This window comes from Cyprinus carpio, chromosome A5 (genome assembly GCF_018340385.1).
Source record: "Cyprinus carpio isolate SPL01 chromosome A5, ASM1834038v1, whole genome shotgun sequence".
NCBI classification, from domain to species: Eukaryota; Metazoa; Chordata; class Actinopteri; order Cypriniformes; family Cyprinidae; genus Cyprinus; species Cyprinus carpio.
In genome coordinates, this window is record NC_056576.1 from 24,565,435 (window position 1) to 24,851,787 (window position 286,353).

General features: G+C 36.9%; 15 protein-coding genes, 2 long non-coding RNA genes and 1 pseudogene across 22 annotated transcripts; 8 read left to right on the forward strand and 10 right to left on the reverse strand.

The window, feature by feature from the left end:
* Positions 1-2,565: 2,565 nt before the first annotated feature.
* LOC109084585 (protein FAM222B-like) lies at positions 2,566-50,182 on the reverse strand. Of its 2 annotated transcripts, none has more exons than XM_042757346.1 (3): positions 49,867-50,182; positions 16,710-16,884; positions 2,566-6,043 (listed from the first exon to the last, which is right to left on the reverse strand). In XM_042757346.1, exons 2-3 carry the CDS (start codon positions 16,789-16,791, stop codon positions 4,371-4,373), a joined length of 1,755 nt encoding a protein of 584 aa, XP_042613280.1. In that variant the 5' UTR covers positions 16,792-16,884; positions 49,867-50,182; the 3' UTR covers positions 2,566-4,370. The 2 variants fall into 2 exon arrangements, with proteins under 2 accessions (XP_042613280.1, XP_042613279.1); XM_042757345.1 differs by lacking the exon at positions 49,867-50,182 and adding an exon at positions 48,321-49,212.
* A 7,047-nt stretch (positions 50,183-57,229) lies between these two features.
* On the forward strand, positions 57,230-59,605 carry LOC122145149 (GTPase Era, mitochondrial-like). 2 transcript variants are annotated; one of them, XM_042757367.1, is made up of 5 exons: positions 57,230-57,844; positions 58,003-58,130; positions 58,430-58,507; positions 58,851-58,912; positions 59,233-59,605. In XM_042757367.1, the coding sequence occupies exons 1-4, from the start codon at positions 57,805-57,807 to the stop codon at positions 58,887-58,889; spliced, it is 285 nt and encodes a 94-aa protein (XP_042613301.1). In that variant the 5' UTR covers positions 57,230-57,804; the 3' UTR covers positions 58,890-58,912; positions 59,233-59,605. The 2 variants fall into 2 exon arrangements, with proteins under 2 accessions (XP_042613301.1, XP_042613300.1); XM_042757366.1 differs by having other exon boundaries at positions 59,342-59,545.
* Positions 59,005-61,529, forward strand: LOC109082391 (annotated as a pseudogene).
* A 1,082-nt stretch (positions 61,530-62,611) lies between these two features.
* LOC122145153 lies at positions 62,612-63,894 on the reverse strand. Its single transcript, XR_006160150.1, has 2 exons — positions 63,410-63,894; positions 62,612-63,029 (listed from the first exon to the last, which is right to left on the reverse strand). It is a non-coding gene; the product is annotated as an uncharacterized LOC122145153 (long non-coding RNA).
* A 162-nt stretch (positions 63,895-64,056) lies between these two features.
* On the forward strand, positions 64,057-71,542 carry LOC109082392 (T-box transcription factor TBX6L-like). 2 transcript variants are annotated; one of them, XM_042757349.1, is made up of 10 exons: positions 64,057-65,752; positions 65,968-66,133; positions 66,444-66,540; positions 67,272-67,436; positions 67,538-67,687; positions 68,059-68,129; positions 68,439-68,506; positions 68,668-68,872; positions 69,588-69,622; positions 70,200-71,542. In XM_042757349.1, exons 1-10 carry the CDS (start codon positions 65,662-65,664, stop codon positions 70,457-70,459), a joined length of 1,308 nt encoding a protein of 435 aa, XP_042613283.1. In that variant the 5' UTR covers positions 64,057-65,661; the 3' UTR covers positions 70,460-71,542. The 2 variants fall into 2 exon arrangements, with proteins under 2 accessions (XP_042613283.1, XP_042613282.1); XM_042757348.1 differs by lacking the exon at positions 69,588-69,622 and having other exon boundaries at positions 64,061-65,752; positions 69,826-71,542.
* A 1,450-nt stretch (positions 71,543-72,992) lies between these two features.
* Positions 72,993-90,884, reverse strand: LOC109082393 (flotillin-2a-like). Its single transcript, XM_042757398.1, has 11 exons — positions 90,626-90,884; positions 86,613-86,694; positions 82,229-82,319; positions 75,862-75,985; positions 75,433-75,551; positions 75,180-75,293; positions 74,180-74,299; positions 73,853-74,067; positions 73,556-73,739; positions 73,174-73,323; positions 72,993-73,031 (listed from the first exon to the last, which is right to left on the reverse strand). Exons 1-11 carry the CDS (start codon positions 90,672-90,674, stop codon positions 72,993-72,995), a joined length of 1,287 nt encoding a protein of 428 aa, XP_042613332.1. The 5' UTR covers positions 90,675-90,884.
* Positions 90,885-106,484: 15,600 nt separating this feature from the next.
* On the reverse strand, positions 106,485-107,577 carry LOC109076179 (C-X-C motif chemokine 11-6). Its single transcript, XM_019091972.2, has 4 exons — positions 107,435-107,577; positions 107,164-107,290; positions 106,963-107,052; positions 106,485-106,778 (listed from the first exon to the last, which is right to left on the reverse strand). The coding sequence occupies exons 1-4, from the start codon at positions 107,490-107,492 to the stop codon at positions 106,760-106,762; spliced, it is 294 nt and encodes a 97-aa protein (XP_018947517.1). The 5' UTR covers positions 107,493-107,577; the 3' UTR covers positions 106,485-106,759.
* Positions 107,578-109,979: 2,402 nt separating this feature from the next.
* On the reverse strand, positions 109,980-111,079 carry LOC109076180 (C-X-C motif chemokine 11-6-like). Its single transcript, XM_019091973.2, has 4 exons — positions 110,947-111,079; positions 110,697-110,823; positions 110,496-110,585; positions 109,980-110,331 (listed from the first exon to the last, which is right to left on the reverse strand). The coding sequence occupies exons 1-4, from the start codon at positions 111,002-111,004 to the stop codon at positions 110,322-110,324; spliced, it is 285 nt and encodes a 94-aa protein (XP_018947518.1). The 5' UTR covers positions 111,005-111,079; the 3' UTR covers positions 109,980-110,321.
* Positions 111,080-115,541: 4,462 nt separating this feature from the next.
* Positions 115,542-116,458, reverse strand: LOC109076181 (C-X-C motif chemokine 11-6). The gene is made up of 4 exons (XM_019091975.2): positions 116,348-116,458; positions 116,104-116,230; positions 115,910-115,996; positions 115,542-115,783 (listed from the first exon to the last, which is right to left on the reverse strand). Exons 1-4 carry the CDS (start codon positions 116,403-116,405, stop codon positions 115,771-115,773), a joined length of 285 nt encoding a protein of 94 aa, XP_018947520.1. The 5' UTR covers positions 116,406-116,458; the 3' UTR covers positions 115,542-115,770.
* Positions 116,459-118,474: 2,016 nt separating this feature from the next.
* On the reverse strand, positions 118,475-119,322 carry LOC109076183 (C-X-C motif chemokine 11-1-like). Its single transcript, XM_019091976.2, has 4 exons — positions 119,196-119,322; positions 118,964-119,090; positions 118,787-118,879; positions 118,475-118,673 (listed from the first exon to the last, which is right to left on the reverse strand). Exons 1-4 carry the CDS (start codon positions 119,251-119,253, stop codon positions 118,661-118,663), a joined length of 291 nt encoding a protein of 96 aa, XP_018947521.1. The 5' UTR covers positions 119,254-119,322; the 3' UTR covers positions 118,475-118,660.
* Positions 119,323-121,436: 2,114 nt separating this feature from the next.
* LOC109084082 (C-X-C motif chemokine 10-like) lies at positions 121,437-122,979 on the reverse strand. The gene is made up of 4 exons (XM_019098792.2): positions 122,826-122,979; positions 122,214-122,340; positions 121,964-122,068; positions 121,437-121,845 (listed from the first exon to the last, which is right to left on the reverse strand). The coding sequence occupies exons 1-4, from the start codon at positions 122,890-122,892 to the stop codon at positions 121,770-121,772; spliced, it is 375 nt and encodes a 124-aa protein (XP_018954337.1). The 5' UTR covers positions 122,893-122,979; the 3' UTR covers positions 121,437-121,769.
* A 5,744-nt stretch (positions 122,980-128,723) lies between these two features.
* On the forward strand, positions 128,724-131,384 carry LOC122145147 (RUN and FYVE domain-containing protein 1-like). Its single transcript, XM_042757362.1, has 6 exons — positions 128,724-129,537; positions 129,982-130,108; positions 130,205-130,281; positions 130,374-130,398; positions 130,499-130,576; positions 131,191-131,384. Exons 1-6 carry the CDS (start codon positions 129,401-129,403, stop codon positions 131,332-131,334), a joined length of 588 nt encoding a protein of 195 aa, XP_042613296.1. The 5' UTR covers positions 128,724-129,400; the 3' UTR covers positions 131,335-131,384.
* Positions 131,385-133,750: 2,366 nt separating this feature from the next.
* On the reverse strand, positions 133,751-140,216 carry LOC109067286 (G-rich sequence factor 1-like). The gene is made up of 9 exons (XM_042757354.1): positions 139,856-140,216; positions 139,618-139,759; positions 138,442-138,597; positions 138,224-138,358; positions 137,997-138,135; positions 134,507-134,625; positions 134,337-134,422; positions 134,043-134,178; positions 133,751-133,928 (listed from the first exon to the last, which is right to left on the reverse strand). The coding sequence occupies exons 1-9, from the start codon at positions 140,069-140,071 to the stop codon at positions 133,873-133,875; spliced, it is 1,185 nt and encodes a 394-aa protein (XP_042613288.1). The 5' UTR covers positions 140,072-140,216; the 3' UTR covers positions 133,751-133,872.
* Positions 140,217-141,080: 864 nt separating this feature from the next.
* Positions 141,081-148,462, forward strand: mob1ba (MOB kinase activator 1Ba). Its single transcript, XM_042757361.1, has 6 exons — positions 141,081-141,302; positions 143,853-144,019; positions 144,919-145,012; positions 146,296-146,429; positions 146,696-146,859; positions 146,974-148,462. The coding sequence occupies exons 1-6, from the start codon at positions 141,289-141,291 to the stop codon at positions 147,049-147,051; spliced, it is 651 nt and encodes a 216-aa protein (XP_042613295.1). The 5' UTR covers positions 141,081-141,288; the 3' UTR covers positions 147,052-148,462.
* Positions 148,463-182,551: 34,089 nt separating this feature from the next.
* LOC109066726 (aquaporin-3) lies at positions 182,552-190,439 on the forward strand. 2 transcript variants are annotated; one of them, XM_042757358.1, is made up of 7 exons: positions 182,552-182,590; positions 185,823-185,961; positions 188,213-188,339; positions 188,449-188,586; positions 188,675-188,799; positions 189,183-189,400; positions 189,540-190,439. In XM_042757358.1, the coding sequence occupies exons 2-7, from the start codon at positions 185,854-185,856 to the stop codon at positions 189,712-189,714; spliced, it is 891 nt and encodes a 296-aa protein (XP_042613292.1). In that variant the 5' UTR covers positions 182,552-182,590; positions 185,823-185,853; the 3' UTR covers positions 189,715-190,439. The 2 variants fall into 2 exon arrangements, with proteins under 2 accessions (XP_042613292.1, XP_042613291.1); XM_042757357.1 differs by having other exon boundaries at positions 182,555-182,590; positions 185,710-185,961.
* Positions 190,440-195,854: 5,415 nt separating this feature from the next.
* LOC122145150 lies at positions 195,855-197,502 on the reverse strand. Its single transcript, XR_006160147.1, has 4 exons — positions 197,372-197,502; positions 197,131-197,208; positions 196,997-197,050; positions 195,855-196,771 (listed from the first exon to the last, which is right to left on the reverse strand). It is a non-coding gene; the product is annotated as an uncharacterized LOC122145150 (long non-coding RNA).
* Positions 197,503-202,033: 4,531 nt separating this feature from the next.
* On the forward strand, positions 202,034-206,615 carry wdr54 (WD repeat domain 54). Of its 2 annotated transcripts, XM_042757356.1 has the most exons (11): positions 202,074-202,092; positions 202,170-202,270; positions 202,564-202,852; positions 203,016-203,078; positions 203,158-203,224; positions 203,378-203,434; positions 203,550-203,677; positions 203,828-203,928; positions 204,608-204,770; positions 204,983-205,057; positions 205,713-206,615. In XM_042757356.1, the coding sequence occupies exons 3-11, from the start codon at positions 202,619-202,621 to the stop codon at positions 205,842-205,844; spliced, it is 1,020 nt and encodes a 339-aa protein (XP_042613290.1). In that variant the 5' UTR covers positions 202,074-202,092; positions 202,170-202,270; positions 202,564-202,618; the 3' UTR covers positions 205,845-206,615. The 2 variants fall into 2 exon arrangements, with proteins under 2 accessions (XP_042613289.1, XP_042613290.1); XM_042757355.1 differs by having other exon boundaries at positions 202,034-202,270; positions 202,565-202,852.
* Positions 206,616-245,337: 38,722 nt separating this feature from the next.
* On the forward strand, positions 245,338-276,648 carry LOC109078815 (rho-related BTB domain-containing protein 1-like). Its single transcript, XM_042757328.1, has 11 exons — positions 245,338-245,771; positions 255,149-255,350; positions 255,898-256,001; positions 259,276-259,461; positions 259,688-260,489; positions 260,601-260,820; positions 262,169-262,287; positions 270,815-270,965; positions 271,365-271,453; positions 271,678-271,783; positions 272,142-276,648. Exons 1-11 carry the CDS (start codon positions 245,743-245,745, stop codon positions 272,321-272,323), a joined length of 2,190 nt encoding a protein of 729 aa, XP_042613262.1. The 5' UTR covers positions 245,338-245,742; the 3' UTR covers positions 272,324-276,648.
* Positions 276,649-286,353: the final 9,705 nt, after the last annotated feature.

The window sequence follows — 286,353 nt, forward strand, 5'->3', positions numbered from 1 at the left end:
TTTTTTTTTTTTTTGAATTTTTTTTGTTATGTTTTGTATTTTTGTTTATTCTAATTTTATATATATTTTGACATATTTGAATCATCTTTTGAAATTTTGATGATACTAATGTTTTTATTGGAAAATTAAGAATTGTTGGTAATGTGTCCACTAAAACACTAAATAATTAAAACAAACAAATAAATAAATAACAGTATGTAATAGGCTTATTCACCTCAATGTTCACTTAAAAGCAAAACTAATATGATTTCCATATTTAAAATATGGATATTATAAATTGTGTTTAATCATTTATTCATTACAGTATAACACAAACATCCAAAACACAAAAGTACCCCAAGTAGGCTACCTATTATATTATTTATTTAATTATTTATTTTTTTACATTTAAAAACACTCAAAACTAAACGTTTCATGTCTCTTCAGTCATTCAAACTTTTCTATATATCAGGTTACAAACAAAAAACTTATAAGAGTTGAGACATATAACGACGACGTCAAAATCTACTGCATAATGAGAATGACCCCCAGACACCTTCTGTAACTGTACAAAGCTTCATTGCTGCCTATAGACATCTTTTATTTCAGAACATTTATCTTCTCAGTGATTATGAGTAATTGGAATCATGTGATATATTTGCATATTCAGTTTACTTTTAATGCATAACAATGTAATTAATGAAAACTCATCTTGGACTGATTTTAGGGGTAGCATGCAAAACTTTGTGTATATCGCCCTCTTGTGGTTTAGCGTGGTGCTGCTTGTGACTGACGTGTCACAACAGAGACCTACATCTGACGAGCATCACAGTATGATGCAAATAAGGTCCTGACACTATAAAAAATATACTTATTGCTACTATGATGTGTCCACTATGTCATTCTTTACCTGTTTTACTGGCCAGTAGCGCACCGTTCATTAAGGTTCAGTGATAGATGGGTAATACCCCCGGCTATTACTTCACTGCAGAGCTGAAATGCTTTGACCCCAGAATCGTGAATAACTAAACTAAAATTTACATCCGCACCAGACGGCTTAAATGCAGTGACCTGCCTGGTCTGGATCACTTCCAGCGCTGTATCCCTTTAATAAATAGAGTCATTGAATAAAACAAGCTGCAATCATGCGTAACTGAGACAGCAAGGGCCTTTCTCGGAGTGAAAGCTGTTTTCCCTCTAAATGTTGACTTTCTAGTCCTGAATAAGAACTCGCTTTCTTTTGAATGAGAAGAGGTTCTCTAGAAATCACCTTTAGGGTCTTTATCTCATCGTGGCATTTTAACAATTATTCAGTTCAACTGTGCACAAACTCTGTATTCTCAGAAACTACTGAATGTTGTTTTGCTCAACAGTAACTACCCATTTAGTAACTCGCATGTATAAGCCTTCTAAATTTGTTAAGGATTTATATTGTTAAGTGATATACAAATACATTCTGAATAAAATTAAATGGACTATGCAAAACTGTAAAGTCGAACTGTGCATTCTTCATGTTTAAATCCATGGCCAGAGTCAGATGTGCAGACCGTTTCATTTTAAGTTACATACTGGCCGTGTGAAATAATTAGCAGATCTTGTCACCAGACAATCCCTCAGAATCTGTTCAGTGATTTAGATGTCTCAGCAGCAAAGGTTAAGTTGGTTTGCTTTACCCCAATTTGAACATGCAAGAGTAAACAGCTCTGCTCAATAACCACAAGAACCACCAATAAGATACATTCTTTCATCACCAAAGTGATTTTGCGACCATTAAATATTTTTCCCACTTTAGACATCAATGTCAACTCATTTATATTTGACTGTTTGCTTTGATGTCTTTAGTTTGGGATGGTCTGGTATTTCCTGCAATATAGCTGCCAGCAGTCAAAGCATTATATTTAAAACCCGGATGAGCAGACACTGCTTGAGGAAACAGATTCTTAAAACAAGATCACTGTCAAAAATGTCCTTGAAGACTATAGTAGTCAACATTTCAAGTGGATCAAAACCTTTCTTCAAAGTTATCCTAAAACCAAAACAATACCCGTTCTTGTCTTAGGACAACTTTGATCAACTTTTTTGCTCCACTTCAAATGTTGACTACTGTAGGTTTTATGAGGGTATACACAGGTTGAGCAGTTCAAGGGTGAAGGTTTAGCAATTTTTTTTGGGGGGGTTTTGAGCAATCAACTGAAATTGAGTCATATGTGAAAGCATAAATTAGCATAAACTTTATTTTATTATTACAATATTAAAAAAAAAAAAAAAAAAAAAAAAAAAAAAAAAAAAAAAAACCTGGTAAAACAGAGAGTAGCACAACTCTCACACTCTTCAGATTCTTCCCACGCATTCAATGGACAGCCACAGAGTGACAGATACGAGAAAGGCTTCTAGAAGCTTCCTCCATTTAACAGCAATTGCAAAAGAAAAAAAGAAACAAACAAAAAAAAAAAAGATTTAAATAATGAGGAAAAAATCTAGTTCAGATTTATAAATAGCACAAATTGGAAAACTGAAGCTTTGAAACATGGAATAAAAAGATTTTGTTACAGCCCAGAGCTACACACAGCTATAAAACAACGATGATAAAATATTCTTTATTTCTTTGTTTACATTATAAAGTAATTCTAAAGAACTGCTTTTCTATTCAACAAAAGCTCAAGTTAATAAAAATAAACAAGGAAAAATGCTGTTCCTTTATAGTCTATTTTTTTCAAAATCAGAATTCATTATACCTTTATTATAATCATGCTTGTTTGTCAAAGGAAAGTCCAAGGACCAAATACTTAAGGCTTCATGAGGACTGTTGAGGGGAGGCAAACCAACCGTGAGTCAAGACAAACTGACCCACCAGCACACACACCTGCGCTCATCACATGCACACCAAATAAATCTGTGAACCCATATCCATATGCAGCCACATTCATAAACAGTTATTACACTTCTTTAAAGTTACAGCAGTACAGTAGATAAGCCAGTGTACAATAAAATAATCAATTCACCTGCTGTTTCACCTTTTGACTTTTTTTTTTTTGTTTAAAAAGTCTTCAATTTAACCACAAATGATCTTGCAAGTGATCAATTTGGGCAATTCAAGCACACTTCACAAAAGAATCAGTAGCAACTCCTACTTAACATTATTATAGAAAACGCAGGATCATAAACCCTTGATTTGGTACATAGATAGTTTCTACATTATAATATTAGCAACAAGCCTACAGACACCACCTTCAGTAGTATGTTTAGTCCTGCAAACCCACTTACAGCTATACCACATATGACCCACCTGAAACTGCACAACTCATCTATACAATTCAAGTAGTAGTTTCTCATATGTTAAGAAATAAATAGAGTATAATGATCAGGTAAAACAAAAATGGCACAGCTTTAACATTAAAACATCTGTGGCTCTTCTGCTTTGGCCTTTACAGCATTAAAGAGAAAAGACAGAATCCTTCACAATCATTATACAAAACTTCACTCACATTTGTGACTCAGAATGCAAAATGACACCTGATTTGTTGCATCACTGAAAGACTGTAAAAGAGGTTTTATATATGTATGCGGTTCCTGTCATTTAAGTTTCCTGCTGCTCACAAAGCGTCTAGCAAAACGAGTTGATGTTTCAACCTTTCACAAGCCTAAAGCAGTTCAAATGTCACACATAAATCCATAAAGCCTAACAAATCCATTTGATTTCTAAACATTTAGAAAAACAGGTACCCTGTGTTACAGGAACACATGACAAGAGCTTTCACTTAGGAACAGTCTGAAGGGACCAGTGACTGGCATATTCCCACATAGCTCAGAAACTGAAGAATGAAAGAGAAAAAAAAAAGGATGAAGAATGTGTCACGCTGAAGAGGGAAGTGCTTTGAGTCTGTCAGCCTTTTTGATGTTTTAAGACGGGCTCAAAACAAAGATCTCTCAAATGAAAGCATGTTGGTTGTCCAATGAACAGAAGGTCTGGTGCCCCTTAGTTTAGAAGTGATCTATTTCACAAGACACCTTTAATGAAGTAAGCACTAACACAAGAAAGACATTCATAAATAACCCAGGAGCGCTTGAGATCCAGGACACCTAGAGATAGACAAGACAGAATTGGATGAAAAAACAAAACAAAACAAAATTCCCTTTAGTGCCTTGAAAAAACACTTGTAAAAAGAAAAAAAAAATTGATCACTTGCAAGATTAAGAACATAAAACTCTGCTCTTCATTAGACATGTTTGTATTGTTGTTTATTTTCATCAACAATCATCCTTGAGATTATGAGCTTATTTAGTTCCTCTCGTAATGTAATTTCATTAAGACTAACAGGAGGTGCCGAGGACAAGCGTGTGTGGCTGACTTCACTGAGGAGAGACTGTGTCTGAGGCTTGTGGGCTGAAGCTTATCTGTACCCTGGGTGCTGGCCTTGCGTCTCGGAGGCGGGGACCACTACCCGGCCCATAGCGGGTGGCCTGTGCATTTTCCCCATCAGGATGAGATTCTGATCTCGGAAGCAGGGCGTCTGGAAGTCCCCTCCCATGCAATCTGCCGTTTGCATCAGATTAGTCTGCCCTATTAATGCACCCCCTACTAATTGGTAATGGGCCGCTCCTCCCATGGGGGCACAGTCCATCACTGGGGTGGGGTTGGTATTGCCTGTGCCATGGAAGGGCACCGGGAGGTCCTGTGAGCCGGAACTGTCGCTGTTCGGTGTGGGAAGAATACTACCCCACATTGGCGGCTGGTGGTAGTACTGCCCATTGGTGTAGTGTGTCACCGTGCCTGGGGGCATTGCATTGATGGTGTTGTTAGCAAGTGGTGGCGAGGGGCTGGAGGGTTTCATGGCATAAGGCTGCCCCATGCCCATTTCTGGGGGATAGGTAATGCCCTTGCGAGGGAGGCAAGGGTCACGATTCGGGGGTTTGCAGGGGTGTCTGCCCCCTTCCGAGACGTGCTGTAGGTGAGCGAGCTGATGCTGAGTCCAGGACCTCATCTGCGGCTGTTGGGGATTTTGCTGTGGTTGATGGCTTTGATGCTGTAGTTGCTGTTGTTTTATATCGCTGTGATACACGTGGTTCATTGAAGCCATGTTATGCGAAGGCATCGCACTCACTGGTGCAGAAGCAGTCACTTTATCAGGAGGTCCAATAGCAAACGATGGATGCATGAGGCCAGGAGCAAGTGCATTAGGGTTTCCCGCATGCACCGAGACTCGAGAACTGCCGTTGATGAGTAGATTTCGGCTAATGGGACTGGGGTTGGCGATCTGCCCTTCACACATTGACGTGGCACTGGCTCCCTGAGCCCTAGCCTGGCAGAACTGGCTGATCTGGTGCACTATGCTGTTTAAGTCTGCCTGACGTCCCTGGTGGAGCCCTCCAGCCATGGACAATGGAATGGTTGAGGTAGAAACAGTCACGTTAGGAGGGGCATCTGCAACCGATAACTTCCGAGGACAGGGGTTCTGTAGGTGCTGCTGAGGAAGCAGGATTGCTGAAGGTTGGTGGGCACCAGGGTGGCCTAAAGAAGGCGTGTGGGACAGAGTCTGGGGCCTCGAAAGGCCCTGGGGCTGCTGTGGCATGGAGGAGGAAGGTCGGTGTCCGAGTCCTTGGTGTGGAGGCCCAGGCTGTTGCAAAGTTTGGAGATTCTGAGGGTGTGGAGGAAGCCCCTGCGGATTCTGGGACACTCTCGGAGGGCCCTGTGATGGGTGGTGCAGGTTTAAAGTGCTGGCCGAGGTGGCTGCATAAGGGGTGCCGGCAGCATTCATAATCACCTCCGGGTGCAGACGTGCCCGTGTGCCGTTGAAGTCCTTGATGACACCCTTGACTAGGGGCACTTTAACGATGGCAAGGAGACCGGTTTTGGCAGTGGCCTGAGAGGAGGGGTAGGGACTATATCGGGGGCCAGCGGTGTCAAGTCCGTTGACTGTGCGGCGAACGTGGTTCCACTGAGGGACTTTGACGCTGTTGGGGAAGATCTTGATGGTGAGTGGATTGTTGGCAACCTTTTTAGCATAGGCATCCAATTCCGCAGGGGTTGGATACTGAGCAGATCTCATCCTTTGTGGAGTGTCCCCTATATGGAGCAAAAAGGGACAAAAAGGAAGAAAAAACAACAACAAATTATGCCTTGAAAAATATGGACTATGACCTCCAAATTTTTGTACACAAAGCAGGGCAAGTACAAGAAAGGAGACAAAGTAGATAGTGGAACAGATATATTCTGGAGTAAAATGGAAAAAAGGAAGCTTTAAAAAATGCATTAGTACATCTTAACTGACCCCATATATTTGAATGGTAATATATGTGTAATTTTTTCTTTTTTTTTTAAACCGATAATTTGATTCAACAAGAATGACAGCAAAGAATTTTATAATGTTACAAAAGTTTTCAATTTCAAATAAATTTCTTTTAAAATCTATATTCAAAGAATCCTTAAAAATGTATCAGGGATTTCACAAAAATATTACGCTATAACAATATAACATATTAAAATATTAAAATGATTTCTGAAGACTGTAATGGCTGCTGAAAATTTAAATGTGTGTTACCTTGTTGGTTTTTATTGTTTTTTTTAATTTTTTGTCAACGCCTGTTTTTGGTGGTTATCAGTATAACAATGGTTCAAAACAGATATTAGTACTTCAATATGCTGGTTTATTAACATTCCATCAGTTAATGGAATACGTTTTTTATTGTGAATTTAAGTTAAGTTTGTAAAACCTAAAATGTGGCAGATGTAGGTGAATGTTCACTTTCTCACTTCCTCTCCATCACTACCACATGTAACATGCTTCCTATATGCCAGAGTGTGATCTGCTATAGCAGGGACCATTCACACACACACACACACACACACACACACACACACACACACACACACACACACACACACACACACACACACACACACACACACACACACAGCCAGACAACACCAATGACTGTTAAGTACGTCTGTTATATTTAACAACATCGCTGTGATGTGTCTGTGCTTGATTCTCTTACAGTTTCAGAGTGTGAATAAGAAATTAAAACCTGTCTGGCCCTGTCCCGAAAATATAGCAACCATGTATGTCTGCATGTAGTGTGGTAAGCATCTTAGCTTCACATCTTCTGTGTTCTAAAATAAATAAGCTGTCTAATTGGTGAGCCCTTTAATCAATCTGCCTATCACACACATCTATTTTTCTCACTCCAGGATCACAGTAATGCTTTTAAAGGTGAACATAAAAGAAAAAAAAAACATTAATGAGCTGAATTATTTAACTGTTTTTACATTCAGAAGTCTGCACAGTATAAGCTCTTTTTTTGCACAATGCTGCTCTTCCTGAGTGTGACATCCTCACCTGCCAGGACACCTCTGATTCACCTCTGACACTTCAGACCGAAAAACAAACGAAGCAAGGGATGGGGAAAAGAAATTGAGGATAAGTGTTCTCTGTGAAGCTGCTGTCTGGCTGCTGAAAGGGGGTCTTTGTATAAAACAAGCTTTCATCACTTCAGGGGAGAAGAGAAAAGAGAGATAGAAAGAGAGAGACTTCTGATGTGCACCCACCTGCACTTCCCTTGCTCATACTGATATAGAGTTTACACACACACACACACACACACACACACACACACACACACACACACACACACACACACTTCTATGCGTTCCTGGCCCCCTCATCCCTAATGAGAGGATAGACAGCCCATGTACTGTGACTGAGCTCTTTCATCCAGCCTGAGTGGATTCAGTCACAGCTCACACTGCCCCGACAAACACCCCAAACACTGAACAAACACCCAAGACTTCCCACCAAAAACTCCATAACAAACAGCATTTAACATTTATATAGTGACATCAAACAAAACCACAAAGAAAACGAAAACATGTTTTCCACACAGCTTTCACAAGAATACTGATATTTAAGAATTTTCATTTATATCCACCAAATTAACAATAAACAGTAACATATAGACTACCATTCAAAAGTTTGGGGTCAGTAAGATTTTCTCTTTTTTCAAAATAAATTAATACTTCAATTCAGCAAGAATGCATTACATTGAAAAATTGATAATAAATACATTTATAATGTTATAAAGGATTTCTATTTTCTGTTTTTCTATTTTCAGGTTCTTTTGAACTTTCTATTAATCTAGGAATCCTGAAAAAAAATGTATTGCAGGTTCCCCCAAAATATTAAGCAGCACACCTGCTTTCAACATTAATAATAATAAGAAATGTTTCATGGGCACCGAATCAGCATATTAGAGTGATTTCTGAAGGATCATGTGACACTGAAGAATGGAGTAATGGCTGCTGAAAATTACGCTTTACCATCACAGGAATCATTTTTCAAATACAGTTATTTTAAAATTGTCGTAATACTTCAAAATATTAGTGTATTTTTATCAAATAAATGCAGCCTTCGTGAGCATAAGAAGTCTTACCGACCCCAAACCTTTAAACAGTAATGTACATGTAGTTAACACATTGACATAAATGGCTAAATCCAAAATGGCTAATGCCAAATGGACAGCGTAACATGCTATTGAAGATTAAATAAAAAGAATCCTGAAAAAAAATGTATTGCAGGTTCCCCCAAAATATTAAGGTTGAGAGATGAAGGGCTTGCAAATCAAGGGGAAGTCGTGGCCTAGTGGTTAGAGAGTTTGACTCCTAACCCTTAGGTTGTGGGTTCGAGTCTCAGGCCGTCAATACCACGACTGAGGAGCCCTTGAGCAAGGCACCGAACCACCAACTGCTCCCCGGGCGCCGCAGCATAAATGGCTACCCACTGCTCCGGGTGTGTGTTCACGGTGTGTGTGTGTTCACGGTGTGTGTGTGTGCACTTTGGATGGGTTAAATGCAGAGCACGAATTCTGAGTATGGGTCACCATACTTGGCTGTATGTCACTTCACTTTCACTTTCAAATCCAGTCTGATGCTGATATTTGGGGGTGTGTGTGTGTGGAATTTTTGTCATTGTTGCGGAAGACATTATTCTTTGGAAAACACATTATTTTTCCACTTACTCTTGGTGCCACTAGTGGTTCAAAAATAACAAAATGTATAGCCTAAAGCATGATCAAATACTGAATAACAAATGAATGTGCGAACGGGAAGAGATATGTGTCTTTGTGAATTAATGTGAATATATGTCTTTCTAAAGCAAATATGTGGAGCTTTAAGGATTTCTGTGGGCAGTCTGCAACTAGCAAAGCGTATCCTTACTAGCAAACACAAATTTCAACAGATACATATATACACCTGTTCATGTTAATGACAAAGGACAGACTCATTTGAAATATTGGTGTTTGTTTGGTGCAAAGCAGGATATACCACCCTCAACTCCATCCGCCAACACCTCACACAGCATTCAGCTGCCATGCCATTCACTCATCTGCCTTTCTCTGTTTTTCACACACATTTCCTCTCCCTCTGTGTGGGCTGTTGACTACACAAAATGGCCCCTGACATTTCTTAGCTAAATAGCTTTCCTGCCAATCTCAGGCCAGGTCAGCTGCCTTCACCGGCTGCCCACATTTGCTCACCTCCTGAAGAGAGAGAAGAGAGAATGAGGAGAATCAGAGGTAGAGGAAGAGCCACGCTGGGCTCAGTAAAATGAATCACCGCAGGACTAGATCAAGGAGCGAGGAAGAGCAGAGTCATTATGCAAATAACTCTCTTTCTCTCCGTCACTCTATTCCCACTGCATCTCTCTCTCAGTCTATGCCATCCTCCCCTGTTGAGTGACATCCCGGGGGAAGCCGGCGATAATGAGGAGTCAATCTTGTTAAGATTAGACAACAACATACAGGTCGGCAGTCATGCAATCCATTTTGAGGACAGGAGAGTAGGGCAGAGGAAAGTGATCAGGTGGCATTTGCACTCAGCGTCTATGTAAATGTCTCAAGGGACTTTAAGATCTCTAGAGCTCTGTGCCAGATCTGACTCACTTCTCTTCCAGATTTGTAATTAAAGGGAAAGTCCACCTAGAAATTAACATTTTCTCATAATTTATCTGTTCCCAACTTATATGACTTCCCTACAAGTGAAGAGTGAACTTGGCTGTCTCTGGTGCCCATCCACTTTCAATAAGTCCATTTATGTACTTCAAGGCCTGGTTTCACAGACAGGGCTTAGCTTAAGACAGGACTAGGCCATAGTTCAATTAGGATTTTAAAGTCATTTTTATAAACATGGCATAAAAAAAAAAACATTACTGGTGTGCATCTTGAGACAAAACTAAGGGCACTGACACATTTCAAGATCAATCAGTGCAAGTTTCTTTCAGCTGAAACAGCTCAGACTTACATTTTAGTCGGGGACTAGGCTTAAGCCTTGTCTATGAAACTGGGGGCAAAAGTTCTACTTCAGTCTAACAAATCAAGCCATGCTTTATTTAAAATGGTAGTGGTCTCTTTTTTGAAAAGTCAGACTAACAGACTTGTGAATGTAGCTCAGCTTCATTCAGCAAGCAGCTCAACTGTTTACAACACTAATAATAATAAGAATGTTTTTTAAGTACCTAATCAGTATATTAGAATGATTTCTAAAGGATATAACACTGTAGACTGGAGTAATGGCTGCTGAAAATTCAGCTCTACAAAATTACAAAAATAGACTTTAAATATATTTAAAATATCTTCAAATAAAAAAGTTATTTTAAATTGTCATATTTCACATATTACTGATACAGTATTTCTGATCAAATAATGCACTCTCGATGTGCATAAGAGACGAAAACATGGTAGTGTAAACCTACTGTATGGAAAAAAAAAAAACCCAGCAGCTAGGACATTCGTTTTGTGTCCAGAAAAGATTACCGAATGTTCATTTTTGTGTGAACTATCCCTTTAAAACAGTGTCTTCCCACACTCACCTTTGCTCTCTCTCTCTCTCTGTCATCAGCAGTGATTTGAGGATCACAGTAATCAGCCATACCCCAGGAGCCCCATTACAGACACACAGGGTTGTTACACAGCTATTGTCAGCCTTTTCCGTCTAAGTACACCATACACATCTCCTAACTGCCTTTTTCCCCTCCCCACAGACATCACACACATGCACACATACACACACACACGATATTTTAAACTCTCTTTAATCCGAGAGACTGCTGATCTAAGTGGGTGTTCTTATATTGTCTTATATAGGGTTATTCCTCAAGGAGAAGCAAAGCTTCCTCTTTCTATTCATCTCTTTCTTCTTATCTAAAGCCATCTTTTCCTCCCCGCTCATCTCTCCTTCTTTTCAGCTTCCTTTGAAAGAGTTCAGAGAGAGAATGCAACAGAAACCTCTATCTAAATAGAAATTCTCTATTTAGACAAAAGACGGTCTTTTTTTGCCTCAATCTATGGCTTGCGTTCCTGCATTCCAAGGTATATTTTGGCTCTTCCTGTGTCTCCTGAGTTCCCTGAGGGAACCTGCGCCAGTGCCAGATGTGCCAGTGAACATCTGGACCACAGCAGGAAGCACATGAATTTGAAGGAGCAGTTAATGACATGCCGTGGGATGTTTAAATGATGATTTAAAGTGATTTAAATGACTGAGGCTTCTCTGAAATCTCTCAAATTGGGGGTTTAAAAGTAGGGGGAATCTGAACTATGCAGATCATGGGTTGTAACTGTTTTAGCGGTTTAAAACTGAATGTAACTTTAATTTAATTTAATTTAATTTAATTAAAGTTAAATTCAGTTTTAAACAGCTAAAACAGTTATCATGACCTACATGTGTGTAAATAAACACAGTGCAGCCTTTGTATTTTGACAATCATACTAAGCCATATTGAAATTTTGATTTTATTTTGACTAATTATCCAGCTCTACCTCGAGGTAAAGTTTTCTATCATTTACATGCCATTTTTAACTGGAGATATAATTTGAATCTAAAAATTTGAAGATCAAATTGAAACTTTTTAGTCTTTTTTAGAAGACTTTAAAGGGTTACTCCACCCCAAAATGAAAATTTTGTCATTATTCACTTACCCCCATGTCGTTCCAAACCCATAAAAGCTTTGTTCGTCTTTGGAACACAATTTAAGATATTTTGGATGAAAACAGAGAGGCTTGAGACTGTCCCATAGACTGGCAAGTAAATCCAGGAAAGTCCAGGAAAGTATGTTGAATAAAGTCGTTATTTTTGTTTTCCTTTGTGTACAAAAAGTATTTCTCGTCACTTCATAATGTTACGGTTTGAACCACTGATGGCAGATGGACTATTCTGACGATGCTTTTCATACTTTCCTGGACCTTGACACTGTTGTTTATTTGGCAGTCTATGGGACAGTCTCAAGCCAATTTTCATCCAAAATATCTTAAATTGTGTTCCGAAGACGAACAAAGCTTTTACGGGTTTGGAACGACATGGGGTAAGTGAGTAATGACAACATATTCATTTTGGGATGTAGTATCCCTTTAAGCAGTAAACACTTTTCAAACATGCAATTGTGTTATTTAAGTCAAAATATACTGGAAAACAGCAATAAACGTTCCAAGCAATTGTTCTGAAGTATTTTTGTGTTCCTGCCAATCTAATGGTTAACAGCTATGCACTGGTAAACAAATGGAATTATCAGAGAAGTTAAAACAAACGTGACAGATAAAAATGACTGATTTTTGTAACCTGGTCCATCAAAGCGAAAAAGGAATTGGACAAAATGTGAGCTTATCTTCGCCATTTAAAAGCTATTGTTAAAGCTTGATTTTCACTTGTTTTTGTCCAGTTCACTGGGATTTCCATGAGGCGTTTAATCTCTCAGAGCATTTAACCTACAAGACATTATCATTAAAATCCCAGCAAAGAATGTGGAAAACTAATGAATCCTCTACATTTACTCCCTTCACAGACAAACACTCTGTAGTAGCCTGTAGTTACACGTCTGACTTCGCTGTGTCTTACTCTATGTGCAATCAATTACATTTATTTCTATTATCGCTCTGAAAGTGGCATCAGCATCAGAGGTATGCATCCATTTCCTCTCTCCTACCTGTACATCCCCTGTACTTCCATCTCTTTCTGTATTCCCACTAGTTAGAAATACGACTCCTGTCTTTCTGTGATTTCTGCTCTCTACTGCAGTTAAAGATATGTCTCCAACCTCTCAGTAATTGCTGCCTGATGAGGGTCTTCCTGAGGCGATGTGAGCATCGGCACTCCCCCGGCTGTGCGTCTCCATAGCATAATTCGTCATCCTGATGGAGAGCTAATCTGACAGGATGTCTGCCCACAGACAGCGAAGGCGAGATTTTCCGTCTGTACGTATCCTTTATTTCCTGCACTGACTCAGTTTGTCTGACTCTCATTTTCTCGCTGCCTCTGTATGCCACTTATCTGCCTCAATCTATCTCTCTGTGAGCGGTGTGGTTCAGCAGGTGTCTGCCCTTGTAAACGGTCCTAATAAAAATCCTGGGATTTGACAATCTGTCTCTGGAAATATGCTTTTGCTCACCAACGACAGCTCTCTTTTTTCCCCCTCATTCCATTTCCTTTCTTTCTCAGTTCTGTTTAGTCTCTCGTCAGACATTTATCTCCTTTTATAGATCTGTTTTCATCTCATCTTTTCTTAAATGCACTTAAATGTCATCTTTGACAACATTTGTATGAATTTGGGGTATTAAAAAGACACTAAATGCACACCATGAAAGAATATTCACGTCTTGTTCATTTGAGACTGCTGAGAGGAAGGTAAACAGGAGAATGAAAGGAATATTCACTCAAAACTGAAAGTTATCATCACCATTTATTCCCCTTCACATCGTTCTAAACCAGTATGACTTTCTTTCTTCTGCTGAACACAAAAGGGTGCACTTTTCCATACCATTAAAGGGATCGCTCACAACTTTCTACTTTCAGACAGGGCCGGCGCGTGCCTATAGGCGAACTAGGCAGCCGCCTAGGGCGGCAGCTCAGCCAGGGCGGCAAGAGAGAGAGAAGGCGAGAGAGCGAAAGCGAGAGAGAGAGAGAATTTTTTTTTTTATTATTTGTTTGTTTTACATTAGGTTACAATTATCGCACTTATATCAACAGCATTTTTTCCCACTCCATTATATAAATTTAAATAACTTTAAATGTAGAATAAAAATTCCCGCCCGGCTGCGCCCTCCCCCCACCCCACTTAGAGCGGCATCGATATGCGTGCAAAATACGTTAATGCTATTCAAATATTCAAAACGAATAAAATTTCTGGTCATGAGTACAAAAGACACGGCTTTTAAAAGAGCAAGCACTGAGAAACAAAGAGGTCCTTTTTGAAATTTTCTATATTCACCAGGCCCACCTATTAATGACGTTCTGTATCCGCCACTTGCTAATGACAGCGAAGGTGTGGACGTTGGTAGTAATGTCCTGGAGGAGGCAGACTAGAGCTGAAGATCTTTGCCCGAACCCGACGGGACCCGATGGACCCGACGGGTTCGGTCGGGTTCGGGCTTAATTTTATATCATCTTATGCGGGCTCGGGCTGGGCTCGGGCTTGCGCTCCGGTTTGCAAGGTAAACGAGCGGGCAAGTGATGCGTTTCGATTAGCGCGAAAAAGATGCGAAAATGGATGCTGAGTAGGTGTAACAGAGGCTTGCCTCTGGCGATTATGTTTTGGTTGCACCAGCAACTAAAGCAAAGTCTGAGGTGTGGAAAAGTTCTGACCATGTTTATAATGAGAAGAATGAATGAATAATGACGCACCATCAGTGAGCGCATGCAGGAACGCGCTGAAGACATCTACAGTGGATTCAATAATTTTCCTCCACAAAAACATGTAGGCTTAGCCTAATCTTTGTGATCTTAAAGGTTTTTTCAAATGATAACTAATTATTCATTGAGTCTTAAATTCATAATGTTGACAGAGTATTTACGCTAATATTGGCATTAATTCTTTTATTAAATGTCAGCTGCTGGCGAAGCAATCTGTCGGATCTTTATCTTTAACTTCTTTATTGCCAAATACCCATCTTAATTTAAAATTTAACTTAACTTATTTTGTTAAAAAGACTCGTTTTTTTATTGGTGCGTTGGTCTATTTATAGGCTAAATGAGCCTATGCCTATATTTAGAGTGCTGAGATGTTACGATGTTACAGAGGACTTATTTTATTTCTTTATTCCAACTTCCAAGTGGTCTAGTCTACGTTAGTTATGAATAAATTATGTTAAAACATGTATAAATGATTCATTGTTGACACAAGGAAAAAGAGCTGTGTGTGTGCGCACATTTGAATAATGTCGGGCTGTAAACGGGTTCGGGCTTTTAAAAAGCTGTCAACAAAATGTACTTGTCGGGCTCGGGCCGAAACCTGTCGGGCTCGGGTCCTGTCGGGCCTAACTTTTATGGCCCGATTACAGCTCTAAGGCAGACAGCTTAGCCATAACTAGCTCGTCTGATGAGGGACAGACGGAACAGCAGGGAGAAATATTACCCTCAGAAGGTGAGGAAATATGTCACGATCCCGGCAAATGGCCAGCAGTAATAAATCCTGGACTTAAAGACACTTTGGTACAGAGGAGGGCCACATCAAACCAAAGGAATTATTTTCCCAAAAGACAGTTGGAACAGGAGATTTTCAGAGGCTCATTACAGTCGCACATTAGCTAACGGGGAGAAACTTGACAGACCATGGCTGGTTTATTATTCGATTAGCAAGGACGCAACGTTTTGCTTTTGTTGTAAACTTTTTTGTGAAAGCGAGAGAAAGTCTGCTCTGGCTAAAGACGGTGTCTTAGTGTAATTTTATAGATAAAGAAAATATTAATTTGTTTACATGCATCTTAAGGATACCTAATTGTGAGTGTGAGGTGGGGGCGGCACGATCGTGCTCTGCCTAGAGCGGCATTTGAGCTTGCGCCGGCCCTGCTTTCAGACGAATACAATAGTAGTTATATTAAAAATTTTCTGGCTCTTCCAAGCTTTATAATGGCAGTGAATGGGGGTCAAGATTTTGAAGCCCCAAAAAAGTCCATGCATCCATCATAAAAGTACACCACACGGCTCTGTGGGGTTAATAAAGGCCGTAATCTCTAGCTCCCGCTAACTGTCGTATGCGCGAACACGAGAGAGTGGCGTTCCAGCGGATGACGTAGGCATAGCTGTATGACATAATATTTTCTATTATGGGTGGATGCACTTTTTTGGGCTTCAAAATCTCAACCCCATTCACCCCCATTCCCATTCACATGTATACCTCGGAAGGCTTGAGGGTGAGTAAATCATGGGGTAATTTTCATTTTTGGGTGAACTATCCCTTTAAAGCAAAAAGTGACAAAAAGCACCATAAAAGTAGTAAGTATGAGTGATTTGCTTTTGTGGTTTACATACAGAAACATTATTTCGGTTATTTTGGAGGGGTCCTCAGTCAGCTTGTTTTTGGTCTAAACAGATTTAGGAAAAAATAAAATAAAAAGCTGTAAAATATTTTTTCATCTTATTTTTCTTATGTTTATTTCCCTCATTTTATTCCCGTTCATCCTGATGAACTCCCCTTTGTATTTGTAAATCTTTAAATATGAGTGATGCATGATATTTTTCTGAAGCTCTGTGATAAAGCTGTGCAAGGAAGAGACCAGCACAAAACTCTGGTATGTCTTTAGAAGACTTTGAAAATAGAACACCATTCAATGCACCACTGTTATGATGCCTTTATGCTGCTTTTTGTGATTTCTGGAGATCATTTTAAGCGACCACCAAATGTTTCAACTCTGTGTGTGTGTGTGTGTGTGTGTGTGTGTGTGTGTGTGTGTGTTTTTGTGTTTGTACTTACATTTCTGAAGTCCAGTGTTCATCTGCGAGTGGGGGTGGAGCTGAAGGGAGAGATCACCTGGCCCTGGCAGACAGGCCAGCATCTCATACACACACACTCACACACACACTCACACTCACACTCACACTCACTCACACACTCCTAGAGCAACATGGGCCACACACTTCTCCTCACACTGTAGAGAAAAAAGAGAGAGAAATGAGATGTTACAGCAAGCACCTCAGTACGAAGTTCAAGCCCAACAACGTGTCTGAACCCAGAACAACATTTTGTCATTAACTATGTCTTTCTATCACAGCAGTACTCTGGGTGACCCTGCTCACCGAGAACTCTCATCGGCCCAAAATAACTGTTAAACATCAGATATGTTCTGAATAGCTGTGATTAGGTGGAGTTATACAGCATTTTTTTTATTTTTTTTTGCTAATTGAAATAAAAGAAATAAAAGAAAATCTAAATGTTAGATACATTTTTTAAACAAATAAATTAGAAATGTTGCCTTGGCACACAGCTGAAATAAAAGTTCTAAAAGTTGAAGTACTAAAATAGTAAAAGCAAAAGCTAATTCAAAATATCAATAAATACTATAAAAAAGCTAAATATAAATATTTATAATAAAATTACAAATTAAATTATAAAAACAAAAGCTAATTCAAAATATTCATAAATACTATAATAGCATATAATATCAAAACAACACTGGTTGTGTTACACCTCGCTAGCACACAGTGTTTGTATAAAAGTTTTTCAGATTTAGATGATTAAAAGCTTCCACAGTACCACAGTACACAACAAGTCCAAAATACAAAAGGAAGACAGTAATTAGACATTAATACATGTAGTATTAACAAAAAGCTATACACTAAACAATGTATAAAAATAAAATATCTCTGAAATGCAAACTTGTACATTTAAGTGGTCTGTGAACTGATGGTGCCTACAGTCTTCATTACTGTTGATAAAAATTTAAATGAAACTTTAGTCAACAAACATTTGTCAGTAATTTGATTTTCAACAAAATTATATTCAAAACAAACCAATTAAAAATGTCTCTCTTGCCCTCAGAAAGGCATGATTTAAAAGGGATGGTGTTCATTAAAAGCTTACTTTTAGAAAAGGTGCAAAGCTAAAGGTTCTGGATAATTTTCCAACATAACAGGAGCAATGAGACAATTACCATCTGTCAGTTTGACACACACATTTTCACTGCATTCATTAAAACTCAGCAAGACTTCTAATCAAGTGTGTCACAAGGAATGCATCCAAATATCAATTGAAATTGCAATTGAGTGCAATTTCACACATATTTATTGCATGGCAAACAGATTTTCCACTGCAATTACAAAAAGAACCAGCGATAAACTCAGCTATGATAGCTTCAAAGCTTTGGATTCACATCAATTAATCAACCAACCTATCAATCAAGTGAAGCTTAGTAAATCATATATCTGATTTTTTTTTTTTTAATCATCCTCTTTGTCAGTTCAGAGCAGCAAAAACCCCTCACGTACCTTTCCATTCTAAACCACTCTCACTAATTGTACAGCAGCAGGCAAAACACACTTAATATCAAATCTGAGGTTCAATTTAACATCAAACATACCAGCCAGAGCGCTCTGACCGTGCCCCAGGCGCTTCATCTCCCTCTCCTCACCTCCACATCTTTGTCTATGTCTTCTCGCATGAATGGTGTGATCTAAGGTAACCTTTGCTAAATTCCAAACTCTCACATTTTAATTTTTTACTTCAGCAAGGTGAGAATCATACCACTGAGAACATTTCCGACACCTCAACCATCAGTCATTAAACACAATGAGTTAGTGTGACTGTGTGGGCATAAATCCACATGCACAGAATGGGAGGAATTGTTCTGACCAGCTGTCACTGCGACAGGATGTTTTGTTGATTGCTTGTTTTTTTTTTTTATTAATTTATTTATTTGGTATCTATCGGATAGCGCCATCCATCTGTGAAATATGACTGATTCAAACTGTTCTCTAAATAGAGTGCAACAGTACATATCCACTTTTTTAGCAGCCTTGATTTTGGAAATATATTTCCTACAGGGATTTTTTAAAAACAAAGATTTATATGCCATGAACAAAAACAACAGCCCCTAAAAACAAACTCGTTGTAATTTCAAATCTTTACCGATCTTTGCCACTATCCTCCAAACCACTAAGTTTTACCCATTTCAGCAAGAAGTTTTTAATCCTTTAAAAAATAATAACATTTAGTATGATCACATTTTCTTTTATGTATTTTAAAGTACAGGTCAGAATAAGTATGTTGTTACATTTTCACATAAATATATCTGTTACGCTGAATGAAGATGAAACATTATTTTACCCATATTTTGACATTTTATTTTCATAAACGTTATTTGAAACATGAAAATAGACATTTGCTTTTAATATGTATATAAAATCACTACTGTAAATTTTATTTGATGTGGACATGAAAATGGGATGTGTCGTCTTTGACCCTTAAAGACGTTGATTCTGTATATTGAAATAATTAAAATTTGTTGCAAAATAAGCATATTAGTATGAAGACTACAAACTGTAACAAAAGACTGAACATCAAATATCTTCTGATGAGCTATGATATCGTCTGGTGATTTGTGCATACAGCCATGGACTACATCCTGTCACTACACACTGACACCAGACAAAAACAATGTATTAAAACATGTATAAGCAAATAAACAGTTCAGACGAGAAGCAATTATGCACCAAACAACTCTGACAGGGCAGCACAAGGCCAGTCAGCCAAAGCTGAGAGAGAGAGAGCAAGAAATAAAGAGTTGTTATGTGGTGAAAGGTCATGATGGCAGCTCATTAAAATCCTGCCAGTGCACTAATCAGCAGGGCCTGATACAGACATACTCACTCTCTATCAGATTTACCTGAAACCCAGTGAACTGCCTCACTGCCGGCTGTCTGCATAGGCTGCTGTCTTCTGAGTGAGATTTATGAATGACTGATTAGCAACTCAAATAGTGTTCTGCATGTGAGACTTGACCCAAAACTGTCTTCAATAGTCTGCCATCAGCAGACATCAATGGCACAAAGCTCTAATAAGTACAAAAATATATAGTAGCCTACACATAAATATTAGGTTATCAACTTTAAATACATCAAAGTGCCTTTATTTAAATGTTTCAACACAAGTTCACTTATGATCGACATTTTCTAGACGAAAATATCTACGTAGCAGTATTTTTAATGCTCATTGTCCTTATTTTTACATTTAGATTACTTGCCATCTAACGCTCCCTTATAGTCCAACTTTAAAAACATTTATAATTTAATAACACTCAAATATATTTAGCAAATCTTAAAATTAATATAATTTATCATACTCATATTGCCTTGTAACATTTAAAGCTATTGATTTTTAGTGATTTACTAGTTATCGGTCATTATGTATCTTTTACAAGTTTAATTTCGACACATTTTTTATTTATTTTATTTTTATTTTTATTGTTAAAGGTTCCCCCATGCACCTATAATTCCATTTAAAAGTTTGGGGTCAGATGTTTTTGAAAGAAATTAATACTTCAGCAGTGACACATAAAACTGATCTAAAGTGACAGTAAAAACATTTATAATGTTACAAAAGGTCAAATAAAGCTGTTCCTTTGAACTTTTTATTCAAAGAATTATGGAAAAATTTACCATAAAAATATTAAGCAACTGTTTGCAACATTGATAATAATAAGAAATGTTTATTGGGCACCAAATCATCATATTACAATGATTTCTGAAGGATCATGTGACACTGAAGCCTGGTGTTTTTTGAGCGCCACTGCAGGAATAAAATTTTAAAATCATTTTACTTAAACACACACACACAACACAGGACACAAATTACACACACACACACACACATACCACACACACACAAACAACACACACACCTTAAAAAACACACACACACAATAAATCTTCCCAATTAACCCCACCCTTCTGAACAGTAGTAATATAAGTAACTATTACAACTATATGGAGCAGAGGCCCCATCAGAACAGTACTGACTGCTCCAAAGTCAAAACTTACACACAGTATCAGAGCTGGTGGAAAATCTGGAGAGAGAGAAAGACAGGAAGAGAGAAAGTGAGTCTGGATTCTCAATGGCTGCCGCTGGGGATGTTTGGGTCAGACCGCATCTGATAAAAGACTCTTTTCTCCACTGCTTTTTCTCTTTCTTTGTATGCATGGGAGGACAGAGGGAGGGTGTATGTGGGAGAAGAAAGGATAGAGGGAGGAAAGTGGAGTGGAAGTGAGCTATTTAGAAAATGACTACAGTAAGCTGTAATCAGGCTCTGGTGGGGCTGAGCTCTGGAGCTCAGACAATCTGCCTACACTGGCCTTTATGCTCAGGAAAAACACAGAATAATTACACTAAAATATACACATACAATAGAGTGAGAGAGAAATCCAATGTATGGTTGCATGTACAGTTTCCCAGAAACACAAAAAGCTATTGAGTGAAATGACTTTTCAGGGGAAGAATGGAGAGGAGAGATTGTGATTATCATTTATGAGGACTATGGAGGAGGACATCAGGTGGGCGGGGGGTGAGAGCTTACATTTAGATTTTTTCAAAAGAGAAACAAGCTTTACCCTTGAATACGAGAGCGCCTCAATAAGAAGGAAAGAGAGAGACGTCACCTGTAAATAAACATTCACATCAGCGCAGGCCCATTTAAAGAATCAATTTATAGCAGCCTGAATAGATTGAGGATGCGCAGGCATGTCAGCGTGTTACTGATGACTTAAACACATCCCCTGAACGATATACTCTCGCGTGCTTTTTTATTCTGTGAGAGTTATTCTCAGAGTTTTGTTGGTCTAAGAGTGTCCATTTTAAGCACATGAAGTGTTCAAGACATGCAGTTTCAGATATAAGCTATTAGATATCGAAGTCAGAGAGAATTTAGCTAATATCTAATGCTAATGGACCGTGTGTGATGGTGAGAGAAAGAATGAAAGAAAAAGCAAAGAGGAGAGTGGACTAAAAGGAAGAGGAAAATATGTGAAGCCACATAAAGAAAGAAAAAAGAATAGTAATGATGCATCAACAAGGGAACAGAAATCAAAGAAACATAGAATCTGTGAACATTATTAAAGATTAAAACAGAGATAACTGAGTGGAGACTTGCATTATGACATATTCTGGTATTCAGTAATACCGCATATTACAGTAATGAACATGCATATAGTGAATATTTCCATATATACCTTAAACCCATGCTTGAGTTTTGGAATGAATGCATACAGCCGAACATTTTCAAACTATACTCTATTTGACATGCTCAATGCATACAACAAAGCCCAGTGGTATTGCAACAAACTTTATTCATATGAGCAGGGACTACCAATGGAGTGCAGCCAGTGATCAGACTGAGTGTTAGAGTAGAAACGACAGCACAGCGACACGATGACCTCCAGCAATTGAATAATGGGAGTGTGAGTGACTGAGAGCGCCTCTGACATTTCAGCCACTGAACATAAGGTGCGAGTACAGCAGAAAGTGAGTGATCTGTGGGTGTGTGAGAATGTGAACAAATGTGTGGAAAGATCAGACCCGTGAATGTGAGTAAGCGTGAGATTGTTTGCATGCATCAAAGAGAAAATGTGACAGACAGAGCCAGCTTCATGGGCAAGATATACAATGAATGTATCCAATTCATTAATATACATCATCATTTCATTTCTACTGTAACATATACAGTACTAGAGGCAACCAGGAAAAGCAATATGCAGGACTTACCATATATAGGTGGATATATGTGTTGACCACTTACAGTGAAAAGGTGTTGAAGCTCTCTGCATTTTTATTTATTTCTAGACCTGCCTGAGCAAGGATGTGTGTAATGTGAAGACCAACAGACGTGACAAAAAAAGAGGAACAATGAGACAAAAGCAGCAGAGCAGAAGAGAGACCGAACTGATACATACAAACATGCTTTAAATACTCACAAACTAAAGAACGATTTTCAGCCACATATGGGTGTAAATCTTTAGCGTGCTGCCAAATTCAGTGTAAAGACTACACATTACAAGCTGTATTAAAACTAGAAGGGGGAACATTATATTGAGTGCTTATGGCAGGAAGAGCCACTCACTGGATATTGGAGTTCATCTGTGCGTTGTAAATCACTGGATTTACCTTGCAGACACACAGCCATTTACTGCTTCATACAACAGCAATGGCAAAAGCTTTTAGTATTTTTTTTGTTTGTATGATTATGCTAGTGGCACAGAAATTACACTTCATGTTTATGTACACATAAAACAAATATTGATCAATTAATTTTGAACTGGATGTGACAAAAATGACTTTTGAGCCATGATTCAGTGAGTAACTCAAGAACAGCTCTGACACACTGATTCAAACTGATTCATTTTGAATGAATCAATTAAAGGGCCAGCTCATAAAAATCAGACTATGCATACACTTTGAAACAATCTCCCATAAAGCAGCCTTTCCATCCCAGGTTTGTCTAGAAAATGTGATTCCTTTATTCTATCGTATAGCTATTTAACTAATTTAAAGCGAAGGAGCAAATTAGTACAATGTGGCCACAACTGAACTAAAACTAGGGAACGAATTTGTATGATGTGTCCATGATTTAACTAAGAAGAGGGAGTTAATTAATTAAATGTATAGACTAATTAATATGTAGTGGGAACAAATTCTTAATTTTTGGGCATTATATATCTCTACTTCTGCACATTCTTTGGTACAAAGAATAGTATGATATATATATATATATATATATATATATATATATATATATATATATATAGAATATATATATATATATATATATATATATATATATACACACATACATATATATTATACATACATTTATACATATATTACACATTTGAAAATATTTGGCTTGTTTTTTCCAACAAACATATTTTTATGCATTATTCCAAAATTGGCCATAAAATGTGTGTGACGAAACCCGGCTAATGCCTTAATAGTGCATTGTGAAGTCTGCTGTAGTCTCTCACTGCATACTATACAGAGAAAAAAAAGCATAAACAAATAAAATTTATGCCACACGTCACTTCACTTCCTTATGCAACTGCATACATTTATCAAAACACCTCATATCTACCCCACCGCTAACAAAAAAAACTCTGCAAGACCATATAAAGTCAAAACTGAACTTTTAACAACCACACAATGATATACCCACACTGATGTAGGACCACTAGGGAGTGAGAGAGTGTCCCTCACACACATTCTTTATATACCAGACGTCTGTGCAAGTTCACAATAACAGAAACGAGGATAAAAATGCTCACAAAACAGGATGAAGAAATGACAGGGTGAGACAATTTCATTTATGAAAAGATTCATCCATTTACTGCTTATCCGTTTGCCCAAGACGCCTGCAGCTCATCGGAAATTGGACACCCTGGTGATAAATTGCCGGAAAAGGAAAAAAGGAAGGAAGAAAGAGGAATGATTTTTGTCTGTCTGCCTCTGGTGAGTGGGAGGGCCTCTCTCTCCAGGATTGAGACAGCTGCCATCTCATCCCAGAGTGCATTAGATGAACATGCCCATCCCAACAGCTGTCCCTGTGCCCTTCAACTGTTACTGGACACCAAAGATGCAACCCAATGTACAACATTAAGTGGAACTGAATCAGCCTAGAGTGCATCCTGACTCTTCATCATGATTTGTCACGTTTACGCCTCCTTACAATGATCTATGGCCAGCCTCTTCCAGCTGTACCCTTCCCTCATCCATCATAATGTGGCCCAATTGCTCCAGCACATCTAAACCACAGCATCCACAAAAACACTTTACAGGAACTAGTTTGAGCCAAGGGCTCTCTCTGGGAGCAGGTTGATCTTTGTTTAAAGAGCCCAGAGCCAAAGCAAAGTCTGATGAACTGATTCAGTTGTTGAGGGGGTACTCTACTCCACTTTTCTGCAACACAAGTTTGTATTATTTGTATGGAGCAAAGTAGTCAATAAATCAAAATATTTTTGCTATTTGAATTTGCAGGTCAGAAATACCTAAGCATGAACTATGGTGCAGAAGAGGAGTTTCTGTCTCTCAACCCAACAGTTTAAATTAATTTGAGAAAATTATTTTTGAACTATGGTGCAGAAGATGAGTTTCTGTCTCTCAACCGAACAGTTTAAATTAATTTGAGAAAATTATTTTATTTGGTAAATCCCCATCAACCTGCTTTCAAATGGAGCTGCAGTTAATACACAGAGCCACAGTTTCACTAAGCTACGCTATGAGTTCATTATCAAAGGCGATTCAAATAATGAACTCGATATAGCGTAGCTTCTCACTACGGCAATTAACTGCAGCTCCATTTGAAAGCAGGTGATGGGGATTTACCGCTAATCATGGAGCTTTACTGACGAGATGCACATGGTCATATCGTTCGATATATTGTCCAGCCCTAATTCAAATACACTGAAAATTGTAAATTACTGTCTCTCAACCGAACAGTTTAAATTAATTTGAGAAAATTATTTTATTTTTCTAGTTTACAGTGTGCTTTGTCTGGACATGGACAGTATACCGTACATACATTTTCAATGGAGGGACCAAAAGCTCTCGGACTAAATCTAAAATATCTTAAACTGTGTTCCAAAGATGAACCGAGGTCTTACGGGTTTGGACCGACATGAGGGTGAGTCATTAATGACATAATTTTAATTTTTGGCTGAATTAACCCTTTAAGGTTTAATATTCTGTTATGTTGGGATTTCCAGGGTTTTCTGTTATATTGATGTTTTGTAAGGTTACCATTGTAGTGAAGAGTAGAGCCTGTGGTTGGTGGGCTGCAAACATTTTTGTATACATTTCGTGATTTACTGGATATGGATATCTCACACTGGATATTTCACTTTTTTAATGAAATACGTGTAAGGAATTGAAAGGAACACAAATCTAGTGTTTTAGTTCACATGCTATCTCTCCACCAATGAAAATAGTTCTGAAAGAACAGCGACAGCTATTTCCCATGGCTGCTCAAAGCATTGTGTCATCACTCAGCTCCAGCTCTGCTCCAGTTTTTACATTTACACAAGGTCAGCTCGCTATCACAGAGTGACTTCAAAGCAACACATCAATACCCGATAACAGACGCATGAAGAGAACAGATATAAAAAGAAGAGAATAAATGCCAACATTCTCTTTTTTACCGTCGTTCTTTGCTGTACTCGTCATACACACTCCTCTGACAGCGACCACAGTGCACAATCCTCTACTGTTGTCCTGTGGGCTGTACAGGGGAGATGGTCAAACAGACAGACTGCTTGGCTTTGTGACCACAAACATTTCACAAGGGCATGTGACCATGGGAACAGACACATCAAACACAAGCAAACCGCCACAACTGAGCTGAACTTTCCAGATTCCAGGAAACAGATAAAGCCTTGTCATGGAAGAAAATTTGCTAAGAATCTGCTTTAGCTCTAGATTACCATAAAACTGTCAGATGTTGTCTAACAACATACTTATGTACACGAATCTGCTTTAGCTCTAGATTACCATAAAACTGTCAGATGTTGTCTAACAATAGATTACCATAAAACTGTCAGATGTTGTCTAACAACATACTTATGTACACACTTAGAAATTATTTTATACAGCGTGCACCCAAAAAGAACAACTTAGAGTCAATTTCTAAAAAAATAAAAAAAAAAAGATATTCCCTAAATACAGTTTTCCATAAAAGTGAGAACCTTGATTAAAATGAATTACATGAATCGCAAACTGTAAAGTGAAAGCAAATTAGTTGACTTGCTGGTCTAATGCTATAATACTCCTTAGCATTTTGTCTTTGTGCCTGACTTTGACATTTATTTAAGAGACGATAAAGATACGTTCAGATACACCCTTCATCAGTACATCACCTCCTCATCACAAGCACTCATTTTGTTCCCATTTCAACGTCCTACAATTGTGTGTTCAGAAGTGTGTGTGAGCAGAAAGCTGATCAGCCCACATCAGACTTTCAAGTTCGGGCTAACCCTTTTCTCTCTCTCTCCCTCTCTCTCAATAAGCTCTCAAACATCAATCACTGCAGATACAGTACTGTTGACAAAGTCCATAGAAAGAAAGAGGGCACTGCAAATTCCTAAAGTAACAAAGCTTATGAAGCTCGTCTGACGGGGTCAGTAAGCTTTTTACAGGCCGGTAAGTTGCTGTGAAACTGCAGGAGTGACCCAGGCATTTGAGAGGTGTCAGAGAGGTGAGCGTTTTCTAATCTTTACAAGAGAACAGCTTGTGCAAGCTTTAATACTGACTCGCATGAAACTGGGCACTGATGCATAAGCAGTAATGTCGCTAACAATGTGTGAGCGAGAGTGAACGGAGCCTTTTGGCCGCCTTTAATCAATTTCATCAGCAGCCTGGCGCTCAACGGCGGCTCACAACAAAGCTCAAAATCTGCCCCGTTTGTCCCTTTAGGGGACAGTACAGCTACTTCAGCATCAAATGCAAATAAATAAATGAATAAATGACTCCAGTCTTTATAGTTTCAGTAGAACAGTGTGTCAAATCAGTACTGAATACTGCCTACAAGAGCAATTGTGCGTGTGTGAAAGCAAATGAAAGCAAATGTGTGAACAATCAAAATTAAATTTAAAAAATTTTAAGTTTTGAATTGTTATGTTTTATGTGTTGTTTATTTTTATTTGTGATTTGTATATTGTGTAATATTCAGATTTAAATTTGTGCTTTATAATTTAAAATGTCATTTACTCTAGTGACAGTAAAACTGAAATTTCAGTAATCATTACTCTAGTCTTGTCACATGATCCTTCAAAAATCTTTCAAATATTATGATTTGGTGCTCAGAAACCATTCCTTATTATTATTAATATTAAAAACTGCTGTGCTGCTTAATTTTTTGTGTGGAAACCATGATGCTTTTTTCAGTATTCTTTGATTTTGTGTGGAAACCATGATGCTTTTTTCAGTATTCTTTGATGATTTTACTGGCACTTTTTATTATTATATATAAGTGTTATTCATATTAATATTTAAAGTTAAGCAAGAGAGCAGAATTTGACACGACTTCTGAATTTTGGCACCATGACCCTGGTTCACTTTACGGGCTTCATTTAATATAGCTGAGATATCTGACTTTATGAAGTAACTGATCTTAGCACAGCTATTTAAAGTAAGATGATGTTTTTTTACAGCCTGATTTTTTCCCCTACAGATTCATTCTAATTATTCAGAGGGAATTCTGCACTCAGGGCTCATGAATCATGTGAGCCGTGAATTTTGCGCCTCATACAGAGACGTCTTTGATGAATACGGCCTCAGTGATTGTGAAGTGCTCTGTAGTGGTTCACAGCAATCAGACAGAGCTAGTGATTCATCCTCATCTCCACTCAGCTCCACGACCGCTTTCGGCCCTCAAATACACTGATCTGACTTTTCATTATGTATCTGTGTGTGTTCGTTCCATTTGTGAAATTACTACGCTGTGTTGTACATCCTTGTATGTCATATAAAATAATGCGTGATGCTGCAGTATGATTCAATGCAATGCTTCAATGCGCACTGATAAGAGCAAAGCTGCCAATTAATAAGAAAGCCATAGTACAATGTGAAGCGTACAGAAACACATTTGCTCTGCTACGAACACAGACACAGATCACGGTGCATACCCGGAGACCCATTAGCCATAAATTACACTTAACCAAGAGGTCAAAGTGTGGCTGATTAATATGGCCCAGTCATTCCCTGCTGGTTGCTAAAAACAAATCCACTAACTGTTTTTTAAAAGTAACCATATATTCAAATGAATCCCCCCCCCAAGAAATAAATAAATTGCAAATGTTTTATTACATTGCAGTAAAAATTTGACCAGTGAGAGATTATTATTGGAAACATAAAAAGAAATTTTCACTGTCTGCTGCCTTTCAGGTCACATTTACCGTAAAAAAAAAAAAAAAAAAGTACGTTTCTCACCAAGGATCAAAAACACAGTAAAAAAAAAAAAAACATTAAAATTGTGAAATATTATTAAAATCTATTTTGAAATGTAATTTGTTCTTGTGAAGGCAAAGCTTAATTTTCAGCAGTCATTACTTCGGTGTCACATAATACTTCAGATATCATTATAATGTGCCGATTTAATACTTCAGAAAGATTTCTTATGGCTATCAATAAAGAGTTTTTTTTACTGCTTAATATTTTTGTGGAAACCGTGATACTATGTCCGAAATTCTTTATTGAATGTAGAGCATTTTTAAAATAGAAATCTTTTGTAACATTAAAAATGCATCCTTCCAGAATAAAGGTATTAATTTCTTTCAAAACAAAATAATTATAATAATTACTCAAAACTCAATATTTCATATTTCTGGTGATTGGGTAAAAAGCAACATCCATAACTGAGCTCCCATGAGCAAAGATAGGAAATTTCAAATGGCAAACTTCCAGGAGGTCCAGCACTACCCGATCAGCTGCCATGGAGATAAAAGAATAGCTTTCTCAAGGTATTATAGACCTCCTTCAACTTAACTCACAAGCCAGCAAATGTCTCTGTGGGTTATGACCCATGTCAAGGCGATACTCTGACCTGGAAGTGCCACATTCCTGCTGCTCCTACACCATAAGCCCACCCAGCAACTAATGCGTCTGCTTCCAGACACCATAACTCTCGGTATGTGATGGGAGTGATATAGCGGCAAGCCAGGCATGCAGAAAACAGCAGCGTATCTGATAGAAACACCACCAGCGGTGGGCAAAGTTCCTCCCCCAGTAAGATTGCATTTCATAAGACGGATCAGTTTCGCTCTGATCACATAGTAACAAGGTTGGATGTGCTCAGCAGGAGTGCTGATCCTAGATGACTATGATTCTCAGAAGAACAGGCTAGAGGTCCAAAATCAGATCAAGAGGGGCTTACTGCGGAGGCAGAGGGCACTGGCTTGTGTGGGTCTGTTATTGTGAAGAGTGGTGGTAACAAAAGCATGTGGGTTGGTGAATCATCCAACAAAAGCAGTGATTTTGAGATGCTCATGCATGTGCGAGCACACTTGTTCTGAGTAATTGTGGCTGCATAATTTCCTATGAAGGCCAGGTATAATTAAATAGTAATCTTCTAAAATCCAAACTGTTGTTTGTCTATGAAAAGCCATGCAAAAACAAAGACCAGGGAGTGGAGCGAATACAAATGGTGCTTCCGTGATGAATCAGATTGAAATGTCTCTTTATGGAACGAGCTGTGCAGAGCGTCACATTAGAGGAACAGATCCAGCGGCACGGGTTTAGCGTGGATTAGACTGGCTATAGATGATGATGGCAGTTGGGTTCAATGGGTTCAAGGCTGTGGTTCTCACAGGCAAGCATAGTCTCTGCATATCCACCGTGTTTAAAGTGACGGCTCTCGCCTGATTAACCAAAACCTTCAAAAACAATTACACAAGTGAGTCTGTTAAAAAAGTACTTACAAACTTCAACACAACCATGATGGTGTAATGCTGGATTATAAGAAAAAAAGGAACTTTTTTTTTACACAAAGAGATTTTATACAAGAATTGATGTTTTGACTGCAAAGTGAATTACAGAACTACTTTTGGGGCTTTCTGTCGTGGGGTCAGAATTGGGCACAACATTGTTATTCCAGGTGTCGTCATGTTGATTAACCAGATGGAAAATTTCCTCACTGTCACAACCCTAACGCTCACTCTTGTCTTGATGCCCTCTTTGGTCTGTTGGGTAGGATTGACATTATTATTTTTTACTTTTTTTTCTACAAACTAATATGGTGAGGTTTCAGATGTTTTGTTAATGTCTGCCATTTTGCTAAATTCAACTGATTTCAATTTCTGATTTAGCTAGTTGAATGCACCCTTCCTAAATACAAGTATTAATGTTTTTCAATAAATCAATGAATAAAATAATCAATCTTACTGACCCCACATTTTTGAACAGTAGTGTAGGCTATACTAGCTTTGCGCCAGTCTAGGCCAGTCTATCAGACAGATTTTCTTGTTCAGGTTAGCTGTGTTATTGTGCACTATTTTCAGACAAATTCTCAACTGGGCTGAGCTCAGCACTTTGATTGAGCCATTACACAACATTAATCTTGTTTTCTTGAACCACTATATTGTTCATTTTGGCCTTGTGTTCAGGATCATTGTCCTGCTGAAAGAAGAACTTTCTCCCAAGCTTCTGTTTTTAACAAACTGAAATCTCCTCGCAGTGCTTCCCTGTATTTTGAACCCCACAACATGACGAACTATAACAGATCAATATAAGTGTTTTAGGTTTGGGTGATGTACTATTTACACCAGACAAATTGCATTGGCAAAAAGCTCTTTCTTGGTTTCATCTAGCCACAAAATCTTTTAACATCTTGGTTAAAAGAATTACAATGAGGTTCCATTTGTTAACCTCAGTTAACTACATTAGTACATTAATAAAGCATTTATTATTCTTAGTTAACATTTCAACATTTACTAATTCATAGTTAAAATCAAAAGCTGTAACTGTTAATATGTGCTGAACTAACAATGAACAGTTTAATTTAATTAACTAAGGTTAACAGATTAATAAATACTGTAACAAATGTGTTGCTCATTCTTAGCTCATGTTAACTGTTAACTGATGAGACCTTACTGTAAAGTGTTAACAATATCTTTTGTTTATCAGCAAATGCTAACAATAAAACTAAACATTAACAGTAGGTAGTGCATTAAACATCAGGAACTATGAAAAACAATAATTCTACAACACTTAGGCTATTTATCTAGGTTATTGCCAATTGCTACATACACTCATATATTTTTAACAAGTTAATGCATTATGAATGACTTCACAATGAACAATAATATATTTATAAATGAAGACTGACAACTTTGATAGACACTGTAAAATTCTAACTAATGGTAATGAGTTGAACCTTTTTATAAAGTGTTACAGCCACATGTTTTTTTGCCACCCTTTAATACAGACCAACCTTTTCTAGGCAGCGCCTGGGTGGTTTGACGGATCTTCCACTTCCTCAGTAATTGAAACAGCAGTGCCCACATCCTAACACTTGATATTGCTTTGTGTTAATTTATACATGTTTATGTTATTTATAACTTTTCTGAAAGGCTCTTGAGTCTTTATTCTCAAAATTGTCCTTCAGATTCAAAGACTGAATACATTTTAACTGTGTGCTTACAGAATGCTTTTAAATGTTAGAATTCACAAGTAGAAGCCAATTAAGCCAAACTTGGACAAATGTGTCCTTGTTAGAGTGATTTTTTTTTTAAATCTAGGTGAGCTCATATCTTCTGGGATGCTGTTTACACAAGAATATTTCCTAACAAACACAATGTTACATTAAATTTGAGTGTCAGTGATGCTCAGAACTGAAAATATGACAGAACTAAACCTCAAAGTCAGATGAGAGAACTGGTTCAATTTTGTCTGACTGTATCTGACAGATTGGCGGCTGCTGTCTCTAGTAATCAAAGGTCACTTCATTTTGATTTCTCCAGAGAAAAGCAGTAGATGTAGAGTGTCAGCAACACCTTGAGTGTGAATTGCATGCATATGCCCCAGCACATTTATGTGTGTATGTGTGTGTGTGTAATATACTGTATCTCTCTCTCTTTCTCCACAGCCTCCAGGGCACAGGGAGGGAAATTGAGGCGCGCTCCCAAGGGTGGAGAGACGGTTGCCAGAAAGATTAACCCGCCTTCCTTTTATAGCCCCTGACAAGAGGTTAAATCAAACGTTACAGTTCCACACACTAACCTCTCCCTGAATAATTAGATCATGAATATTACAGTGGCTGGCTCTGGCAGGCCATGGCTGATCAGTCCTGGCTGGAGAGGCTGAGGGCACTTCTGGGATTTAAAAGCTGCTCATCATATCAGCTTCATAGAAGGAAACATTTCAGTGAAACCAACGAAGGCTGAAGTGAAGTAAATAGATGGCTGATAAACTCCTCGACCAACATACTACAAACAAACAAAAACAATGCCAAATGTTGGGCCAAAGGATGGCTAACAGTTGAATGGCTAACAAATCCACAGGACATGACTGAAATATGGAAATATGTTATCTTTAAGCAAAATGAACAATGAGTCTATGCATCCGAATATGTCTTCTTCAAAATAAATAATTTTCAAGTAAATAAAAGCTTAGTAATGGAGTTCATTTTACATAAAATAATAGTTCTACTTAAAATATTCCCAGTTCAATCTAATGTGTTATTTGATGTAGACAAGTAGTATGCTAGTGTGTAACTATGCAGAAGTCATGTGTTATGAGTGTCCCGACTTAAAAAAAGCCCACCCACAAGTCTCAATGACATTCTGGTTCCTTGATATGACACCACTTAGCGAGCACCACTAATAAGCATTCTCCTTCACTGTTGTCACTAAACTGAGGTTGATTTGTGGATGGAGGCCAGGAGCGTTCATTGATATGGGAGGATGGATATTTGACGGGTCATGTAGATAACGCTACCCCACTTCACAGAAACACCTGCTCTCAGATGACTTCGGGCAGGAGCCCCTATTAATTACAGGAAGCCAGCACAGAGGGACAGTCAGCATGCAATGAGACCCTGGGACATCAACTATAGGAAGACAAATGGCCCAACCATGACTGAATGCAGACACACACATTCTCAAGCACACACACATTCTCATTCTCTTCAATCAAGCTCTGTAATGCTGCCCGTGTAGGTCTTACTCACTGCCAGCCAGGCTATGCCGCATTTCAGAAACTAGGTCACATGGATGGCTTTTTATCACACAACTCCACAAGCGGACTAGAAAACACTATAGGCTGCTTCAAACAAGCTTTCGTATGCATGATGCAAGCATAAAACAAACAGAGCTAGCATCAACAAGCACACAAAAGAGCTTCTGGTAATGGATGGCTTCTTCAAGTAACCCCACTTTCCGGTCTCTGGCACAAAAGAGGGAAATGGCTGAAGGTGTACTCGTCATTGATCACTAAGAGACGCCTGACAAAAGGTCTCCGCTTGCCCCTGCAGCTAGTCACTCATTCACCCATACTACACTTCTCAGACGAGGCCTTTGTGCATGTGCATGCGTGCTTGTGCAGCTCTTGTATCCCTTATACATGCATTAATGACACACTAGAGTTCACTGGATCAACTTGTTTTTGCAAGATTTCAAGGAGGACAGCAGAAGCCTAGAAGGCACCTTTGTGTTTTGACAGTGATATTAAGCTGCCCTCATGTCTGTCAGTGCACCTCTCTGCACCTGCTTCTGTAAACAACTCTTTCTTTCCCGCTCACAGGAGCTAAGCGTCCTCAGAGGCAGGCCCGAGTCTGATCCTGTGCTAGATTGATAACCATTGAGCTGCCTGGGTAAATCAGCGGGAGGCACAAAAGGCTACAGAAGGTCTCACATCTCGCCACCTTCAGAAAACACACTTGATTTATTGGCTTGGCGTGCGAACATCCACAAAGAGAACATTTCTGGAAACTTGATTATGAAGGATGTGACCCTAGAAATTATTTTTGACATGCTATGAGATCCTCAGGCACTAACGATACTCGAGATCTTTTTGAATCTCCAACAGTACAGGTTCTGCAGTGGACATTCACTTATAGTTATTTGGGTCAATCCTTGAAAAATGCTAATAATTAACAGTTAAATGTAATCTTTAGCCAGTATCAAAATGACCATCCATATTTTTACTGTACATTCTAATGTTGTTACGTCTAAATTCACTTGTATTGTGTTTGGTCATTTATCAGCACTGACAATTTAAACCTGACATGACTGGATGAGTGCAAACAACAAACAGTTCATTTTCATTAGTTATTTTGTCTATGGGCCTAGCATTCCGCCCACTTTAGATCAGACATAGAGATAAACTATTGCCGTAAGATTGTTTTTATTTAATGAATTAGCGAGAGAGAGAGAACAGGAGAGAGAGATTGTGATGTTTCCATCTCGTCAAAACATATATAATGTTTTATATAATGTTGCTTTTTGCAAACAACTTTATTTCTAAAAGTCATGGAGCAGTGTTAACAAGATGTTTCTGTGTGCGCTGCTCGATCTCAGTGTTTGAGTGACTGTCTGTAGCTATGTGTGTGCGTGTGCTTCAGTGAAGGCGGTGCATTCATTTAGAACAGTGATTAAATTGACTTCAGACATGACACACTAAAAATGGACACAGAAAGGAGAGAATAGACGCGAGATCAGAAAATACTGTACAGGCACAGCAAGCTCACTGTTCACGATTCTCGAAATATTAGAAGAAAAGTATTAATATTGGGGTGGGAGTTTATATGAATGTATCTTTGAAGGGAACTGACTGTTTCCAGAAAGGTTTCAATGTTATTTTGTCACTCTTACCTTCGTATAATGCATATTAAAGGGGTCATGGCATGAAAAACCAAATTTCTTTGTATGCTTAAAGGGATACTCCAACCCAAAATGAAAGTTTTGTCATTAATCACTTACCCCCATGGCGTTTAAAACCTGTAAAAGCTCTGTTCATCTTCTGAACACAATTTAAGATATTTTGGATGAAAACCGGGAGGCCTGTGACTGTCCCATAGACTGTCAAGTAAATAACAGTGTCAAGGTCCATAAAAGGTATGAAAGTCATTGTCAGAATACTCCATCTGCCATCAGACGTGAAATCTGGGTTATATGAAGCAACGGGAACACTTTTTGTAAGCGAAGAAAACATAAATAACGACTTCATTCAATAATTCCTTTGTCAACAGTCTCCTCTGTGTCTCTCCATATCACCGTATACTGCATATGCTCTTCTGTGTAATCCCCGCCACAAGAATGCGATGTTTTAGTTCAAATCAAAGCTAAATACACATAAAAAATGGATACAGTTTATTTTTAGTGAATGTCCCAGTCATGTCAGTACTAATTTACATGTGCCTTTAGTACATTTCATCGTTGACTGTTTTGAGAACAAATCGCAGAATGATGCTGGCATTGCCAAAATACTTTTGCTCAAAAATTAGGCCATAACTTATCTGAAAGTGAAAGTGAAAAAAAAGTGAAAAAAAAAGTGAAAAAAACGATCTGGACCCAACAATGACACCACAAACTGTAAGTAAGGTATTTCATGTAAAAACTATTTTTAAAATGGTAATTGGTAATGGATGTTAGCCAATCATAAAAGTAGGTGGTTACACTGACCTCTTAAAGGGACAACACCCCAAAACTGACTGTTTCAGTCAGAGGATGAGAAACGGTGAAAAAATGTCATAAATCACTCAATTTTAAATGTTTTTGGTCCAAAAAAACTGACTGTTTCAGTCAGAGGATGAGAAACGGTGCAGGGAACTCTAAAAAAAAATGTCATAACCTCTTTAAAATATTCTAGCTGAGCCCCCAGCATGAGTTTTAGAAAGTTTGACCTTATCGTTTCCATGGCAATGCGTCATGCTTGTCATGTGACAATGCAGCCACAATAGATCTGTAGATCGCTTTTATTTCGTTTTTCCTTTTTTATTCAAAATAATTCACAAGCATGCTCACTATATTATGAAATATCTGATATTCCGATTCTGAAATATGTGCAAGTAAATCTATTTGGTAGTTTAAACACTTTTATATCGACCGTGTTAGTTGATATATACTGGGTGATGGGCGCCGCCATGTTAGTTTGCGCTGAATCCGAGCTGTGGGATTTACAACAAGCAAATTCATCCTCTCCTCCCGAAACACGTTAAAGTAGGTCTCCGATAAACTGGGAAAAGAGCAGAGTAAACTTTATAGTTACCTACACAATCTGTATATGATATCAATAAAAACATGTCGTCAGATTATATTTGTGAGGATCATTATTGCCATTTCCATAGACAGCAGTGTGTATTTTACAAACTTTAAATGTATGGTTTTGCTAGTACTTATGTGTATTTAAATGTCTGAAACCTAAAATAAGCATTATATGGTTGAAAACACTGAATATTTGTGATAATAAGACAAGCGCTCAGCGCGTCCGATCTGGCTCTGCGCCGGCGAAAGTGGATTTAAATTCAGCAGTTGTTGACATGACGCACTGAAAGTTCTAATCACACCGGTGTGATCGTATGCTTCAGGGACCAGCCAAGACTGATCACACCGGTGTGATCATAAGCGTTAGTGTTTGAAAGCAGAGCTTATTTGTTTACAGCGGTAACCAAAGAAACACTACATCGCTGCTCTTCCATAAGCGCCACCTGCTGTCAGAAAGTGAATTTGCATTCTCTGCAGTTTTTGTTTCGTGCAGATGTTTTATGGAATTATACAATCAAATTAATTCAAAACCTGCTCATGCTACATCTATTAGTATTGTGATTAAAACACCTCTATTTTTTTATTGCCTTATCTGATTGCCTCTAATTTCATATATAAAAGTTGCAATAAGTAATAGTAACAACTTAAAGCATTCAATTAATCACAATCTTTAGTAACAATTATTTAATGAACAATGTGCACAAAAATATATGTTAAAGCCATAAAACAGGCAACTAATAATCATCAATGCCCTAAAACCAACAATTAATCGCCATAATTGCAATTATTTCTTAAACAATTAATCGTCAGCCAAATGTCATAATTGTGACAGCCTTACACACAACAACTGTCTACTGGAACACAAATCTGTGGTTTACTTCTGCAACTTTTCATTTCGGTGATCCATTAATCTGCAGGGGGACTCAACTGTTTCACTAACATTATTTGTGGAGGAAACAATAAAAAAAAAAAAAAAAAAAAAAAAACATTGTTCACACCTTAAACAACATTAAGACAAGCATGTAGCCCAAGGGAAGGGCAGAATAAGTAGGACTGACTCCTACTTATTCTGCCCTTCCCTTGGGCTACATGTTAGTTTGAGAGAACATCCCTGAAAAACTAAGCAAAACATCGCCACTGATCCCGAACAAACGGTCACTGGCATTTGACTCAGCCAAAGGCATTAAGCCCTGCATAACAGCACCCTGATTCTTCACTCGATGGTCCACTCGTACACTCCTCAACTCTGACCTGTCATTACAGGGCAATGTGATCCCTTCAGCAGAGTTCATCCAGCGTAGACACACATTCCTGGATTAGGTAGCTGAGAAAGTGAGACCATGTGCTGTGGACAGGCTTGTAAACAGAGACGTTAGTTAGCCTGTGGCTTTTATTTAATAAACCCTCATTCTAGATAACAGATCTAGATGTGGCCTGACAGTTGTCACAACGGTTGATCTTTTTTAAGAAAGTTTATGAGGGTCTGAGAGCCCAGAACGGTGCATGAAGGATGAGTATCATATTAAAGAAATGTAGGCGATCTGAAGTCAAGGTGAAGAGACAGGATGGAATGGGTCAGGTTGGTCAAATAGTTTTTTTAGCAGTTTTTTCATGAAAAAAATGAACTGTGGTCAAACTAATAACTCTCAATTTCAACTTGGACTACAACACACAAACTATCACGCTTGGTAGTCACACACTAAACAACATCCTGCCCAAAACTGCTCAGAACAAACAGACCAAGAAACACAGGTAATATGTCAGGCTGAACCCCCACCTCTCTCCCACTGAATCCAATCTCACAAACACATGAAAGCGAGATGGACTTGCCTCAAATGTCCAAAGGTGCAGAGGTTAATCTAGAGTGGCAGAAGTGACTTTCCAAAAAAAATGCAGTTCACGCTGGCTTCAGCTCTAAAAAAAACATACATCCATTCAGGATGACTTCTTTCACTCAGACCCACTGAAGGTCAACGCTTCCCCTTTACCTCCTCTCTCCCCATGACATACAAGCCCTGTTATTCATCCCTACCCTCTCTCCTACTTTACCTAAATAAAAAAATAAACATTGTGGTTAAAGAAATCCCTTCCGCTTCACTCTTTCTACATCAGGAATAATGTCATCTGTCCATATCGGCCTGTGCAGAGATAATATTCAACATTCAATATTCAGCATTCTCAACAAAGGGTCTTAACAGGAGCACTGATTCACTGGCCACATAAAGGGCTCTATTCTCGGCTCTGGGTCCCTTGAGCTGAAATAACACACACTCTGAAATTTGCACACACATACATGCTAAACAAACACTTACACATATACACACTCGCATAATGGTGGGACTCTTGTGCTGCTGCAAAATGAAAGGGTTTTTACAGGATATCCAGGTCAATACTCCTTTGACTCTTACCTTCACTTTTCAATAAAAACATGTGCACACAAAACATGACTACAGAGAAAGTATTGAGCCAGAAACGCAGAACTAATCCTCAGACATGCTTTTTAATAGGCTCAGCGCTAACATAAGTGTGGCAAATAGGGCTGGATCAATACCAAAATGTTGGTATCTCGTACCTTGGTTTTGACATCTTAGGCAAAAAAAATTTACACAGCCTGGATCGACATACGAAATGAAACTAGCAAATTAAATAACTAAATAGTTTAGCAAGTTGCAATTCATCTAATATTCTTGTGTAGTTAATACATTCAGTTACTCTTTATAATAATGAAAGTAAACTAATGTGTAGGTATCAAAACATGAGAAACGCACACCTCTGCAATAAGATTTGCAACTTTCCCCACACTTTACTTTTTGTTTTTACATAATATGTTACATAATTTGAAGATGTTTTTGTACTGACGCCAAACTTTTATGAATAATCTTATCTTTTGGTTTCCATACATCAAGTTAAATTAAAAATTTGAATGTAAAATGAGGAATGGCTTTGGATAAAAGCCTCTGCTAAATGAATAAATGCAAAACAAAAGACCATAACTATGTTGTAATATAGCATACATTACAGTGATATAAGGCAAGGCAAGGCAAGGCAAGGCAAGTTTATTTATATAGCACATTTCGTACACAATGGTAATTCAAAGTGCTTTACATAAAAGAAGGTAAAATAATCATGAAGAAACATAATAACCAAAAATAAAACAAGCAATTTTTAAAACATAAAAAGGTGAATTTTAAAAACATTGGAAATGATTTACAAATTGACGTATTTAAAATGAATGAATTTAAAACAGTTAAAAATAGAAAATGATTTTACATAGAATATAGTGAATATGTAAAATACAGTGCAATCAATTCGGACATCGCACATTGCTCATTCAACAAATAATACAGTGCAATCAATTCGGACATCGCACATTGCTCATTCAACTAATTTTTTAGCACATCTGATCTCTTCTCAGCTGATTCCAACTGCGGGCGGCATAGTAACTAAACGGACTCCCCTTGTTTTGTGTGAACCCTTGGTATTTCTAACTGACTCGATCCTAATGATCTGAGGTGGTCTGTTAGGTTTATATTCAGTGAACATATCTGCAATATATTTTGGTCCTAGGTCATTGAGTGATTTATAAACGAGGTAAAAAGTACTTTAAAATCAATCCTAAATGTAACTGGAAGCACAGTGTAAGGACCTGAGGACTGGTGTGATATGCTCATATTTTTCTGGTTCTAGTCAGAATTCTGGCAGCAGCGTTCTGGATGAGCTGCAGCTGTCTAATGGTCTTTTTGGGAAGGCCGGTGAGGAGACCATTACAATAGTCCACCCTGCTGGTGATAAAGGCATGAACAATTTTCTCTAAGTCTTGACTGGAACAAAACATCTAATTCTTGCAATGTTTTTTAGATGATAGTATGCTGATTTAGTTACTGCTTTGACATGACCTACTGAAAACTAAGGTCTGTCTCCAGAATCACACCAAGATTCCTGACTTGATTTTTAGTTGTTTGTCCCCTTTGAGTCAAGGTATGCATTCACCTTGAAAACTTCATCTTTGTTTCCAAATGCAAATAACAAGTTTTTTCCTTGTTTAACTGAAGAAAGTTCTGGGCACATCCAACTATTAATTTCATCAATACATTGGCAGAAGTAATGTCAATGGGGCTGTAGTCCTTTGGCGATAAGGTAGGTAAATCTGGGTATCATCAGCATAGCTGTGATAGGCAATTTGGTTCTTTCTCATTATCTGACTTAGTGGGAGCATATACAGGCTAAACAAGAGCGGTGCCAGAATTGAGCCTTGTGGGACTCCGCATGTCATGGGACGTCCACTTAGACTATGCTCTCCTAGACTCACATAATAACCTCTCCCTTCTAAGTATGACCTGAACCATTTGAGTACCATGAAAGCCCGACCCAGTTTTCCAGTCTCTCTGTAGTATGTTGCATGATCGACAGTGTCAACAACGCAGCACTGAGATCTAGCAATACAGCACTGATATTTTGCACAGAGTCAGAATTTAAGCGAATATCATTTATTATCTTAATGAGCGCTGTCTCTGTGCTGTGATGCAGTCGAAACCCAGATTGAAAATTGTCCAGGTATCCATTCTTGAGTTTAAGTATTTGTTCAGCTGATTAAAAACTACCTTTTCTATAATTTTGCCTATAAAAGGAAGATTAGATATTGGTCTATAATTGCTCAGAATGGGTGTTATCAAGATTGCTCTTTTTCAGGAGGGGCTTTACAACTGCAGTTTTTCAGGGGAGTTTGGAAATGTCCCAGAAAAGAAGTGAGGCGTTCACCACTTCTAAGAGATCTGCTTCTAAACAGTTTAAGCAAACTTTTGAAAAAAAGATGTGGGAATCTTGTGTCAAGATCGCAGGTTGACGATTTTAGGTGCTGCACTATTTCTTCCAAAATTTTGCTATCAATTGCTTCAAAAATAGAATAGTATCTTTTTGATATTGCGTCCAGATCTGTCTGACCTCTGCATTACTTGAGGATGTGCTAATTGCCTTCCTGATATTAATGATCTTCTCAGAAAAGAAGGAAGCAAACTCATTGCATTTGGTAACTGAGAGCATTTCACTGGGAATCTGACTTGGGGGGTTGTCAGTCTCTCAACAGTGGCAAAAAAAAGAGTACGAGTGTTGTTTAAGTTACTGTTTATAAGGTTTGAGAAGAAATTCTGTCCTAGCTGTGGCTAGTTTCACATTAAAAGCATGAAGGCTGTCTTTATATAAATGCTATAGTGAATTTCAAGTTTCGTCTTCCGCCACGTCCGCTCGGCTTTTCTACATTGTCTTTTCATAGCCTGAACTGCTGTTGATCTTCTCCAAACTGATTTCTGTCTGTTTGTTTTCTTACTGATTATTATTGGAGCAATATCATCATTCTTAACTTTTGAGTTAAAGGAATCAAGGAGAATATCAACAGAGTCTGCAGAAATGCTTGGTGTTAGAGATATAGCCTCCATAAACCGCACACTAGTGTTATCGTTAATGCATCTCCTTCTGACAGAGACAGATCTAGATTCATTGGTAGCAGAAACAACTACCGCCATATTATGATATTTTGCTCATTTTGTGCTCCACTTCACCACACAAAAAGTGAAAATGACTTTATAAACATTCCATCTGGTTCTGAGTACTAATTAAAAATCTGGAAAATGCATTAATAAAGATATCACATTAACTTTTATGATTTACACAAAAAGTGTAGAATTTTAACAGCCAATGGGGACGGCCTCTGATAAAAAGGCAACCAATGGCAAGAGCTGAGAGTAAGTGCTCGCCTGTGGCAAAGAACATTCATCAAAGTGCTTTTATGAGAGACAAAGCAGAGGCTGGCATGATCAAATTTAACAGACATGCCAAATATCCACAACACACCCCCTCCCCGCCTCTGTATCTCTCTGACTGTCAGCTGACTCAACCTGCTCCATGTAACCTGACATTAACCTTTTGATGTTTCACCATATTGTTCTCTGTTCCAGGAGGAATCAACTATCCCATCATCCTGTCATCTCAGCGTATTACGACTTTACAATTTATCATTCCTGTCTCAATAACACACACAAAAGAACACAGATGAAACACACACACATAGACAAAGATCCATGTGTTTTCTGCAGAGAGTGCAATACATTAAAATGGGAAAATGACAAACACAGAAAACCATAAATTACAGCTCCCGTCCAAAACAACTGCAAAAAATATGCCAGATGTGTCAATCTGTCTGTCTCTCATTAAAGAAGTGTGTGCATGCAAATCAGCATGATTGGCAAAGGAAGGATGAAGATGAAGAAGCATGTCAAAATGACAGTCAACAAAACATTCAAATGCCTCAAATGTATGAAAACCCAGAGAACTACAAATCAGTCTCTTTGTGTAGAACAAACACTTGAACTTCAAAACTCACATTTGAGGCACTTCTGAGTTCGAAATTGACTTCTCCATCACATGATTCTGCCCCCTGCCTCCTGCCTCCTGCAGTTGGAGGCAGATCACACTTTCCTCTCTTCACGACTACAGCTCAGTGTTGCATGACCTCAGAGGTGCCAACACGCAACAGGCCTCCCTGGCACCCAAGCAGGAGATGAGAGCACTGCCATACTAATGGCATCTTTTCAGATTACACTGGACAGATATGCAATTTGCCAAGCAAACCCTCATTATGCAGCAGGGCAGAGACAGAAGGGAGGGTCAGATATCCCGTTCCAGAGGTCTTATCTAGAGCTGTAAACAGATAAGAGCAGATGACTGCTGCCCTACTGCTCAACTTACAGACAGATGCACAGACAGGGGGGATAAACACGTTCCTGTTCTACAGCATGAGACACACATACACACCAAAATACTGATCTAATCCCTGTTGTAGAATAGGTGTCATTATACTGCCCATATGACTCTAGCACACGCATGCACCCACTTCCTTTTTACACGTACCATAGTAACTCTGCTTCCACGCTATAAGGGAGGCAGGCTGTGTTTGTCTCGTGTCTCAATGTAGCCAACAGGCCTGAATATTTCGGCAGTTGACATTTAAGAATTTCCTGTTTTATTCTAGAGAACAAGTAATGGAAATCTGTAGATACAGTCTGTAGTCTACATGTAAAGATATTTGATTAGTGAAATTTCAGTTTAATGTTTTAACATATTATACTGAGACTGTCATAGTGTGACAGTGTGACTACTGATCTACTGAAATGAAGCTTCTGATTATGTACCTTAATTATTCTAATATTTATTTTTATGATTTTTATGAGTGAGAACTCTGTTATTTTAATCTTTAAACTTTAATTGGATTAATTCAAACAAAAGCATTTTGACTGATGATAATATAAAAAATGTATCATGCATTGTGACATGAAATATGCTTAGCAATAATTTACAACATTCTGTTTCATTCATGTTTACTGCAGTTCGGTTTCAATGCATTAATTCACTGTTCATCCCTGCAGCATTCTTACTGCCACATGACAATGTTTACAATCCAAAAAAATGACAAAAACATTATCATCCTGCATTTTGATTGAGTAGTGTCACACCCCATGACTTTCTGATGCCCTTAACAGATAACAGATGCTATCTGATCTTCCTGGTTGAGCAAATACTTTTTGAATGGTGCCTAAATATTTGGTCATTATACACTTTAAAACTTGTTACCCACTTCTCTGAAAAAATGTGTTTATCTTCAGCAAACCTCTGACTGCATATGCGTTGCTAATGAACTTTTTTGTATATACTACAACTGAAAATGAGGAATTCTTTTTATCCAAGTGAGAAAAGTTAAACTGCTTAAACTAAAGAATACATTACAAAAGAGCCGATGAGCAATGCAAACATATTTTTAAGATGGTTTACTGCTTTTTAAATGCACGACACCATAACCATTTAAAAAACGCTTGAGGTTTGCATATGGATGGTTCAAAGCTATCAGTTCCAGCATAACCTCATCAATCACTTCATTTCCTGCAAGTCCTGTTTCAAGCATGACTGCAGTAATTTTAGTGCTGAACTGAGTGCAGTTATGCCACTTTTCCACATATTGATTAGTCTTTTGGAAAGCAGAATATAAAAGTGGTTCCCTTTTCGAGATCGATGACCTCTTGTCCTCTGGGCTGATTAATAAAAATGCTTTAGACTTACTTAAACGTACTAAATAAAAAATAAACTTTACTGCTAGCTTGGCAAAATGCACAAACACTACCACACATGCAGTTAACAGTTGCATAAACCCCTGTACAAATCTCTTGAAATGCTTTATTTACCTTCAACTAGACAACAAACACAGTTCATTCGTAAACAAAACGGAAAACTGGTAGACATACCAATCACTGAGGGCCTGTAAGACAACCCAACCCTGTCCAGTAAAAGCATACGACCCAATTGGCCTCAATGACATCAGGCTCCTCGATCTCATCTAACAGGCTTATCTGATTCTCTTTAGCTGATCCCTTCAGACCTGCAGTTTACCCTCACACAAAGGGATTTTATGAGTCAGGTCACCGCTACTTGCTTTAGGGTGCAGAAAAAGAGAGATCTAGTCTGTTTGAAGTGATATAAAGGGCAGGCACAGGAGAGAGACTGCAGTGACGCTTTATGGCTCTAGTGTAACTAAAGATGTTGAGAACTGAAAAAGAGTGTGTGTGTGTGTGTGGCCTGGTTTAACAGCTGGGTGTTTAACTCTCACTCTCAATAGGTGGGGAAAGAGACCTGCGTACATGCATTTTTCTCCATCTGACGTGCAGTGGAAAACAGCTGTGTAAATGTGCATGCACTCCACAAACATACGCAGGCTGGATGTGCACGCTTTGAGAGGCCAGCTCAATCTGGCTGTCTTGCAAGCTAAATGAAATATTTAATATAATCCAAACAGGTAGAGAAACATTAAGAACAAAGTTAAAAAAGTCACTGTCATTTGGTTTACACATGGAAACAATTTTTGCAGTCATTTAGATGTTTTTTTTTAAAAGCATCAACTATCGAAATGGATTTTTGAGAAACACGAAAAGCTCAGATTAGTTCTGAGGAAACAAACTTTCTGCATGTTTGAAAATTCCCTGTAATAAGATGAGCATAACTGCACCAGGTCAATGCATTAAAGGAAAAGTTAAAATTTGCTGAAAATTTACTCTTCACATGGAGAAATAAACTAGAAATTTTTACAAATGTACTGGAGAAATCAATATTATGGATAAAGGATGTTTTAAGTAAAAACAGTTTTAAGTAAAAAATGTGGATAAAGGATGTTTACAAACTGAATGAGCTTTTGACTTCATTAGATTTTTATGTTTTAAGTAAAAACAGTTTTAAGTAAAAAATGTCTGAATGATGAATTAGATTTTTTAAGTAAATAAAGTTTTTCAGGTTCAGATGAACACACAGCCCATAAGTTCTCACCATCTCGATCTTCTTCACTACTGCCACTTGGGTTCCTTTCTATCACTTACGCTGTAATTTGTCATCTGCTGACTCACAAGCTGTGATTGCTCATCCTTCAGCTGAGAAATATGTCTTCTTGGACCTCATTCAACTGTTCTTCAAAATCACATGATTGTCTGTCTCTCACAGCAATTATTATCAGCATTTACAACATGACACTGAGCCTCACAAGCAAGTGACATGAACCAGAAGCCAGAAAAAATTAATAAATAAATTCACATACAACTTAGTGACCATGTATACCATAAAGCTATTTAATAAAACATACAGTCAGTGATAATCACATGGCCAGAAATGTTCATTATCTCTCTCCAGCTGAACAAAAGCGAAAAGGCATGTCTCTTTCTGGAATGAGATAAATTTATGGTATTCATAAAAAAAAAAACAGGATACCACATTTAGAATTTCCTCTATAATGACTGATTCTATTTTACTATTAATGGTAAACATTAAAGTCAAGCACTGTTTCCCTCTCTACCTCTTCCAAACTTAGGCAGGTCAGTTAAACATAAACCACTTAAAGAGGAGAATGCAGCCATAAGCCCTCCACGCACACTCATAGAGGAATGTGTTAATTATCAAATGCATTAGCAGGTTGCCATGAGTTGCAAAACTAAGCACCTGGAGATATTTGAACATCGTGACCACATGGTTATTCCAATAGCAGAGGTTACTTACTACACAATTGATAATGACATGACATTTAAGCAATATCACCTGAGCAAAGATTCACTGTAAAAAAAATCTAATAAAAAGCCAACTACATATTTTCAAGTTTACGAGACTTATGATTAATGAATACTAAGATTTGTGAATTAAGGTACTTCAGACAACATAAAAAATCTAGGCCCACAGAATTCCCCCCAATGTTGTCCAAACTAGTCAAACTAAGTTGTCTGAACAAAGAACTTCAAATTGAACAATCCTGCTAAAATGCCAAGGGTTCGTGAATTCCCAGCATGCATTGCAGCATGAATATATTATATGGTTACTGTTACGGGATTATTGTTTCGATTGCTAGTTATTTGTTATTGTTAGTTTTTTTGCTGTTGTGATGTTAAGAGCTCATCTTTTTACATTAGTTGATTGTCACCATTCTTAAGGTTTGAGTCAAGTGTCTATGTACAATACAACCCTCTGCAATTAGATCCCATTTGTAAGGTGTTTGCACTTTCAGAATCAAAATCAGCATAGTTTCTGTCACATATTAAGTGTCCTATGAAACAAATAATTGATGGCTATCAAAATGACAGATACATTTATTGCATTAGTAACTGAATTTAGTGAACAAACAAATAATTGTTTTAATTTTTAAGACACTGGTAGGAAAATCTGAAAATTTGAATGCATCATGCTGTACTTTATTTATCTCTCATGAAAATGTGAAAATTTGACGCAGGTAAAACAGCAGTGCTGATATTCCTTTTTACAAGATTGATTTGAATGCATCATGCTGTACTTTATTTATCTCTCAACAACTCCTTTTTACATCAAACCAAAAATGGTTGGTTACCACATGTATACCACATGTAAATAAAAAAAGCCAAAGCATCAAGCGAAGCAGGTCACTAAATATTAATGCATTCACTATGATATGCATACAGTTTAATTAATGAACAAAAGGATCATCCAAATAGAGACTAATTACTCTGACAAAAAGCTGTGGATTTTGTGACTGCAGAAAGGACAAATGCATGAGTGAAAATGTATTTATTTATGAGAAGACATGCATATTTGAAACAACTGCCCCCGTCATCCATTCAAAAAGCCAAATCACATAATGGCTCCTCATAGAAGAAGAGAAACGTTACACCCAGATGTCAAAATGATCCTTCACCACGCTCGATAATTGTACTGAGAATAGGAGACCGTGTTTCTCTGGAAATAGGAGGCTAAAATTTAATTATCCAGCCTTTGGAAAATGTAGGGCAGACAGAAGACAGCGCAATGATATAAAACTGCACTCAGTGGGTAACTAATGTCAAGCTCCAGGTTTAACTGAGTGAGCACAAGATACTGCAGCCGTGAATCAAATAAACACTCTCTAGCCTCAGGTAATTGCACTTTTAAGAATGGATAGAAAGAGTCCAAACACACACACACACACACACGAACATACAAACTAAGAGCAAATGTTTCAGAACCAGTGATGCTCTAGATATTCTTCACATTGCATTTATTTGTTTATTTATTTTTTTACAGTGGGCATGCTCAAAATATGTTAGCTAAACTTTTGCATTCAATAACAATCTACTGAGCATGCAACGCAGGAATGTTTATGCCAGTGATTCATGTTGTTTGCCAGTTACACAGATGGGAAGAGCTCAGTGCTGCCAAGAGTCTGCTGACTGCATGAAATCCTCCGATGAAAACACGCAACACGGTCGGAGATCACAACATATGGTCAAGAATAAAATACGGCAAGTCTACTACCACGCATAAGCTTTCATCTTACCCCGGGATCCAGTTATTTACGGGTGATATTCGATGAAATCATTTTGCACCAATCCACAAGACCGAAATGCATGGTTAGAGATCCCCTGGACCGCGACAGAAAGTGGCCAATTCAAGACCGCGACCGCGGAGACACCTACAGCAGAGTGAGCAGGAGCGTCTATCGCACTGGTTTCTCCGCCAATTAGCCCCGCCTACTCTTTTACATCAACACGGAACCTTTCCTCCCATTGGCTCTCGGTTAGACTAGGACGCGTCTAGCAGAGTGTTCGACCAATCGCGGCGGTTTCTTAAATTAAGAAGGGGCGGGACTCAGAGTTGGAAGTCATGAGGGCGGATGCGATGCATGACGTCAACCCTTTTGTTACCTTGCCGACCCCTTTCATCTGAAACAGCTCTTATCTACGAGTCTAAAACATAGCGTCTTGATTTATAAACATCTTGGTGCAGATTGTGCACTTTAGGAAGCATGTTCCAGGGGTTTTAACTTGCAGATAGCACTATTCAAGGCAAACAAAATGAGTATTCTAGTGAAGCAGGTGCAATCAGTGAAACGCATTAGATATAAATTCCAGTTTTAATGAAGCACATACTATACTTGCTGCATGGGTGGCCAGTGATGTTATATGAAACCATGTGATTTTCTGTTATTTCTTTACACTCAAAAGATTCATAACGACTCCATCTGGCTAGACTCCAGCTGGGATTTATGACAGAGCAACTGTATATTACTATCCAAATGGTCAAGCGTCGTTCACAAAAATCGTGCATGTATGTGGATCACAGTCAATTCTTCACAAATCATAATAAACCCTCTAATGATATGCGACTTTATAACTTTCCACCCACCAGCCAATCTGCTGTCGGCTGTCAAAAGCCCCAGCTTCAAATACCGCACTGCTTCTCGGCGGAGAAATCCCCGGTGACATTTCGAGACAACGCCTTTGATATTCAGCAAAGGTCACAACCATATATATATATATATATATATTATATATATATATATATATATATATATATATATATATATATATATATAACCATATATATATATATTGTCGAGAGGATGTCTGCAGTCTGCCATCCAAAATCCCTTTTAACACCTTAGTATCCCCCAAAAGCAACCTATGCATTAGAAATACTTAACATTTCTGAGAAAACAAGAATATTGCACGTAATTTGTAGGGAAATAAAAACACATCTCTTAATGTAATACAACACATCACACTTAAAATTGCAGCTAAATGTCCATTCATTCATTCATTCATGGGAATTCAGCATGCAGTAGCCAAAAATTAACACTCAAATAAATGCATTGCTTGTTCTAGAACAACTCATAAGCGGATTTTCGGTGTATTTAACTATTGCTATAAGCACTGACGTAAATCTTGTGTTTTGGCCTAAAGTAGAAGGCCAAGTGCATAAGTAGCCATCTCTTCCACACTAAATGAAATAGAGAGCTGACTCCTTTGTTGCTTCCTAAAGCTTGATGGAACAGATGGACAGTAAGCAATCGTGCGGTAGTATCATTCAAATGCTATACTTACTCTCCGTGGATCGTGGTATTATACATTGTTCAGAACATCGTACTGGATTAGTATTATTTGGATACTGTGTTTTGATTTTTTTTTCTAGTGTTGTTGCTCTGCGTTGCCGAATCAGTGTCGCTGTCTGCGGCTGCAACTTCCGGCGCATGCGCGACAGCGCTCGCGTCACAGACAATGGCTGCGGTCCAAACATTTTCTTTATTTATATGTACAAAATTCAATTCAGTATGACAGAACAGATGGGGGAGACCCACATACATTCGCACACAAATGTAAATATATCATTTACAAAAATCTTCCGCAGTCAGCAGTAGTCCAAATATAATGATTTCTGCAAAAGGCAGTTTTGGAGAGTTTTTCTTCTCTAACCAATCACACACATCTTCCCTGAATCTGATTATGCCATATTTTAACTTCAGATCTAAATAATCTTGTAGCAGCATCGTGTCTTTCTGGATTCCTCGCAAAAACACTCCTTGTGAATTTATCACGAGAGCCTTATCTAATGTCCTCGCATTTCATGTTGCTGTGACTGCAGAGATGATCATAGTTTATCATTCTCTAACCGTGATATCTTGGTGCAACTTAGTGCATATCATTTGTGAGATTATTCTCCTCTGGCTGATCGTTTATTCAATTTACTCCAGGAGACAGAGAAGATGTCTTGTATTTGTATGTTTATCCATTAAGTTGAACCATCTATCCTAAATAAGAACCTGAAAAACATCACGATAATCACATTGTTTAAGGAGGAACACATTTTATTAGATAAAAGATCTATCTTGATTGTTCGTGTCTGTCTGTAAGGGAAGCTGTGGCTGATATTTCCTGGTAGAAAAACAACCAAACAGAGTTCGTAATTTGCTAGAAGCATCATTTTTAACACAAGAAAACTTTTCCTTAAAAACGGCATATTCTCTCTTACTCAGTAAACAGATCTACCTTTTGGTAGACAATACTATCATTAAAGTCAATCCATTGTCAATTTATTTCCACATGATATGGAGAAAATCATAACAAATATGGAATGTATACATTACAGTAAACCAATCCATGGGTTATATAGAATAAATAATTTCACAGAATAAAAAAAAAAAAAAGAGAGTAACACACAAACTCATTCTTAGCATAACAACAGCAGGGAGATGGGGAACAACAGCATTTTCGGACCCTGTTAGCGCAAATTATGCATTTAAAATGTCATGATCTCATTGTAATTATACAAGCTCAGTCTCATCAAATAACATTAGTGTATAAACAGGTTAAGTGGCCTCAGACACACAGGAGTGTGCGTGCGCATCCACAGCGCGTGGTCATTCAGTAATCAAACACTGAGGCTATTTTATCTTGAGTCATCGTTATGTAGTTTTGACAGACGCACTGGAAACCTCATCATACAATCTACCGAAATGACACGAAGAGGACTACAGTTTCGTTTTGGGATCCTCTGCTGATATGACAAAAATAGCCCAGGGTATATAATCTGACAAAATACGTCGATCTGGAAAAAAGCTGATGCTTCGAACCGAACGAAACTGCTGTTCAAATGTTTACACATCCTATCGGCGAGAAAAGAGCTGTGGGATTTAAAGAAATCTTGACATTTACAAGGACTAAACAAAACAATCACCCTCCTTCGCCATTTTGCCGGAAGCCTTCTTCTTCTTTTGTTGATTTCTTGTGCAACGCAAGTGGAGTGTGTATGTTGTCGCCACCTACCGGTCTAATGCGCATCTGCATACAAACATACAACTTGTTAGGTGTAAAACATGAAATGAATTACAGCGAATTCCCGAAGGACAAGGAAAACGATTAAAATCATATTTCGACAGACAAGCCTAAACTTGAAATGCACTAGCCACCTGATACGCACTAATCCCAGTTTGTTCCCTACTTCTGCCCTAAGCACACACCTTCCTGACCTTGCCCCTTTAAAATGCAGTAAATTCTACTCTTTCTTCATGACCTCGTGACTTCTTCAATTTCATACACTCCATGTAAAGAATTAACCCTTTATGCCTCAGAATTTAGCTGGGTTCTTATCTTATATATTAATAAAGTTAAAAAGTCATATGTAAATATATATAATATATTACATATTTACATGTGTGTAAATATATAACACAGAGACATACACTTTAAATATATGCTTTAAATATGCCATTAAAAATATATTATATGAAATTAATTATATTTAACCCTTCTACTTGCACGAACCTTCATTTCTCAAAAGCAAACAAGATGAGATGGTGATTTTCTTTGTATATTCATGCTCCCTAAATACCCATTTCCTTTCTATAGAGCACTCTTCAGTCCACTAAGCCATGTTATATGCCAGTGAAGGATCTGAGGGATCTGTATCTCCATAATTTCCATTATGCTAATAGTGTTAGAAAATGCAAATCTTCATAAGATTTGTGCATATCACGCGTGTGCGTATCATGAATAATTTGAACAGCTGCTTCTTAAATAGTTTATCTCAGTGGATCTACGCAGAAGCATTGCTGCTATATTTATCACATTGATAATAGAGGGCCAAGAAATTTTCTGTATTCAACACTAACAATTTCCCTGTTACAGAAGATGGATGGCGATAGAGCCTCTGCCTCCATCCCACACAAGCCCTGTCAAAATATTTCTCCTGTCATTTCTATTCCCACATGCCTCCACACATCAAACTTTCCGCTCGCTGTATATTTTTGTTCGTCCTATGCTTTCAATAGTACTTGACATCCTCCATACACGCTGCACTATGGAAAGCAGCTCAGTAACAACAGTGGAGCCCATCAGTCACTTGACATTTATAATGCTCGAACCATCATATTTTTCACATCTCATTTTCCGTATGCACGCTCCTGCTTCATGTCCTGTATGCTGACACCTAAAACAGCTTAGCATTGAAGAAATAAAAGTTATACCTAGTCAGGAAGTTATCCCTCAGACTGGATTAAAACACTCAGACTATCTTGTAAATCCTTTTGAAGCTGAACAGACTCATTGCTTCACACTTTACTTCATTTAAGGTTCCCACCAGCATCTTCAACTCTAATATATTTCTTGTTTATTCAAGGTTTTTTTTTCAGCCAATATTTAATTAGCAGACAATATTAGACAATATGTAATATAATGGTATAATAAATATTGGATATATATCAGCCAATATGCTGTTGTTCCTACTGTTGCATTTTAATATCAAATGAATATATATTTTTTTATATTTATATTTTATATTTAGCAGATGCTTTTATCCAAAGTGACTTACAATGCATTCAGGCTATACATTTTTTATTTTTATTTTTTTACCAGTATATGTGTTCCCCGGGAATTGAACCCATGACCTTCTGCGCTGCTAACGCAATGCTCTACCACTGAGCACTGTACATCATAATGTTAGGATGTCTAAATTTACGTATAGCATTTAAAAATATTGACTTTAGTTTTAGTTCTTTGTTTAGCACTTATTTATTTAGGTAAAATAGTGCAAAATTTTGACATCAGCCATAAAAAAATATTATCATCGGCTCATCTATATTAGATATTTTAAATATTTTCCCATATTTTTCATAGGTCAATAGCTCTAAAGAATTAAAAATTTAAAAAAAGTGCTTTTAAAAGTCAATTCTCAGAGCGCTTTACATAAGCAAAATTAGGATAGATAAAATTGGCATGATAAACACAATACAAATAAAGTATTACAAACAATTTCACAAACCTAAAAACAATTTAAAAATAAATATCCAAGACATAAAGTAAACCCATAAAATACATCACATAAACAACCACAAAAATCACCTATCACCCAAATGCTTCCTTAAAATAATACGTTTTAAGTAAAGAAATATAATTTGTTGATATTTCTAAGCATATTTGACTTGTTCATGATAGCTGTTCATAATCTCTCTATACTCCCACTTTCCCACAGCTTAACATGAGTCTTCTTCAAATATGAGGTGTGAAGAGCAGTGCTAAAGCAGGAGGGTTTTATGACAGTTTAATATTGATGCTTCTGTCATTTTTTCTTGAATACTTCTGTGATCTACTTGTACTAGTATATATATTGGACCTTTCCTTCACTACTGAACAAGTATATTTATCTGTAAGATAAAAAACAGGTAACTTTTCTTACTCTTACACTAGTTCACATATGGAAATAAAAAATAAAAGCAGCCAAGCCAATCAAACACACAATTTAAAAAATATATAAAACATTCTAAATAACATTATAAACAGATCATCTTGGTATTCGTGTTTTATGTTGTTTTTAAGCACTTCCTCTCCACCAACTGAATTTCCCTCCTTCCATACTTCTCTGGTCTGTATACATTTTTGAACACTCTATTGTGAGGTCCTTCAAGCAGCGACACTATCAAACACTGTACGGCTGCTGCAGTTATAAAATTGAATTTTATAGAATGAATAATGACATGTATTTAAACTGATGGTTTGCCACCTGTCTCTCATGCTGCACATCCTCTTGTCATCACGATTATCATTACCCAGGCATTGTGTGATTCACAGCAGGCAGAACTATGTGGTGATCAAGACTAATTATTCTCATCTTTGCCATTGAGAAATAAGAAAACACTTGTTCAGACCAGGCCATTCATCATGCTGGGAAATCATATCAGGGTCACAAGGCTTTCTCAAAATATAAAGCCATTATGTGCATGGGAATAATGAATTAGAAGCTTGAAGCTTCTAATGTGCAGCTTCAGACTTTTTTTCCTGGAATTATTAAGGTTATGATGGCTGATCCTGGACCAGTACAAAAAGTGATTTTGGACACACAGAGCCTTAGGCAGCTGAGGGGAAGTGCTCAGCAGTGTGCTTCATCACACAATAATACAACGTTAATGATGCAGAATGGTGTCTTTGACCCTGAAAGACGTCAAAGCAGGATGTTTAAGGAACGGTGGTCCTAATTATGCTTTTTATGCCCAACTCTAAAGTGATTGATGGTTTCAAAGGAGATGCATTATTGATCCACTTCACAGACAAGTTGTATTGATTGCAAAATTCTGATAGAGTATGACTTTTCCTCCTCCTCTTACTTTCTCTCCCCCGCTACAATCATGGCTGCAAAATGTGACCTCTGGGTGCTTTTTAAAACGATCGTCCCAAAAGCGTTTTGATGAGGATGTGACAGAGGACGCCTCAGCTGCATGGCTTTGTGTGCTGTGCTGCAATCACGTGTAATGCACTGCTCAGCCAGCTCCTCGTATACTCAACATCTCCGCAGCTTTGCCATTCCTCCTTGCCTGCAGAAAGGTCGCAGTGCTGTGCTGTAACTGCGGGACATTTCTCTCCGTGTGTGTGTGTGTGTGTGTGTGTGTGTGTGTGTGTGTGTGTGTGTGTTTATCTGTCTGTCTTCACTGCAAAAGACAAAGAGAGACCTACTGAAATATTTGACATGACAGCAGTTATTCAGCATCCACAGCTCCTAAACAATAATAGCACATGCAGCACAAACAACCCTGGAACGAGGGTGTCATTTTATGCTGATATGGGATTCTTTATTATCACTCCTAACTCTGAGCTTTTTAAATTAGAACCTACACATGAATATAGATTGGCACAAGAACTGAAATAGTTTTTAATAGTCAAGTTCTTTTTGGAGCTATTTAAAATGGGCCAAGATGTTTAAAATCATGCAATTATTTTTATATCATCCAAGAAGAAAACCTGCATATGTACAAATGGGGAAGTCGTGGCCTAATCATGTCCTAATGGTTAGAGAGTTTGACTCCTTACCCTAAGGTTGTGGGTTCGAGTCTCGGGCCGGAAATACCACAACTGAGGTGCCCTTGAGCAATGCACTGAACCCCCAACTGCTCCCCGGGCACCGCAGCATAAATGGCTGCCCACTGCTCCTGGTGTGTGTTCACGGTGTGTGTGTGTTCACTGCTGTGTGTGTGCACTTTGGATGGGTTAAATGCAGAGCACAAATTCTGAGTATGGGTCACCATACTTGGCTGTATGTCACATCACTTTTTTTTTTCTTTCCCTTTTTTCACAAATCTAACAATGAGGGTTTTTTTTATCTGCAGCATTTTATTTATGAAACACAAATGAATTATTGTAATGTGACATTATATTTTACATAACATATTTGGCCCTGCAGAGCTGTTTTTTTTTTCTAGATAAAAACCACAGAGTGGGATGAATATTTAGATGTTCATATGACCACAGTGAAAATAAAGACTAAAGAGCTTTCTTCGAATTTAGGGCTAAATTTCCAGGAAGTGGACGACACATAAAATTCCACAGATAATTGCCAGAAAAGGTCATCTCAGAAAGCTCATGCAAACAAGAATTATGATAGAACAGAAAAAAGAGAGATGAACAAACAAACATTGTAAAGGTACTAGAGTTCAGAGTCTATATGTAGTATATTGCATGCGTCAAAAGTGAAGTGATGTGTGGCCAAGTATGATACTCGGAATTTGTGCTCTGTATTTAACCCATCTAAGTGCCCACACACAGTAGTAAACACACACACGCACAAGTTATTACACAAAAAGATGTGAAACCACATCTATAAGTCTATGGAGTTCACTAAGTTCTATAGACCTAGTTGTAAGCTGGTAAAAGATTTTGTGGTTGCATGAGACCATGAAATTACAGATGATGGGTGTCTTGTGAATGTAACCCTGCCCACATCTCAAAAAATCCTAAAGTGAAGTATGATGGGGTAGCATCGTGATGTCTGCATTTCTTGAGCAACGACTGGACATCTTGTTTAAATAGACAGAAGAATTCATGATGACTGTCTCAATAACAAATGGTAGTTAAATCCCAGTTATCCAAGCGAGAATAATAGTACATAATTAGCACCAAAGAGCTTCCTGAATGTGTTTAGTGAGTTTTCACTAAGCCGATATGCTGACAGATTGTGAGCCACCTGATATCCTCTCTTCTCCCCAGTGGAAGCGTTTTTCGCTCTGTGCTACTCCTATTGACTAGCTTTTGATGGGAGATGGAAAAACACATCTGTTCTCTCTGATTTTACCTGAGTGGATGAAAACAACATACATATAGTCTCAGCGGCTCTGTTTAGGGATCATATTCTCAGCTCTCTGGTCCTCAAAGACTTTTTTCATCACAAACCTTTGATTCAGAAGGCCTCTCTGTCTAGACCAGTGAACTCGAAGTTCTCTCACTCTCAAAGTAAATATTCAAAGGGCATCATATAGTACGCTATAGTATTTCCTTATGTACTATATGAAATGATAACAAAGGTTCTTAGTTTTTTTTATTTTTTATTTTATTAGGCTGCCAATATATTAAAGTATTAATTTAGACTAGACTAGGCGTTTATTTATGGCGCCTCCGTGGCCGCGCCTGAGCAGCAGATGGCAGTAGTGTGTAATTCATCACTCGACTTAATCAACATGTCTGCGCCCTGTAAACATGTGTAAACAAACATGGAGAGGAGAACAACCTTGTACAAGGGTTAACCTAAGCGAAACGTTTTTAAATTAACCACTTGGGTAGAGAAAACGGGTTTTAGCAATGACCTTGCGGCTTTGCGAGACGATTCTACGCAGATCTTTGCGATTTTCAGCGATCCTCAAACTGACAGCAGCCCCAGAGCACGCGCCACTGGATCTGCATCTATCAGGCGATTTATAGATTATAGATTATACTCAGTCTCTTTACAGTCCTTGTATCTCGTGTCGGCATGCTAGATTACAAACTGATTGTGTTTGTCCTCGCCACCAGAAATAAAACCAAACTCACAGAACATCAAACAACAACATCAGTCATAACATATGTCTTGTTTTACCTGTCGCTTGTCCTTTGCTTGTTCAAAGGTTGCTCAGTTTTTGGTCCACAGACAGTAAGGAAATGTCTCTTTAACTGTACTCCGGCTAGTTTGGTGTCCTCGGGTGCTTTTCTGGACATATTGCAGAAGGGGAGAGCGGTTTTGTTCTTTTGATGAGGGTCTCTGTCATCATCTCTGTTCCATCAGACAGCGGTAAGAGCATCTCCAGCCCCTCTCGAGGCTTCGGGACTGCTGTTTAAGAGATAACATGGCGAAAACAGTCTTTGTATCTTATCTCCGTGGATATTTATGATGTTATAGCCTATTCGTTTAACCAGTTTTGTCTGTGTGTTTATGTATTCTGCTCTCAGGTCATCAGTTTTCCTTAATGCCAAAGGATCCTGATCAACCTGAAAATGCCAAATCTCTTAAAGTAACAATAGTGGGTGCACCTAATGCAGGGAAATCCACACTGACCAATCAGCTGCTGGGTCGAAAGGTAATATCATCTGAAGATATGGAATAAAATTTAGGGTGAAACATTTTTTCCCCTATCACCCAGAAATGTTATAAATTACAGGCTGTGTAAATAGTTACAATGTTGTTCCAAACCCGTATGACTATTTCTTCCATGGGACTTTAATTTGGACATGTCATGTTTGAATGTACACAAGTAAAATCTAATAGATTTGCACAGAGATACAAAATTAGGATGAGTAAGTAATGACAGAATGTAAATTCTCGTGTGAACTATCCCTAAAAGAACTTGTGTCTGTAACCACAAATGATCATTTACAGTTGTTTGCTGATTCGGAGAAAGTGCACACAACAAGATCACGTGCTGTTGGTGTCCTGACACAGGATGACACACAAATCGTAAGTATGAAATATCCAAATAAAAGTCTAGTCTGTTTAGGGAATATCCTATGTTTGAATGGCATTTCCTCAACTCCTCATACTGTTGGATACCCCTGGTCTCACCACACCAATAAAGGCTAAAAGGTGACTATGTAATACAGCAGTTCCTTACATTCAGCTGTAAGTAAACCATTTGTAGGTTGATTTCCCTGAAAAGTGTAAATAAGGTGGCTCTAGGGCAACATTGTTTTGATTGTTTGAACATCTCAACCAACCTGAAACAGCAACATTGGTTTAACTAATACCATGAGTGTGGTAAAAATACAGATTAATTAAACTTTTTGTTATATTTGTTTAACAGACATCACCTGGAGGAATCACTGCTGGTGGATCCTTTTGAGTCAATAAAGGAAGCTGATCTAGGTAAGTAAAAAAAAAGTCTTTGTTTTAGTTGTTCTTTTCTTGTTTATTTCTTAATCTGTTCAGCATCCATTTGTTTGTGTGATAATTGTGCCATGGTAGTATGTTTTATAATGTTCTTAACCAGGGGGGCAGTGGCCTCAGTAGACTTTAAGGGGGGCCCCATTAAGTTTTGAAGTATTAAATATTTGTATTACAACAGATGTGCCAGATGTATATATATCAGCTTAGATAGGAGAGCCTTTGAATATAGTTTTGACCAAAGGGGATGCTTGGAGTCAAAAAGGCTGTGAACCACTGTATTATGACTCATGTGCCTGCAGTAAGCTGGACTATGAAGTGCTGAAGTGTTTGGCCCTGAATCCAGATGTCCCTGCTATCCTTGTTCTCAGTAAGGTATTAGCTGTGTCATTGTGTATTGATCTGTTCCAGGCCGACCACAGGATTGGTTTTTGGAGGAAATTACCATCTCTTTTTCTCTGCATATCCCATCTCTCATCTGACAAAGAGAGGGGGCTGTTTTGCTGCTACTGTTATCACAGAAATGAATATCACTATGAAATTATTTACAGCTGGTACACTTAGAGGAGCTATAAAAGAGATCATAAAGCAAAGAGTTGGCTCTTAACACACAGGTAGACCTGCTGAAGAACAAAACGCTTCTGCTAGACATCACAGCACAGCTGACAGAAGGGGTGGTGGTGAATGGTAAGAAGATCAGAATCCGTGGTGCAGAGAAACCACATCAGAAATCAGCAGTCAAACCCCACAACAGATACACTGAAGAACCTCATTCTGAGAGCATGAAGAGGGTCAGGACAAAGACAGGCTGAGTCCAGAGGAGCTGACGGCACTGAAGAGCCGCAGGAGGTGGCCACTTTTTAAGGACGTATTCATGTTAAGTTCTGTTGACAGAGAATATGTGGAAACATTAAAGGTTAGAGGCTGCATCTGAGATTCTAAGAAAGACATTTACATAAAAAAAATCTTCTCCAACACTGTGCTTTTCATCCTTAATTTGTGCAAAGCCTGGCCAGTGGCAGTACCACAGTGAAGTACTGACTGATCAGGGTCCCGAGGAGGTGTGCATCAGCACTATCAGAGAGAAACTTTTACAGTGTCTCCCGAAGGAGGTGCCGCACAGTATGACACAGGTGGGCTATGATTTGTGGGCATTTTTTTTAAAAATAAATGATTACTTTATTCAGCAAGGATGCATTAAACTGATCAAAAGTGACACTTAAGACTTTCACATTGTTACAAATGAACCATTTAGTCATCTTAGAATCCTGAAAATAGATGGTTTCCACAAAAATATTAAACGGCAGTTTCCCAGCTTGTTATGGGCTGTTTTTCATCATTGAAACTGCATCTATTTTATTCCGGTGTGATTCTCATTCTGTAAGCTGTAAATTGCGAATTGGGAACTCAAAATATGCCATTACTCAAAATATGTTTAATGTTTTCTGGAATGATTTTTCCTTTATTGCTTTGGTCTTTTTGCAGCAAATCGAAATCTGGAAGGAGTCTGAGGATGGGGTACTCGACATATCCATCAAACTACATGTAAAGAAAGAGCTCTCTGATTCCATCTCTGTTTTCTGAAAGCTTGTTTGCCACATTTATTTGAGGAGGCTAGTCTCCCATGATGCTGTTTTTACCATCAAGCAACTTTAGTTTTATGGTAGACATTTTATGGAATTGTTTTTAAAATAAAAGAGTTATGGAATTGGAATTATTATACTTAACTATAAATCGAAACCTTTGTTTTTTCTTGCAGAAAATGGTTATTGTTCTGGAGGTCATATGATAACCAGAATAACCCAGGAAGCTGAAAATGACGTAATGAAGATTTTCTTGCGTGAAGTGCATTTAAAAATCTCTGCAAAGTTCAGGAAGTAAGGTAGACTGTTTGGATGATTAAGGTCAGAGCCTGACCCATGCAGAGGGATGCAGAAACCTGAAAAGATTCACTTAAGAGTGAAGAACTGGATATGAACTCAAAATTTGCTTTATTTTGGGTTTTACCAACAGACCCCCTTCATTCCTGTAAAATGAAATGTAAGTATATCAGAGGCACGTTACATGGGTTTTCTGTATCATTTCAACAAGACTGTGATTGATCGTATCACAACTGCCTGTCCCGTTTACACATCTTACACATAATTTATTACATATGTTAATAAATGCCAAAAAAATCATATAGTTCTGCATTCATTCATAGATATACTTGTGTGCTCTGAGGGTCTGGTTTACTCTCACTCTTTTATTGGAAGGAAGGGTTTACCTTGTTTTTATTTTTATTATTATTCATTGTCTTTAGTGTGGTCAGGTTGTTGTCTGTGGTGCAGTCTTGCTGTTTAACTGAATGTCTTACGTAATAACATCACACTGACCTGAAATCAGTCAACTGCAGGCCCGGCTCCAGCTCTAACATGTAAGGTGGGCCATACAGGACTGAGAGTGGGCTGGACAGTTTGGGTGGTGGCTGGTTGTCAGGGTGGAGCAGGGCCTGCTAAACTGTGGCTCTACACAATGCTGACTGCAGTTTAAAAATTATTTGTAGCTATGTCTGTCTGTAATATTACAGTTATTAAAGATTAATTCAGAATTTTCAACAGTTGAGTAAATTATTGCATCAGTTTTCATCAGTGGTAAATAATTTGAGTAATGAAGAAAAGTCAGTGCACTTCTTCATTTGAAATATTTATTTGTGTTAATCCCAGTTGTTTGTTTTATTGTAATAAAATAATAAAAATAAAAAATAATAAAAAAAATTAGGGTTAATACAATTTTAATGTTTTTGAAGGAAGTTATTTATACTCATCAAGGCTGCATTAATTTGATTAAAAAATACTGTAAAACAGTATACTTGTGAAATATTATTTTTTAATGTTTAATGTTTTCAATGTTTGATTTTTTTTTCCAAATGTAATTTATTCCTGTGATAGCAAAGCTGAGTTTTCAGCAGCCATTATTTCAGTCTTCAGTGTCACACGATCCTTCAGAAATCATTCTAATATGATGATTTGTTCTCAAGAAACATTTCTAATTACTGAAACATTTCTTATTCTTATTATGTTGAAAACTGTTGTGCTGCCTAATAGTTTTGTGGAAACTGTGACATGTTTTTCAGGATTCTTTAATGAATAGAAAGTCCAAAAGAACAGGATTTACTTTTATTTGAAATGAATCAAAGTATACTTTACAATTACTTTTTTAATTTCTTAAAAAAAAAAGTATATATGTTTGTTTTCTTTAAAATCAAAACGTAAATAATTCAAATTTCAAAACTCATGGAAAAAGCCATTTAAAGTTCCAGTGCCTAGGCCCTAGAGGGTTAGATAACCTTTCTAATGAAGAGTGCAGCTAACCTGCTGCCGAAGTGAGTTTCAAAATGGTGATAAGATGCGCTTTTTGCACTAGAACTCCATGAAGTATTATATGCTTACATCTAGCTGGCCTAAAGCAATGGAATGTCTCTCATTAATTTTATCCTTACACTGGCTTTTCATTTTATTTCATTGGCTGCATCAGTTAATTGTAAATTCATTAAAGTTTAAGCAGAGATTCTCATCCATTATTTCCTTGGCTCCTAGTAGCACAAGTAAGCATTTTACCAACCGCATATGCTGCCTCTCTGTGTAAAATGAAGGGTTTTGTAAAAATAATTATAGATAATGAAACAAAACAAGCAAAATGTTTAATTTCAAATTCAGTGATATTTATTACAATTACTCACAATGGCAGTCTCATATAACACATTATAGGCTATAAAGTTGTATAGAATAAGAATGATCAGAATTTCATTGTTAGTTGATTTAATCTGCTTAACATTTTGTCCATCTGTTCACTCTTCTGGTTTTGACTGCTTCATCCGTTGCTCTGAAGTTCACTCGACTCATGCTTGGTCCTCTCATGTCCAGATGATTTTTGAGAGAAGGCAAGAGAACCCTTACCATTACTAAACTCAGTAATGGTAACGGTTTCACCGCCCCTCTCTGTCACAAAGGTTTTGGGTCCACAGGAAACAGTCGGAGGTGTATTGACCCCCTGGATAGTACATCATCTATACTGTAGTGTCTCAATAATGAACTTACAGTATACGATGATATCCTGTCTAGAGGACAAGACCGATGAAACACTTTCACTTTGGAAGTCCACTGTTTTTAACATTTTCTATGATCTATTGTTTGGTTTTTCTAAAGGTTTAACATTCTTTTCTGTAAATTGTCAGCCTATTTTTAGGCTACTAAAATCATATTTGACTTGTCAATGGTTTAGAATTATTCCATATATCAAAGCAATTTCCAGAAACGGTCTAGTTTTCAGATTTGTTGCATCATTTTAGTGTTTTTCCTACAAAAGTTTTTCCTGCAAAAATTCTTCTTAAATCTTCAGACGATCACACCTGTGGAAGATCCCTCGCATGGGACTATTCATCTAAAAGGAAGAGCAGCTGCCATCCTGTAGTTCATAGTCACCGGGCGACACACTCACCTTTAGATCTGTGTCCTCAGTCCTCCTGCAGGAAGTGTTTAAAAAACATCTTAATTGCTTTCATCTGTCACCTTTACCCGTCTTTTTGTTTTCACAAATCTGTTGTCTCCATGCCATTAAGCGATCGTAAACGCTGCTCCCTTGGTCGTGAGTTTTAATGCTTGTTGCTCATTTGCATATGATGACACAAAGGCTGTTCCATCCTTATCATGTCTCTGCCCTTCAGTCTGCTGACCAATCAGAATCATTCCCTGTATCAGACCCTGAACAGCTACTTACATCAGGACTTGCTCTCACGCGAGTATGTGAGCCCACACCCAAACTCTCCCACCCTGGGAAAAAACTTGAAATTGTAACAAAAAAGTTGAAAAGATCCAAAAACTTGTTTTATCCATATCATATTAGTTTCTTCAACTTTTATCTACACTCTCAGAAAAAAGATACAAACGCTGTCACTGGAGTCGTACCTTTTCAAAAGTACTACACTAACATGATGCATTTAGTGGTGGTATTGTGGTTTTTTTTGGTAATGTGTAGCGCTCGAAAAGGTACCAACCTTTTGACAGCTTTTTTACATTTTTCTGAGTGTATTCAAAGGTGGCAAATTCCAAAATACACATTATAAAACCTTAAAAGTTAATTAAAAAAAAGTTAGTAGTTAATAATATGAGACAAGACTCTACTTACATTTTTTGAAAGTGCATCCTGACTGTATGAGGGGTTTAAAAACATAAAACAATGTTTTATTCAATTTCTACTCAGGATTTAAATCACTAAGATGGGTTTCATGACATTACAATAGTGGAAGCACACACACAGATGCCAATTTCATGGATTATGGTGGCCAGTTGTTGATTGACTTCAGATGAAATCACCTCTGGGTGTCTGTTCTCATACCCATGTGTGAGCCGTGACAAATTAACCTGATTCTACATCTGTAGTTGTCCTCAGCATCTGGATGTTAAAGGTCTATTGGCTAACATGGGAGTGGCCCCCCGTGGTTACTGTGGAGACAGACTCCCGGTTAGGGTGGGGTTGGGGGGTGTTTGTGACTGCTCAGGCCATGTTAACAGATAAGAACAAGATTGTGGCCTATCTGAGTTGCACCAGCGTGTAGCAAGTCTCTGACACCTTATCTGCCACCCAAATAAATGGACATTTCTGTTCATTTATGATGATTTCACAGAAATGAGGTCGCTGTGGCCAGCTAGACATGAAGGGAACTGGAAACTGCCCTTTAGAGCTCTTATGAAACACAAGTATTCACCTGATCTAACTGATTTGGGATCATTTAAACATAATGGTTCTTGAGTGCTGGCATAAAGTGTGTGCAGAGTCAGTTCTTCGAGAACAATCCTGCTATATCAGCATCTTCTCCTTAAGCAAAGCACTTAACAAGTAGCTCAATTGTGACTTACTCTTCAAGTAGTTTACTGTAAATTAACTTAAAAACACTTAATGATGAAGACACTAGATCAGGACCTTTCAGGCTTTTTTCAGGCCAAGGGCTCCTTGGTTTAGGAGCAGAAACCCCTGTTACATAATATATAAAACTGTTACATTTTAAGTCGGGTATATAAAATGCAAGTATACCATTTTAATGTGTTTATAAAATAAAATATAATTTAATAACATAATATTAATAAAAATTAAAATATAAACAAAATTATTCAGGGAGGTAAAGAATATGAACATGACTGATGACTTTGATGTTGGCTGTACTTTCATCAAAGGTTATTATGTCCAGGCCTCACTCAGAGAAAGCCCTTAGCAAATAACCTGAAACCAGATTTAATGCACAATTTTAACATTCAAGATTCAAAATTATCTGCTGAATTTTGACAGATTGACCAAGGGCCAATAAATAGTGCCAAAGACTTCCTGCAGTAATGAGGGGGCAAACTGCTGGGGCGATTAACACTTATATGCGTGTGTGTGTGTCTGTATGGGTTTGGAGGAAGTGTTAGGGAACCCTTGGCCTCTAAAGTAAGATGCACCCCCCTTTCCCTCAGATCCGAAGATTGTTGTTTCTACACACCTTTGTGGGCAGGCTGGAGCACAAACTGGGAACTCGGAGAGGCAAAGAGACAGATCAAAGACTAGACTGATGTTTTGACAGAAGTGCACATACACACCTCTGTCCTCTTTGAAGTTATGGAAAGGTAGCAACCCAAGGATAGTCCTAGCAGGTCAATTGGCTTTGGAAGCTACAAACCTCGGGACGAGTCACTTTAGTTTGTTGCTCCAGTCTCATGGTCATGTATCTCCCAGAAGAACGGCCTGTGCTGGATTTACCTTACAAAATGAATCATTTGGCTAATAACTACGAATATTATCCACAAGGTAGGACTTTAGATCTTTACATCTCATGTTTTTTTAGGTTTTAAATTCAATTTCAGGTTTATTTATTGTTGTTTTTTAGTTTATTGATTATTGTGAGTTGTCAAGACAACTGACTAAATGGAGTTTTTTCTAATAGCATACAAACGCCATTCTGTAAAGCTAATGTTGTGCATATGAAATGAATGAAAATCTGAAATGATTATATTATCAATTAGACTGTAAGGAACTCACTTGCTGGACTCAACATGGCCTCAATGGCAGGATGAACAGTCCTGTAGCTGAACTGACCTCACTGCCAGTTCATGTATCACTGCAAGACCGAGAGCTTTGGGACAAATTCAGCAGTACTGGCACAGAGATGCTGATTACTAAATCTGGCAGGTATGAACCTACAAGGGTTTTAAATTACTAAATTAAGTCCTTTTAAGAATTTTTTACATCTACAATGACCATATATGTAGTTATTTAACAAATGTGTATTGTGTTGGAATTTACCCCTATTATAGTGCAAGAAATTATATATATTTGTTAATGTATCAAAGAGAAAAGGCAGTGTTGGTAAATGCATTCATTTAGCTGAATAATTCATCATCTTGAAAGAATTACAAATCAGAATGTACATTATTGAGGGCATCTTCTAATATGTGATGACTAATTGTTATGGTGTGTGTCCGATGTGCTTTTATTTCAGGCGGATGTTTCCCAGCTGCAAAGTAACAGTGACTAATCCAATAGTCAAGTATGTGGTGATAATGGACATGGTGCCGTTTGATAACCACAAGTACAAGGTACCTCCCCTCCACCCCTCCCTTATGACACATATACTCACTTCAACCCCCTCCAACCTCCCTCACAAACACACACGTACACTATCATTCAAAGGTTTTGGGTCAGTAGATTTAAAAACAAAAAAGATAAATAGTAATAGTAATAATAATAATACTTGAAAAATGACAGTAAAGACATTTTTAATGTTAAGGTTATAAAAAACTCATGAATATTTATAATGTATTTTAATTTGAATATTTCGTGTTTTGATGATTGTTGTTTGTAATGTTTAGTGTTTACTGAGTTGATTTATTAGAATGATTTCTGAAGGATCACATGACACTGAAGACTGGAGAAATGACATCACAGGAATGTTACATTTTTTAATTACATTTAAATTTTTAATTTTATTTTACAATATTAATATTTCCACTGTATTTTTTATTTTTTTTTGGTCAAATAAATGCAGCCTTGGTGAACATAAGAGACTTCTTTTAAAAATATTTTGTACATAACTGTACTACAACTCTACTTTAATTTTAAACTATTTCTTTCTATTATACATTAATTTGTTTTATTCCTTAATATCTTAATATCTGCTTCAGATAGGGATGTTATAATGTTGCAAACCTGATAGATGAGTGAACAACAAAACCAAAGACCTAAAAATAAATTAATGCTTGAATGATAGATTAATGATTTTTGTAGTTAATTGTAGTCTTTGACTATTCATTCTCTTTTATTGTTACAGTGGAATAAGGATCTTTGGGAAGTGAATGGTTCAAGTGATCCACATTTACCCAATCGGTTCTTCATCCATCCAGACTCTCCTGCGCCTGGAGAGAAATGGATGCAGTATCCAATCTCCTTTCACAAGCTCAAACTGACCAATAACACCCTCAACTCTAATGGCCTGGTGAGATTTTAGAAATGGGGAAAGTGTAACAGTTGAAAGATATTTAAAGGTGTTTTCTATTTTTTACAGTTTATACTTCTATTTCTCTCCATGTTCTATAGGTGGTTCTCCACTCCATGCACAAATACCAGCCCCGTCTACACATTGTCCAATCTCCAGACCCCTGTTACCCTCAGAACCCTGGCAGTTACCTGCGCTTCACCTTCCCTGAAGCCGCTTTTATAGCTGTCACAGCCTACCAGAACCAGGAGGTGAGAACAGACATTTCACACGGGATGAATACTGGAGACCCTTAAACTGTATGTGAATTACTTTCAGAGCTGGCCTTCAAAGATACTTTTCATTAGAGTTCCACTGCCATCTAGTGGGTCAAATTCATGAGGATAAAAGGCCAATTAAAATGTCTATGGTAGCAGAATCTAGTATCCAGTATATTGTGGAAAATATGCAAAACCCATTATCTGTCACAAAATATCAGCAAAACATTTAAGTTGAAATTTGAAGACTTTAATGTGTCAGATTTTTTCTCTCTTAATTTATTATGTTTTATTAGTCCATTTTTGTATCATTTATTCGTATTGACTGGCATGTCTTTGGTTTTTGCTGATGGGACTCAACACAGATCACAAAACTCAAGATTGACAACAACCCCTTTGCCAAAGGCTTTCGTGACAATGGGCTGAATAGGAAAAGGTGAGAGACACTTAAAGAGACACAAAAAGAAAGGATTGAGATTTTCTTTCTTTTCAGGAAAATTCACTTAAAAATGTCTCCTTTACAGAATAAGACATCAGGGCTGATATTTTTTTTCGAATAGTTATAATTCTTTTCAACCATGCACAGTAAGTAAAGGAGCAAGATTTTCATCATTCTTAATGGCAAATCAAAAAGTATTTAATAGAATTTACATAGTGTTTCCTGTCCTGGCTGTTGAACCTCCAACTCTAATGATCAGTTCTGATATATTCAGTTAATATAACTTTTTTAATTTCTATTCCTTAGGTTTAGAGACAAAGAGAGCCAAGAGACCAAGGATTCAGATGGACAGGTCAAACAGGAGTTGACACCAAGTGAGCATGTTAAATCTGTTATATTAATGTAGCTTTACATTATATGCATCAGTGTTGCATTTTTACTTCAATCATGAGGGTCACCTTGATGTGCAAATTTTTTTGGTTTAGACAGACTAAAGAAAAATAAATTGTGTATTTCTACTTTTGTCCACTAACAGTGCGACAGTCACAGAAAGATGAGGTGGTGGATGTGACCGTGTCCAGCTCCGATGACTGCAGAGGAATGCTGAATTCTTCAGAAGTGGCTTCCTCTGTAACCCCCAACCCTTTCATATCAGCCTTTGTAAACACTAGCACTGCTGGAGGGCCTTCACCCCATCAGACACACTCCATTCTCAGCCTCAATAACAGACACATGAACAGGTGAGTCTGGCTCTGATTCTGCCTGAGATGCACTGAATACCACACTAATAATAATCAAACCATGATATTATGCTGCAGTTCTGCAGGAAAATACTCATTCTTGCTCTAGGCTTATGCATTATATTTAATCTTAAAGATTCAGGGATGCAAACTTACCAAGATAAATTTTTATTATCTAAGCTTTAAAATTGGGATTTACTGTCAATTTTAGCATGGCAGGAGAGGGGGAAAAACTCACTTTAGACCATATGAAGAGGATTAAAAATATTACTATAGTAATAATACGGTTTAAAAATAAATTAAAATTAAAAATAAATAAACAATAAAAATAATTTAATTTTACAGAACAAGAGTAAAATTACAAGTAATTCTTAATTTCTTTGCTTTCAAATTGTAAGCCGTAGAGCTTTTATTTTGGCTTAAAACCTAGTTTGGATTTAAAACTGCAATTTTACGCTGAAGTGACACATTTGAATCCCTGGAGATTAAATTTATTCTCAGTTTATTACTTTTTAGACAACTACATCAAGATTATTAAACACAGCATTGTCCTCCAAAATACTATTATTACTGAACATTAACAAAATATATGAAAGAAATACAGTATATTACTATAGATTATATATTACTATATAATACTACTGTTCTGTTAAATAATAGTTATGATAATAATAATTAAAACATTTAATAATTTAATAATAATTTCCTTTTACAGAACAAGTAAAATTTACCAGTACAACAAGCAAAATTTCAAGCAAAATTCTTAATTTCTTTGTTTTCAAATGTTAAACCATAGAATTTTTATTCTGGCAGAAAACCTTTAGATTTGTATCTGCACTGAAAAGTGGCAAATTTGTATCCCTCAAGATTAAAATTATTCTAGACAACCGCTACATACAGACTTGACCATTTTGTCCTCCAAAATAATGGTGTCAATTTTTTTTTCCTCCAAGTCCCAGAGAAGCCAGACCCTCCAGCCTCCATAGTTTGTGTGCAGCTCTCCCCGTGGCCCAGAGCTCCTGCATCCAGTCCTCCACAGGAGACGGCCACCTCAGTACACTGCCATCTCAGATCAGCAGCCCTCTAAACCCTCAGCAGCACAATCACCACAGCAGCCCAGCCTCTCAAACCCCAGGCAGATCCATAATCCAGCTCCAGCCTTATTTTCAGACCCCTCCCCATCCCTCACGACAATGTCCTGACATGGAGCTGCCCCTCCCTCTGCCTCCTAAACTGAGCCGGATGCAACTCCCTGGAAGTGCTCTGAGGAACCTGGAGATGATCCAAATCTCCAACTATGTGAGTCCAAGGCCCCTCACCGACATCCTTAACAGGATCCATTTTCGAGCCTTAGCCTCAGGACCATCAGGGAAGGTCCTGCAATATCCCCCCCAACCTGAGCAGTACCTCCGTGGCTCAGACCGAGAGCTGCATCCGCAGATTTATCCAGCGGTTCAGAAATACATTGATCAGCAGTTCACATTAAACAGCATGCTGAACAGCCAGACTGAACACAGATCACAGATGGACTTCGTCAGTGCCAGAGCGCTAGCTGAATACTACTGTGATCAGCAGACTGGGAAATGAAGATTTTCAGGCATCATCTAATTACGACTCATTTTATTGCTCATTTGCAGCAGAGACTGCACTGCTCTGCATTACTAGATTACCAAAACACAAAAAACAAAAACACAGAGGGCTTCCCAATCAAAGAATGTAAATATAATTTTCAGTGGGATATGTGGTTGTTGTTAGCTGTCACTAATGTCCATATTTATGTTTAGTCTGTTATTATCTTTCTGAACTGTACTGTCTAAACTTCCTATTTGTAATACTGAAACAAACATTTCCTTTAAAGCTGCTATGAAACTATATGTATTGTGAAAGCGCTATACAAGTTGAATAGTTTTTTTTCTAAGCCTGTTTTTAAACAAAAATTATTTTTAATCAGAATGAAATTATTTGAACTTCGCTTAATCCACACAAGTTGTTGCTTAAGCACTCCATCTCACACAGAACACCCACGCTTCATTATCCGTTTCCCACCCTAATGTTTTTCTCTGATTATTCTCTTTCACTAGGAAATTTACATTACAGAAGCAAAATGAACTGTAGACTGTGTATCGGTCTAGTGTAAAACAGCAAATATTTCATACGGGAAAAAGACAAATGAATCAAGAAGGAGTTTATTGACTGTGATCAAACAGATTTCTTATTGGATACATAACTTGTATACTATATATTCATTCTACAAGAAGTTATAGGCATTAACCATATGCACTGCTATATAACATTCTCAGTGTGTGATTGTTAGCAGTGGAAACATCACAAATCTGGACCAAACACACTCAGCTCAGAAACAACAGCTCTAGTTTAGATTAAGCATAGAAAAGTTTTTGAAGCCTTAAGTTGATTTTAGATGTGTGCAACATCTTATAAACAATGGCTACATTGTTCCACAGTTCCCTTTTCCCAGTTGAAAGAGATATTCATGTCATAATAACAAATACACTTCATTTTGAAGAACGAAAATTGAACATCAATTTTAATGAACTTGTTTCTGACAAACAGAACATTTTTTTCACAAATCTTTTTGCCGAAGGGTACTGTAAAAAAAAAAACTTTATATTTGGCATCTGATTATGAACAAAAGACCGGATTATTTATGATTCAGCAGCAATGTAAAATAAATGTGGATATACTGTTTGACAAACTGATTTGCATTATCATGACATAATGTCAAACTGAAAATCTGAAGAAAACAAAACACTAAAATAGAGTTACTCTCAATGGAAAAAAAAATAGCTAAAGCGGCGTTAGAATTCACATATACCTGACAGAGCTCTCACATTATCTGGATGTTAATAACTAGTACTTTAGGAATAAAGAATACATGTGACATTATTTTAAATATTGCAGTTAAAACATAAAAAGGAAGTCCTGACATAATCAAAATGCATCACTGAATAAAAAAAAAAAAAAAAAAAAAAAAATATGAAATTATTCAATACGGGAAAAACTCCTTAAGGCATAGAGTATCTTCAAGGAAACTATGGACATGGTAGATGTTCAACTTCAAATGCACAGCGTATATCAATTATCTCCAGACTTCTGGATTTAACAGTAGACAGGGTTCTGTACTGACAGTTTGGCTGCAGTCATAATATCTTACTCGCAGCTAATGGAAGAGGACCAAAGCTTTATCATCTGCATAAACATTGGGTGAGGTAAATTATCTGAGGTTTTCTGCAAAGAAAAATAAATATACTTTTCTAAATCCTGATAATTCAGCATGTTTTGGCCTTTGCTTGCATCTCAGTAAAAATGCATTTGGACCACTATTATCCAAAAAATAGGCAAAACATTCTCAAAGAATATACATACAGATACGATTATGAATCACACGGCGTAGTTTCTCATGATTGACTGCACAGTGAAAGTATGATTCGACCTACAACCCTAAAATCAAACTTTTAAAAAGTAACAAACTGATTGTTTTCATCCCACTATAAAAAAAATATATATATATTACTAGAGTGATTAATGTTTGAACTGTACAAAAATATGTTTACAAATGAACCTATGTCTAAATGTATTGGTTAGATCAACTAAAAGTCAGTCCTCCTCATTCCTGTGCCACTATTTGACCTGAACAGCAATGTCTTCATGATTTCAAAGGCCCAGTTGATCAATCCACTAATCATGCTGCAACAAACTAATGGCTCTTCTACACTATGCTTCTTTATATCTTCATACACTGCATAAATATAACTGTGAATACAACCTTAGCTACTCATTAAAATGGGAAAACATCCTTATCTTCTAAATTACTACATACACAAAGATCTGCAGCTGCCCAGTGGTGAATTTTATGAAACAGTTCTGTGATTAACAAAAATAATTATAATTGTGGTATGTCGTTTGAGCAAACAGACAAAAAAGGATATAAGTGACAATACAAGAGCACATGCAGAGAATCTGGTCCTGAAGAGGTAAGGCACCAGGGGTCTAAAAAAAATCAAAGCCTCATTTCTGTTAAAAGAAAACAGCTTTCAAGTGTTTCTTTTCAAGGCAATCAATGTGGGAGTGTCGGAAAGGCAGCAGAGTGGAAGGAGCGTGTTCAAGCTTGACGATTGGACATCTTCTGAAGCAAAGGGATCTGGAGAGAAACAACATATTTACATGATTAGTTTTTTTTTTTTTTTTTTTTTGATCAAATGAATGCAGCCTTCATTTAAAAAATAAAAATAAAAAAAAATAAATCTTAAATTAAATAAATGTTTGAACATAAGTGTTTGAACATTGGTATTATCCTTGGATGTGAGGGCGTTTACAGAAACAGGTAGTTCAGCCAAAAGACGATTCACTTCCCCAGTGACACGGCCACCGTCGCCGCTCAGGATCACAATCTCATTGGTACGGCTCAAGGGTGCTGCCACCTGTGCAGCAATCTGTGACACAACAAAAACACATTCAGCTTGATTCTTTAGAGTATCATCTTTAAAAAAAATAAAATGAAAAATTACTCAAAGTTAGTGTTTTAACTATTATTAGTGTCGGAGAGGTCTGATCACACTTAAAGATTTGCAGAGAAAAAGAAAAAAAAAAATCGGAGCACACTGCATCTGCAATTACTGTAATCTCATTCAACATTTGTTCAGAAGTTCCCAGACTTCCACACACCTTTGGCAGAGCCTCAAGGACGAGGGCAGTCTTTGCAGCCTCTCCGTACTGCTGATAGGCCTCAGCTTTGAGCCTCATCTTCTCTGCTTCAGCTTTACCCACAGCCTCAATGGAGCCGGCCTCTGCTTCTCCAATACGCTTGATCTTCTCTGCTTCAGCCTGTGCCATCAACACCTTCTTTATCCTGAGAGAGAGGAGCAGAAGACAGAACCACTCCATGAGTCCTTTGTTATCTGGCTCCCTTAAACTATAATATACCAATTGTACATATACAACTCACTAACTCGTGTTACTCACTTCTGTGCCTCAGCGAGCTGCTGCATCTTGTAGGCTTCAGCCTCAGCTGGTCTCCTCACAGTGGCGATCAGCTCTTTATCTGTCCTTAGGATCTCCTTTTCCTCAATGGTGATCTGCTTTTTCCTTTGAACCACCTCGATCTCAATCTCCTCCAGTCTGATCTTCTGCTGCTCCTTGGCTGCCTGAAGCTCATAGGCCAATTGCGCCTCAGCTTTCTGAGATAGGTGAAAGGAAAAAACGATTATATTTGTTGTGTTTAAGTGTCACATATTTGATTGATCAGTGCAACTGCAGTATTAAAATAACCAGAGGAATAATCAGCTCTACCTTAGTGTTCACTTCTTGATTGAAGGCAGCCTTCTGCATCTCCAGCTCTCTCTTTGAGTCTGCCATTCTTGTATCGGCTTGGAATTTCACATCCATCATCTCCTTCTTACAGTCTGCTTCCTAAAACAAGGGAATAAGGAATGGGAGAAAAAAAAAGTTCCACACCACTTGCTTTTTCACATTTTCCACAACTTCTCTCCTGCCTCAAAGTCTGTTAAATTCATACTTTAGCAACTGTAGTAAAAACGAATTTAAATAATAAGTTCATTTTAATTACCAAAAAACAAATCAGAATTTGGTCTTAAACTAGCCAGTCCGGTACCGAGTGAAATATTCATTTTGGTTTTAAGTACTCTTATCTAAATTTTGTCATTTAATTTGGATCTTTATTTCATGTTTATGACAATAATACTGTACATATTGTTGGTAAGATTAATGATGTTTTTGAAAGAAGTCTCTTATCTTTACCAAGTCTGCATTTATTTGTTTAAAAATTGAGTAAAATAGTAATACTGTAAAATATTATTACAATTTAAAATGAGTGTTTTCTATTGTAATATATATTAAAATGTTATTTATTGCTGATAGCAAAGCTGAATTTTCAGCAGCCATTAATCCAGTCTTCATTGTCACTAACAGGCTGATTTGGTGCTCAAGAAACATTTATTATTATTAAAAATGCACAAAACATCTGTGCTGCTTAATATTTTTGTGGAAACCATGGTGCATTTTTTCACGATGAATACAAACTTTTATTTTGTATATAAATCTTTTTTAAAAAATGCAAGCCTTTACTTTTCAAGATAGGTTTTTATTTTCTCTGATATTTCCAAAATGATTCTGATCTGAATTATTATCTGAAATATTTTGACATCCTGATGATCAATATTTCTCCCTGACCATTCATCTCTAAAGGTTTTTTTAACCACATATTTACATTTCCAAGAGCTATTTTTGTACTGCTATCAGGGAAAGTGACTCCTTTATTTCTTCAGCTTACCCTGATTCCAGCATCTCTCTCTGCTTCAGCCACGCCAATGTCAGCATCTCTCTGAACAGCAGCAGTCTGGGATTTCCCCAAGGAACTCAAATAGTCCACCTTATCATAGACATCCTAATGGGAGAAAACAGATAACGTTTTTACCCTGGAAACTGCAATTTGCAGGTTTTTTTGAAAGACAATGATTGATTGTTGAAAACAAAGTAAAACAGAAACTCCATCCATGTGTATCCATGTACCAATGGAAGCACACCTTAATAGTAAAGCTTAGGATCTCGATGCCCATTCTGCCCACATCGGGTGCTGCCACCTCCCTCACCAGCTTGGCAAACTGATCCCTATCCTGGTAGATCTGCTCCACCGTCAGAGTCCCTGTAAACACAAGCAAATGAGGTTAATGGGGATGTGAAAGACATGATGTTCCCTTGTTTTCATGCCCCTCATCCGTCCTCCAGCAAATGGATATACGTCTTATTAGGTTAGGGACATTATGTGGTCTTAAGCTTTTAATCACACAATGCCCCTAACCTTGACTGATCTGATGATAAGAAGGGCTGCTGGTCATGTTACTTATCTGGCAAGAACTTAGACCTAACACTTCCTGTGCACACTGTCTGAACTCTCCTCAGTGAAGTTAAGAGCACACTATTGAAGACAGACACAAGTGTCCAGCGTCACTCACCCAGAATAGAGCGCAGGTGACCTTCCAGCGTCTGCAGAATGACACTTCTAATCTCTACCACTGTCTTCCCCAGGAACTGTTCACAGGCATAACCCAGCAGCTCTTTGTCATTCATGACCTTCACCTAGTAGTAGAACACATATAGTCATGGACCATGACATGAACTGGATCACAGCATGCCATTGACACCTACAGCTTAATACAATGCACTCCACATATAAAGTAGAACAGTCAGCTGATGTTTTACTGTACACATTTATGGTTATGAATAGCTATAATATAGCAAAAATGTTTCAGAGACACACTCAGAATCTTCCAGCATCTTAACAGTTTTCTTATATATGATATTGGATCAAAACTTACAGTTTGACATATGTGAAAGAATATTTTCCAGGTGTGAGGGACAGACATTAAGCACAACCAAATCTGCTGGATGTTGTAATGTTGGGTATAACTGAGGTTGTTATTGATTGAGGGACATGCTTCAGTCAGTATTCATGCCACTCTGAATTCACATGCAAAAGCTTGCAAATCATTATGTAAAAGAATATGTTTATGGTGTTGATAAACAGAATATGAAATAAAATATTTAAGAAGTCCAAATGTCTCATTACATTCAAGCAGAGTGAATGGCTGGGTGATATATATAATATTTACAATATATTTGTGATTCATTACTTTACATAAAAGTTTAATTAATAAAATTGTGAATATTGCCATGAGTTTTTATTTGCTATTTTTTTTTTTTTAAGTTTTCTAAAGTCAGGGTGATTACATGTTTTGCTATCCTTGTCTTGCAAAACCTATAATAATAATAATAAAAAAAAACAACAACTGAGATATACATAATATTATTAAAAAGCTAAGAATATAGACACATATTTTTATATAAAGGGTGGTAAAACCTGATGGGAGAAAAAACCTTTAACAAACTCAAAATTAGGTCTGACTGTTCATGTCTGCGTGCAAAATCAAGTAAAAGAAATAAAAATAATATAATACCAGGATTAACTGCAAGGCATTTTCAATGCAATCAATGTGCAAACAAAAAAAATCTCTCTCCATGGCTGTAAAAAGGAGAATGAAGTCATGCGTCTACTGAACTACAACCAGCTTCCCATTTAAAATATGAAATAAAAAACATGCATGTGGCCTGGTTATTGCAGCAGTACATGATTATGATGAAAGCTGATTTCAGTGCAGTGTCAAAGGTGAACTTCAACCAACTCTAACAGGAGGGTGCATCCTCTCCATAGTCGAGCAGTCATCAAACAGTTAAAGATGTGGTTTATTACAAGCAATGCAATACACTGCAGCATGATGCCACAAATGTGGATGGGGGAACATTAGACGCAGAATGAATCTCAAATTACTCCATATTACAGGAGCAATGTAATTGCTGTGAATGGCATCTGGTAATGGCTGGTCTAGTACTGCAGATGCTGTAGATAAATGTTCCAGGCCTGGAACCATATTTCCAAATAGAAATACAGATATTACATTTTTAGAGTATTCAGAATGAAGGCCTGTTCACACCAAGATTAACATTCAGTGCAGAAAAATTGGTGTAATAAAACATTTGAACATTTTCAGTTGCACTGCGAAGAAAACTGGCCAACCAATAAGATTCGTACTTTTTGTCACATGCCCAGAGCTGCTGCTGTTAAACAAACTCATGACTGGTGGTGCTCACGAACAGAGTATTTTGATAAATGACAGTAAATAACAGAGGAAGAATCTGGACACTGACTCTCATCATTGTACTCTTGTATCTGGTGTTTCTTGGCTTTTTGTCCCAGAGTAACTAGGGTATTTAAACTTTTCAAAAATTGGTCTGAACAGACAACTCGCATGCAAAAATCCGAGCATATCTTCCTGCTGAAAACTTGTGTCGGTGTGAACAGAACTTGACAGGCCAGTGGAAAAGATGAATATTACAGAGTCTAATTGAGTTATTTCAGAATCTGCAGTCATTTAGGATAGAAATGTAAATAAAAAAATATCAATAACAATGAAGTATTGTAGCATTCACAGTCAGCAGGGGGAGCCATGCTTTAAAGGGGTCATATGATGCTGCTACAAAGAACATTATTTTGTGTATTTGGTGTAATGAAATGTGTTTATGTGGTTTAAAGTTCAAAAAACACATTATTTTTCAAATAATGTACATTATTGTTTCTCCTCTATGCCCCGCCTACTGAAACGCATCATTTTTTACAAAGCTCTTTGGTCTGAAAAGCGAGATGTGCTCTGATTGGCCAGCTATCCAGTGAGTTGTGATTGGCCAAAGGTTTCAAGCGTCTGACGGAAATGTTACGCCCCTCAACATATACTGTTATGGTGTGTCCCGACCGGCATGACAGGACAAAAACAATAAAACATATTACAAACGAGGCCATTGTTGCATCCAGTGGGGACATAATTACTGATTATAATAACTTGTACTGTCTTTTTACGCATTGTGTTGAATATCGCGCAAACATAAAACCATGTCTGCATTTGTGATCGGAGAAACGACAAACAACAAGTGCTACTCTACACTGCTCAAAATTCGTGTTTGAATCATCAGTTGCAAATTCTTTACATATGTAAACCTACTTACATACCGTGAGTCAGAAGTGCCAGACTGTCCGTGCAAAGAGTGAGGAACGGCCCACGGCTTGAGTGAGCAGCAGCCAGCGGCTATAACGAGGAATGGTTGGCGGATTCGACGAAGGAGTGGCCGGGGGTTGCAGCAATCACATGTGACGACCCCAGGCTGGACTCCGCTTCGTCCACGGTGAAAGCCGATCTGGGAATCCACAGCGTGAAGTTGATGTATTTCCTGAGCAACCAGCACGGATCACCTTTAGGCATGAATAAAAGGTACGCCTTCTTTCTTCGCATGAACATTTGGGCCGCGTTTTGCAAATCTTCCCACACAGTGACGTAGATATGTGGGGGCGTGTTTAAATGAGCCATTTTAGGGGGGCGTGGACAAGTCTTAACTTTTATAAATAATATCTCTTTAAATTTTAGACTTTAGTCTTTGCAACTTTACAGATCATCTTTATGCACCAAGAGCTTGTAACACTCCAAAGATTTTATTGTTTGATATTTTACATTTAATATTTATTTAAATGGAGGCTGCGTGCACTGACAGCAACATTTTGCCCCGAACTAAAACAAAAAGAATCTTTCACATGTTGCGCTCATGGGAAACCACAGCATAAACTCAAAGGGAGGAAATCGTGCAAGACAGTAAAAACGAAAGTAGGGCAAGACTAAAATGTGTTCTAGGATTAAAGAAAACTTTCTCTTGAAGTTTTCCACATTGATAAGAAAATGCTATTTTGAACTAAAAAAAACAAACAAACAAACAAAAAAAAACCCAACAACAACCCAAAGTACAAGTATTATCTGGGTATGTATCTTTGTCTGCTAGTGAACATATATGAGGATTGATTTCTAACAGAAAACAGACTCAAGGAAGAGGATATTGCAGACAAACAGATAAGTGGGTCCATCAGTTGGGGGGTTAACGATGGATGTAATGATACATTGATATGGATTGAGACACCAAACAAATGAGAGACTAACAATATGATAAAACGCATAAAAAAATCAAAATGGAGAAACTAGACGTGCACATTTTAGAAGAATAAAATGCTTTTTTTGACTGTTGTCAGTGCGTATCTCATTGCACAAGCCAATGATGACCTGTCATTAGGCATTTTTTCCCTTTATTTTAGTATTCAGTATTTTTTTGATGTGGATGTCCCTATGGAACTACATAATTTGCAATTTTCAAATCCTAATGTTATTGTGGCATGTTTTAAGGTTTCAACAAATATTGCATTGCTGACTAAGAGAATAAAAATCAAATATATTGATGAAACGCCCAAATTACACCCCTAGGTATAAGATGCAGGGCAAAGCAGTGTATTACAGACTCATTCTTATTGAATAACTGTCGCTGTTTTGATACAATGGACAAATGTAATCACACAGGCTCTCTATGAAGAGACCTTGAGCTCAAGTCTCTATGGAGACTGAATTGTGGAATGTCTTGCTTAAGTTTCTCATCCAATCACATGTGATTACCAGAGATAAATGCAGTGTAATGGCTGGACTGCCTCTTTGTGTTATAATGCTCTCATTGTTCACACCAGACTAAGTATTCACAGGGAGAAAAAAATAACAGATTAAAAAAAAGAAAATCAGGCTTTGGGAACTGAAATTAAATCTCTTAAAATACAGGTAATGCAATATGCTGCTCAGCTGTAACCATAGTGGAAATTAGCACTTCCACACTGAAGAGCAGAGAAATGTTCATAAGAGTAAACATGTGAGTTCAGATAAACACAGCAAGTTTTGACTAGCTGACAAAACTGTCAAGGTAAAGACATCCAAGAAAAAAAAAATCATCATATAATTTCATCCAGATTCCTTTTGTCTGCTTGAGAAAAGCTTTTAAATGGTTAAAAAAGAAAACAATTACAAACATCTGTAACATCTACACTACAATGACATGAAGGTCACAGAATGTGGCAACATACTGGCTCTGTTCTTAAACCTAGCATGTGGCAGTATAGAGATGCACCGATGTATTGGCCAATAATCTGTATCGGCAGATAAAAGCAATTTATTTTACTTTTGGCCATCGGCCGATGATATCCTTTTCAATCAAAAGGTGGCGGAAAAACGTGTCAGACTGCAACTCATACTATGTGTGAAGAAAATCTCTCCATTGAATTTAGGGCTGTCAATATTAATGTGACAATAAGAAATTAACAGTTAAAAATAGCAACATTAAAGCATGCTCTATTTGACCCTTTGAATTACTAGTAGTTCAAGCCAGGGTTGCCAGATCTGCAGTTTTCCTCTGCACTTCAATAAGTTATAGTGCAAAATAAACATGAATGAACATCAGAAGGTATGTTCAAAAAAACAGTATAGCTCTAATGTAATCGCTCAATCAGTGTTTCAACTGATGAAAGATGCCAATAAAACATTGTGAACAGCATGTCACTTAGCGTGGCATTTACCTCAGCATCCACTGTTCACAGTTCATTATTTAGCTATAAAACAACACTAAAGAGGAGATTTTTTTACTTATAATTATATATGTTTGAATAAATCTGGCACGAAGGCAGGTATTTATGAAGACTATGGTCAAATGAGTTGTAAACAGACATTTCAATTTCCATTTAAGTGTAATTGTGATATCTGAAAATAAATTTCAGTTGAATATGATAGCTCTGTTGTTAATTTTAACCTTTAATATTATAGTAAAGTGCCAAATGATATGGTTCCCTGTGTACTTGGCATAGTTTAGGAGAGATTTTTTTCCTTAAGAAAACCAAACTATTGGTATCAGCATCTGCAAATATAATTCTGAATAATCGGTATCGGCAGAGAAATTCAGTATTGGTGAAATATCAGGCATCACAGATGCACTCCCGATGCAACAGCTGTTTCAAAATATAGGAAGATTAGACACCTCATTTGGGCCAAATTCTGTATCTATTGTGGAGAAGTCAATCTCATAATTTATTGCCATGAGCCCAGAGGACAATTTTATTCAATATTTCTATGATACATATTTTTATGCTTGTTAGAGTAGGTACATGCAGGCCTTGTAGTATTTAGGAGATTTAAAATGTTTCATGTCCTTGTAGAACTCATAAAACTTGTAAACCCTGAATCTTCTGAGAGCTACGACTTGTACCACCAGACCACTGCAAAGTCATGAGAAAACATTTGGCAGTAACATGCAGTTATTATAATACATCTTTTTAAATGATTAACATAACTGACTTTTGTTAATATCTTACTCTAATGTACTGCAAAATTATGTTAATGTTAATAATGCATTTGCATAACAATTTTTGCTTTCTGTATTGTAGTTTTGTCTACTGAGTTCTTAAAACTACACAGATTCCTTTTAATAATGTTGCCACAGAAATGCATAATTCTCAAAAAGTAGAACATCCTGGGTTGCATCTAGTAATTATAGTCACTTACAGTATAAGTGTTAGATTCCAGATAGGATGCTGTCTAGAAGCCAGTATACAACAAAGATATCTAACTGGGTTTTGGAAGAGAGCCATTCTTGTAAATTGTTTTGTTATTTTACTTAACTTTTTCAGTCTTTGATTGACTGAACAACAGTTAATCATATCATGCACAAATCAGTGACCTTCAGTCTGATTAACATGCTAAGATTGGCACTGTGCATCATGAGGGGGGTCAAATTCAGGGACCAGAAAAGGAGGGAAGCAAATGAGAGAAAAAAGCATGATAAAGGGGTGTCGGGTCTGAACCCAGTCTGGCAAACCTGAAAGTGGCATTTGGAGCTGAGATTAGGTGAGGTAAGGTGGTTTACCTGTGCCACACCTGTGACAGTAATAGCTACCCCCTCCGCTGTCTCTACATCCTCACACTTGGGTTGCAGGGTCATAATCTCAAGGGTTATCCTGTGGAAAACGCAAAAAAAGGGAAACAAACCAAAAAAGTTGGCTATGATCTACGGGAAGAATGTCAAGCGGTGTGAAAACAGGAAAGAAGGTGGGATTAAAGAAAGACGTGAAGGTAAACAACACAAAATGAATCTGTAGGGTGAAAACACGAAGACACACCATTTGGTCGGCACAAATCAGGTGTTTTGACCATGAGCTGTAATGGCATCTTAAAGATTATTTCCCAACCCACAATATTCCTGAAAGCCCATCTGATAGATTTGTCATCCATTACAGACCCAACAGTCAAAACAGGCTGATGTGAGACATCAGTTACATGAGCCATGAGCGCTGCGTAGCCAAACTCCAGACAAGGACAGTGAGAGATGACTGGCTCTCCTTCACTGCAGAGGAAGACCAACACTAGAGTGTGGAAGAGAGCGCGAGAGCATGTGTATGTGTGTAACATGGGAAATGGAACCAGGCCACCGCCCTTCACATCCTGAGCACTTCAAATTGTTCTCTGTCTCATTTGGTTGGCTTGTTTCATTCAGTGTGATTACCTGAGCGACCCCTGTCACATCCAAGGGGACACCCTCCGAAGTTTCGATATTCTCACAGCGACAGAGGATGGTCATTATCTCCAGAGAGAGTCTATGTGGGGGAGATGGGGGGTGGAGGGGAGGGGGAGAGAGGATGAGGAGGGTGGGAAGGAGGGAAGGCAGGACAGCACAATATTATCAGTGTGTTAAAATATGTGAAAGGGGAGGACAGAGGTCAGGGTCCAAGGTTAGGGAGTATGGGTGCTGGTGTTGATTGCAGTTGAATCCAGACCCAGACCATCAGGGAGCCGCTGTCTGCTGCATATGGAGAGACCTTTCATATCATGTCATTTATCTTTGAAATCTCATGACTGACTCTGAATGGATGTCCATTATGCTTTGCCTTCGCACTATACCTGTTGGCATTCACAACCTCAGATTACTCCTTTAAACATCTATGACAAAGCAATTTCCATTTCTGATCGGGTGTTTATACTACAGATGGATTTGGACAAAATGATGCACAAAAAAATATTATTCTTACATTTTTAAATAGACCTTAGTATAATTTCAACAGATTACAATGCATTACATTATAAAAATTGTGTGTAGGTTAATTATGTGTCATATTCTTTATGTAGGCTACAAATTCAAATCAAGATAACTGTTATTAAATTAAGAGCTGCAATACATTACAAATCTGAACAAAACAAAACCAGTGGTTCTCAACCTTCTTAACTCAAAGGTCCCTCATTGTCCAACACAATATTCAAAGGATCCCTATAATATTAACAGAACTATTATATATAGCAAATATAATCAATTATTAAAAGAAACTTGGGGTGTGTCTTGGGGTAAATTAACCACAATTAATTTTGTTATTAAAGAAAGTTTCAAGAAAACAAAATACAGCAGCTGTTGAGGGACAAAAAGACATGATTTCAGTTTAAATCTAGATTGCAGCATGCATGTATATATGTATGTATATATATATATATATGATTTCAGTTTAAATCATATATATATATAGCATTATATAGTGTAAAAGATTTGTGTATATATATATATATATATAAGCATTTTAAGTTAGATTGTTTTAATATATTAATAATTGTATTTTTTTTTGTTTTTAAGCAAATAATATGACAAAGATCCAATTATAATCACTGAAGCTGTCACTTTATGTTTACAGTCTTTCACATTGTTTATGTCCTGCAGCTCAGCAAGCTAACTGACTCACTGGGTGGAAACAGGGGTCCCAGATAGTATTTTTTTTTTGTTGGTTTTTTGGGCAATTTTGGTTAAACCTTATTAACCCTATAGCAAAAACATTTTTAACAGGGGAGTTTTCACAGTGTAGAGACCATAGTCTAGGATTCAGCCTATATGTACAAAGTTAATTATGCACCATCTACCAGTATAGTTGTTGTGAGCAGCGAGTATGGACCGCTCATCAACGACCCTTTTCTGTATACTTCATACTAATTTATTTGTTTGTTTTTTGTCTCTTTTAAAAAGAGTAGCTCTTTAATTGGACTGAAATGAAACAGGGCGTTCTTTATCAAGGAAAGGGGATGGTAAGAGATATCCCACCCAGCCTTGCATTATTTCTAAGCTATGCACTCAGCTGAACAACTGTTACCACTGTTTACAACACAACCAATATTTACAGTTCTTTTTTACTTTTAATCCCTCTCTAGAAATTGCATTTAATTTCATCTTCCTATTGACTCGGACAATAAAAAAGGATGAAATACACATTTTCATTTTAGCTGTAACATTAAAACTCATAGCTGCTTTTCTGTAATAGAATACCTTTTTTTTTTTTTTTTTTTTCACATCCATGTGTTGTAACATGACTCGCTGATAGATGACCAACTTCCTGATGGCGGTTTTTTTTATATTACAATTTGTTGTTTCTGATGGCGGATGCTGTCAATGAAGTATTTTTTAATGTATAAAAGCATCTTCAGCAGTGTTATTCTCTGACACATCTCTTGCTCAAGAACTAAATCCTTCCACTGTGCAGACATGGACAAGTAATAAAAGTCTTTAAGATTATTATTTTCAGTGTTTTGATTGATTTTATTAATCTTATTATTCTAATGATTGAGAGAAGTGAGACAGATGAAATGGTTAGAATGGTACGGGTGAGTCCAGCGCTTAAAGGCAGATTAGCTCAGCAAACACTTAAAGAAATGAACAGGAGAGGAACATCAGAGAAAAGGCAGACTGGTTATTATAGAATGCACATGCATCTCAATAATGATTAAAGAAGGAAACAAGAAATTGATATAAATCATACACTTCAGAATGATTAACAGTTATCTTATTTCATACATTTGACTCGTCATACTAATGTTCAAACACAGAGGGTTCTCAATTCTGGCCCTTAAGAAGTCACTGACTTTGTGCGACAGCTGGGATTCAGCTTACAGCACTTCTCATTATGGTATCTGTAAATGGCGATTGAGTGTCGCACAACTCTGACTGAAATTCAATGACATCAAAGCTGTAATGTGATTGGTTATTAAGGCATGTGATCCAAGTTGACCATTACACTTTCTCCAATAGTAAGTAATACAGACCCTCTCATCTCCCAATAGTAAGGCAATCTCTGTCGGAAAGTTACTGACAGGTGAGTTTGATCAAGGTTGGAGGTAAACTCTGCAGGAAAGTGGACCTTGAGGGCCAGAGTTGAGAACGCCTGTTCCAACAGCTACGAGCACTGTGTACCCTACACAATAAACAGTGCTCATACTGAATGACACACAGTTTATGCTTTTTACACTGCGCTTAACATCTTTTTAAAGCTCACTTTCAGAGAAACTTAGTTTGAGGAAAACTGAAAATGTCAAGCATTGACAGAAATCGTTTTATTCTTACAGTTATGGTCCAAAAAATGTCTATTCAGGACAAATTGGATAGTCATTAGTAAATAAGCCTGATGTGCAGGAGTGAGACAAGCCATTGTTTAAACAGCAATCAGTGATACTGACACCGCAGATGTGCAAATAAGAAAGTTATCCCTGGGTTTACGATTGTACAGTACAAAACCTGAACAACCAGGGTTATTTCCTAACCCAGCGCACAGAATGAAAATGTGTGAAACGAAATCATAACCCAGGTTTCCTATAACCCAGTGTTAACAATGTTAATTGTCTAAAGCCCTATATAAAGGCAGTTCCACAGATTTTTGAATATACTATGTATTCATCAGCAGGTGCTGTACTATTAATGATCTTCTGTTTGTAATGACTGAAGCTGAACTTCAGTCAACACTCAGTGTTATTAATTCTGTTTACCTTTCCAAACACTAGCCTTGGATACCCAGGCCTAAATGAAGTGAGTTTATGGGGGGGGATACATTGGTTGAGTACTGATATTATGGGGGGGGATACATTACTGATACATGCTGTCTTAGCTGAAGACTATATCACTGAAAAGAAGAGTGCTGTTTCCTCTCCGGATAGTAAAGGGAGTTATTTTAGTCACAATCAATGTGTTTTAGATGTTGGGAAGAAAACAACAGGCACAGGTGTGTGTACTCTGGAGTTTCTTATATTATATTCACAAGTTTAAATAGTCTAGCCAGACAAATATGAGCATGCCGTGACACGTCTCTAAAATGGTCCTAATGCCCACTCAAGAGGAACTGAAATGTACATATATGGAGAATAGTCATTCAGTCAGTGGGAGAATGATTTGTTTACGTTGTGAGTCAGTGAACACAATAGCAGGAGTGAATGTAATGAATAAACATTCTTACTTCTGTATGTCGGTGATAAGCCACCATGCCCAGGCCCAGCCGCCCACTGTATAGGTCTTCTCATCAGAGCCACAGCAGCCACCTGAGAAAATAGACACGGCATATTTAGCACAAATACACATTCCACACTAACCTCACTTTTAAACTCAAACATGCTTTCAATTATTTGTGGTATTCTAGAATGGGAATCTAACATTAAAGTGGATACTTTGTTAATAAATATTCATTTTACATTTAAAATCAAACCATATTTTTCCATTGTAAAAATCTAAATCTTTCAGCCCATTTCACAAGTTATTGGTAAGTCACCACTTTCACCATGTAATGGTGGTGACACCCAGGTGTACACTTTTAACACTTTGTTCGGGTGCCAGACAGAAATAACTGTCAAATTTAAATTTTCCCAAATAACTCTAAAGCTCCCAGTTACACACAGAAACGAATCACAAAAAAGGAGGAGAGAAAAAGCAAACAAAATGAATTGTCAATTCTAAAAAACTAATTAAAAAACAATGAAAAGTTCAGAGATCACCCCCCCCTCAAAAAAAAAACAAACAAACAAAAAAAAAACAAAAAAAAAAAAAAAACAACAACAAAAAGTATGGTGCCTGCATAGTTGTGAGCAACATCATTCACATGAGTCCAAATACCAGAGTAAAGAAAAACTCTGAATGCAAAGTTAACACAACATATCAATCATTTTAAGAGCAACGTTGCGGAGCCATCTTTTTTCTTGCCGAGCAAAACTTTTCTCTACTGGGCAGACATTCCGGCAAAAACATTCTTTATACCAGAGCTGTACAGGCTGTGGGAGACACAAGCTGTTGTTGCCATTTGTGTCAATAATGTAAATCAAACATCAGAAATAAAATCACTTACTGTCCTTGACTGAATCACTTTTGTAAAATAAATAAGAATGAAAGTATATTGAATTTATACAGTGAAGACTATTCAGTCTATTTGCACATTTTCTTTTTACAAAATAATAATTATTATTCAGTGCTTTAAGTTTTTCAAGTAGGACGATTTATGATCCTTGTTCTGTTTTAGCCTAATTTGTAGCTGTTTACTTGTCTTCAGTAAGCTTATTTTTACTTAGGCAAGTATTATTTTTCGTGATATTGAAATTGGTAACAAAAATTATGAAATTTCAGTGCATCAAGAATTTCGATATGGGATAAAAATCCTATTTAAAGCTTTATATATACACAACCGCACACACACACACACACACACACACACACAATATTATATATATATATATAATTATTGTGATGGGGGGCCCTGCAGTAAGTCATAGCCCCAGGCGTCCAGTGCAGTCTTAATGCGGCCCTGATAGTATCGTGACTTTGCTGGTGATACACAGTCCTACTGGACAATTGCCTGACTTTAGCCCATTCACGAGATGTGCTTAAAAGTGATCTGCCTCAGGAACACCTTCTTTTTATTCGCTGCTATCATTATTAACACACGCCTCTTTTATGACGTAAGTGAAAACTAAAGTAAACCTGAGTACCGGCTGCCCTGCTACAACCACCTACAAAAGGTAAAAACCTTGTACATGCCTCACCAAACTGGTTTATAAACTGCACACTGAACAACATCATCATTATAACCACATGCAATGAAAATCATTGGAAAGCCCCAACTCACAGTTACAGGCTAACCAAACCACTACGGTGGTTAAATCTTTACAGAAATCCGCTCAAGTCAATAATCAACTAGCTGTTCCAAACAAAACAGCTTGTGCATCTGGAACGTCTTACTACATACAGTTAAAAAATCTGGGATGTAAGATTTGTTTCTAAAGAAATTAATACTTTTAATCAACAAGGATGCATCAAAAGTTATGGTTAAAATTATTACCATTTACACAAAAATATTAAGCTGCACAACTGTTAATAATAAGTGTTTTTTTAACACTTCAAATATACCCATCAGAGGCATTCATCACACATATCACACTACTAGTAAGTAAACATGTCTGTTATTGTTTGAACAACAAACTCATAAGTATCATACTTTTCCATCAATAGCAGATTAAGTCATACACATCTTTTGGCCAAATGAACATGCACATCCTATTTCATTATGTAAAATGAAGTCTGTTACTCATGTTGTGATTTGGCTAACAAACTAATGCCATGGGAGGCAAGGAATTAGATGGGTAAGTGTAAAACAGACCTTCCAGTTCTCCAAGATATTTAGGCTACTTGTCTGTGCAAATATAGATATTGTTGGGTCAACCATGACAGGTGACCTGGACTTCAGGGAGGTAATGTAAGATTGTTTACATTCAGCTGCCAATGTTATAACGTTCAGGTCATGTTGCCTGAAGTTTATGCATCAGTCTGGACTCCTGATCTATGTTTAACATGATGTGATATTTAAACAGCTGGGGCCTGTAACCATTAGGTATTTGAGATATGTGAGGAAATTCCTCACAGATCTATGTATATGGGTCTGTTCCCTAACCATTCAAGTCAGAGGTTGTCTCTCTTTATGCTGCAATGAGGTACTGGAAAGTGGAAACTATTCCAACAAGTTCCGTGCATGTCATCAGCTATTAGTGAGCAATCCTCAGCTGTTGTTTGAATCACTTGCACAACTGCAGCCAGACCAGTCACGTGAAAGACAGACGAGTTGCCCATTGAAGCTTCTGGCATGTGACTTTATTTCATGAAACACGACCAATGCGGACACAATGTTGAGGCAGGTTAACCAAAGAGGAAATAACCCTGCAGGAAACTGTTCAGTTAGTAGTTAACATCATTTAAAATAAAAGAACTAGCAAATTGTGTGACCGTGTACAGTTTAGTAGTCTGATATGTGTGATTAATGCCTCTGATGGGTATATTTGATAAACTATATAAAAGTAGCTATAGTTTAAAGGTGTATTGAACAGAGGTCTTGACCTTCTTGATTGTATCCAGCAATTAAAATCATACAACAATATGGTAATTTTGATGTAGTCTATTGATTTAGACTCAATTCATGTAATGAAATAAAACGTTATATTTTGCTATTATTTTGTCCTACATGTGCACACAATCCCATTCCTGCTTGATTTTCCCCATTAAAAATAAATAAATAAATGTAACTTAAAATTATGAAACCCAGGAACCTTTCTTTAACATACCAGGAAGACAAGTAATGAAAAAATTATAGAAATCAGGCCTTTGGACTATGTAAACAAATCCCGATTTTTACAAACAGGGACATGCTTAAAGGGTTATTGTACAATGAGCAGTATATCTACCTGTTCCTGGAGATCTAGCTACCTGCGGAGCTCAGTTCCACCCCTGATCAATAATCACACCTGCCTGTAATTATCAAGTGCTCCTGAAGATGGTGATTAATTGATTCAGTTGTGTTTGATCAGGGTTGCAGAAACAGGATTGGGCACCACTGGTCTTGACTGACACCGTTTTTATTAAACACGACCACTTTTATTCTTCGAGAAAACGTTTTATAGTCTTCATACAAAGGCCAACAATCATGTTATGATTATCTGATCACGTGATATATAGATTTGGCTTAAGATGATTTATATACAGATATGGATGCGGCAGCGGCATCACATGGAACATGTACACAGTCAAAAAGCACAAATACATAAATCGTGTGTTTAATCTAAACAACTATCTTAAACAATCAATATTCCAAACCAAGAGGATTTCAAGAGAAAAGTCGCTTTCATTGCGCAAGCACGTCGAAACCGAAAAGGAACAGAGCACGCGTGAGGCACAACAACACAAACCGAGTGATGGATTGTTATTTGCATGCAATACAAACCACAGTGCAACAGACAAGCACGATTGTTTATCCACTACTCGACTGAAACGCTTGAGAAAGTAAGCTTTAATTGCAGTTAACGTTACACTGTAGAAAAAAAAAACATTTATGATGATTTACATACACATTCCACGTTAGCTACATTTCAGTTGAATATAATACACGCGAAAAGCGGACTGCTTTGAGAAAAACGGAAGGCAGTTGATAGGATATGTTACCTGACACCACCAAGGCTTCGTTTGGTCCTACCGTGTAGCAATTCCCCATATTTTTTCCTGCCCGACGCCTTTAAAAAGCTATTCAGAACGTGAGATTACTTTCTTTTTTCCAACGACGACGGAACAATGTATTGAAAACAATCAGATACAACGACAAGACTCTCAATGCAGTCTTGTAAACACCATATTCCTTAAGATTTCTGCTTGCATGCAACAGTAACGTCAGTCACCGCCCTTTCAGAGATATGACGACTGTTACGACATAACGACAACACACGTTACATTTGTGTTATTCTTCGACTTTCCAGTAGAGGGCGCCATACGATTTGAAATCAGCCTAAACTCCAGAGTTACTTCTAATTGTCATTCCGGATCTTTTGCAAAAACATTCAATACACTGCTTTTATGATAAACTCCAGAGTTACTTCTAATTGTCATTCCGGATCTTGTTTCAAAAACATTCAATCTCACCACCTGACAAGCTCACGTCAAAGACAATTATAAAAGTCGACTCTCCCCCTGATTTATATTTTATTTATTTATTGGACGTCGATTTTTTTTCGATTTTTAAATCATAAAACATGCTCATCTTCTGCAAAAACATTGAATTGTTTGTTTTTTTGAAGATTGGATTTTTTTTTATGTTAATATTAAAAATGAAAGTCTTGAGCCTGAGCCCTATATCTTGCATTTAGAAGACACTTTAACCCAAAGTGACTTACAAATGGGGAACATCGCAAGATAATATAAATATATATATATATATATATATATATATAACTATATATAATATTCTACTATATAAACAGAACTAGTAACATGAACTGAAAAAAGAGACTGAGGTAAAAACAGCAAACCAAGTCTGTTTATACCTCATATTTTACATTAAGGGAGTAAGCGTACATGCACTTCATGGATCTGCTTTTGACACATGTAATATCTTGTTTATGAAAATTAATAACCTGAGGAGCTTGAGGAATCCACATCATGGTTGTGTGGATTTGGTAGTTCATAATATGTTATTCAAACATCATCTGTGCAGACTTGTCAACACTGACTAAAATGTAATCAGGCTGAAAGCTGCAGAGCACCATCCTTTTATTTTTATGGATGATGGTTGGATTAACACAATATCAAAGTGTTGGGGATGGAATGTTATTTTCCTTTTTTTGAGCTTAAGGGAAACCAGCCAGGATGATGCCCTCCATCGCCACGGCTCTTGGTCCCATGTAATTACATATCTGGACAGTCATAACAGTATCATAACATAAATATCAGATGAGAGTTATGGCCCTCAACAGTTAAGCTTTGTTGTTGCCTGGAATGAGATAATGTTCCAAAACCAAAGCATTCCCCTAAACAATTGGTGTTTTAATAATCGAGTCAAACATTTATGTTAAATAATGATTAATAGCTTTATATCAGCCTTCACATATGCTTATTTTGTAGTTGCATTGTTTAGCTTTGCTTTCAACAACACTCAATCAATGCAATATTTTGTAGTTGCATTTCTTTCCTTAAGGAAATGTTCTCCATCTGCAGGCAGAATGAGCCCATAGGATGTTTGTCTTGGTCTGAGAGTACTTAACCAGAAGGAAAGTCTCGGTTGGCAAGTGAGGATCTGAAGGGCGCACTTCTGCAGGCGCATAATGTTTACGGTGTGCCCACTGCTGTGTGTGTGCATTGGATGGGTTAAATGCAAGCACCAATTTCGAGTGTTACCATATGGGTTACCATACTTGACAAATGTCACGTTTTCTAAAAGTCAGGTATGTATCTTACTCGTAGATTCATTTTTAAGAATTTGATGATCTGTATTGATTTGATATCTATGAATTGACTATGTATTTGGCATGATACATATTTACCTGACTGATAATAAATTGTTACATTTGATTTTATTTTGACTTACTCTGAAATTATTTTCTCAAGTAGATTAAGTGAAGGAGTATGTTACCACAAATCTGTGTCTAGGTTTAGTACGTACTAAATCTCAGGTTACATGGAGCATGGGGCACATCAAGTGAGATTATAGATTTCTGACTAACTGCTTGACTTTAGTTAAGTTGTTAACTAAGTTGTTACATGGGCTGTAGGGGCCAAACAGAACCACTATTTAAATAATGGTAAGCATGGGCGACCTAGTTAGTCATAACCTCTGACTAATGATCAGACTATAGACTGTGTTGGGAAGGTTACTTTGGAAATGTAATAGGTTACAGATTACAAGTTACCCTATTTAAAATGTTATAGTAGTGTATTTTTTTTCAGTTACTTTATTAAAGTAATGTAACTGATTACTTTTGATTACTTTTCTAAATTTCTAATGAATGTTTATTTGCAACTGTTAATCATTTTCAAACATTTACACCATGCAAGGTTAACCAGTAGTGCTCAACATTGTCAGACTTTCAAAATCCTTCATGACTTAAATTAAGATGATCAAATTTGAACACATCCACCACAAAATCTGACTTTAGTGCTGCCTTTTACGTTGAGATTGATCTGAAATTCAATGCAGATTTAAAATCATAAGAAATAGTTTAATGATACTGTTTTTGAAACCAAATATTTGCATAACTACAGGAAACACTGCATCTAACAATGGTTTGGGGGAAAAAATGTTAATTAAAAAATAATAATAAATAAAAGCATATACATCAACTCAAATACAGCTACCTAATAAGCATGTGTCCTATTCAGTGTACTAAACTCCCGAAACATTTGTGTCTTTTTGAAACATTAGTGTCTCTTTGTATATGATATGACATTCGTTTTCTCAAAATAATTAAAATGCTCAGAGCAATTGAGATTATGTTTATGTGTTCATGTACTCATATATTGAGGCGGCAGAGGCTGAAAACACAGCAAGCCTTAGTAGGCCTATGTGTAGTAAATGAAACTGCATGTCTGCGCCATTAACTTCTACGAGGGGCAGACTGGGAAAAAAATATCAAGCCGGGAAATCTCATACTCATACACCCACAACAAATTCTGAAACATGGACAATCCTATTTTTTGTATGGACCTCACATACAAAAGGTTTAAATCCTTAGTTTGGGGACTTGCAAAACAATTAAAAGTTCTCTCCTGAACTGCACCTTCACTTTCATTTTTCTTTTCAGTCTCTTTATTTTGCCCTGATATCTATCTCTCTCATGACTTTAATACTCACTTTCTAAATCGCCTACATGTCAAAATTAGTACATCACTACAATATCTTTCTATAAAAATCCTAATACTGAACATGAGTCAGGTTTTTCCCTTAACAAAAATTAACCATGCTTTTACCATGTTTTGTAACCAAGTACAGTAAGGTTTTATGTGAATTACCATTTGTATTTACAGTATTTTTTACTACAAATTCCATGGTTAACTATGGTTAGTGTGGCAAAACAATGGTTAATTTGTGGTTACCATGCCATACCATACAGTACATAAATTGTCGTAAAGGTTGTGGTGTTGTCTACCCTAGCTCCCCCTAAACCTATTATAAAAATGATTATTTGTCTGCTCTTTACTACTGTAACATTACAATAGATAATAGTGATGTCCTTTGTACAGTATTTTGAGTGATAGTGAGCAATGGGCTGCTGCTGCTTAACTAAGACTTCTAAGACAAAACTTCATTTACAGATGAAACTGACCTGCACTTGAAACCCTGAACAGTAGTTTTGCTTCTCTGCTCCAGCTGTGTTTTCCGCATTGCGGAAGTGCAATTTGGGAAAGAAATCAATTTTTAATTAGAAATAGGCAAACAACCAATTTGTCTTTCAACCTAAATTCAAGGTCATAATAAAATGGAGTCAGCATATTAATTTAAAATAATTTATATTAAATGTTTTTTTTTTTGTTATTTTTAAAATGTAATTTTTTAAATGTTTTTTTTTGTTTTTATTTTTTTATGTTAATTTACATTAAAAATAAATTATATATATATATATATATATATATATATATATATATATATATAATTTAAGCAGCAATATTTACATGTTTTTGAATATACCACTGTGAATAACTGCAGATTTCAGATTGAGACAAGATGGAATATTGCACAAAAGAGACCTTTCTAAGGCAAGGGGTCCTGTACAGCAATGTACCTCATTACCCTGTACCTAATGAGAGGAGCTCACAGTGCTCCTGTTCCCGAGTTAAGCCCAGGATGGGCTCCTGTTCCCAAGTTAAGCCCAATGGCCTCCGAGTTAAACCCAATGGGCTCCGAGTTAAACCCAATGGGCTCCAGTTCCCGAGTTAAGCCCAATGGGCTCCTGTTCCCGAGTTAAGCCCAATGGGCTCCAGATCCCCTGTTAAGCCCAGGATGGGCTCCTGTTCCCGAATGGGTACCGCTTTGGAGGCCCACTGTCCCCGTGTATGTCCTAAGGTACCTCCAGAGCACCCACCCCCACCTCCCCATTTGATGTTATGTGGTGTGAGGTCACGCCTTCCAGAGGGGGCGTTATGTCAGACTCTGTCCCGTGTTTTGTGTGTGTTCCTGTCCCCATTGTGGTGTTTGATTTCATTCCAGGTGTTCACTATGTGTTTCCATTGATACCAGGTGTGTCTTGTCTTCCCACTGTCATGTCCTGTGTATAAAAAGTGTTCCAGTTTTGAGTTCAGTTGTCTGCTGTTAAATGTCATCCCGAGTTTGTTTCCCTTGGTTTATGGAATTAAAAGTCAAGTTAAAGTATTCTCCAGCGTCTCCTTGTCCTCTCCTGTGTATCTTGACACAATTGTCATTTATTAATATTTTGCTAATAACTGTTGTTTAGTGCATTGACATTTTTTGCTAAAATTTCACGTTAAAAAAAGTACCTAATTCACACAACATACTCTAAAGGAGCTACAAGACATGGCAAATAGAGAGGCAATTTTTTAAATAATTATAATAATACTAATATTAATTACATAAATATACTAATATTAATGAAAATAAACTATCATTAAAAAAGTTATTTACAAACACCATTAGGTCCTATATAGCACTTTCAAAGCATGGATCTTTATGGAACATTATAAAAAAGGGTTCTGCTCTCTATTATACAGTAGATCAGTGGTTCTCCTATTATTACAAGCAAAAAAAAACCCTTTTCTGGTACTGTTTTGCATCGCTTCACCAATTTGCATTTTCATTTCTAGATGTCGACTTCAATTCAACCTTACCAAGACTGAACTGCTTGTGGTTTCATCAAACCTATCATTTCATCACAATTTCACCATCCAGTTAGGCACATCAACCATAAACTCCTTCAAAAAAACAGCCAGAAACCTTGGAGTTATGATGATGATCAGCTGACTTTCTCAGACCACATTGCTAAACTGCCCAGTCCTGCAGATTTGCTTTTTTTTTTAAATTAAGAAGAACAGGCCCTTTATTTTGGAACATGCTTCACAACTCCTTGTTCAAGCTCTTGTTCTGTCCAGGCTAGACTATTGCAGTGCTCTCTTGGCAGGTCTTCCAGCCACTTCTATCAACCTTTACAATTAATCCAGAAACACAGCAGTACGATTAATTTTTAATGAGCATAAAAGAATGCACGTCACACCTCTGTTTATCAATTTGCACTGGCTACCAATAGCTGCTCGCATAAAAAATTCAAGGCATTAATGTTTGCCTACAAAACCACCACTGGCTCTGCACCCCTTTACACAAAAGCACTACTTCAGACTTATGTGCCCTAACACCAGCTTGCTCTATTCTTTTTCTATTCTATCTGTTTTCTTTTTATTATATTATATTATATTATATTATATTATATATATTATATTATATTATATTATATTATATTATATTATATTATATTATATTATATTATATTATATTATATATATATAAACTTGCTACGTGTACTGCGTTAAGCTAACTGAGACTTGTTATAGCACTTGCATATCATTGCTCTCTTGTTGATTTTGATTGCTTCCTTTATTCTAATTTTTAATTGTATTTTGATAAAAGTGTCTGCTAAATTACTAAATATAAATGTATGTAATGTTTTTATTTCGTTTATTTTTAATTTATGCTCCATTTAATGACAATAAGTACAAAACAACAACAAGAAAAAAACAATACTTCAATGTCACAAAAGCTTTATTTTGCATGACTGTAAAAATTACACTCTGTAATCAGGTATGTTTTGCATCACTATTTTAAAACGCACAACAGTGATTAGTGATAATTTTTATCAGAAAAAAAAGCATTAAGGAATTTTTTTCTTTAAGGAAAGATTTACATTGCAATATAAATTTCAGTTTAAGATTTGTCTGAAGGATGTTGGTTACTGATCGTAGGGTGCTGATATAATATGTTCTTCACTTTACAATAGCTCATATGGATTCATCTGCAGGCTATTTCTTCTGCAGGCTCCTAAAAAATAATCAGAAATAGTTGATAGTGAGTCGTCTTCTCTGCTTATTAATTAGAAGGTAAAAGAGAAGTATTCATATTGTATTTCTCACTCTGCAGGTCTGTGGTTTGTTTGCTTCTTTTATAAGTTGTGGACATCAAGTATAAACAAAATATAATATTAAAAACAGTAAAGGGTTATACTAACCTCTTTTCAACAGCCTTCATGATGTATTTCTGCGTGAATTTAGATTCTGGATTCAAGCATTTCTGCTCTGTACTATTTTTCAGAGTAACACTACAGAAAAACACAAGACAAAATAAGCTGCATGATTATTTATGTCATTGAACATATTTAAAACAGAGATGTACAATATTTAGAGAACATTTAAATAATGGCATGTGCTTACACAATCTCCTGGGTTTTACAAGACCGACTTGCTGGTATGATTTCGACCTTCTCAATCTGTTTTGGAGGAACCATGTTCACACCTTTGTCAACACAAAAACACCTGCCCTTTGGAGCTCTAGCCTGGCCTGGAAGAGAAAAACAGAGCTTTTTACCATTATCTACAACAGCCTGCCATGCAAAGAAGGTTTCACAGTATAATGCACAACATCAAAAACTTATATATTTATATTATTTCTTCAATCTGCAAAGTTCAGCGATTCAAACTCACCTTTCACTCTACAACAGCAGGGCAGCCTACGAATACCCACCAGCTGTAATGGATTTTCATAGTGCTGATCTTCTGTTTTTCACCTCACCCTACTGACTGGCTAATGACGTTGTGTGATGATTAGTTTTCAGCTGCTTTATGTTTTTATATTTGTATAAGGGATTTTCATTCCCCTGAGATTTTTTCACTTTTTGTTTCTAATAGTCGCAGCATCTGTCATTTGCCTCGTTTCCTCAGAACACTTGTTTCTTTTTCATACAGACTTGACCTTTCCAAGAATGAGGAAGGAATCCTTCAAATCATCATTTTCTTTTGACAATATTAAACTATAATTACAATAAAATTGCAATTACATAATAACCATAATAATAATTTGTATTACATGACACAAAAATGATGTTTTTTAAAATGTTTTAATAATGCTTTTATTTATTTTTTTTATTTTTTTATAGTCTACTATACTTGCAATATTACAGCTATTTATTGCAATGAAAGAGAATTATTAGGCCATTAAAACCTAAAAAAAAAAAACTTTATTAGTGTGTTCATTTAATACACATTTTTATTATGACTTTTACAGTCATCTGTGTATTAGTAGTGGGCTCTTATTACAGGTGCTCAGTAGGTTGGCTTGGCGACAAGTAAGTGAGTCACTGACCAGTTTTCATACATTTGTTAAAAACACTACCATTCAGGTACAAAACAAATGTGATTTGAGTCAGTCAGTGAATCATTTTGTCAAAAACCAGGGCATAGGCTGGATTCTTTTTTAGTTGTTGAACAAGGCCCATTGAAATACCGCTGTGGCTTTAAGTAAAAAATATTACCGAAACCCTTGTCTGACTAATGGAGATGACTGCAGACGCAACCTAAAGAATCATGTTGCAATCGTGTACATGAGCAGTTATGTAATGGGTTTGTTTCTATGCAGCTTGTTTGAAATCTGAACTAGGGATGCCCGATGGTGATTGAATCAGTCGGTCAAATGGGTTTGCCAACAGGTCTGGAGATATGTTTAGTAACGGGAATGTTTTAATAGATGGTATCAACAAAAAATAGTGGCAGGATAAATGTGAATTTTTTACCCTAGGAATCTTTTGTAGGAAACAACCGAAAAAACTGTCCAGCTATGAAGCCCCATTTTATTGCTCCATGCAGCGTCTAAATGACCTACAACATGCAAAGAACAATTTATATCCATCAGTATTTAATGAAAAAAGTATCAAAATAATGGGACAATGTTTTTGATGATTGTACTATTCCCAATTCAGAAAGACATGCCTTGTGATCATTTGAAATCTGCTGGGCTTAGTTTTCAAACTATTTTTCCTTATTTGAAATGAATAATAATCAAAAGGAGACTGACAATATTGGTATCTAAAAAGTCACTTACCAATAATGCCTTATTTTATGTACTTTCCCTGTATACAGTGTGCTGTGTGTGTTTGTTCGAATATCAGCCTGCGGTCTTGTGCAGGGCACCCATGCTGAAATCACAGTGTTGTGATGTAAACCCACAAACGAGTACCCAGACCCACATTTTCTTTTTAAAAATAGAGCTTAATATAGAAGTTAGTGTTAATAGGCTTTACACTAAACCTACCCTTTTACTTTACCACGCATGTTTATTTTTTAAAGGTCTCTGACAGAAAAAAACAGTGATTTATTGAAATTTGGAAATGCTGACATGCCCAAACTACTTCAATATGTGAAAAATCTTTAGCAAGATAGTATCAACTAGGGCTGTCCCCAAATTATGTAACTCACGATTCATCAACTCCAAAATGAAAGTTTTTGTTTACATAAGAGATGTGTGTATACTGTGTATATTTTATTATGTATATATAAATACACCCACATAAATTATATATTTAGAAAATATTTTACATGTATATACATTTTATATATTTATATTCTTAAATTTATATTATATATATAATATATGTTAATATATAAAACATAACAATTTCTTCTTAAATATATCCATGCCTGTGTGTGTAGTTATATATAATAATAAATATACACAGTATCACACACATATATTATGTAAATCAAAACTTTTATTTTTGGATGTCTATGAATCGTGATTAATCATTTGACAGCCCTATATAAACCAAGAGCTGTTTCAGGCAGATCAATAACGTAGAGCATAGAGAGAGATACCTGTAGATAGATAGATATAGTAGATAGATAGATAGATAAGATAGAATAGATAGATAGATAGATCTGGTTAGATATATATATAGATAGATAGATAGATAGATAGATAGATAAATAGATAGATAGATAGATATAGAACTCTTGTTTTTTTCCATTTACTGATGAGGGTTACTAACATAGTTAGGAGTGGAAGTTCCCACGTTAATGGTTTATTTGTACATTTCTTTTATGGTTATTTTTTTAACAACTTCTGATCACGGTTAACAATGTAGCTTTCATGTCTTTTCCAATATGATTGATTTAATCAGTGGTAGTGGCAATCTACTGTAGTTTGCACTGGCTAAAGTCTTTCTCCCCAAACCCCCCCCAACCCTTTCTACTAGCAATCGTCAAAAATAGGCTGCTTATAACTTTGAGACACTGTTTACAATAGTTTCCCATCTCAGAACTCATGTTTTTTACATACAACAGGACTATTGCATTTTGTAAATGGAGATGCATTTTTTCATTCAGAATGGTCCAGAATGGAAGAACTGACTCTGAAAGGTTTATAATTCATATAAATAAAGCTTTATTTGAAACCACTTTTGTGGACAATGGAAAATGCACTCCTACAACCAATTATAAAAAGACTGTAAACATTCTGACACATTGTTCAGTGGTTTTCTTAAAATATGTTTTACCCAGTGGTCCATATAAATCATTGAATTACCCATTGTCACATAACCCAGTGGTCCACATAAAATTAAGTGAATCAGCTTAGACTTAGAAATAAAAAAAAATTTATTACGTATTAGGCAAAATATTAAAGACTAATCTTAATCAGTGATGTCATTTGAAGGAAGTTGGTGCTTATGATGATGTCATGGTGTTTCTTCAGAGGCACAGAGCCAGTTGTACATTGTGGCACAGTCTGACTGGCTCCTGTGGAGATGCAGAAAACATTTGAAATTTAGTTTTATTTTCCCATTAATTAAATTCCTTTTCTTTTTTTTTAATTAACCAGTTGTCTCTCTCTGCCACACAAATCTAAACGTCTTTGCAATGAAATATGTTTGTGAGGCCACTGAGTAATATACTTAAAGCAGACATTCTCCCCTCTTTTCATAGCTTTTATGATGATTTTAAGTGAATTTTGACTCTGGATTCATGCAATGTTATCCGTCCTGCAAGCAACCGTCTTTCAGAGTCACACTATAAAAAGAACAAAAGCAATGAGCCGAGTCTTACTCGTGATTGTTTTACCAGTTTGATGATTAATTACCAAAATTAAAATAAATCAATGTAGAGAAATGTAGAGGCTCTGCTTACATAATTTCATGTTTGCTACAAGATGGAACTTGGACGGGATGATTCAACTTTTTCAATGTATCCTCACTAAAACCATGTGTTTGCAAACCTTGTGTCTTCCAACACAAGCACCTGCGCCTTTGAAGACCTTCGCCTGTCCCCCTGGAAGACGAATGGCATTTTCTTTATTACAATCTATTATCTGCAGAACATAACCTCAAAACATATAAATTCTAAAGATATGCTGAATGCTTTTATCTGCAACAAAGATTCTCAGAGCTCAAACTTCACCTTTTTACCCCTACAGCGATCAGGCCAGGCTAGAAAAAAAAAGCTGCACTAGTCCTTCATTGGCTTCTTGCTCGTGATGAACTGTGCGCTTGTGTTATGTCTAAACGTCAGTGAGATTATGACTGGAGGACTTCAGGATTTCAGTTTAAGACTGTAGGGACAGGGTTTTCCCCTCTGTGTTAGTTCCCATTTGTAAGTTTGCAAGACTCCATCTTCCTCTCGTGTTTCACTTTTTTATATTGCGATTTCCTCGGAAGCTTGTCTTTAACACCCTTATGGAGAAAGCCGTGACTTTAGAGCACCTTGAATTGTAACTTTTCCAAGAATGAGGAAGGAAATAATTAGACTGGAATATTAGTGCAAATTAATGATTTGTTGTGAGTACTACTAGACGTTAGGCTTAAACCTTGCAAGTGAACAACTCTTGGGGGATTTCACGGATATTTTTAAAAACATTTTCATTGATTGAACTTGATGGCTTTTTATTGTTCCTGTTTTTAGATACATGACAAACTGTTGTCAGACATTTTGTGTATAAATTAAGCGGTCACATACAAAGAAATATAGAAAATGCACATTAACCCCACGTATTAACACAGTCCTTTTGCAATAATTTACAGCTAATCACTCTGTAAAAAATGACTGTGAATTTTACTGGTAAAACCCTGTGAAAATGCTACAGTACAAACCTGTTCAATGGTTTAACGGTAATTTTCCTGGAAAATTTAACCGTAAACCATAAACTTACGTTCCCATAAGTCCTCCTGCGTTGCAGTTTCAATTGTTGGTTTGAATTGATGTTTTTTTTTCTTTGAAATAACTGTCCCCTCCTCTTATTTTTCTTATCTGTTATGTTTTTATTAGGTTTGTAGGTTATCCTATAATTATTGTTGACATTAATGTGTTATGGCATATGTTCAGTTTAATAATGAGTCCTAACATAATGGTTTTAGCGTCTTTTGGTGAATGACTCTGTTCATCTTCTATGTATATTATTATTTTAAATCTGCTAGTGTGAGGACTTTGGGGGGGGGGGGGGGGTCATCAATGTGACCTTTCTCATCAACGCCCTGCTTTTGTTGTTATCAGTGTATTACAAAAGGTACAAAACAGATGACAGTTCAATACTTTAATAGGTTGGTGATTAACAATTATAATCAGTTAATGAAATTTTAAATGTTGAAGTAAAAACCTAAAACGTTGTTACCATAGGTTTTTACGGTAGAATTTCTGGCAACCACAGTTGCCGTTTTTTTAACCATAAATTTTTGCGGATTTTTTTTTAGCAGTGTATGTTACTGTAAAGGCTTACTCACAATCAAGTTTTTTATAATGCCTTCTTAATCACCACACTCCCTCACCACACAAGCCCACCTGCCTGCTAGGGACATTACACTTTCTTTTTATTTATAATATTTTTTTTTTTACAGATGTGTTTTTCTTGGCATGGTAGTTTTCCCAAGAATCTCCCATCCAAGTCGAACAAGACCCAACCCTGCGTAGAAGCAGGAGTATTCCTGTGGGTCGTTGATTAAAAGTCCCAATTTTTAGTGTAGTAACCAAAGTTTTTAAAAAAACTATGTTTGGCCAAGCCACTAACAACAGTGACAAAATGAAAATGCTTCTAATCGTACCCTAAAATAATTGAATGGATCTCTGCCTGCCACAACTTAAATAAACGCATGACTTGCAAATTCAAAAAATAGAAGATATTGATTTACTTGAACCTTATGTAAAAGTTCTGTTGACATAATACTGTTAATTCGCCATTAAACTTCTACGAGGGGGCAGACTGGGAAAAAAAATATTCAAGCCGGGAAAATCTTCATATTCATACACCCAAAACAAATTCTGAAACATGGACAATCCTTTTGTATGGACCCTCACATACAAAAGGGTTTAATCCTTAGTGTGGGGACTTGCAAAACAATTAAAAGTTCTCTCCTGAACTGCACCTTCACTTTCATTTTTCTTTTCAGTCTCTTTATTTTGCCCTGATATCTATCTCTCTCATGACTTTAATACTCAAGATTTAACAAAACTATACTTTCTAAATCGCCTACATGTCAAAATTAGTACATCACTACAATATCTTTCTATAAAAATCCTAATACTGAACATGAGTCATGTTTTTCCCTTAACAAAAATTAACCATGCTTTTACCATGTTTTGTAACCAAGTACAGTAAGTTTTTATGTGAATTACCATTTGTATTTACAGTATTTTTACTACAAATTCCATGGTTAAACTATGGTTAGTGTGGCAAAAACAATGGTTAATTTGTGGTTACCATGTCATACCATACATAAATTGTCGTAAAGGTTGTGGTGTTGTCTACCCTAGCTCCCCCTAAACCTATTATAAAATATGATTATTTGTCTGCTAAATTACTACTGTAACATTACAATAGATAATAGTGATGTCCTTTGTACAGTATTTTGAGTGATAGTGAGCAATGGGCTGCTGCTGCTTAACTAAGACTTCTAAGACAAAACTTCATTTACAGATGAAACTGACCTGCACTTGAAAACCCTGAACAGTAGTTTTGCTTCTCTGCTCCAGCTGTGTTTTTTCCGCATTGCGGAAGTGCAATTTGGGAAAGAAATCAATTTTTAATTAGAAATAGGCAAACAACCAATTTGTCTTTCAACCTAAATTCAAGGTCATAATAAAATGGAGTCAGATTAGATATATATATATTATATAGATATATCTATATATATATATATAATATATTATATACCACAACACACACACACACACCACACACATACATGTATATGTATGTAATATATATATAGATATATATATATATTATATATATATATATATATATATATATATATAATTTAAGCAGCAATATTGAAATGTTTTTGAATATACCACTGTGAATAGCTGCAGATATCAGATTGAGACAAGATGGAATATTGCACAAAAGAGACCTTTCTAAGGCAAGGGGTCCTGTACAGCAATGTACCTCATTACCCTGTACCTAATGAGAGGAGCTCACAGTGCTCCTGTTCCCGAGTTAAGCCCAGGATGGGCTCCTGTTCCCGAGTTAAGCCCAATGGCCTCCGAGTTAAACCCATTGGAGTCCTGTTCCTGAGTTAAGCCCAATGGCCTCCAGTTCCCGAGTTAAGCCCAATGGGCTCCTGTTCCCGAGTTAAGCCCAGGATGGGCTCCTGTCCCTGAGTTAAGCCCAGGATGGGCTCCTGTTTCCGAGTTAAGCCCAATGGGCTCCTGTTCCCGAGTTAAGCCCAATGGGCTCCTGTTCCCGAGTTAAGCCTAGGATGGGCTCCTGTTCCTGAGTTAAGCCCAATGGGCTCCTTTTCCCGAGTTAAGCCCAATGGGCTCCTGTTCCCAATTTAAGACTAGGATGGGCTCCTGTTCCCGAGTTAAGCCCAATGGGCTCCAGATCCCCTGTTAAGCCCAGGATGGGCTCCTGTTCCCGAATGGGTACCGCTTTGGAGGCCCACTGTCCCGTGTATGTCCTAAGGTACCTCCAGAGCACCCACCCCCACCTCCCCATTTGATGTTATGTGGTGTGAGGTCACGCCTTCCTGAGGGGGAGTGCTATGTCAGACTCTGTCCCGTGTTTTGTGTGTGTGTTCCTGGTGTTTGATTTAATTCCAGGTGTTCACTATGTGTTTCCATTGATACCAGGTGTGTCTTGTCTTCCCACTGTCATGTCCCATGTATAAATAGTGTTCTAGTTTTGAGTTCAGTTGTCTGCTGTTAAACGTCATCCCAAGTTAGTCTCCCCTGGTTTATGGAATTAAAAGTCAATGTAAGTATTCTCCAGCCTCTCCTCGTTCCTCTCCTGTGTATCTTGACACAATTGTCATTTATTAATATTTTGCTAATAACTGTTGTTTAGTGCATTGACATTTTTTGCTAAAATTTCACGTTAAAAAAAGTACCTAATTCACACAACATACTCTAAAGGAGCTACAAGACATGGCAAATAGAGAGGCAATTTTTTAAATAATCATAATAATACTAATATTAATTACATAAATATACTAATATTATTGAAAATAAACTATCATTAAAAAAGTTATTTACAACACCATTAAGGTCCTATATAGCACTTTCAAAGCATGGATCTTTATGGAACATTATAAAAAGGGTTCTGCTCTCTATTATACAGTAGATCAGTGGTTCTCCTTTTATTACAAGCAAAAAAAACCTTTTCTGGTACTGTTTTGCATCGCTTCACCATTTTTCATTTTCATTTCTAGATGTCGACTTCAATTCAACCTTACCAAGACTGAACTGCTTGTGGTTTCATCAAACCTATCATTTCATCACAATTTCACCATCCAGTTAGGCACATCAACCATAACTCCTTCAAAAACAGCCAGAAACCTTTGAGTTATGATTGATGATCAGCTGACTTTCTCAGACCACATTGCTAAAACTGCCCAGTCCTGCAGATTTGCTTTATTCAACATCAAGAAGATCAGGCCCTTTATTTTGGAGCATGCTTCACAACTCCTTGTTCAAGCTCTTGTTCTGTCCAGGCTGGACTATTGCAGTGCTCTCTTGGCAGGTCTTCCAGCCACTTCTATCAAACCTTTACAATTAATCCAGAACACAGCAGTAAGATTAATTTTAATGAGCATAAAAGAATGCATGTCACACCTCTGTTTATCAATTTGCACTGGCTACCAACAGCTGCTCGCATAAAAAAATTAAAGGCATTAATGTTTGCCTACAAAACCACCACTGGTTCCGCACCCCTTTACCCAAAAGCACTACTTCAGACTTATGTGCCCTAACACCAGCTTGCTCTATTCTTTTTCTATTCTATCTGTTTTCTTTTTATTATATTATATTATATTATATATATATAAACTTGCTACGTGTACTGCGTTAAGCTAACTGAGACTTGTTATAGCACTTGCATATCATTGCTCTCTTGTTGATTTTGATTGCTTCCATTATTCTCATTTGTAAGTCGCTTTGGATAAAAGTGTCTGCTAAATTACTAAATATAAATGTATGTAAATGTTTTTATTTAGTTTATTTTTAATTTATGCTCCATATAATGACAATAAGTACAAAACAACAACAAGAAAAAAACAAACAATACTTCAATGTCACAAAAGCTTTATTTTGCATGACATATTTGCATATTACACTCTGTAATCAGGCATGTTTTGCATTACTATTTTAAAACGCACAACAGTGATTAGTGATAATTTTTATCAGAAAAAAAAGCATTAAGGAATTTTTTTCTTTAAGGAAAGATTTACATTGCAATATAAATTTCAGTTCAAGATTGGTCATAAGGATGTTACTGATTGTAGGGTGCTAATATAATATGTTCTTCAGTTAACAATAGCTCATATGGATTCATATTTCAGGCTATTTCTTCTGCAGGCTCCTAAAAAATAATCAGAAATAGTTGATAGTGAGTCTTCTCTGCTTATTAATTAGAAGGTAAAAGAGAAGTATTCATATTGTATTTCTCACTCTGCAGGTCTGTGGTTTGTTTGCTTCTTTTATAAGTTGTGGACATCAAGTATAAACAAAATATAATATTAAAAACAGTAAAGGGTTATACTAACCTCTTTTCAACAGCCTTCATGATGTATTTCTGCGTGAATTTAGATTCTGGATTCAAGCATTTCTGCTCTGTACTATTTTTCAGAGTAACACTACAGAAAAACAGAAGACAAAATAAGCTGCATGATTATTTATGTCATTGAACATATTTAAACAGAGATGTACAATATTTAGAGAACATTTAAATAATGGCATGTGCTTACACAATCTCCTGGGTTTTACAAGACCGACTTGCTGGTATGATTTCGACCTTCTCAATCTGTTTTGGAGGAACCATGTTCACACCTTTGTCAACACAAAAACACCTGCCCTTTGGAGCTCTAGCCTGGCCTGGAAGAGAAAAACAGAGCTTTTTACCATTATCTACAACAGCCTGCCATGCAAAGAAGGTTTCACAGTATAAATGCACAACATCAAAAACTTATATTATTTATATTATTTCTTCAATCTGCAAAGTTCAGCGATCAAACTCACCTTTCACCTCTACAACAAGCAGGCAGCCTAGAATAACCACAGCTGTAATGATTTTCATAGCGCTGATCTTCTGTTTTCACCTCACTAATGACTGGCTAATGAAGTTGTGGATGATTAAGTTCAGCTGCTTTATTTTTATATTTGTATAAGGGATTTTCCTTCCCTGAGATTTTTTCAGTTTTTGTTTCTATAGTCCAGCATCTGTACTTGCCTCGTTTTTTATAAGAAACACTTTTTTTTAATGAAGTTTTGATTTTTAAGAGTGTGGGGGGGGTATTTTTAATATTAATTTTCTTTTGACAATATTAAACTATAATTACAATAAAATTGCAATTACATAATAACCATAATAATAATTTGTATTAAATGACACAAAATGATGTTTTTTAATGTTTTAATGCTTTTCGTTGCAATAATAGTGTAATATTGCAATTATAGTCTACTATAATTGCAATATTACACTATTATTGCAATGAAAAGAGAATTAGGCCATTAAAAACATAAAAAAAAAACTTAATTAGTGTGTCATTTAATACACATTTTTATTATGACTTTACAGACAGTCTGTGTATTAGTAGTGGGCTCTTTATACAGGTGCATCAGTAGGTGGCGTGGCGACAAGTAAGTGAGTCACTGAACCATTTTTCAATACATTTGTTAAAAAACACTACATTCAGGTACAAAACAAATTTGATTATGAGTCAGTCAGTGAATCATTTATTCAAAAACCAGGGGCATAGCTGGATCTTTTTTATTGTTGCACAAGGCCCATTGAAATACCGCTGTGCTTTAGTAAAATATTACCGAAACCCTTGTCTGACAATGGAGATGACTGCATACCAACCTAAGAATCATTTGCAATCATGTACATGAGCAGTTATGTAATGTGTGTTTTCTATCAGCTGTTTTGAAATCTGAACTAGGGATGCCAGATGGTGATTGAATTAGTCGGTCAAACGGGTTTGCCAAAAGGTCTGAGATTGTTAGTAACGGGATGTTTTATATGGTAGAAAACAAAAAGAGTGTCAGGATAAGGTGAATTTTTTACCTAGAATCTTTTGTAGGAAACAAAACTGTCAGCTATGAAGCAGCCCTTTATTGCTCATGCAGCTTCTGAATGACTCTACAGGCAAAGACAATTTATATCCATCCAATAGTATGAAAAAAGTATCAAAATATGGGGACATGTTTTTGATGATGGTACTATGCCCAATTCAGAAAGAAATGCTTGTGACATTTGAATCTGCTGTGGCTTAGTTTCAAACTATTTTTCTTAGTTGATGAATAATAATCAAAAGTAACTGACAATAATGTATCTAAAAAGTCACTTAACAATAATTCCTTATTTCATGTACTATACTGTATACATTGTGCTGTTGTTGTTCTGAATATCAGCCTGCGGTCTTGTGCAGGCACAATGCTGAATCACAGTGTGGTGATGTAAACCACAAACTAGTACACAGACCAACATTTCTTTTAAAAATAGAGCTTAATAGAAGTTAGTGGTAAGTGGCTTTCACTACCCTTTTACTTTACAACGCATGTTCTATTTTAAAGTCTCTGACAGAAAAAAACAGTGATTTATTGAAATTTGGAAATGCTGACATGCACAAACTACTTCAATATGGGAAAAACTTGTATAAGAGTAGTATAAACTAGGGCTGTCAAATGATTAATCACGATTAATCACATCCAAAATAAAAGTTTTGTTTACATAATATATGTGTGTATACTGTGTATATTTATTATGTATATATAAATACACACACATAAATTATATTTAGAAAATATTTACATGTATATACATTTATATATTTATATTCTTATATTTTATATTATATATATATAAATATATTTAATATATAAACATAACATATTCTTCTTAAATATATACATGCATGTGTGTGTATTTATATATACATAATAAATATACACAGTATACACACATATATTATGTAAACAAAACTTTTATTTTGGATGTGATTAATCGTGATTAATCATTTGACAGCCCTAGTATAAACACAGCTGTTTCAGGCATATCAATAAAGTAGAGAATAGAGAAGATACAGTAGATAGATAGATAGATAGATAGATAGATAGATAGATAGATAGATAGATAGATAGATAGATAGATAGATAGATAGATAGATAGATAGATAGATAGATAGAACTCTTTGTTCCATTACTGATGAGGTTACTAACAATAGTTAGAGTGGAAGTTCCCACGTTAATGGTTTATTTTTACATTTCTTTTATTATTATTTTTTTAACAACTTCTGATCACGGTTAAAATGTAGCTTTCATGTCTTTTCATTTGATTGATTTATCAGTGTAGTGGCAATCTACTGTAGTTTGCACTGGCTAAAGTCTTTCTACTAGCCAGATCGGTCAAAAATAGCTGCTTATAACTTGAGACACTGTTTACAATAGTTTCCCATCTCAGACCTCATGTTTTACATACCAACAGGACTATTGCATTTTGTAAATGGAGATGCATTTTCATTCAGAATGTCAGAATGCAAGAACTACTCTGAAAGGTTTATAATTCATATAAATAAAGCTTTATTTGACACAACTTTGTGGACAATGAAAATACAATCATACAACAAATTATAAAAAGACTGTACATATGACACATTGTTCAGTGGTTTTATTAAAATATGTTTACCCAGTGGTCACATAAAAATAATTGAATTACCCAGTGGTCACATACCCAGTGGTCACATAAAAATAATTGAATCAGCTTAGACATTAGAAAATATTACTTATTAGGCAAAATATTAAGACTAATCTTAAGTCAGTGATGTCATTTGAAGGAAGTTGGTGCTTATGATGATGTCATGGTGTTCTTCAGAGGCACAGAGACAGTTGTACAGTGTGGCACAGTCTACTGGCTCCTGTGGAGATCAGAAATCATTGAAATTTAGTTTATTTTCCCATTAATTAATTCCTTTTCTTTTTTTTTAATTACCATGTGTCTCTCTCTGCCACACAAATCTACGTCTTTGCATTGAATATGTTTGTGAAGCATGAGTAATATACTTAAAGCAGACATTCTCACCTCTTTTCAATAGCTTTTATGATGACATTTTTAGTGAATTTTGACTCTGGATTCATGCATTTCCGTCCTGCACCGTTCTTCAGAGTCACACTATAAAAGAACAAAAGCAATAAGCCGAGTCTTACTCGTGATTGTTTTACAGTTGATGAATTAATTAAAAATGAAAATAAATCAATGTATAGAAATGTAGGCTATGCTTACATAATCTCATGTTGGCTACAAGATGGACTTGGAGGGATGATTTCAACTTTTTCAATATTCCTCACTAAAACCATGTTTGCACCTTTGTCTGCACACAAGCACCTGCCCTTTGAAGACCTGTCCTGTCCTGGAAGAGAAATGACATTTATTTCATTACAATCTATTAGCTGCAGAACATAACCTAAACACATATAAATTCTAAAGATATGCTGAATGCTTTTGATCTGCGATTCTCAGAGCTCAAACTCACCTTTTACCCCTACAGCGATCAGGCAGGCGAGAAGAACAAAAGCTGCAATAGTCTTCATTGTCTTCTTGCTCTTGATGAACTGTGCTTGTGTTATGTCTAAACGTCAGTGAGATTATGACTGAAGGACTTCAGGATTTCATTTAAATACTGTAGGGACAGGGTTTCCCCTCTGTGTTAGTTCCCATTTTTAAGTTTCAATACTCCATCTTCCTCTCTTTTTTCACTTTTTATTGCGATTTCTCGGAAGCATTGTCTTTAACCCTTATGGAGAGAAGCCTTGACTTTAGAGCACCTTGATTGTAACTTTTCCAAGAATGAGGAAGGAAATAATTAGACTGGAATATTAGTGCAAATTATGATTTGTTGTGAGTACTACTAGACGTTAGGCTAAAACATTGAAAGTGAAAAACTCTTGGGGGATTTCAGATATTTTTAAAACATTTCAATTGATTGAACTTGATGGCTTTTATTGTCTGTTTTTAGATACATGACAAACTGTTGTATACATTTTGTGTATAAATTAAGGTCACATACAAAGAAATACAGAAAATGCACATTAAACCTACTTATTAACACAGTCTTTTGCAATAATTTTAAAGGTAATCACTGTAAAAAATGACTGTGATTTTAATGGTAAAAACTGTGAAAATGCTACAGTACAAACCTGTTAAATGGTTAACGGTAATTTCCTGTAAAATTTAACCGTAAACCGTAAACTGACGTTCCCATAAGTCTCTGCGTTGCATTTCAAATTTTGTTTGAATTTGATGTTTTTTCTTTGAAATAACTGTCTCCTCTTATTTTTTCTTATCTGTTATGTTTATTAGGGTTGTATGTTACATATAATGTTGTTAAATTAATGTTTATGGCATATTTCAGTTTAATGAGTCTTACCATAATGGTGTTTAGTGCTTGTGTGAATGACTCTGTGCATCTTCTATGTATATTATTATTTAAAAGCTGCTAGTGGTGAGGACTTTGGTCATCATGTGACTTTCTCATCACCCCCTGCTTTTTTTGGTTATCAGTGTATTACAATGGTACAAAACAGATTTTAGTACTTCAATAGTTTGGTATATTAACATTATATCAGTTAATGAAATTGTAAATTTTAAGTAAAACTGTAAAACCTAAAACGTTGCTACCATATTTTTTATGGTAGAATTCTGGCAGCTGCCGTTTTTTACCATAAATTTTGCGGATTTTTTTTTACAGTGTATGTACTGTAAAGGCTTACTCGCAAATCAAGTTTTATAATCATTCTTAATCACCCACTCCCCTCAACCACCAACGCCCCTACCTGCTAGGACATTACACTTTCTTTTTATTTATTTATTTATTTTTTTACAGATTTGTTTTTCTTGCACGGTAGTTTTCCCAAAGAAGTCTCCCATCCAAGTCCTAACAAGACCCAACCCTGCTTAGAGGCAGAGTATTAGCTGTGGGTCGTGATTAAAGTCCATTTTTAGTGTAGTAACCGAAAGATTTTTAAAACTATAGTTTGGCCAAGCCACTAACAACCAGTGACAAAATGAAAATGCTTCTAAGCGTACCCTAAAATAATTGAATGGATCTCTGCCACAACTTAAATAAACGCATGACTGCAAATTAAAAAATAGAATATATTGATTTACTTGAACCTTTATGTAAAAGTTCTGTTGACATAATATCTGTTTAATATTGTATATAATTTAAACTCAAATTTTATTCTACATTTTTGAGTCATACTACATTTCTACATTTAAAAAAAGTTTCTGTAATGTATAAGTTTTTGTGGTTAACACTTCTGAAGAGTAGTGTTCATGGTTAGGTGTAATGTGAACACTGTATTAACTGCCAGTGAACGTATTTTTCTTCATTAAACGTACTTGATAATTAAGTTACATTCAGCATGTGATATAACCAAAACCTTTTATATATAGTTGATAAAAAGTTGATAAAATTTACAAATATTTACATTTACCTATTCAACGCAAGTTCTATACAGTATTTTTTGGATTGTGAAATTAAAAAAATAATAATGACCCATCTCCATCATCACAAAGTGTGGCTGGGATCTGCTGGTTTTGCGGTTGTGCTTGTGGATGTTGAATGTATTTGTGAAGGCATTGAGAAACCACAAACGAGGATGTGGGACAAAACGTGTATTTTCTGTGGAAGATGGTCAGTTGTTTTCACTACCTCTTTATTTTCAAGACAGTCTAAACAACATTTGTGACATCTGATGTAAAAAGATGCTGATATAAATACTGGCCATAAATGTGTGTGAGTTTTTTGTCCAGTATAAATTATTGTATAGTTATTCTCTAAGCATTCCGGGGTCGTTTTGTTCAAATGAGACATGCTTGGTGAACCAGATAATTTGAGGATAAGCTGGCATAAACCAAACCTTTAGTAAGAGTTTCCTAACAAAAATGTCTGGGTTATGACATATTTTTATGGCATGTACCACACTTAATTTAAAGCAAATAATGTTTGTTTGCAGAATATTAAATATTTAAATGACGAACATTTTCTAATGATGAAATTCAGTGACTAATCAGAAAACCAAAGAGTTTAAGACATAAACAAACCACAAATCAGGTCAATAGAGAAAATGTCCCTTTTCACTGGAATATCATCAAATGTTTTCACTACCCTTTTCTTTATATAGGATCTTAAGCAGACGTTATGTTGAAGTCAGCTAATGACAATTATGAAAAAAAAAAAAAAAAACACCTTTTTGAGAAATCTGGAAATGCCGTTTCAACTGCTATTGAAAAAAAAAGAAGAATGATTATGCATGCACTATATAATATACAAAGTTACTTTTTTATTATAGACTTTTTGTCATTATCTGAGTTACGAAATAACAAACTTTATGCACTGTATATTAAACCATTTTTTAATAATAAGATGAAGTTGACCATATTTTGTCTTGTTGAGGAGTTAGTTTTCCTCAAACTCAATATATCAACACTTGTATTCCTTGTCTTCTTACATTGGAATTGTAAGTACTGACTCTTTAGAAAACACTCAGACTCTCAAATAGCAGTAACAGTGACATTTTAAGTTTTAAAGCTAATCTACATTGTCTGGGACAGTCTTTAGTAATAAGGTAGGCAGGGTAAGGTTTTGGAAAAACTGTACATTTTATTACAGTAGTATTATATTTTAAATGTATTGTCTATTCGCTATTCTATATGTTTTCTAATCTGCTCTAGAATAATCTACTCTCTTTATAATTAGTGTTATGTTTTATTTTATTAGCTTAATTTACCAGTAGGCTCCTGTCACCAAATAAATAAAGCTATTTTTGATTCTTAAATGTTAGAATTCATTGAGTTATTGTTTATTTTAATAAATCTATTAATGTATACATTAGAATCAATCATTCTGAATTCAGTTTACAGCTATTATGACATCCCTTCAGTTTATTTTTGAAAATATAGGCCTGTTCATGATTCATGGAATCATACAGTATGTAATCCAGATGTATCACTTTGAAAAATATTTAATTAATTCATTAATTTTGTTCTCTAAGTGTTCTCTAAAAATCTGACAGTTGGGATAAGTTTACCTCAAAGGGAGTAAACAAGTACAAGGTCATCATACCCTAGTGTGCCAAAATAGCCTCCTTTGATTATCAGTTGCTTTCAAATCTAAATTAGAGAATGTTTCCATCCTTTGAAGATGCATTCTTGTCCTTTATGCTATAATATGCTAAATTATCTTGTATTGGCATGTACAAAACTGGGGAATTCAGTTTTTGCCCTAAGAATTAACAGTGGCAGCGTTTCACAAAAACCTAGGGTATGGCATAATTCCCTGTGGCCATACATACAATAACAACATTCCTGAACGATAAACCCACATTACCTAAACAAAGTGCATGATGCACTATGAAATAAAATTCACAGTGAACAGCATTAAATATAAAAACAAATGTCTTATCTTGTCTGTGCACTTTTTATTGCCTAAGTGGGTAGCAGTAAGGTGGGAGTTAATCAAAAATGCATGCGATAATTGAAGCAAGTTAGACTATAAATATGTGGCTGGGTTACAGCTTCCCCTTAAAGCGCTTGTCTTTTTCTCCTTTTCCATCTCTCAATCCTATTCTGCTCACAGGTGATTGGAGATGAGTGGATAGTGCGTACCTCCCACTTTATTGCCGTTTGCAAAATCACTTCTGTTTTGCTTTTCAAATTAAAAAATGGTTTCAGTTTAATATGTTGCAGGCTAATTTTTTTTTGGTAATAAATAATTGATAATAAATTAAATCGATGATAATAAATAATCAAATGATTTTGGGCTTGTTTTTGAAATTGTTGTTGCTTATTTGTCTTTGCCAGAGTTGGCAACAGTGCATGAATTGTCATTATTAGGAACCTCGGTCTAGCAATGTTCAGGTCTGTTCTGCTAAAAATATTTGAATTATCTTTCACAAGCATTATCATGAAGTTTGTCTGAACTCTGAATGCTAGAGTAGGGCAACTGCCATAAATTGCCTTATTTAAACGCTCCCCCTGACAAAGACCATTCATTTATGGAAGAATAATTTTTTTTATTTGATAGTGGACACAGATGGACAATAAATAAATAATAAACATCATAAGTGGATTGTATAACAGCAACAACAGTGTTTATTAGTTTTATGAACATAAAACAAGAATATACACAAAATGATCTTTTTTTTATTTTATTTGTATTTTTTTATAATTATTTCACAGTCAGTTGCAAAAGTTAAAATCCAGAAAATATTTACACTACTCTGATTTCATGAGCATCAGCATGTTCTTCAGTGGCATTATAACACAGCAGCTAATCCGGAATCATACTGTGCATCTACTGGTGGGCACTGTAAAGATCAGAAATAGATCAGTTAATTAAATATTATTTTAAATATTATATATTATTTAAAAAATATATATATAATTATTCATTTAAGAAATTGCCAATAGGACAACAAAAAAGTTACACTCACATCTTTTCAAGAGCCCTCTTGATTAAATTCTGGGTGAATTTAGACTCTGGATTCATGCATTTCCGCTCTGCGCTCTTAAGAGTGACACTGGAAATAAAAAGGAAAGATGAGCTGAAGGTGTTCACGAGTGTTAAGATAACAGCATGATCATTTTTGTGTAAATATCAGTATAAAACCATTGTTTTTGTCCTTACATAATCTCCTGTTTTCCACAAGATGGACTTGGAGGGATGATTTCAAACTTCTCAACGTTCTTCAGTAAAACCACATCCACTCCTTTGTCAGCACAGAAGCACCTGCCTTTGTGAAACTTGTTCTGCCCTGGAATAAAGAAGATCATTTATTAGCTGTAGAACTGCATGGTAATAAACTAAAATGTATAAGAGATACAGTTATATAATTAATATTAAATTATAGGTCTTAATAGGCGACACTCACCTTGTACTTCTGTTGCAAGCAGACAGGCAAGAAAAACAAAAACTGTGGCAGTCTTCATTCTTTTTTAAAGTGTTGATGATTGTCTAAGACTGTTATTACCAGAGATGTTCAGCGGCAGTACTTATATAGCCGTCAGAAGATCAGGGATTTACAGCATGCTCACAGTTCCCAGTTTCAGTTTCACAAGCACAACGGTTTTGATTTCCCATTTCTTTGAAATGCTTTGACTTTGTTGTTTAGTGTAATGATTATGCTCGCCAGTGAAAAAAAATTGTTATTTGTTTTACTGCAATTTTGAAAATTCTTTCGAACATTCAAGATAAATGCCCAAGATAAATTTAGGGAATCAAATGTAACATCTCTGCACAAGTGCTAAAGCATCCAATATACTGACAATCATGCTTAATTCGAAATTATAATTAATCATGTTTAATTATAAATCAGACCAATTAACAGCAAACAATTAAAAGTTTTCAACTCCATGTGCATAAATTATTAAAATGTTTCAATTGTGATAATAAACTCAAAAATGTGGATTATGAAATTAACCATATTGTGATGATGAAAATCAGTGACATCACGTCAAACATTAAGCACACTTCCGTGTTTTTTTTTTTTTTTTTTTTTTTTTCAGTTTTCACTACCTCTGTATCTGAAATAGAGTCTTAAAAAGAAGCTCACACTTATGAGGGGGAAAAACATTTTGCGAACTCATGCTGAGACTGATGTCCTGAACGAAAGGTTAACTTGGATGTTTTTTGTTGCATTTCTAATACAGAAGCTGAAGACCAACACACAAATAAACATTTTTGTGAACATGTAGTTTAAGTGTATGTGTACGTCTAGCATTATATTTACACTAGTGCTGATTGATAAACTTTACGTTTATATAACATCATCTACATGCTGTTTAGTATGGTTAACATATATATATATATATATATATAAAACTCTGCTTACATCATTCATACTGTATACTCCATCAACTTTGTTGGTTACTCTTATGACATAAATAGCCCTTTTATACTTTTTTTTTTTACCTTCTACTGTGCTGTTTTTAATGGGTTTTCTAAACATTTCAACTCTCGTTTGGCAAATTGTACAAATTCATACAGTTTTGCCAAATTTGCCATCAGTTTTCCATTTTGTTAAGGCTGTGTCTTAAAGTCTGCGTGAAATGGATATTGTGATAATTTTTCTTCCATATTGTTATGTGTAATGGCTTCTCACTTGCAGTTAGCCAAGGGATACTTTTCGGATTCAAATTAGACCAATATACATTTTCATGTAACTGATTTAAAAAAGTCATGACCAGTCTTAAATTACAAAATTGTATGACTAAATAGCTCATGAACTCCGTGTATTTAAGACATTGTGTGACGTTAAAAGAAGTTGAACTTTTAAAAACAGTTTTGCTTTTTTTTTTCATGATTCATCATGTGTTTTAAAAGTGTGTTCTGTGTGAACGAGACCCTGTAGGTCCTAAATCTGGATGGTCTGGATCGTCTTCTGTGAGTGGCAGGTCATATTGTGGTTTCCCTGTGACTGGTGAATGTGCTCCCACAGACTCAAGTGAAACTTCTGCACAGTGCTGTCATCATCCTCTTACTAACTATGTACCATGAGAAATTTTATATTTCTGTGTTCACCTTTGCTTTGTGGTCTTGAGATATTCTCCTTTACATCAGTATTGTTTGTTGTTTTGTTTTGTATTGTGTTTTGTTGTGTTAACTTTGGTTTTATATACATATGACTTTTTATCGTACTTATATTCTTACTATTTTTTAAAATAAAGCTAAATTCAAGATTATTTCAGTTATGTGTAAATCACATATGGTTTTTACATATTGAAGTAACCGAGTATTTCCAGGTGTTACATAATATGAAAAAAAAGACAAAAAAAAAAAAAAAAAGAGGAATTGGCTGCTGCTGACCAGACAATGGCTTTGTGTCTCCATGTGTTCTTTCCTGATCTTCTTTTTACTTTTCGCACACAATGAGGCATGTAACATAACTAATATTTCTTCAGGAACCCATAACAATGACCATGAACGTAAAAAAAATGATGAAACCTTTACTTAGATTACAAAGATTTTTTTTTACTTTTTTGATTTTATTTTATTCTTTCAGATGAAATTAGAAGAAAGTTAAAAACTTTTTTTTAATTAAATTATTTTTTTTATATTGTTTAATTTTAATATATAAAATACTGTATTGTAATACATGAAAGAATCAGTAAAGCTTTTTAATGACAGAGTCCACAGTGGCCACAAGCTTCACGCTTGAAATCACAGTTGAACCACTTCACACATTTTACTGAGCAGTCCTAAAAAGAATAAACATAAATAAAAATTACTCCATTATCATTTCTTTTATTTTTAACATATGAATGAAGCTCAGGTCTTCAATATCATTTGTAATGTCATTGATAAGACTCACATGCTCTTTTTTGTAATCCTCTTAATGATATTCTGGGTAAACAATGACTCTGGGTTTAAGCATCTTCGTCCTACACCATTCTTCATCGTCACACTGTTCGGACACATCACCATGTTATTTAAAGAGAAAATAGATTGATAATGTCTTAAATTCAGTTCTAAATAATCATGTACTTACACAACTTCCAAATGTGCACAGGTTGGGCTAACAGGGTGAATTTCAACTTTCTCTATCAGCTTTGGCATCACCATTTTGAGACCGGCACCACGACATAAACATCTTTGGATTCCAATCCCGGGCTTCCCTGGAGGATGATAGAAATAAATGATGGAAATGATTACTTTGAAACAACAAAGCAACAGAATGTGCTGAGTAAGTGAAATATATATATAAAGTAAAACAATCTTACCTTCAGTAGCAACAATAGCCAAACTGACAAAAACAAGTAGAGTGGCCACAGTCTTCATTTTTCAGTCTCTTGATGTTCTTCACCTTAAGCCACTTGACTGACTAAATGTGAGTAAATGAGCTCACTGGCATCTTTTTATACACATCACAGAGATATTCAGGGATTTCCCTGTCTGATGCTCTAGTGGTGGATAAAATCTGACTGAGTTCCAGTTACTCTTTCTATATCTTACCCAGTTTCTAGGAAATAAACAGTAACAACAGTGAAGCTTTCATCCTTTTATTTGGGTTTTAAGTGCTGTGTCATGAGGTTTGTGTCACACACACAGGTATACAATATTACATTTATGTCAAGTCAGATAGAAAATGTAAAATACTATAAGAGAATCATATATAATAAGTAAAATAATATGAGAGATGTAATAATTGTAAAAAGAAACAAAGTGGATTTTGATAAGCTCAGATTGTGTATTATTGTCTTTATAAATAGGCTACTATACACACACACACACACACACACACACACACACACACACACACACACACACACACACACACATATATATAATTGTTAAATAAATAATTAAATAATAATAAAGTTAAATAAATAGTTTTGTTCATTAATTACGCCATATAAATTACCCTCAGTTCGCTCAGTGCTCGGTCTATTGTGTATGTTATGAGTGTTTGCCTTCTGTGAATTATATCCTGTATGGATTATCATTTTGTTTTATTTAAAGTAGTGCTGCATTTTTGGTCCGCTTTGCCTCTTCTTCCTTGCTCTGCCTAAAATACCTTAAAAATGGATATAGCAGAAGTCAGACTTCCCTCAAAGACCAGCCCGGGGCGTTCTCACTCCCAACTCCTCATATATTGACACTTTGTCAGGATCTCTCTGCTTTTTTCGATGTACAGGGTACTTAATTGATTTCAGTTGTTTGCATTATGTGTCAGATCATGACGCGTTATTCTTTGCATATGTGAAATTATACATTTTATTTAAAAAATAAATCAGTATAAAAAATGTGAAGTCTGTAAATATTTATACTTCCATAGGTATTGGAGCACCTAACCCCGCTCATACCCTAAACCTACCCACAAAATCATAGGGATATATTGTATAAATATTTATTTACAGGTATTTATTAATACTCCAATATTTAATGTCATCATGGTCATATCCCATGCACTTCACATTTGTTTGATGCCAGAGGTTCCTTATTGAAAGCAATGGAGCACCCTGCATGTTGAGAAATTACGTTAAAGGGGTACCCTGAGCATTAAAAATGTTGCTGAGAGATCCTGACCAAGTGCCAGTATATGACGTGTTGATAGTGAGAATGTGTTGAACTCAAACCCTCTCTGGATAACTGCCTCTGCTAAGCTACCTGGGGATGGCTATCAAGGGAATTTTTGTGAGTATGTGGACTAGGTGCTGCTGCAGTACGGGTCCCCCTTTACAATGGGTGAAAGGGACTTTATAACAAACCTGGAACCTAAGCCCATGCAGGCCACTGACCCAGAGCCCATCCAGCCCCTCACCAGGCCCACTAATATGACGGATCTAGAACCTGAGCCTTGGAGTCAGAACTCCATCTCTTCAGTGTCCCCCTCTCCCTTCTCCTCCAGTTTCTGGTCCATCTCTGGTTCTTCGTACACCTCTGAAAGACCCCCTCCACCCCCACCTCACATATGACACATGGATGTGCCATCCTGGAGGAGCTTGACTACCTCTGCAACCTGATTGGGTTGCAGGTAGCATCTGATGTAAACGTGTGCCATTAGTTTGGTTTGGTTTCAACTGGTTTTCTCTGAGTTAAAATTACATACTGTGTTACACGACTATAGTGGCCTTTTGTGCTTTCACTTTCTGACAACTATGGTCTTTTTTCATAAATGCATACTTTGTGTGAAGAGCAGGATAAGAATTTCTAAGAAGGATAAAGATAAGAAGGTCTTTTCCGCAGAAGCTGAATATTCTGCCAGAAAAGTTCAGCTGTTGAATGCACTACTCAGCAATGGGTTAAATTCACATGCAATTTCTTCATTGTATGAGTATAAGCATGACAAAAACTGTATTTTTGTAATGCATTTTTCAGTTAATTGAAATCTTTATCAGTAGACAGCAATAGACTATACTGCAAAATGAGAGGACTTTAAATTGTAAAACAAACAAAAAAATGTTTTGTTATAGTAGTTATTGGGAGACTGAACAGACAAGGTCCATTGTGATTCATCCTTGTGTAATCAAAACATTTATTGTTTCATACTAATAGTCTTCAGTAAACAAAACACCAAATTAGCATGCATTATTTTTATTTCATGGCTACATCACACACAGATTTCATCTGGATTAGAAAGGTTTGTATAAAAATTATTTAGTAAAAGTTAAAAGTGTGTTCAGCTCAAAACTTTATCAATGTGCTCATCATTCTTGATAGAACAGAACATTCACTGGCATGAATCAAAACAAGCCTGTATTAGTTATAGTTTCATCAGAGAAATGTTTAAAATCACAAAGAATATATTTATGGCTAAATGGCTTTGAAATCTTGTGTATTATAACAGAGTAACTTCAATTATCATCATTTTTGTCAGGCCTCTTAATCTTCTCTTTTCTTCCTCTGTTCCTTTGCTTTTTGCTTTGCCTCCTAGACACAATGGCACAGAATTTAAGTCTCACAACATAATACATAAGCATATACATTATAATTGGTTGTTATACATTCAGTAAGTAGTAGAGTAACAGTGATGTATACTGTATCTCACCCTTTGCCCTTCAGTAATCTCTGTCCTTGTCTCTTATTTGGATCCAAACACACCTTTCTGTTAGCCTCCTTTCCTTTACCCTTTCCTTTTCCAGTCACAGTCAATCTAAGATCAGCAAATGCAATCATTTCACTGCAGTTGCACTTGAGGACTTACAATTGTAAATTACAATGTGCATTAATTATATTGCAAAAATGAATCTCTAGAAGAAATAAAGGTGTATAAATATTATCATGTAATGCAGACTTACATAATCTCCGTCTTTGAGCAAGAGGGACTTGGTGGGAACAATTCAGCTGCATGAATCCATCTGGGCTTCACTGTTATCAGCAGTCTGCCTCTGCATAAACAGCGTTGTGATAGCCCCCCTGCTTGCCCTAAACACAGTTATGATAAGTTTAAGGACTTATGTACACAGCAGATCCAGAGCAGGAAAACTATTGTTCCAAGCCGGCGATCATGATAGGATTGACAGAAAATAAACCTCATTCCAAAACACGCAAGCACACAAATTAAGAGATATTTGTTATGATGCATATTGTGTGTTTAACAGAAACACTTAACAGAACCTCAACAAACATGCTATCTGGTGGCTTTAGAATACTTAATTCTGATTGGACAATCACTGCATTCTGTGGTCAAATATTTTTGTGTAATAACTGATAAAATGATGAACTATTTTTCAATAAAGACAGCTGTAGATTATCCATTACGGTCCATTTAAAGTTTAGAAATGTCATATTTTGATTCATATATGTTCATATAGTTTCATTTATGAAACATGAACTTTTTGGAACATGATCTTTTAAGTTTTGTGTATATATGATGCAAATGTAATGAAAGACAATAGGTTTCAGCTCACCTGCAGAGTGTGTAGGAGTCACTCCTAACCACAGAGCACACAGCAGTGTGAGAACAGCCTGATTCATGATTCACGTCAGCTCCAGAAAAATGTTTCCTTCTTATACGGTCCGTTTCTTATAAAGCACAGACTTACTTTCATTTTCCAATCTTCCAATGAAATGCTCTCAACAACACATTCCTCATCCTTGAGGATAAAGTTGCTTGGACAGAACAGAAATTATAACTTTTTTGGAAAGTCTAGATATCTGCATTTAAAAGTCCCTAAAGACTATGCAGAGAGAAAGACAGCACAAAGAACACAATATTAATTAATCATTATTATTAATATTATTTTCTTTTGCTTTAAGCAAGAAGAAAGAATACATTTTTTTATTTTTTTTTTTGCCAGTCAGAATAAAGTTTTTTATCATTTATAAGTGACTTGTATAAACAAGGTCTTAGTACTAGTAAAACATTAACGTTTACCAAACTCAAACGAATGATAAAAAAAAAAAAGAATTCTGAGCATATTTGGTTACTTAGTTTGTTTGCCTTTTGAGAAGAGAAAAATTCTTTCCATACAGGAATGTATTTAATTGGGTTGAATTTAACTTGTCTATACAGAGGACTTATGTTTTATTGGTCCTATGTACAAATGTTTTTAGTAAAACCTGATATTATTATTGGTGTCTGTGTTACAGATACGACTGATCATATCATGTGGCATGTTATGTGAAGGAAGTGATCAGGGGTCAGTTGCATAAACTTAGCCTCTGTGTTAAGACGGTGTCTTAAGAACTAGTCTGACCAGCTAGCAATTAGCCAAGCGGTAATCAGTCTCTTTTTTTGGATTCAGTGTAGACTAATATATGCTTTCATGTAATATAATTAAATACAAATGACCATTCTTAAAGAAAAGAATTAAATGACTAACTTGTAAGACTAGTCTAAACCTTTTATGCAACTGGCACCAGAAAAAAGAAAGAAAGAAAAAAACAATTAAATTAATAAATAGACTGGAAATGCGGCTAAAATTACTAGAAATATAAAAGATGCCTTTTCTTTTCAATTGATCATTGTATGGCGATCCTTCATTTATCATTATCAAAATTTAGTTCAAGATAAAAAAAATTCAGTCTTAAAGGGTTAATTCACCCAAAAATAAAATTATATCATGAATTAATAAATTATATCATTAATGACTCACCCTCATGTCGGTCCTTTATCATTATCCCCGTTAAGAACCTCCGTTCATCTTCGGAACACAGTTTAAGATATTTTAGATTTAGTCCGAGAGCTTTCTGACCCTCCATTGAAAATGTATGTACGGTATACTGTCCACGTCCAGAAAGGTAATAAAAACATCATTAGAGTAGTCCATGTGACATCAGAGGGTCCGTTAGAATTTGTTGAAGCATCGAAAATACATTTTGGTCCAAAAATAACAAAAACTACGACTTTAGTCAGCATTTTCTTCTCTTCCGGGTCTGTTGTGAGTGCGTTCATGACGCTGCTGACGTGTTTTCTGGTGCGCCCAATAACAAAGACAACACGTCGTACGTCAGCAGCATCACTGCAGTGTTGTCCGAAGGAATAACTGCTGTCTGGCAATCCCCCAGAAAAGAAATATCTTCAGACATCACGGAACTTAAAACTGACTGTTACACAATTCTTCTTTAAGCAATGGCTACCTGCATAATCCAAAGATTACAGAGAAAAAGAAAACCCAAATATTTTATTTTTCTCTGTAAATAATTTAGGTGGCCAATGCTTAAAGAACATGTAAGAACTGGCCACCTGCATTATCCAAAGGTTATGAAAAAAAAAAAACCCAAATGAAGGGGAGAGTCTAAATATAATTTTTATTTTATTATTTATTTATTTATTTATTTCCACAATTTCACACATTGCATTTGTAGCTACATGTTGGGAGTAGCATATTACAAAGTGACAAGTTACAAAATGTATTAATTTTTTTTAGCAGCCAAGGACTACTACTATAGTACACACCACGGTTCAAAGTAACCTACCTAACCTACCATATGACCCCTTTAATAATAATTAAAGGCTTCAAGTTTCAAAGAAAGTTGTAAAAACATTATTTTTGCTTGAGCTGTATTGTTATAGTTTTATAAATTACAAACTATAAAGAAAGAATTGTCTAATTTGAGAACCAATATTATCCATCTTCCCCTTATTTGAGGTCATTGATTCAATGATATCTCCTTTAAATTTATTAAGTAAAATAGCGACACCTGCAGACTGTTGGGAGGCATGACAGAAATAACATATAACCCCATTGTGCTTTCCAAAACTTCACATCATCGTCCACCGAATGAGTCTCTTGTAAAAAAATTAAATCAGCATTTTTCGTCTACTGAATAAAAAGATTGATTTCCTCTTGGTGCTATCGCGAATACCTCTTACATTCAAAGATATTATTTTTAAGGAACTAAAAAGGAAGTCTGTCATAATACAAAAAAAAGAAAAATAATGAACTGGATGTCTGTCAAAGCTATAAGAACTAAGTTAGTTAAAGAACAAGAAAAAGAAGACCTGAGATAGAAAATATAAAGGATTAGCTTACAGCTAAGTAGAAAACTCTGAACATGAGTACCTCAATAAACTCCTTAACATTCTTATTTTAACTATTGGAGTGAACATATTGCTCTTTTAACTGTCTACCAAAAGAGCTAATTTACCTATAATCGTGTGACATCGTTAACTTGAAAATTTTACCTGACATTAAGGGAAGTTTAACAAGTTATGCGGTGTGTCTCACACCGTTAATGATGACAGCAGACCCCTGCCATTTCGTTTTCTTTCCGTCAGCACGCGCTTTCTGAACAAGAGGCCAGAGTTTATTTCTGCATTGTCTCTCCAGTTGGGTTAAATCTTCTGTCATTTGAAGATTCTTTCTCTTCATGACATCAGCGTTGAAAGAAGCTCTCCATAGTCTGAATCTGAAGGTGCGCATGGTGAACTGAATGATGATTGGACGTGTGCTTTTATCCTCTCTCGGGCGTCCAACCCTGTGCACAGTGTCCCACCATGAACCCAAGCTTGCTCTTTTCCTCTGGAATGATTTCCGCAATAATCTCCAGCACCTCCTTCCTCACATCCTCGTTGCTGCTCTCTGGAAGATTCAGAAGACGAAGATTCCATCTCCTACTGTACCGCTCCGACTCTTCTTGTATCTCCCTCAGGATAGTCATCTGGTCACACACTTTTTTACTGCATCCTCAGTACCTTTACACTGAATCTCCAGCCCTTTCACATTTTCTTGCACTTTAGCAATCTCAGCTGTATTTTTCATGACCATTTCTTCAAACTTCAAAAAACGGTCGTTTAAGCCCTTAATAGCTTTTAGGATGTCAGCATTTGAAACTGCTTCTTATTCTTTAGTACAGACTTTCTTAGGATTTGGGCTTTTTGTGGGAGTATCAGGAAGAGGTGCACATAAACCCTAGAATGAACTTTCAGCATCTATGTCCATTAACAAGCCTTCCTTTCTCACCTTTTAGCATCTCTCTTTGTCATCGTTGCACACTTGTCATGGCTAATTAGCAAAACTTTAGCTTACAACACACTGCGCACGTGTCCTCGTTTAGCAAGACTTTGGTTAATAAGCAAAGGGCCTTTTATTCGAGTGAAATAACTTACTGGATGCAAGAGCAACGATCCACTTCTTCATTTGTCGATAATACAGTCTTAAAAATTCAATCTAAATCATTAGTACTCGATCAGAGTCTCAGAGCCCAGAATAAGACATCTGCACCGGTCGCCATCTTGGACCAACCTGTTGACACCTTGCTTTTCAGAGAGATGAGCCTTGTTAAAATCGACCTGTTTCAGAAGGCGGGGCATAAAGGAGAAACAATAATGTACAGTATGTGGAAAATAATGTTTTTTTTTTTCCTTTAAACCGCATAAACACACATATATATATATTTATTTTTTTTTTTTTTTTTATAAAAAAAAATTTTTTTTCATACATGGGCACCTACAACCAAATAAATTCCTTGTACATCTATATTAACGCATGACAAATGGGCCTGATGTTCTACCAGTAAACATTTAGATATACTTATAGATCTAGACAAGTTACTAACAGGACATTTAACCAAAATGCTGCTGATGGCACTCTCTTGTGGTGCATCTACATATTTGTAAAAATGAACTAAGGCAGTCCTTAAACCCCCCATTCTGCACAATTTGTATGTCTCTGTACACAAAATGTGCGGAGTGGGGGAGGATTAAGAACCACTGAACTAAGGTCAATTTATTTAGATGTTTATGGGAAGTTAGCACATAATTTAAGATATGGTATGGAATTATACTGTGTTGGTAAGGTTTGTGTATTTTAAATTAAAAAATAAATAAAAATAAAAATCTCTTGTGGTGCATATTTGTCCACTGTTTAGTAGACAGTTAAACAAAGTGAGAAAGTGAAAAGTGCATTTAAGGGATTCTTATGAGAAATAAAAGAGTAAGGCTCACAAGTATACAAATATGTGTGTACAGGTGCATCTCAATAAATTGAATGTTGTGGAAAAGTTCATTTATTTCAGTAACTCAACTCAAATTGTGAAACTTGTGTATTAAATAAATGCAATGCACACAGACTGAAGTAGTTTAAGTCTTTGGGTATTTTAAGTGTGATGATTTTGGCCCACATCTCAACAAATTAGAATATGGTGACATGCCAATCTGCTAATCAACTCAAAACACCTGCAAAGGTTTCCTGAGCCTTCAGAATAGTCTCTCAGTTTGGTTCACTAGGCTACACAATCATGGAGAAGACTGCTGATCTGACAGTTGTCAAGAAGACAATCATCGACACCCTTCACAAGAAGAAGCTGGCTGTTCACAGAGTGCTGTATCCAAACATGTTAACAGAAAGTTGAATGGAAGAAAAAAGTGTGGAAGAAAAGGATGCACAACCAACCGAGAGAACCGCAACCTTATAAGGATAGTCAAGCAAAATCGATTCAAGAATTTGAGTGAACGTCACAAGGAATGGACTGAGGCTGGGGTCAAGGCATACAGACGTGTCAAGGAATTTGGCTACAGTTGTCATGTTCCTCTTGTTAAGCCACTGCTGAGGTGTCTTACCTGGGCTAAGGAGAAGAAGAACTGGACTGTTGCCCAGTGGTCCAAAGTCCTCTTTTCAGATGAGAGCAAGTTTTGTATTTCATTTGGAAACCAAGGTCTTAGAGTCTGGAGGAAGGGTGGGGAAGCTCATAGCCCAAGTTGCTTGAAGTCCAGTGTTAAGTTTCCACAGTCTGTGATGATTTGGTGTGCAATGTCATCTGCTGGTGTTGGTCCATTGGGTTTTTTGAAAACCAAAGTAACTGCACCCATTTACCAAGAAATTTTGGAGTTCAAGCTTCCTTCTGCTGACCAGCTTTTTGAAGATGCTGATTTCATTTTCCAGCAGGATTTGGCACCTGCCCACACTGCCAAAAGCACCAAAAGTTGGTTAAATGACCATGGTGTTGGTGTGCTTGACTGGCTAGCAAACTCACCAGACCTGAACCCCAGAGAGAATCTGTGAGGTATTGTCAAGAGGAAAATGACAAACAAGAGACCAAAAAATGCAGATGAGCTGATGGCCACTGTCAAAGAAACCTGGGCTTCCATACCACCTCAGCAGTGCCACAAACTGATCACCTCCATGCCACGCCGAATTGAGGCAGTAATTAAAGCAAAAGGAGCCCCTACCAAGTATTGAGTACATGTACAGTAAATGAACATACTTTCCAGAAGGCCAACAATTCACTAAAAAAGTTTTTTTTTATTGGTCTTATGAAGTATTCTAATTTGTTGAGATAGGCCACTTGAGTGACAGGTGGATTGCCGCTGCTGGGCGTGGTTTCAGCAACCAGCTCCCGCCTCTTTGGCCATTTCACTAGAAGGGTTTTTCTCAAAGCTGGTGCATTATAAAAACCATAACCAAGTTCAGTACAGCACGGGGAAACATTCCTAACAAAAATGTACAATCATTTTATACTCTATATAAAAGTATGCAATGCAACACCATATTATTCGGTTAATTTTGGTTAATCTCTCATAGTTCTTAGACATGAATATTTGACCAACCTGCTTAAGTTTCAGGATGCACAAGCTAACAAACTGAGTGTGTTTATTGCAGGCATATTCAGGAGGTTATGTTGAGTGCAAGGTTGAGTGCAAGATTGCGTGCCTGAATTATTTTACAGCTTATTGTAAACTTAATTGAAATCTTAATTTGATGCAGCGGTAGTCGATACCAAATGTTAAAGCTTTGGAAAGATATTTGTGACACCAAGCTTTACGGATTTTGCAAAAAGTCTGGATGATGAAATTGTGAACGGACTTAAGTGTATGTAGACATAATTTAGATGTGAAATGTAGTACAAACATGGCTTAATAAAAAAAAAAAATTAAATAAATCAGACACTTGTCAGACTACTTTGCCTTCTTGAGCTTTCACAGTTTCTGCTCTAGCCACATGCTTCCTCCTGTCCTTCCTTTGTTCTTCTTTATGCTTTTATTATTCAATTCATCTTCATTTCCCATGGCTTTTAGTTTTCATTTCACCTCATTAAGTTAATGTGGCCCAAATTCAGATGTAAGAAGGCGGAGCGAGAGCGGGACTTGGCTGATGAGGCCAACCGACTCTTCAAGCAGGAGTTTGGAGACAAGATTGAGAGTCTGCAAGAAGAGGTGGAACAGTTACAGAGACAGAGGTGCTGAGATTAATTACTGTTGTCAATTGATGTTACAACTACTAGTTAACCAATACATTTTGTTTCAGTGAAGCAGATGTTATACATATATTATTATTTAGTGGTAACATTTTATATATATGAACGAACAATGAATCATCCAGGTTAATGTTAGTGTGCATATACACTACTCTTCAAAAGTGTGGGTTCAGGAAGTAATTGTTTTTAAGAAATTAATACTTTTATTCATCAGGGATGCATTAAATATTTGATTCCATTTTGTCTCTATTGTTGACTATTTTTTTTAAATTTAATTTTAAACTTTTTTTGAACCCTGACTAAAGCACAAAAGTAAGTTGTCATGGTGATTGAATTAGATGATTGCACAGTCACATTGTGAAAATGACAAACACAGTTTAATTAAAGTTTTATGTTGTAAAGCCCTTGTCTTTCTTTATTTGATAGATGGCTTTTGGAACAAGAGCTCAGGAAATGGAGACAGCAACATCCTGGAGGTCAAATGTCTGAAGCTCTTCTAGAAAACACGCCGCCTCAGAGAGACATGAGACAGCATGTGGAGGACATTAGAAGGGTGAGACCTGCTTTCCACTCTATAGTGTTATTCATTTGCTATCTTTATATGTGGAGTGTGCTGTTCCCTGAAATTCAGGATTGTGTTTTTATGTAGGAGTTAGAGTCTGTCAAAAAAGAAAACGATACATTGCGTACTGCGCTTGAGGAAAAGTCAAGTCTAAGTTCCAGTTCGTAAGTCTATCTTAAATGCTGGACCAGTTACGTACAACTCTATTTATCTACTGCAGTGTTATTAAAATTAAACTAAAACTTTTTTTTCTCAGGACGCTGTCACATGAAAATGAACAGGTACTCTTTAATTTATCAGTGATTCTTTTTTTTTTAATCAGAGAGGTTCCCAGCAATTATTTCATTTTTTATATTCATACATCTCTCTCTTATTTGATAGGACCAGTCTCTTTGTAAAGACGTTGACCCTTCAGTCTGCCCAATGTGTGAAAACCAAGACTCTCTGACTACACCCAAGGTACCAAAGCAAAGCCATCCAACATTTAAGCAACAATAAAACTAAATCCTCAGTAAACTAATCACTGCTTTTTAAATTATTAAACCACACTACCGTTCAAAAGTTTGAGGTTTGTAACATTTGTTACAAACGATTGTTTCAAATAAATGCTGTTCCTATTAACTCTGTTCATCAAAAAATCCTGAAAAATGGTACCACAGTTTACACAAAAATATTAAGCTCATTTGTTTTCAACACTGATAATAATAATAAATGTTTCTTGAGCAGCAAATCAGCATATTAGAATGATTTCTGAAGGATCATGTGACACTGAAGACTGGTGTAATGGAATAAATTACTTTAAAATATATTTAAATGGCAAAGTTTACATTTAAGTTGTAACATTTCACAATATTACTTCATTCATTTTTAATCAAATAAATGCACATACATTACAAATACAAAAACCTTTGAATGGTACTGTATATATTCTTTCTTATGATCACATGTTTTTCCTCAGCGACTAAAGTACTGCATACAGTACGGAACATGATCTTTAGCAATAGAACTATGGAGTAGAACGCTTTTACAAGTGCATTAGAGGTGTGTATAGACTGTCTTTTTAACCATTTCAGAGGCAATGCAAGAACTGCAGTGGCGTGTTCTGTGAGAACTGCATGGCAAATGAACTCCCTCTGCCCTCCTCCATCAACCCTGAACACCTGTGTGACGCCTGCTACTCTCAGTTAATGCAGCAGTATGCGTCCTCCCCATCCTGAGGGGGCGCTCATCTCTAAGCACAGACTATACTGGCAGTAGCTTCAACGGGTTATCCGTGAAAAATTACACATCACATTTTCATCAGTCAGTATTAGGCATCTCAGTTTAGCAACATATCTGTTATTTTGTTAGTGTACAACATTTGCCAAAAAGGGATAATTTTTACAAGCTCTTTGTTGGAAATGCTTTAAAGATTTTCATGATTTCATATAATTCTTGAGGATGAGTGAAGCTGTCCACCAAGTGGATTTATGAGGTTCTAGTACTTGAATTGTATCAGTGCCATTCAATATTGCAAGCAGGATGATACAATAACATAAGTCACCTATTAATAATATATATATATATATATATATATATATATATATATATATATATATATATATAGGTGGATCTCAATAAATTAGAATGTCATGGAAAAGTTCATTTATTTCAGTAATTCAACTCAAATTGTGAAACTAATGTATTAAATAAATTCAATGCACACAGACTGAAGTAATTTAAGTCTTTGGTCCGTTTAATTGTGATGATTTTGGTTCAGATTTAACAAAAACCCACCAATTCACTATCTCAACAAATTATAATACTTCATAAGACCAATAAAAAAAAACATTTTTAGTGAGTTGTTGGCCTTCTGGAAAGTATGTTCATTTACTGTACATGTACTCAATACTTGGTAGGGGCTCCTTTTGCTTTAATTACTGCCTCAATTCGGCGTGGCATGGAGGTGATCAGTTTTGTGGCACTGCTGAGGTGGTATGGAAGACCAGGTTTCTTTGACAGTGGCCTTCAGCTCATCTGTATTTTTTGGTCTCTTGTTTCTCATTTTCTTCTTGACAATACCCCACAGATTCTCTCTGGGGTTCAGGTCTGGTGAGTTTGCTGGCCAGTCAAGCACAACAACACCATGGGCATTTAAACCAACTTTTGGTGATTTTGGCAGTGTGGGCAGGTGCCAAATCCTGCTGGAAAATGAAATCAGCATCTTCAAAAAGCTGGTCAGCAGGAGGAAGCATGAAGTGCTCCAAAATGTCTTGGTAAATGGGTGCAGTTACTTTGGTTTTCAAAAAACACAATGGACCAACACCAGCAGATGACGTTGCACCCCAAATCATCACAGACTGAGAAAACTTAACACTGGACTTCAAGCAACTTGGGCTATGAGCTTCTCCACTCTTCCTCCAGACTCTAGGACCTTGGTTTCCAAATGAAATACAAAACTTGCTCTCATCCGAAAAGAGGACTTTGGACCACTGGGCAACAGTCCAGTTCTTCTCCTTAGCCCAGGTAAGATGCCTCAGGATTGGCTTTACAAGAGGAATATGACAACTGTAGCCAAATTCCTTGTCACGTCCGTGTGTGGTGGCTCTTGATGCCTTGACCCCAGCCTCAGTACATTCCTTGTGAAGTTAATTCAAATTCTTGAATCGATTTTGCTTGACAATCCTGAAAAGGCTGCAGTTCTCTCGGTTGGTTGTGCATCTTTTTCTTCCACACTTTTTCCTTCCACTCAACCTTCTGTTAACATGCTTGGATACAGCACTCTGTGAACAGCCAGCTTCTTTGGCAATGAATGTTTGTGGCTTACCCTCCTTGTGAAGGGTGTCAATGATTGTCTTTTTGACAACTGTCAGATCAGCAGTCTTCTCCATGATTGTGTAGCCTAGTGAACCAAACTGAGAGACTATTCTGAAGGCTCAGGAAACCTTTGCGGGTGTTTTGAGTTGATTAGCTGATTGGCATGTCACCATATTCTAATTTGTTGAGATGAATTGGTGGGTTCATGTTAAATGTGAGCCAAAATCATCACAATTAAAATAACCAAAGACTTAAACTCCTTCAGTCTGTGTGCATTGAATTTACTGTGTGCATTGAGTTGAATTACTGAAATAAATGAACTTTTCCACAACATTCCAATTTATTGAGATGCACCTTTATATAAAAAAAGACTGTAGAAAGGATAGTGTCAACTTTTTGAAAACTATGGCATTAAACAAGGCACATACATTTACAAAAGTCATAAATTGTGCAAAAAAAAAAGTATGTAAAGAGATTAAAAAAGTAGTTTTATGCCTGTGTAATAATGTATTTTATTCTTATTAGCTTAACAATAAAATTTTATTCTAATTTGGATTTCTCAGTTTAAGTCATTTTATACATGCATGAGCAATCATTTATGGCAAAATTAAAGCTTGGTGGAAGACAGGAATTGCTTGGCGTGTCTGGGTGCTACAGAGATAAACAGCACTTATATCTAACTGTATCTGAATCAAGGCTTTCCCAAAGTTACAAGTAAAACAATGCAATAGTTACTTTTTTATAAACTTTGCACACTTCCTCTACACATAACTGTTTTGTTGACATTGCGTTGATCTGAAATCAGAAATGAATATCCAAAAAGAAAACACAACAGGCTATATTTGTAAAGTTGTCTTTTAATGTTGGTTCTGTGTATTATTGTAATATACACTGAATTACTTTCATTCAATAGACTGGATTGCAATGCATTAAGACAGTTAAAATAATTTACTTTCAACTTATTGTTCCTCCCTTGATGTTGATGAATTCAGGAACAACTTAATATATCGCTTCACTGGACAATGGGAAAAAACAAACAAACAAACAAAAAAGCAAGATTAATCATCATGTTTGTATTTAACATTTTGGACCACATTTGGGTTATTTCAGATGAACACATATTGCTTACTTATATACTCTCTGTCTTTGGACATGGCTAAAACGGCATCTTGATGTGTTCTGAAGTAGGCATCTGCCTCACCAGTGGGTCGTCCGTCTGGACCGTACTCTACAAGAACCTTCACCAGTCTGATGGGAGCGAAAAACTGGAACAGAAATTCAGTGTAGATTATATACTGGGCAAGATCAATTGAGGTCTTATTAAGGAGTTATTCCACTCCTCTTGACCACCTCACGGACAGCGAAGCACACAAACAATAAAAAATCATGCTGTAAATAGAATAAATTCAACATAAATCTTTACCTTTACAATGTCCTCTCCTGTGGCTTCATATGGCAGACCTCTCATGTGAATGAGGTTATCTGTTGTTGATATAGAGCTACTGCTTGCTGTCCACAAAAATACAGATGTTCAGGACTGCACACAGTATTAATATTTCAAGCCAGGTTGTAAAGGAATGCTGTAATAAACACCTGTTTTCATTGTCCGTGGCGTGTCCTCAGCTCCTGGTGTGAAAGCTGACGTCTCATTTCGCCTTCTTCCATACTGGACTTGGATCTCATTTTTCCTGCTGGGGAAAATCTCAATATACCTGCATGTGAGAAAAAATAAAAAAAACTTTATGAACATAAACATCTGAAATGAGCACATACTTCATTTGAAATCTTTTGGCATTTAATCAGGGACAGGTGATGTAACTAAAATAACTAAGAGATACCACCATAATTCCCTAGTTGATTGACTTGCATTAAGATTATCTAATTAATATTAAAATGTTAAAGGGATACTCCACCCCAAAATGAAAATTTTGTCATTAATCACTTACCCCCATGTCATTCCGAACCCGTAAAAGCTCCGTTCATCTTCGGAACACAATTTAAGATATTTTGGATGAAAACCTGGAGGCCTGTGACTGTCCCATAGACTGCCAAGTAAATAACAGTTCAAGGTCCATAAAAGGTATGAAAGTCGTCGTCAGAATACTCCATCTGCCATCAGACGTGCAATCTGGGTTATATGAAGGGACGGGAACACTTTTTGTAAGTGAAGAAAACTAAAATAATGACTTTATTCAATAATTCCTTTGTCAACGGTCTCCTCTGTGTCTCTCCATATCACTGTATGCTGCATATGCTCTTCTGTGTCATCCGCGCCACAAGGATGCGCTGTTTTATTTCAAATCAAAGCTAAATACACGTAGAAAACTTATTTACCCGGCAGTCTATGGGACAGTCTCAAGTCTCCAGGTTTTCATCCAAAATATCTTAAATTGTGTTCCGAAGACGAATGGAGCTTTTACGGGTTTGGAATGACATGGAGGTAAGTGATTAATGACAAAATTTTCATTTTGGGGTGGAGTAACCCTTTAAATGTATAAAATCAGGCACATGATATATGAACAAACACCTCTGTAAAAAGCTTCAGAAGGGAATACAAATGGGAATAAGTTTGGTGTAAGTGCTACTGAAGTGGAGAATGTGAATGGAAAAAAATATTTTGAGAAAACAGCCTTTAAAGGTATGTAATGTAATTGAAATCTATACATGCAAATAGACGAATTGCAATAAAATAAGCACGTAAATGTTTTCACAAGTCTGAAACAACACATGATGAAAGGCATTATGGAAGTTCCTTAAAAAATAAAAATAACGGTGGTTTCAAACGAAAAACTAAAACAGCGTTCGTAAATAAAAAAAATTAAGAGTACAAGAATAAAGTCGTAACAATTTTAGAATAAAGTCAAAATTACAAGAATAAAGTCATAGCAATACAAAAATAAAGTTGAAATACTTTGAGAATAAAGTCAGGATTACGATATTTGAATTTGAAAGCTAAGCTGTGTTATTTAAAGCAACAAAGCGCAAAGCTTAGCGATTAGTATTGGGTGGATGCGCGCTACAAATAATTAATGGATTTGAAGACGTGAAATCTCCAATCATTTATTATACCGTTAATAAAACAGCTTGTGAACAGTCACTTAAAGGGATAGTTCACCCAAAAATGAAAATTATGTCATTAATGACTCACCCTCATGTCGTTCCAAACCCGTGAGACCTCCGTTCATCTTCGGAACACAGTTTAAGATATTTTAGATTTAGTCCGAGAGCTTTCTGTCCCTCCATTGAGAATGTATGTACGGTATACTGTCCACGTCCAGAAAGGTAATAAGAACATCATCAAAGTAGTCCATGTGACATCAGAGGGTCCGTTAGAATTTTTTGAAGCATCGAAAATACATTTTGGTCCAAAAATATCAAAAACTACGACTTTATTCAGCATTGACTTCTCTCCCGGGTCTGTTATGAGCGCGTTCACAACACTGCAGTGTAGTGATATCTTGGTTCGCGAACGAATCACTCGATGTAACCGGATCTTCTTGAACCAGTTCACCAAATCGAACTGAATCGTTTGAAACAGTTCGCGTCAACAATAAGCATTAATCCACAAATGACTTAAGTTGTTAGCTTTTTTAACATGGCTGACACTCCCTCTGAGTTCAAATAAACCAATATCCCGGAGTAATTCATTTACTCAAACATTGACTGAACTGCTGTGTTGAAACAACACCGAGCCGAGCCAGATAACGAACGAAACATTGACTCGTTCTCGAGTCAAGAACCGTTTCTGTCGGACGCGTCCGGTTCGAGAACCGAGGAGCTGATGATACTGCGCATGGGTGATTCAGACTGACATACAGCGCGTCTGAACTGAACTGGTTCTTTTTGGTGATTGATTCTGAACCGAGTCTGTGCTAATGTTATGAGCGCGGGTAAACCGAAGGCTTGAATCAAGGGCAATCATCGCCAATGAAGTCATTACGTCGAGCGCAAAAGAACTGGTGAAGCGTTTTCGGCAACCGGTTTATTGAATCAAACTGTCCGAAAGAACCGGTTCGCGGAGAAGAACAGAACTTTCCATCACTACCGGTGATCCGAAAACCGATGCAACCGGTTCTTGACTCGAGAACGAGTCAATGTTTCGTTCGTTATCTGGCTCTGTAAGCATTTCAGTCAGTGTACTGTTTGAGTAAATGAATTACTCCGGGATATTGGTTTATTTGAACTCAGAGGGAGTTTCACCCATGTTAAAAAAGTTAACAGCTTAAGTCATTTGTGGATTAATGCTTATTGTTGACGCGAACCGTTTCAAACGATTCAGTTCGATTTGGTGAACTGGTTCAAGAAGATCTGGTTACATCGAGTGATTCGTTCGCGAACCGGATATCACTAAACTGCAGTGTTGTGAACGCGCTCATAACAGACCCGGGAGAGAAGTCAATGCTGAATAAAGTCGTAGTTTTTTTGATATTTTTGGACCAAAATGTATTTTCGATGCTTCAAAAAATTCTAACAGACCCTCTGATGTCACATGGACTACTTTGAAGATGTTTTTATTACCTTTCTGGACGTGGACAGTATACCGTACATACATTCTCAATGGAGGGACAGAAAGCTCTCGGACTAAATCTAAAATATCTTAAACTGTGTTCCGAAGATGAACGGAGGTCTCACGGGTTTGGAACGACATGAGGGTGAGTCATTAATGACAATTTTAATTTTTGGGTGAACTATCCCTTTAACGTTGTTTACCTCAGAAAAGACAACAATATAACTTAAGTTACCGAGTTGGAGCCCACTTCAACCTTTAGAACGTTTTATTGTTGTTTTTAATTGAATACATATGAAGAATGGTTGGACACTGCATAATTTTTGCGGGGTAGGTGGTGAAATTTTCACATTAATTAACGTTATTCACACAATATACTGGCCTTGCTATGACTTTATTCTCAAAATATAATGACTTTAATCTTGTATTGGTACGACTTTGTGTTTTGACTTTATTCTCATACTATGACTTTAATTCTCAAAATATTATGGCTGTCGTAAAAAAACATACATGTTCCAGAAAAAAAAAAAAAAAAACATTTCTTTTGTGTCAAGTATTACTTGATGAAATACCAACCTGTTTCCCATGACTTCTCTGTCTTTCTTTAGGGCCTTTTCAGCCATTTCCTTAGTGGCGAAATGCACGTAGGCATCGCCTGAGTTTCTTCCTCTCTTGTCCAGGACTATTGTAACTCCATCTTCCACAATCTCCAGCCCTGTTTTGAGAATTTTAAAACACACAACTGAAACATGTGGCTTTTATCAGTGCAATGCCATTCAAATGTCCATTTTAAAGGATCTCACCAGAGAAAAACTGAATGATGTCTTTCTCCGTGCAGCTGAAGGGAAGTCCTCTGAGTCGCACCACTTCATCTGACTCTGTAAACTGCTGTGTAGCCTTTAATATGGCTTCAGCATCTTTCTTTGTTACCTCATACACTGAAACACATGACACCAGTGTTCACTAAAAATGAGCTCTGTGAAAAACTTTGGCAGGTGATAAACACAAAAACAGTGCTTACCTTCAACAAAGCGCTGTCCCAGGTAATGCTTGTGCAGATCCAATGCTTTGCAAACGTCCTCCTCGTGCTCCAGCTCAATAAACGCCTTTCCCGTCGCCCTTCCGTTCCTGTTGTGAATTATATGGATTCCCTCAACTCCACCTCGGATCCTACAATCTACAAGAATCAAATATATGAATAAAATGTGTACTTCACATCATGAGCAGATCATATCAGAACATCTTCAGGAGCTGGAAATTCAGACATGTGGTTATTGTTGATGGACCCCTATAAAGTATCATATTTGATAAAATCATTTCTAAGGCCTCTGAATAATCAGCATTATAGAAACTTTGCTGTAAAATCTGCTACATGCTTTCTGCCAATGATTGAAAGTTTTTAACTTTTTGAATCAAGTAAAATGCCTTTTAGTACAATTCTAAAAACGTCCCCTGTCTGTTTGTGGTACATGTGTTTTCCTGAAGAAATATTTAATGATTTTTACAGAATAAAGTAAATGTATATGTAATAACTTTTATATTATAATTTCAAGGTGAACATTTTCCTCAACTGAAGTAACTTTGATTATCCATATAAACATTATTATTTTGAAAAACCATATTCAGATCTGAATATCAAGTATGATACATCAGGCTTTTAAACATTTAGCACTGGACTACATGCTTTGCCTCCCAAAATGAACGCTACAGAGCTTTGATAACAAAACTAAGCGTTGACACATATCATCTTACTATGACATTATTAAGAGATACATGTTGACAACTTATATTTACATGCATTTAGTCTAATAATCCATTAACGTGTGCTATTATAATTACTAGCTACTGCCATAAAAAAATGGCACCAAATTAAATACTTTCGCTTAGTTTGAGACTCTTAGCAAAAATAAATAAAACTGAAGTGTTTTATGAGTGTGAGCTCTATATCCTCATATATTCCTATATCATGGGTCATACAAGCCTGATGTATCAAATATGATACAAAACATAATAAACATGCAAACTTTTTTTAAAGGTATTCTTTTATATTTTATGTAAAGGTTCAATAAACTCTCCCAAAAGTTCGTTTTTTTATGACTATTATTTCATATATCAGGCTATGCATTTTAAAATATCTTGACTCGGCTTGATCAAGTAACGTTAGGTGAGGCTTGTCTGCAAAAAGACTTCTGAGTACCAGAAAAGAAGTTCATTAAGTCCTCTGCAGTACATGACCAAGGAAAACCCCTGGCCTGGATGATGAACACTTCCTTTGCTTGGGGCTCTTCACACGGGGTGTATTCTGGTAACGGAGGGTACTCATCTTCTTTAGATGGTGTCTAAAACATTAAAAGAATAGCGTCAGACGAAAACAACTAACAGTTAAACAACGTACTGTGTCTGGAACAGTCTTTTCTGGAAAAAGGTAACGTTACTTCAGTAAATAGTCTTCGCTGATATATTGTCCATGGATGCCGGACTTCGCGGTCTGCTAAACATCTCGCTGACCACGAATGAACATCTCGACCTCGTGCTACTGTAAACTGCGCAGTTTTAATCTGATTCCGAGCATCCACGCATGGAAACTGCTGCCGCCTCCTGATACAGCGAACAAGAGACAACAAGAGCGCGCTCCTCCTGAACGCACACATCCTGCACTGTACAAAACTCGCGAGGACACCTAAAGTATTGAGACAGCTTTAAGTTAACACGGCATGTTTCGCCTCAGTTGCCCCAAAAATCACGTTGACCTGCGGCATCAGAGGACAACATGACGCGAACAACACGCGCCCTTTGCCTTGACACATCTTTCAAAATAATAGTTCCTTGTAGTTCAAACCGCAAAACACCTTGCTTGATTGGGAAGCAAATTATTACAATATTTTCTGAAATTTATTTACTTTTTATTAAGATGAAGAATGTTTTGTCTATAAACTATTAAGGCAGAATTAGATATTGTAAATGTTGTTTGTAAAATTATTATTTTTTTCATTATCATTGTAATAAATGTAAAAAAAAATAAAACAAATCATAATGTTATTTGGCAAATATATATTTTATAATAAGTTAACAGTTAAAAGTTATTGTCTTCTGCCAGTTATTAGATACTAAGAACATTTTTATTTAAAATAAGCATTTTCATTCAAAATTAGTTCTATAGCCCATTTACATTACTTTAATTAATTTAGCCGACGCTTTTATCCAAAGCCACTTTGAGGAGTTGAGGAACACGCGATTCATCATAAAGAGGCAAATAAACACAGGAAGTGCTCATAATACGAAGTTTCAAGCATTGTTCCGATTAGTACAACAGTGGGGTTAAAGAAAGAGAAAGCATTTATTTATTGATTGATTGATTGGTGCAGTCAAATGTAGACAAAAGAGATGAGTTTTCAGCTGTCGATTGAAAATTGTCATAATAAACACTTTTTAAGGCCAATTTAGATCTGTTTATTTTTATTAGGACTGAAAAAAATTTAAACCAACATAATTTCACATTTTCCTAGTTAACGTCATTTACAGTAATAGATATAGACTTGTTTAAGAACATAATTATCATTCGGGCTTGTCAACCGCCATTAAATCGTACAAGCAGCAGATGAAGAATTATCAGCTCTTATATCCTAAAGCTAACGTGACTCTTATTTGAGAAGACAGTAGATCCATTGGGTCTGCTGTCGTGATCTCGCGAGATTTGGGGCTCTGGAGAGACTTTGGATGGGAAGGAGAACTTTTGCACGGGCAGGATCAGTGTTGTTGTAGTGTTAGGGATTATAAAGCGCAAATTCTTCGCTTTTCCACCTTTCAGAAGTCAAGATAACGGACTAGTGTCGATTTCTCATCTACAGCGCATTTTCTTCAAGGAGAGATGAGCTTTTTATTGTAAGTATGAGTGGTTTCTGCAAATGGGAACACTGATGGCTAGTTAGCAAGCGTAGAAATCCTGCTTTTGTCCCGAAGCTGCCTGGACATTAACAAACCTGACTCACAGCCGTCGTTTATTAGAAGCTAACTGTAATGATATATAAAAGAGCTGACAGAAGCACAGTCTGATCCTGTCGCAGGAGATTAGTATGAGACCATCACAACACAACACTGTAGTCTGGCTAATGAAGAATACTCAGCCAGTACATGAGGCCATCAACAGCTGCATGGACTAACTTGGGTTTGGTTACTCCTCATCATGACTGTGCTTGGATTCATTGTACAGTAATCTGACAGCTGTATTTCCCAACATAATGTCATTTATTTAAACGGGAAATGTCGTGTTTTATGGATAGTTTCCAGTAGCTTTTTCTCAAATGTGTCCCTCCACCATAACCCAAAGATATTGTTAGTGTAATATATAATTTTTATTACAAAATCCTATTATCATCAATGACAGCTACCTAATAAGTGTTCTGTCGCCATCACAAAACGTACCAAAATGATTTGACAGCATATGAAATCCAGATATGAACAGCATGTCTGTGTAATTCCACTATAATCCCAGTATACTGTACACTGTACTATACATATCCCAGTGTAGTAAGTCACAAAACAATACATTTTGCTTTTAAATCTTGATTTGTTGTCAGCTGCAACCTGTGTTGATTTTAAAATTAAGCTTCTCTCTCTCTTTCTCTCTCAATTTCAATTTCAGTTTATGTGTGCTTTATTGACATGGCAAAAACTGTACATTTGTATTGCCAAAGTAGTTGCAGCTGTGCTGTTTACAAATAGTGCACATATGTATTCACAGAAAGAAAATAATAGTATAATAGAATAGAATAATAGTAATAATAAAAAATTACAAAAAGTATTAAGCATGTAGTGAAAAATGAATTAGCGTATATAAGTGTATGAGTTAGAAATAAAATAAAATAAGATGATAGTATAAGATTTACAGAGGCAAAATTTACATCTAAGTAATATAATACAGTAATATGGCATAATATAATCTGCATGTGCTGGAAAGATCAGATATCTCTCATCTCTCTCTCTCTAACTTGGATTTAAATGTGTTGTGACAGCTGAGTTATAGAAACAATTATAATCTTTTGCTGTAAAGTCTCCAGAAGCATAAATGTAATCATGTCAGGAATGTACAGCGTAATGTATTTCTCCATTCTTCTGCTTTCCACTGAAAATGGGAAGTAGGCTGTGCTGTAAACCAGGCTGTATGATTCACAAGATAATTCAGTGAAGCCTCTTAAGTGGAATCATGGCTTCAATATTTGTGTTAAATTTAAATTGATTTGTGCAAAGTGTTTTTTTGTATTTATTTTTTTTTTTTTTTCCATTGTTTATTGCTAAATAAAATAGCATAATTATGCCTTCAAAGAGTTTGTGCATGCACATGTTTTGGCTTTGTGAAGACTGGAATTCCCCATCTGACTTCTGCTTGATGCTCTGATGCAGTCGCCTGACTCAAGAAAATATATTATATGGGTAAAAGGTAATGTCATTTGAGTCCATCACGACCTGAAACTGGGTCTGTTCTGATCCTGTTTATTGTTGGCTTGAACATGTTGGTCAGTCAAGTGAGTCCTTCAGAAGCTTTGCCTGTATTTGTTTATCACTTCCAGTGTGCTTCCGTTGTTTGCTGTGAAAATTCTGTCCTATTTGTGTCTAAACAGGTGGACATACTGAAAAGAGCAGCTGTTGAATTGGTGAAGACAGGGGTTGATATAGACCAGTAAATGCACATAGGCTTGTAGAGTCAGCTCAGAGGAGTTGTTACTTACTGGGTTTTATGGAGCTGCTTAGGTGTCAAGCTTGGGGAGTTTTATTTGTATAGTCTCACAATACTGTATCTGTAGAATTTTTCACTATCCTTGTGGCCCGTCCAAAGAGCTAGGAGTTTTATAAAGACAAAAGCAGCTTTTAGTAGCATTTGTACCACATTCTGGAGTGACAAAATGTAATAAAAGCAAAAAGATAAGTATTTTAGGTACAAGTGATTTGAATTTGTGTTGTTTTTGGAAATAAACACACTGCTGACTTCATTAAATTTTCTAGTCAAATGTGATTCCTCTTCCTCATGAGTTTAATTTTAATAGATAAATGTGCATTGTGGTGTTTTTATTTATGCAAAACTGTAGCATACTTTTGTTCTTAATCAAATAATCCAAACAAAACACTGTTGAAAGAACATGTTTAATATTATTTAATAATGTGACACTATACATTTTTAGTATTTCATCGGATGCACTGGATTGCAATTTTCATCACAATATTAAGAAGAAAAAAGCCACAATAATTGTACCTTCTGTAATTTGCAGTAAAGAAGGCACATTTACCTTTTATATTTTCACTGTTGTAAAGTGGCTTTCTAAATGTAAAAGTCCAGTGACTTGTAATTTTGCTTGACCAAGTTTAGTATCTTTTGGTTCAGTGTAAGTTTGCAGCAAATATTAAAGTCTAAATATCTGTATTTTTACTCTTCTGCAGTGGAAGCCGCTCTTCAAAGACGTTCAAGCCGAAGAAGAACATTCCCGAGGGCTCACACCAGTATGAGCTACTGAAGCATGCAGAGGCCACGCTGGGCAGCGGGAACCTGCGCATGGCTGTCATGCTGCCTGATGGAGAGGACCTCAATGAATGGGTGGCAGTCAACAGTAAGCATGTGACTTTAATTTAGTTTGCATCCTCAGCATGTGCTAAAAGGCTGACAATTTGCTGTAGTTTTAAAGGTTTTTATTTTTTGTTCTTAACTGAATATAGGTCTGCTGCTGCAGAATTTACTATTACATTCAAAAAAGCGAGAGAAAAAAATGAAATCATATGACATTACAGTGCAGTTAGTTCTTAATTGTATATAGAACTATATTTGTCTTTATTATCATGTTTTTCCTTATTAATAATTGTAGATACAACCTCAGCCTAAACATATCTGTCACATTCAGTTTGATGGCTTCAAAGAAATAGTTCCCGAAAAATAAAACATATAAACTATTTCCTCTTAATATTAAACATTTTGCATAATATCAGTGTTTTCACAAATATTATTTGTGTACAAATGCTAAAACCTAAAAGTTAGCTATCACCCTTTAAAATGGGTACAGTCAAAATCAGGACTCTTGTGTGTTTGAAGGGGTCTTCCCACTTAACATCCATTTTATAAGGCCTGTTTGTAGGTCAGTTTTGCAACATTTGCTTGGATTCATTCATACCCCCTGGCCTTCTTCTATTTTTAACAATCAAGACAGTGGCGCTTTCTTAGATTATAAGCCGCAGGGACAGAGGCCTGAATACAGACTCTGGCAGCGCTGATGTTGCTAGGGTTTAGGGTTTCATCTAATTGCTGCAGCTCATGAAATATTGGGTGTACCCAACTTCTGCTATATAATTAGAGCAGGATTTTCCAAACCCTTTGAGGTTTTGATGGAACTGCAGGGGTAGATATTTATGTTGTTATTTTTTGGAATAAAATTTAATTTTTAAGACAAGGTTTTTACATGGTTAAAGATGCTGGCACAGGTTTGTGTTATAATGCTGTTTTTTCATGTGCTTGTAGCTGTGGATTTCTTTAATCAGATCAACATGCTGTATGGGACTATCACAGACTTCTGCACTGAGGAAAGCTGCCCACTAATGTCTGCTGGACCTAAGTAAGTAATAACAGAGGTTTATCATGTGAAATATTTTGAGTATACTTCTGTTGAAAAGTTTGGGATTAGTCTCTTAATACAATACTGTAATAATGTAGAATATTATTGCAATTTAAAATAACTGTTTTCTATAATATATTATCGAAATATATTATATATTATAATATATAATCTTTAATATATTTTATAATATAATTTTTTCCCCCTGTGATTGCAAAGCTGAATTTTCAGCAGTTTTCAGTGTTACATAACCCTTCAGAAAGATTCTAATATGCTGACTTGGTGTCTTACGCCACAAGCCTGAGCTTCCCGTCAGCTTCACATCAGTGTAACTACATCGTCACTGCAGCTGCAGACTCGCAAGAAGCATTTGTACAGTATCACTGCAGCAGCTCCAAAGCTACTTATTTCTTTACAAAGACAACTATAAATTTGTTTTTAGAAGTTAATCCGTTATAAACTTGAAGGTTTTAAAGTTGTGAAAGTTTGTTAACACTGGTATTCGCATGTAAATTATAAACAACAAACACAACCAAGAAAATCGTTCCGATCATGCCGTTTCAGATGTAATGTTTATAATGCTTTTAATAATACACCTTACTTTCACCCAAACTGAAAAAGTTTAAATGGGTAAATCTTCTATAAATATTTTTGATTCTTCATTTTCTTTTCTGGCATACTTCATTTCTTGTTAAAACATACTAGACATGCTTATTCTGTGCATTTTTAGCACTTTTTGTGTAAAATATATTAAATTTTTTCCATCTAAAGTGTGCTGTCACTTTAATTGAGTGGAGCAGTGCAGCAAAAATAGACTCTGCTTCGAAACCATTGCTTCAGCGCCACTCACATGACGCTCCTGCTTGATACTCTCACACTGCTCCTGCTTCCTGCGTGAAAGCACTCATTTGTTAACATGCACGCCGAAAAAATTATGCTGCTCACAAAACGCTCACGCTTGCGGTGTGAAACTGGCCTTAGAAAGATTTCTTACGTTGAAAACAGTTGTGCTGCTTAATATTTTGAAACTGTGGTGCATTTAAAAAAAATATATATTCTTTGATGAACAGAAAAAAAAAAGTCACTTGATCAATTTATTCATTATTCATTTATTCATCATGTGTTCTAGGTGAATAAAAGTATGATTTTCTTTACAAATAATAAAAAAAAAAAACCATCTTTCTGACTGTTAATGTGTACTTTAAAAGTGCTTGCATATTTAATGTAAATTAAAAAATTAAAAAACAATTTCTTTTCACTTGCTTCTTGTATGTTGTCTGCAGGTATGAATATCACTGGGCCGATGGAACCAACATTAAAAAGCCAATTAAATGTTCGGCTCCAAAGTACATTGATTACCTGATGACTTGGGTCCAGGATCAGCTTGATGATGAGACACTTTTCCCTGCAAAAATAGGTGTGCTTCTCCTTCAGTTTCTTGTGCATGATCTAGAAATTTGGCAGCTTTTTCTTTGTATAGCTCATTGTAGTCATGGAGGGATTTGTCCACATGGTGGCGATATTAAAGCATCAATAAAGCATACGTTAAAAAATTCAGTCTTCTCAAGGACACTAGTTACCATTTCCACAGCATATGTTCTACTGGTCATTTGGTCATCCAGCATTCTGTTCTGCTTGGATTCGAAAACAGATTTTTTAGTTGTTTTTCTGTGTCATTTATAGGGGTTCCTTTCCCAAAGAACTTTATGTCGGTGGCCAAGACCATTTTGAAGAGACTGTTCCGTGTTTACGCTCACATCTACCATCAGCACTTTGACTCTGTTATCCAGCTGCAGGAGGAGGCGCACCTCAACACCTCGTTCAAGCACTTTATCTTCTTCGTTCAGGTCTGTACTTGTGGCCTTGAAATGTGTGAGTTGGTGTATGGCTGAATTTCGCTTATCACAAGGAGATGAATGTTTGGCTACCTCCAATATAACCATTTCTCTCTCTTTTTTCAGGAGTTTAATTTGATTGATCGGAAGGAACTAGCACCCCTTCAGGAGCTGATCGAGAAGCTCACGTCCAAGGACAGATAAATCTGCTCTTAACATCAACATCTTCTCTGATTTTTCTGTACAGGCAGCCCGGCTTTGTTCCCTCTGTGTTTGACAGGTGTGTGGGAATGTTTCCTTCAAGAGTTAGGAAAAGGCTGACCCCAAGAAAAAAAAAAAAAAAAAAAAAAACTCGATAAGTCACTACTCAGCCGTAGGTCAAGGTCATAGTGGAATTATGCTTCTGTTGACGTCATCTAAAAAAATGATCTAAGTGCCTGATATGTCCACTTTCAAAATTGCTACTTTGTATAAAAGTGCTACCACTGCTATAAAACGTCTTTATGATTATGCTTTTACTTTTTTTTAGGAGTACATTTGTGATAATTAGTGGTATGTTAGCTTTTTTCCTCGTAATGTATTTATTTAGAAGTGCATAGATTAAAAAATACTGAATGAAGCATTCATTGATTTTTCAAAGAAATGAAGGTGTCTTTTGAAGGTGTCTAAAGTACTTATTTTAACCGCTCCCTTTGTCTCATGACATGTTTGGGATTTCCGTTTATCCATTTCAATAGAACTGCTTTGTTCACTTCTGATTTGATCCAGCCCTCAATGAACCTCTCCTTATTGTAAACACATTACCGAAGGGCATTGGGTCCACAGTTTGCCTGCCAATGCAATTAAACCACTACATTATGTCTGATTAAAGTACTTATGTTGATGAGCCAGATTCTCTCCCAGACGTCAGGGCTTTGTCTGTCAGAAGCTGGGATGAAATGAGCTGACTATGCAAGATCGGTATGTCCTATTTGATCTTATTTTTTCATACACTATAAAACACAAGGGTTTTACATTCTTTCTATCCACAGATGTGGAAACCACGGGCACCTTTTAAGCAAATAACAACAATAAATCTAATGGGAAAGATACATTTTTCTCTAGAGCTTAATTAAGCTGCCCCGGTCTGTATTAGTATTTCAAAGATCCAGAACTTTCACTTGAAACAGGCTAAATTATGAGGAGGTGAATGCAAGTTGTGTAAAATATATGATATATTTGATTCAAACATGATGCTAGTTTAATAACTTTAATAACTGTTCCTTATTCAACACTTATATTGCTGTCAAAATAGTTGGTAGTCCTCAGTATAATTTAAGCAGCGCATACTGTACGTTTGGTCTTTATGAAGTTTCACCCCATGAATGTTTATTTTTCTGAATGTTACTGAATAACACATGCTGAAAATGTTTCTCAGAGATTTTCAAATCACTTTATTTCAAAATGGTATGAGACTGATTATAAGCAAATGTAATAAACATTTTTGATGGCAAGTTGTAAATACTGTAAACAGAAAAGGTGTGCAATTGGAATATCATGAGATGTGTAACTTGCTGAACTTTTATGGTACAATGCTGAATACAGTTTATAGAATAATAAACCTGTTTGAACAAAATTTAGTGTTGTGTTCTTTGTTTTAATAGTACACGCAACAGTATGTATTTGCTTTTTTCTTGAATGACTCATACTAGCTATTGCACCAATATATGTAGAATTATAAAAAACATCTTTAAAATGATGTATAGTATTTTTTGTTCCAAATTAATATGCAAATATTGTATATTATATACATAAGCAGGGGCTGGGTGAGATCCAGTTTGTCCAAGAAAAAATACTTCCCATAAAATGTACTTATTTTAATAGTCTGGCCTTTCCCATAACTCCTCCTTTAATCAAAGAAAAAAGGTAGGAGCACACGGTCATGGTAGTCTCATTTGGGTGTGACATAATCTGTAGTCTTTATCTCAATTTAAATCTGTCAGTCAGTTTAGTCATTTGGTTCATCCCTCAGGTCTGTGGTGTTGCTAATCATTTTCTTGTCTTGGCTAATGTTAGTTGAAATTAGATATAAAGCACAACAATCAGTCATAATCTATGAGCTAGTATCAACCCATTACAATGAGAAAGTTACTTCAGGTGTGTTTCTGAGGATTGATGACTGAAGGCATTTGCCAATCGTTTTAATTAGCAGTTTCTATTGAGTTCTTTCATTGTTTGAGGACTTTTTGAGAGACTGTGAGCTCTCTGTCTGCTCTTTATTTCTAAAACCTGGGCTCTCACAAGTCTTCAGATGGTCAACACGTTGATAGCACAGATTCAGGGAAGTCAAGGTTGTTTTGAACTGCAAACATCAGCTTTAAAAGGTGTTCTCACAGAAGTTCTTTGCATTTTCAGTTTATGATCTTTTGGTCATGTTTTTCCTCCACTTAGATCTTAGCACTTCATCTTAACCAACCTTGTATTTTGCAACTGCATGAGTAGGGTTGAGTATGGACAAATAGACATCTACTTCTGATAATCATAATAAATAACATAAAAATATCAGAGCCCAGACTTGCAGATCTTCTATACATTTATGTTGTTGGTTCCTGTATGATAACCTGTGTGCATATGTTGTCACTAATCATTCAAACATAACATTATGAACATTATGAAAGTAAACCAGTGTACTCTTTCTGGAAGTAAGTCTACAGCTGCAGACATAAGCTCACAGTAGAGGGAGACAAAACATCTGTGACTGAAAACTGATTCACTGAACGCATCTCATGACTGACCTCATGCTGATGTTGAATTTATGCAACAATTTTCAATAAAAAGCCAGAAGTAGCAACAAGAACAAAAAGACCATCTAAAATCGCTTTTGTTCATAAAGGGCAGAGGTTTCAATGGGCCTGATTGTTAAAGGCCAGAGATTCAGTAATTAGAATAATCTGATTTTTCACGTTCTTAAAGTTTCCTCAAGAATGGGTTAGTCTCGGTAGCAGCTAATATGAGCTCAATAATGTCATCAAGAATTAATGTGATCATATGTTGTCCTGACATGTGAGTTGTATAAGGTGGAACCAATTATAGCCCAGAGCTTGTATTCTTTGCCGTTCAAGAAAACAAGAAACATCATGAAAATCAAGACAGAATTATTTATCTTAATTTAGTTATTTTCTATATTTCTCTAGTCAGAGGTAAAATGCTATAATCCATACAAAACAGTTTTGTCCTGCTCCCATAAATTGTGTAATATTGTGCAAATGTGACACTGTCTTATGTCTGCAGTTTCACTGAAAGTGTGAGTAAGTGTTTTTCCTCCCTATTGGATATACGCTCTGTGTTGATTAAAAATCTGCACACTAGACTTGACCCCTGGGCTTCTGATTTCTTCTGTACCTCTGAGCGACTTCATCTTGACAGTATTCTAATATTCTGCCTATTTCTTTTGTTTATTCCCTGAAGGTTTGGTTCCATGCCATCTCGCTGTCTGCACTGAGCCACCTCAAATTTTCTTGCTTTAGGATTTAATCTTGAGCATATTTGAGTGTTTATTTAAAGGGATATTGCAGTGCACCATAAAATTGTTTTTTTGCAATCCTTTTTATTCCCACTTGATGTGTAGCTTTAGGACATCATTACTTATTCTGTAGGAATCCCAGCATTCACAGTAGTTTAATGTATTTAGTTTACCATAATGACAACTAAAAATAGTTTGGTTGTTCTACGTCTCACAATATCATAATATCACATGACTATCTACGTTATCAGGAACAAGATTAGAATTTGAGACTGGTTACTACATATACTGACATACCATTCGAAATGTTTGAATGATTTTAATTTTATTTTTGAAAAAAAAAAAAAAAAAACTTATGGTAACCAATGCTGAATTTATTTGATCAAAAATACATTAAAAAAAGTAATTTTGTGAAATATTATTAAAAGTTTAAATATCCGTTTCTATTTTGATATATTTAAAAATGTAATTTATTCATGTGATGTCAAAGCTGAATTTTCAGCATCCATTTTTCCAGTCTTCAGTGTCATATGATCCTTCAGAAATCATTCAGATATGCTGATCAGCTGCTATTTTTTTTGTTTTTGTTGTTATTTGATACTTTTGTGGTTTTTGTGGTATTGTTATATTTTTTGTTATTGTAAATAATATTTTGTAACATTATAGATCTATTTTGTCACTTTTGATCAGTTTAATGCACCCTTGCTCAATAAAAGTATTAATATATATATATTAAGACATTTGAAATGGATATAATTAGTTTAGATAAACCCTTGGATTAGTCATATTGAATGACAATTGTAATTCATCTGACATATTCCAAATGCTCTTAATCCATAATTAAAATAAACATTCATCAACCAGAAAGAATACTACATTCTGGCAAGTACGTTGTAATTATATGAATGGAGGACAGGTTAGAGCACATCACAAACACGAAACACCATGAGGTGATATGCATTAGTCTGGCAACAGACAATAAGGTTACAATGACTAACCATATTAAGTGTATATAGCATAAAGCTTTAAAATGCTTCTGTAAACTACAGTGGACACATAAATCAGTTTAACAATAGAATTCTGCAGTTAATTTGGAATTATTGCTCATGTGTGGCAATCATTCTGGATGTATGTAGTCATTGTCTACTGAGATTTGGGAGTTGACTTTATGAACATTAAGTACATGTCCATGAATACATTATTTCCTGAGAACTAGAAGGGTCAAAGCCTTTGTCAGCCTTTTTGAGTGACATTAAAGATGTAAAACCAGAGTTTTGTCACTCTGACAGGAAGGTATTACACATATTGTATGTATAATGACTTGAACATTCTGACTCAACATTCTTGCATGATCAGAGTGCTGTGCCCTCAGCACTCGATTACACCTCAGAAATAAGGACTTAACACTTTCCCCGCCAGCATTTAAATAAACACAACCACACACACACACAAACAAACAAACAAACAAACAAACAAAAAACACTTGCCAGCCACCACCAGCATGTTTCATCATTTTCACAACATTTTCATAGCCCCCAGAATAGTTTGCTGTATTAATATTTTGAACGTAATGAATATTCTGAACATGTCAAAAGAAAGAACAGAGCTTCTTCTTTAAAAAAAAATCCAGCTTTATACATTCATTCTTTAAAACAACATTTGAATGTGCTAAGCTTCATAAAAAAGCAACTTTTTGAACAAAAAGCCAAGAAAATCATGTTTTTGTTTTTTTTTTCAGATTACATCCGGATCGGATTCAGAACAATGTTAGAGTAGATTGCTTCCATCCACACCTCCAAAGCTGGCACAGCCCACTCCCTGGGTCAACATTTCATTCGGTAGGATGCTTTTATATTATTGTTTGATGACTGCATTATTAGGGGTCAAGTACCAAAGGTGCACAGGCACCTACTGAATCTGTTAGTGTTCTTCTTCTTCTTCCACTCCGGAAGTCTATAGCAACCCATAGAACCATATGGTAAAAAGCTGTTAAATTTGGCACACAGATAGAGGACAGCCTGAACATTAACTATACCAAATTTGGAGTCTCTAACTCAAACCCTCTAATGGCACCACTTATCTAAATTTGCACGCATGTATGTGCTAATACCTTTTCGACCATAAGGGCTAGAAGCGAAATCATTTTTTCTCTCCAATTTATTATTTCTCCTTGGCTCCAGATGATTCAAATGCACTATGTGATGTCATTTTCCATTATAAAATTTTTCTGCCATTTTTAATTTTTGAAAAAACTACTTTTTCGTACTCCTCCTAGATCATTAGTCTGATTTTTGCAAAAACTAAACATATCATCTTCAGAAAATGTCGGCTAAAAGACATGAAAATCAAGTTTATCAGTCAAACTGTTTCAGAATAATGTGCAAACAAATTTGTCAAAGAGCTTGCCAAAGAGGACGTGAGGCTGTATCTCTGCAGCGCTTTAGCATATTCAGACAAAACTTGTTGTGTGTCATGACAACCATGATCTGAGGTTATCTGCCCAGTTTCAGCACCTAGTGGTCAGGTGTTATGAAAATGTTATATTTTTGCTTATAACTTCTGAATTGTTAGGCTAAAAATCACAAGACTGGTCTCTTTACATTTGGAGCAGCATGTTGAATGTCAGTTGGTACCCAATTCTTCCATGTTGGCCATTTTGAATTTTGACAAAACATGCTATATTTTATGAATGCATTGGCATATTGTTATGAAACTTGGTATGTGTCTTTGGCACCATGCCCTGAAGGTACTCAAAACATTTCATGGCAGCGCCACCATACAGTCAAAAATTACAATGAAATTTCAAACAATGCAAATAACTTTGGATTAATTTTGCCTATTGCCCTAAGACTTATCTTCATAAATTCCTTGGATCATGCAGAGAATATCAATACCAATTATACCTTGATGCCCAAACCTCCATTTGCTATTTTGATTTATGTTGAAAACCTACATTTTTGAACTCCTCCTAGACTGTTGGTCCGACTTTCACCAAATTTGGCTCAGATCATCTTCAGACCATGCTGGGAAAACAAAACAAAACATGGAAATCAAGGTGATAGATGAAATGGTTTTCATTTACCACTACACCTAAATTATTTAATCTATGCCAAAAGTATTGTAGTCTTTGATTCTGTCCATGATTCGCCATAATGCATTATACTGTCCCATTCATGTAAACCAATGCTCATCAGCCTTTTTAAAGAATTAGTTCAGTTCCAGAATAAAAAAATCCTAATAATTTACTCACCCCCATGTCATCCAAGATGTTCATGTCCTCTGTATCTCTGTCTTCAGTCTCAAAGAAATTAAGGTTTTTGAGGAAAATATTCCAGTATTTTTCTCCAAACAATGGACTTATGGTGGCCAGCGGGTTGAAAGTCCAGACTGCTGTTTCAGTGCTGCTTCAAAGGGCACTACACAATCCCAGCTGAGGAATAAGGGTCCTAACTAGCGAAATGATCTGCCATTTTCTAAAAAATAAATAAATAAAAATGTAGATACTTTTTAACCACAAATGCTCGTCTTAATGTTACGACTTCTCATACTGCTAAATTGAAAAAGTCCTGTTCACACGATCGCTTGACAGTAATTTACCAGTGATTTACCAGTAAAGACGGTCGGTGTGTTCCAAACAGGATATATTGCCCTCCGAAGGGCACTTTGGAGTGTAAACAATCGTGGCCGCCATATTGAAGGGTCGTTCCAAACCGAAGTGCTCAAAACTGGCCACTTCAAAGGGCCCATCGGAATGAAGGATTTCGAAGGGTACAACTGATGGACACTTCGGGCCCCCATGATCCTTTGCACTGGGAAGTTGTTTGGCATCACAGAGTTCGACTTCACCTATAAATATATGTATAGTATTGGAGTTCGATAATAGATAAAATTCAGTGGAGGAAAACTATATTAACATATAAATGCTACATAGCCAATAACATGAAAGAAGCGCATTTTAAGATTTTGCATAATATCTATCCCTGTAATGCTTTTTTGTCCAGGTAATTGATATGTGCACATTTTGTGAGAATGAAAGTGAAGACATTTGTTTGTTTGTTTTTTCATGTAATGTTTCTTCACTTTTCTGGAATGAGTTGAGTTCTTATTGTTTTTCCAAGGTTAATATGAACTGTAATTTACACATTAAAGATGTTTTTTGTTGTTGTTGTTGTTATTTTGAAAACCAAAACAAATCTTTAGAATCTACTGTTAACTTTCTTATCTTTGTGAGAAAAATTTACTTATTCACTTTCGGTTCAACCACTGATGTCACATGGACTATTTTAATGATGCCCTTACTACCTTTCTGGGCCTTGACTGTGGTAGTTCCCTTGCTGTCTATGGAGTTTCAGAAAGCTCTCAGATCTCATCAAAAATATCTTAATTTGTGTTTTGAAGATGAATGTATGTCTTACGGGCTTGGAACGTCATGAGGGTGAATAATTAATGACAGAATTTTTTTCATTTTTGGGTGAATTATACCTTTAAGTTGCTGCAGAAGTGTGTTCCAAAAAAAAGAGTTTTTATGGGCGTGCCGCATTGAAATAAACGCACACTGCTATGATTGGATAACAGTTTTGCATAGTAAACTAACTCTTTGTGTGTCTATTTGACAAGCTACATCCTTCATAGTTGGACTTTGGTTAGACACATACACTTAATCAGGATATATCAAGCGATCTTGAACAAAGCAACAGTGACACATAGTACAAATATTTTTTACTCACATAAGTGTGCTGCGCCATTACTGTCTGATCCAATATAGACAGCACTGCATTTTAATCTCAGTCTCTCTGCAAATCCAGCATCGACCTGTACAAAGGAATCCATGGAGAAATGAAGTGAACAAACACTCAATGTTTTACTCACGTGAGCTGAAAGTTCATTAAAAATAAAGTTCAACCATGCATTCATAATATTTGAATCCGAAGGAAGGTTATGCAGCGACACAACCGGGCACTGCATAATATTTTGCGATCTTCAACAGTATGTTTATTGCTTGGTTGCTCCATCTGGTTTAGCACCATTTCCTTACTAGGTCATGTGCGAATCAATGTCCGGTGTTAAACCTATCCATTACGTCATAGGTAGGCACATTCCAGGACCTGGCGTTCTCTGGGCCTGGTGTCAGTAAAAGCTATTAATTCAGTAACAAGTATGTTTTCAGTTCTGAAACTTACAGGATATTATTTTAGTATGATGACCTCTTATATATCAAAAGCTCAAGTAAGAGTTGATTTCTCAATTCATGACCCCTTTAAGAGATGCTCTGTGGTCTGCAGAAGGAGTGAAATTGCCTACTGGTGCCTAATCTTTATTTTCAGTCATAATGTTTTCAATTCACTTAAATAAATTAGAGTTTATTCTTGTGCGTTGTTGTATTTAGTGTTAACTGATGTAGTTAGATGCAACCTAATTGAGAAACTGCTATTGCTCAGATTAAATTATATATTATATAACTGTATAGTTATATCCTATATATCACCCCCTTAAGTAGCTTATAGTGTAGATAACTTCCTAACTATCTTTCAGAGTACATTAGATTTTGAGTAGCTTAGCCTACAGTTTTATAGTAGCTTTCCAAACACTGTTGCTCTCTTTACCTCCCACCGTGTTCATTACAATAACATTTTATTTGCTTATCCAAAACAAACAGTGCTACACTATTTCAAATTATCAAGCTAGAGTTCTCATACATATCATGCTGTAGTGTCAGCTATTATCCCTGCCTCATATAATTTACAGTAGTATTTCTATCTCATCCAGTAGGCTACATACTACTCTCAACCACCAATGTCCTGGCTTGTCCTTCATTATGTCTGAGCTGCTGCATACACACTTCATCACTTACTCTCTTCAGAGAGCCATTCTTTCTTATGCATCTCAAAACTGTGGGACTCTTATAACTATACAAGATGTACATATTTAAATAATTTATTAATTATTACACAACATTTAGTTCTGATACTCAAATTTGATTGGCCTCTGCCAATTACCCTACCCTACTTTCCTGAGGCATGCCAATGGAAAATGTTTGCCTGCTAACAGCATGTTCATCTTCTTCTCCAAAAGAGGCCATGTAGGAGGCATGTGGTGATGGGAATGTGTGAACTGTCCATGAATCTGCACCTTTAGTGGGATTATCCTTCCTTCTTCTTAATCTAAATCCAACAATATTAAATAAAACCATACCTGTAAATACAGCTTTGAGATATTTTAAAATAAGAAGATCAGCTGAGATCAGCTCACTGTAGGATAGAGATTACATAAACCATATTACCACCTGAAAGTCATCCGAGTTCTAAAGAGTCTTCCAAAAATCTGTCATAAGAGACATAGTATGGAATGGAGTGTTCCTGGAAAAGTAATGTTTTCTAGAGAAGATACCATACCTGAAACAACAGGCCAGCATACTGCTTTCCAACTCAAAGCAAAAACAACAGCATGGGAAGGGGAAGGGAAAGGAAAAAAAAATCTTGAAGAAAACCTCAAAACTGAATCAATGTGCATGAGGAGATAGAGAGAAAAAATAAATAAATGTCTCATTACTGTTCTCCTATTGTCATTTCTACTGGTCCAAAAATAGAAACAAAGAAAAAAAATAGCTAATGCATATGTCATATAAATACTTCAAGGAAGACTGAAAACCTGTATCTATTTAATGAATCTGTATATCCAAAAAATGCAGGTACCATTTTTTATTTTTATTTTTTTTTATGTTGTGATACACTTCACTCTTTATGAATGTTGCATTCATTGTATGTACAAAGGAAATGGCTGAATCAAATCAAAACCGAAAGTTTCATATTTCCAAGAATTCCATCTCTCTTTAGAGAAAAGATCACAGCTGGGGCAAAATCAAGCGATCAAATATGTGGAGAGATAAAATACAGACATAATGAGGTATGGTTACAGAAGCATGTCTTAACATAGACTGGCATGAACAGAAACTTATTTATAGCAGTAGAGTTCTTACACTCAAAATTTCCATCCATTCTTTCCTCAAACAACTTGTCTTCGGAAGGGTCTTGTTTGTAGGGAAACTTCATGTGATGAAATCCAAAATACAAGTGTTTGTTATTAAGCATATTTTTTTATCAGTAGTACTTCAGCTGGCACATTTTTTAAGATTCAAATGTTAATTTATCATAATGATATGCAGATGTAATTTGGAGAGTATAAATGGGCAGAATGTTCTTCATTTTAAGTTGCAATCACAAAGGTTGTTACTCTTGGGGCTCAGGAGTATTTCCTCAGCTTAGGTTGCAATGTGAATCAAAATATCACTTTTTTTTTACTATCATTTATTTCTTAAAGGTCATGGAGGAATCCAAACCACCAGATGTTCATTATTAAGATAAAAATCATCAGAGAGTATGTTTATTAAACATACTGTGATAAAGCCAGGAATGTTTTCTTGTGAGTTTTTACTCATTTCAGTGTTGTTTTATATTGAATGGGTGTTTTAGTTTCACCTTTAAGTATGGCTAACGCTATTATTTTAGGTACTGATTGCCCTCACAGGCATCCATGAGCCTGTACTTTTAAAGCTTGTACATTTGATACTTTCATATCATACTCCTCATAATTTTCTTGTCAAGCAGGGAAAGTTGGCTCAATTATGAAAGTATTTGATGTGGTCTTTCTTCTAAAAACGTAATGAGGGGAAAGTGTTGTAGAAAGTTGGTGGTTAAAAACTAGAAACAGGAAAATATGATAATAAAGCTCTGTTATACACTGTAAGAATATTTAAAATAAAGTTTTAAATAAAAGATTATTTCAGTTTATCTGCTTCAAAATTTCATGTTTAATTCAATGTTTTTTTTGCCGTTTCTTTTTAACTGTTTCTGAAATTTACTAGCAGTTTCTGAGTGAAAATAGTTTCTACACCAATTTTGTTTCAATGTATAATGCTGAGTTTTGGGGTTAATTTGTCCCTGACTCTCATACAGCATGTGTGTTAAAATTGAAAGAGCACTTGCACACTGCCTCAGGTCACTGACATTCACTAAACCTTGCATCTCACTGAACCCTGCATCCATTCAGTGCTTTTCCTGCTCATTACTACAGTGGAGAACATGTATGTCAGTAACAGGCATGATGGTAAAGTTTCCACACAAAGAGCTGACATTGATTTTATATTGTTTTGCCAGCCATTTTGTAAAGAATTTTGTAAAGAATGTGGAAAAAATGCCAGTTCTCTTAAAAGTGAGCCTCTGTGTAAAATACGCTACAGGGATGATATAATAAATAAAAAGTCAATAACAAAAAAGAAAGCCCCGAGCAGTATACACACGAAGATCAAGCCTTGCTATAAGTTTTTTTGATCTCGTTTATACTTTTATCCTCTGGCAGGCTCAGAGAAATCTGTTCATTGCTGTTTTGTGGAACTGAAATGATTTGTGGGGGATTTCAAACACAAAGGAGACATAAAAGTCTTCACCTATTGACTTTCTTATTGAAGGGGGGGGGGGGGGGGAAAAACATCTTGGTTGAATTACCATGGAGATTCAGCAGTCAAACAATAACAGAGAAGGAATGATATGAGGTATTTGCCTGGTTCATCTCCTTTTGACAGTTGGAAAACCTATATGGGCAGATTTAACCAATTTCCAATAAACCAATCAGCAATTGCATGCACTTTGATATAGCCCAATAGAAACCAGTGTAAATACTTTAACTCTCAAAACTTTAACCCCCACCCCCACCCAGAGGAAGAATGAGGAGCAAGCATGGAGAATCAGACCAAGCAGGGAGGATCAGACCAAATGCAAAATGTGTAATTAACTCTTTCCCCGCCATTGACAAGTTATCTCATCATTTAGAAGACGGCGCTTCCCCGCCATTGACGAGTTTTTAAGGCTTTTCGTGTTTTCATTATTATACACTCTGGGGCGCTATTACACATCTTCTGAATGAGTACAAAACCTCCCGAACGAAAACACATGTGAACAGGACAGAAAAAAGCCTCTGGTTACTATCGTAACCTCGGTTCCCTGAGAGGTGGGAACGAGACATTACATCAGCTATGACGTATATGGGAACTCCTCCCTTCTCCACTTTCGCTGAAATCTTATGGGCTAACGGCAGCTGGGGACAGCTGGCCAATTGATGCGAAGCATGCAAATACTGACAGGTCAGCGGGCAGTATAAAATTTATGGGCGCGAAAATTACGTCAGAATCACGACTGAACGCTGGCACAGCTGATCAAACAGCAACCACGGCGGCTAACGTAATGTCTCGTTCCCACCTCTCAGGGAACCGAGGTTACAATAGTAACCGGAGTCAGCTATGACATATATGGGAACTGTATTAAATCCCGCCGTTAGAGCAGTGAAGATAAGCCCTGAACAGGGTCAATCACACCCACACATAAGCAAGACAGTTCTAGCCAATAGCCGCGTCACCAAAAGTTCTCGCATCTGATAGGCGGAACTAGACCAATGAAACATCTGCTCCGACCCTAAAAATATTTGCATATCTTCATGCAATGAACACGAAGGCTGCACTGAATAGGGCAGACACAACACAATGAGCACTCAAGCATGAGAGTTAAACACAGAGTTGACAGCGTTTGCGGTGACAACTGCATAAACCTTGGAAACCATAACACAGAGTTAGCAGCCATGGTAACTACTGTACAGCTGGTTATAACAGTTCACAACACATGCATGAAACTTAACTCACCGAAAGTACATGTGACGGTACAGAGGGTACATCCAGCTTGTAAAACCTGGTCAATGTGTTCTGGGAAGACCAGCCAGCAGCAAGACATAAATCCTGGATAGACATACCTCTAGACCAGGCCCATGAGGAAGCAATTGCCCTCGCAGAATGAGCTCTGATGTTGAGGGGACAATCTTTCCCCTGGCATTCGTAAGCCAACGCAATAGCTTCCACAATCCAGTGAGAAAGTCTCTGTTTTGAAACTGCACGTCCCTTATTACATCCACCAAAGCACACGAACAGCTGGTCCGACTGACGAAAGGTGGCCGAGCGATCCACATACATCCGCAAAGCCCTAACAGGGCAAACAGTGCTCTGAGCATCAGCATCACGTGACGCTGGCGGCTCAGCAGATAAGGCTGGCAGGGAAACAAACTGTGCTCTAAATGGTGTATTGAGTGACTTCGGAATGTAACCTGGTCTTGTCCGGAGAGTGATATTACAGTCGCCCTGTCCGAAACAGATGCAATCATCGTTCACCGAAAACACATGTAAGTCTCCAATGCGCTTCGCCGAGGCGAGAGCAAGAAGCAAGGCCGTCTTCAGGGAAAGATCCTTAACCGCAATCGAAGCTAAGGGCTCGAACGGTGGTAGAGATTAGAGCCCTCAAAGCGTGCTAGATACGGCGGCATCGATTACCTGTCAATCTCCTCGGCTCCCATGAAAAAACAGATTACCAAAGTGTGCTTACCGATCGATTACCTGTTCTGGGGAACAAAAAACAGTGGAGTGGCCACATACACCTTCAGCGTGGATGGCAAACTCCTGCTATCCAATCTGTGCTGTAGAAAGCGCAAAACTTCTGACAAGGAACCGGTCCCCTAGTCAATACCAATGTCCTGGCACCATTTTGTGAAAACTCCCCACTTCAGAGCGTAGAGGTGCCTGGTAGAAGGTGTGTGTGCCTCCGTAAGTGTGCTCAGCACTCTTGAGTGCAGAGCGTCCTGCTCATTTAGGGTCCCTGCAGCAGCCACAATTGAAGGTTCCACAGCTCGGGGCTGGGGTGCCATATCGTGCCGTTTGCCTGAGACAGCAGGTCCTTCCTGAGGGGGATTTGCCATGGGGGAGCCACCACTAACTCTCTCAGGTCCGCGAACCAGGGCTGATTTGGCCAGTTCGGGGCCACGAGTATAACTGACACTCTCTCCTCCCTGATTTTGCACAACACCATAGGCAGAATCTTCACCGGAGGGAACACGTAAAGCCTGGCTTCAGGCCAACGCAATGCCAGAGCATCTCCTGGCAGCGGGGAGTGAGATACCGAGAAGAATGCCTGACAGTGCGTATTCTCGCTTGTGGCAAACAAATCCACTTCCGCCCTCCCGAATCGATCCCAAATCATTTGAACTGATCCTGGGTGAAGCCTCTACTCTCCTTGAGGAATCCCATTCCTCGAAAGCATGTCCGCTCCACGGTTCAGGATACCGGGGATGTGCGCCGTTCTTATGGAGAGAAAGTATAGGTCTACCAACAACATGAGACTCTCTCTCTTTTTGAACAGAGCTCTGGAATGCGCGCCGCCCTGGTGCTTTATGTATGAGACCACAGACGTGTTGTCGGTTTGAATCAGTACATGTTGCCATTCCAATTTCGACTGAAAGGCTCGTAGGGCTAAGGACACCACTTCCAATTCCAAACAGTTTATGTGCCACCTTCTCTGTGACTCCGACCACAGGCCTGAGGCAGGTACGCCCAAGCACACTGCTCCCCACCACGGCGGGCTGTCTAGCCGGTCCCTGAACCTGGCGAGGTGCAGAAGAAGAGCGGGACCTCACAGATGATGACTGGAGTGAGCGACGGGGCATCACGTGGCCCATCGTCTTGGCGTGCTTCTGAGTCTCGGAGAAACGCTCTGTGACTCCAGGGCGTCACCAAAGAGGCCGGAGGGAGTGACAGGAGCATTTAAGAGCGTCTTGCGGTCAGCGTCCTTCAGGTCAGCTAGGGTAAGCCACAGGTGCCTGTTAAGGATGACCATGAACCCCATGGAATGGCCGATGGCTACACAAAACAACCACTGGCTCTGCACCCCTTAACCTAAAATCACTACTTCAGACTTATGTGCCCTCAAGATGCTTGCGTTCTGCAAGTGAATTAATAATAACTTAGCCTTCTAAGACTAGCTCTATCTATTCTATCTTATTTCTATCTACTTTGTTATTATTTATCATGAAAAAAACTTGCTATGTGTACTGTGTTAGACTAACCGGGACTTGTCACAACACATATATATGGTTGCTCTTTTGATGATTTTATTACTTCTATTGCCCTCATTTGTAAGTCACTTTGGATAAAAGCGCCTGCTAAATGATTAAATGTAAATCACCTGTGATGTTCCTCATTTCTATGTCAGTTTAAATAATAATATCAGCTAAATGCAAAAACCAAAGGGCATGAACTGCAAAGCAGAAAGTGCAAAAAAACTTTTAAAAATCCTTGCATAGTTTCTCTCTTCTCAGAAAACAGAACATTTTAGACTTGAATAAGTTATGTGTCTCTGAATTCTGCTTAGTCACCGTCATTGTTTCATTTTTAAAAAGCAACTTTTTAAATAGATTTAACCCTAAAAAGAGCAACACCATTAAGAGACATCAGAAAATTATTTTATTGGTATTTTCCATCTTACTAGGGCACAAATAATATAATCTTTTGCTTTTTTTTTAAAGATGAGTTTTATTTATTTTATTTTAATGTTTGTATTCCCCAGGATATGTCGCCCCTTTGAGGGTATAAGTTGACTGAAAACAGAATGCTCATTTGGGAATGCTTGTTACAATATTTTAGTCACATTTTAAAACATTTTATTCCCTCACAACTTACAGTATCATTCATTGTAACATTCTGTTAAATAATAAATAAAATGTACAGTATATTTATGAATATATTAGCCTACTGTATCATAGTTGATACAGAATGCATTCTGACCTTTGACTGATGGCATCATCAAGTCTTTTTGCTGTGAAATCTTTAATGATTTTTATGATGTAAGAATAACTTTTATATTGTTTAATAATGTTTCATGATTAACATTTACTGGACTGAAGCAGCTTGGTGATTATCAACATAAATTTTAGCATTAAATATTATCATCATCATCATTACTACTACTACTACTACTACTACTATTATTATTTTACATTATTTTTGTGTTCAAATGTAAATGTCAAATATGACACAGCAGGCATTTGAGGATGGTTTATATGCATATATGAGCCATAAAAGCCTGATGTATTAAATATGATTCTTAACTAAACACACACACACACACACACATACATGTCAGCGGTGCGTGGGGGCCCTGTACCAGGACATTTTAAAAGGCATTAACAAATCAAACAGAATCTGTTTTTGCTTTGAAAAACTCAAGACGCGGCAGTGGAATAAAAAAAAAAAAAAATGCAAGGTCTATTTTTTCCAACTTTTAAATTCTTTTGACTTGAGCACCATGTCTCTGGAATGCTGTGTCATGCTTGAGACACTGTAAAAGTCACGAGACCAGAGCGCAAAGATAGTGCAGTGGATCTGCGTGTGAAACCCTTAAAGGTGGGGTATGTATTTTTTCAAAAACACTTTAGAAAACCGAGTCGGCTTGATAAGTCAAGTAGGACCCTTGTAAATATTGGATCAGGTTTCCAGCACTGGAGAGAACTCAAGGTGCGAGAAGGCCTGCCAAGGTTGCTTAGCTTCTTCTGGATAGGTGAGTATCTGGATAAGTTTCACAGAAATAATATTTGCTTTTAAAACACATATATGTACTTAAAAACACACAGTAGTGCCAAAACACATTCGGCCTGTATTACCATAGTAACACACATTGCTTTCACTTATTGATGACATCATACCCTCGGCTGGCTGGGACAGCAGATTCCGTCATAATCGTTGCCTGCGTTGCATACGTATGTGTGGGGCGGAGCTATCAAAATAGGGGCAAGACCCTTTTGGGGTAGGGGCGTGTTTGTTTTGGTGATTTGAAATATGAACATTGGCTACCAGAAATCACTTACCCCACCTTTAACGTGACTTAATTTTCTGAAACAACCAGGGAAAGTCAATTTTCTCTCACATTTCACTTGTCATAAACAGGAAAACAGCACCGTAATCAAAAGTGAATATTTTTTACACTAAATGTGTCTAATTGTGCATTCACACCACCGCCGACGAGAGTGTCAGAATTCGCTCTGGCTGCTCTGCCAACAATGCTGTAATGTAGAAAGGTTCGTGGACACTCTGACGGCGTTCGAATGCTTGGTCCTGTAAACTTTATTTAAAGGGGTGCCAAAGAAAATGAGCTTGTTGATCATGTGCAGACTGACCACAAGTAGGGTAGAAGTTAACCTTGTAAAATATTTTAAATGTGTGAGTAAGAAATTGATCAATGGAAAGAACATAATTATAGTTACATGTTTGCTAACGAAATAAACCAATTAAAAGCCATTTGTGTGGTGATGCTTTTGTGTTCATGGTTAAGTGCTAGTCTAATTTCAACATGCAGTTAATAGGAGACATTTACTAGCCTTGGTCTTTAATTAACATTAACATTAATTTCTCCGCAGCCTACATTACAAACTGTCCTGGTTGAAGTGTAGCCTTAATGCATTTGGTGTGTTGAGTTTTTTTTTGTGAGTGTTTTATTTGTTTTTTTCTGAAAAACAAGCGCTCTAATGTGAAAACATTGCTTATAAATAGTGTTGCTTGCTCAGGAACTAAAATGGTTGGAACCAAAGTTTACATGACTGCGAAGAATCCTCTCAAATGGAGGACTTCTACATTCCGATTGGATGCCACCGTACTGTGTCATAGCTCATTACCATAAAGTTGACATGACTTCCACTCTCCTTGACGCCCACACTGGCCAAGATGTGCAGCTGCTTGCTGGGGCTCACTGCTGGCTCACAGTGAAAAAGAATTACTTCTGTCCACTTTGACTCTCTCATCGGCAGCGGTGTAAATGCACGGTTATGCATTAAGACAGTGATATTAAAAAGATTGAACATGCTGAAGAGCCCAGAATATGAACGCAAAACAAAAAGTTTTATGTTAAGTGTTTATCTCACATTGTAAAAATGTGCAATTGTTATCTTAAAGAGCTTAGTTTTGCCTTCACGTTCATACACTTAATATTTATTCCTGCAGTGTTTTCAGCATGGGCGGTTCTAGGATTTCATCATCGGGGGGACCTCAGAGACCACTAGATACAAAGCAACCGACTGTGTTTATGTGGATACTCATCAAGACAGCCATTTTGACATAATTTTATACTGGCAGTGTAAAGGAAATATATGCATTTATTTGTAAATGTAACTGACTTAAAACAAAAGAGAATGAGGCGAGTTCAAAGATTTGTTATGCTGAGGCTTTGATTTATATGAAAACGCTCCGGTTACTGACGTAACCTCAGTTCTGACTGATGTGACAGCCATCGATTCACATGCAGTTTATAGCACGGCATGTCACACAACGCTCGTTCTATTTTATTAGGGTATGAGGGTTATTTTATTAGAATGTTTATTCAATGTCGAACAAGAATTCCTGTTGTGTCACTTGACGCTAATGGGGAACACATCCAGCACTGCCATGCTATGAGCAGAAGCCTGCTCTACAATCCTAACTCAGGAGCATTGATTAGAGGGTCCCATAAGCCTGAGCTACAGAAGTGACCCGAGTCTAAAATCTGAGGTCTCCTTAACAAAGCCCTTCCTCTCAAAGGGGGAATGGGTAGATTCAAACATTTAAATTTATTCTTATTCTTCTTATTCTTCTGAGACAAGCCAATAAGAGTGCATGCCACACCACAGTAGCTGAGTCTGTAGCTATCTGTAGCTTCTATCTACTTGTTTTCTTTTTATTTATTAAAAAAAAACTCTCCAACACTAGTGTTCTCTATTTTTTCTATTCTATATAATTGTTTTCTTATTAATTATTATGAAAAAAAAATGTTGCCCTCTAATGGCGATTTTACTCTGCGTGGTACGACTCGACTCGACTAGGCTCGACACGGCTCAGTACGATACAGTATGGCTCGGCTTGACTAGGCTCAGTACGGTATGATACGGCTCAGCACGGTTTGCGTTTCCACTGCAGTTTAGTATTGCTTTAGAGTGGGCGGGATTATTCACATGTCATTATAGTTGCCCCGCCTCTACTGCCACAACTCCTAAAAAAACCTTTTTCATTCCGCATCGCCCCCCCATCAAGCTCTCGCTGAATCCATTCCTCTGCTATCAACGAGAGGAACGTCTGTACTTCCACGACAGACAACAAAACTTTTTGGTTGTTAAATAAAGGTGTGCTCATTCAAAACAGTTGCATTCGATCCTTCACTGGCTGTGCTGATTTAAATATAGCGGTTCTTTTGTGTTTGTGTCGCAAGTTCATTGACGCAAGTAGTGACGATTCTCTTCGGCCAATCTGTGATCAGCAGAGTTCCCTTTCATAGGTTCACTTCAATGCTGCGATGACATCATCGCTATGGGAACACCTCCGATGTGACGAATGTTTGAAGCCCTTATACCATCACACCAATTTATTGGCCAATAGCGCTTAGCACCACCCCGAGCATAAATCACACATGCTCATATATGCGTGCTGCACTATTTCATCAGATTTTAATTCCTTCAGGAAGCTGTTGCCTGTTGGAAAGAGATGCTTGTGTTCTAAGCCATCTATTTATATAGAGCAGTTTACTCCTCTAAGGTGGACACAATTAGTTTTCTGGTATGTATGGATGCATGTTACATGGACTCATGAGAAAACAGGTAGGAAGACCACTTTGCAGCCTTTATCTATTGTTGTATCCGTGATATTTGTGTTTGAAAATAAGTTGCACCCTGGGCTCACTCTCTTTCTGAGGAAGGAGAGATGTTCGTTCAACCCCCGCTGTTCTAGTCCTGCGGTTGCAGAGGCGCCGCACGACCTCGACGCTTGGGGTGACTGCGATGAGCCCGAGTGTTCAGAGAGTGAGAGAACGGAATTAATCCCCTTCTCTCTCGCACTCTTCCCCAGAACGCATGCGTTCATCATAAGAGCGCCTCGTGAGTCAGGTGGTAAGTCAAATCTGATTCCCGCTCCGGAAGCTCGTAATCGATTCTTTCGGCTGCGGATTGGATGATGCATACTCTACAGCAGCCTCGGGCTCTCGAGCTTGCAGACACACAAGCTGTAGATATAAGCTATATGGGTTAAAGGGTGAGCTTACTGATATAAAATCCCTGTTGCTCTATTCCCTCCCTGGATCAAGTGTTTCCCAAGTTTATTAAACAACATGAGAAGCACTGATTTTAGCTACCAAGCATTAGTTTGCCCGACTAATTACTACTTCTTTCAGCTCCGCTGCTGCAGTGAGCTGAAACAAATAAGTGGAAGAGCTCATGTGTTTCAGAGTATTTCTTATAGCAAGCTATAACAGTGAGCAGGGGATTTTCCCTTCTCTCTCTGTTACCTGCTGTGCTGTACTAATGCAGACACGTTCATTTGATTTGGCGCGTATGCTTCCAACTCTTTTTCGTGTCCTGTTTTTAGACGCAGACTCTGAGGAGTCCTGCAGCTCATGTTTGTTTTGCAATATAATTTTGGTGCTTCGAGCTACCAAGCATTAGTTTGCCTGACTAATTACTATTTCTTTCAGCTCCGCTGCTGCATTGAGCTGAAACAAATAAGTGGAAGAACTCATGCTTCAGAGTATTTCTTATAGTAAGCTATAACGGTGAGTAGGCAGTTAAAATTCCCCCTCTCTGTCTAACATTACCTGCTGTGCTCTACTAATACACACATTCATTTGATTTGGTGCTTATGCTTCCAATTCTTGTCCGTGTATTGTTTGTAGGCGCAGATTCTGAGGAGTCCTGCACAGATGTTGTGCACTATGATTTTGGTTCTTTGTGCTACTAATAATTAGTTGCCTGACTACTTCCTTCAGCTCCGCTGCTGCGTCGAGCTGAAACAAGTGGAAGAGCTCACGTGTTTCAGAGTATTCTTATAGCAAGCTATAACTGTGAGCTGGCAGGTTTATCCTCTCTCTCTGTTACCAGCTGCGCTGCACTGATACAGACATGTTCATTTGATTTGGCGCTTACTAGGGATGCACCGATACCACTTTTTCCAGTACTCGCCCAATACCGATACTTTTATTTTTGGTACTTGACGATACCGAGTACCGATACCAATATTTTTATTGCATTTGTAAATTTTTAAAATATTGGGTACAGAAACCAAAATAGTATGTATAATGTTAGCTGGTTAACTTTTATTAAATAGAAACAGTCAAAACAAAATTTATTCAGACACCTTCAACATTTCTCTCATTATCTCAGATTATTCTCTATAGTTTAGAAGATGGTAATAAAATATGACAAGAACTAAGAGTTAAACTGTGTCACACAAATTCAGCTTGATAATGTTAGCTAACTTTGGTAGAAACGTGTGTAATGGATTACAATCAACCAAAAATTATTCATAGAGCTGTTAGTATGACAGTATCAGTATTAGTATGACTGCTTCCTAGGCCTAGCTAATCCTAAAGCTGCTTCGCGGGGTCAGATAGTGACTATATCTGAAGCCTATGAGGCGCATGGTGTGATTTCGCCTCTAAAGGTGCGTGCTCATTTTACAAGAGCAATGGCTTCTTCTCAGGCTTTCTTTAAAGAGCTTTTGATGGGAGATGTCTGTGCTGTGGCAGGTTAGTCCTCTCATAGAACTTTCATCAAATTCTACTGGTCTGGATGTGAGGATGGTTCTTGGCTCCCGGGTCTTCAGTCTTCCAGCTATCTTAGGTACGTCAGGCATGATGGTATAGCATTCCCATAGTGATGATGTCATCGCAGCACTGAAGTGAACCTATGAAAGGGAACATCTTGGTTACGTATGAATAGGGAACGAGATCCTGCGATGCTGGCCGTTCCGTACCTTCGATAGCGCTTCCTTCATCATAGTGTAAAATCTGATGAAATAGCGTGCAGCGTGCATATATGAGCATACGAGCAACCGAGATGGTACTAAAAACAGTACCAGGTACCAGGTACTGTTCCCTGTGGGAAACCCCCCAAAAGTGAACCATACCAAACCGTACCATGCCATACCATGCAGTGGAAAAGCGCCATAACACTAGCTCTATATATTATATCATTTCATTTCTATCTACTGCTAAATAAATGTAAATGTAAATCACCTGTGATGTTCCTCATTTCTATGTCAGTTTAAATAACAATATCAGCTAAATGCAAAAACCAAAGGGCATGAACTGCAAAGCAGAATGTGCAAAAACCCTTTAAAAATCCTTGAATAGTTTTTCTCTTCTCGAAAAACAGAACATTTTAGACTTGAATGTTATGTGTCTCTGAATGTTCCTTAGTCACTGTCATTGTTTAATTTTTAAAAAGCAACTAAAGACCATTAAAAGAAATCCGATCAGGTATTTTCCATCGTACTTTGACACAAACACCTCAATCTCTCTTTTTTTTTTTAAACATGAGTTTTATTTATTTTATTTTAATGTTTGTATTTCCCAGGATATATCGCCCCTTTGAGGGTATAAGTTGACTGAAAACAGAATGATTATTTGGGAATGCTTGTTACAACATTTTAACCACATTTTTAAAACATTTTATTCTCTCACAACTTACAGTAACATTCATTGTAACATTCTGTTAAACAATAAATAAAATGTCTGTTTATGAATATATTAACCTACTGTATCATAGTTGATGCAGAATGCATTCTGACCTTTGATTGATGGCATTATCAAGTCTTATTGCTGTGAAATCTTTATTTTTATGATGTAAGAATAACTTTTATATTGTTTAACAATATTTCAAGATTACCATTTAATGGACTGAAGCAGCTTGGGATTTCTTGATTATCAACATAATTTTTAGCGTTAAATATCATTATTATTATTTTACATTCTTTTATGTTAAAATGTCAATGTCAAATATGACACAGCAGGCGTTTGAGGATGGCTTATGTGAGCCATAAAAGCCTGATGTATTAAATAAGATCCTTAATTGTACACACACACACACACACACACACACACACACACACACACACACACACACACACACACACACAAATATATATGACAGTGGTTAATGTACAGTAGTTCATTTCTTCCAGTCAATTCTATTAAACTTCTGCAGCTAATCCAGAATGCGACAACAAGAGTAGTCTTTAACAAGCCGATAAGAGCGCATGTCACACCTCTGTTCATCAGTTTGCACTGGCTACCAATTGCTGCTCTTATAAAATTCAAGGCATTGATGTTTGTTCACAAAACAACCGCAGGCTCTGCACCCCTTAACCTAAAATCACTACTTCAGACTTATGTGCCCTCAAGAAGCTTGCATTCTGCAAGTGAATGCCACATTGTAGTGCCATCCCAGAGATGTACAAAATCACTTTTACTGATTTTAACCTTCACTATTCCCTGCTAGTGGAATGAACACAACCTGATCCGAGCAGCTGAATCTTTAGATATCTTCAAGAAACACTAAAGACATATCTCTTCCATCTACTTCTAACAATGGAACTCTCTATTCTATTTCTATTCTATCTACTTGTTTTTTTATTTATTAAAACAAAAAACAAAACAAAAAAACCCCTCTAAGACTAGCAATCTCTGTCTAACTTGGCCCTCTAACACTAGCTCTATCTATTCAATCTTCTTTCTTTCTACTTTTTTTTAATTATTTTTATTTATTTATTTATTATATATATATATATATATAATATATATATATATATATATATATATATATATATAAGACGACTAACCGGGACTTGTCAAAACACATATATATTTGCTCTTTTGATGATTTTATTACTTCTATTGCCCTCATTTGTAAGTCACTTTGGATAAAAGCATCTGCTAAATGATTAAATGTAAATTACTTGTGATGTTCCTCATTTCTATGTCAGTTTAAATAATAATATCAGCTAAATGCAAAAACCAAAGGGCATGAACAACAAAGCAGAATGTGCAAAGACATTCTTGCAAAGTTTCTCTCTTCTCAGGAAACAGAACATTTTAGACTTGAATAAGTTAAGTGTCTCTGAATTTTCCTTAGTCACCGTCATTGTTTCATTTTTAAAAAGCAACTTTTTTATTAGATTTAATCCTAAAAAGGGCAACACCATTAAGAGACATCAGAAAATTATTTTATTGGTATTTTCCATCTTACTAGGGCACAAATAATACAATCTCTTGCTTTTTTTTAAACATGAGTTTTATTTATTTTATTTTAATGTTTGTATTCCCCAGGATATGTCGCCCCTTTGGGGGTATAAGTTGACTGAAAACAGAATGCTCATTTGGGAATGCTTGTTACAATATTTTAGCCACATTTTAAAACATTTTATTCTCTCACAACTTACAGTAACATTCATTGTAACATTTCTGTTAAACAATAAGTAAAATATCTATTTATGAATATATTAGCCTACTGTATCATAGCTGATATTAGGGTTGCCACAAAAATGCTAAATTATTTAGATAAAAATTGGACAAATATATAATACAGAATAATGTAGTCCTAATTTAAGCAAATTAATAAAAACATAATAAAAAATTTGAAAATAATTGAATAATATTAAGGTCTTTATGTAAGGAATTGTATTAATTAATATTTATAAATAATCCGATTTAAAATAACAATATTAATGTGTTCTGTTTACATAGCCTACTTGAGCATGTCTTACTGTTGAGCTATGGGTTTCTCACTGATTAATTGTGTCCTTGATGGGGTTTTTTTGGGGTGGGTCGTGAATGGGTGTCCCTTATTTTGCCTTGCTGAAGATGGCAACCCTAGTTGATACGCACATTTCTAGGGCTTATAAATTCAATGATCAGGTATTTTCTGATAAAACCCAAAATCTACTGTACTTAATACATTCTGACCTTTGATTGATGGCTTTATCATGTCTTTTTGCTGTGAAATCTTTAATGATTTTTATGAGGTAAGAATAACTTTTATATTGTTTAATAATAATTGAAGCAGATTGTGTTTTCCTGATTATCAACATAATTTTTAGCTTTATAAATGATGATGATGATTATTATTATTTACATTCTTTTCATGTTAAAATGTAAAAGTCAAATATGACACATTTGAGGATGGTTTATGTATTTGCATAATTTGCATAATACATATTAGCCTGATGTATTAAATATGATGCTTAACTAAACACACACACACACACACACACACACACACACACACACACACACACACACACACACACACACACACACACACACACACACTCAGGTTTGTTTTTGTGAAAAGGGGGGACATCCCATAGGCGTAATGGCTTTTATACTGTTCAAACTGTATATTCTATCGCCCTACACCTAACCCTAGCCCTCACAGGAAACTTTGTGCCATTTCAGATTTTCAATACAACATCCATTCTGTGTGATTTATATGCGTTTTGAAAAGTGGGGATATGGGGTAATGTCCTGAAAAGTCACCTTCTCCTTGTAATACCTATGTCATACCCTTGTCATTATACAAATTTGTGTCCTGATATGTCACAAAAACGCACGCACGCACACACACGTCAGTGATTAATGTCGGTTATTTCTCCTAAACTTGTTTACAAGGGAAACTATCTTCTCTAAAATTTATTAAAGGTATTCCATTTCAAAGACTTTCTAAAACTTGAATGGCCTGTGTGGAAAAGCTATAGGCCAAGTCAGTCTGGTTAAGCATGCGCTACACACTTGCTTGATACATATCTATCTGTCAATCTATCAATCTATCTATCTATCTATCTATCTATCTATCTATCTATCTATCTATCTATCTACAGTATATGCAATTACGGGTTTTAGTGCATCAATTTCAACTTACTTAATTTCAACAGTATTTTAGCTTTCATGTGTAGCTTCTGTGACCAGTGCTCACTGAATGACACAATATATGCACAGAAACTGATACAAGATCTGTACCCCTGAGTAGGTATATATAAGTCCATGCAAGCACAGTGGTGCAGAATCCTGTCCAACTTGGACAAACTTCTGACCAAAAAGAGTACATGAAAACACTGTGACTTAAGTTTTCCCCTGACACAATGACTGACTCCACCAATGAAGTCAGTACACCTTATGTGAAAACCATTGCATAACCTGGTGCTATTAGAACTGTCTTTAAGTCACTGCTTAAAGTGTGAGAAACAATAGTGGAATATGTATTGCTGCTCCACAAGGTTCTGAGAAATTATTGCTAAATGTAATAAATCGTGATGTTTATGATCTCACATGCTGGTGTTGTCAGCCTTCCCACTTTCGCACCTGCTGCATTACTGACAAGGTTCCTATTATGGAACTTTTTTTTTATACTGTGCCGGTCATGTGAACAAGATGTACAAGAATAACACTTGATAACATTTTGGTTTTAGATTTCTTAAGGGGTGTCATAATGAGCCAGTATCAACCTGACATTTGAATCTTGCTTATGGGCATAGTGCTTCTAAGAATTTGTAGTGCATTTTGAGAAATGGACTGTTTACAGTCTATTGGGAGGGTTGGAACAGGTTAGAACAAGTTCACACACTTTCTAACCATAGTGCATCCAAACATGGCAGGTGTGGCTGTTTTGTAAAGCAACATTCTTCTGTATATAAGAGTAGAAGAAAGTAACTGGTGACAGGATCAAAGTTTAAATATGACATTACAGTTAAGACCCGATTTACAGGTCTGCTACTGTATGTTATATCCCATTAATACAATTGTGACATATATTTCTAATATGCTGATTTGGTGTTCAAAAAACATTTCTTATTATTACTATCATTGTTGAAAATACTGCTTAATATTTGTGTAAACCATGATAAACAGAAAAACTATTGGTGAATAAAAGCATTACATTCTTTATAGGCAGAAACTGAAATCAGTTAAACATCCTGCAACTCCTCGACAGACCTGGGAATTATGCAAGGATCTTATTTGTGGACTTCATTTCGGCTTTCAATACAATCAAGTTTGATCTCCTCTCAGCCAAACTGACCCAGCTCTCCATACACACCTCCATCTGTCAGTGGATTACCAGCTTCCTGACAGACAGGCAGCAACTAGTGAGACTGGGGAAACTCACATCCAGGACCCTCACAATCAGAGTAGCGGTGGGCGATATGACCAAAATCTTATATCACGATATGACTAATTTTATCACGATATCACGAAAACAATGTATATCACAATATAGTTATTTTTTCTTTTAAAAAGGTTTTTATGATATTTAAACTTTGATACCATAGAATTTTCATAATCCTTGTCACAAATGTCAATATCAAACTAATACAAGCTTAAAACAACAACAACAAAACTCAAGCTCACTGAAGATAAATAAACAGTGATGATGTCAGACTTTTGGACCCGTTTTGCCTGATTGCCCTGTGTTTATAAGCCCCAGTCTGTTCAGTTTGGTTTTGTCAAGTCTGCTTGTTAAATATTGTGTGTTTCCCATGTTCCTGTTGTGGATTTACCACTGTGATTCAAGTATTAAAGATTGTGAACATTTCTCCGTGTCTCCGTCGTTCTTCCCAGAGCGAATCGTGACAGATGAAATAAGGATAAGAAACTAATTGCAAGCAATAGGACAAAAGACTACAATAAATAAGAAATGCTACATACATTTTGTGAATTAGTCTTCACTGTGTTAGTTCTATCTAGATAGATAGATATAATTAACATGGGTTTTAAATATAGATTCTATGCATAAACATAATTATTATATATTTTTTAATTTCTTCTCTGATTAAAGTTACAAAAGTTATTTAGTCAAGAACAGTGAGAGATTTTCTCTCACTGTTGTTTGATTAATATGAATGGCAGACAGGACGAATATTGGACAGCTTCCCCTTTAAGACAGAAGTCCGGATCCAAAATACTGTTACATATGCCTTTTCTTTTTCAGCTGTTTACTCTCTCTTAAAGTGGTAATTGATTGCGATTTCACTTTTTTAATGCTAGCTAGTGTGTAATGTTGCTGTTTGAGCATAAACAATATCTGCAAAGTTGCAGCTCTGAAAGTTCAATGCAAACGGAGATATCGACATTTAAAATTGTAACAGTTTAAAGTCACCATCAAATAAACAATTTAAATTTTTATTTTTTAATTGAATACTGCAGATTTTATTATAAATAATTTATCCGTGCACTTCATATTATTATTATTTTTTTTTTTATTCATGTGCCCTTGTAATCTTTACTCAAAAATGTTAACCTCCCTTCCCCCTCAAAAGGACTCATCTTCTCTTCCGGTCACTTATGGCACAAGGGCGGAGCTAGTGACACGAGGGCTAAAAGCTGGGGGAACGGCTAGTAAGGGACTACAACAAGCTTCTTCCCAGGTCCGTTGTGTCACGAACCCAGATAAACGCTGCCCCTGGGAACACGCAACAAAGGGGGGCGAGGCCATGTTGTGCTGCTTTAGAGAAGAGGAAGAGAAAACTAGGGGTGCACGTAAAAATCTTTTCATATATGAATCGCGATTCTGTCTTCTAACGATTCTAATGGATTCACAAGTTTCAAAACCAATGTTTTAAAGCAGCAGTTCTCAATATTGTTCCCCGCATCGCCCTGCTCTGCATCTCTCTCAGAGATTGTCAGATCAGCTCCAACAAACTGTTCAATTTATACACTTATTTTCACATAGCAATGAGATGCGTTATACATGGACACGTGTATGGTTGCTGTGCTTTATTAAAGCTTTAATCAGAATAAAATCGTATATTAAAAGCTAACAGAAGCAGTAGCATTTACAGACAACAGCATATCTAAAAGTATGAGACAACAACAAACAAACATGTTTGTGTGGAATAAAGGGTAATTATGTGTAAAATAAAGCGTTTTTTTAAAAAACGAAGCATGAACATGTGATACTGGACCCCATAAACCCAATCAAGCCTAGAAAACAAAACAGTAGGAGACTACAATGGACAGTCGGGCTATTGATAGGATTATTGGTGCCCCCCTGCCTAATGTCTCTAAGAACTTTACACCTCCAGAGTGAGGAAAAGGGCTGGTAAAATCACTCTGGACCCCTCACACCCAGCCCACTCTCTCTTTGAACTGTTGCACTCTGGCCAGCGCTACAGAGCACTGTGCACCAAAACAGCCAGACACAAGAACAGCTTTTCCCCCCAGGCCATATTCCACCTTAACAATACATAACACATCTCAGGACTGTACATCAGTAAACAACTTATCAAACTTAACTTATCAAAACTCTTTTTCTGTACATAGCACACATACACATTCACAATTCTGTCTACTGATGTTTTCTTTTTCTCTATATTTTATTATTATATTGTTATTGTTATTATTGTTTATTATTAGTGTTTTATTACCTTTAATTCTATGTATCTCTTCACTATGGCCCCATCCACACAGAGACGTGTTTTGCTATATATGCATAAATTTTGTATCGTATAGGCATTTTGTCCACACGGATCCAGCATTTTGGGAGAGTGAAACTGATATTTTTTGAAACCGGGTCCCAGAGTGGATATATTTGAAAACGCCGCCCTTGCGTTTTCGTGTGGAAAGCAAATCCGTATATATTCTGAAACAATGACATCATCAGCCCACGTCTCGCCCCTAGTCAGACACCGCTACGTCATGTAACAGCAACAAAAACATTTATTGTTCATGTTTGTTTGTATACCGCGCATAAGCTTTATGCTGCATAGTCCAAGTCTTCTCCGTTTTTAGTGTATCTCTGTGGCAGAATTACAGCACCACATGCTGGTCTGGCATGTAAACTACATCGTTTTGTGGTTTCGTGTGGGCGCAGATATTTCTTGAGATGAGGGAAAAAAAAGAGATCGGATAGGGAAAGCGCTGGCTTTGTGTGGACGTAGCCTATGTCTGTACTTTCTGTACTGGAAGCTCCTGACACTGAGACTAATTCCTTGTGTGTGTAAACACATGACAATAAAGCTCTTTCTGATCTTCTGGGGCCTGTTTCAATAAGGAGGTTCAACCAGCTTTGAGTTGAAACTTTAACTCTGAGTTGACTTACCCTGAGATTTACCTGCACTGCAAAAAATGCTTCTCTTAGTATTTTTGTCTTGTTGTTTCCAGTCAAAATATCTAAAGATTCTTAAATCAAGATTTTTTACATAAATAAAAATGACAATGTATTTAGTCTCTTAAGTGTATTTTTCTTATTTTACAAATTATCTGCCAATAGGGTCAGAAAAATAATCTTGTTTCACTTTTGCATTAATAATATTTTTCTTGGTTTAAGTAAAATGCATTTAATTTAGAGTCCAAAATACTCACTAAGAAATGCATTTTTTGCAGTGTGATTGAATGAATGAATGAATGAGGTATTTAAACATCGCTTACACTTTAAAAAGGTGGAGGAGACTCTCAACGAAGAAACTGTGGGTTTAACTAAGGAAACCTACTCCCAACTAGGTTAGGTTACCGAGTAAGTTACCATGGTTACCACTGTTACCTCTCTTTCAGAAACTGGCTTGACTAAAACGTTCAAAAACATCAAAAATGTTCCAGCCATCCCCGGTCGCCCCCTACGCTTGTAACGTGATTCACTGCACTCTTACCCTGCTTTCTCAGGTTTAGCATACCTCCCATTCAGAAAAACCCAGAGTTTCCCTCATTTCAGGGTTAACATACTCAGAGTTTTCACTTAACCTCCTTTCTGAAACGGGCCTCAGATCTGATCTTCTTAAAAATCAAACCCTAAACTTTACAGAACAGAATTTACTGATTTTGCTTTTTGCAAAAATTACAGGTTACTGTTAATGTTTACTAAACTAAATTTTTCACATCATGTTTCAACCTTCTAAAAAATATTTTCTGTGGTTCAATAAATACCAATTCTGCCAACAGTTCTCTCGAAAACTGCTACAGTAGTATATTGACACTGATAAATGCCCTCTGGTAGTCAGACCAACCTCTATGACTCTCAGATCTTGAAGGGTTTCTGTCAAGACATTGTGAAATACTGTGAAAACACAACTGTAAAAAAGTTTCTATATACCAAAACAGGGTTTAGAAAATAGAATGATTCATCAGACTTCAACAGAAGCAATAAACACATCAACATACATACCTAAAATATGAATGAAAAATCTGATGATTGATGATGTCTGGATCAGCTATGTATAGCTAAAAATGGAGTCTAACAATAATTTCCAATCATCTATCTCATAGTTACCAAAACAACAACAACAACAAAAAAAAAAAACAACGGAACTCTTACTACCAGTGGTCGGTGGAGGCAGTTCGGGAGAATATATTTAGGATGTATGTTCTATAAATGTAAAAAGTTTCTAACTGATGTGCTTATGCATTTTGAGGCAGAGGTATCAATGAACTATTTATGGAGAAACAAGAATATATGTGCATTTATGTAAAACATGGCTCTGCACACATAAATAAATTGCATTTGCAGATACAAAAAAAAAAAAAATTCTAAAATCTAAAATGTAAACCATTTAAATAATAATTTACTGACTGTGTCAAATGTTTACGTATCCTTATATAATCTATGAATATTTAGTTAAAATCGGCCCAGTTGTGCTTTTTTACATTTTCAACTTTCTTTAAAGTGTATTGTAGCTCTTTGTACATGACAAAGATCTCCACTCTAAAGGGAGTTTAGCACTATATCTGAACATCAAATGGTAGGTTGAAGGATACAGTACAATTACATTTCATGTAATCACCCCATCACTGTTTTATCTTCAGTAGAAAGTTAATAAAACAGCTTGTGAACAATGACTTTACATGTACCTTGGTAAAGTCATTCAGTGCATTATAAAAGTATTTAATATGCACTACACTATAAATGCATGTTATTTTTCTCTTAATTATTTAATGTGTTTGAATAAATCTCATAATTTTTACTTTTAAATAAATATACACTTTGACTGAAAGTTAAGATGGGTCGTCCCTGGTCTGTAAAGTTATAAAAATCCCTGCACTAGATGAAAATATGTCTTAGAAGGAGAGACTAAGCAATCTTACGCATTAAAATTAATGTTAAACAAATAACTAATAACTTCTGAGTCATAATTCGACAAACACTTGAATTATGACTCAGAAATTATCAGTTATTTATTTCTACATTACAATACTAAAAACATTGATTTCAATACTGAAAACGTTATTGACACATGTCTTGAGACTACTGCTTGTGTTCATACTGAGGTGATGAGTTTTTCTTAGAATTCTCTAATTACCTCATCCGGATTCCTGCTACAACAAGTTTTGCACTGCTGTCTGGGCAGTTATCCAGAAGCGCAGTTGTCCATGAAAACTCAGGAACATAGGCACAGGAAGTGGGGGTGCTAAGGGTGCTGCAGCACCCCCTGTTTTTTTTTTTTTTTTTTTTTTTTTTTTTTTTTTCTGTGGGCAACGGTTTAGCTGTTGGGGGGAAAAAATCGGCGTCTATTTTACACAAAAAAAAGTGCAAGTACCTGGTATTGTTGGCGGATTGTGATTGTGCTAGTCAACATTATAAAAGACAGCTACCAGTTGTCAAATTTAGTTGTGTAAATGGTAAAGCTTGTGTCATTTCTATTCTTTTCGACCCGGGTTCGAATCTGCCTTTTTTCAAAAAATTTTTCTCCCTTTTCAAATTTCAAATCACATCAGAAAAGCATTTATTTTTAATAAAATTGAAGAAAATCATCAAAAAGTTGAAAATAAAGTAGGGTAGGTGTACGAAGGGTTTTTTTCCCAATGAGGTGGCATCCATTTAATAATTAGAATTAAAATTTACTCTCAATTTACACTCAACTCATACTGGTTTATAATGTATTACAATGCTGAGGTGCATATAATTGCAACTATTTGCAATAAGTAATTGGCAAAATATCCTACTATTTTCGATCGTTGACCCCCCCCCCCCAACGATTGAAAGATTTTAAAATATTTATTAATTAATAATGTTTTCAACTCAAAAGTAAATATGCACATAATGTAGTTATTTTAATATATTTTACTGTTATTTATTGTAAGTAAATTCATAAATAAAATCAGACTTACTAATAGGCTTTCCGTAAGAAGTTGGCGCGTGACGAATCTGCATTTTGGTGGATAATAGCCTATGCTTGCCTGTTGCATGCTGTTGCATGACATGAATGGATATTTAGTGTGTTTTTTAACATACAACAACTGCAGAGGAATCTGAACCTAACCAAAATAAAGACAGATGAAGCTAGATGCCCGACTCCAGACCCCGACAGCGTCATAAAGGTGTTCCATTAGACACTCCCTTAGCAGCTCAGTGTTCTACATTTATGTCAGGAAATGGACCATTTACATCCAAATGTAATTTAATGCAAACAGAACACAACCTAGAAATATATTTCAGAATATAAACTGCTTGATCAGCCATTTTCAGTAAGATTTAACGTTACTAAATGTGTTTGTGTGCCTGTGCGTTTAACTTGAATAATGTCCAAAATATATCTGTTTTAAAGCAATGGGTAATTCACTTGATGATTTGCTTAAAATCTACTTTGCGATTCTGTTGGCAAACATGTTTATGGTGCATTCTATTCAACCTGTTTATTGCTAGTGCAGCAGAAATAGACAGCGCAGCCTTTACAAGTAATTTGTGTACAATGTATCTGTTTGCCATGGCAACCTCACGCGCTTGCCGCTGCTGCTGCTCTAATCATAGTAAAACCAGAAATTCAGTTTTTTTTTTAATGTGTGTGTTCTTGAAAATTCATTGTTTTCCAGCCTGAGCTCATCCTCTGCCAAGGTATTAATTATGAAATCTAAATCATCCTGTCGGTTAAATCCAGCTCACGCATATTCCTAGAACTACTGTACCTGATAACTTTGTCAACATTTGACATCGGTATTCGGACTGTTCCACTGAATCTTAAAACTGTTACAGTAACCTCACTTCCAATGAAATCTGATTTAAAACAGACCTATCTCTAATTTTCTATTTCTACTGTTACATTTGCATTCTAATAAGTCTGTGAACCCAAGATTATAATGTCCAAAATACAACAGTGTCTATTTTTAAGGTTCACTTGTTTGACAGGCAATATTTAACCAGTTGTATATCCAGGAATCTAAATCCTACACACACAAAATGTCGAAAAGGTCTATGTTTTTGTCTCACTCCTTTTCATAATATACATGCGTCACCTTGCTCATACAACCATTGTCATGGTCTCAGTTATCATCAGTCCCTTTCCATTTCATAGGCTCATAAGGACTAATCATTGAAAGATCGCAATCTCGATTCAAACACACGCAATCTGCTATGACGATGATTCCACTACGTAGGCTATATTAAACATTTGAAATCACAATCACATCGGAATATTTAAATCTGCTTTCGCGCAGCCACTGATCCAGAGACAGCAGCGTTCATCATGTAAACTTATGTTTGAAACCGCTACTTGACACAATAGGCTACATTTCTGTGTTACAAACATTAAATACTAATAATGAAAGTATTGGGATAAAAGTTTATAGTCCGGATAGCTGATGTTGCGGCAGCTGTATTCAAAATGAGAAACTGACCTTTGGAACTCATTACGCTTCAAATAAAGATTGTAGGCCTATGTTACATTATGCCAGTAGGCAGCGACCAGTGACTGTTAAAGTCTGCGTGAACCGGAAGTTTGCAACCGAGTTTACTTCCGTATTTTGACGTACTTCCGAGAGAAACGGAATATTGAATGAGGAAAGCAGAAGGCGTGTTTTTTCCTCCACGCGCTGTCAACGCTCACGGGGCACTGACAGTTGGAGGGGCGTGCTTATGCTCATGCCTTAGGTCAGACTGACGTCATCACAGAAGGTCCGTCGTTTTAGAGGGGAGGAGCATTCTCAGATTTGTACTAAAGATTACGAAGGCAAACTATTTTTTTTTTTGTGGATTGACTTGCATGGATGAATTGTTAACCACAAAAATAGCAATGTGCGCTAACAAAATAAATATAGTCAATTTTGATTTCATGTGTACTTTAAAATGCATTTGTTGTCTAATTCATTCAGTCAAGAGATTCATTCAAAAACTATTGAATCAAGTTCATTTATTTCATATATATATCATATTGTTATTTTTAAAAGGCTCATTTACAACATTTTAGACTAATTTCTAACAATAAATAAAACCTAAGTGAATTAGCCTATATTATTTTGTTTTTGTCTAATGTTTTGTTTTCAGAATCGTGGGAGAACCGAGATCTCTATTCTAAAAATCAATTAACCAGTATCTGGCATCTAACTCATAACCTACTATTATTACTGTTTCTAGCCTATTACAATGTAGACTACGATGTAAACATGTACAATCTTACAGACTTTTGTAGTACAACAAGGTTTTGGTACATTTATAATGCATTACAATGCTGCTTGAAATTAGAGGCAACAAGTGCATATTAATGGCGATCCAACAAAAACAGCAGAAGGGCTGAAAGAGACGAGGCTTATGAAACAGCATCGATACAGCGTTTCCTTGGTTACCGCTGTAAACAGAGCAGCGCTGTGCTTCAAAACACTGCTAGTTTATACCGAGGTAAGTGGAAAAGAAAAAGCCATTGAAACTTAACTGAAGACAGTCAGTTCCCCGTAGATACATTCATATAAACTCCCAATGCAATATTTATATTTTCTTCCTATATTTCGCCCATCGTGAACAGTGAACTGCTCTGCCTGGTTCAGTTTTGTGTCCGTCCTCAGCGTCTCTGGCCTCTGTTAACAGTCGTTGTTCGTAATAGGTCCACACAAATTACATTTTGGGAAATGACTGCAATGCAAATGTGTTCAATTCCGGAACAGAAACGGTCAAAATAAAACTAAAAACCGCCGATCGTGCGTTTGGACCACACTGGTCTATATATATTCTCCATTATCAGTGGTATGGACCCAGAGCAAGAAACCAGTTCTGGCCGGTCGACCGTTGAAAACAGTTCTCTTGTTGTGCGGTTTAAATAATTTAAGAATATTTTTTTGCCCTTGAAATTGTAAATATACATATATATAAGGGCTGGTAATTTAACGCGTTAATTCGATTAATTAATTACTGTGAAAAATAAGGCGTTGCCCCGCCCCAGATCTAGTATGTGGGTCATCTAACATTTCATACGGTCGATTGATGAAAAATATGAGGCAGGGCAATAACTCACTGCGTGATGGGGCCTAGAGAACGTAGTTAGAATGTCGCTAAAATTCAAGATACATCATATAGTTAAGAAATATCACACGAGCAATAGGCTAAGTGCAATATCACACGAGCAATAGGCTAAGTGCAATATCACACGAGTGCAAGTGTGGTACTGATCCAAACGTGACAACAGTTCAGTAAGTAAAGAAGTTAATATTGTGTTATTTTAGACACATGTCTGTTTTGCACAATTTTGCCAACGAAAATATAATGACAGAGCAGAACTGTTCGTCTCCGTCTCCGAGCAACACAGCGGCATTTCATTTCGTAATGTACGTTTTGAACGAATTGGGTTAACCGTTTGGCGCGTTCAACCCTTGGCCATAGGCGCGTTGGATTTGAAACGGCGCTGCACAGATCGATCGGTGTATGACATCAGAGGCCCGCAAGAGCGATTCAGGCAAACGTCTGCTCTCTATTCGCTTGTTAAGTCTGACGTCACGTCTCACCTCTTCCCCAGACCTCTATCAGATACCACGAGAAAACAACAAAAGGTGCTAACATACACTTACAATGCGATATAATACTACCAAAAATATATAATCCTAACCTTTAACTCCATACTGAAATCCCAGTCAGACAATGAAAATAAAAATAAATAAATATAAAAATGATTTGTGTTTGGGACGCTGTGAGCAAGGAGACTGTAGTCTACACCGTAAGTTTGAAAACGTTTAGCTTAAATGTTTAATATGAATAAACAGTGCTCATAAACGGCTGCTGAGGTAATATTCTCAAGTGAAGCGAGTTGAGGCTTGGACCCGGAAACAGCGCTTCTTACGTCACCACTTAACAAGCGAATAGCTCTTGCACACACTGATCGATCTGATGATGATGATCCGCTTCAAGTCGAACAAGCCTAGTAATGAGTCAATGGACCATTCATAAAGTACCATTTACTTCACTCCTGAATGAATCAGCCATTTGAACGAATCAAATGAATGAATAAATGACTCAATATATCATTTATATATCATTAAGACATTTACCATCACCTGCTGGCAGTTTTAGTTTATTTTTTAGAGTAGGTCTATCATTTCATTAAAGAAGTAATTTAATTTTTCCATAGTAATAATAATAAAATTAATTATTAATGGTATAGTTCACCCACCCAAAAAAATGACAATTGTGTCATCATTTACTCGTTCTCATTGTCCAAAAGAGTATATGTAATAAATTTTATCAAACAAAATATTTCTTGCTGAAGCTAATTTTTGTAATGTCTGTTTGATGCTTTACACAGCAATGACTTTAAATCATCTTTTGGGAGTAATTGTGCGATTAATTAGATCAATTAATCGCCACATCATGTAATTAGATTTAAAAAAATGTAATCGCTTACCAGCCCTAATATATATATATATATTTTTTTTTTTTTTTTTTATATATATATATATATATAGATAGATAGATTATATATATAGATAGATAGATGGTTTCAACGACAGGCATGCACACTTTTATGGCCCTAACTTAACTTCCGGTAGACTTCCAAACAGAATCAATAAAAACAGTCCCTCTAGAGTAGATTATTTTTGATAACAAGCAAAATATGTTTGCTGCCTAAATCAGATGGACTTTTTGAAAATGCAAATTCATTCTCTGCCAGCAGGAGGTGCTTTAAAGCGGGAGAAACAGAGGTTTCCCTAGTAACAGCTGTATACAAAGCAGCGGTGAGCTCACAAACGCTGCTTTATCAGACATTACATGCAAGATGAAATGAAAATGACATAAAAAATTTTCTAAAGATAGAAATACAGTGATATAAAAACACCCGCACCTTGTTTTGATTTTTAAACATGCAGTACGTGCTCATGTTTATTCAACAAAGCCTTTTGGAAAATCGGTCAGTTTTGATATTGTGGCGAGCGCCACAAATAAATAAATGTATGGGAAACACATCACACAGCACAACCACCTGAGCCCAACATCTGTCTACTCATTTCCTTAACTTTAACTCTTGCGTTTGTAGCCGGCGCCATAGCCAGACTGATAAACAAACACGGACCAGAAGTTAACTTTGGGCCAGGCGCGTGCGCCCAATAAAACCGTCTATATATAATTATGTGTCTAGATTCATTAAGTGCCTAATCAGCATCATTAGTAACAGATTTTATGAATCATATACAACTAAGAAAACGACCCTGCCTATTCCTGGAGTCAGAGCCTTAGTCATGTTTCATGTCAACTCAAAATGAAACTCTTCTCCTACCACTGGTCCTTTAGAGATTAGCTTAATCTACTTCTAAAATTTCACACCCGGGCCCATTTTGAACTAAAAGGCTTAATAGTCTGTAAAAATACAAAGATGTGAGAGAAAGGGAAGAGAAAAAAGGGAAGAACCTGTTCTATTATAGAGATGACAGGAATGCAGTGTGAAGGGGTGTGAGTTTATACGTGAATAATACAGGGAGGGTTCGAGGGAGATAATGTGATGTATAGGTGAGTGTTTGTGTGTGTGTGTGTGTAAGGGGGCAGGCAGAAGCATGAAGGGCTGGTCCTGGTCTATCATGTCTATAAGAGCAGAGCACTGGCCTTCACATGAGCATACATCTCTGAGGGACATACAGGTTGTTTCACACAGGCAAAGGAAGACATCCAGACCTGCCTGAAAGATGGGTTGGCAGAAGGACATGCTGGAAAAGCTTGCACACACTTTCCAGATCCGCAACAAGCTACTGCGCCAGGGACTGGCTGAATGCTTGGGAACTCTCATCCTTGTGGTGGGTATTTCTCCTCAGTAAAGAATTTCTTATTGTCAGCATCAAAGCTGAGGTCAGTGTAACTTAATACAAATGTAGCTTGTCAAATAGTCTGAAAAAGCATGTTTATGTTTCTGTAATAAAAGCCAGAAATAATTTTGTATTGTAGTGTAACATTGCACACATGAGAGTTACAGTAGAGTATCAGCTGAGAAATAATTGCACCCTTGCTTTTCTTCTCACTCAGATTGATGACAAAGACAGAGTGTATTGTTTACTTTGGTCATGCACTTTTCCACAAGCAATTGAGTGAATAGAGGATAAGTGCAAATTAGCAATAATATCTGTATTATTGTATACACATTGGTGTGGATTCTGGAATGCAGATCTAACACCAGTGTGTTTTAGTTTCCTGCTGTTGGTTCATAGTCCAGGGAAGATGTCAGGAAATATCCAAAAATCTGTTCAAATCGATGATTTTGAAAGTCCCTCAAACCTGTATGACTTTCTTCTGTGGAACAGAAAAGAAACGTTTTTAAATACGTTGAAAGTCACTGGCTTTCATTGTATGCAAAAACATTAAAAAAACAATTGAAACTTACCTTTACAACTATGAAGGAAGTTTCCTGCATGGTCTTTTATTGATAAATGTTAATTATGCACTGAGGAACTATGCTATACTAAGGAAGTCGTTTGCAAATAGATAAGAAAGAATAGTGGTAATGTCTGTCCTGTTTGTGAGAAATGCTCTTCAAACATGATAAACAGAAAAAATTGCTGAATCATCCTCCCTAATTTAGTGCTGATTTTCTCTGTGACAGTGCAGATAAACATGTAGCAACTTGCAGCAGAAAAGAGGCACGTGCCAAAGCTTTCGATGGATAATACTTGTTTCCTCACATCTATTATGATGCCACAATCCACACGTCATAACTTAGTATGTTGAGGTTTAATGAATCACCTTTGAGTCAATATTAACAGAGTGCATTTGTCTCACCAACGCCAGGGATTCATTTTGAAATCCACTTTATCTTATTCTAAACATGTAAAATCTGTATATTAGGTTTGAAATGAATGCAGTCATATTTATATATTTAACGAGGGTGAAAAAATGACTATTAGAAAAACATGCTTGACAGACCCACGATTTGTCAATACTCAGTGATATCACTATAAAGAAATGTTCTTGAACATTGCACTTAACTGGATGTTTGATAAATGCATCACATATGGCAGATTACAGTAAAGGAACCACTGCCATCAGAAGTCAGAAGTGTGACATGACAGTTACAGGAGTGGTATGAAATATGAGGGATTAAAGAGGGATTTGACATCAAACTGCTGTTACAAAATCTTTGCAGGGGAATTATGCAATTTCACAAGTACTTTAGAAAAAAACAACTCATTTCAAGAAGCACACTCATAGTTTGTTTTTAAGGTGTGTGGCACGGGTTATACCAGAGATAATACTTAAAAAGAGAGGTCATGTGATAACTGGATCACTCAACAGGTGTGATGTTTGCTGAGCAGCAAAAAGGTATTCGGTGTACAAGCTACTTTGAACATGCTCTTTGTCTGTGAAGGTCAGTGCTGTGATATTGACCTTTTCAGCGGATGTTGTTCCTAGAGCAGAAACAGTTAGAGTGAGTCTTTGTTCACACAGATAAGTGAAATAAATCGAATAACCCAAGGAAATTTTGTATTTGCATTTAGCTGTCATTACTGAAATCGAAAGGATACTTTTAGGGCCATGCTTAGGTGATAAATTGATTTTGTGAGATGCCTTTTTTAGAATTGCATTGACATTATTGCTGAGATTTAGTCTCATGAAAGCTCATCAGTGCATCCTGGCAATTACATGACTTTGGTAAAAGCCCCAACAGTGTTGGCCCAGATCCGGGCCACACGGCCCCTTTGAAATCCATGTGGGCCAGATGTGGGCCGACACTTGTTGCTGTCTGGGTGATAATTCGGTACAATGCCAAAGATATTTCATTCTGAGATGACCTTTACAATAGATACTTCAGACACAAGTCTGAACAGCAACTTGCAATCGCTCTTTGTAAGAAGGGACTTGCAGCCCTTAGTCACTATAGATTTGTAGTGTTTGAACAAAAGGGAATACTTTGTTTATTTTTAGCAGAGTTTGAAATGGCAACCTGCTATTTTTTCACTTGAATTCTTCACAGCTCTGATATAAATGGCACACATAAAAATTGTGTGGTTTTTCAAATAGTGATTAACGCATGTTCTTATTTTACACCATTCACAGATGTTTGGCTGTGGTGCGGTGGCTCAGATGGTACTAAGTAGAGAAACTCACGGTCGCTTTCTCTCTGTAAACCTTGCTTTTGGTTTTGCTGCTACCCTTGGAATCTTGGTTTGTGGCCAGGTGTCAGGTTGGCAACTCCTCTAAAATTGCATCCTAAGCTGTTGGACTGAGTTTTTATAAAAAAATTCTTTGTGGATGATCTTATGGAATATGTTATTGTTTTTTCTTTTTTTTAGGTGGACATTTAAATCCAGCAGTTACATTTGCTCTCTGCCTCTTGGGAAGAGAAAAATGGAGAAAGTTCCCTGTGTACTTTATGTTCCAAACACTTGGAGCCTTCTTGGGTGCCGCGATCATCTTTGCTGAATACCATGGTACGTTATGTAATATAAATTTCTTTTTCTCGTCGAAAGTGTATATTATGTTTCTTCTTTTTGACACTTCTTTTTTTGTATATTTTAGATGCAATGTATGATTATTCTGGAGAAAACAATGTGTTGCTCGTAACTGGGGAAAATGCCACTGCTGGTATTTTTGCTACTTACCCAAACCCACATCTCACCATCTTGAATGGCTTTTTTGACCAGGTCAGTAACTGCAAGTTTGTAACTAATCCCTCATTAAACCAAAAAACCCATACTCTGCAAATGAGAAATGGCATTTGTTGGTCTGATATATAATTTTATTTTTGCAGAGCCTTTAAATATTACATTTGTATTAGTAAATATTTAATATAAATTAAATAGTTTTATATAATAATTTGAATATAATAATATTTATTTTTATAGTTTTTATTTATTTACAGGGCACGGTTATGAATGCAATGCATAGAAATACAGAAATATAATTTTACCTTCCAATACAATTTTTTCCCATCACCATTTCCCCTTAGAGGCTCTGTAATTATAATAAATGTATTATATTTCTTATCTTTTATATTTACATCTATAAAATATAATCATCTTTACAGGTGATAGGCACAACATCTCTAATTGTCTGCATCCTGGCCATTGTGGACCCCTACAACAACCCAATCCCCCAAGGTCTTGAAGCCTTCACGGTGGGATTCAGTGTCCTTATCATTGGACTCTCCATGGGCTTCAATTCTGGTTATGCAGTCAACCCAGCTAGGGATTTCGGGCCTCGTCTTTTCACTGCCATGGCTGGTTGGGGTGGTGAAGTCTTCACGTAAGTCTTTACATTTAATTCCTATAACATAAACTACAGTATTTAGGTACATCATGAACCAACTTGCAGTGCTTTCAAGCTGATCTGCATTTTTCAGTGAGTAAAAATTTACAAGTGTTTCTCCTCTGGTTTGCAACAGTACCAGGGAGTGTTGGTTTTTGGTGCCATTCTTCGCCCCCTTCCTGGGATCCATTATTGGTGTGATTGTGTACCAGCTGATGGTGGGGTGGCATGTGGAGGGAGAAGTAAAGAACAATAAGAACAAAGCTAGGGAAGAGACTTTGAAACTTAATGACATCACCAGCAAGGAGTGATCTGCGTGATCTCCATAAGCCCTCCACACAGTAAATCCACATAAACCTTCTGCTTATTAGTCTCTGAGTTCAATAAATATGTCTTGTTCTACACAAGACTCCCTCTTCTCTTTCAGAGGGGATTCTCGTAGTCTTGCAGACCATCAAATGGACTTAAATGCTGCAAATTTCAAGATTACAGTTTACTTACTTGTTCCATCAGATATTTTTGTTTTTTTTCTGTAGCATGATTCAGATTTTTTTCTTCACACATCCTCCAGATTCCTCAATTAAGGGAAAAAAGGTGTTTCTTCAGCAACACGAATTATATTAATTCACTGTTTTTTGAAACTTACTAACGATGTAGTGTAGCACCTATCAACATTTTCAGTTTTCACACTTTTGTACTACTATTATCCAAATATGTTGTCATTCCTGTAAAGAAAGTTAAGCAATTCGACCAAAAACAGCTACAATACTTTTTTATTGTCATCTTCATTTTAAGCAGTTTTTTTTTCTATTACATAACAGGAATTACAACTTAACAAGTACGCTTTAAAAAAAAAAAAAACCTGTAAAAAAGAGTGTAGTAATCCTGCAATTGTATAGCATTTCATTCTTTAGACTAGTTTCATTTCATCCTCTCATGTATCTGTTACTGTCATTACCATTTACATTTTTTAATTGAATGTTTTGAAGCAATGGATTGTTATCCTAATAAAGGTTTTATTAGTATTTTTTAAGAAGTCTCACAATATGTGATGTGTTGTTTTGTCATTTTTATGTTGTTTACCCGAAACCACCCTTGCTGCTTCTTTGTCATGTCAAGGATGTTGACATTCAAGAACTCCTCCAGGGTTGTAATCCATTTGTAGTGGAATTCAATATATGCCAAAGCCATTCATTATCAAAAACAGCACAAGATGAATAAAACAAGTTTAATTAAGGGTTAATGAAACAATAGGTGTGGACTACTGGAGGCTTAAATTAAAGTATGCAAGAGTAAGAACATTTACAGTCTCTCTCAGGTTCACATTCAATCATATTAAGGCTATTGGGAGAAAACCTGGGTGTGTGCAGGTTAAAATATACTACATTCCACCGTTCAGAGAGGGAAACCAGACTTTAAAAGGGAGTTAATACAATTACTTCAACCAAGCCACAACAAGCCAGGTTAAAATTCTCTGAACTCAGTTATAATATTTGTTATCCCTGAGTTATTTTCCCTAACCCTACGAAAACAAATTGTTGCTGACAACACAGTGTTGTTGACAGAGCAATGACTCGTTATTACATTTCTAAAACCAATTACAAAACATATAATTGAAAGACCAGAAAGACCAGCCTCCTCTACACATAAATCAGTGCATTTAATTCAAGCTTGCACATTGATGATTTGGCAAGAAATCAAGTCTTCATTGTCACATGATCCTTCAGAAACCATTCTTGCATGCAGATTTGGTACTCAAGAGAGAAAACAATATTATCATCAGTGTTAAAAACAGTTGTGCTGCTTCACATTTTTAGGGAAACTTGTTTTTCAGGATGCTGTAATGAATAGAAAGTTTAGAATGGACAGCATTTATTTGAGAGTTTTTGTAGCAGAGTTAAAGTCTTTATTGTAACTTTTGTTACTTTTAATCATCCACATGCATGGTTTCTGGGTTATACATACTCGATCAATATGCTAAATGCTTTTCTTAAGTCAGATATATCAGTAAAGCATCTCAGCTGGCTCATATTGCACACCTTCACAAAGCCCTGTATTCAGTAAATATGACTTCCTTGGCCATCCCACCCAGTTTCTCAACCTTGCGGTACATTACCATGGACTGCTTCTCTGTGCCTGAGGCCCTTTCAGCACCAGTTCTCGTTTTTCAGAGAAGAGGACCACTTCCACACGACAGCTCTTGTCCTAATTTCCTCTCAGTGTGGGAAACAAGTTGAATAAGTACCATGACAAAAACTCATGCCCTTGTTTAGACTCTGTGAAGCTTATCTGAGTGCAATGGTATCTAGCTCTGGCTTAGAGCCTACACACCTGCATGGAGGTCTCTGAACATGTGTTTCATTTTTAACTTGAGTTTAGGTAACGCATGCCAGCTTTAAAAAGGTGTGAAATCTGCACTTATTTCAGGGTTTTTTGCACTGTTTGGATTGTTTTATGTACATTTTGCTTGATAACATAAAGTTTTGGTCTTGGGTGTGGAGTTCTTACGTAAACAGGAATCTACAGAGTAATTACAGCATGTGTCCTCGTCTAATTCATTTTCCCATGTACAAAATTATAGCAGCAGTCACACAAATTTTCCTCGATGGCTTGCATGGAAAATCCTAAGAGAAGGATTTTCACAGTGTTGGTTTCTAGATTGGGAAAGAAAAAAAAATCTGAACAGTAAATTATCTCCTTTGTGTAGCACCTAAGCACTGTTAAGTAACCTAAGAGGTCAGACGGCATAGCATTCAGAATGTGAGTGGTTTTAATAAAACACCTATGGGATGACGCCTTTTGCTTTTTGTGCAGAAAACTTTATGTACCTGAAAATCCTCTTGAAAGACTTGACTGATGTAGCTATAAACACTGGCCTCAGCACCACATGTGATGTCCAAAAGAATATTATGTCTTTTCATCTTTATGCTAAGCAATATGTGTGTAGTTTGAAGATTAACAACTGATTTTATTTATTTATGTTAGCCAAATTGTTTTGTTTTAGAGTGTATCTCTACAATACTGTCAAATTAACATGATCTCTATGGGCAAAAGGTGCAGGTCATAATTTAGCTGCACTCTTTGAGATCCACAAGTACTTATAAAGCACATTCCCAAGTTTACTATGTTGTTTCCTGTTTGATGCACCAAAAGTGCCCGAAGGTCGCTGGGTCTTTTGCAGGGAGCTAAAATATCACAGCATCCAGGTACCTTTAAGATGCTGCCAACCCATATGTTGCCCATATTTGGAAAAACAAGCTGAGAGGAATCCATACTGATTAAACTTTTTCAGATGTTTTCCAAAAAAATTGGGATCAGACTGTAAAACCTGTGCCTGATTTTAAATCTCTGGTGTTTTATTTTTTAGCAGGGTTGCTCTGGAATTTTTCAGTAGCTGATTAAAACATCAATACCTTGCTTGAAATAGACAATATAGCATACTGTAGCAAATCATGATTGAAATGATGTGAATTGTACCACATTCCATGCAGGATACCTAAAGGATAAAAATGTTGTTCATGTACAGGCATTTGAGAGTGCACAACCCCTGAGTATCATACAAAAAAGCAGAATTCAATCTCATTATTCTCCAGGATATTATTCAAGTCCTAAAAAACTTGTCAACATGCCCTTAATGAATTTTGTTAACCTCTGATAACATTACAGTTATTTTAACAAACCAAGTCGGACTACCATTAGCCTTACATTGGCTTTTCAGATTTTGTGACCTCAGCTTGGTGGAATCTATTGTGACAGTGAACTGCACAAATCTTTTTTTTTATTTATGACCTTTGTATGTACCCTTTATATGTGCCCTTCCACGAACAATCACCTATTCTTATTTCAGAGTTCCTGAATCTTTTCAGAGATCGTGATCTTTAATGAGGAAACCACAAATCACAATTTTCCTTCAGGGACATGTTTTAAGATGTACTTCTGCTATCTGTACAAACTAACAGAGCATCATTTAGATTTGAGTTTCGTTCAGGGATTTAGTCTCATTTAGCAGATCTTTTGTCAGGTATCATCTTGTTCATCCTTCATTTTTTCAGCTTCCTGATGCATTTTTATGATACATGCAGTTGCAGCACATGACCATTAAGACTAATTTCCATAACTGTATGCTTGTGGGAGAACAGAAAAGGTGATGATCAGATATTCAAACACACAGCCAATGGAAAGAGGGCAACAGTAACAGATAGGAACTCAATCACGCTCTTTCGGTTGGGGACATCCTCTATTATCTAGATAGATGTCCTATGGGAGAGCTTCTATTTATATAAAAAGGCAATTACAAGTAATTTCTTTGGTCCTGTCTCATGTTATGTGAATGATACCTACACTGCATGTGTAGCAGAAAGAGCTTGCGCTCCATGTTTGATTGACTTTTTTAGAATTGTTTATGGAGACTGTTATGTTAGGGACAATTGTGACAGGGACTAAACACTCAGATGTAGCTGTTGCCTATTGGCTTATTTGCAAAGAACACTGAATACATCTAAAGCAATGATAACAGAGCAATGCAGATGTAATAAATACATTCACTGGTATGAAATGCTGTCAATTCTAAGTTACTTTATCTCTGGAATGTATCTGCGTATGTCATTATGCCACAATGACCTCAAGGGCATACAAAGCTATATATATATAATATTTGTTGTAACAAATAATGTTAATTATAATGAAACAAAAGCAAACACACACACACACAAAATTGATGTAACACATTTGGCTCTTCACTACACACCTGCTCAACATGACTGCTTTCAAACAGCTGTCACTCACACCCTAACACTTGCACAGGCATGTCTTCCATTTCTTGTTGTAGTTATCTTCTTACATAACAAAAATTAGTTCTGTGATTGTAAATATTGTCAATTTGCATATCTGGGGTGCGTTTCCCAAAAGCATTGTTAGCCAACAATGGTCGCAAACCATAGTTCAAACGAACATTTGCAAACAGCATTGCAAACTTTGGAACTACAGCTCTCGACCTGTGGTTAGAAGCCTATAGGTTCTTGTTAGTAAGACATGTTGACTTAAATAAATTATGCTTTTGGGCACAATAAGCAAGCTATCATGCAGTACAATCTATATCTTCCATTCTGTTTAAATATATATACATTTTAATCTATACATTTTAGCACATCCTCAATAAGCACCATTTTTGAAGAGTGCACGTGTGCATAAATGCCTAAACCAGGGGTGTCAAACTCAGTTCCTGGAGGGCTGGAGCCCTGCAGAGTTTTGTTCCAACTCTGCTCCAACACTCATACCATGTAGTTTTCAAATGTGACCCTGGAGCACAAAAACAGTCTTAAGTCGCTGGGGTACATTTATAGCAATAGCCCAAAATACATAGTACGGGTCAAAATGATAGATTTTTCTTTTATACCAAAAATCATTAGTATATATAAGTAAAGATCATGTTCCATTAAGATATTTTTTAAAGTTTCTACCGTAAATATATCAAAACATAATTTTTGATTAGTAATATGCATGGCTAAGAACTTCATTTGTACAACTTCAAAGGCGATTTTCTCAATATTTTGATTTTTTTTGCACCCTCAAGTTCCAGATTTTCAAAGAGTTGTATCGCGGCCAAATATTGTCCTGTCCTAACAAATCCATCCATACATCAATGGAAAACTTTTTTATTTAGCTTTCATATGACGCATCTATCTCAATTTTGAAAAATTGACACTTAAGACTGGTTTTGTGGTCCAGGGTCACAAATAAGCCTGAAGGACTTGATAAGTTGGATCAGGTGTGTTTAATTAAGGTTGATTTTAAACTGTGCATGGCTCCGGCCCTCCAGGAATTGAGTTTGACACCCCGGCCTAAACCCTGGAGTATGACGTAAGAGGAGACCCATGACTAATCAAGCATCAAATAAAGCAAAATGACAGTGAGCAAAAAAAAAAAGGAAGTAGTCATCAGGTGCCATGTTCAATACAGCAGCATCTCAGAAATCACTAATCAATTAATTAGCAGAAGTTATTACTCCACAGCAACCTTGCTACTAAAACCACTGTAGGAGAGTACCACTGCATAACAGTGGAACGCAAATGTGAGATTCTTCTGGAATGTTGTATTGTAAACTGTATGCATGTGTGTTGAAGTGAGAATTTGCAATACCATATGATTGTGATTCTGGCTTTGATTTCCATGCTTGCATGTCCACCCCACAAGTACTCTGTCCCACTCAAAATATGTCTGCTTTACACCCTAACAACACACTTGCACAGACATGTTTTTTTTATCTCTTGGCTGTCCTCTGAGCATTACAACAGTATGTCAAAAGAAACAGGTATAGTTAGTTGGATGATTATAATTCTGGCAAACAGGTAAGGAGGTGCCCCTCCACCCCTTTGCAAGTTGCAACATAGTTTGTATGTCAACAGTACTTTATTGGAAACATTAAATAGTACTATATTACATGTATGGCTTACTAAAATAATTTAATACAAATGGTTTTCATATATTTTACACTAATTCCTAACAAGACACCTGCCTTCAGGATAAAAAAAAAACAATTGCAGATACAGGCCTATGTAATTCAAGAATAATCTACTGTTAAACACAACACTTGGTTTAAAAACATTCAGTTTGATCTATATTTGACCTGAAGTTACCTTATGACTTTTTGGCAAGGTACCGAATATTGTCTTTGATCAGGACCCAACCTGCAGTTTTTCAAAATTCAGCAGAGGGATGGCATTCTGTTCGCAAACCCAACAGATGTTTGTGAATTTTTTTTTTTTTTTTTTTTTTTAAAGATATTGGATATATAAGAGATAATAACAGTCACATGAAATACGGATTTGATTTGAAATAATTTTATGGGATAAGACAGAGAACGCTAAGTCCTGATCAATATGCTTGTGTTAAAGTTGTGACAATGACTATGTGATTGTATCTTTATTTTCTTGCAATAATTTTATCCCACTCATAACACAGCTACATATCAAATAAATAAATACATGGACAATGATCATAAAATTGGGAGTGATTCCCTGGACAAGGGTCATTATTTAGAAAAAGTATTGTTGAATCATAACTAATTAGTTTATCTGAATAAAGCAACCAGTACATTTCTGTCAGTTTGCTTGGGAACAATACACAAGTTACTCAAAGACTTTTCATCTATAAGACAACACTTAGTCAGTTAAATATGTTTCAAACAGGGGGGTGACTGTTCCATCTTTCCATTCAACACGGATCTCGCCTCGCTGGATGGAGGGGGATTGAGCAGTTTTCATAGGGTGTCGGGTTAGAGGAGCTCTCTCACTAAGCACCGGGGACCCAGGCAAACTGGTCTCTCCTGTCGGACTGTAGGATTTCAGCGCCAACACAGTCTTCTTCCTCCTGTGCATGAAGACAAAAAATAGATCAGCAACTCATAAAGAGGGAAACCATGTTGCTGACACATTCCTTGTTATGAAACCAATCTCAATCCCTGCTCACTGATCAGTTTCATTTCAAGGAAAATCTGATCAATTCCATCTGTATTTAGATGCATGAAATTAAATGCTGGCATTGAGAATAAAAAGGCCTTTAAGAACTATTTACCAAAAATGAGAAATATCTTACCTGTACTGGTAGATGTTAAGAGTGAGCATCACAAGTTCAAGTAACAGGGCCAAGCTGCTTAGAAGCAATATTTTAATTTTCCAGCCTGATACTAGTATTAAACACATTAGAATATCACAAAATAATATTCTTACCTTGTGTATCAGTTATTCAGTTGTTACTTATTGGCTCATCACCACAGAGATGGCACAGTTTAGGTTTCGTCTCCTCTGCTGCCCTCATGTGGACATAAGACAGACTAAATCATTCCAGGATCAGGGGAATGTAGTGTGTTTTAAATATTTGTTTGTTTATACCATATTTCCGGACTGATTTAACAGATAAAACTAATATTTTTTTTTTTTTTGGAAACAGATGAGCTCTTTCTACACTCACCATAGTCTGTTGTAAACACATTAACAGAAGGTCCGTCCGGCTCTACGCTACTTTGAGGTTCAGCCGATGCCTCTGAAGTCTGTGTTACTTCAGTGGACTTTATTTTGGAGGTCTGGCCATTATTCCCAGCTTAAGTAAACAAAATAAAGAGATCATAAAGATACAATCATGGAATACATCATAGAAAATATTAGAAGCCGAATAGACATTGTACACAGGGTTCTCACAATGGTAACCAACCATTGTGCACATTTTCCCCCAACATAATCAAGGAGACAACCAATCTGAACTGTAATCTATAGATGTACAAAGAGGAAGATCATTTTATGTGGCTCAACCATTTGAATGGCATTCCTTTCAAGCTGAGATGACAGAGCTTCTGTTCTTGTTGCTATTTTGTTTCTAAGATAGAATCAGGCCTTATTTACAGCATGTTTCCACCTATTTGTATTTCCATGGTGTTGAAAGTGTAAAATAATAGTACAAAATGCTACTTTTCTAGACTACCAACTGTGCGTTAAACAGTTTGGGTAGTCACTGTAAAATGCCACTTTTTAAATGTATATGCTCAACCTGAAGATGATTTGTCTTGTCCCACTATTGTTATTTTGCTAACTGAATAGATTTATTATGACTGAAAGTGAGTAGAGCATTTCTACACTGGCATTGATAACTGAAAAGTCTCTTCTGCACATCTAGATCTTAGTACAACTCCAAGACAACTGCCATACAATATCAGTCAAATGATATGATACATGAGAATATCAAGTGAGTATATTTCTCTAGAGTAGAACAGAACTTTAAATGATACAGCAAGGATTGTGTGACAGGTAGACCCTCTACTAATCAGTAATGGCATTTACAGTATGCTGTACAACATATCCTGCAAACAATAAGTTTTCTTGGTGAACGTTTTCACAGAGTCTGAATTAGTTTATACCATTTCAGGTCTTTGTGCAGTACATGGTTAACAAGAGATGGCCTGGACTGCATCCTGCCCTCTGCCGCCCTTCCTTTGCCGCCCTTCCTCTGATGCCCATCTATGTACATATGGGGCCCATGCTCACTGTACTTTCACAAGCCTACACACATCTTTGACCTCTCTGAAAGGCCTCTTGTATACAGTCATTCATTTGTTCTTTTCCCTTGCTGTCTACAAATGCACACATATACTTTGTTGCAAGCGGTTAACAGTGATGTTATTGTGTGAGGTTAACAATACTGCATGTTACATGTTAACCTTTCCATTCTTTTTTCATTAATTGATTTGTGTTGTGTGATTGTTTTACTGCTTTTATTTTCTTGCCTTATATATATATATATTATATATATATATTGCTGAATTTGTTTTCTAAAAACAAACAAATTTATAGGAAAGTTTGGAAACATTACTATTTTTAATTGTTTTTGAAATAAATTTTCTTCTGCTCATCAAGCCTGCATTTATTTGATCAAAAATACAGAAAAAAATGTAATATTGTGATATATTATTACAATTTAAAATAATTGTTTTTAAATTTATTCTACTTGAAATTATCATTTATTTCTGTGATGCAAAGCTGAATTTTTAGGATCATTATCACATGATCCTTTAGAAATCATTCTAATATGATGATTCGTTATCAAAGTTGGAAACAGTTCTGCTGCTTAATATTTTTTCAGAACATGTGATACTTTTTTAGGATACTTTGATGAATAAAAAGTAAAAAAAAAAAAAAAAAAAAAAAAGCTATATTTTTTAAAATATAAATATTTTGTAATAACAATATACACTACTGGTCAGTAATTTGGGGTCAGTAATCTTTTTTTTTTTTTTCCTTTCTTTTTTTAAAATAAAATCAATACTTTTATTCAGCAAGGATGTGTTAAATTGATAAAAAGTGATAGTAAAAAAAAATATATTATTAGATTATATATTATTAAAAAAAATTTTTATTTTGAATAAATGCAGTTCTTTTCAACCTTTATTCATCAAATATATTAGACAGCAGAACTGTTTCCAACACTCATAATAAATCAGAACATTAGAATGATTTCTAAATGATCATGTGATAGATTGGATGTTACATGTGACACTGAAGGCTGGAGTAATGATGCTGAAAATTCAGCTTTGCATCACAGGAATATATATATATATATTTTTTTTGAAGTATATTCAAATAGAAAACTATTATTTTAAGTTGTAATAATATTTCACAATATTACTGTTTTTTCTGTATTTTTGATCAAATAAATGCAGGCTTGATGAGCAGAAGAAACTTCTTTCAAAAACATTTAAAAATAATAATGTTTCCAAACTTTTGGTCTGTACTGTATTTATATATATATATATATATATATATATATATATATATAATATATATATATATATATATATATATATTTCAAGGAAATTCCAAAATTAGTATTTGTATTTTGCTTTTCAGTAAGAGGACTAAATGTAATTTTGCTCAGGTCTTTCAGAATGAGGAAACTTTGTACCCCCTACAGGTAATAAAGATATTTTGATTTCTGTATGCTGTAGGAGGGTCACAGGCAGCTTCTTGTTTGCAAATGTGCTGCAAAAAGTAAAAAAATTATTTCTTGATTAACTGTTAAACAAAAAATATTATTATGTTCATTTGAAAATCTGCATTAAATCTTACTTGGCTTCAGGTCTTCTGATTATCATAGGCCTAATTTTGCCATTTCAGATGCAAATTTTATGCACTTATACTAAATCATCACCATATCATATTATCACATTATCTCCATCAAACCATGACTGAAAATATTATCTAAATTAAAACTCTTTAGTTTTCATTTTACAGCCAAGTGTCCATGTTTACAGGGAACCAATGTATTTCAAAAACAGCCACTGCACCGATCGAATCCATTCAGTTGCAAATAAAATCTTTTTTTTTTTTTTTTTTAAATACTCAGGTGGTCAGGCTTCAGTAGGGAGGAGCAGGAATCACATATGACAAGCACTCAGACATTAAACCCTCTGATATTGTATATTAAAGTAAAAAATGACCTGAAATAATAAACATATAACTTTTGAACTTTTGTTTTGGAGTGGGATATTTATGATATTTAGATCATATTAACCTCTAAATTATACACATTTAAAATTTATTTTGACATAAAATTATAAATATATTAGGGCTGTCAAATGATTAATTGTGATTAATCACATCCAAATGTGTGTGTACTGTGTATATTTATTATGTTTACTGTATATAAATACACACACACACACACACATATATATATATAAAACATATTTTTCTTAAAATATATACATGCGTGTCTGTGTATTTATACACAGTGGGAATAGAAAATAATTTCGTATTTCAAATCATTCAAATGCATAGAAAGCAAATCTAGTGCCATCTGGTGAGGGGAAAATCCAAGTCAAATGTAATCAAATGGTTTAACCACTAGAATGCTGTAGATTTTCTTATTAATCCCTGGTTGATGAGAAGATGATGACCTATTTACTCGTCATCAGAAGGCCCATCCTGTGCCCTTCTTGACAGAATGAGAGGACACCAGTGCCCTTTGGTAGCTCATTTCCTTGAATCAAAGAAAGATTTATTTCCTTCCACAACACAAAGGAATTGTACATGTAAACATTCAGAATACTGAAAAACAGTGCCATGGGCCAGCAAGGTGTCTTCTGTTTAAAGATGGGTGCTTTGGTTTATTCCTACACACAGTTCCAACCACGGTCAACTTTCTCAGAAGAAGCATTGTGCCAAGGGCATTCAATGTGAAGAAAGTGTTGCACGTTATTGTCTATTTCTGGAGACCAGCTGTCATTTGGGGTACAATGTGTCTGCCCTGATTTCTTTCAGACTGATTCTTTCAGACTGTGCCCCAGCGGTTTTGCCTGTGAAGACCTACATATTCCAAGCACAGCTTGTACTGGCATCACAGGCTGCCCAGACTTTAATGTCATACAGTGTTTGACAGGGTTACTTTGCATGAATTGTTTGAAGGGGCAACAACCTCTGAACCGGATCAGGATTGTATATTAATGGCAGTCTTTTCACCCATTTTCCCCCAAAGTCACAGTTTTTTCATGTTCTTGCCTGGCAGGCTTGCCTGGCATCAAGTCGGATGACCATTGACAATTTTGGAAAATTGCAGTGGCATGGTGGCCCGAAAAATCACCATCTAATTGATTCAGAATTTCAGAACTTCATAAAGTAGTTGTGGCTTCATTGTAAGATTTGTAGATTTGTCTGTCCGTATATATATATATATATATATATATATATATATATATATATATATATATATATATATATATATATATATATATGATAGGTAAAATTGATAGCCTGGATGCATTGTAAGTCGCTTTGGATAAAAGCGTCTGCTAAATGCATAAATTTAATTTAAAATATAATATATATATATATATATATATATATATATATATATATATATATATATATATATATATCTATATATATATATATATATAGATATATAGCTAGATAGATAGATAGATAGCTAGATAGATAGATAGATAGATAGATAGATAGATAGATTATTATTATTATTATTATTATTATTATCAGATAGAGATTTAGTGCTGCAGATGCGTAATTTTTTTTATAAGTTTCGGACATTTAGAACTTTGCGTCACTACGTGCACCGCAGATAACTGTGACGTTCTACACACGTACACACGTCTGCTCCGTCACTATGGCTGCAAGAGACGCGAGATGGTGAGAGCTTGCTTGAATAAAATTAAACAAGTATATCCATAATACCTCATATTTGACGTTCATTAGTCTAATAACAGAAACGGCGTATGTTATTTTCATATCTGGAGCCATTTGGTTCAGCATTTGCTCTGAAACGAGGAGGATTAACAGGAGAACCCATCAACTGCCTTCATTCAGGGTTGGTAGCTGCCTCGATTTATATAATAAGTAAAATGTATCACGCCCAATTACACGGTAAATAATCTTTTTAATTGAATGTCAGTGTTGTTTCTGGAAAAGAAGCAATATTTTGTATTTCATGTCTTGCTGTCGAGAGATCATCTGTCTGGATATGCTGCTAAAATCCGATTTAATGCAGTGCAGTGCAGCAGTTACTGTAGTTTGAACAGCCTCGAATTCACTGTCTCAAGAAACTCTTCACTACTGTTCCTTCAGTTTGAACTGATTACCATGTCCTGCCTCGTCTTTCAGAAAAAAAAAAAACATCCCTGGTTTGTAAAGTAAACAATCGGCGCTCTTCCAAAAAATGTCAAAAATGTACCACAAAGAGAAAAGCATTCAGTTAAAGAGCAGCGCGTCGGCGCTCTACAACAACCTGAGCGTCCTGCGCATCGCGCCGCGCTGTCTCACCTATTTCACGGTGGTCCACGCCAACGTGGTGAACATGGTCAGCGCCTCCTGGGACGGCCTGAACTATTCCCACCGACAGCTGCAGTCTAAAGAGGGCAACGTGGCCACCAGCTCCTCACTGATCATGCAGGTGAGACTAAAGTACCATCTGAGTCCTAATAAAGTAAGACGATTATACTGGTTTAGTACAGTTTTGCATACAGTGTCTAAATCCGGTCACTGTTTACACTATTTAATGTTTCACCTTTATCCCAAGATCATAATTAACTTCTTTTTTTTTTTTTTCCTGACAGGCAGCCTGGTGTGTCCTGCCCTCAAGAGATCTTCTTGTTCTCACCTCTCAGAAGGGAATACAGGTGGGTTGAGTGTTATGCCATGTTATTAAATTGTCTATTTGCCCATGAAACATGACTTGGAACTATTTTCATTCATCAGATGTACGAATCGGATGGATCCATTATGGTCTATTGGCATGCACTGGACACACCAGAGACCCCTACTGGTCAGTGCACACTTCTGTGTCTCTGTTAATACAGTAAATGTGTTCATTCTCTTTCTTTCTTTCTTTATTTTCACATCCTTTAAAGATAAAACTGTGGGAAACAGGTTGTGACCTCTGTGTACCTGTCTGACATTGTCTGTTGTAATTTTCCAGCGAAGGCAGTGTTTGCTCGAGGAATTGCAGCAGTGCGGGAAAAGTATATTTGTGTAGGTGAGTTGCTTCATCTGTCATCAGTAGCTATATAGGGAACTGTTCTGATCCATTTACATATTTGCTTAGTATGTGTACTGAAAGTGCCCTTTTGAACTCCTCACACTTCCTTCAGGGGTCTCATCTGGCTCAGTGCTTGTGTTTGACGTTCCCAGTAAAGGCAGTAACATCACCCTGTCTGAGGTTTTGGAGGAACATAAAGAGGCAATCACAGACATGGCCTCTGAGTGCTCAGGCAATCTGGTATTAACTTACAGTAACTTTCATATCAGTGCTATTATTGTAATCCATGGGGCAAACACTATTTATAGGTTGTTGTTTTTTTGTTTAAGTTGGTTTCAGTTACTGGTGATTTAAGTGTTTTATTATTAAACTGATTTCTTTTTTTTTTAGGAGTGTATTGCTGATTTAGTTAGTGCTGATGACTCTGGCCTCCTCTGTGTGTGGAAATCAGGAGAAGATTTTCAGCTGCTCAACAAGATCCCTGGTTTTGAGTATGTTAGGAATTAACACTCGCTATACAAGAGACAATAGTTTTATTCGTGAAACTTTGGCAAATATACTAGTATATTTTGCTAAATTTGCACATAAAGTTGAAAAGGTTTTCCCTGGATTCACAAACAATTCGTAAAACTCCGAGTTGAGGTTCATTTACACACTAATATTATTAGAAAAATCCCCGCCCATAAATTACAACAAGGTGAATTATGTGTACAGAATCCTGTAGAATCTTTTGGACTTCCTTCTCAAGTTTGGCTCCAATATATTACATGAATGCAAAATAGTAATTGGCCATATTCCTAACAAAAATGATATAATGCTGGTGCTCAAAATAGTAGTGTTCTATGATAAAATCAAAAACAGACTGTCTATTTTTTGTTTAGCAGTGAAATTTATTTTCACATACAGTACATTTAATTGAATAACTAATTAACTGTGTTTTTATATATTGTTATGGTAAGTGTTATCAAAATGCAGTGTCATCGGTTTTCCTAAAAGAACATAAAATGCACCTTTTCATTAACTGAAAATTCACGTCAGAGTGACAAACAATTTTCACAAAAACTCATGTGTATGTACTCATCTGCTTGTGTTTCTTGAAAGAGGCCCACTATACCTATACCAATGCATCATTAATATAATATGTATATATTACATATCTTCTTCTCTCAGCACAAGTTGTTCTTCAGTAAAACTTTGGAAGGGCACAGTCATTGCAGGCTATGGGACGGGACAGATCCGTCTGTATGAGGGGGTCACAGGTATACTGCTTGCAGAGGTCAATGCCCATGCACGCTGGATCTACTCACTGGACATCGCCCCGTTTACTGGACTGGTGAGAGAAGAACTATGTATACAGTCTGTATGTCGCACAGTTAATGTATGCAACTATACGTATGTGCATGTTAAGTATTAAATAAGTCAAAACAGATTTAAATAAGTTACAACAAATAGGCTTAATTAATTGTATTCAGATGTGTTTTATTAAAATGGTAAACTCTCATATACTGATCTGATATACTTGTTTTCTTTTGTTCAATGAAAAAGCTGATCTCTGCAGCAGAAGACTCCTGGGTTAGAGTGTGGCATCTGAGCCTGACTCCAGAGACTAATAGTGTAGAGGTTAAACCACTCACAGACACAAACATTACACTACCGTTCAAAAGTTTGGGGTCAGTAAGATTATTTTGAAAGAATTTAATTATATTACTCAGCAAGATGCATTAAATGTATCAAAAGTGACAGAAAATACATTTCTAAATTTAATTTGATCTCTAACCTTTATCTTTTATTAACAACTTTCTGTTTGAAGAATCCTGAAAAAAAAAAAAACCTTTCCACAGTTTCCAGTTTCCACGAAAATATTAAGCAGCAAAATGATTTTCATTAATTATTAGTAATAAGAAATGTTTCTTCAGCAGCAAATCAGCATATTAGAATGATTTCTGACGGATCATGTGACACTGAAGACTGGAGTAATGGTGAAAATTTCAGCTTTGCCATAACATGAATAAATTACTATTTATTAAAAAAAATAATTGTAATAATATTTACAATACTACTGTTTTTACTATATATTTTTTTTATAAAATCTTAGTGAGCATAAGCATTTATGTTCAAAAACATAAAAAATCTTACCAACCCCAAGCTTTTGATCGGTGGAGAACATGCACTAGAACTGCATTAGTAGTTTCATTAAACGAACATTCATTGCAAAGCATTTTGTGCGGTTAACTGATTTCAAATGCTCTCCCACATTTTTCACTGTCCTTTCTAGATTGAGCACATGTACAATGAGTGTGTGACTGATACACAGATCTGTGGAGCCAGGTTCTGTGATGGGGATGGCTACGCCTTTGCAGTGACTGGCTATGACTTGAGTGAGATAATCCGCTACACGCAAGCGTAGTCAGGAATACAGCATGCACCCATTGGTCATGCAGTCCCATTGGTCATATGAGGATCGTCTGCAGAAGGAAGGTCATGTCTTGACAATATATTGGTGTGCAGTCATGATAGACAGGGTCAGGCTGGAGTGAATGTTCTTCTAAATTCCTAGACACTACATGCCTAAAAGCCACACTTGAATCAGGTGACTGTGTTTAGTACGGTATGTCTACATGATTGGGAGTTGTGCAACTTTTTGTGCTCTGATATTAAGGTACAATACATACGACTGGTTAAACAGAACATGTACATTAGATCGAAGCATTAATATGATAGAATGTTAGAAGGGATTGTTCTGTTAGTGTTTTGTTTCTGACATAATTTGTTTAGTAAATGTATTTACTAAAGTGTTACTGAACAGTTTTGTTACCTCATATAACAGTTTTGGATGTGCAGTTGAATCAGATGGCATGCAATCATATTTGTTGATCAGAAAACAAAACGTATCGAAATTGTTTGTAAAGTATTTATTCATTATGAATATTATGAATATTAAATACTGCAGAGGCTATTTTTTCCAAGTGGAATTATAATGTTCTTTATATTTGTCTAGAAATAAATGCATTGTATCTAGATCGTTATTTTAGCTTGTGTTAAACCACATATTTTATGTTTTGTGTTGTTGTCATAGTTTTTGCTATATTCTGTTTCTTTGTAAACAACTGTCAGTGACAATTCAGCAACTAAAAAAGTAAATAAATAAATAAAAAATAAAAATAAATAAATAAAATAACTTGTTTACTGTGAATGTTATTGTAATTATAAATGTGTACCAGTAGATGGCAATAGATCTTACATCTTTAATTGTTTTCTAAAACATTTTGAACATTTGTAATTTTTGAGATCAGAATTAGCATATTTAATTCAAGTACAAGTGCATTCAAGTACATTGATTCATATAAAAACATCCATGAAACATTTCATAGAACATTATCCAGCATTCATTTGTATTCAAGATGTTTTATATATATATAAACAAACATAAACATAAAATGGATATGGCTTAAATGCCTAAATTGAACAGGATTTGTTTTCTTATCGTTATATGTAGGTTACACGTATTTGCATTGTTTTGATCGTTCTTTGTAGATCCCACCTTCTCGCACGCCACGATTGGTCAAATATGTACAATGCATGCACGCACACTACTTTTCAGTAATTACCTTCAGCATATATGAAAACAAAATCAAAATCCAGACATTTTAGGTAATTTAGAATTTCCTGCCAGGACACATTTAGGAAAAAAAATGACGTTTGGTCACCCTGTGTTTGCAGTGGGTTTTAATGGTCCTCAGGGTTATCTCTGTTTAACCTTAAGGTGTGAAGTGAATAAAAAAAATTATTTAGATCAGCTTCATGCCAATTTTCTTTCAACAGAAAATTTGTAAATAAGGAGCATTTTCGTCCATGACCATAGTAATATATTCATCACCATTACCTTTTGTCCATTGCGTCTCTCTGTTGAGTTATAAAAAAGACAGATGATGACTTTGATTGTCAGATGTTTCCTTCATGCACCTGCCATGAGGCCCTGATGAGTCCTTGCCCTTGATTTACTCCTAGTTATCACACTGTAATGTTTTGTTGTCATTACATCTTTCATCTATACAGGTTCATGTTTTTATAGGTCAAAGCAGAACACCAGAGGAATGCAGATTATCACGTCAAGCTGTTCTCTCAGTAACCCACTAAAATATCTGCAATGCTCATTTGACTGTATTTCCCCCATAATATTTATGTCCATAATTCTGTTGTTCCCTCATAGTATTATCCACACATAACCTCCCATTTCAGCTTGTTGTTGATAACATGTCTCTTATGTAAGACTTTTAACTTTGTCCTATGGATGACACTACGTGTGCCCTATATCTGTTATGAAGAGAGGGTGAATATCAATGACAAAGAGGGACAGATCCAATGGGTAGAGGATAGACTGATGACCGTCAGATTTGATGGTGGACAGAGAGGGAGGGAGTCCAGAGAGCATCAATGAGACCTCCATTGGCTGTGGGTTTAATGGAATTATGTAACACTGCTGTGCAGCACAGGAGCACAACGAGCGATATGTGTTTAAGGTCATGTGTTTAGTGGGATCTGTGATAATAAAAACTGGCTGGTCTACAGGCCATGTAAAATTCAATAGTGCTCTGCAGACACATCAGATCTGTGGCCTCTGGGGAGTCGCAGTGTTTGCAGATGGGGACCGCCAGTCGTCGATGCAGTTCCAGAGGACACAAGATGCTGATTTCACTTAAGCAGAAGTTGTTTTTGTTTGTGTGTGCTTTCTTTGCATGTCAAGTGATGTTTCTTCTGTTATGGCCACTTTTATTTCCAAAGAATTGATTTTTATTATAAAATTTCAGCTTCTCTCTTTTTATTGTAAGAAGGTTACATTACAACAGTCTTGCAAACTTTTTCTGGCATTTTCAAAATCAAATTCATTTATTGTTGTTGTTGTTGTTGTACAGTTGACTCAGACTCAGAAAAATCAGTAAGAGAATGTAGCTGTGCATCATTTACAGTCAAGAGGTAATGTTGTCAAATTATGCAGAAATTATGTTATATTTTGCATGTAGGATACATAACTTTTTACATACAGTATAGCAGGCTAAAGAGTCTGCTTTTTTATCAAAATCTTTAAATGACATTTTTATTACAAAGTCCCATTTAACACAATACACCAATGTGCTGGAAATTATATTGTTTTGGAAATGACAAAAATCACATAATTCTCTTTGGATACATGCATGTACACTGTTTGAAATTAAAATGTTAAAATGTGTTTTAAGACTGTGAAAGTCAGCATGAAATGAAAATCCCCCCTATTTTCTACTATTGTGAATGATTCACCCATGTCAGTGCATCAAGGTGTTTTTTTATTTTTAGAACGCATACTAGCCATCCTCCTGCTTCTTTTCTTTGTTTTCACAGCGGAATCACCGGCACTAGCTCGTCACGGGCTGAGCGGCCGCACCTGCAGCTCATGAAGAGGCGTCTACTTCAGCCGGGGAGGAAAGCAGTATGGTGGGCATTGTCTCCCGACACAGAGCCTAACTCTTTCCTCCTCTGTCACAGAGAGCAGCGTGTGACCGTCAGCCCCCACCAGGAGAGCACCGCACGGGATCCACCACTCAAGACCCAGAGAGCACGAGGGAGTTAGAGCACGAGGGAGTTGGAGCACTACGGAGAGCACCGTCTTCACTCAGAGCACTAAGTTATTAATAAATCCACCCTTCGGGGATTTTCTCGTCCATCGGTTGTCGTGTCGTTCCTCACCCCGCCACAATATATATATATATATGTGAGTTGGAGCATATATATATATATGTGTGTGTGTGTGTGTGTGTGTGTGTGTGTATATATATATATATATGTATATATATATAGAATTCATTTTTTCCATTTTTATTTTAATTTGAGTTAAAGTTTAAGTCTTTTTTGTTGTTGTTTTAGCCATTTTTATCAGTTATTGTTTTCTAATGTGTATCATTTTTATTAATTCAGTTTTGTTTGTAGTTATTTTAAGTAAATCAAGGTTTTTTTAAATATATATATTATATATTATTTCAGTAAATATTTATTTAAATAACAGAAAGGTTTTTAATGGTTTTAATTTTAGTAAATAACCCTGATCCATGCATGTGTTTCTTCTTTTCTTTTCTTTTCTTTTCTTTTCTTTTCTTTTCTTTTCTTTTCTTTTCAAGATGATGTCATAGTGTCACAGTTATGGACTTCTGTTCTTACTGAGTTTCCTTATTTGGTATAGTTCCTTTTCTTGTTTAGTTAATTAATTAGCCCCACATCTGTTTCTGTTTCCCACTGATTACATTCCCAGTATTTAAAAATCTGTGTTCTCCATTTTTGCTTTGTTTGCTATTGATGTTAGATTATTTGGATTTGTGTTTGGATGTGACTTTTTTTTCTCCTGTGGATCATTAAAAGAACTATTTTTGATATCTCCTTAGTCTTGCGATTGCTTACTCACCAACATGTGTGACAGAATAGCGGACCGAAAGAGGATTTCGCCGCTTTCGTGGAGTGGGTACTGGAGAATTACGGATCTCCGTTCACAGTCTGCCCCGCTGAGGAGGATATCTCCAGCCCCACTCCCGAACCAGAGACCAGCCAGCCGTCATCCCGCTGCACGGAATTACTGCCTGAGCCCACTGCAGACAGAGAGTCTGAGCCCGCCACGACTGAGCCGATCGTCGCCATGGAGCCTGAGCCTCCAGCTTTGTCTGACCAAGTGCGTGAGCCGGCAACATTGTCCGTTCCAGAGGGAGTTTTGGTGGAGATCGAGGGCCTGGAAGGAAGCCCCACCCACACTCCCACCACTGAGGGTGAGCTGCAACTGGTCACTGGAGAATACTATGAGGAACTTATTGACATTTTCCAGATGGATTTAATAGATTGGTTTGGGGAGGCATTACCCATTTCTCCTGTGTCTCCACTGGTTCCGCCCAGCCCTGAATCTCCTGTGTCTCCATTGGTTCCGCCCAGCCCAGGTCCTTCTGTGTTCCCTCCCAGCCTCCCTCTCCCGCCTCCGCTCAAACCAGCCAGTTCCTCAACCCTATCTCCGCTAGTGCCTGTCAGCCCCTCAGGTCACCCTCAATCAACGGCATCTGGGCGCTCTTATTTGCCTAGGGACTTCCAGTTTCCAGCTCCGCCTAGGCGTGAGTATCCCTTGTCTCCACCTCCAGCCTCCTGCACTCCACCCTGGTTCTTCAACCCATCAGCTCCGCCTTGGCTCCTAGCTTCCTCGTCTCCACTGTGGCCCGTCATCCCACCAGCTCCACCGGGCTCCCTCGTCCCTCTGGCGCCGCCTTGGCCCTCTGGATCCTCCGTGTCACCCTGGCTCTCCATCTGCTTGGCTCCATACTGGGCTCCTCATCCATCGGTGCAGTCTCCGTCAGTTGGCCCCCCTGGTGTTGTCGGCTCATACTCCACCATGGCTCCTCCCACCGTCGACTCCACCGTGGGCCACCATCCTGGCTGGCCTCTGGAGCGCCATCTGGCTCCTCCCGCTCCGGGCTCCTCCCTCCACCCTGGCGCTATGGTCTATGCTCCCCCTCCATTGCCTGCCCCTTGCCTGCCCCACGCCCGCCTACTGAACCCCAACCCTCCCTCCACTGGACTATTTCTGTCGGTGCGGGGACGTTCCAGGAGGTGGCGAAGTGTCACAGTTATGGACTTCTGTTCTGACTGAGTTTCCTTATTTGGTCATGTTCCTTTTCTTGTTTAGTTAATTAATTAGCCCCACATCTGTTTCTGTTTCCCACTGATTACGTTCCCAGTATTTAAATCTGTTCTCCATTTTTGTTTTGTCCGCTATTGATGTTAGATTACTTGGATTTGTGTTTGGATGTGTCCTTTTTTTCTCCTGTGGATCATTAAAATAACTTTTTTTTTTTTTTTTTTTTTTTTTTTTTTTTTTTGGTTGTCTCAGTCTTGCAATTGCTTACACACCAACACGTGACACATAGTTGGATCTTTCCATGAAAATGACTTATGTCTGGTACCATATGCAGGACTTCTCCAATCATTTCGTTCTCCTAAACTCCACTCCTTTCTTATAATCAACATTGGATAAAACCAAGTCCCACCCTATATTTTTCTTAATTTACTCAGATGTACATCACAATACAAAAGAAAAGGGTCTAATTAGCTATGGGAATTAATAAACATGCATTAGTTGTTTGCTTTGTTCTGGCTTCCATACTTGGTATTATAAAAGCCAATAGAGACCATAACAGGCTCATTAGGCTGAATGGAATATGTTTTGAGGTAAGATTTTACATGTTTACTCATGTAAATTTGATGGGGAGAGGGTTTCGAGGATGGCACAGACGCAAATGACCACAATTACAATACTCTGCAGACGCACATTTCTTTTTATTCATGAAGAGATTGAACTGGCATTGAATTACGCACAATAATGTGTCCATATAAAACATGACAGTTTATTCACTTTCTATCCTGCCTATTTGTCATATTTTTTAACAATAACCAAACCCAGTGACCCTGCTTTGATGTTCAGCAAACAAAAGCCGCTCGATGCATCCCATTAACGTGAATGATTAATTTGTAGATGTCTGGATGGAACACGTGGCACTCGTTCCGCCTCTCAAGACTTTCCAAAATCTATCCGCCTTAGCATTGAGCCTTCTGGGAAAGCTTCGTCACACAGGGATTGACAAAGTAATTCCTCACCAGTCTGGAGCTGAGGAAAAAACAGACGCAAAGAGGAAATTAGGGAAAAGTGTCTCCTGAAAATAGTTCATATAAATAGACTGGAATCAGCAGGAGGGGGAAGAGGGATCAGACACACAGACAAATACTGGATGAGAGAGATTGGCTGGAGACATAGAGGAATAGAAAGCAGAGTGAGAAAGAGGTTGACACCATGCTGATGATTCATATGGTCATCTCGAGAGTGAGACGTGTGCACATTCCACCCGCTCCAACAGCTGTGCCTGTCTCCTCTGCTGGGTGCTGTGAGAACAGGAAATAGAGAGTGAGCTGTTTGGTGTGTCCTACCCATGGGGCACTGCAACAAAACAAAAAGCATCTCAACTCTGCCTTTGTCTATTATTTAATTTCTCAAACCATTTGGTCTAACATCTTATTCTATTGTTACAAACAAGACACGTGGAAAGAAATAATTGATAATCTGAAAAAGATAACTATAATATTGTGACAAAAAACTCTCAAGTCAGTTTCACTATGATCTTCTCATGAATTAGTCATTAACTGACTGTCACTATGTCTCTCTCTCTTATATATATATATATATATATATATATATATATATCTATATATATATATATATATAATTATATAATATATATAAAAACATTAGAAAACTGTCAGTCGGGTGGTAACCTTTCAAAAGGTACTTTTGTACCTTTTTAGATAATATATACCATTTTGTGGTAAATAAGGTACAAAGATATATCTTAGGGTTTTGTATACCTTTTTTTCTGAGGCTACTGTGTTGATGACTTCTTCTTTCTCTAAAATGACCCGTCCAGTCATACACTGGGACCCCAAAAAATATTTTAACACTTTTGGATGTCACAAAATATAATAATTCCATTACATGCATAATATCAGACCAAGTTGCATTTAGCCATTTTTTAAGTCAACAATGTTAAGAACCACTGACTTAAGAGGAGGGTTACAAGCTCAGTGGAGATCCCTAGAAAGACAAATATAAAAGAAGTGACCAAAAATAACCAAAATAATAAAATAACCCTTAATTTTGCCTTTTATTATAATGAAATAGACATATATATTCAGTACTGTACCTGAGAAATCCAGGCAGACAGTGAATATTCCACATTTCCACACCTCACCAGTCCCCTCTTTCCACTGTTGCTAATATTAATTGGCTGGTTTAAGAAACATCCAGATTTGAGTGTTATACTGTTAAATAAACATGCAAGTTGTAGTGAAATGGTAGCGTTGGAGTTGACTTTGATGGTCAGAACAGACTTCATAATGGCAGAAGTTAGATCTATTTGTTTACTGCTAGTACTTAGATTATAGAATCACCTAAAATACATTACTTGCATTAAAAGTATTCTATGCTTTTAAAACCTTAGCTACACTGTCATGCATGCTAATATTCCAATGTTTATATTTCTTCTGAACACCCTTAAATAGCTCAGCTAGAGACAAGCATGGAGCAGTACTCACTGATTTATTGCAAAGCTGCATTAAATAGGTAATTGTGTATAAAGATCAAGTGTGTTTATTGTCATCAGCCTGAATTTGCACCTCAATTATCAGACACAAATGTCCAGCCAGGTATAATCAAATTACACAGCAGGATAGGGCACAAGGGTGTGAGTTTGGCACAGAGGAGTGAGCAGACGGCCCAAATGCTTGGCACAAGCAGACAGGCATCAGAGATCAACACGTTAGCAGGGGTAGAGCACTACTGTTGTGTGTGTGTGTGAAGCGGGACTTAATCATGACCTACCTGTAAGCACACTGGCCCCAGAAAATGAGCGTGTAGTGTATGTGTGTGCGTGTGCATTTGTGTGTGCATCTGAAAGAGAGTCAAAATATTGTCCACAGGCCATGTATGGACATGTACAGTATGTGTGTGTAATATTAATTCAAACAGTTTCACAATAAAGGTTGAGAACTGGGAATTGGTTCTTATTCAGAAATGGTAGCATTTAAAAAAAGAAGTACAGGTGTGGTGTATTTTACAATCAGGTCCAGCTGGATCTTCGGTATGCTACTTTGTATTTTCCATTCCAATCTCATGAAAAAAGGTGACTATTTTTGTACAGTGGATTTGTATGGAAACATACAATTATTAGAAAAAAAGGTCCTCCCCTAAACTTAACTGTCAGTAAGCAGATCGTACAAAAACCTAAGAATTATATTGTAAGAATTCATACAAATCAGTTGTCATGAATTGCCTGTTTTGTTTTTGGTTTCATTTTTTCTATCTATTACCTGTTTTCCTTTGTTCCAGTTTCACCGCTCCTTGTTTATTACTATGGTTTCTTATTAATGAGTCATCACCTGTTCATCATTTGAGTTCTGCTGTATCTCCCTGTGTATTTAAGTTCCTCCCTTTCATTCATTTGGCGTCTGGTATTGTTTGTGTGTAGATATGCTATTACTGTACGTTGCCTTCTAGTATTAGGATCACCTGAGTTTGTTTTATCAAAGGACCTTGTGCACAATGGCCCCAGAAAATGAGTGTGTAGTGTATGTGTGTGTGTGTGTGTGTGTGTGTGTGTGTGTGCATGTGTGTGGATCTGAAAGAGAGTCAAAATATGGTCCACAGGCAATGTATGGACATATACAGTATATGTGTGTGCAATATTAGTTCAAACAGTTTCACAATAAAGGTTGGGAACTGAGAATTGGTTCTTATTCAAAACCGGTTGCATTTAAAAAAAGAAGTACAGGTGTGGTGTATTTTACAATCAGGTCCAGCTGGATCTTCGGTATGCTACTTTGTATTTTCCATTCCAATCTCATGAAAAAAGGTGACTATTTTTGTACAATGGATTTGTATAGAAACATACAATTATTAGAAAAAAAAGGTCCTCCCCTAAACTTAATTGTCAGTAAGCAGAGCCTACAAAAATCTAAGAATTAGATTGTAGGAATTCATGCAAATCAGTTGTCAGGAATTGCCTGCTTTGTTTTTGATTTCATTTTTTTCTATCTATTACCCTTTTTCCTTTGTTCCAGTTTCACCGCTCCTTGTTTAATACTATGGTTTCTTATTAATGAGTCATCACCTGTTCATCATTTGAGTTCTACTGTATCTGCCTGTGTATTTAAGTTCCTCCCTTTCTTCCATTTAGCATCTGGTATTGTTTGTGTGTAGATATGCTATTATGTTTCCTTCAAGTATTTGGATCGCCTGAGTTTGTTTTATCAAAGGACCTTGTGTTTGTGGACATCTGTCCTCTGAACCTGATCGTGACATTAATCACCAAAACAGAAAATAGTTATGAATCACCATAAGTTGTTGTATTTTCAAGCAATGATGGGCAATTTTCAAACACTTTCAAATATTATTTGCTCTAACCTACTGGAGATCCAATTGTTCTCTTACTCTCTTCCATATTTGGCGACAAAATAGCATGCCGGACAGACCTTATATTCAGGGAAGTGGCATTATTAATTTTGACAGGAATGAAAACGATGCTGTTGGGGTTAGAAGTACAATGGGTTCAATGGACTGTACTGTTGTTAAACATACCAATTCTTCAGCTGATGAAACATCTTTCCAAAAGACTTTTTAGTTCAAACAAATGCAAAGTATTTTCTCAGGCTTGAATCCAACACTCCATCCTTTGAACTTAATGTTTTAGTTAGATATTTAGTTATATAACTGTTTCATGATTATGTCAACTAATGATGTTTGCAGAGCAGCAAGGTCTTTCCAGGGAGTTCCTGGTAAGTTTTTCACAGAGTGTTCAGGTCTGGTTTCATATGTCATGTTTTGAAGTCAATATGTTTTGAACTGTATCACATGGGAAACCGGTGATTTCATAGTGCACTCAAACACACACACTTAAGATTTAGATCTAGAGCAGTTGCATGTATTCATCCATAACAGACTTCAATGACATGTTGTAAACATTAGTTTTTGTTGACTTTCGGAATTTAGTCTAAAACGCAGCGTTAGTATTTGTTGAATCAGGAACAGGACTTTGACATTGCAGTGTAAGCAACATTTTCTTGCCTAAATAGTGTGTGCAAAAATGTTTGTTATTTTTTCTTATCAGTGTGCTTGTGCAAACATTCACTGGCTGTCTAAATATATGACAATGTAGTGCAAATTTTTGCCTCAAATGATTTAGATTTAGAATTAGCCAATGTTTGAGCATATTAAAAAATTAAAAAACAATAAAAGCACCAATGAACTGGATGCAGGCCACAACAGAGATATCTCAATTAAATAATATATAATTACCATGAGTCAACATGGGAGTACTGTTTTCTTATTTTCTTCTGAGTGTGTACGTGTGTATGTGTGTGTTTGTATGCTCCAGCTGTGCTGTCACTCAAGGAAACCTACTACACTCATAACACACTGGCCTTTGCCTCTGAGAGGATCTAAATTTGCTGTGCTGAGCAGAAATTTAACCTAGTTATAATTACATGCACACTCAAACACAAACCTGTCCCCAATCCTCTCAGCCCCCCTAAAAACCAAAAGACTCTAGACTTGAACTACAGTCTGTTTTCCCATCCAAATTACTACACAAAACAATATAAATTATGTCAGCATCGATACACATGAAGTCAGATTTTTACTTTAGCATATTAACAGACAGTGTTCTCTATTCCAGACACCACAGTCACAAGATCCTAGAGGCCGTGACATCGGCATGCCCTGGAAATAGAACACCTATACAGGGAACTGACCTATCAGTAAGCCCCTCCCCTCGATAACAGATGAGCCAATGGCAGTTGAGTATCAGTTGCACGGGGACAGAAACTTGGGCATCTTTAGGTTTCAGTGCCATAAAGAAACACTGGAAGATCCGAAACTTGCATCGGTTTGATGGTGTTTATGCTACAAAAACTGTAAAACGATTGGCCAACTTGTAACACTGATGCCAGGTATCCTGAGAAGATGGTGATACTTTTGTGGAAGACTAGTGCATGATTGTTCATCTTTGGTAGCAGCAGGTTCACATGGTGTATTAATCCAATGATATGGGTGCAGTAACCGATTCAACCCCAATCCCAAAGAAGATGAAAATGTTCATTTTCTGGTTGTCGTAAGATACAATTAAAATGAGTGAGTCCATGTTAACGTACAAACCTAAATAGCTAACTGTTCTCACATCATGTACAGTGTACATAAACAAAGGTCCACATTTCAGTGCCTCTCCATATTAAACTGGTTAAATGTTAAATAATTTAATTTTACCCGGCAGTACATGAACAGTGTTGATCCTGGATGTTGTTATCTGTGATCATGAAGACCGTAACATGAGGTTTCTCCCACTTTCATTGTGATCTGTAAAGCCTCACTTTCAAATTAATCTTGTTACCCACCATTTTTATTTTAAAATCTTTTATATATCCCTTTATGGCATATTTAAGTCCCACTTGAATGCTCCTCTATGAGAGGTGGTCCTTCTTTGTCCAAAATTTAACAAGGTTTTCACACTGACAGCTGTCATTGTAAGATGGTTATCTTTGTTTGTCCAAGTTAACAACAGTTACTAAGAGGGGTGGGGCTTACCGATAGAATAGGTAAATTCTCCTCTTGACCAGCTTTATATAGGAGACTGGGTTGATGGACCATGTGGCCTCCAGATGGGCACTCTGGCCTAGAAAGCATGATCAGAGGTGAACCAATGCAGAAATCTAAATGGAGCAGAAAGACAAATACGGCAGTCTGTTCATTTAGTCTTTCCAGAGAGTAAATGAGGATGGACACTAAATGAAAATGGTCAAATGAAGTGCAAACATCTCAGGTTTGCCTTTGACAATAAGAAGTGTAGAAGGTGGGCTTTAATAGCAGACTGTTACTCTCTGAGATATGCTGCAGTAGATTCTACCAGTGGCTAGTGTATAGTCATCAGACATTTTGCTCATATTTATTTTGAAAACAGAATGCTTTGCTTGTGCTTAAATTTAGTTCTGGTCCTCGGCTTTGATTGACTGAACATGGGTGCTTATATTTAGTCCTTTTCAAGGTTTTTATCATTCACCTTTTGTTGGTGATTCTTCATTGACTCTTTCTGCAGGGTATACTGTTATGCCAGTGGGTGGCGACAAGAAACTATCTCTAAAAGTGAGTCATTGAATAATTTATTCAAGCAATTCTTTCAAACAACATTGATTTGTTTAGGAATTAAATGTTGGGCCTGTCCAAATACCTACATTTGTGATCTTGGCCACTTGAGAGTGTGTGCCTGAAACAGCAAGTAAGTCCACAAGACTGTCCCAGGTCTTAAAACGTCAAAGCTCAGTGCCCTTAATGCACACCAAACCCAAACTTTGGAGTGGTATTCGAGGCTAAGTGTATCCCATCATGCGCGATAATCAAGAACTCACATGCTGCTATCGCGAGCCTACACTTGAGCCAAATAAAGGGAATATGAACACTTGAGCCAAATACAGGAAATGTGTCATGCAAGCAGACAAGTGGTCAAGTGCGAAGACCGTAAGTGTGGGTATTTGGACAGGCCTGCTGTTTTGCTTGAAGATGCAAAATAGTTGATTCTGCTTGAGCTTTGTTTGGAAATGAAAGTGTCAACAAAGGTTTTACCAGGGAGGCTCTAATACCATGTCATTCATTCATTACTATTATTGGTCAATCACAGCTTGACACTTGGAGTTTATAAGTACTGAACTTTCTCTTTTATGTTCGCAGTTGATGACACTGACATCCTCCTCCATCCTCCTCCCCACCACCACCACCAGGTTGGTGCCTGTCCATCGGGGGGTTTTATATAAATAATATACCTAATAATAATCCACATTTATAACAATATTTGTCATATCAGCCTGGCATTTTTAATTCAGCTGCTGGTGAAGTGACTGCAGCCAACATTTGACTTCTTGGAAATCGGATTGTTTCTTTTGTTGATGGAGCAAATGGGAATCATGTAGGCTAATTCTACAGATGTTTACAGTGCTAAAGTTTACTTCTGCATTCCATACCCGGATATGTGCATGGGGTTCATTCAGACAAACAGTCTGGAACATATGAGGGCACCATGATGTTTTATATTTAAATTCATCTTACCAAGCATTGTAAACCTGAGTGGATGCATTCATAAGATTTTTCGCCTGGGGTATATTAACAATATGCTGACCCAAACTCCACTGACCCTCGAATTTCAAAAGAAGACTCTCACCTGTCATGGAGGTTAGGAAATAAACGTGCAATGTTAATGATCTTGAGTGGGCATGATAGGAAGATGTCGGGGCAGCGTTAGTTGTACACGTCCCTGTGACCCACGTCCCTGTTTCCATGTGCCAAAGCCTACTGCTTATCTCTCGTTTGCTAAGTTTCTATTCATAGTCCTCAGTGGAGAGCCACGCTGAGGATGGGCATGTGGCAGGTACAGTTGGGCTATGCAGCCCAGCCCAGATCAGACCGTCTCATGCTGCTTTCAGAGAAACTCAGGGTAGAGCGTAAGGGGGGCTGGCAGAGCGCAGGTGTGTGGATGGGCTGCCTGCAAAACCTCAATTCTCAGTAGTTCAGTTCAACTCTAAGTAACACCTGCTGTCCAACTGTGATGGGCTTTAGTGACAGTTTTCCCCAGATAAAATCTATTAAGGCCATTTTAAATTAAGAATGGTTATTTTAGTCATGAACAAACAGGTTTACAGTACTTCATTTTGACTTTTTGATTTTCATTTTGATTTCATTTTGTTTCTGAAGAAAAGTTTCTGCCCACCTTTTCAATTCAATCCATAGGTACCTCAACATTTATTGCAATTTGAATTTATTATTTTGTCTTGTCAATGAATTGTTCAAATGTCAAATTCAAATTCAAACACACACACACACACACAAAACCATAAATAATATGATTTGTACAGTGAAATGCCTTTTAGACTCTCTGCACATAAAAATACAACAGAAATAAAATCTGAACATTTTAAAGTCAGACTATAAATTCTATCAATTACCATAAATCAGAAGTAGATTTTACAATACGATGTAGATACACAGAGAGAGAGAGAGAGAGAGAGAGAGAGAGAGAGAGAGAGAGAGTAATGAAAAGAATGTAACAGATACTGTAGGTTACTAGGTATATTTGTATTTTAAGTATTTCTAATAATTAATAAAATGTAATGTTTTAAAATATAAAAGAACAATTAAAATAAAGTATTTTTATTATTTTATCTGTATTGAAATTTGTATTATTTATGTCATGAAATGTACAAAACATAATTATTTCTAATTATTTGTTAGCTCTCATATCCTTACCTAAAAAAAGCTTCCATGTATTTACGACTCAATGATCTTGACTCGCACAGTGAGAAGAGCTCAACTAGTCTGTCACTGGACAGTTTTTTTATTTTATTTTTTTATTTGGGCAGATGGGTTGAGCCTGGGGACAGAATCTATGTAAATAACAGCTTTTGTGGGTGATTGTTCAAGCTCAATTGGCACCTCTGTGATGGGCTTTTGTAAAGTGGATCAGTGAGGAGAATGGCACGGCTCTAAACCACAGAAAACAAGCCATTGTGGGCTCTGTCTGTTCAGTGCTAGGGACATGGAGAGTTAGTTGCTGAGAGAAATTGATCTGGCCAGGCATAACCTCTAGTCTTTCATGTGTCTATAGCTTTGGCCAGCATTGGTTTTGTTAGAATCAGCCTACGCAAGGTCTTTCCAACCCAATGATCAGCACTTTACCCCCCTGGGAGAAGGGAGAGAGGCATTGGACTGCACTGAAGCCACCTTTATTCCCCATTGTGCCCATGGGTACATACATCAATAGTTTCAGGTAGAGGCCTGAGCGAAAAAAAAAAAAAAAAAAAAAAAAACCCTGGGAAAGACACTTTGGAAAAAGGGAATTAGCAACAGTTTGTTGTTGTATTGTAGGCTGCCAATACACAGAAAACACTCTACTGTATACGGACTGTTTTACAAGTTTATGCAATAAAAGTGTACTCATGTATTTGGAATAATGAGTAGATTGTTCAGTTTTTCCATCGTTGTTTATGAAATATAGGTAACACTTTACATTAAGGTTCCCTTTGTAAAGGGTTTACAAAGGTGTTCATAAATGACTAATAACATATTTACAAATGCATTATAAATAATTGATAAGCAGTTCTAAATGCATGAATAAAAAGGGTGATTTTAATACAATACCTGCCAAATAGTGAGCCAGTTTTAACTCACATTTTATAAATGTTTAATTAATATATTTATTCAAACTTAAATCACTCAAAAATAGACCATCAGCAAAACCAGACTATTATAGTGACACTGAAGAGTGTTGTATTTATGGTTTTCACATTTATATCTCAAGACATTTTTGTTATTTTTGTTTCTTTTTTTTTAATTTTTTTTTTTTTTAATCTTTGTAAGGTTTTTTAGGTTTTTTTCAATAGGCATCATGAACTTGTATGAAGAGTAAGATACAGTATTTTTACAAAAATCTAGATTTAGAAATACCAAAAGTGTCACTTGATTTTGTGGAACCCATGCATCAGGTACAATAGATAAGATGAAGAAAGATTTTTCAAATGCTTCAGGGACCCTTTATATCTTAACTGAGAGGGACGAGTCTGGACACATCCTACTGGCCTACTTCAGACGGCACTTTGTGGAACAGAGTGGCAAGCATGCGGGAGCTTTTTTCTTGGAACAGATCCCAGGATGTCTGAAAACTCTTGTGAAATCACCAGTTGTCACAAGGTTAAATAAACTGGGTCATTTAGTTTGGACAGAGACTGGTATTTTAAATAAACCCACCTGAAAATACCTCTTGGTCTATATACGTTCATTCTGACTCCATTCACAGCAGGCACAAAGCAGTGGGTCAAAATATCCCTTCATATAATATATATATATAACTTCAAATTTGGAAAATGAAACTGATAAATGTATTTATTACTTAAATACATTGTTTACTGCAAAGACCTCGTCAACTAGAAAAGTCATCAGCACAAATCCTCAGCAAAGACCACAAGAACCATGCAAGCCCTCTGCACAGACCCTGTGGCTAGCTTTGACTCCAGTCCTCAGTCTGACTTCTATTGCAGTTTTGATCTAAACTACACCATGTTGGTTCATCTGTCCGAGGAGAACTTAATATTTGACATTATTGTCAACACTATTGGATGAAAATGAAATGAGCTGCATGTTGGCGTCACTAAATTAATGATGAACTGACTTAAACTTGACTGTGGAAAATTGACTGTATTGTCCTCTTTTTAGAGCAGAATGGAATTTTTTTGTTTTTATTACTGAAAAATAATTTTCCTGTTTAACACTGTAAAGCTGCTTTGGCACAATCTGTATTGTAAAGTGGTATAAATAAAGGTGACTTGACTGACTTGATTCTGTGTTACCAAAATATATCATGTTTCAAGTTTGCTATATAGCACATTTAAAAACGGCAAACACGGCTGACCAAAGTGCTGAACAAACAAAAATTCCTTTGAGGAATTTAGCAGCGGCATTTTGTACTAATTGGAGACGAGCGATGGATAATTTAGAAATGCCGAGGTAAAGAGAGTTGCAGTAGTCCAAGCGAGATATAATGAGCGCATGGATAGCAATCTCTAAAGAGAGAAAAGATTTAATTTTGGAGAGAAGACGTAGCTGAAAAAACAAGAACTAGTAACCGCATTTATTTGTTTATCAAATTTGAGACTCTGCTTCCAGAACACACCTAAGTTCTTGATACAGGAAGAAGTAAAGGGAGCAAGGTAGTCCAGATCGATACTTCTGCTCCCTGAATTTTCACTGGGGCCAAAGACTATAACCTCGGTTTTTGATTCATTCAAAAATAAAAAGTTTTAAGAGAACCACGTTTTCATTTCATCAAGGCATGCAAAAAGGGAATCCAGAGCAGCATGTTTATTTCATTTTAGAGGTAAATAAATATGAGTATCATCTGCATAGCAGTGAAATGATACACCACGCTTTCTGAAAATAGAGCCCAAAGGAAGTAAATACAAAGAAAAAATAATGGGTGCGAGAATAGAGCCCTGAGGCACTTCTGAGGAAAGTTTAGCAGGCGATGAAGAAAAATCACCCAATCTAACAGAGACTTCTATTTGTTAAATATGATTTGAACCAGCTAAGACCAGTTCCCTGGATGCCCACAAAATATTCCATTCGATAAAGCACACTCTGTGCTATGCAGAGGATAAAAACCAGACTGAAAAGTATCACAGATCTGATTTGCACTAAGGAAAGACTGTAGTTGAATATGTATATATAATATAAAATATATATATATATATGAGATATATATATACTCTATAGCACAGGCTGGAGATATATATATGTTAAAAAAGGATATACAGGTCCTTCTCAAAAAATTAGCATATTGTGATACTAAAAGTTCATTATTTTCCATAATGTAATGATAAAAATTAAACTTTAATGATAACAAATTATATTTTAGATTCATTGCACACCAACTGAAATATTTCAGGTCTTTTATTGTTTTAATACTGATGATTTTGGCATACAGCTCATGAAAAACCCAAAATTCCTATCTCAAAAAATTAGCATATTTCATCCGACCAATAAAAGAAAAGTGTTTTTTTAATACAAAAAAAGTCAACCTTCAAATAATTATGTTCAGTTATGCACTCAATACTTGCACTCAATAATGACTGCTTCAATGCGGCGTGGCATGGAGGCAATCAGCCTGTGGCACTGCTGAGGTGTTATGGAGGCCCAGGATGCTTCGATAGTGGCCTTAAGCTCATCCAGAGTGTTGGGTCTTGCTTCTCTCAACTTTCTCTTCACAATATCCCACAGATTCTCTATGGGGTTCAGGTCAGGAGAGTTGGCAGGCCAATTGAGCACAGTAATACCATGGTCAGTAAACCATTTACCAGTGGTTTTGGCACTGTGAGCAGGTGCCAGGTCGTGCTGAAAAACGAAATCTTCATCTCCATAAAGCTTTTCAGCAGATGGAAGCATGAAGTGCTCCAAAATCTCCTGATAGCTAGCTGCATTGACCCTGCCCTTGATAAAACACAGTGGACCAACACCAGCAGCTGACATGGCACCCCAGACCATCACTGACTGTGGGTACTTGACACTGGACTTCAGGCATTTTGGCATTTCCTTCTCCCCAGTCTTCCTCCAGACTCTGGCACCTTGATTTCCGAATGACATGCAAAATTTGCTTTTATCCGAAAAAAAGTACTTTGGACCACTGAGCAACAGTCCAGTGCTGCTTCTCTGTAGCCCAGCTCAGGCGCTTCTTCTGCGCTGTTTCTGGTTCAAAAGCACACGCCCGTGCACGGTGGCTCTGGATGTTTCTACTCCAGACTCAGTCCACTGCTTCCGCAGGTCCCCCCAAAGTCTGGAATCGGTCCTTCTCCACAATCTTCCTCAGGGTCCAGTCACCTCTTCTCGTTGTGCAGCGTTTTTTGCCACACTTTTTCCTTCCCACAGACTTCCCACTGAGGTGCCTTGATACAGCACTCTGGGAACAGCCTATTCGTTCAGAAATTTCTTTCTGTGTCTTACCCTCTCGCTTGAGGGTGTCAATGATGGCCTTCTGGACAGCTGTCAGGTCGGCAGTCTTACCCATGATTGCGGTTTTGAGTAATGAACCAGGCTGGGAGTTTTTAAAAGCCTGAGGAATCTTTTGCAGGTGTTTAGAGTTAATTAGTTGATTCAGATGATTAGGTTAATAGCTCGTTTAGAGAACCTTTTCATGATATGCTAATTTTTTGAGATAGGAATTTTGGGTTTTCTTGAGCTGTATGCCAAAATCGTCAGTATTAAAACAATAAAAGACCTGAAATATTTCAGTTGGTGTGCAATGAATCTAAAATATATGAAAGTTAAATTTTTATCATTACATTATGGAAAATAATGAACTTTTATCACAATATGCTAATTTTTTGAGAAGGACTTGTGTATATATATATATATATATATATATATATATATATTATATATATATATATATATATATATATATATATATATATAATATTATTATTATTATTATTATTATTATTATTATTCCAAAAAGAGCTGAATATAGAATTTTAGATAAGTTATACTGTTTTAAAATAATTAGTTAAATGACCTGTAACCAACATACAGTTTGGTTACCAATTCTTTGTAATATTTTCTTTCATGTTCTGCAAATAAACAAATAAATAAATACAGATTATGACAGAATCATTTACTTTCACATTTTTGGGTGAATCATGGGTCTTGTAACTTTCATTTTAAATTCAAATTAAAGATGATGATTAAAAATAGTATGTATATTTTATTAAAGAAATTGTGGTTCAGTGTTGTATAGAAAATATTGAGAACTAATAAAACCAAGAGATTATGTTTTTTTTAAGTATATAGCTCATACCCTTTTTTTGCAAATTGCAAATAACTGTCCTAACTAATAATGCATGGGTATTAAACTTGAATAGCCTGACATGTTTTTGCCACACTGTTCACCTGTCATTCAGCCTCCGCAAAAAACAGTGTGTGACAAAATTATTCAGAAAAACTCAAAGGATGTTATTTAAGAACAAGAGGGAATATCAGGTCACTTCTCAGAAAGTTCTAAGATCAATGAACATTAAACAGCATCACATAGTAATGTTCATTCATTATGGAACAGTGTTCTGTTTTGCAAACAAAAGGAAAAATCTAGCTTTGTCAGTGCGATGACATAGAATCCTTTATTGAATAATAATAATAATAATAAATATATATATATATTATTGTATTTAGTTATTTTTTAACAAATCTTTTCGTACAAATTAATGCATTTTTTGGCTCTATTATTTTTTTAATGATTTAAATGTATTTATTTATTTAGTTAGTTATTTTAGTTTCACCTTTTTTATTATTAATATTATTGTTCATTCAGGCCAGATTAACATTTTAATATTGATGAGCAAATATTTTCCCCAGAGTGTTTATTTAAGTTTAAGTTTTGCTAAAGAATGGATCAGTTTCATATCACATGTGGGATTCTGTTCTCTGAAATTTGCTGAAATGTTCTAGAATAACAAACCCTGCTGAATGTGCCCCAGGTGCGTTTGGAATGAGATGGAGCTGCATGCGTGTCACTGATGTAGGCCATATGTGAAGCGCACTGACAGGTCCAGCAGAGGTGAACCGACTGCACAGTGGAGCACGTTTAACATGCTTTATGCTCACCAGTGAATGTGTCCCCTGTGGGTCTGTACTATGTCAGTACTTGTTTAGTAAAATGCTACACTTTTTGTGAAAGATAACAAAGTGACAGCTATTCATAAATATCAATGTCAGTATATTCAAAAGCAGGTAGTGATCTCTGCTTTCTGTAGAAAATGTGATTTGTTTGCAAAACGATTGTATAATGCCTGAATGATAGGAGACATTGTGACTAGTCAGCAGACTGAATTGGGAAGTGTTGCAAGCCACTGAAATGCCACGGTCTCCACGGTCTGGCCCTGGAGAATTTATCTCACCTTTTAATACCTTATACTCCAAATCGAAGTCTTCGCTCTTCTCAGCAGGGTCTGTTGGTTGTCCCTCAAACACTGTTAAGTTCCATGGGTGACAGAGCTTTTTCTATATCTGCTTCCAGGTTGTGAAACCTACTTCCAGTTGAAATTCGAGAAGCACAGTCTCTTGGCATTTTTAAAACGCATTTAAAAACATATATATTTTTTTTAAAGCAAACTTATTTTTGATTGTGATAATCATTGCTGTTTCTGTTTATTTTATCTTCCTGTGCTCTTTTGTTTATACTGTATTCCTGTTTTAATATTACATGTAGCTATACTCTTACATTGTAAGGCGCTTTGAGAAGCTCCTTTTAAGGTGCTATAGAAAATAGTCATTATTATTAATATTATTATTATTATTATTACTTTCTGTGTATTATATTAAGTTAAACCATCACTATTCAAAAATAAAACCCACAAGTAAAATAAATAAACTTAGAGTGAAATTAAAAATCCCGTGGAATATTTTGTTTATCCTCGTTTTCATATTTTGATAACAACAATTATATTTATATTTTAAATATTTACATTCCTTTATTTTTTTTTATTTTTTTCTTTCTGGCACTATTTACTGTCATGTATTCCTGAGAGAAAGTCACTGACTACATGGAAATAAATTAATTGACGGCAATGTTTACCTTATGTTTTATTAATAGCATTTACTTAATCACAGTATTATGAACCCACATTAGCTCACAGCTAAATTCCAACTTTCATCTATGTTTAGAACACACTAATGGCCGTGTTTGCAAAAACAACCGTTTGCACACACGTCACACTCCATCATTTGCGCAATTTAAACTTTTGAGAGAAATATCAGCCTTCTGACCCAACACGCGCAGTGGACAGTCCGCGCGCTCGATCGCTCGCGCTCCACTTTATGAATGGATGGGAGTGGCGCTGTAGTGTCTGTGTCAGTGTCGTCACGCTGGTAATAGGCGCTGGCGTTCGTCAGTGGACTTGACAGGAAAGCAAGTGGACAGCATACGACATCATCCAGAGCGACACAGAGTCGGGTATTAGGGGCAAAAGGCGACTCGAGGCGATACGGTGAGCACGCGACTGTGACAGACAGCGGCAGCTCACATGTTACAGGGAGGGAGGATGGGTTAGGGGAGACAAAGGAATCGCAACCGTGTAGTTTTTTTGACCGCCCGTAGACAACTTGGACACATTTGCGGACTGCATAATAAAAAGTTACATTCCCTGTTATCGCGCTGATGGTCTCATGATTCACTGCGACTTTTTGATTCGCGGGATTGGTTTTACCCCCAAACCAGCCTGAGACCTGCTTTGTTTGGTCGTTTTGGGGGTTTGTGGTATACGTTGCTATATCTGGATATCCCAAACTGCATTCCTTCAGAGTTGTGGCAAAGCAGAGAGATAATTGTACCAATCTCTTTTCAAAGGCGTGACAGAAGCAAAAGGGCGAGACAGAAAACTTGCATCAGCACCACGCGAGCACACTTCGTCTGGTCTGTTTGGCGGAGACTCTGAACCGAAGCCTGTCTCAAAGGATCTCGGAACTGTTGGTCTGCTGTCCCTCCCAAGAGTTTTGGGCTGTCCCAGCTCAATGACTAACTCATTTTTCTTTTATCTTTATGGAAGAAGGACACAAAACCGTTTGCTTTTGTAAGTAGAAGGCAGTGAGCACTTTACTGACGCGCGTAACCCGAAAGATTCACAAGGCGAAATCACATCAAAGGTACGTTTTTTCCCCAAAGAACCTTTAAGTTTTAAATATTATTTAATGTTTTGTTGTCTGTATTTAGTATGATTTACTGTTTTAGCCCATATGTGCATTCGTTTGCTGTTTTTCTCAGTTTTTAAAAAGTATTTTTTTCTTTTCGAGAAAGAACTGTCAAGACTAAAACCTCACCTTATTTCGCCGTGAAACATATCTACATACTAAAATAGTATATAAAAAATTGTTGCCTTAAATTTTGGTGACAGTGACAACTTGATAACCTACCGTTCATTGCACTTTTTCAACCCCTCTCAGTCGTTTTTCACTGAAAAAAAAAAGTTTTGAAATTCCAAAAACATGAAAATACAGCCAGTTTGTTTGTTTTGTAAACACACACACAACAAATCTGTGTGTGTCACTGGTGTAATTTACATGGGTTCAGGATTCCACTACACCCAGGATGTTCAACCAGGGATCCCTAAAGATATCAAGGGGTTTAATATGACATTATGACAGCCCAACTATATCTATTTATTTATTTTTTTACTTTCCAACAATCTGTTAAATGTTATACTGTAGGTAATGTTTTTAATCATTGCAAAAGAACATTTAGTTTTGTTAATCCTATGAATCCATGTGTTAGGTAAGAGTCTGGCTGAAAGATCCTGGCACTGTTAAGAAACTCCGCTTCAGCAACACGTAATGCACGTTTACAGTTACAGTAATCTCAGTCCTTCCCTTTAATTGATGTGGATGGCACTTTATAATGAATTCATATTGGTTCCACATTTTTGAGGAATTCGCACAGCTGAGTAAGCACTGACTGTGTGGTCATAATCCATACCACACCCTCCTGCATTGTATTGTATTAAAAATGAATCAGAGTATTCTAAAGCAAGAATAAATGAATGATAAACATTAATCGTTTTTGTGTGCGCAACACCCATCAACTGTATTTATATTTCGATAGTAAGACCAGTTACAGAAGGACATTCTGTGTTATTTTAATTTTGATTTGTGTATTAATCAATATGCTATGATGCATGTCTATGAGTTAATGGAACTTGCCGTGACAAATGTTTAAACTCAGATTCATATCTATTGGTTTAAGGCTGATTGTGTTATTTAAACAATGCAAACCTGACAAACAATGAGAACAGTAAATGCATAATTACTAGCAGTTAAAGACAGTTAAGGAACACAATTGCATGTTTTTACACTCATTTGTTATCTGTCGTTGAACTAAAAGCGCTGTTTTTTGGGGTGAGGCAGACTGGAACACGTTTTGCCTTGTCTTTCTCTCTGTCTCTTTCTCTCTCTCACTCTCTCTCGTTCTTTCTCTTTCTACTCCATCTCCAAGAGATTGTTGTTGGTGATTTGAGCTTTCCAGCACGCTTGCACTCCAAACATTCCAGGCCACTCGAGCACCAAGGATCTGGCCAACTCCACACTGCTGGGAGCTATATAAGAGTGTATTGAACAACATCTTTAACTTGGTCTTGTGCTCCCTATGGACTGATACAAGAAAGGGGAGAGGGGGCGTTCCGCATTCCACTTTCTCTACCGGGGCAAAGTGTCATCCAGATTCCAAAAGAAATACACAGAGAGGTAGAAATTTCAGTGTGCAGACAAGACAGGTTAAGTGAAACATGCGTACAGCACACCTGAGAAGAAATCTGTATGCTAAATACACACATAACATCACACAGAGACAAGTGCTGTTCATTCCTGGAGCCTGTCAGCAGCTGACCTCTGCACACATGCATATACAAACATGGGGAAAAACAAACATGCATCTTTTTCCCAAAGCACATGATGTCGGTCTGTGCCAGAGCAATGCAGTTTAGAGAGACGGTCATTGTACAGTGTTCTGTCTCCCTCTGTGTTTTTGGCTGCTCTCGCAGTTGTTTTTGAAAGGGGAGAGTTCGTGTGCAAAGAAAGTTGAGGCCAGGACAGCAGGCTGATAGCAAGTGAAAAGAGTGGGAGAGGGAGTGGAAGGAGAAAGAAGAGAGTAGATCCTTGGGAAGACTCACAAGTGGTTGTGGGGAAAAGAATCTCGACAGCACACAAAAAGAGGGTTTGTAAAGGGGAGTGAGAATGAGAGACAACTGTAAACTTTAGTAATGCAATGAGTAAGTGAACTTTTTGAATAGTCTCACATAGCTGGACTTTTGACTTGCGGTAAAAGTCTGGTCCTTATTGTAGCTTATTCTGGAAAATAACTGCCCTCTTAGTTAGAAAGAGACAGACCATTTGACATGTACAGTGACCAGCCACAGTTTTTCTATTTATGTATTTGGCAGATATCAGAAAACAAGTGTAATATCAGATTCTGCTCATGTATCAAGTTTACTTATAAGTAAGTGCCTCAAGTAAAACTTAACTGATAAAAATCATGTATACCCTTCTGTGCAGAGTTAGTGCCAACCATTTGGAATTGGCGATTTTAGGCAGTGCTTGCCATTTTTGTGAGTTATATGCATTAGACTCTCAGTGAACAGACTGTGTGTTCCATGGACATGGTGCCTGAAGCTGAGACTAGTTATTGAGAAACTTTGCTAAAAGTTGTATACCCCTTCTCACCTCTTTTCTATCTTTATTTTTTTTTTACTTATGGTTGTACATTTTGTCAGTCTTTGTCTTGTTCCTGTTTGAGCAAATACAGAAGCCTTTGGCCATACTTGGAAGTACAGCTAATAATGCACACTTGGCAGATAATAAATTAATTATTAAACTGATAAAGTTTATTTGTAATAATTTTAAAAAATATTATAAAATGATAAAATTGTACTTCACTGCTTTGGTTGTGAAACTTTTAGTGGCATTAGCATGTTTCCTGTATACAGACACATGCAGTACATGAGTGACAGTGCTGAAAGACTTGAGGACAGGCAGGTGTTATGCTGAAATTGTCCAGTGATAAGGTACACTGCCCCTCTCCCACGCCTTTCATGTCTCCTCCCTGCCCTAGTCCAGAATCCCTCTCCAGCTCCTACTCTCTGTCAATCTGTTCATCTGCGTATACTTCCATCAATGGAGACTGCAGATAAGGTTGCATATTGCACAACTATTGACACACTTTTGGGGAGCATGAACTCAGTTACCCAAGACCGCTTGCCACTACAGTCATCGCCTTCTGAAATTAGGTGTCTGAAGTTTTTCATCTGACAGTATTGTTTTGAATTTTGCAAAGCTTTTTTCATACAATCACAGACAATTTAAAAGAATAACTTTTGGGTGCTGCATGAAGTGATTCATTTTTAATAATACATTCCAAGGTCTATTGTCTGTGTGGTAGGCATTTTTTTTTTCAAGTCAAATTTTGTTGCATGGAAATTTTACTGGTTTGGTTGCTCTGACAAAACAGTTGACAGATGTTGAATATGTGTCATGTTTTGTTTTTCTTTTTCATATCATGACTAACATTTGAAAGAAGAGTAGTAACATTTAAAACAAAATTGTCGAAAAATTCTGCCAATCAAATTAAAAGTAACATACACTATCTGCAGTGGCAAGGCAAGTCACCTTTATTTATAGTGCTTTATACAATATTGGTTGTGTCAAAGCATTTTTAAAATGTCAAACAGCAGAATAGTTTGTCAACAATGCAAGAAGACAATAACAGTGTCATTTAGTGTCAATAACCGTGTCCAGCTAAAGTCAGTTCATTGATGATTCAGTCATGTCATCATCTAGTTCCACTCTCTTCCAATAGTGTCTGTGCAATCTGTCAAGTGTCCCCAACTAAGCAAGCCAGAGGCGACAGCGGCAAGGAACCAGAACTCCATCGGTAACAGAAATGGAGAAAAAACCTTGGGAGAAACCAGGCTCAGTTGGAAGGCCAGTTCCCCTCTGGCCTGGCGAAACCAGTACGGGGTGGTTTAATTCCAGGCTGCAACACAGGTGCAGAGGACTTGTCTGGTTCCTGCGGTGATGAGGTCTTCACAGGGGATCTGGGGCACATCTAGTTGACATGGTCTCCGCTGATATACAGGGATGTAGAGGTTGTCTCTAGGTGCTGATCCACCATCTGATCTGGATACAGACTGGATCCGTATGGCTACGGTGATCTTGGAATAAGAATGAAAGAGACTAATATTATCGTAGATGCCATTTTTACGATGTAACAAGTACATTGGGTGTTATGGGAAGTGTTCCCGGTTCCGGTTGACCTAATTAATGCAGCCTAACAATCCTTTAATATATTTGAATTATAGAAATATGATTGTGTGTTATATGTATTCCAAGTTAAAGAGATGGGTCTTTAATCTAGATTTCAACTGACAGAATGTGTCTGCCTCCCGAAAAATGCTAGGTAGATTGTTCCAGAGTTTGGGTGCTAAATAGGAAATGGATCTGTTGCTCGCAGTTGATTTTGATATTCTAGGTATTATCAAATGGCCAGAGTTTTGAGATCGCAGCGGACATGAAGGACTATGATGCGATGCAATTCAAGTATTGAGGAGCTAATCCATTCAGGGTTTTATAAGTAATTAGCACGATTTTAAAATCTATTCGTTGTTCAATAGGGAGCCAGTGCAGAGTTGACAGAACCAGGCTAATGTGGTCATACTTCCAACCACAAAACAGACTGGCCCAGCTAACCGATCACAACACAGACTGGCCCAGCTAACCAATCACAGCGCATTTCGTATTTCAAAAGGCGGGCCTTCATTTGATACAGGAACTATTCCAGCCATTCATGCCAGACTGGGGAGAGAGGTGTTGTAATAATGTAAAATATGTAAAAAATAATGTGTGAAAACCTAGTATGACAACCTGTTCTAGTACACCCCCAAAACAAAATCAAGACCTTGTAAATGAGCATAATAGGACCCCTTTAAGCGCGCAGAGCAACCACCCAATAAAGCATTACAATAATCTAACCTTGAGTTCATGAACACATGAATTAACGTTTCTGCATTTGACATTGAGAGCATAGGTCGTAATTTAGATATATTTTTAAGATGGAAAAGATTTAGTTTTACAAATGCTAGAAACATGGTTTTCAAAGGAAAGGTTGTTATTAAATAGCACACCTAGGTTCCTAACTGATGACAAGGAATTAACAGAGCAGCCATCAAGTGTTAGACTATGTTGTAGGTTATTATATGCAGAGGTTTTTGGTCCAATAATTAAAACCTCTGTTTTTTTTCAGAATTTGGCAGTAGGAAATTACTAGTCATCAAGTTTTTTATATCAACTACTGTATTCTGTTTTGCAAATTTGTAGGTTTCATCGGGCCGCAAATAAATATAGCATGTAACATGTGAAATGTGAAAAGCAACGGTCCTAGTACTGAGCCTTGTGGCACTCTATACTGTAATATACTTGTGATCGATATGATATCTCATTATTTACTACTGCAATTTGATGATGGTCAGATAAGTAAAATTTTAACCATGAATTTTAACCATGCAATTCCACTAATGCCAATATAATTTTGTAGTTTACTCTAAAGAATGGTGTGGTCGATAGTGTTAAACATAGTGTGATCTATAGTGCTGTATCTGATGCGATACTGTGGCTGACAGCTGCATGGTTATAATTTTATCTTTAATAGTTTTGATCCTGGAAGTAAAGAAGTTCATAAAGTCATTACTTCTGTGCTGTTGGGAAAGGTCTGCATCTGTTGATGTTTTATTTTTCATTAATTTAGACATTGTATTGAATAAATGCCTGGGGTTGTGTTTGTTCTCTTCTAAGAGCGTTGGAAAATAAGTAGATCTAGCTGTTTTTAGAGTTTTTCTATAAGTAGAAGTACTTTCCCGCCATGCAATACAAAAAAACCTCTAGTTTTGTTTTCTTTCAGCTGTGGTCATGCATTGTCTGAGCTGATCTCTTTAAGGTGTACGAGTGTGCTCATTATACCATGGTGTCTGACTGTTTTCCTTAAAACGTTATATATTATCTCTGAAAAAAACATTGGAGCAGTGTTTTGACATTGGAATCAGTGCTTTTGAACAAATTGTTGAGTGACTCATTGGATAACTCATGCATGAAGATGGCCAATTGTTTAGTTCTTGAATAATTGGATACTTTTTAAAAAATCAAAAACAGTTATACAGTACATATGTCTTGCTCTTCTACAGAAGTACTTCCATTTACTTGTTGTAACCATTAATAATGGCAGTGTTGTAGTTCCAGAAACTTATGAAATTTAAAAAGCCAGTCAGCAGCAGAGCTCGTCATTAGTTTTGCATAATCAATATAATCCTTTTAGTGTGGCCTTTGGTTTATATGTGGTTTAGGAGCTTTGGGCTCTGATTTACCGAGATGTAAATAGGGTAGTAATTTGCTTGTTCAGTATGACAGATTGTGTGTGCAACTTCTAGGTGTAATTCAGGTGCTTTGCAAAGAGTAAATGCACAATGGCAACATGTGAGCATAGATTTGATGCCCCCTTATTTAAATGAGGCCTGTTGCGTGTAATAATTGTGAGTGTGTGTGTCACTGCTTACATGTTAAGAAACAGACAGACCGTTTTAAACATTTCAACTTTTCTTTTCAAATTAAGAGGCTTCCGTAGGGTCTGTAGGTCACCAGACTGATCCATTCAGTGCAGCATTTTTATGAAGTCATGTAACAGTTGCTTTTGGATCATGACACTGTGGCTACAGCAAATGTCCATGTTTCCTTGACTATTTTAGTTCACATATCTTGCATAACTTCCTGAGCCCAAAAAGCAGTGCAAAACATTGTGACTCATTTAAAAATGTTTTCATAAGGCTTGCTTGGGTAGGTGTGTGATTCATTAAATGAGTATTAAGAGGCCCTTTTAGCATGGTACGCCTGTATATTGTACACTGTATCTGCATTAAAGTTTGTGTATGTGAGAGTTAATAACTAAAAACCCACTTATCATGACATCTCTATTTTGTTATATATTCTTTATTTTACATTTGGTGATGAGGTCACTATACAGTTTCTAATTTAAAGAGTCCAGGAAGACACACATATGCACACAGTGTAGAATATAGAAATGAAATAACTTTCACATCTTTTCCTTTTTGTACAGTAGATGCAAATGCAACCTGACCCATTGATCTGGCAGTGCCTGAAAGCCACATTCCAATGTAGCACACCCAAAATGTGATCTGTGATCCCATAAAAAGCATATACAGTAGTAGTCAAGCACACAAAGTGAGTCATCAGGAAAACCCTGCACCGCTGGGAGTGGCTGGTGTGGCATTTTGTGCAGAACACCCACAACATAAAACTGGCTGCTGTAGTTCCTCCAATAATGAAGCACAAAAGACAAGAAGAGTCCCTTGTACAGTGGCACACAATGCAACTCACTGTATTGTTATCCAAGACATAACAGATTGCTTTCATATGAGGTTTACTCTATACTACACATACAAATGTATGATGTCATTGCTTGATATAACAAAAGCAAACCTAGTGGCATAAGTGTAATACAACAAAACTACATTTCACAAATATAAGTCAGTTTTAAATGATAAAAAAAAGATATTTTTAAGTCTGCCTTGACTTTAGTGTCCAAAAAGTGCTGCTGCATTCTGTATTTGCAGGTACTGGGCTGGACGGTACTCAAGATAATTGTACTTCATTACTATAATTGTAATTGGGTAGTGTTCAGGAAACCTGCTTACAGTCAAACAATCATTATTTTCAATGTTTCTAGTTGCGCAGAAACTGAACACTTAATTATATTTCCAAGGAGGGAAAAATATACCTTTAACTCCATGTAATTTCATTTAGACCCTTGAAAAGTACATATTCTGCAGAAAGTCTATTCCAGGTTAAATGTGCCTAAAATGACTAAAAAAATGACTAAAAAGTCTATTCCAGGCTAATGAGGAAGTCTCCTCTGTCATTTGAATGCATGAGTCAATTTATAAAGCCATACCTTAATATTTAAAACTTAAGTACAAGTAAACTGACACTTTTTACTTTCGCTCAAGTACATTTTTGGTTATAGACTTATAATTTGAGTAAAGCTTTTTATGCGGTACACATAACGTAATTTAAAGCAGTTACAGTTTCTCTGTAATTTTTTGACCCCTGGCAAGTACACATTTGTTACCCCAAGTCAGAAGAGCAGGTTTTATTGTTGAGTCCATTAAAATTCACATGACAGGGTGCACTGGCATCTCACTGTACTGTAGTCCCTCCCAATCATTATGTGATCAATACATTAGCATATGCCAATGACAGTGGTACTGCTTGTTCTAGAGCTAACAACTGATCATAGTGTTTTAATTTCACAGTAAACATTACTTATTAAAAAATAAAAGGCTGAACAAGTTTTTAATTAAAACTGCATGCAGTTTTGCAATGTTGTGATAGTAATGAAATGTGATCGGTTACTGTTGGAGAATAAGAGCCTAATGTGACAGGCACAGAAATAACACCAATATAGATTTTTCCAGTGCGTTTTGGAGATGCTGTTTTAAGTGTTCAGCAGGTTGCCAGACAGTCAATTTGTTGTGTGGGCATGTGTTTGTTTCCATATTCTATGAGCTTTTGTCTTTGATTGTGTTCTGTGTACACAACAGTTCTTTTTGATAACAATTTTTATATTTCTGGAACTAATTTTATTTATTTATTCCTCTTATCCCAGTTTCACAACATCCCTTCCTGTTCTCTCTGAAAACCCTTTGCCCAAAACAAAGAGAGAGAAATGAGGAGTGACAGAGAAAATGTGAGACTATGAAACAAAATCACAGCAGCAAAATGGCCTTTAAGATTAGTGGTTTGTTTTCAGGATCAGCTCCCAGCAGAATAACAGCAGTGCTGTATAACTTCCTCCTTCCCCCGGTGGTGGACATCCAGGTTCCAATTTGGCCTGTGGTGCTTCGGAGATGTTTGTTTTGGAATGTTAACATAATTAACTTGCTGATCAAATGTGCCTATCCTCCTGTACTCTAAAACATTTTTCTAATGTCACGTTATACTGGTTTTCCAGTTGCTTAATATAAACTAGATGCTTTCTACTAGGTGTGCCACATAATTACATTTTGTGTATTCATATTTTATGTACACCAACATGCACCTGAAAAAATCATGTGCCAAACAGAACCTGTTTTAATGTTTATTGTTGTTACAGTTTCTTAACTGCACCCCACTGACAAGATTTGCATGATATTCCAAGTTGGTTGATTGTTTTGGATTAAACTAGCAGGTTCAATCCGGCCCAGCCCATGTTGATGACTGCTAATCTAGTTGCCCAAGGTAGATATACCAGTTAAGCTAGTGAGGCTATTTAGGGTTCAGTTCAATTCATTTCAGGGCTCACAATTCAACTGGGTGTATAATCAACTGGTAATGATGTCACTGACATGTTATGAAGCTTAAGAAAGAAAGGCAGGGTTTGCATCTCCTGAAAAGTTTTCTTTCATTATCTTTTGTATGTCCTGTATCATTTTCCAAAAACACCCACTCTGAGTCATAACGGTCATTATAGTCTTAAATTTCAACTTGTACAAAATGATATTACTCATTTAATTCAAGCTGAAGTTTGGTTCTCTTGAAGGATGCTCAGTGTAGCCCCGTGATTGAACAGCTAAGTAAAGGCTTAATGAGATTAGCCTTTTCATTTGAGCAGGTTCTGCTTAAAGATGTTCACATTTAAATCATGAGGCACATTCTGCTAAGAGGGGGAGCATGTCTGTCTCCTTTTCTACTATAAGATTAGATGTTATGGTAATAGTAAAAACATGAACCACGAGGCTGCGGTTATCAAAATCACATCTGACTCACAAGTTCTTACATGTAATGTAATAAGCACATAAGGCCAGTAGTAGCTCAGAGTGATTGTAAAAGCATTTATCATCTAAAGTTAGATGTGAAATAGTCATAAATATTTTCACTGGAAAAAAAACCCTAATATTAACCGATTGCAGATTTAGAGCAGTGTCTGTCAGTGGCTTACTTGAAGGTATTATTAATAACCCTATCCTAATGAGGGCTGGTGAGTTAGATTTGAGTGAAGCCTAGAGCAAGGATAAGCTCACTCCATCTTCATCAAAACAGCTTTGTCACTGAAGAATGCAGGAAAACCTCCTCAAAGCCATCTTACTCTCTCCCATTTCTTCAAGCCTGTTGTTTGAAATAGGATGGAGGGGTGTAGTTACCTTCAAACAAATAACAGCACCACTGCATTCTCTAGACTAGAGTAATGGGTGGAGGAGTAATGTTTGGGAGGTGGTTTTGCCATTGGATAAATCAAATGAGTGTTAGCCTCCACTCGGTTTGTAGTAGGGCTGGGTATCAACAGAGATTTCGCTATTCAGTTCTGATTAAAAATTAAATTTGGGTTAAAATGTTTACAAATGAAAGAAATTCTCACTGCGATAGTGCTACATATTATACACTGTTTAAATTTTTTTTTCAAAGTGCTAACTTGTCAAGAACTGACTCATGAGAGTTGTTTGTTTAATGAATCAAGACACATTGGTCACACTGTATGTTTTTGATTCACTAAAAAGAACTGGCTCATTAGAGTTGTTTGTTAATTAATTAAGCCACACTGTTTGCAATGTATGTTTTTTATTTAACAAAAAGAACCGTCTCATTAGAATCATTAGTTAATTAACTGGGCCAAACTATTCCTTATGAGAGTCGTGTGTTAATGAATTAGGCCACACTCGTCTTGTTGTATGTTTTTGATTCATTAAAAAGAAACAAGGCTTGTTTGAGATGCTCTTAGCTTTGCCTTAAAAGTCGAAAAGTGTAGACGACTATAGTGAGGTGAGGAGTGAAGCAAATACAGACGAGACAGACAGTTCTGATGTCTCATAGCGGATCAGACATCTACAAGATAAAAGGCAGATATTGCTTGATTCATACTTATATACTCTATTGCCATTTTTAGTTTGATAAAGGCACATATTTTAAAAATTTGAAAATCGCACTGTTGCACTGTTTGGGAATATCCTCACAACATCAGTGCAAGTCCGACATCACTCGGACACATTTCTTACCAGCATGCATCTTATGGTAGTCACCAGTGATCTGTTCTGTGCAGGTTTTGCTAGCCTCAAACAAGCCTACAGTTAATGAGTCGTTTGTTGATTAATTGGGCCACACTGGTCATGCTTTATGTTTTGGGCAGTTATTTCGCTGTACACAGTGATTTTATTGCATCGCATTTAATACAGGCTGTAAACTCATATTCACAATTTATTGGCACCAGCAATTCAGGAAACTCAGGAAATGTGTGTATATATTTACTTTATTACTAGTAAAAGTCATTCTTGGAATGTTTGAGGTGTTCAGATGAAGTCAATATTGTTTCCCAGCTGCATTTTGTTGTAGGTGTATTTGTGTATGATTACAAGGCTCTCAGGAACCTGTTTCTTGTCAGTGGGAAGACTGATATGAGAACATATTTGAGGAGATGGGAATATATATTTCAGGATAGTGGACAAGTGCAAGGTTTCTGAAATGAACACAATATACACAAAATCTATAACTAAGTTACTAAAATATGAATACACAGATGCTTTGCAGATTAACACTCAGTACTATATCACAACACGCTCATGATACAGGCAAATGTCAACATTTAATGCTATAACACCCCCCCCCAGGTTTCAAAAGTTACCACTGTATGGGAATGCACTTTAAACATGCTTTTGATGAAAGTTGACACCTAGTGTGCTGTACACAAATCAGAACAGTAAGTAGGTCACATGTTGCACACTGACAGTTGGCCTGAACTCACAGTGTTAACATACTTGGAGAGTTTGAATTTGTGCATTGATAAGACAATGTGGCCTGTCCCAGTGTTGTGGAAATATTCTCCCCTCTTTGCCCATCTCCATCATACCCCTGTCTTTTGCCGCTTTTAATGATTTAAGATTCCAATAGTTTTTTTGACATGATAAACAAAAGCGGACATTGCCAAATAATTAAATAATTATTAGAAAATAGACTTTAATTTTAATGCCATATTAACATGTCACAGAAAGTGAAGTTTTTATATTTTTAAATATTAAAACTTTAAATATCTAATAAAGTTTTAAATAATTCTGCATAATTTGGTGTAGCATTCACATTGAAGCAATTTTCTCTCAGGAACTGGTTGTCACATTTCAGGCAGATGAAAACAAATATGATAACAAAAGAGTTATTTATTTAGTTAATAGGAAACAGGAAAGTGATGAGAAACAAACAAATAGTCCATGACAATGAAACTAAAAGAACATAACTGTTACACTGGTAGTAATACACTGAATTAAACGTGCTATTTTGTAGAAAGAATAAAATAGTATTCTCATGTAAAACATACTCCAATAATCTTTGTTTTATTTACAACTAAACCTAAGTGCAAGATTCAAAATGCAGGCAAAAAATCTGTAAAAAATAACAGTAGTTGTAAGGGAAACAGGTCAATTTAGCTCAAAGGGAATCATTTAAGATTTTAAAGGGAATTTGAACAGAATCACTGTTTCACGGCTGATCACTGAAACGGCCAGCGATTCACTGAACGAGCCGTTTAACATCAAATCTGCGCTGGATATTAATATCCAAAGTATAGTGAAAACACTATTAATTAGCACAGTAACAAGATCGGCAGTTTAAGACTAACTTGTGAGCACAAAACACAAGATACTTCTCTTTTCAATATAAATAAGGCTTTATTAGATAAATCTAAGACATATAAACTAATCTAACACATAAGCACACGCACTCACACATTCACACAAGTTGCAGGAGGATAGAACGTTAGGAAAGAATGAGTTTAAGAGAATGAAAATGTGAAAGCCCAAGTTTACAGCAATACGTGAAATTGCATAGACATGAACAACCATTAATCACTTAATTAACCCTCGCACTGAGTTCCTCAATGAGGTTAAAATTATATTAGATAACACCAGTACAGATGTGAGTCTGGAGGTTACTTGCGTTGCCTGTTTAACGGGGTTCCCTTTGTTGTCGCTGAAAAGGGGGTTTCTCGGAGACACGGCGTTACAAAACTTAACTCAGAACACGAAACTCTCAAACGGAAAAGAAAAGAAGTAAAGTTTGACGAGACTAGGTGGTGTTTCTTCTCATCGTTGTTAAGTAGCAGCATGCGTGCAGGCCGAAGCACGCTGGAACGGCGCTCGAAGAATGCTAAAAGTGATGACAAAGCATGACTAAAAGCTAAAGCTAAAAGCTAAAGCTAGGAGCAGGCTAAAAGCCGGCATGACTGATAGCAAAAGCTAAACGAAAGCTAAACGCTAAAAGCATAATTTGATGGTGTCCTGAGTATTTAAACTGGCCTTTTGGCCACACCTCAAATCTTTTCTCAGGGTGTTCCGATGTTTGTCCCACCCATTCATAAATCATATGTTATCTTATCAAGCTCGTGGTCCGAATTTTCCCGCTCTTGCAGGGGTATAATTTGGACATGATTCCTATAACAAGAATATGATACATTTGACAAATAACTGATGTTCAGAAACGTTTCAAGCAAGAATATTCGAACACACACATACTAAACATGAATATGATCCCTTAAGCTATTCAAGAGTTATTTAAAAAGACATACACAATAAGTGATTAGAAACATTAAAATCAAATGTGTCGGTTACATAAATGATATGGAGTTAAGCAATGGACTGATATCCATTTAGAAGTCTTTCTTTGAGTTCATTTTGGTGCATATATGCATTGGAAGGCATTCTCTGTGCCATTCTGGGGAGTAAGGATATGTCCTGTGGAGACCAGAGGGGTTAACAGGTCTCCTTAGGAATTTCAGTCTGGTTTGCTAGGTGGGGGGAAGTCAATCCAACGATCTTGTTTACTCTCATGGCTTTACATGTGAGGGTCAGACTGTCCATCTCTTCGATTACTTGCCCCAAATCAGACAATCTCTTCTTCGAATTGAAATTGTCAATAATTGTTCTAATGGTGTTAATGTTGAAAGCTGTTCTCTGAAAGAGTTGGTTAGTTATCTTGCTTCAGACTGTGGTACTAGGAGTTGATTTACAACATCCTGCCTTTCTGTGGAATTTGGCTCATGTTTCAACCAGGCTCCCGATCGAATCTTTAATTTGTCTGGTTCACGCTACATAGTATATTAACATATTATAATATTAACAGTAGATTGTGCCCTATTTTTATGGATTTTATTTTACAGTGTATAGCACCATTTTGATTAATTGCCATATACTGTATCTGTGTTCTTTCTTTTTCCCCTTTCATGCAACACTCATTCCCCTTTTCTTTAGTTGTATCTGCATTGCTTTTCTAAACGTTATCTTTGTTTAGATGTTCTGCACACAACCTCACAAGCCTCTCACGTGGGCAACATCATGCCACTGTTTGTGGAAACCTCCCCCTGTTCTCAGAATGTCAAACTCATCTTTTTCTTCACATTATGTGCCTTAGGACTTGTTTAGAGACTTTGTGTCTATGGCGCTAAATCTTATCCCTTCTTTAACAAAAGCACAATAACAGTTTGTCCACTGGTATCACTGTACTGATGTAGTACTGTCCTACAACTTCCTGTTCATGCCATTTTGCGGATCAACTTCATTGCATTTATGCTCCTTAAAAAGATTCCCCATTGTATAACAGGTTTGACCTACTTTGCCTAGTCTGAAGCTGAATATGTTTGCAGTAGAAAGTGTTACGCATCCTGTTATGATAGCTGAACATACAGCGGGAGCATGTAAACACAGTTTGTAAGGGCCAGTCACCTTAAACACACAGTGGATGCAAAGTGAGAGTATATGTAAGTTTGTTTAAAAGAGAATGGAAAGGGTCAAATAAAAACATATTTTAAAGTGTCTGTATGGCCAAATGTGTGTACGCTCATGACCTGCGGTCACAACCACAATCCTCAATTACAAACATAGCTCAACTCGGCAGGAGACACTGACTGTAAATTACAGACTCAAACACTTTCACTAACCTTAACTTATAATACATTATTCCATTTAAACCCTTTCATAGACAAATCCCACAATGCCCACATGTTCATAGCTCTGAGTTGCACGCCTCACTCAACTTTCCATCTCTCACTCCCATTCCGGGGGCTCCAGAGGGGCCACAGGGGCATCACTTTCTCAGGGCCCACTGCTGCACTGGCACTGGCATGCCTGCTAGAGTCCAGCTGGGTCTGAGATGGATGGCAGAAAGGGCTGCATTGACTGAAGTGTGGGAACAGGCTCTGTATGTCTGTGACTGACATCGCTGCCAGGCTTTGTGCAATGACATCATGGTCAGACCCCGTTCACAGTCTGGATGTTTGAAAAAGAGAGTTTTTTTAAGTGCTCATTGTTTCAGTGAATATAGTCCAAATTTGAATACTATAAAAACGGGAATACCATGCTGTTGGATGATCTTTTCTCTCTTTCCCTGCACTTTCTAAAGGTCTGTGTTGTGATTTATACCAGTAGAAATCACTAGAGGTCAGTATTCATTACTTGCTGTGTCTATTCTAGCAAATTACAGCGACAAATATATCTAGAGTTCCCCTGCCACTATATGCCATAAAATAATAATACATTTGTTTTTCAAGACTCCCGCTACAATAATTGTACTTCTGCTGACATAATAATAAGAATAAAAAATAATAATAATAAGCTAAGCTTGTTATGTGTAACTTTTTTTTATTAACATAAACTGGTTAACATGATGTTAAATATTATATGGGTAAATATATCCAAAGAGTAATCAAACAAACCCAAAGAATCTGACAATACAAATGTTTTAGATCCTCTAGCAAATGCTGAGAGCCATTAAATGTTTTAAATGGCATTAAAACGTCTTAATATTGTTTGCCAAAGCTGAACGCTGGATGCAGAAAATAAAATCACGGGGTGAGCTCAAAGATGCATGTATAGTAAGCTAAACTTATGTTTTTTCTTCAGTGTAAGAAATGTTACACATAATATCTTGCACTTATATTTTTAGCAGATTTTAACATTAGGCCTATAACTTTTAATCGTTTTAATAGGCTATAACATTATTTTAAATAAATGTAAGCCCCCCAATGGGTGCACACACACACACTGTACACACACACACACACTCACTATGTAGTAGTTTATGCTTAGTGTCCTTTTGGATCTTTGTTAAAAAAAAAAAGAATCCGTTTGGTGAAAGATCCTGCACATCATTTTTATTTGACACATTTATTGTGAAGCTTTTGTGGTTATGTGTGGTTTTGTTGCGAATAGATAGCATTTTTGTTTTACATTGTTATCAGTTCATAGTTTTGCTGTCACCCTTATGTGGAAATGCCACCTTTAATTGCGAATAGATAGCATTTTTGTTTTACAATGTAGATAAAACACAGATATGTGAACAAAATGCAAGTTTTGGCCATTTGCAATGCATATAAAACACCCTCCGCAATATTTCAATTAAACGTTTAATGTTTAATGTGAAACACTTAACTGTCTTTAGAGCAGTATATTAAAAGATCAAATACATTATACACCTTTTAATGATGCGTACTTTATACAGGCAAGCGGAAGAGCTATATGAACGCAATGAGCAAAATGGTGAAGTGTTCTCTTTATTAACGGTTATGGGAAAACATTTAATGTGAAACTTTGCGCATTGTGTTTATATTCTGGGTTCATCTGCTTGCCTGTGCAAAAGTATGCATCACCAACGAGGTGTATACTGAATTTGGACTATAATATCACTGTCTTACTACATTAGGCCTACTATTTATTGCAAACCTCCTAAAAATAATTGGCGGTCAGCGGATGAAAGCCTTGTTTTGCCCTCTATGTGGGCGTTCCTGGAAGGGTGTTAACGTCACGTGAAAACTATGAATTACGAAAAAAAAAAGTGTACAATGAAACAGTGCAGCGTTCCGGTCTGTCGTAGGCTACACAGTGACGCGCAAATGTGCAATATGTGACTGAAACCTGAAGTTACGCGTGCTATCATAATAAAATAACGTCATGAATATCTGGACCAGTGATTCGATGTATGAAACTAGTTTTTCAAACACAACTAGTGCGTTCTGCCGTAGAAAATGTTTGGTAACCGCTGCGTCTGTCAGGGCGTGTTTGCGTCTAAACGAATGACTGGTAGACTGTGGGTTAACGTGCCGAGGCAAGCGTTCCAGACGAGGCGGGGCCATTTGCTGCGATGGATTTGATTGGCTGCCGGTCACAGTTACGTGGATTCGGGGTGAGTTCAGTTTACGTGACGCACGAGTAGGGGCGTGTCATTGGCGAAATCAGCTGTAGAAACAATAACACACAAATGAACGCCCCAAAATGAGAGCTTACCTATAAATGTCAGTAATTTCAGGAGAAAGTGCGAGGGATAGATGTAGCACACGTATTGTTGAGGTTCTTTACTGCATTCTGCAAACTTGTTTCAGGGGATCTCTTTCAGCTCAACAGAGAGGGCGAGTGTGAAGATGTTGCCTTTGTGTCAGTCGTGACACGCCAGCGAGTTGAACACAAAACAGTCGCGAGTTTCCAAGAGACGTCTCAGTCATTTAACGGTTTTATTTGATCTCCTGCACCCGGTTTAACGGGAGCCAGGAGGGAACCACGCGCGGACTGGCATGTGGGTCAATTCTGGAAGCGTCGGAAGGTAGGGTGGAGAAATTTCACTTTGTTTCACCACGCGGAAACCGTGCAGCATTTATCTGCTGATTCCCAATTACCATTGCATTTTTAAACTAACACTGCATCATAAACGTCTAGTAAAAATACACAGTCACACACTAACCACCGCCCATCCTAGACGCCTGATGTTGGAAACATGGCAAGCCGTTCTAACATGAATTCACTCAAATATTTAATAAGATACTAGTACTCATTCATTCATCTGCTAGTAATGTGTCCCTGTGGCTTAGTCGTAGAGCATTGCGTTAGCAGGGCAAAAGGTTGTGGGTTCGATTCCCAGGGAATACATGTTAGATAATAAATGTTAGCCTGAATGCACTGTAAATCGTGTCTGCTAAATGCATAAATGTAAAGTACTAGTACTGATTAGTGTCTGCTTAGTTAGTCACCACTCATGCATTTCCACGGAAGCCTTTTCTACCAGTCACTATCTCAGTTCTTACTAGTTAGTTTTTTATTACACAGTAATATCTATCTTGATTTTTTTGTAATTAACATTTTGCATTTTAATAATCACAATTGCTGTTTTAGAATTGATAGAATCACAGAATTGATGTAGTTAAGTAAAAACACGTCATATAAGACTTTGAGTGTTACTAGTAACAATTAGAATACATCCTTGAGTCCAGTTAATTCAGGCTGAAGTCGGGCTCACACTACAGGAGTTTTAGGCTGATTTATTCCTGATTTTCCCAACCTTAAAAATCGGAGAAAAAATCTTGTCGAGGACCTTGGACGGTTCCAACATTTGGACTATCTGGTAATGTAAGGTTTTTACAGATCAAATCTTGCACCTCCTGATCTGCTCGCACACAAATCGAGGCCGCCCCGATTTTAAATCGGGATGATCACGGCTATGATTACCTCAGTACTTTCACAATAGCCAATGCACGGCTGCAAAACAAGCTTCTGTAGGGTCCGTTGGATAGTGGAGATGGAGGAAAATGCTTGTGGAAGTTTTGCAATAATGCGACTGTCTGTATAATGTGTCAAAAAGGTACCACAACCGTAAAGACAGAGAAGTGCTGGGGTGAAATCGCCCCAGTTTTGAACATTCTTGGAGATTGTTGGGAAGATGTTGGTTGGATTGGTATCATTTTAACAAGATGAAAATCTGCTAAGATTCTCCTTATGTTTGTGCTGCAACCAGATTTCATAATCGGTTAGGATTTTAAAATTAAACATTTTAAAACTCCTGTAATCTGAGCCCAGCTTTACTATTCTTCAGTTAGTATAGTTAGACTGAACTACTGTAATACATACTTGCACCTAATGAGCATTATCAAAGCTGGAACAGGTAATGCATTTACAAGCTTTTCCCTATAACTGTGAGACTTCCGACTCTTTACTCACTACAGATAAATAATTAGTAGAATAACAGTGTAGTAAAACTAAATTAGTAAAACAATTTGTGCTACAAACCAGTGTCCTTAGGATTACTATAATATATAAAATAGTATGATTACAAATACCAGCTGCATAACAGACTGTTTTGTACAGCTAAAGTAACTGTAAGCGATTGCTAGGCCTGTGCAATTAATCGAATGCGATTGTCATGCGCGTCTTGTCAGTGAAGCCGGTTATTGCATAGCTTGTCAGTGATCTACTTCTCTGTGTAGTAAATGTCGCTCCATCTGAATGCGCATGATGGAGATTAACTACTAATCACAGAACCGGCTTTACTGACGAGATGCGCATGACAATCGCATGCGATTAATTGCACAGCCCTAGAGCTTGCCCATTAAAAATGGCAGCACCCACTTTACGTTAAAAATAAAGTGGATATGATTAATTTACAAACATAACATGCAAAGTAACATAGAATATATACTTGCCACTGTTGGGATGATTATTAATATATAATGAATAAGAACTAGTATATAATGAATAGTTTCTAATAAAACTGAAAAACATTCTAATCACTAGTGGAGTAAGTACTAATAACATAACAATAGATACTGGTTAGTCTTAAGGAATAAATGATAAAATGGCTTGCCTTAGGAAGTGTATCTTTGTATCATGTCGCGGCTGCTGAAACTCGCCACCTCTTCAGTTTGGCCAGTTCGTTGCTATGCATCTTCTCAATCTTCATAGTACTGTGTTTTATTTGCCTATGTATTCATTTCCCACTGCACACTCGAGCATGGGCTTGGCTCACCTTATCTTGCATCTTTCTCTCTCTGTTTTATACTAACTCGCATTTCATTCACTGGCAGTCTGTTTCATCTTAAAGCGAGAAATCCTCTTACTGAGAGAATTCACTACTAGTTTATGTTTCTCAATGAAGCACATTCTGAATGGGTGCTGAATTAGGGCTTCTTAGAAGTATGAATAGGGGTTTGTCAATGGAAGGTATTTTACACAATGCCTTTAAACCTGATCTAATTGCAGGAAATATCTCGAGCGTTTGAATTCTCTGAAATTTCACCATAATGCATTTATTTATTTATTTGTTTCTTTGTAGGCATGATCCACATTCTCCCGTTAATGCTATTGTGAGATCTTACTGACTCTTTGTCCATTATAATCCAGGGACAAAGTGAAGTGTTTTAGTCTTTTGTTGATTCAGCAATCATTATTTTATGATGTGACTGTTATTTTGTTCAAACATTACTTCTCAGCAATCAACTGCTGCTACACACTCATTACGTACTGCAGTGAACATCCTGCTCTGTCATGCTGTTCAGTACTTGATAACACAATTGTGGTGTGCTTTCTCTTTTGTTGTGACTCACATCTTATATTACAACTTGTAGCAAGCTTTTTTGTATGCTCACCTTATCTGACAATATTTGATCAGAGTGACATGTTTTGACAATCATAAGACAAATTGAAATGCTATGCAATCGTCCATGGCAAAAGTGATCTCAGATAAGCCACCACTATCAGCACTGTTTGAATAAATTCACTTCAGCTGGTCCATTGAGAGCTGAAGCCTTTGCTTTTTTCCGTGGCTGACTTTAATGAGTCTCTCATAGCCGAGTTTGCTCTCAAGGGTAAAGGTACGGTTGTATTTATAGTGCACATGACAGCTTAGGTCCATAGGACTCATGACGCTGTAGTCCATGTGGGCCACTGTGCTAAATAGTTAAACTCTTTCTTAAGATTTAATTTGTGGGACACTTTATTATTAATCATCTTGACTTGAGCACATCTCACTGTGTAATTGTAGTAAATTGTTGTTCTTGCTGACATGAACTCATATAGCATAAACAGAACAAGTGTGAGAAGGCTGCAGTTGCGCATCGATCACTTCAGTCAAGGGAACATTTTTGGACACTTATGGATATTTAGGTTGCACCTATATAACAAAATATTAGATTAATAAATATCAAACCAAATGGAATGTGCAAAAAAAAAAAAGATGCATTTTTTTCCAGAGCCATTTTTCAATTACTTGTAACCAACTGGTGAGTGCATTAACTTCTCTTCAATTTCTGTGCAAAAGTGGCATTTTGATTTGACACATAGCAGAAACACTGATCTGTAATATAAATAATATCTAGAATCTACTGTGAATATAGGGATGAGTGAGCAAAAAGCAAGCCTGTAGTGAATTATAATGAAAGATTATGCAAGTTGCTGTTATAAATCAATTTAAAGGTTGTGATGTACACAACAGCTGACAGATGACAAGTGTAAAAGTAAGATTTTCACAGTTTGCTTTATATAACACAAACATTTAGTTTTGATACCACATATATAGAAATGAATAATTTTCATCATTTTGAATTAAGTTAGCTTTTGGGTTTAGTGTTCATAATATAAATCTTAAATTTTTTTTAAGGCTACTTATGTCATGTTTCTGACTTGAATGGGTGACATGTCATAGTAACAAAGTTTTTCAGTTGCACTTTATTATAGGGCTGCATGATATTGGAAAAAATTCACATTGCAATATTTTTGTTTTTCAATATATATTGCAACATTAAAAAAAATTACCAGATGACCTGAATAGCTCTATATGAAAAAAATAAAATCTATGATAGGGGTTATTTGTAGGTGAGTAAATCTTCATAGAAAATAACAAACAAATTACAAGCATAGATAAATATAATAGAACAAAGATACAATCAAATTCAAAATTACACTACATAGTCTTCACTGTGTAAATTAAATCTAATAAATCTGTGTTAAAGCTACAAAAGTGATTTTTCCCTGTTTTGTTGTTTGATTAACATTCATGACACAGAAAGCAACAGGAACATAAACTGCTGTGAACCAATGTACTGTTACACATCCGTTTTCTTTCTCAATTGTTTATCTTCACCAAAGCCATAAGCAACTTTGCTTACTTGCAGATACATGCATTTTAACATAATTTTGCATGTAAGTGTCATTTCAGGCACAGATAGATGAAGTGAACAGAATTCGGTGTTCATGTGCATCTGCGTGGTTCTGTGTGTGAGCACAGAAAACAGCCCATGTTCATAACTGAGCTCTATTTTGCGTCTTCTCGTGCTCAAATGGTTTAAAATCACTTGAATATTTAAACCGACAGGACCTAAAACACGTGAAAATGATGAACCTTGATTGTATGGTGGTTTAACTTTGCAATTAATCCAAGAATCACCTGTATTTCCAACCCTGGTGCCTGGTCCATCCAGATTAACGATTAATATACTCAACATCAAACACTCTGCGATGTGACAGTCACAGATGCGCACACTGCGATATCAATGCTGCAAGGATATATCGTGCAGCCCTACTTTATAATTTGAAACCTAACAACAAACTTGTTTTTGTCTAATGTTTTGCTGTAAAAAAATGTATATGTGCAATATTTCTTTAAAATAATTTGTAATTTTGTTATAAAATGAAAAGACATTTGTACATTAAATGTGACTTAAGCATCCAGACCTTTTGTGACCACTGCATGTGAAAACGCCCTTAAAGGGGTCCTATTATGCTCTTTTGCAAGGTCTTGATTTTGTTTTGGGGGTGTACTAGAACAGGCTCTCATACTAGGTTGTTTGAAAAACATATATTTTTCACCTCTCTCCCCAGTCTGACATGAACGGCTGGAATAGTTCCTGCATCAAATGAAGGCCCGTCTTCTGAAATACGAAATGTGCTATGATTGGTTACCTGTGCCAGTCTGTGTTGTGATTGGTCAGCTTGACCAATGTGTGTTGTGATAGACAGCACTCGGCGCCTGGTCAGGAAATGTGACGCCCGTTATCATAGCTGCCTGCAAGCTTCAGTGTAAATATTGCGTCAAAATCAAATCAATTTGAGCGCGATTTAAACCCGGATGATTGTAACCGCGCTAAGCTCGTCTGTCTTGGGAACACTAGCGTGTCTCAGACATAGTGATAACACTCATTGCCTTCTCTAGTGCAGCTCAACCAGGTCTCCTCCCAATCGTTGATCTTTGTGATATCACAAATCCCGGAAAATATGGGTTGTACTCCAAACGAGTCGTTCGTTGTAGTTTTTGAAAAGTGATTTCTGAATTGGACTTTGAGCTTTGTAAATTTGCAGATCTTTTTTATGCTCAAACAGCAACAATACAGACTAACTAAAGTAAAAAAAAGGGAAAAAGCATAATAGCAGCCCTTTAATGTGTTTCACTGAAACTGCTATCGGACATGCTGACACAATAGATCACCCAGTGTTTCAGTGGTTAATTCCCCTGTTACTCCCCAGTGACTGATGGCATTAAGGAGAAAAATCTAACTCATTCTCTGATCTGGAGGACTCTGAACGACTTTGATTGCTGGCTATAAAATGTGTTCGATCCATTAAGAGACACTGACTGTTTGCAGTTCAAGACACTCCAAAGTGCTACACTGCAGTGGTGCATTGGTAAGCTCAGTGTTTGCTAGAGGACAGTATTTTGGAGTGGTTGGGTATTTTTGAAACACTGTGTCAAATCTGGTACACAGCAAAACGCTGCTCTACTTTAACCTGTTTACTGGCAGGCAGGAGAACACCACGTTACATAAGTCGTCTACACTCATGGCAGAGCCTGTCTTTACTTTACACGTCCTCTCTTTTGATGCTTATAAATTTGTCTTTATAAACATTCATGCAGACACGCTCAGGGCAAAAACCTGGCATGAAGCATTAGCAGAAACTGCAGAAATTAGGTTACTATGACAGGCATGGGGTTAACACCCAGTGTGTGTATTTATGGGTTAGGGTTGATTTAGTTTGTATATTTGGATGTTTTTTTTTTAAGGGTAGAGCTTTGCAGGTGCTCTCTTTAAGAGCAAGGTTTAGTTGTGGATTCTGGTTATGTTACGGCAGAGAGAGCAGCCTTTGCCACTGGAGCTGTTATGTAACACACACACACACAAGTCTCCATTACATGGCTGTTTAGAAAGACAGATGTACAGAGAGGGAAAGGACGGTCAAACTTACTGAAGAATAGTCTTGGTTGAGATTTATCTAGTGTGGAGATCCTTAAAATATTTAACTTGAGTCCATACTTCAATTTTAGTTGTTGCCACAAGAAAATATGCGGAGAAAGACAGCTTGAATGCGCTATACAAAGTTATTATAGCCTATCAAAGCAGTTTATTGTTCATTGCCATATTTGCTTGTGGGGTGTAGTTGGTCCACTTGCTGTGATAGTCTTCTCTCTGTATACCTGCCTACATATCCAGATACACACAGACTGAGGCTGGCAGGACTGAATACAAGCAGACGAGCTGTTGTGTGGGCCGTACAGTGTTTGTGAATGGAGTGGGCGTCTGCCACGCGTCTCATCTCTCTCTCTCTTTCTTTCTTTCTTTTTTTCTTGCTTATTCTCAGACCTCACCTCCCACTGTTTCTATCACTGCCTGTCACTAAAACAAGCGTTAGTGTGGCACACTGCTCGTCTCATTCCCCATGACAAAACACTGACTCACTCAACTGACTCTGCTAAAAGCTTCATGAGACAACATGTCTCTGGTATCACTGCTTTTATTATACACATTTGTTTGTGTGTGTCACAAAAGCAAAATGTATAGTCAGTTTATGGACATTCTCAACAGGTGTTTTTAAAAAGTTCATCTAAAAATGTAAATTCTGTTATCATTTAATCATCCCCATTTTAATTCAATCCTGTAAGAATTTGTTTCTTTTGTGTATCAAACTCTTTTTTTTTCTGAATGAATTAATGAAAGAATATGAATATCTTGACATCTATTATATTACAATACTGTTTAAAAGTTTGGGATCAGTAAGATTTTTGTTAAATGTTTATGAAAGTCTCTTTTGCTCACTAAGGCTGTGTTGACTTCAAAAATGTTTCTCAAGCAGCAAATACAGTAAAACAGAAATATTGCAAAATGCTTTTACAAATTAGAATAACTTTAAATATATTTTCAAATATAGTTGTATATACCTGTGATACAAAACTAAATTTTCTGGAGCCATTACTCCAGTCTTCAGTGTCACGGGATCCTTCAGAAAGTGTTCTAATATGCTGATTTAGCGCTCAAGAAACATTTCTTATTGTTATCCATGTTGTGCTGCTTAATATTTTTGTGGAAATTATAGATTTCGTGATACATTTTTTTTTTCAGGATTCTTTGATGAAAAGAAAGTTCAAAATAACATAATTTATTAAAATAGAAGTCTTTTGCAACATTACCCTCACCTGTGTACCCACCACCCTACATTTTGCACGGTGAGAAAACATTCTCCAAAAAATTGGGTTATGTGTGTGTGTGTGTGTGTGTGTGTGTGTGTGTGTGTGTGTGTATAATATATATATATATATATATATATATATATATATATATATATATATATATATATATATATATATATATATATATATAGCATTTTTAATATGCAGTCCTAATAATCTTCAACTTTATAACATCCTTTATACATGTTGGTGACTCTCACAGAACAGTTATAAGGATTGTTGTTAGATAACACAAAGATGTAACATTTACAGCTCAGCTTCATCAGCCCGTTGTGCCGCCGTTGTTGTGTAACCTGTGAAAGAAGCTTCCTTTAGAGCACCCCCACTGACAACATATCTCTGAAACCTTCTTCACTGATCCAAAATCTCAAAGCTGACTGTAACATTCCCCTCATGAGGAATTAACTGAGCACTGCTGCGCTAGATTAAAGGTCTCTTGACCTATTATGGGCCGTTTTTGAGTTTGCTAATCATGGTCAGAATTGGCACCTTGCTACTCAGAATGAACTGAATGAATGAGAATCATTTTTAGATCCCAGCATGTCATTGGAGGCCAGAACTGTGACGTCTTTGTCAGTGGAACAGTAAACAGTGGCTGTATGAATCTTTCATGAGCTCTTTTTATGGAACGTTAGCTGACTTGGACAGCGGAGCTCAGGGTGGCTTGTAATGTAGATAGCTGCATCACTTTAGCTGTATCAAAAGAATGCACTGCTCTTAGTTGACCAAGAGTAACGTTTCCCAAAATAATTTTTATTTAATTTCATAGGGCCTCTTTTAACATAGTGGTGTATTAATATTAATTAATTGTTTTTTACAGCTACATGCGCATGCTCAAATTTATGCGGCTTTCTGAAGCAAGGCAGTTCAGCTTATTGAACAAATGTCTCCATTCATTACAAGACAAAAATCTGTCATTGTTTTAGGGAAAAAAAGCAATTTCACATTGCTTGCTTTTGTTTGAACCTAAAAGAGAACTTGCTAGTTGTCATGGATATTAAGTTACAGTCATATGTGTTGGCACACTGGTCTCCTAATGGTTTGTTTCAACTGCATCCCTCAGCAGAGTCGTTTTCTTCTTCTTTTCTCTGCAGAGAGCTGCCGTCTTGATACCTAGGAGGCTTAAGTCAAGGTTTATGTGAGTGTTTGTATTAACGATGTTTGTTTCAGTATCCTGGACAAAGTATGCATATTAATGCTGTCTGGCTGCTCTCAGACAATTCAACGTTTGCCACTGGGCTTTGATCTCAGTTAGATTTAGGTGGATTCTTCTAAGACTTTCAAAAAAAAAAATGTGCTAGATGCACTTGTGCACTTCGACTTTGAAACTCACACACTTTAAAAGGCTCTATAGACAAGTGTAGAACTGTGTTGGCTGTCTTTGTTGTTCCTTCCTCAGACAGAAATAGCACCTGACCCAGATTTTTGTTTAAACTTTGAACATTTGGTGAATGAGTAGTCAGTATTGGTGACGCCATTCATTATTGTGGATGTTGATTTGAGTCGCCACAGTGAATAGACCGAATTGAATGCTTTATTATTGTTTTGTAACTCTTGTTATTTTTATTTTTGATTCATTATAAGGTAAATACAGTATAAATGGAAATTTATTAGAAAAGTGTGTTTAGTTATCTTTTTCATCAATACAATGATGATTAGCAGCACTTAAACTGCCTCTCTCTTTCTCTGTCTTTCAGGGCCCTCTCCATGGATATAGACACAGATTATGAGCGACCTAATGTGGAGACCATAAAGTGTGTGGTGGTGGGTGATAATGCGGTGGGCAAGACCCGACTGATCTGTGCCCGTGCCTGCAATGCCACCCTTACTCAGTACCAGCTGCTTGCCACCCACGTGCCAACTGTCTGGGCCATCGACCAATACCGTGTATGCCAGGAGGTGGGCAGACCTTTGGCATATTGTGTACATGTTGAAGAACATTGGGTGTTGACATAAATACTGTACATCTCATTTGTCGGAAGTCTAACATTGTAGTTACAGTCAAATTGAAAAGTACATACAAACATTGCAATGGAGTACAACCTGTTTAACGGGTACATTTATATGCTATATACTTTAGCTTATATAAAATAGTTAAAATAGAGGGGAAAAATAAATCTGGTAAAATATTCCATTTTATATAAATGTTATAATACAATTTATTTATTTGCGCGCGCGTGTGTGTGTGTGTATAGGAAGCAATTAATATAAATAAAAAATAAAATATATGAATAAAATAAGTAAAATATGAATTCAATAAATAAAATTCCAAAATAAAACATTTCCTCTAATGGTAGCTTTACCAGGCCATCATTGCCAATGCAAAAAACAAACAAACTACAATTTACTTAGTATTACATTTAAATGACACTGCAGAGAGAGTAATATGAATATAATGTGTTTGAATTGGTGTAATTAAACAATTAAACTAAAGTGTTTTGTATAGGTGCTGGAGAGGTCACGAGACGTGGTGGATGAGGTCAGTGTCTCCCTCAGGCTGTGGGACACATTTGGAGATCATCACAAAGACAGACGCTTCGCTTATGGCAGGTCAGTTACATAATATAGAGCTGGATTTGAACTCATAGTGCTCAATGTCTCATGACGTGTGTGTTAACCATTAGGTCATGGCACTAAACCCCTTGATACAAACACACTTGATGTCCCACAATACAGTTGCTCAGATCAATCTTCCATTTGATTGTTCTGGTATCTCTCCACTCTTGGCTGTGGCATGTGTTGCCCTGCCAAGTTTTGGTTTTGCCCTAATCCTCCCAGCTGGGAAGGTAATGTGCTGTAATCCTAGCCAAAGAGCACTGCATGGAGGCTCTTATTCTCGGCGCAGTGGAGGATCAGTGGATCAGCAGTGGTGCTTTGGCTCAGGGCAGTGCATCAGATCACAGTAGCCAATGAGCCAAGAAAGGAAAAGGCTCAGAGAATGAGGGAGAATGACACTGTTCCTAAATGTTTACAGTGCTTCCCATAGGTATTTGAACATCTAAGTCACACTTAAAATATAGGAATTTTGTTGCATTAAATACACAATATCAAGCAATATGGCATCTGCAAACAGATTGTGCTCATTTTTAATCATTTTTACAGATTGAGATTGAGAACAGTTTCCCACATTTTTCTCAATCATATTTAGGTTTTTCAGTAAATGCTCACTCATTTGTTTTCTGAGAAAACAAACTGGGACTGAACCTGTGGTATTTTGTGTTACCAGCTCAGATCTTTGACCACACAAAGTACCCACACATCAGATAAACTACCATTTAAAGGTTTGGTGTATGTTCTCTCTTTTCAAGATTTAATTTTATTTAATGTTCTTTTTTTTTTTTATTGTAAAAAAAAAAAAGACAAAGAAAAAATATCGTTATCACTATCAATACGATATAGCTATATACGATAAAAAATGATATAGAATATATGCTGTAACGAACTCGAGAATTTATACGAGCGTGCGCTTAGAATATACAGAATATCGTTTGCTGGTGTGGACAGTAATATCGTTATCAGTCCTTATAGTTATCATTCTGAATATTTATTTCATTTTCTGCTTTTTTTTTTTTTATAAAAACAAAATTTCTTATTCCATCTTCAGAAATCATGCTAATTTTCTGCTTTGATTCTTATTATCATTATCATCAGTGTTGAAAACATTTGTGGTTTGATGAACTTTTGATCATTTGATGAATATGAAGTTCATTTAACAATATAATAACGTTGTGAATGCGGTGTGTTTTTAGTATGTACTTTTGTAGCAGACAGAGAGAAGGAGAGCGGATGAAATCTGTGTGAATGAATCCACAGGATGTGTGTCTGTGAGATCAGACACGTCCAGTGTGTGCACAGTACTAAGGCAGATGCAGTCAGCTGATAAAGCACTATTAATGGTGGTGCCCTGTTATGGAAACATAAAATCAGGTGACCTTCACCACTGGTGTCTATTACTTAAGCTAAATACACACCCACACAGACACATTTAACATTTCTTGAAAATGTTTACCAAAGCCTAGCTGAGTCCATTGATTATTTGTGAACAAAAATAGACAAAACACATTGTGAAACGCAATTGAAAGGATCCAAACATTTATAAATCTCTGGAGGGACCATGACTCACTGGGGCAGCCCTCTTCCATGGGCTAACACATATTTATACATAAACATATGCATATCATAAATGCATATATACAAAAAAAGTAATTTTGAACAGTTTAGTATATCATTGATGGTAAAGTACTATGTTATTTCCATCACTGTACTACGGTTTTTGTGTTGTTTTGTTGTTCTCAGAATGTTTAGGTTGATTTATATTTAAATATGTGACTGTGATCAAAACTGTGTTTACAGTGTAGTCAATTATATTTAAATATGTGACTGTGATCAAAACTGTGTTTACAGTGTAGTCAAGCAGACACGTATTATTCACTGAGAGATGTTAAATGATTGTAGATAGAAGAGATGGTGAATGTTTGGTAGATTTTTAGATGTGTTAGCCTTGTGTGTGATTTTTTCCACATATTGCCTTATCGCTGATCTATTTCCACATATTCTTACAACATTCCCATATTTAACATATACATATGTACAGTACACTAATAGAAACACAGACACAGGGTTGTTGACTTTGACCTCTGGAGGCTGTTAGCCATTTGCACATATACCTTAGTGTGTCTTAGTTTAGTAAAGAGACTTAAGGCCCATTCACATGAAGCATGATAACTATAATAATAAAGATATAATTTAAAAAATTGTTCACATCATGACTAGAGGAACGATATCATTGGAATCACTCTCATAATGTTTTTTTTTCCCTAACTGATCAACAATAAAAACAATGGAATGGGCCTTTAGCCCATCTAGCTTATTTATGGGCAATCCCATTGCAATGTCAACATACCATTCATGGAAAAAATAATGTATTTCCAAAGGAAGTAAACATGTCATGATTGCCAACTTTGGCAATGTTATGTTTTCAGGGAAATTCCTTTGTTTAATCATCACACATGAGGTGTTTGCTAATAATAAAAACAACTTTTTAAAGAAAATCCCTCTAGATTTTCACTCTATGGTGTTAATAAGTATTTTCTAGAAAGATTATATCTTTAGAAAATACCTTAGAAATGTCTGAGAAAAATTGGCTGTCATATTATATCAGTAAACATGCACAGGAACACTTTCCAGTGTAAATGCATAACTGTGATGAAATCTGCTAGACCAAGTCTGTTTACATTTCAACAACAATGCAGTGCTCCGTTAGTCATTCTTGTGTATGCTGGTCTCACATGATGAGCATGAAGTCACAAGATGCTTTAATGACTTGCACAACACCTTGCGTCCTCACACATTCACTGGAAGAGCACACGTGGATTAATACACACACAATTCTTTATAAAGTTTGTTCATGCCTCTGGAAAAATGGTCTTACAGTGATTTTAATTTCACTAAAGACTGATTATGATCAGTGATCTTTGAATCTATTCAAAAATCCCATTATGACTAAATGTAAAAGACATAACTAATGGTAAATAAATATCACTTTGGTGTACAGTAGTGGCTTAAGTAACACTTGTGTATGGAAAAAAAATGATATGTCTGGTCTTATGACATTTTGAAAGCGAAGAAAAGACTTAGTAGCTCACAGTATTTTTGTTTGTTGCATTTCACAGTTTTTATTCCAATAACAGTGATTCACTGTCCATTTTAAAGCCTCTGTGTAGGATGATTAGTGTCCAGGGTTTGCCAATTTCATGCCTATTACATGATTTCTTTGGATGTATTCTCTTAAACTAAACCGATTTCTTTCTCTTTGTGTGTTTAGATCAGATGTAGTAGTGCTGTGCTTCTCTTTGGCCAATCCGAACTCCCTGCGCCATGTCCGCACCATGTGGTTCCCTGAGATTAAGCACTTCTGCCCCCGCACCCCAATCATTCTGGTGGGCTGCCAGCTGGACCTTCGCTATGCTGATCTGGACGCTGTTAACCGGGCTCGCCGGCCTCTGGCCAAGTACGGACCACATCCTATACCCACTCGTATCACATATTCTGTTGTTAAACTTCAGTATGAAAAGTGTTCAGAAGCTTCCGTTTTGAGAGGGTTATTGCTGCTGTTTTTATAGTTTGTTAAATAATTATTGAAATTTGAAGGAATGAGACTTGTGTATATATGGTAGTGTAAAAATTTTGCCTGGCTTTAACAATGCTTGTGCTTTTCTTTAACCCTCTCCTCCTAGACCCATCAAACCCACAGACATCCTTCCCCCAGAACGAGGCCACGAGGTCGCTAAGGAACTTGGCATTCCATACTACGAAACAAGTATTGTTGCTCAGTTCGGTGTAAAGGATGTGTTTGACAATGCTATCCGTGCTGCACTCATCTCTCGACGCCACCTTCAGTTCTGGAAGTCCCATCTAAAGAAGGTTCAGCGTCCTCTACTCCAGGCACCGTTCCTCCCCCCCAGACCACCACGACCTGTGGTGGGCATCCCTGATCCTCCTCCCATGGATGGAGAAGGTCTAGACTCTCTTTTCTGCCAGCCGTTGTGTGCAGATGTCCTGTTTCTACTCCAGGCTGGGGCCACTCATGTCTTTGCCCATAAGGTGTACCTGGCCACTTCCTGCTCAAAGTTCTATGACCTTTTCACTTTGGATCTTGGAGCGGTAGGGATGGAGAAGGAGGGTGAGGAGAGTTTAGAGGGAAGCGAGGAAGAGGAGCAGAGCCGAAGAGGAGCCAAAGAACAGGCTGGGCGTACCAAGAGCCTGGACATTGATAAGGAGGGTGAAGGGGGCAATAGGGGTTCAAATAGGCTGCTCATGTTGCAGCAGGGCTCACTGAGGACTTCACAGAGCGATAACGCTCTGCCTGCCAGGGGCCAGTGCTCTGTGGGACCCCTGGGAGCAGGCCGTGCTCTTTTGGGATGGGGACGTGGTTTCTTGGGAGTGTACCTGGAGATGGTGGATGACCCTGTGACAGGTCGGCCTAGACTCATGACAGTTGTGTCAATGGATGATCTCATTCAGAAAGGGCCTTTTCAGGTAAGAACAAACTTAAGTGATATAATCTATTGCAATCTATAGCATGTTTTATCTATAAATGTCTATGGCAATGTCACATTAATCTGTTATCCCTTCTATCTGCTTTTTCAGGCAGTGCTGCAGTACCTTTATACAGGTCACCTGGATGAGACACGTGGAGACCTGATGCAGGTGGCCACCATCGCGGAGCTTCTGGAGGTCTTTGACCTGCGTATGATGGTGGCAAATGTGCTGAATCGTGAGAGCTTCATGAACCAGGAGATCACCAAAGCCTTCCATGTGCGTCGTGCCAACCGCATCAAAGAGAGCCTAAGCAAGGGCACCTTTGCTGGTAGGGAATCTGAAATCAGGGTCAAGCATTATATATGATATTACATATATCCATGTGAAGAAGCATTAATGAAGGATCTATCTGTCTATCTATCTTGTAATATTTTCAATGCTAGATTAAATTCATATTTGATAGTCAAACAAAAACTTTTTAAAAAGTTAAAAAGTTGTAAAAATTACCCTGCTCTCTGTTCTATCCTTTTACACTGAGAAATTGAATCAAGCCTTTTCTCCAATAATCATAACCTTTATCAAGCAACTTAAAAGCTGCTGTTGATGAGAGAATGATAAACAGTAAATGGACAGTTCTCATAAATTTTTTTGACTAATTTACTGTCCTAATTTGTATAGTGCAGATTCCTCAGGAAGTTCTGGTGTTACTGGGTAGCTAGTTCCCATTACTTGTCAGTGTGTCACATTCTAAAGATTTTCTTAGTGACACAATTGACTTGAGTCTCATAAGTTCTATTTTCAATTCCAGAATTCAGTGGAATTGGAATAGAATAGTTCATACTCTAGAACAGTCAGTTTACACAATTTGTTTTTCCTTTCCTTTCATTCAGTCTCTTTGTTTTTTTAAGGAAATACCCAGTGGAGTGCTTTAAAATATCCCTTCATTGCTGTCAGTGAATATTTGCATATTGTGGATGTGTTTGCTTTTCTGCTTTGTGGTTTTCTGTCGCTTACTCTCTGTTGTTGTCACGTCTTGTGTGTTGTTTGCATGTTTGTCATAATTAACCGTTTTCAACACTCCTGTACTCTCCACTTACACCTGTTTATTTCATTGCATCATCTGCAATTGTCATAATCTTATTACCCAGCCATGAAGGTGCTTCTCTCATGTTTGAAAACCAGAACGTTTTTTATCTCCATTGTGGTCTGAAGACTACTTGTACATTCTCTTTGGGAATGCAGAAGTTTATAAAACGGATCATTAGAGATCTATTTGCTTCCCCCTGTAGTGTTGAACTCTGCATTGAATTTAATTAGGTGCATTTTCTCATCATGCCCTTTTGATAACCACAGTATACTGCTAAAAAACCTATTCAACATCATCAACTGTTTAACATAATTAATGAGCGACACTGAACACGTGGAGTCATCCATGTCAGTCTCTAGAGGATTTGCTGCTAAAATATATTTGCTCCCTATATGGTCCCAGTCTGGCCCTCCCTTCACATTTTTCTTCTTATCCTTAGCCTTGTCAATCTGTCTATTTATTATTGGTCTGTGTGTCTATCTGTCTCTTCGTCTGTCTCTTTGTGTTCGTCCGTCCACCTGTCTCCCCCTCTGTAGCCTCGACTCTGTGACACACGCCGAGATGTGTGCTCTTTTCCTCCCGGTTTTAGATGTGGTGTTTCGATTGGACGACGGATATCTGCCAGCCCACAAGCCACTGCTCATCTCAAGCTGTGATTGGATGGCAGCCATGTTTCGTGGATTCTTCATGGAGAGCTACACTGAGGAGGTGAGCAAGAGCATGGCACTATCTATCTATCTATCTATCTATCTATCTATCTATCTATCTATCTTTTATGTGTTTATATCTATCTATCTATCTATCTATCTATCTATCTACAGCAATGCACATAGCTTCCAAACCAAGCATCTTTCTGCTGGCTCTATTCTCTTAGTATCGACTAGGTATTTTGACATTAGTAGTCTGTTATTTGGGTTTGACATCATGTTATTTTCCTGGACTAGGTAGATCAGGTAGGTTATTTTTTCAGTCTGTATTTTTCTTATTTCATTACCATGATATACGACGCAGCAGTCAATATATGATCCATTAACTACTGTGTGTTTAGATTATTGATATTGGACAATTTTAGTTTTTGGTAGACTACTTTTTGACTGAAACAGAAAATTGTCTACAACTATTCCAAATTACTCAAAGTTTCAGCTAAACTTATTTATGGAACCACAAAGTAATGATTAGTCTCAGTCACCTTGATCCTTCCTACCCTGGAGCTCTGACAGATCCAACTAAAAAAGTGGGACAGGTAGTTAAAAAGTAGGCCACCTCTATGACAGCCTGACCCACATTGATGTAGCTGCGACAGGAGACCATTTCATCCATATGGATGAATTTACAGCCGCACAGTACTAAACAGGGCTCTGGCAGACTGATGCTGAGACGTTAGAGGAGGTCCTGTGCCAGTGGGAACACATGCTAAGATATATCTGCTTTGTGTCTGTGCTCCCATGTTCAAGAGAGGCAAGCTAGAAGGGGTCTAGAAAGATTTATTTGCAGTGATTGAAGTTGTAGACCAAATTTAAGGATTTGGTTTAGTTTTGACATTATGTAATTGAGTGATTATAATATATATTAATATATTTTCCTAGACAAGGTAGTTTTTTTTCAGTCTGTATTTTTCTTATTTCATCGCCGTGATATGCGATGCTGCAGTCGATATATGATCCATGCAATACTGTGTGTTTAGAATATGTACATGCTCATACCAAAACACACTCATGCCTTTGTGTGGGTGTTTTGGTGCATTACTTAGTTTACAGTGACAGGAAGTGTGTTAGACTGGGCACTTCCTCTAGTCATTTCCTCGGCACCATCATGCTAATGTGAACAGGAAGTTTTTGTGTAAACTTTTAGATTATTGGGCTCAAAGGGGTATTTTTCAACATTATTCAAATTATTCATATTAAATAACCACATAATAACCATTACACACAGTTTTTGATTAGGTTGCACTTGTTTTCTATGGAATTGTTCTAACATATCACAGTTTCAAATTTAGCTCATATATTTTTCATCCAAAACTATTAAGTCGGGTGTCAAAGGTAAGGTTTCGCTGTATTCCTTTCTGAGGCCCATCTCACACGCACATAACTCTATCCAGGTCTATCCCGTGCACACTCTCTGATTTCCTTGGGCTACCGGCTGTCAGCTCAAGTTCTAGAAAGACAAGCTCCCTGAGGGCAGGAACTCAGGACCAAGCTGACCAATACCAGAGGTAGAGAGACAACTGGTTGGGTTATAGGTGTCCAGGCCTGCCAGTGAACAGGATCACCATATATTACATTACAAGCATTACAGGGAGCTAGATTTACAGCCCAAGTACAAACTGATGCGGGAAATAGGATGCTGGCTGTTTTCTATTCTGTCAGCATCGGCTGAGAGTCTCACATAGAGATCAAAAAAGGGTGCCCAGAGACAAGTAAACTTGGTTCTGCTTTGACATGCTTGACATGATCTTTGGTCAAGTGTTGAATTGAGTATAATAGAGTAATAGGGTTTTATTTTAAAGGAATGCTCCACCCAAAAATTAAAATTCTCTTTCCATCATGCTGTCCCATATGTATATGTCTTTCTTTTTTAAGATGAACACAAACCGAGATTTTCAGAAAAAGAATCCATCTTTTTGAGTCTATATAGTGCAAGTGGATGGGACCCTCAAAGCTGACACTTCACAAACCACACAGAATAAATGCAACGGTAGTCCATAAGACCCCAGTTGATGAATCAATGTCTTCTGAAGCATAACTATAGTTTTGTTTGACACCATGGAAGCACTACTTGATTGTCACTACTTGAAGAAATTTAACACTGTGCTTACATCACGCTTCACAATATGCTGACATTTATGTCAAGCGAACATAAGTAAGACAGTTGGCCAGAAGTGACAGTTTATAGATGTTTGTAAGTTGAAAATATTAGTATTTTTCCCACACACAACTGGGGTCTTATGGTTTACTTTTGTGTTTATTTTGCGAAGTGTCAACTTTGAGGATCCCATCCACTTAGGTTATATGGACTCAGAGTGACTTATATGGACTTTATTTTCGTGTTCATTTCAAGAAAGAGATGCATGTACATCTAGGACAACATGAGGGTGAGTAAATGATGAGAGATTTTTCATTTTTTGGGTATTTTGAGTGTCCCTTTAATGTCTGTGTTGGTTGACACTGAAATAACGTATATGTTCATTGGTTAGTACAGACACTATCTTTGAGGCACTGTTATTACTGTTACAGGGCTGTGCCTTAACATCTCGTACCTCAGATACTTTGTTTGGTTTTGATTATCATGTCTATCGTGCTGAAATTATGCATTCCCTTTTAAGCATTCACTCTACATTGTGAAGCATTCACGGTGGGAACTCCTCCCCAAAAATCCTGAAACCTTTTAGGATAACGCAAGTACAATAAACTGGCCAATTGTCGTTAATTATGTGAATCGCATGCAAATACTGACAAGCATGCGGGCCAGTTCTTGCTCGTTCGTCAGCTCATTTCGTCAGGTGGGACTGGTGACAGCACGCACTGTGGTTACAACAGATACATCAACCTCAGGCTAGGGAGCTGTATGCGAGGGTGTACCGGCTTCAGGCCGACTTCGGCCTCCTAAACTGTGGAGCGGACATGCTTTCGAGGAACCGAATGACTCACGGGGAGCAAAGGCTAGTTTGGTTTGGATGATTTGGGACCACTTCTGGAGGGCGAAGGTGGATCTGTTCACGACAAGCTTGACAACACACTGACTGCTGTTCTTTTTGCTGTCTCACTTCCCACTGATGGGAGACACTCTAACGTTGCGCTGACTGAGTGCCAGATTTAAATTTCCCTCTGGTGAAAATTTTGCCTCTGGTGCTATGCAAAATCAGGGAAGTGAGCGCATCAGTGATCCTCTTTGCCCCGAACTGGCCGAATCAACCTTGGTTTCTGGACCTCAGGGAGATGCTGGTGGCTCCACCTTGGCGAATCCCCCTTAGGAGGGACCTGCTGTCTCAAGCGAACGGCTCGATATGACACCAGAGCCCGGAGCTATGGAGCCTTCATGTGTGGCTTCTTCAGGCGCTTGACACATTCACTAAGTCTTGTGATTGAGATTTCGACCCGTCCAGCTGTCCCATGTTGGACGTTTTACTTTTTCTGCAGCACAGGCTAGATAACGGGAGTCTACCATCAACGCTAAAGGTTTATGTGGCCGCTATTTCTTCGTTTCGTTCTCCGGTCAATGGGCAATTGATTGGGAGGCACATGCTGGTGGTCAGATTTCTCAGGGGAGCAAGTAGATTACATACCTCATGCACACCGTTGGCACCGTTGGTGCCACCGTGTGACCTAGCGCTGGTTCTGAAAGCTCTCTCTTTACCCCTGTTCGAGCCCTTGGCATCTGTTGATATGAGGGAGCTTTCCCTCAAAACTGCTCTGCTTCTTGCCCTTGCTTTGGCTAAGTGCTAAGTTACGTGCCTAAATCTCTTTCAACTCTATTTAAAGCACAGGTCATTTCTTTGCCTGCTTTGTCTTCCGAGCCGCTGATCTTGCGTGACCCTGAGGCTCTGAGCCCTGTTTGCCCTGTCAAGGCTTTAAGGATTCTTATCAACCACTCGGCCATCTTTCGACAGTCAGACCAGCTAATTGTGTGCTACAGTGTCTGCACTAAGGGATGAGCAGTATCTAAGCAGAGACTTTCTCACTGGATAGTGGACGCTATCATGTCGGCTTATGCAAACCAGGGACAGGAAGGCCCTCTCAATATCATAGCCCATATGACGAGGGCTATTGCCTCCTTATGGGCCTGGTCTAAAGGCACATCTATTCAGTATATATGCTTTGCAGCCAGCTGGTCCTCACAGAATACTTTCACCAGGGTTTACAAGTTGGATATCCCATCCTTGGTGTCTCAAGTGCTTTCGGTGAGTGACTTAGCTCATTTATTCTTCTAGTTTATTGCTATGCTGCTATTGGAAAACAGTTTGTTACCACTTATAGCTGTTGACACTGTGCAAGCCTATATACATTTATATATGTGCTTTTTGTTATGTTGCATGGTGTTACCTTCCTTACTGTTGTTGTGTCTGCCCTGTATTCAGTGCAACCACTCTTTTATTTTGGCCAGATATGCTAATTTGGTATACCCGAGTTAAGACATTCATTGGATTAGCTCTGCATATCAACTGCAGGCTTTCCTAGCAGCATTGCTATTTGTTTGGAATTGTATGTTCCCCATGCTTGGTGTGGTCCCTGGGTTGTCTTCTATGTCTAATTGCGTTTGAACTGTCAAATACACACAAGTTTGTTAAAAACACACATAAGTTGCAAAAACCCAGTCGGTTATGTCTTTGAAGGTAAACAGCTGGGAAAGAAATTTTTTATGCAAGATGTTTTAGTGTGTTTTCATTAGGAATCTCAGTAGGACTTCACAAGGAGGGAGAGATGGGTTGTTTGGTTGTCAACTCATAGCAAAAAAATTTTGGTTTTAAGTGTTGTGACTGGTTGTAGTGAACACTATTCTAAACTATTTTTAGAATGAGGTTGTGAATAGAGTGAGCCCTTGTCACTGTCTATGGGGCAGTCAGCACAGAACGTGTTGTATAACTAGATATAAAGTCCTTGCAAGACCTCAGGGTGGCAAATATTTATAAAGTATCATTCAGTTGAGTAAAGCTGGTCGTTCACCCATAAGTGGATTTTTCAGTCTGTGCTCAAATGTTTCTTGTGCATAGCTGCACATTATTGTTGCCTCAGTTTGTGACGCAGAGAGTCAAGAGTTGTCCTTGATTGATCTACCACATGTAAGCTTTACTATTCTAGTCCAGTGCAGAAATATTTCTCAGGGTTTTTGAGGTTAAGCAGCATATACTTATTACTGAAGACAACTTTAAAAAGCCAAAAGACATCTACACTGCTTCTGTATCTAAATGGTATTTATTGGTCTTTTAATGTTGTACGTTTACATTGCATGAAACTCAATGCAAGTACACTTCATAAAGTCTGGTCTTTCTCTGTTGTTTTGAAAATGCTACTTTTTAAGGCAGGAAGTGTCTGAACATACGAGAGACGCTCATGTGTCAGAATTCTTTTCAGCAACATCGTATTTCTGAGTGTGATTAGCACAAGACTGAGGGGAAGCTCAAATGTGAGAAGCTGTCACGTTTTCCCTATGATACAAAGATGAAGTGAAAACAGATACGATGAAGGCGGAGACCGTGGTTGCGGTGTGCATTGCAGGTGTTGTTGAGAAAGAGTCTGGTTGCTTTTGATAAGTGACCACTTCCTCTGTAGCACACATTGCGTTGGGCATTGACCCCATTTTTTTTCTCACAGTCATTGCATAGTTTTTCTTAGTTCTTCTTTTTCAAAGGAACAACAAATTAACACAGAATATTAATATCTCCATTTAACTGAAATTCCAGGTCAATTAAAATAAAACACTTAAATCTAGTGGAATAAAGTATTACAACATTGTAAAGGACAGTATGAAAATGGATATTCATTTTGCCATTTGTTAAAGGTTACATTTAATGGTGCATTCAGTAGTTCTTTAGCTAGTATGAGTATTGCTGTCTGTAACAAATGTTTGTAGGTCGGGAAGAAGGAGGCCGTGGCATACCTGGGGGTAAGGACAGACAGACATGGTGAGAGAAAAGGAGACGGAAGGATGAGGAGAGACAGAGACGAGAGAGATTTAATTCTTTTTCCGGTTCCCAGACACACTGCCACTCGGCCCTCCATCAACTGGGCACATTCTCACGCGATGCCTGGTGGCGGCACTGGATAGCCCTTGGTTAACGGCACGACACTCCTCCGCTGCCCGGTGGACGGCGATGGCTCCTCCGGATTTGGGCTGCTGGCAGGAGTCCCCCGTTCCCTGCTCCTCCCCATCATGGCGGATGGCAGCAGGCTCCGGCCTCAGGCGAATGGCGGCAAATCCTCCGCTCCCTCACAGACGGCAGCCATCCCTCCACATCCCAGTCAGCCGGGAGCGAGTTCGTCCGCCCCCACAGCAACTTACTCCAGCCCACCGCCTCGAGCGGCCATGGCGGCAGACTGCTCCGCCATGCTCGATGGCACGGCGGATTCACCACAGCAGAGTGGGATCTCCGGCAGCATGTCCCTCCTTCCTCCCAGGTTTCGGCACCAATGTAACAAACTTCGTAGGTCAGAAAGAAGGAGACGGGAACCAGTGAACATTTAAATAAAACTTTAATAATAAAATAAACACAAAAGAGCGCGACAGCCCCTCGCGGATGACTGTCGCACACAAACAAAATCAAAACACAAAATAAAGTCCAGGCCTGGTCCTCTCTCAACCCACACCATATATAATTTTTTTTTAATTATCAAAAACTAGTACTGCATTCATCTTATGTGATTGTACACCATTCAGATGATGCTTCAGAAAAAAACACTTAATGTGTATTTCTTAATGTGCATTTTTTTTTAAATATCACCAATGTATTGAATGCTTATTTAACAGTCTTAATACATAATTATAGATTTCTTTAATGTCAAATGATCTTGATATATTGTATCTCCCTCAACTCCTGTCTGCTAAATCTAGTATTTAGAGGACTGAGACAAGCACAATTTCCATTCACTCAACAGCACAATTGTTATCCTTGGGTTTAAACAGGAAGTTACCTACTGTGTCCCCTCTGTGTCTTTTAAGTCTGCCCTTTAGCCATAATGAGCGGTCATATTCACACTGACATTCTGTTAATTGGCTTTGAGAAAGACAGGTGAAGGGCACCGCTAGGCTTCTGAAGTACTGCTGAGTGTCATCTTGCCCAGTGTAGCATCTGTGTCACCTTGTGGCCCTTGTTTCCACAAACTCCTACTCATGTGGCAAAAACCATACATATTTTGTTGTGATAATTTTTGTGGTTTGAAATCAGTTTAACCCATGACTTACTAAGCTAGAAGCAGAAGGTCAGTCCAGTTTAGGGTAAGTGGAAATCTCTAGTCATTCCTGAATTGGATGTATGTGATCAATATTATTCAAAGTATTATAAAGAAGATGTTACTCATGATGAGCCCCATTTATATTGGCCGTGATTACCGCTTCACAAGATAAAGACACAAGTGCTAGTGGTTTCCAGGGTGCTATAAGCATTCCGCCCTCAAACAGGGTAACGCTAGAGGCAATTAAATCCACTGTGTCCTGTCCTAATTCACAGAGGAAAACTGCTTAGTCTGAGCATGGTGACAGCATAAGAAGACGGTTGCCATGGATTGATTTACAGACTCTGTACTTTCCTCTTTGTTTCCCTGTTGAAAGCTCTCCCCTAATTCCTTGGCCATTCCTTGGAACTGAAAGAATAAGCATGCTTTTGTTTGCTCTCCACCCTCCAGCCAAAGCAGAGTCAAAACAACAGCTCTTCTACCTTTAAGCTTGGGTTTATGTGATTTTGGTTATGAATGTTGTTGGATGTGGGCAAATTATGTCATGTGGCCTCCAGGGATCTCTCAGTGTCATGTATGCTCCTAAATTCACCATGATGGTACAGTGGCGCTAAAATTGCTACTTTCTTTTTAAAAAGTTAAGAGGTTATAAACACCATAAATTGGTGCACCAAGTGGTTGTTTTAAATATGTACATAAGTATCCTTCTATACACATGCTGACAAAATTTGACATCGATATATGGGAACTGAGTCTTCCTGGATGTTGTATATTTGTTCTGTAAAGCATATTCTGTGTTCAGTGTTAGATGATGACAGTCTCTCCTGTAGGCTGGCTTGTTGGCTCTTGTTTATGCAGAGGCCAGGTTTCCCGTAGCGACAAGCCCACAGAGTTATTTTTCCACAGCTTTAAGCTGAGACTGTCAACGGTTTCACACAGTGCTTTAATCTCATGAAGGATGAAAGACCTCTTGTGGAGGTCACTGCCCTTGCCCTTCTATCGCTCTTCTAGGCCCCTTCCTCCACAAGCCTTCCTGGACACATACATCCCTTTCTAACTGCTTCCTTGGCCACTTTGGGTCCTGTCATGTCAACACGTGGGCCTCCTCTAATGGTCAGCGGCCAGGACCATGCAGGTCTCAATAGGGGAGAGGTGCTGAGCAGATTGTTTCATCCCTGGATCAATCTGCCTCTTGAGTTTCCATATCCTGGAGATGAGCTATGAATAAACATTTCTCAGCATGGGTTATGAAATCTGTTCACAAACTTTTCTCAATGTGGGCTTTTGTTAATAACTTTGGGTTTTTTGCTAATCACCACATCTTTTTCCTTCTCCGTTTCTCTTTTTAGGTCTCTATCCCCAACACCACTTGTGCCTGCATGAGAGCCGTTCTGGAGTTTCTCTACTGTGGTGTGTTAACACCATGTCCTGAACTGGAGCCAATGGACCTTATAATACTAGCCAACCGCCTCTGTCTTCCTCGCCTTGTAGCTCTAACAGGTAGGTTTAGTAAAGGCTCTATGTTTACCTGAAGGCAGACTGAGTACCTTGAAAAAAGGCTGTATAATTCTATGGTCAATCTACTACTTTGAGCATGAATTTGAAAAGACATGATCTGCAAATAATTTGGATCTGTAAAGTTAACAGCTGCCATGGACAAAAATGTTGGTTAATATTATAAGTGATAGTATTTAAACTCATCAAAGCTACTAGATGTGGCACTGGTCAACAATTTGGAAAAATAAATAAACCAGATAAATATTATCTACAGCTAAACTACAGCATGTTGTATTTGTTAAAATACACCAGTGAAGGTGAGAAATTAAGCTTCAATTAATCATTAAGCTCCATGGCTGACATATTAACACTTGTTGTATGGTGTTTTGCCATGGTCTACAGAGCAACATGCTGTTGAGGAGCTATTGCAGTTGTCCGTTAAAGGGGTGGACATTGATGGACATGTGCTGGCCTATCTGGAGATGGCTCAGGTAACATTAATAAAGATGTAGCAAACAAAGCCTTTAATAGAATGCAGAGGACACTCACACTGAGTAATGAAGTAGCAGTATATAACCAATGGAGCACATTACAGAATTGCCATTCATTCATAGCCTACTTCATTCTAGTTCAAAGGATGAACAGACTTTGCTTTTCAAATGAGCCTCATTGAGAGAAATCACGCTGTGCCAACTCTGCTTTCTGTCTGCTGTAGTTCCACAATGCCAAACAGCTTTCTGCCTGGTGTCTGCATCACATCTGCACCAACTACAATAGCGTTTGTCGAAAATTCCCTAAAGACATGAAGACTATGTCTCCTGGTAAGGGACAAGAAGTGTTTTTATTCATTTTATTCATTTAAATTCAGCAAGGATGCATTAAATTGATCAGAAGTGACAGCAAAAACATTTATAATGTTACAAAAGATTTTTATTTTAAATAAATGCTGTTCTTTTGAACTTTCTCTGGAGCCCTTAAAAAATGTATCACAGTTTCCACGAAAAATATTGAGCAGCACAACTGATTACGAAGTTGATAGTAATTCAGTTGATAATGTTGATAATGATGAAATCAATTACATTTGAAAATATATTCAAATAGAAAACATTTATTTTAAAATGTTTTTTAAAGTGAGAGAATTCCGGTGTATTTCCTTGATCTTGTCATTTGTTCTTCCAGAAAACCAGAAGCACTTTGAGAAGCATCGCTGGCCCCCTGTGTGGTTCCTGAAGGACGAAGACCGCTACCTCCGTTCTCAAAAAGAACGAGAGCGTGAGGAGGAGATCTTACACAAGCAGCACACCAAACGGAGCTGGTTTTTCTGGAGACATCCATCCTCCTCAGCACCCCACATTTCCTGAGGGTCTGCCTCCATTCATCCTTCCAACCCCCCTGTACTCCTCACCCTCATCTCAGTCCAGAGGCATGTAGCCAAGCCTGGGGAGCCCTGTTTCTGTGCATCTGTCCTGACAGGGTCCTCTTTGCCTCTGAGCTTTAGCCTTCCCTACCCACGCTGGGCCTTAGTGGACTGCCCGTCACGAGAGCGTCATTAAACGGGAGAAGGTTTAAAGAAAGTCTCAAATCTTTCTCTCTCTCAATGTTACATGTTCTACTGTGCGAATGCAACAGGTCTCGCAGCAGCATCACATAGGGAACAGCATCATTGCAGTGACCTGCTTTCGCCTCTTAAGACTGTTATTATTATATGAGACCACACACACACACACACTCACACCAGCACCCCGTCTGAGCGCTGGCGCCCGGGCACACAGATGCTGCATGGTGCTGCTGTGTTGATCTTTTCTCTGTGAGACCTATTTTTGGGAAAACCGTCATGTTCAATGCCTACAAGCTGAAACATAGCTTAGCTTTGAATACAACTAGCAACTAAAATGGCGGCAGGGATTTACATATAAAATAATTGTTAGAATAAAGGGGTTATTGCCCCTGCCTTCATGCTTACTAAAAACAATTCTCCATTTTGGATCTTCCATTGCCCCATATTGGCTCTGAATACCAACTGTGTTGCTTACTGAAGAACTGTTTTTCAGATTGCTTTTCCTGTTATTAAATTTTGTTCATGTGGTAGAACAGAAGGGGTGTGTAGTTCAGGTCTGTCTCTCACTAAAAATTCTAGGACAGCACCAAAGACAGACAAACAGACAGACAACTCATTCAAACACAAACGCCTTACCAAATTCTGCAGAAACAAAAACTTGACAGCAAGTGAACTATGAAATTAGGGCTATTTTTACCACTACCAGGAAAGTAATAACAATCACAGCTGTCGAATGAGTTTTGTGATTTGACCACTAGCAAGCTCCTCGACTTGCTTTCCTTTCACTTCCACCCCTGGGGGGCGCCCATGCCTTCTGAGTTTAACCTGCTTACGTATTAGCTACTCTTTTGTTTGTCAGTCCTGTTGCAGATCTTCACACCCTTGTGAAATGCACTTGTTTTTGTAGCACTACTTCAGTCTTAACTATTGGTTAACCAAAAAGTAGGTTGCGATGTTTCTTATTCCTTCGCCGCTCCTCTCTAATATTTCTCTGCTCCTCTACCTCTGCAGTTAGCCAAACTGAGGGAGAAACTATCGATCCACTTCCTGTAGTGTTTGATGTGTTGCAATGTGATGCTTCACTTTGCACTTTACACATGCAGATAAAATCAGTGCTCAGGATTAACCTGCTAAATGTCACAGTGTTCAACCACTCACCCATTATCTCCTTAAGGGGCGGTTTCACTAGACTTTGAGCACTGCAACAGTGCTAAAATTTTTTTTTTTTTTTTTTTTAACATAGTACAAAGTATTTAACGTATAATAATAATAATAAATCCAAAATGTAAAAATATACAATCTACTCTGCTTTCCTGCAATGCTGCGAACCAGCAAATTTAAAGTTTATGATTGTTTAATTCCGCTAAGATGACAAGCCATGACGCTTTGGATGCAGCGAAATGTAAAACTTCCTTCGCACGAGCTTGCGTTTCCAGCATTTATATGCGTATGAATGGAAGTAAATGGAAAGAAAAGTGTAGTGTGACCGCCGCTTTACACAAGTTGACCTGTTCTGACAATCTTAATAACAAAATATCCCAACATAGGCTGTAAATCAAAAGTGTATCCTTCTATTTCAATTGAATAGCTTTCGATTTCAAGCTTTGTACTTTGAAACAGGTTTTGTGGTTAAACTGACAGTGATATGCTAACATGCCCACTCTCAGCTTGGTTCCTCCTTTCAGATGTGCATGCGCTGTGGAGTGTTAGCATTCGTTTGCTAGAGTCTTGTCTCGACTGCCTTCCACCTGAAAACATGAGTGCCTATGACCATTGTTACACTTTCCCTTCTACATTCAAGTATTTCTCGGTGAAGCATGTTTGTTTTGCCTGTTTCGTGCCTTTTAACAAAAGTGTTTTTAATAGCTACTTTGGAGGTGAATTAGAAATCGGAAGTCATTTTAAGTTTACCATGCCACCCTTTTTCTATTTCTGGCTTTCTGATTTCACTTCCTCACTTCCTTCGCACCAGACGAGCTGAAATCATCAACAGCTACTAAAATAGACATGCAGAGCCCATGTGCTCAGACAGGCCTATCTGCACACAAATAATAAATAAATGATGAATAAGAGGGAAGCAGAGAGCAGACACTTGTCTGTGTGCTACTGTCTTGACATTCACTTGTAGAGGCACTTCCCATTAAGATGCTTTATTTATAGGGGCAGACAAATAAATGAATGTTTATAGATGCCACACTATGCCTAAAGGCTCAATAATTAGTAAAATAATGAATGTATGACCTTGCTGTGTATTTGCAGACTGGCTCTGTGATGAATTATGTATTTAATCACAGCTCTCCTGTCTGAGTTAAAGAAATCACCCCAGATGAGCGATTCGAGAACACTACAAACATCAGCATGCTTGTTGGGATGGAAAGCGTTGTTGCCGTGGTGATTTCAGTTAGCACTTTTTGTTCTTTGACTATTTGCTTTTGCACTATTATTTTAGATTTGGTCTGTCTTTGAAGTGCATGGCACTGACTGTTTCTAAACTATGGCTTTTTAAAACATTTTGTAGCATGGAATGGTTTCTTCCATTGAAACGGTGCTCCTTATGGCCCTGCATATTTTGTGCTTACATAAAAAAAAAAAAAAAAAAAAATTCCCTAATACTTACTATAAGACTTTTATGTTGGCTGCTCAAATTCTTTGTACCTTGTCCTTTAATCGAATATGCCCTCATTAACTTCAAGGACATGTGATCCATGTTTTTCTGTAGAAATTAGGTGGTTTTGTAGATTTCAAATAAACAGTATTAGAAACCATTAGACATTAAAAGGATTGTTCACCCCAAATGCAAATTCTGTCATTTGCTCACCCTCATGATGTTTGAAACGTGCATACATTTATTTCTTCAGCAGGACACAAAATAAGTTATTTTGAAGATTGGTTCAGGTGTTTGTTCTGTATAATTAAAGTCAATGGCCTCCAACTCAACTTTATTGTATGGACAAGACATTCATCAGAATATCTTTTTTTTAAAGTTCCACAGAAGTAAAAAGGGTCATACAAGTTTGAAATGACATGAGGGTGAGTAAATGATGACAGAATGTTCATATTTGAATGAACGATTCATTTAAAGTGAGAGATTGGTTCAGGCATTGACTAACAACATGAAAGATCCCTGCTAACAGTATAACTGCTAGCTAAATATGCACTTTACCTTGAAATTTGATACAAATGATTCAATTTAACAGTAGTCTTTAGCAACCAATTGTGAAGTATTTATCAGTGCACGTTTACAGGTAAGATGTGCATGGGAATGGTCTAAGCGCTAACTTGTATGTAATTAAGTATAACAGTAGCTTTCATTACTAAGGAATTATCATGCACTTTTGTCATGTTGTTGAAATAAAAAATCAGCCATGTTCAAAAAGTTCATCCAAAACCCTTACAGATACTTAATGTTATTCTAAATGTTTATCATGTTCATTATTAATGACACAATGTGGTTGTAGTTCTATGTATTTAATAACAGTACAGCATTAGAAACCCACTATAAGAATTGGGAGAGCACTTGAGAATTGCGGTCTATTGTTGTGTTGCTGTGCCTTTAATTGGGGGGGTCGTACTGAAGAGAGGTCACTGCCTTTAGTTTTGATCAAGGTAATTGTAGTGCACTAACAAACACACACTACACCACACACTTCAGCTGACAGCCAGCAGACCACTGTATTGCTCCTTCTGCATGCCTGTGGCCAGCATGTAGCAATACCATTTGCTTTGAGTGATGTGAAGTATTTTTATGCTTTTCCCTCTAAATATTTGGGTGTTTTCATCCCTCTTTGATTGTGCTGAGCTGAGTGGAAACCTGTGCTTGTTGTGAACAGTGATCATACTTGTTTGGATGAGAGTGAATGTAAACACATGCACATTAACAGAGTGTCAGAGGCACACTTGCGCCCTCTACAGTCAAATGAAGGTCAGGGGTTTATTTTATTTTATTTTCTATTTTATTTTATTTTTTAAAGGTAATATAAATTGGTGTATGACAAGGGAAACATGTTACAAAACATTCTTTTTGGAATATGACTTTGGTTTAGGTGTATTTTTGTAAAATACTAATACCAGAGAGCAGTTATTGTGGTGATTTTTTTAATTTTTAATTTTTTTTTTTTTTTTAACTTTCAACATTTGTATTAAACTGGAAAGGTTAACCACATCTTATTGCTTGTAAAATTAACACTCTGACCTCAGGTCCTAGGCAGAGACCACTTCAAGCCCTTGTTAGTTTCTGTGTTTCAACAGAGGGGCTCTCCAGCCAACTTCCTTTCTGTGCTTGGAAATCCACCTTCATCTCCATGAAAGAAAAGGGCCGTATTACTTTTCTGAACAACATCTGTCAGATATAGTGGAGCACTTGTATGCCCTTTGACAAACCCTGCCCCCCTTTCTGCTGGTGGTGAGGTGATCTGTTTAAATGGTCCTTGCTATTTTTTGTCTTGAGGTGAGGTAGGTGTCACTGACTGCCGACCCTTCCCTTGACCTCTCTTCCTCTTTTGAATCTATGCTGTTTTTTTTTGCTTTTTTTCTTTTTAATTTGTTTATTTTTGTTTTTTTTTTGTTTTTTGTTATTTTTTTTTTTTTATTGGAAGAAGAAACATATACACACTACTAAGGGCTTTCAAAATACAAAATCAGAATGTTTTGCTGCTCTCGCAAAAGAAAAAAAAAAGTTTTACTGAATCGTTTGTAATATTTTTGAACAACTGTGATTTGTACAAAATGGAGCTGGAAAAGGGTTGGAAAAGGTTATCTGTTTCAGTGTTTCAATGTTTGCTTGGCTTTTAATAAAACTTAACTGAACTCTTTGAACTCATTTCTTTGCGTTCTTTTATTATTATTATTTCTTATGGAATGTTAACTGTTAATCATAAAACGGTTACATTAACATATTTTAGCCTTTTTTTATGGATTAATCATTTAAAATGCATGTAAAAGAGTATAACTGTTCTCACCATAAAAATGATTTTTCAAAGTTGTAAATAAAACAAAGATGGACCGTTTTGGAGATGTATAATTGTTCCACTTGAAAATACTTTCAGACTTTCTAGTTCAAAATTTCATGTTTAATTCAAAGTGTTGCTTTTGTTTTATTTGTAATGAACTGAACTGCATTTACAAACAATTTCTGACTGAAAACTGATTCAAAGTAAATCCTATACAAATTTGTTTCAGTGTATTTCACACATAAATGGGAAATGTCCTTAATTTTATGTAAGATTTGTACAGGTGATCTAAAGCTTGTTTTATGGAAAGTCAGTACTGTAAAATGTCCTGCAGAGGGAGTTTCGAGCATTTCCTCTCAAACTATAATACATATATTTTAGCAATATGTCATAATATTGCATTATAATTATGACCATTTTTTGAATAGGTCAACAAATAAAATAATAAAATGAAACACTTTCATCTAGCTGAGCTACTCAGGTTTATTTCAGAAGCACTACTTTTATCCAGCTGGCTCTTGCATTGTGACTCTCTCTCATAAAGTAGCAGAGGAAATGGCTGAGTCATCACAAAGTGACTGCCTTCCTTCCCCAGTCCCTCAAACACCATGAAAGAATTAGATCAAAATGTCAGCTACCAGAGGTGATTTAATGAAATCAGAATCAGAAAGAGCTTTATTGCCAAGTATGTTTGCAAATACAAGGAATTTGTTCTATTGACAGAAGCTTACAGTACACAGACAACAACAACAACATATATGATAAGAAATAAAGATATGTGAATAAAATACAAAATATTTTTTTTTTGATTTTTTTTTTTTTTTTAATGTTTTTGATATTTAAGGTTTTTTATATTTTAGTAAATGTTAATTTTAGTGAAAGATAATTGAAGTTTTTAAATTATGGTTTTTATTATTAAGGGAAAACAAAATCCAAAACGACATGGCCCTGTGTGAAAAAGTGTTTGCCCCCTAAACCTAAAAACTGGTTGGGCCACCATTAGCAGCAACAACTGCAATCAAGCGTTTGCGATAACTTGCAATGAGTCTGTTACGGTGCTGTGGAGGAATTTTGGTCCACTCATCTAGTCAGAATAGTTGTAATTCAGCCACATTGGAGGGTTTTCGAGCATGAACTGCCTTTTTAAGGTCATGCCACAGCATCTCAATAGGATTCAGGTCAGGACTTTGACTAGGCCCCTCCAAGTCTTCATTTTGTTTTTTCTTCAGTCATTCAGAGGTGGACTTGCTGGTGTGTTTTGGATCATTGTCCTGCTGCAGAACCCAGGTTCGCTTCAGCTTGAGGTCACGAACAGATGGCGGGACATTCTCTTTCAGGATTTTTTGGTAAACAGCAGAATTCATGGTTCCATTTTTCACAGCAAGTCTTCCAGGTCCTGAAGCAGCAAAACAGCCCCAGACCATCACACTACCACCACCATATTTTACTGCTGGTATGATGTTCTTTTTTTGAAATGCGGTGTTACTTTTACACCAGACGTAATGGGACACACACCTTCCAAAAAGTTCAACTTTCATCTCGTCAGTCTCCAGAGTATTTTCCCAAAAGTCTTAGGGATCATCAGGATGTTTTCTGGCAAAACTGACACGAGCCTTTATGTTCTTTTTGCTCAGCAGCGGTTTTCGTCTTGGGACTCTGCCATGCAGACCATTTTTGCCCAGTCTCTTTCTTATGGTGGAGTTATGAACACTGCCCTTAACTCAGGAAAGTGATTCTTTGGATGTTGTTGTGGGGTCTTTTGTGATGTTTTGGAGATGTCTTCGCTGTGCTCTTGGGGTAATTTTGGTCGGCCGGCCACTCCTGGGAAGGTTCTCCATTTGTGAATAATTTGGTTGTTGTTGTGGTGTTTTTTGTGATGTTTTGGACTTTATAATATATAATAAAATATACTATAATATAAACTGCTGTCTGTACTGTTGTGGTATATCGATGGTTAGATAGAATCCCCCAAAGCTGTAGTAGTATATAATAAAATAAAATGGCACATTTTTTAACCTGCACAGTGGGAGAATTTACAAGAAATGGAATAAAATGTAAGGTAGTATTAAATAAATAAAAGTGGTATTGCACATATTTTTATTAGTCAAAAGTTCAAAAAGTAGACAGCTTGGATGTGAGGGATCAAGAGTGATTTTCTGAGCCCACTCTGGATATATACAGTTCTTGAAGAGTGTGCAGGGGAGCACAGTCCAAACCATCCTCTGTAGTCTTCTGATATCTGATTTTGTAGCTGATATCTGATCTGATGCCTGATGCACCAGACAGCCAGCTGCTCAACTTTGCTTCTATTTGCAGACTCCTCACTGTCATGGATGAGGCAGATGAATGTAGTGTTGTCTGCAAACTCCAGGAGCTTAACAGAGGGGTCAATAGAGCAGTGGGGAGAGAACACATCCCTGAGGGCTGTTTAACATGAATTTCCCCAGTCTCACTAGCTGTTGCCTATCTGTCAGGCTGGTGATCCACTGATAGATAGAGCTGTAGAGATCTGGGTTAGTTTGGTCTGGAGGAGTGCTGGAATGATTGTATTGAAATTCAAACTGAACTCAACAAATGGGATCCTCACCTAAGTCCCAAAACAGTTGTAGGTTTTTGGTTGTCAAGCAAACACAGACATGTTAATGATTTCCATATAGGACATTGGGGATTGCAATACTAGAAGCAATACACATCACAGGAAATAAGTCATCTCCATACATACGTGCATGCTCACATTCATACACAGCAACATTTCCAGTAACATTTAGAAGGGGCAAACCCAACACATATGCTGTAATTGATTCTGTAGCCCCAAAGGGGGGTCGGGTTGTGTCTGTGTAGATGGGTGGCTAACAAGAAAGTCCCCTTGGTGTGTGTTTGTGAGACACTGATTACAGCCCTAGTGCTTGTGTCATCATATGTGACTGATGTGTTCGGCGGTGCCATGGTTTCATGAAGGCCAGAAACACTTCATGAAAGCACTGTGTGGTAACATTCTTATGGCTGTAATTGAGCAACTCTAAAAAGTCTCTGTGCCATTTCAGATATCTAGAAAAGCTTGTATTGTATAACAGAATGTGGAATACAATATTGTTTCTGAACTAAATAAAATGCTTTGGCCTGTGTTTAATTCTGAAAAGTGACTAAAATATTATGCTTTTTTACACTGAAGCTAGTTTAACTTTAATAAGATGTTTGGTTTTTACACAACTGACAAAAACAAAAACATAATATTGTTATAATAAGTTACCTAAGTGTTAATTCTACCTGACCTTGCAATTGCATTCCTCTTCCATGAGAGCATCTTATCCTACTCATCCCACTCTCCCACATTTTTCCCTTTGTGTCAACGTGCCATCAAATAGTACAAACTTATAAAACATCAGTAAATGCCTGGCGAGGTGAGTGTTATGTTAAGTTATTAGAATGTGTGTTGTTTTGTTTATCTTTTGCAACTAGCAAACAAAATGACTTCTGGTACCACAGTACACCATTAAACTTTACTTTAAAGTTTTCTTGTGTTTAATGTCTCAGATAAGACCATAGGATGATTGGGTTAACTGAGAAGAACGTGAACATTCAGTTACTCTTAAGATTTAATTGTCCAGAATGGAATTCCTCAAAGTCATTCTTCAATAAATGTGTTGCCCCAAGTCCAAAACCATTACTGAAATCAGCAGAGCAAAGTCACAGACATTCCCAACAAGAACTGCATGCCTAGACTCACTCATCTTATAACAAATTCCTTGAGGTCCTTATGTCTAAATACAGGGTGAATGGCAATTGTTCTGAAAGCAAAAGATTCAAATTGCTGATAATAGCTGGGTATGTTGAGTCTTTCTTTGCAATTGTTCAGCTATCTGTTACACTGAAACAGCATTTTTCAGCAGCGTTTCATGGATAACGCCTTGTGTTGCCTGAAAAAGTTTAGCAAAAGTCTAGTAACCAGTAATTTTATCAAAATATGAACTAAACCATGTGCCTTTGTAATATGAGGGACTCTATAAACCTATTTTACTATTTATCCCTCTGTCTCTTCTGTGTTGATAATGTCTTATGTAATCAGGCTTATGTTGGACCGCTGTTATAGGTAATGTTGTCTAGAGATCATCTTGGCTTTGTCGAGGTACCAGCAACTGATGAAACATGTCTTTTCTTTTTACACTGACAGTTGTAGTCTCAATCTTGATTCCCTATGTCATTTACATTGTGAAATGTGTCACTAGTATGCGTTGCATTCTCAGCGTTGCCACAAGGGTGCTACAACAGGAATTCGCCTAAATGGCTGCGTCTGAAATCGCATACTCTCTAAGTAGGTGCTTCTTTGAGATGGTTAAATGGGTGTTCCATGTAACTGAAGTGTGTAGAATGAATGTAATTCGGATGTACCGCATTGGTCATGATCATGTCACCTAAAAACATCAGTTACGTAGCTTCACTGCCGTCTACTACTCATCCGTGGTCTTGTGGGATGTTGTGTTCACTGCATAAGCACTTCAGAATTTGGCCGTAAGTAGTAAGTCATCTGGGTACTTTATGCTTATTCAGATGCACAAAATGTCTTTCTTTTTTGCTGTGTTTTGTATGCCAAGTCAATTACCGTCATCACAAAATTTTGCTAAGCAAGTTAAAGTAAATATGTTTGTAGCAACTTATGGTACCTGAATAATAACATATCCCGTTTAATGTCAGAGATATTTGAAGTTGTATTTGTAAAAGCTGGTCACGTTAGCAAAACTTAATTAAAACTTCGTAAACTAAGAAGATCCATTTTCCATCAATAGCGTAGCAATGCATGAAGCACCGTTTACTTAGAGGTCACTTCCTGATGAAGCAACTTTATCTTGGTCAAAGACAAATTTGTGAGTTCAAAGTTTAACAAAGTTAAACCTGATGCGGAAATGTTTCACCTCATGTGTCTTTCGCAAAATTCCTATTGAGGGCTGCATTGAGTGCTCTATGTACTCTATCGCCCCCTTGAGTACTGAAGATTGTTACCACCATTCCAACGCAATAGCACATGTTGAGTAAGTTCAACCTGACAGAATGTTGACAGTTTGCATCTGTGCTCACATACTTCTTTAAACTATGTTACCTGGCCTTACTCATTCACACAGACACCGCACCTCCTGTGAGCAATTTACATATAATATCCAACTCCTCCTGTTAAAAAAAAAAAAACAAGAAAAAATAAAAAAACATCCTACTTGGGCCACAATTGTTGTGATGTACATTAATGGAAAATGTAATTAACAAGCACAAGCATAGCACATGTGGGAGTTCAGACTGTGACAACTAAAGCATGAGATCCTCATCTTCTGGTGTAATGAGCACAGCACTAAATAATGGCTATGTAAACAGACTGGAACCCAGTGGAGGATGTTCCCTGAAGCCTCCTCACAAGAATGTGATAATATTGGAAAACGTAGCAAGCATTCTTTGACCTTTTAATGTCATTTTGTCACGAGAAAGCAAACACATAATGCTTACAACTCTGAAATCCAAAACCTTGAAGTAAACATGTTTTCCTCCCTCAATTACAAATCTTTGCCTACATATTACTCAATTCTTTTTGAGCTAAATAAAGTCATAACTTAAACTGTGACAGTGTATCAATTTTAGAAATTGGTATGAAAAGACTAGGTGAAATGATGCACAGGAAGTGTTTGTGAAACCTGACAATGTACAGCATCATATGATATGGCAAATATGCAGTCTTCAACATGTAGGCACTCCAAAAGGTAATGTATTCCCAGGAAGTCAGTGCTGATAATGCTAGCATTTAGTTAAGATAATGCATTCAGAGATGAAAACACAGTATCAAAAGTCCAGGGAAGGTTGATGAAATGCTGGATGCTTGAAAGGGATGGAGAGAAGCAAGGCTAACAGAAAGCATATAATGAGAAAGAGTAATGACTATGGCTTATAGCAGAGGTCAAGCTATAAGCCTGGACTAAAGGCATATATCTTTGGTGTGCTGAACTTTGACATCTCTTTTAGGTCTAAACACATTGAAGCATGACTGCGTGTGTGTACTGCATGTGTTCAAGATGTAAAGGCAGACAAATATGACAATGCTGTAACAGACAGGAATGGTCTTGAAAGCTATTTCTGCCTGTGATGCATTTCACTTTTAATGAAACTACGAGGCGTTATAATATAGTAGTGTATAGAAAGGTTTTCAAACTTTTAGACTTTAGACAGTTTTTAGAAAGTAGAATGAAACGGTTATATTATCAGATTATGTATATGTGTGAAAATGCATTAAACATTTAATTAATATATTGAAGTAAACATAGAAACTTTAACATTCCTAGAGAAGCAATTTGTAAAAACATTTTTTTACTAGGGGCCCCTGGACCTCAGTTTGAAAAATCCTAGAAAGGCCAAGGTATAGAAAACACATTTGTTGACTTGTATATTACAATGGGCTTTATCAGGCTCAGTCAGAACATCAAGAAACTATGTGAGGGCTTCATCCTCCATTTTGTGTTTACTCTGTTTTAAATAATATTATTTCAATGCTAAATGTATTCCTCTTAAATAAACAGCACTTTATCATTATCTCAGCAGCACAGTATCTTTAAAAAATCTCTCATGTCACTTAAAGGAAACACCAGACGTGGTGTCATGTCAAACACAACAGTATAACAAGAGAGGAAGCTGCTGAGATCATGAAGGAATCTGGACATTTTGGCACACATTCCTTTCAGATCATGTGCCATAAATCCTCACACATGCCTCCAAAGATGATGTTTTAGGGGGCTCCAGCAGTTTAAGTTGGGATCTGTTCTGTAGTGCATATCTACCCTTAAACACAGAGTTTTAGACAGGCAGTGGTGGCCCTATACGCTTGCAGAACTCTACAACATGAACTAATTAAACCACAAAGATAGATGGTGTAATGTTTAAAGAGCCAGACAGAGGAAGATGTGGGTTGAGTTTGCGTTCATGGCTTTGTGTGTGTGGGCGTGTGTGCAAGAGAATAAGTGGGTAAATCCTATCTCCTGATGTTGAACTGATGTCTGTGAAGTATGAAGACTAAACTTCTCTTCTCGTGTGGATCAATAAGGGTATTTTAACTTAGTTTTAAGCATCTTTTATCATTTTGTTAAATCCTATGCACGGCATGATTCTCATGAATGTATTTAGAAAGAAATAGATCTGAAACAATAACATTAGATGAAAGCAGCACTAGATCAGACAATGCGAAAATCATAAAACATCCTAAGTAAAAGATAAAAAAAAGCAAGAGGAAAACTTTAAAGAGAAAAGTGTTTTTTTGCATATAGTAGGGTTATTACAGTTAACTAAAACTAAAACCATAACATTTCATCACTTGAAATACAATGAGCGTAAGTTAACTGAATTAAAATAAAATATAACTTATTTTGTTAATCCAGTTGCCAATGCAATATTTCTTGATGTAATATTTAAAACTAAAATAAAATTAATATAAACTATGACTGACAAAAAAACATGCAACAAAATTTCTACAACTGTAGCTAAAAAATGGAAAATATAAATATAAAAAAATTTAAAATAATAATAAAAACTATAATAGTATCTCAGTGATATTAAAATAAAAATGTATTTAGAAAGGGAAAGAGGGAGAATATAGTATATGTAGCATTATACTAAGCATTGCATTTTTTAACAAAAACAAAGCCAGTTTAAAGGAGACTACATCAAGTTCAGTTCCCATCAAATCGGCCCTGCTCTGGCAAGGGTCCCTCAGAGATCACTGCACTGTAAACGGCTTCTCAGCTGGCTGCCAAGCACTCCAAAGACTGCTCACAGGAAGCCTGTACAAAGAGAGACTGGCAGCTCAATAGTGTGTCAAGGCAGGACCAGTGGACTTTCAACCAAATTTGCACTCATTCATTGCCATGCTTCAAACATTGGGCATAAAATAGAGGAATGGTCTAAAAATTTTAACTGAATTTGCACAAACTCATATAGATGTTCTTTTTTATGCCCATGATTTCTGTCTCTTTTGGAATCCTGGAGAAAGAAAATAGGGGCAAAAACACAATGAAGTACTTAAGCATTAAACTAACATGAGTTTTTACAAATTCACATGTACATATAATTGTACATAAAAAAGGGTAAAGAATAAGCAAATTTGGCTTGCTGTCCTTGAGGAAGGCTTCAAACTCGAGATTTGACCCAAACCCAAAGTACTCTCCTGGACTTCCCTAGCTGGGATAGGAACCAGCCAAGAGAGAGAGAGGTGTTGGATTGGCGGCACGATGCAGGAAAACAGTCACTTAATGGAGGCTTTTATGCTGATTGGTTAGATTATCCGAACATGTTCCTCACAAACTTTTTTAAAATAAAATTAAAGGTATACTACACCCTAAAATGAAAATTTTGTCATTAATCACTTACCCCAATGTCGTTCCAAACCCGTAAAAGCTTCATTCATCTTCGGAACACAATTTAAGATATTTTGGACGAATACCGGGAGGCCTGTGACTACAAAAAGTGTTTCTGTCGCTTCATATAACCCAGATTGCACGTCTGATGGCAGATGGAGTATTCTGACAACGACTTTAATACCTTTTATGGACCTTGACACTGTGATTTTTACTTGGCAGTCTATGGGACAGTCACAGGCCTCCCAGTTTTCATCCAAATTATCTTAAATTATGTTTAGAAGACGAAGAAAGCTTTTATGAGTTTGGACGACATGGAGGTAAGTGATTAATGACAAAATTTGCATTTTGGGGTGTAGTAGCCTATACCTTTAATTTTCTAACTTGTTTCTGCCAACCTGGCACTAAAGGATCCACAAAATAATACTGAGGGGAAAAGTATTATTTTAGGGCTGTCAGTGTTAATGTGTTAACTTATATTTTAAACTAAATACGTTTATTGTGAT

Coding starts and splice junctions, on each gene's coding strand:
- LOC122145149 (XM_042757367.1), top strand. CDS start 57,805: ATGAGGGTCTCTGTCATCATCTCTGTTCCATCAGACAGCG. Junction 57,845..58,002: donor CTCTGTTCCATCAGACAGCG/GTAAGAGCATCT, acceptor TTCTGCTCTCAG/GTCATCAGTTTTCCTTAATG. Junction 58,508..58,850: donor CACAGGATGACACACAAATC/GTAAGTATGAAA, acceptor TTTGTTTAACAG/ACATCACCTGGAGGAATCAC.
- LOC109076180 (XM_019091973.2), bottom strand. CDS start 111,004: ATGAAGACTATTGCAGCTTTTGTTCTTCTCGCCTGCCTGATCGCTGTA. Junction 110,824..110,946: donor GATCGCTGTAGGGGTAAAAG/GTGAGTTTGAGC, acceptor TTTCTCTTCCAG/GACAGGACAGGTCTTCAAAG. Junction 110,586..110,696: donor TGTAGCCAACATGAGATTAT/GTAAGCATAGCC, acceptor GTTCTTTTATAG/TGTGACTCTGAAGAACGGTG.
- LOC109078815 (XM_042757328.1), top strand. CDS start 245,743: ATGTGGGTCAATTCTGGAAGCGTCGGAAG. Junction 259,462..259,687: donor GCTCGCCGGCCTCTGGCCAA/GTACGGACCACA, acceptor CTCTCCTCCTAG/ACCCATCAAACCCACAGACA. Junction 270,966..271,364: donor TCGCCTTGTAGCTCTAACAG/GTAGGTTTAGTA, acceptor CATGGTCTACAG/AGCAACATGCTGTTGAGGAG.
- LOC109082392 (XM_042757348.1), top strand. CDS start 65,662: ATGGTCATGTATCTCCCAGAAGAACGGCCTGTGCTGGATTTACCTTAC. Junction 66,541..67,271: donor TTGATAACCACAAGTACAAG/GTACCTCCCCTC, acceptor TTATTGTTACAG/TGGAATAAGGATCTTTGGGA. Junction 68,130..68,438: donor AATGGGCTGAATAGGAAAAG/GTGAGAGACACT, acceptor TCTATTCCTTAG/GTTTAGAGACAAAGAGAGCC.
- LOC109082393 (XM_042757398.1), bottom strand. CDS start 90,674: ATGGGGAATTGCTACACGGTAGGACCAAACGAAGCCTTGGTGGTGTCA. Junction 75,552..75,861: donor TCACCTGCGCTCTATTCTGG/GTGAGTGACGCT, acceptor TTGTGTTTACAG/GGACTCTGACGGTGGAGCAG. Junction 73,740..73,852: donor CAGCTCGCTGAGGCACAGAA/GTGAGTAACACG, acceptor CCTCTCTCTCAG/GATAAAGAAGGTGTTGATGG.
- LOC109066726 (XM_042757358.1), top strand. CDS start 185,854: ATGGGTTGGCAGAAGGACATGCTGGAAAAGCTTGCACACACTTTCCAG. Junction 188,587..188,674: donor CATCTTTGCTGAATACCATG/GTACGTTATGTA, acceptor TGTATATTTTAG/ATGCAATGTATGATTATTCT. Junction 188,800..189,182: donor TGAATGGCTTTTTTGACCAG/GTCAGTAACTGC, acceptor TCATCTTTACAG/GTGATAGGCACAACATCTCT.
- LOC109076181 (XM_019091975.2), bottom strand. CDS start 116,405: ATGAAGACTGCCACAGTTTTTGTTTTTCTTGCCTGTCTGCTTGCAACA. Junction 116,231..116,347: donor GCTTGCAACAGAAGTACAAG/GTGAGTGTCGCC, acceptor TCTTTATTCCAG/GGCAGAACAAGTTTCACAAA. Junction 115,997..116,103: donor TGTGGAAAACAGGAGATTAT/GTAAGGACAAAA, acceptor TTTTATTTCCAG/TGTCACTCTTAAGAGCGCAG.
- LOC109067286 (XM_042757354.1), bottom strand. CDS start 140,071: ATGTGTGCGTTCAGGAGGAGCGCGCTCTTGTTGTCTCTTGTTCGCTGT. Junction 138,359..138,441: donor GGGACAGCGCTTTGTTGAAG/GTAAGCACTGTT, acceptor CATGTGTTTCAG/TGTATGAGGTAACAAAGAAA. Junction 133,929..134,042: donor CAAAGACAGAGAGTATATAA/GTAAGCAATATG, acceptor CCCATTGTCCAG/TGAAGCGATATATTAAGTTG.
- LOC109076183 (XM_019091976.2), bottom strand. CDS start 119,253: ATGAAGACTGTGGCCACTCTACTTGTTTTTGTCAGTTTGGCTATTGTT. Junction 119,091..119,195: donor GGCTATTGTTGCTACTGAAG/GTAAGATTGTTT, acceptor ATCATCCTCCAG/GGAAGCCCGGGATTGGAATC. Junction 118,880..118,963: donor TGTGCACATTTGGAAGTTGT/GTAAGTACATGA, acceptor GTGTCCGAACAG/TGTGACGATGAAGAATGGTG.
- LOC109084585 (XM_042757346.1), bottom strand. CDS start 16,791: ATGCTGGCCTGTCTGCCAGGGCCAGGTGATCTCTCCCTTCAGCTCCAC. Junction 6,044..16,709: donor GAACACTGGACTTCAGAAAT/GTAAGTACAAAC, acceptor TGCTCCATATAG/GGGACACTCCACAAAGGATG.
- LOC109084082 (XM_019098792.2), bottom strand. CDS start 122,892: ATGAATCAGGCTGTTCTCACACTGCTGTGTGCTCTGTGGTTAGGAGTG. Junction 122,341..122,825: donor GACTCCTACACACTCTGCAG/GTGAGCTGAAAC, acceptor AACTGTGTTTAG/GGCAAGCAGGGGGGCTATCA. Junction 121,846..121,963: donor AGATTACTGAAGGGCAAAGG/GTGAGATACAGT, acceptor CATTGTGTCTAG/GAGGCAAAGCAAAAAGCAAA.
- mob1ba (XM_042757361.1), top strand. Junction 144,020..144,918: donor TGAATGGGTGGCAGTCAACA/GTAAGCATGTGA, acceptor ATGTGCTTGTAG/CTGTGGATTTCTTTAATCAG. Junction 146,860..146,973: donor ACTTTATCTTCTTCGTTCAG/GTCTGTACTTGT, acceptor CTCTTTTTTCAG/GAGTTTAATTTGATTGATCG.
- LOC122145147 (XM_042757362.1), top strand. CDS start 129,401: ATGTGGCCCAAATTCAGATGTAAGAAGGCGGAGCGAGAGCGGGACTTG. Junction 130,282..130,373: donor TCAAGTCTAAGTTCCAGTTC/GTAAGTCTATCT, acceptor TTTTTTTCTCAG/GACGCTGTCACATGAAAATG. Junction 130,399..130,498: donor TGTCACATGAAAATGAACAG/GTACTCTTTAAT, acceptor CTTATTTGATAG/GACCAGTCTCTTTGTAAAGA.
- wdr54 (XM_042757355.1), top strand. CDS start 202,619: ATGTCAAAAATGTACCACAAAGAGAAAAGCATTCAGTTAAAGAGCAGC. Junction 202,853..203,015: donor GCTCCTCACTGATCATGCAG/GTGAGACTAAAG, acceptor TTTTCCTGACAG/GCAGCCTGGTGTGTCCTGCC. Junction 205,058..205,712: donor CAGAGACTAATAGTGTAGAG/GTTAAACCACTC, acceptor TGTCCTTTCTAG/ATTGAGCACATGTACAATGA.
- LOC109076179 (XM_019091972.2), bottom strand. CDS start 107,492: ATGAAAATCATTACAGCTGTGGTTATTCTAGGCTGCCTGCTTGTTGTA. Junction 107,291..107,434: donor GCTTGTTGTAGAGGTGAAAG/GTGAGTTTGATC, acceptor TTTCTCTTCCAG/GCCAGGCTAGAGCTCCAAAG. Junction 107,053..107,163: donor TGTAAAACCCAGGAGATTGT/GTAAGCACATGC, acceptor GTTTTTCTGTAG/TGTTACTCTGAAAAATAGTA.